Consider the following 288,358-nt stretch of genomic DNA (forward strand, 5'->3'; position numbering starts at 1 on the left):
GAGGGAATCCACAGACCCTTTGAAGGAACTAGATCACTGCTGTAGGCTCCCTGAGATGCCGAAAACCTGTGAGTCGGCTTGCTTTCTCAACATGGAGGCTTGTGGCCTGGGGCAAGTTCTCGGCCCTGATCACCAGCTGCCTGGAAATAGACTTGGTGCTATTGGGAGGGCACAGTGGGAGTGAGACCAGCCTCTAGGACTGTGGGCTGCGTGGGGGCAGAGTGAGGCCTGTGACTGCCAGCTTTTCCTCTGGTAAAGTAATACAGGTGACCTGTATTACTCAGCAGAGGCAGCCATAATCCCCCTAGGAATATAACTCAACTGGACTGGGAACCACACTCCCATTCCCCACAGCAGCTGCAGCAAGCCCTGCCCAAGGAGAGGTTGCCCTCAGACACGACTATCCCTCCCCCCACCTGGTGGTCTTTCTCCACTGGCCCTGGTAGGCAAAGACAAAAGACATAATCTCTTGGGAGCTCTATGGCCCTCCCCACCACCTGAGAAACCTGAATACTTAAGCAGGTGTCCCTAGGGCAAGTTTGCATCCTCCCTATATATAGGACTACAGCTGATGCACTCTTGAAAGGGCCACCTCCTGGCTGGAGGCCAATCGACATAGAATTAGCACACTAAACAAAACACAGCCAAAGACCCTGCAGGGTCCACTTTACTTCCTTGGTATCTCCACGGGAGCATGGGTCGGTCTCCATGGCTGCAAGACCTGAAGACAGATCACATCACAGGACTCTTTGCAGACACTCCCGAGTACCAGCATGGAGATCGGTAGCTCCACTGGGTGGCTAGACCTAGAAGAGCAAAAACAATCACTACAGTTTGGCTTTCAGGAAGCCCCATTCCTAGGGGAAGAGGGAAAACACCACATTAAGGGAGCATCCTGTGGAACAAAAGAATCGGAACAGCAGCCCTTGAGTCCGAGATCTTCCCTCCGACATAGTCTACCCGAATGAGAAGGAACCAGAAAGCAATTCTGGTAATATGACAAAACAAGGTTCTTTAACACCCCAAAGGTCGTACTAGCTCACCAGCAATGGATTCAAACCAAGATGAAAATAGTTTGCCAGACAAAGAATTCAGAAGGTCAAGTATTAAGCTAATCAAGGATGCACCAGAAAAAGGTGAAGTCTAATTTAATGAAATCAAAAACATGATACAGAATATGAAATAAAAATTCTTCAGTGAAATAGAGAGTATAAATAAAAAACAGTCACAACTTTTGGAAATCAAGAACACATTCAGAGAAATGCAAAATTCACTGGAAAGCCTCAGCAATAGAATCAAACAAGCAGAAAAAAAACTTCAGAGCTCGAAGACAAGGCTTTTGAATTAACTGAATCCATCCATCAAAGACAAAGAAAAAAGAATTTTAAAAAATGAACAAAGCCTCCAAGAAGTTTGGGACTACATTAAACAGCCAAACCTAAGAATAACTGGTGTTCCTGAGGAAGAAGAGAAATCTAAAAGTTTGGAAAACGTATTTGAGGGAATAATCAAGGAAAACTTCCCTGGCCTTGATAGAGATCTAGACATTCAAATACAAGAAGCTCAAAGAACACCTGGGAAATTCATCACAAAAAGATTATTGCCTAGGCACATAGTCATCAGGTTATCTAAAGTCAAGATGAAGCAAAGAATCTTAAGAGCCGTGAGGCAAAAGCATTTGGTAACCTCTAAAGGAAAATCTATCAGATTAATAGCAGATTTCTCAGCAGAAACCCTACAAGCTAGAATGAATTGGGGTCCTATTTTTAACCTCCTTAAACAAAACAATTACCAGCCAAGAATTTTGTATTCAGCAAAACTAAGCTTCAAAAATGAAGAAAAGATACAGTCTTTTCCAGACAGACAAACTGAGAGAATTCACCACTACCAAGCCAGCACTACAAGAACTGCTAACATAAGCTCTAAATCTTGAAACGAATCCTTGAAATGCAACAAAATAGAACCTCCTTAAAGCATAAATCTCACAGACCCTATATAACAATAATGCAATGAGAAAACAACAACAACAAGGTATTCAGGGAACAAAGAGCACCATGAATAGAATAGTACCAGCGGGGCGCCATGGCTCACGCCTGTAATCCCAGTACTTTGGGAGGTCAAGGTGGGCGGATCATGAGGTAAGGAGATCAAGACCATCCTGGATAACACGGTGAAACCCCATCTCTACTAAAAATACAAAAAATTGGCCAGGTGTGGTGGCACACGCCTGTAATCCCAGCTACTCGGGAGGCTGAAGCAGGAGAATCGCTTGAACCTGGGAGGCAGAGGTTGTAGTGAGCCGAGATTGCACCACTGCACTCCAACCTGGGTGACAGAGTGGCACTCCATCTCGAAAGAAAATAAATAAGAATAGTACCTCACATCTCTCAATACTAACATTGAGTGTAAATGGCCTAAATGCTCCACTTAAAAGATACAGAATGGCAGAATGGATCACCAACTAAGTTTCTGCTGTCTTCAGGAAACTCATCTAACACATAAGGACTCACATAAACTTAAGGTAAGGGGCTAGAAAAAAAAATTCCATGCATATGGACACCAAAAGCAAGCAGGGGTAGCTATTCTTATATTAGACAAAACAAACTTTAAAGCAACAGCAGTTTAAAAAGACAAAGAGGGACTTTATATAATGATAAAAGGACTAGTCCAACAGGAAAATATCATGATTCTAAATATATACGCACCTAATGCTGGAGCTCCCAAACTTATAAAACTACTACTACTCAACCTAAGAAATGAGATAGACAGCAACACAGTAACAGTGGAAGACTTCAATACTCCACTGACAGCATTAGACAGGTCATCAAGACAGAAAGTCAACAAAGAAAAAATGGACTTAAACTACACTCTAGAACAAATGGACTTAACAGATACTTACAGAACATTCTACCCAACAACTGCAGAATATACATTCTATTCATCAGCACATGGAACATCCTCCAAGATAGATCATATGATAGGCCACAAAACAAGTCTCAGACAATTTAGGAAAACTGAAATTATATCAAGTACTCTCTCAGACCACAGTGAAATAAGATTGGAAATCAACTCCAAAAGGAACCCTCACAACCATGCAAGTACATGAAAATTTGATAACCTGCTCCTGAATGATCACTGCGGCACCAATGAAATCAAGATGAAGATTAAAAGATCCTTTGAACTAAACGATAATAGTGACACAAGCTGTCAAAACCTCTGGGATACAGCAAAAGCGGTGCTAAAAGGAAAGTTCATAGCACTAAATGCCTACATCAAAAAGTCTAAAAGAGCACAAATAGACAATCTAAGGTCACACTTCATGAAACTGGAGAAACAAGAACATACCAAACCCAAACCCAGCAGAAGTAAAGAAATAAGTGTGCCTGTAGTCCCAGCTACTTGAGAGGCTGAGGCAGGAGAATCGCTTGAACCCAGGAGATGGAGGTTGCAGTGAGCTGAGATCGCGCCACTGCACTCCATCCTGGGTGATAGAGTGAGACTCTGTCTCAAAAAAAAAAAAAAAAAAAAAAAAGAGAAATAACCAAGACCAGAGCAGAGCTAAATGAAATTCAAACAAACAAACAAATAAAGTTACCAAAGATAAATGAAACAAAAAGCTGGTTCTTTGAAAAGATAAATAAAATTGATAGACCATTTGCAAGGTTAACTAAGAAGAGAGAAGATCCAAATAAGCTCAATTAGAAATAAAACAGGAGATATTACAACTGATACCACAGAAATAAAAGATTATTCAGGGTTACTATGAACACCTTTATGCACATAAACTAGAAAACCTAGAAGAGATATCTATATCTATATCTATATCTATAAATAGATATAGATATTTATATATATATATTTATATTTGTGTGTGTGTATATATATATATATATGTATAAATTCCTGGAAATATACAACCCTCCTACATTAAACCAGGAAGATATAGAATCTCTGAACAGACCAATAACAAGCAGCAAGTTTGAAACGGTAATTTAAAAAACTGCCAACAACAAAAAAAGCCCAAGTCCAGATGATTCACAGCTGAATTCTATCAGACATTCAAAGAAGAATTGGTACCACTCCTATTGACACTATTCCAAAAGACAGAGAGAGAAGGAATCCTCCCTAAATCATTCTGTGAAGCCAGTATCAACCTAATACCAAAACCAGGGAAGGACATAACAAGAAAGGAAAACTATAGACCAATATCCCTAATGCACATAGATGCAAAAATCCTCAATAAAATACTAGCTAACCAAATCCAACAGCATATCAAAAAGATAATCCACCATGATCAAGTGGGTTTCACATCAGGGATGCAGGGATGGTTTCACATATGTAAGTCAATGAATGTGATACACCACATAAACAGAACTAACAAAAATCACATGATCATATCAATAGATGCAGAAAAAGCATCTGGTGTAAAAATAGGCACATAGACCAATGGAATAGAATAGGGAACCCAGAAATATGCCAAGTACTTACAGCCAACTGATCTTCAACAAAGCAAACAAAAAATAAAGTGAGGAAAGGACATCCTAATCCACAAATGGTGTTGGGATAATTGGCAAGCCACATGTAGAAGAATGAAAGGGGATCCTCATCTCTCACCTTATACAAAAATCAACTCAAGATGGATCAAAGACTTAAATCTAAGACCTGAAACCATAAAGATTCTAGAAGATAATATTGAAAAAAACGCCTCTAGACGTCGGCTTAGGCAAAGACTTCATGACCAAAAACTCAAAAGCAAATCAACAAAAACAAAGATAAATAGATGGGACTTAATTAAGCTAAAAAGCTTCTGCACAGCAAAGGAAATAATCAGCAGAGTTAACAGACAACTGGGAGTGGAAGAAAATTTTCACAGTCTATACATCTGACAAATAACTAATATCCAGAATACACAAAGAACGCAAACAAATCAGCAAGAAAAAAAACAATCCCATCAAAAAGTGAGCTAAGGACATGAATAGACAATTCTCAAAAGAAGGTATACAAATGGCCAACAAGCATATGGAAAAATGCTCAACATCACTAATTATCAGGAAAATGCAAATCAAAACCACAATGTTATACTACCTTGCTCCTGCAAGAATGGCCATAATCAAAAAATCAAAAAATAATAAATGTTGATGTGGATGTGGTGAAAAGAGAACACTTTTACACTGTTGATGGGAATGTAAATTGGTACAACCACTATGAAAAACAGTGTGGAGATTCCTTAAAGAACTAAAAGTAGATTCAGCAATCCCCCTAGTAGGTATCTACCCAGAGGAGAAGATACTTGCACACACATGTTTATAGCAGCACAATTTGCAATTGCAGAAATATGGAACCAGCCCAAATGCCCATCAGTCAATGAGTGTATAAAGAAAATGTGATACACACACACACACACATACACACACACACACACACACACACACACACACACACACCATGGAATACTGCTCAGCCATAAAAAAGAATGAAATAATGGCATTTGTAGCAACCTGATTGGAAATGAAGACTATTATTCTAAGTGAAGTAACTCAGAAATGGAAAACCTAACATTGTATGTTCTCACTCTTATGTGGGAGCTAAGCTATGAGAGAGGACACAAAGGCATAAGAACAATACACTGGACTTTGGGGACTCGGGTGGAAAAGGGTGGGGGGTGGTGAGGGATAAAAGACTACACATTGGGTACAGTGTACACTGCTCGGGTGATGGGTGCACCAAAATCTCAGAAATCACCACTAAAGAACTTATTCATGTAACCAAACACCACCTGTTCCCTAAAAACCCATTGAAATAAAAATAATAACAATTAAAAAAAAAAAAAGAAACAGAGACAGAGAGCTGGGAGTGGTGGTAATAGGGCAGTTGGAGACAAAAAAGCTCTGGCAAGCCTACTTTCCTGCTGGACATCTTGACTGTCTGATCATGTTTAAGAGTATAAAGGCCACAGAGTGGACCATCCAGAGAGCTACTGAGTAAAGGCAGAGGTGACAAGGAGATTCAATAAACCAAAGGAGGCTCAGGCCTACCAAAAAACCCAAACCCAAACAAACAATCCAAAAATAAATCAGCAAACCAACCAATCCTTCTCATCTTGGCAAATGGCACCAACCAACCTAGTTGTTTAAGCTAAAATCTAGGTGTTATCTTTGTGTGTGTGTGTGTGTGTGTGTAAATCTAGGTCTAAAGAGATATCTTTTAAATCTTTTTAATTTGACTGTTATTTAATAGATTTGGATTTGCATTGTAGTTTTCCTAGAGCTTTTTCCATGTTAGCATTATGCCTTAAATCTATTTTCCCTTTGTATTTTTTATTGCAAAATTTTTTTTTTTTTTTAATAGAGTTTCGCTCTTGTTACCCAGGCTAGAGTGCAGTGGTGTGATCTCAGCTCACTGCAACCTCTGCCTCCCGGGTTCAAGTGATTCTCCTGCCTCAGCCTCCTAAGTAGCTGGGATTACAAGCATGCACCACCGTACCCGGCTAATTTTTGTATTTTCAGTAGAGATGGGGTTTCACCATATTGGTCAGGCTGGTCTCGAACTCTTGACCTCAGGTGATCCACCCACCTCGTCCTCTCAAAGTGCTGGGATTACAGGCGTGAACCACCACTCATAGCCTGCAAACTTTTTTTTAACAGACTTGTAACACACATGCGGGAAAGTCCTTAAATCATAAGTGTGCCTCTCAGTGACTTTTTAGAAATAAAGTGAATGCATCTGAGCAATAAGAAAACAAATCAAGAACAGATGTTACCAGCAAGCCAGAATCTGCCCTTCTGCTCTGCAACCCGGATCCCCTCCCATTCAGCAGCCCCACTTCAAGGGCAGCCTCCTGACTTCCAACATCATCTTGCCTGCTTTTTAATTTGATATAAATGCAACCCTAAAGAAGGTGCCCTTTGGTGTCTGGCTTCTGTGATTCAGCATTATGTTTGTGAGACTCATCCATGTTGTCTGGGGCCATTGTTTTCCCAGTCATTGCTATACAACATAGCACTACGTTATATGAGTAGTCCATAATTTGTTTATCCATTTCACTGTAGGCATTTGGTTTCTTTTCAGTTTGGGGCTGTTGTTAGTAAAGCAGTGAGCGTTCTTGCACTTGCCTTTTGGGGAGCATGTGCACCTTGATCCTGGGTGTACATCTAGGAGTGTGATTGCTGGGTGTGTGTGCTGCTTTAGTAAATACCACCAGCTTCCCAAAGTGGCCATGCCAGTTTCCATCCCTAGGAGTTGTCTCTAACAGTTTTTTTTTTCCCTTCACTCTTCATCTCCCACATCCAATCAAGCAGTAAATCCTGTGAACCCTATCTCTAAAACAAATCCTGAACTTGTGGTTTCTCCCTGTCTCTAGCCCTGCCCACCCCAACCTTGTCACTGTCATCTACTTCCTCAATGCAGCAAGATCCTCCTGACAAGCCTGGCTGCTGCCTTGCTGAAGCCACATCAGTTCATTCGACATACAGCATCCAGAGTCGCCTCTAAAAACTGTGCCCCAGGCCATGTGCAGTGGCTCACACCTGTAATCCCAGCACTTTGGGAAGCCGAGAGAGCGATCACTTGAGGTCAGCAGTTCAAGACCAGCCTGGCCAACATGATGAAACTCTATCTCTACTAAAAATACAAAAATTAGCCAGGCGTGGTGACGTGCACTTGTAGTCCCAGTTATTCAGGAAGCTGAGGCACGAGAATCGCTTGAACTGAGAGGCAGAGGTTGCAGTGAGACGAGATCGCACCACTGCACTCCAGCCTGGGCGACAGAGTGAGACTCTGTCTCAAAAAAAAAAAAACAAAAAAAACTGTGCCCCGGATCATGCACACCTTACTTCAAATCCGCCCCTCGCCCCATTGCTTTCTACTGTATTCAGAATGAAATTCAAATGCCTCACTCTAGTATTCTATCTATTGCTGTATAGCAAGCCATCTTCAAACCAAGTAGCTTAAAACAATCAACAACATGTATTTACACACCATTCTGCAATTGGGGCAAGGCTCAGTGGGGACAGCTTGTCTCTGCTGCATGTGATATCAGCTGGGGCAGGTTGACCCAGGCCGGACGTCCAGGATGGTTCCACTCATATATGTGGCACCTCAGATGGTGTGATCAGAACCAGAGGGCTGGCCAGGCCTCTCTGTTTTCTCTCTGTAGTCTCTCATCCTCTGGGGCCCCTCTCTCTTTTTCCACACAGTGTCTCTCCAGCAAGGAGGGTGGATTTCTTTATGTAGTGGCTCAGAGCTCCAAGAGGAAAAAGCAAGTGCTTCCATGCCTTCTACGCCGTAGACCTAGAACTGCCCAGTGTCACTTCCATTGTATTCTGTTGGTCAAAGCAAGTCACGTGTGAGTGTAAGGCTAGATCTGATTGGAGGAAAAGCAGACTCTGTCTCTTGACGAAGGAGCAAACTGTGCTCCCTACAGGGATGGATGACTTGCTGGTGGCCTTTCTTTGAAGACATCTGCCACACCTGGCCTCAAAGCTCCTGCCTTTCTTTCTGTCCTCACATCTCACCTTGCTGCTCCTCAGCAGCCAAACGCATCAGTTTGTTTGTTTGTTTGTTTTGAGAAGGAGTCACTCTGTCGTCCAGTCTGGAGTGCAGTGGCATGATCTCGGCTCACTGCAACCTCTACCTCCCAGATTCAAGCGATTCCCCTGCCTCAGCTTCCCCAGTAGCTGGGACTACAGGTGCATGCCACCATGCTTGGCTAATTTTTTGTATTTTTAGTAGATACAGGGTTTCACCATGTTGGCCAGGCTAGTCTCGAACTTCTGACCTCAAGTGATCCACCCACCTCCGCCTCCCAAAGTGCTGGGATTACAGGCATGAGCCACTGTGCCCGGCCCATAGGCATCTTTTGGTTCCTTAAGAGCACCAGTCTCATCTCTACCCTGGGGACTTTGCCCTGGCTATTCATCTGCTGAAATGTTCTTCCCTTGAGTTTTTGCATAACTGGATTCTTTTTGTCATTAAACTCAATTTAATTTGGTAGAAATTGACATAAAGAAACACAAAGTTCCTTTGGTAGAAAAGGAAAAATAGTCACTGGAACAACTAGAGCGAGGAGAGAGTGAGGAGGGCAAGGCCTGAAAAACTGGGTAGTACTGTTCTTGCTACCTGGGTGATGGGATCATTCATACCCCAAACCTCAGCATGAGGGCATATACCTGTGTAACAAACCTGCTCATGTACTCCCTGAATCTAAATTAAAAGTTGAATTAAAAAAAAAAAGAACTCAGTTTAAATATCACTTCCTCAGGGCAATCATCCCTGACATCCAAAAAAAGCAGTGCCCAAGTCCCATTTCTTTTTTTTTTTGAGATGGAGTCTTGCTCTGTCGCCCAAGCTGGAGTGCAGTGGCGCGATCTCGGCTCACTGCAACCTCCGCCTCCCGGGTTCACGCCATTCTCCTGCCTCAGCCTCCCAAATAGCTGGGACTACAGGTGCCTGCCAGCGCGCCCGGCTAATTTTTTGTATTTTCAGTAGAGACGGGGTTTCACCATGTTAGCCAGGATGTTCTCTATCTCCTGACCTCATGATCTGCCCGCCTTGGCCTCCCAAAGTGCTGGGATTACAGGCATGAGCCACCGCGCCCGGCCCCAAGTCCCATTTCTTGCCACTTACTTCTTTCCTAATACCTCTCACCATCTACGTCTGCAGATGTGGGTAAGCGTGTGTATGTTTATATATATTGGTTGTCTGCATCCACACAATAGAATAGAAAGAGACATTGTCTAAATCCCAGTATGTAATACATTACCCATCACATAGGATTTGCTCAGTAGATAGCTTTCTAATAACTGTATAATGTAATAGGTTTTTAAATCAATAGAACTACATTTTCTTTCTTTCTTTTGAGACGGAGTCTCAGTCTTGTCCCCCAGGCTGGAGTGCAGTGGTGTAACCTCAGACTCACTGCAACCTCTGACACCCGGGTTCAAGCGATTCTCTTGCCTCAGCCTCCTGAGTAGCTGAGATTAGAGGCATGCGCCACCACACCCCGCTAATTATTTTTTTTTGTATTTTGAGTAGAGATGGGTTTTCACCATGTTGGTCAGGCTGGTCTCGAACTCCTGACATCAAATGATCTGCCCATCTCAGCCTCTCAAAATGCTGGGATTACAGGTGTGAGCCACCGCACCTGGCTTCTTTCCTTCTTTTGTTGAAATATGCTTCTAATGTGCAGCTTCTTGTTTAGATTCTTGTGCAAAATCATTTCTTGCATAGAATCACTTGTGCCGCAATGTGGAGAATCCTATTCCATATTCTTATTGTTCATTATTTACACATATCCTACATGTTTACTGTAATCCTGAGTAAAATCCCCTTGGATTTTTTCAGGGAGCTTCGAAACTGATTCAAAAATTTATATGGAAGATGTAGGAATAGGAAGACTGATCTAGGAAAAGTTAAAATAAGCTTGAAAAAGAAGAATGGTAACCTAAGGTATATGTATAAGGATGTGTACTACTGATAACATTATTGAATCTGCATCATAGCACAAATGAGCTACTGATAACATTGGAAAAATCGTAAGTGGGATTGAAGCTGATTAAATAAGTTAGTAAACATCCTCACAAGGAAATAGCAAACAACCATTAAGAAGAAAGAAATAGCTCTCTATTCATCAATATGGAAGGTCTCCAGATGTTAAATGAATGATACGTGAAGTATTTGTAGAAGACTAATGGTTTGAGGCATCAAATGATGTTAGGCTCTCTTCCTTCACCATACTGCTAAGAATGAAGACCAGAGTTATAAAAGCCTTGACTCAGTGCCTCTGCTCCTACTGGAGGAGCCATGAGCCTTATATCAGGAACAGCCAGAAGGCACTGAATGATTTTAACCATGGATAATGGCTGAACATGATTAGGCTTGCATTTTGCAAAGATTCCTCTGGCTGACATGCAGAGAAGGGATTAGAGGGGATTGGAGAAGAATTAGAAATGATGCGAGGAGGCCAATTGCAGTAATCCAGCAGAGATGATGGAGGCTTATAATATGGAGACCATGATAAAGATAAAAAGACATGGAAAGATTAGAAAAACATGTGTGGAGTAAAATGAGCAGGACTTGGTGATAATTAGTCTTCTTAGGGGTTTTTGTTGGGGAGTAAGTGATGATATCACATCTTCACCAGGCCAGTCCCCTCCCGTGCATTCTCTGCACCCTTGTCTTTATCTTTGATTCTGTATCAGCATCTACCTCAGTGCTTGGCACGTGGTAGTCAATGGCCACACTGTGCCTGTGTGACCAGGCACAGTGGCTCATGCCTGTAATCCCAGCACTTTGGGAGGCCAATGTGGGCAGATCACTTGAGGTCAGGAGTTCAAGACCAGCCTGACCAACATGGTGAAACCCTGCTTCTACTAAAAATACAAAAAAGTTAGCCAGGTGTGGTGGTGCATGCCTATAATCCCAGCTCTCAGGAGGCTGAGGCAGGAGAATTGCTTGAACCTGGGAGGCAGAGGTTGCAGTGAGCCAAGATTGCACCACTGCACTCCAGCCTGGGTGACAGAGCAAAACTCCGTATCAAAAAAAAAAAAAAAAAAAGGTAATTCAATACAGATCTGTGGAATGAGATGGAGTGCAGGTGACCACGGCATGTACAATTTAAAATCTTGTAGCTCATTTGTGCTATGATGCAGATTCAATATTGGAGGAGTCAAATCGATTACCCTTTTTTGAAAACAGATGGATAAAAGTGTAAGCAGTTAGCAGAATATGATCTGTGGGGTAAGAACTGATGAATGGAATAAGTTAGTGATATGGTTTGGATGTGTGTCCCCTCTAAATCTCATGTTAAAATGTCATCCCCAGTGTTGGGGGTGGGGCCTTGTGAGAGATATTTGGATCATGGAAGTGGATCTCTCATGAATGGCTTAGCTCCATTCTCTTGGTAATAAGTGAGTTCTCACTATGAATTCACCTGAAATCTGGTTGTTGAAAAGTGTGTGGCATCTCCTCCCTTGCTCCCATTCTCATCATGTGATACTCTGGCTCCCCCTTTACCTTCTGCCATTATTGATAGCTTCCTGAGGCCTCACCAGAAGCTAAGCATATATCAGCTGATGCATCCTGTAAAGTCTGCAGAACTGTGAGCCAATTAAACATCTTTTTCTTTATAAATTATCCAGCCTTCGCTGGACACAGTGGCTCACGTCTGTAATCCCAGCACTTTGGGAGGCCAAGGTGGGTGGGTCATGAGGTCAAGAGATTGAGACCAGCCTGGCCAACATGGTGAAACCCAATCTCTACTAAACATACAAAAAATAGCCAGATGTGGTGGCACACACCTGTAGTCCCGCTACTTGGGAGGCTGAGGCAGGAGAATCACTTGAACCTGGGAGGTGGAGGTTGCAGTGAGCTGAGATTGTGCCACTGCACTCCAGCCTGGGTGACAGTGTGAGACTCCATCTCCCCTCTACCCCCCAGAGAAATTACCCAGCCTCAGATATTCCTCTATAGTGAAGCAAGAATGCCTTGACACAGAAAATTGGTACTGGGAGTGGGGCATTGCTATAAAGATACCTGAAGATGTGGAAGCAACTTGGATTTGGGTAATGGGCAGAATTTGGAGGCCACAGAAGAAGGCTGGAAGATGAGGGAAAGTTTGGAACTTCTTAGAGACTAGTTAAATGGTTGTAATAAAAATGCTGATAGTGATGTGGACAGTGAAGTCGAGGCTGATGAGATCTCAAAGGGAAATGTGGAACTTATGGGAAACTGGAGCAAAGATCACCTTGGTTATGTTTTAGCAAAGAACTTGGCTGTATCATACCCTAGTGATATGTAGAAGTTTGAATTTAACAATGATGACTTAGGGTATCTGGCATAAGAGATATCTAAGCAACAAAGCATTCAAGATGTGGCCTGGCTGCTTCTAAGAGCCTATTCTTAAATGTGGAAGTAAATAAATGACTTAAAGTTGGAGCTTATATTTAAAAGGGAATCAGAGCATAAAAATTTGGAAAATTTGCAGTCTAGCCATGTGATAGAAAAGAAAAGCCCATTTTCAGGGGAAGAATACAAGCAGGCTGCAGAACAACCCTTGCTGGAGAGATTAGCATGACTATAAGGGAGCCAAGTGCCAATATCCAAGATATTGGGAGAAAGGCCTCAAAGGCATTTCAGATATCTCTGAGGTAGCCCTTCTTATCACAGGCTCAGAGGCCTAGGAGGAAAGAACGGTTTTGTCAGCCAGGCCCAGGGTGCTGATGCCCTGCACCACCCTGGGAAATTGTTCCCTGCATCCTGGCTACTCCAGCTCCAACCTTGGCTCCAAAGGGCCCAGGTACAGCCCAGGTCACAGCTCCAGAAGGTGCAAGCCATAAGCCCTGGTGGCTTCTATGTGACGTTAAGCCTGCAGGTGCTCAGAATGCAAGAGTAAAGGAAGCTTGGCAACTTCCATCTAGATTTTAGATGATGTATAAGAAAGCCAGGGTGCTCAGGCAGAACCCTGCCACAGGGGTGGATCCCATGCACACTACTAGGCCAGTGCCAAGGGGAAATGTAGGGTTGAAGCCCCCACACAGGGTCCCCACCAGGGCACTGCCTAGTGGAGCTGTAGGAATGGGGCGACTGCCTTCCAGACCCCAGAATGGTAGATCCACCAGCAGCTTGCCTCCTGCACCTGAAAAAGTTGCAAGCACTGAACTCTAACCTGTGAACTCTGCAAAACCACAGGGGCATGGCTGCCCAAAGAGCTCAACCTTTACTTCAATGTGCCCAGGATGAAGGACATGGCATCAAGGATTATTTTAGAGGTTTAAGATTTAATATCTACCCTGCTGGGTTTCAGACTTGCATGGGGCCTGTAGCCATTTTCTTTTGTTCAATTTATTTCTTTTGGAATGGTAATGTTTAAATAATGCCTGTACTACCATTGTATCTTGGAAGTAAATAACTGTTTTGATTTTACAGGCTCATAGGCGGAAGGAGATGAGTCTCAGATGACTTAGGACTTTGGACTTGATTAACGAGTTGAAATGAATTAAGATGTTGGGAGACTGTTGGGAAGGGATAATTGTATTTTGCAATATGAGAAAGACATGAGATTTGGGGGACCAGGGGACAGAATGATATGGTTTGGATATTTGTCTCCTCCAAATCTCATGTGGAAATGTCATCCCCAGTATTAGAGGTGGGGCCTGGTGGGAGATGTTTGGATCATGGGAGCAGATCCCTCATGAATGGCTTAGCACAATCCCCATCACCATCTGAGTTCATATAAGATCTGGTTGTTTAAAAGTTTAAAAAAAGTTTAAAAGTTTCCATTTCTCCTTGCTCCTGCTCTCACTGTGTGATATGTTGGCTCTTGCTTTGCCTTCCACCTTGATTGTAAGCTTCCTGAGGCCTCCCCAGAAGACAAGCAGATTCCAGTGCCATGCTTCCTGTACAGCCTGCAGAACCATTAGCCAATTAAGTCTGTTTTCTTTATAAATTACCCAGCCCCAGGTATTTCTTTATAGCAATTCAAGAATGGACTAACACAGTTAGAAATAGATTTTTTTTTTTAAGTCCAAAGAGCATAGCAAACATCAATGTAAGGACTAAAGTATCTACTGTTCCTGTCTCATACCTGCTGTACTTCTGATAAGAACACCCTCTTTCCTGGGACCTCAAATACTTAGACAACCCCCATTCATTTTTTGAGATGAAGCTTAAACATGTCCACCTTGTAAAGCCTCTCTTGATCCACCCAAACCTGGAGAACTTCAGTGATTGCATTTACATTGGCTCCTACCTTAATTATCCCTCAGTGATTGCATTTACGCCAGCCCCAACTCAAAGATTGCATTTACACTGGACTACACATCTTTATGTCCCCCATAGACAGCTGTCCCCCAGGTACCTGCTTTGTTCATTTCACATCCCAGCATCCATTAGAATGCCTCTCTTGTGGTAGGCATTTCACTCTAAAATCCTTTTGGGAACAAAGTGACTATGTGATTTGAAGAGAAAAAGAAAAAAATAAAGGAAGGAAGCAAGCAAGGCAGGAAGGATAGAAGGAAGGAAGGAGCAAGAACATTAAGAATGTTCAAGTTGGCTGGGCGTGCTGGCTCACACCTGTAATCCCAACACTTCGGGAGGCCTAGGTGGGTGGATCACCTGAGGTCAGGAGTTCAAGACCAGCCTGACCAACATGGTGAAACTCCATCTCTACTAAAAATACAAAAATTAGCTGGGCATGGTGGCGGGCACCTGTAATCCCAGCTACTCAGGAGGCTGAAGCAGGAGAATCACTTGAACCTGGAGGTGGAGGTGGCAGTGAGCCGAGATTGCACCACTGCACTCCAGCCTGGGTGACAAAGTGAGACTCCATCTCAAACAAACAAACAAAAAGAATGTTCAAGTTATTATATAATAAGTGATTTTAAATATTAATAACTGAAATTTTACTGAAGTACACATTTTGTTCAACTCAAGTTAGAGGCAGCACAGTTTAGAAAAAAAAGGTACTGAGCTATGAAAGCAGAAGTTTTGGTTTTGACACTTGACTTTCCTCTCTGCTCACCTTGCTACTTTTCAAGTTTTTTAAATCTGTTAACAGATAAGGGATTGGACCTCATCTGTAAGGTCCTTTCCAGTCCTTTTTTTTTTTTTTTTTTTTTGAGACAGAGTTTCGCTCTGTTCCCCAGGTAGGCTGAAGTACAGTGGCATGACCTTGGCTCACTGCAACCTTTGCCTCCCGGGTTCAAGAGATCCTCGTGCCTTGGCCTCCCGAGTAGCTGGGATTACATGTGTGTGCCACCATACCTGGCTAATTTTTGTAATTTTGGTAGAGATGGGGTTTCGTCATGTTACCCAGGCTGGTCTTAAACTCCTGACCTCAGGTGATCCACCCGCTTCTGCCTCCCAAAGTACTGAGATTACAGGCTCACACCTGTAATCACCATGCCCAGCCAGATCCTTTCCAGTTCTAAAGAGTCAAGAGAGCAAGCCAGAGCAGAGTGAGCCCTGAGTTGGCTGTTCTCTTTCTCTTCATCCATCATGCACTATGAAGAGTTCTCCAGGCCATATCCCGTGCTAAGCCGGGAAGGTAGGTTGTCAGATAGAAGAAAACTTTGACCTTTAAGGCTCACAGCCCAGTGGTGAAGCAGACAGGAAACAGAGAAGGCCTCCTTTTGGATATATGCAGGGGATGCGTGGAGTCCACACTTCATATGGCCTCTGTTGGCATCAACTTTCTTCACTGGGCCCCCCAACCTTCGGTCTGCTGTCTGGCTTCTGCCCTAGCTCTTGTGTCTTGTACATGAAGTATTTGTTGGGTTAGTAAATAAATGAGTGAATTGTCATGATGGAGACACGGCCAGGGAATTCTGAAAGCAGGGAGGGGGGGGTCCTAACCCAGTCTGGACCCAGGAGACGAGGGGGAGAAGTGATGAGAAAAGGTTTTCTGGAGGGGATTTAATGATTAGGATTAGCCAGGCTAAGTGTTTGCATAATGAAGCTTCCAGGCAGTGGACACAGGCCAAGGTAGATACAGCTGGTAGAGGCCCCCAGTAGTCCAGTATGGCCAGAGGTAATGTGTGAGGCAGGGAAGGTGGCAAATAGGAGGGAGGGGAGGCCTTAAGCTCTACTGTGAAGAACTGGTATTTTCTCCTATAGGTGTAGGTTTTAGTATTGAGTGAGGCAATTAAGTTTGTCTTTTTTTTTTTTTTTTTGAGACAGAGTCTCACTGTGTTGCCCAGGCTGGAGTGCAGTGGCACCATCTTGGCTCACTGCAACCTCTGCTTGTCAGGTTCAAGCAATTATCATGCTTCAGCCTCCTGAGTAGCTGAGATTATGGGTGTGTGCCACCACACCCAGCCAAGTTTGTCTTTTAGATAGTCTACTCCCTACTAACCCTGTGTAGTATGGATTTGAAGTGGACAAGAATGGAGGCAGGAAGGCTGTTCTTTGGAGGCAGTACTAGGAATGATGTAAGAATTATGGGGGAGGGTAAACTGGGCAGAGTTATTGATCATGCAGACGTGACAGACAAGAGAAATATTTAGAAGGTGAAACCAACTGGATTTTATGTCACGTAGATGTGGATGGTGTGGGAGAGCAGTAGTCTAGGGTTATGTGATGGTTACTTTTATGTGTTAACTTCACTGGGCCGTGAGGTGCAGACTTTCGGCCAAATACTATTCTGGGAGTGTCCCTGAGGGTATTTCTGGATGAGATTAAAGTTTGAATTGGTAAACTGAAGAAGGCAGATTGCCTTCTCTAATGTGGGTGGGCCTTGTCCAATCAATCAGTTGAAGACCAGAATAGGAGGGAGCTCCTCTGGCCTGACTGGTACTACTTGAGCTAGGTCAAGCAGTCATTTCTTGCCCTCAGACTGGAACTACACCATCTACCCTCCTGTGTCTCCAGCTTGCCAACTACGGATCTTGAGACTTCTCAGACTCCATAGTTATGTGAACCAATTCTTTTTAACTCCACCACTTTACACACACACACATGCACATGCACATGCCTACTGGTTCTGTTTTTGGGTGATGGGACTATTAACTGAGCTAGGGAATGGAGTAGGAGCTGCAGGTGGAGAGAAGGTGGTGAATGTAGTCTGAAGTGCCTGTGGCAGAAGATGTTCAGTAGGCAGCTGAATCTACATGCCTGAAATGCAGGTGAGCAGAAGTGGCTGCAGATAATGGATTGAGAGTCAGCAGAATATTGGTGATGTCTGGAACCATGAGGAGGGATGTGATCACCCAGGTGAGTGTGCAGAGTGAAAAGTGTGGATCTTTTCCCCCTGAGGACATCTGCGACAGCAGTACCCAAAGAACAACCAGACAGAGAAGATTTCAGTGGGTTACAAGTGAATGGGAGCAGAGGGCCTGGAGCCTGTGAATGAGGACTACCCTTTGGAGAGCTGTAGGTAAGACAAACTTGCAAAAGATAAGATGATACAAAAGGAAAAAATGTTTTAAGATGGTTAGATGATAGGGGAAGACATAGGCTCTAGAATGCGGAGGGGCAGGATCTGGGCATGTTTAAAGGCTGTAGGAATGGGAATTGTATAACAGGGGAGCATGACAGGTTAATCCAGGTCTCCAAGCATGAATGATGGAGTCAGGGACACAGGAACAAAAGGGGGACTACCTGGACTGGACAGACTGGAGAGAGGTCATGATAGCAAGTGGACATTGATATGATTTGGATGTTTGTCTCTTCCAAATCTCATGTTGAAATGTGACTTCAAAAGCTGGAGGTGAGGCTTGGAGGGAGGTGTTTGGATCATGGAGGCGGATCCCCTGTAAATGGCTAAGTGCCATCTCCTCCGTGATAAGTGAGTCTTAACTCTGTTAGTTCACAAGACAGCCGGTTGTTTAAAGGAGTCTAGCACTTCCTTCTCTCTCTCTCGCTCTGTCTCTTGCCACGTGACATGCCTGCTCCCCCTTCACCTTTTGCCATGAGTGGAAGCTTCCTGAGGCATCACTAGAAGCAGATGCTGGTGCCATGCTGCCTGTACAGCTGCAGGACAGTGAGCCAAATCAACCTCTTTTCTTCGTAAATTACCCAGGCTCAGGTATTCCTTTATAGAAACACAAAATGGACTAACACAAACCTATATATGCCAAGTTCTATAACAATAAAACAAACAAACAAAAAAATCAAAACAGAAACAATGAAAACTTTATACTATTCTTCAAACAACTCTAGGAATCATTTTTAAGGTAGACTAATAATGTAACTTAGCAAACCAGTCACTTTGGAGAGAAAAGGAAACATTATGAATAAGTCCAGACAACAGGCATAAACAGGGATTGTCCCAGGCCAACTGGAATGTACGAAGATCCTATTTTTAGATCGCTGTTGCTTTTTGATAAAGTAATCAAGGAGAATTTTCTATTGCTTTGGTTATGTGAATCTCTTGAAAAGGTTAATTCTAGCCAGATGCAGTGGCTCATGCCTGTAATTCCAGCACTTTGGGAGGCTGATGGGGGCAGATCACCTAAGGTCAGGAGTTCGAGACCAGCCTGGCCAAGATGGTGAAACCCTGTCTTTACTAAAAATATGAAAATTCGCTGGGCATGGTGGTGGGCACCTGTAATCCCAGCTACTCAGGAGGCTGAGACAGAAGAATCACTTAAACCCAGGAGGTGGAGGTTGCAGGAAGCCAAGTTCGTGCCATTGCACTCTAGCCTGGGCGACAAGAGCAAAACTCTGTCTAAACAACAGCAACAACAAAAACCCCTTAATTCTTAGACAAGTATTTCAGAAGTATTTCAGAATATTTTGCCAGCTCCCTGTAGAAGCTGGTCCCTCTGTTACCCCAATCCAATAACCTTAAACATAAAACCTTTCTCCCAGAGACAGCTTCACACTTGATGATTCCCCCAGTGGTCACCCCAGCTTAGTAGTGTCTAGCAGTGACAATCCATCTGCCCATTATTTGTAGTCTGTCATCAATTTATTTAGTCCTCTCTTTTCTGTTCATTTCTAACCAGCATGAGGGTTTAGTTGCACAACTCCATGTATACCTGGTGGTGTTGGGGCCCATGGTCTTTGCTTTATATGATGCCACAGACTGGAAAGCACTTTGAGCAAGCCCGTAGGCTTGTTACAGATAACAGGACACCTGCCTTTTCTGTTGTGTGATAACTTGATGTTCACTATTGATGCATTATTCATTTTGATGGCATTTGATGTTGTTTTAGCATGAATGGATTTTTTTCATTACAATGAATAGTAATTCTATTTTTCACTTAGAAGGCTAAGTGCTATCGGGGCTTTGGGGGATGAATTGCTCTGGTTAGCAAAGAGAGACTACTTACGAGAGGGGGCTCCCTAAATAAGGAGTGATTAGAGTCTCCTTCAATGTCATGGAACTGACTAGCCTAGGGAGGCCCACAAGAGGCAAGGATTGAGAGGTTCATATGGACTCTCCTTCCTGGGGATAGAAGGTGATGCCGCTCCAGTTGCCTGGTATAGGCACACACAGCTCTGCTGTTTTCTGGGCTTGATTCTGGTTTTCTCCATCCATTGGTTCCTTCTCCCTGTCACTTGCTCAGCCATTCCTCAGCTTGGATGTGTTACCACTTACACAGAGATCTGGTATAGGAGGAGTGTGAGGGGCCCTTTCTGGAGCTTGTTTTGGGGAGCTCAAGATTCTATATACTTTTTCAATGTACCTGCACTAATTGACTATATGAATACATTTACATACTTGTACATTTCGTTTTACATCTGAATATAATATGAAATTATGTTGGAGAGTTGTTTTTTTTCTTGTGCCAATTCAAAATTTGCTTTACTTATTTATATTTTTTACTACAAAATAAATTTATTTTTACAACAAAAAGGAGAGATTATTATTCCTTTTGACACAGGATCTTGCTATGTTGCCCAAGCTGATCTTGAACTCCTGGCTCAAAGGATCTTCCTGCCTCAGCTTCCCAAGTAGCTGGGATTACAGGCATGAGCTACAGAGTCCCAGAACTGTGAGCCAAATAAACTTTTGTTCTTTATAAATAACCCAGTCTGTGGTATTCTGTTATAGCAGCAGAAAATAGACGAAGACACTGCTCTAACCCTAGAATCAGCTTCTTCTCAAGGAACCCTGATTCTTTTGATTGGATAATTTTATTAGAAATCAAGATTTGTGCACTGGGTGTGTTGTTGCTACTGGGGTGTCATTGCTTCTAGAATCTTTCAGTGGACAGAGCTAGGAAACATATGTATGCATGCTAACCCAACTTATCTGTAATTGTTTGTGTGTGTGTGTTTATATGTGTGTGTGTGTGTGTGTGTGTGAGTTCATAATGATGTCTCTGACTCTACTCCAGTACCACTTAATTCATTCTAGCCTTCATGAGGGTGATTCTTCAGAAATGAAAGATTGGAAGTGAAAGAGTGAGAAAAGGAAATGATCAGGGCAGAATTAGGTCATATAGAATTAGAGGAAAATATATTCACTTATTACAGAACTGAAAGTAATCTTGGAGAACCTGTCACACATTGTCATCCAACTTGTTTATTTAACTGCTGAGAAAACTGCGATTCAATAGGGGCTATTCAGGGTCTTAGAGCTAGTTAGCAGCAAAGTAAAGACTCCTTGTTCCGAGAACAGCTTCTTTTGCCCTGGCTATAGGATACAGTCTCATTGGCTAGGTACTTTTCTTTTGAGGGCAAATAGATAAGGAACTGCCCAAAGATTTCAGACAGAGGTGACAGCCTCAGTTTTTATAATGCACAAGGACTGCCCACAAAGTGACCAAAGTGATTGAGATACAATATTTTTCCCTCAAAAGCTTAAAGCCTGATGGAGGAAACAGAATTCATACAATGTGCAAGAACTCAAATAGAAACGGCTTAGACCGGCTGCGGTGGCTCACACTTGTAATCCCAGCACTTTGGGAGGCCGAGGCAGGTGGATCACTTGAGGTCAGGAGTTCGAGACCAGACTGGCCAACGTGGTGAAACCCCATCTCTACTAAAAATACACAAATTAGCCGGGTGTGGTGGCAGGCGCCTGTAATCCCAGGTATTCGGGAGGCTAAGGCAGGAGGATCACTTGAACCTGGGAGGTGGAGGTTGCAGTGAGCTGAGATCACGCCATTGCACTCCAGCCTGGGTGACAGAGCAAGACTCCGCCTCAAAAGAAAAAGAAAGAAAGAAAGAGAGAAAGAGAGAGAAAGAAAGAAGGAAAGAAAAAAAGAAAAAAGAAGGAAAGAAAAGAAAGAAAGAAAGAAAAAGAAAGAAAGAAAGAACGAAAGAAAGAAAGAAAAAGAAAAGGCTTAAAGAGCTCTGGGTGCACAGAAGTGTAAGTGATTATTTGTGCCTTGGCAGGTTGGGAAAATTTGTCAGGGTAGGATTTCACAAGTGAAACCCGACCCAGATAAATTGAGGAATTCTTCCAAGGTAACTCATCAAGAAGTGTGGACACCAAGTATTTTTGCACACACAGGACAGCCTCTCTTTTTAACAAGGTGAGAGCTTGCCTGTGGCCTTATTCACGAGTCCATGAATCTCAGTAGTTTTCACTCTATGCAGCATTTTGCAAGGTGGAGTGGAAAGCATTTCACTTTGCTTTTGCTGTTTTCAAGATGTGTCCCATGGCATGGCAGCCAGATAAGGTACTGTTGGGGTGCTTTCTCTGAGTGACTTCCCAAGCTTCCCTGTCTTGCTCACGACTTAGAGCTCCCAGTCCTGGGAGGCAGACAGTGGAAAACTCAGAAAGAGGTCAGAATTTTGGGAGCAAGATTTTTCTAGGGAAAGACGGAATCCCTTCAAAAACTACTGATGGGGTTAGGGGATGGAAACCAACAACTGTCAGTTGGTCGAGTTTATCTCCTTAGTACAGGGTGAGATGGCTAAGCTGAAGTGGGTAGTTTTTGACAGCTGGTTGAGCCGCATGCTGGAGCAGTGCCTGACTCAAATCCATGTTCTTACTATTAGCCACTAGGGGGCAATAGCATGCTGAGGATGCCACTCAACTTTGAACCTTAATATGATTAATTTTAGAGATATGTAAGCTTTAAAATCTTCAAATGTTAAAGTTAGATAAACTTTTATTTGGGGCAGAGATATTCACAGCATCATGGATTCATTTAAAAAGCAAACTTGAGTATGTTAAAAAAAGATTCACTTTTTTTTTTTCAAAACTGCATTTACTTACCACTTGTTAGGGATATATAAAAATGTACAAAACAATAATATTAAAATCCTTATTAGATTAATAGCATGCATTCTATTATGGTTGTGATCACTACTCTTTGATTTGTTGGGATTCATTTCCATATTTCTATGTTACTATAAAGCAAATAAAAGAACAAGTAAAATGTGTCTATTTCAAATACCTGAATTTATTTTACGGAAAAACAGAGTGTAAACAATGCCTTTATTCCAGAACCCTTCAAAGCATTTTATTTCTCCTAACTTCACTACTGTCCTCAGTCTCTTTGATTTTTTTCTCCTATTTGATATTATCTTAATTAAGACTCTTTGGGTGGCAAATAACAGCTACCAACTCAATCCAGCTTAAAGCAAAATAGGGGAGTTTATGATAATATTTCACATGTTAAGGTTCAGAAAACAGTACACCAAAATGAAGGCCTCAGAAGCAAAAGTGTTTCTCCAACCTCCTGCCCTGCTGTCTCTCGGTCCCATTCTCCCCCAGGCTAGCCATAGAAACTAGGATTCCCCTTCCCCAGGGTGAGTCAGAGAAATCAGAATCCCTTTTTCCTAAAGCCAGCCATAAACCTAAAAATATTACTCTAACCTTCCCTCTACCTTTCTGTGCAAAAACTAGCAGTGAAGAAATTATCTGACCAACCCTGTTTGACTGTAAGTCATAAGCCCCCATTCCAGAGAGGGCCCTGCCCCACACCCTGAAGGAAGGAATGCTGCTCAGAAAGGCCAAGAAGAATCTAGGCAGACAGGCCTTGCAGGGTTACCCACCTCTGTCTGTTAGCATAAAATCATATTTTGTCCAGTCACATTTCTACACGGCTGTCCATACTTTGTTGAACCCAAGCATAAAAATGGACAATTTCTCCTGTATCTTTTTTTTTCTTTTTTTGAGAATGAGTTTCACTCTTGTTGCCCTGTTAACCAGACTGGAGTGCAATGGCGTGATCTCAGCTCACTGCAGCCTTCATCTCCCGGGTTCAAGCGAGTCTCCTGCCTCAGCTTCCCGAGTAGCTGGGATTACAGGCTCCTGCCACCATGTCTGGCTAATTTTTTGTACTTTTAGTAGAGACGGAGTTTCACCATGTTGGCCAGGCTGGTCTCGAACTCCTGACCTCAGGTGATCCACCCGCCTCGGCCTCCCAAAGTGCTGGGATTACAGGCGTGAGCCATTGTGCACGGCCCTCCCCTGTATGTTTGGGTCTTCATTCTGAAGGCTCCCAAGGAATACATGTTAAATAAATTTGCATTCCTTTTCTCTAATTAATCTGCCTTTTGTGAGTTGACTCATCAGCTCAGCCTTGGCCCCTACACAGGTGTGTCCCATAGAGCTGGAAAGCAGGGCCGTAGCCAGAAAAAGCACAGATTGAGGAATTGGGAAGCTACTGAAGACCAAGTATCCATTCTCTTGGTTATTTTCTCAAGTCAGATTGTTTCTTGTCTGACCCTTCCTATGTTATTCTCTTGCTGTGAACAGTGTGTACTTCGCCTCTGTGCATCTTGTTGAAAGGGTTACCCAGAGCTCCTGGGATTGCTGGATAACATGATCATTCTGTTTTTAATTTTTTTGAGGAACCTCCATACTGTTTTCCAAAGTGGCTGTGCTAATTTACATTCCCACCAACAGTGTACAGGGGTGCATTTTATCAGCATCCTCACCGACACTTGTTATATTTTATCTTTATTATAGTAGCCAGTCTAACAGGAGCGAGGTGATATTGCACTGTGGTTTTGATTTGCATTTCCCTGATAATTAGTGATTTGGCGCAGTTTTTCATCTACCTATTGGCCATCTCTATGTCTTCTTTTGAGAAATGTCTCATCAGGTCCCTTACCCATTTTTATTAGAACTCAGGATTAAGAAACTCACTCAAAACTGCACAACTACGTGGAAACTGAACAACCTACTCCTGAATGACTACTGGGTACATAACAAAATGAAGGCAGAAATAAAGATGTTCTTTGAAACCAGTGAGAACAAAGACACAACATACCAGAATCTCTGGGACACATTTAAAGCAGTGTGTAGAGGGAAATTTATGGCACTAAATGCCCACAAGAGAAAGCAGGCAAGATCTAAAATTGACACCCTAACATCACAATTAAAAGAACCAGAGAAGCAAGAGCAAACACATTCAAAAGCTAGCAGAAGGCAAGAAATAACTAAGATCAGAGCAGAACTGAAGGAGATAGAAACACAAAAAAACCCCTTCAAAAAAATCAATGAATCTAGGAGCTGGTTTTTTGAAAAGATCAACAAAATAGATAGACTGCTAGCAAGACTAATAAGAAGAAAAGAGAGAAGAATCAAATAGATGCAATAAAAAATGATAACGGGGATATCACCACCGATCCCACAGAAATACAAACTACCATCAGAGAATGCTATAAACACCTCTATGCAAATAAACTAGAAAATCTAGAAGAAATGGATAAATTCCTGGACACATACACCCTCCCAAGACTAAACCAGGAAGAAGTTGAATCCCTGAATAGACCAATAACAGGCTCTGAAATTGAGGCAATAATTAATAGCCTACAAACCAAAAAAAAGTCCAGGACCAGATGGATTCACAGCCGAATTCTACCAGAGGTACAAGGAGGAGCTGGTACCATTCCTTCTGAAACTATTCCAATCAATAGAAAAAGAGGGAATCTTCCCTAACTCATTTTATGAGGCCAGCATCATCCTGATACCAAAGCCTGGCAGAGACACAACAAAAAAAGAGAATTTTAGACCAATATACCTGATGAACATCGATGTGAAAATCCTCAATAAAATATTGGCAAAACAAATCCAGCAGCACATCAAAAAGCTTATCCACCACGATCAAGTGGGCTTCATCCCTGGGATGCAAGACTAGTTCGACATACACAAACCAATAAACATAATCCATCACATAAACCGAACCAAAGACAAAAACCACATGACTATCTCAACAGATGCAGAAAAGGCCTTCGATAAAATTCAGCAGCCCTTCATGCTAAAAACTCTCAACAAACTAGGTACTGATGGGACGTATCTCAAAATAATAAGAGCTATTTATGACAAACCCACAGCCAATATCATACTGAATGGGCAAAAACTGGAAGCATTCCCTTTGAAAACGGGCACAAGAGAGGGATGCCCTCTCTCACCACTCCTATTCAACATAGTGTTGGAAGTTCTGGCCAGGGCAATCAGGCAGGAGAAAGAAATAAAGGGTATTCAATTAGGAAAAGGGGAAGTCAAATTGTCCCTGTTTGCAGATGACATGATTGTATATTTAGAAAACCCCATCGTCTCAGTCCAAAATCTCCTTAAGCTGATAAGCAACTTCAGCAAAGTCTCAGGATACAAAACCAATGTGCAAAAATCACAAGCATTCCTATACACCAATAACAGACAAACAGAGAGCCAAATCATGAGTGAACTCCCATTCACAATTGCTTCAAAGAGAATAAAATACCTAGGAATCCAACTTACAAGGGACATGAAGGACCTCTTCAAGGAGAACTACAAACCACTGCTCAACGAAATAAAAGAGGATACAAACAAATGGAAGAACATTCCATGCTCATGGGTAGGAAGAATCAATACCGTGAAAATGGCCATACTGCCCAAGGTAATTTATAGATTCAATGCCATCCCCATCAAACTACCAATGACTTTCTTCATGGAATTGGAAAAAACTACTTTTTTTTGGTTCATATGGAACCAAACAAAAAAAGCCCGCATTGCCAAGAAAATCCTAAGCCCATTTTTAAAACAGCGTTGTTTTCTTGTTGCCGAGGGAGGAGATCTCCCTTTTGCTCTGGAAAATCCCTGGATGGTGGCAGTCCTCTCTTAGTTACAGGGAATGGGAAAATATAAGTGAATAAAATACGGTGTCCATCTCCTAGTGTATTTACTTGATTATGCAGCAAAGCTGTCTCAGTACAGCATCTTGAGTGAAACAATAAATCGAGATTGTTTTGTTAAGTGGTAAAACTCTAAATAAAGAGTCTTCATCCTCACTACTACTTAGAGAGCATAAAGGCACATCAAAAAGGATATGCTGTTCGATGGAGACAAATAGGTACTTAAATATATTGTTATAATTTTGGGGAGGGTTTATCTAAATAAAAGTCACATCATAAGTTGAATCCCAATGTATGAGGTGGTTTTGTGTTTTAAAAGCCTAAAGACTTAGTTCATTACAATAGGTTTTTGTTGCCTTTCTTTTTCCTGTTTTTTTTTTTTTTTTGGCTTATCTTTTTCGTATCTTCTATTCATGTGTTTTCCAAATGCGTTAATTGGTGTCACCAAAAGGTCTGTTTTATTATCACCCTCTGCTTCAACTGACATCATATACCTCTTTCTCAAAATCACAATTTCTAATTCTATTTTCAGACATGGCAGTAATTTGATTATTTGTTTTGTTTTGGGGCCTGGTAAGAGACCTCAACAGTTACTTTTAAATTGACCCATTTACCCTTTAATCATAAGAAACCACACAAATTCAGAGTTATTATGCCTTCTATTTTCATCATACGACTGCATCATTCAAATATTAGTTTTCCCATGGTAATTTTGCAGATCGTTACATTTTGTTATCTCAGAATCTTGATTGTGTTACATACTCTAATGAAACTCCATGTGTATCTGCAGCCCCTAATTTCATTTTTTTCATATGATTTAGGTTTAATTTTATTACCGTTCTGGAAACAGATACAAATTAGAGGAAAATTAGAAACAAAATTGGCACAACAGTTTCTCAATTTCATGATGCATTAAATTTGGGGGCAATTTATCACAAGTGGAAAAAGTTTAGGTAGTGGCAATGATCACATAACCAAATGAGAGCTCTTGAAGAAATATTATTTTATCTTTAAGGCCTAGTACAAAGAAAACCCATCTATTCACCACGCTTAATAGAATTCAGTACACGAATCATTATATCTGTCACTGGGTCCAGATACTATCTGTGGGCACTTCAATAGCTGCAGAAATTTTACCTTCTCTGGCAAATTTCTGGGAAAATGAATATGAAGAGAGAAAATGTGTTACATCATGGAGGGAAAAACTGTAGTTCCACATGAATACTCCTGTTCACTCAGTAAATATCTATGATGATTCATTCCACAAATAATCATTGAGTATATGTGTCAAGGAGTGTCCTTGGCACTGGAGATACGATGACAAACAGAATGACAAGATTTCTATTGGGAAAGACAGACCAACTGATATTATATAGTGAACAAGAAAAAAATTATAGGGCTGGGCGCAGTGGCTCACGCCTGTAATCCCAGCACTTTGGGAGGCCGAGGCAGGTGGATCACAAGGTCAGGAGTTTGAGACTAGCCTGACCAACATGGGGAAACCCCGTCTATACTAAAAATACAAAAATTAGCCAAGTGTGGTGGTGCACACCTGTAATCCCAGCTATTTGGGAGGCTGAGGCAGGAAAATAGCTTGAACCCAGGAGGCAGAGGTTGCAGTGAGCCGAGATCGCGCCACTGCACTCCAGCCTGGGCAACAGAGGGAGACTCCATCTCAAAAAAAAAAAAAAAAAAAGACAGAAATGATATACCATCTGTATAATCATATATGATACTTGTATGATTACACAATCATATGTGTATAAAGTGGAGATTTAAAATAAGATGGTATTTTAGAGAGTAATTGAGTGGCCTCTTGAGACTAGCTGGCCAGGGAGTCTTCTGAGATGGGGCATTAGAATCTGAGAGGTAGAGACCACCAGAAACAGAAAGAAACAAATGCATTTCTGCAGTCGGGCACCTGCTGACTCCTGGATTCCATTAGGACAGAGTAAGCGCTTGTTCTCTGTCAACCTAGAATTCAGCCCTGTGGCTGCAGCGAAAAGAATCCCAGAAGAGGGACTCACGCTGAAGGCATTCTGGCTCCAGAGGCTTCCTCATTAAAATAATAATAATAAATTTTAAAATCCCAGGAGAGATTCAGGAATAAAAATGGAGAAAGTAAGACTTTAAAGTAAAATTATTAGAAATCCCCAGGAAGTAAAGAAGGAAAAGAAACCAGAAAAAAAAGTCCTATCAGTTAATTAAGCCTTAGAGTGACAAAGAGATCTAGAGCGTCCAAAGATATGGAAATTTCTTGGCTTTGAATTGTTGAGGGAGAAGAATCATGAACAGTCTAAAGCAATTGCCCAGCGTCTCAAGTAGAAGGGCATGAAGAGGAGCTGGCAAGAATGTCTCCAGATGATGACATGTTTGCAGGGCTTTTTCTGGGCCACTCATGAGGCCACACAGAGGCCAACGAGCCACCCTGGCCCTGTCCTTATGGGGGGGCCCTGCACAGGATTTTGCGATTAGGATGGAAGGACAATGTCTTTTCAGGTTCTCCCTGTGCGGTTTTGGTCGTCCTTCTACCTCCTGAGTTCCAGCCCCAGGCCTGTGGCATCCCTGTTTCACATTGAGGGGTTGCTGTGGGCTCCTCCAGGCATGAACTCCATGGAGGATCCTCAGGTACCCAGATGGGAAACCTGGAACAGGATCCCTCCATGGTAAGCCCCCTGCCTGTTTTGTTTTCCCCAGCAGCCAGCCCTCAAGCCCTCTGCAGCAGTGGTCCACCTCTCCTGATTCTGATCCAGATTGTGAACTTAGCAACAACTGGAACCTGGATCCCAATTCTGCCTGAAATCAAGAGAATAATATGTTCTGTACGTTGGTGCATGACTCTTCACCTAACCCAACACAATGAGAGTAAAATGTAAAATAAACAAAACATAAAAAGTAAAGAATCTGAGCTGTGAAGAGAGAGAAGGAAGCAGCCATATGGGAAAGGTCCCAAGCTTAGTGAGTTACAAGGAAGCTGGTGTGGCTGGATGGTGATGGTTGAGGGCACTGGGCACGGGGTGAAGCTAGTGGGTGTGGAGAGACTAGAAAACTAGGGTTTTGTGAACTTCTACTAAATACCGCATTGTTAAACAGGATTTGAAGAGTTTTGTTCGTTTGTTTTTTGTTTTTTGAGATGGAGTCTTGCTCTTGTTGCCCAGGCTGGAGTGCAATGGCATGATCTTGGTTCACTGCAACCTCCGCCTCCCGGGTTCAAGCAATTCTTCTGCCCCAGCCTCCTAAGTAGCTGAGATTACAGACATGTGCCACCATGCTGGGCTAATTTTTGTATTTTTAGTAGAGATGGGGTTTCACCATGTTGGCCAGGCTGGTCTTGAACACCTGACCTCGTGATCCCCCCCGCCCCAGCCTCCCAAAGTGCTGGGATTACAGGTGTGAGCCACCGCACCTGGCCAGAAGTTTTAAATGTACCCCTGTGTGGCAGATAGTGCTGGGTACCTCCCCTGTAACCATCCATTCCCATTCTTCCCTTTCTCAAGAGCTCCAATTTAGTTTGGAATTGCATAGTACCCAATTAAAAACACCTAATTCCAGGCCAGGCACGGTGGCTCATGGCTGTAATCCTAGCACTTTGGGAGGCCGAGGCAGGCGGATCACTTGTCAGGAGTTCAAGACAAGCCTGGCCAACATGGCAAAACCCCATCTCTACTAAAAATACAAAAATTAGCCAGGCGTGGTGGCACGTGCCTGTAGTCCCAGCTACATGGGAGGCTGAGGCAAGAGAATCGTTTCAACCCAGGACACAGAGGTTGCAGTGAGCCAAGATGGCGCCACTGCACTCTAGCCTGGGCAACGGGGCAAGACTCTGTCTCAGACAAACAAACAAAACCCCCTAATTCCAGAGTCCCTTACAGCTGGGGGTGGTCACACTACATGGTTCTGGATATGATATGTATCCAGAATGCTGATGAGAAGGTCCTCCCTTCCAGAATAAAACAGGGAACTTCGAGAAGATGGCTTTTCAGGCTTTTTCATTCTTCCTGCCTGGCGCACTGATGCAATGTCTGTGGAGATAGCAGCCACCTTATAACTATGCCAATGAAAACCACAAATAAGAAAATGAGATGGGAGAAAGACAGGAGTCTGGGAGACTGGTGGTATTCTGAGCCCACTGCGCTGCACAGCCCTGCTGACCTCTGCACATTTTGCTGGACACAATAAACTAATGTGTGTTTTAGGTGCTGGCATCCATGCATTCTCATACTTGTAACCAAGCACCATGCTAAACCATACAGCACAGAATAGGAAAAAATAACTGTTTAAGGAAATAACTGTTTAAGGAAAATATTGGTTAAAATAATCCAGGGATAATAGTAACCCAGAAGAAGGCAAAGGTAGTCTTATCTTTCTGAAATTTGGCCTCAAGGAGTATAGAAACCAAAACCAAGAGGAACTTTCTCAATGCAACTACTCGTACAACTATTAATTTTACTACTAATAATAAAGATAATAATACACACTAGCAGCAAAGCCAGCTCACATTTTTAAAGTGCTTACCATGTACCAGGGACTCTCCTAAGCGGTCCACATGTCTTAAATTATTGAATCCTAAGAGCAACCTTCACAATTATTATCTTTATTTCACAAATGAAGACATTGAGATAGAGAGAGCTTAAGTGATTTGTGAGGATCAAAGAGCCAAAATTTCAACCTAGGATGCCTGACTACAAGGCCTGCTGTGTGAACCAAATTTTATGAAATTCTCTTAATATGCGATATAATATCTCTTCATCTTTGGTAAAAATTCTGCTCAAATCTTCTATTTTAAAAAATTGGTTGATTATCATCTTAATATCAATTATCTATTTGCTTTTTACAGTTAAAACAGTAACAATGCTGCCAGGTGTGGTAGCTCATGCTGTAATCCCAGCACTTTGGGAGGCTGAGGTTGGTGGATCATTTGAGGTCAGGAGTTCGAGACCAGCTTGGCTAGCATGGTGAAATCCCGTCACTACTAAAAATACAAAAATTAGCTGGGCATGGTGGCGGGTGCCTGTAATCCCAGCTACTCGGGGGGCTGAGGTAGGAGAATCACTTGAACCCGGGAGGTGGATGTTGCAGTGAGCAGAGATCCTGCCACTGCACTCCAACCTGGGCAACAGACTGAAAGACTGAGACTTCGTCTCAAACAAAACAAAACGAAACAAAACACAACCCAAAAAACAGTAACATTGCTGAACAGTCCAAAGAAACAAAGTGGAAGGAAGCAATGGCATGGCATCTTCAAAGAGCAGACAGAAAATAACTTCTAACCTAGAATTCTGGATCCAAGGAAAATATCCTTCACACATGAAAGTGATATACGAACTTTTTTTTTTTTTTTGAGAGGGAGTCTCATTCTGTTGGCCAGGCTGGAGTATGGTGGCACAACCTCTGCCTCCCAGGTTCAAGCAATTCTCTTGCCTCAGCCTCCTGAGTAGCTGGGACTACAGGCACGTGCCACCACGTCTGGCTAATTTTTTGCTGTTTTAGTAGAGATGGACTTTCACCATGTTAGCCAGGATGGTCTTGATCTCCTGACTTTGTGATCTGCCTGCCTTGGCCACCCAAAGTGCTGGGATTACAGGTGTGAGCCACCGCACCCGGCCCAAACATTTTTGAATGAACAAAAAATTGAAAAATTCATTGCCAGGCTACCCACTCCAAAGGAAATATTAAAGATTGTCCTCCAGGCAGAGGGAAAATTAAGCCAGATAAAAACTTACTTAGAGATGTAGAAAGAAATTAAGAACAAAGCCAGGCGTGGTGGCTCACGCCTATAATCCTAGCATTTTGGGAGGCTGAGGTGGGCGGATCACCTGAGGTCAGGAGTTTGAAACTAGCCTGGCCAACGTGGCGAAACCCCATCTCTACTAAAAATACAAAAAATTAGCCAGGCATGGTGGTGGGTGCCTGTAATCCCAGCTACTTGGGAGGCTGAAGCAGGAGAATTGCTTGAACCCAGGAGACAGATGTGGCAGTGAGCTGAGATCTCACCACTGCACTCCAGCCTGGGTGACAGAGAGAGACTCCATCAAAGAGAAGAAAGAAAGAAAAAGAAAGAAAGAAAGAAAGAATATGTAGGTAAATCTAAATGAATAGTAACTATATAAAACCTTATAAAACAGTGTAAATAATGTCTTGTGGGGATACTTCTTCTTATATATTAGAAAATACGTATTCAGATACATACAGTCACTATAGTTGCTTGTAGGGATATATAATATTATTACATATTAGCAAATATATATTATACATATAGTCATTAAGCTTAGACATTGGCAAGAGGTACTTTTCCCTGGGCCCTGAACTCTGGCCTTATTTCAGCCATGCCCTACCTTATAGGATGAGGAATCCAGGGGGCCCAGGGAACATGCCCACCTGGAGCCTTTATCACCCCATCTGGAGCACAGTTAGGTATCTGAGACCTCAGAATTTCCCACTCAGAATGATCTGATTATTCTTCCCGGCTTGTGTGGGCCCTTTCCCTGGCTCCTTCCTTCCAAGGGCAAACCACACTGCCAGTACCTAGCACCTAGGAGTGGACACGTGGAGGCTATTTGTAGCCAGTGTCTGCAGAGTTGGGTTGTCCATACGCACATGCATGAGGCCCTCCCAGTGTTAGAGCTGGAAGTGGGAAGGGAAGAAGGATGACTGAGCATCAGGTACCAGAGGCTATCTCTCTCGTGCCATACCATTTTAGCACAGAACTACAGAGAGCTCTAAATTAGAATTTAGAATTTGAATTTGGCCCTTCAAGTTGTCATGAAGGATTATTGGTAAATGTAGAAAATAGCACCCATTTTATTCAATAGTTTGTTAGCTTGGTTTATTCTTTAAACTATCTAGATATATGTTGTGTAGGTCTCCATCTGTACTCTTTGTCCGAGCCCCAAAATTGGTTAAGGGGCAGGTCTCTCTACATAGAATTAAAATATACAAAAACAGCCAGGCATAGTGGCTCACGCCTGTAATCCCAGCACTTTGGAAGGCTGAGGCGGATGGATCATGAGGTCAGGAGTTTGAGACCAGCCCGGCCAATATGGTGAAACTTCATCTCTACTAAAAATACAAAAATTAGCCAGGTGTGGTGGCACGCGCCTGTAGTCCTAGCTACTTGGGAGGCTGAGGCAGAAGAACCGTTTGAACCTGGGAGACGGAAGTTGCAGTGAGCCGAGATTGCGCCACGGCACTCCAGCATGAGCGACAGAGTGAGACTCCATCTCAAAAAAAAAAAAAAAAAAATATATATATATATATGTATATATGCGCGCGCACACACACACACACACACACACACACACACACAATAGTCCATAATTTGGAATGGTGATAAATGGAGTTAAAGGGTCCTAAGGCAGTAGCATGTCTGAGATGAGGTAAAAGCACTAGTATACATTGTTTTTTTCTAAGTTAAAGATGTTTGAGGTTGGGCACGGTGGCTCACGCCTGTAATACCAACACACTGGGAGGCCAGTGGGGAGGATCACCTGAGGTCAGGAGTTCAAGACCAGCCTGACCAACATGGAGAAACCCTGTCTCTACTAAAAATACAAAATTAGCCGGACCTAGTGGCACATGCCTGTAATCCTAGCTACTTAGGAGGCTGAGACAGGAGATTCGCTTGAACCTGGGAGGCGGAGGTTGCAGTGAGCCAAGATTGCGCCATCACACTCCAACCTCGGCATCAACAGCGAAAAAAAAAAAGATGTTTGTTGTAATATCTAAGGTATCCACTAAAATAATAGGCTGATAATGTATAATTAACAAGCATTGAAGAGGGAAAATAAATTAAAAAGTAAACAAATCCAAAAACAGGCAAGAAAAATTGAGATAGTTAAGGCGAGAAAAACAGAAAGCAAGTAATAAGATGTTTAAATTGTGTATATAAATAACTAAATTAAGTGCAAATGGAATAAATGCCTCAGTTAAAAGCCAAAAATTGGCCAGGAGTGGTGGCTCACACCTGTAATCTCAGCATTTTGGAAGGCTGAGGGAGCAGGATTGCTTAAGGCCAGGAGTTTGAGACCAGCCTGGGCAACATAGTGAAATCTTATCTCTATGAAAAATTAAAAAAATTAGCTGGGCACAGTGGCATGCACCTGTAGTCCCAGCTACTCAGGAAGTTGAGGCAGGAGGATCACTTGAGCCCAGGAGTTCAAGGCTGAGTGAGCTATGGTTGCGCCACTGCACTCCAGCCTGGGTGACAGAGTAGGACTCCATGTCTATCTTAAAAAAAAAAAAAAAAAAAAGCCAAAGGTTCTAAGTCTGGATTAAAAAATCTCCAACAGGCTGGGCATGGTGGCTCATGCCTATAATCTCAGCACTTTGGGAGGCTGAGGGGGGCGGATAATGAGGTCAGGTGTTCGAGACCAGCCTGACCAACATGGTGAAACCCTGTCTCTACTAAAAATATAAAAATTAGCTGGGTGTGGTGGTGTGCTCCTGTGATCCCAGCTACTCAGGAGGCTGAGGCAGGAGAATCGCTTGAACCCGGGAAGAGGAGGTTGCAGTGAGCCAAGATCATGTCACTGCAATCCAGCCTGGGTGACAGAGTGAGACTCCATCTCAAAAAAAAAAAAAAAAAAAGGAGAAAAAAGAAAAGAAAAACAACAACAACATGCTGTTTACCAGAGACATTACCTAAATATAAGAATACAAAAAATTTCAATGTAAAAGAATAGAAAAGGTACAGCATATAAACATTAACTAAGAGAAAGTTGATATGGCCGTATTAATATAAACAAAGTCAATGTTAAGAAGCATCATTAGAGGTAAAGATTATTTATTAATCATAAAAGTTTTCATTCATCCAGAAGCTATAACATTTCCAGAGTCTTATAAATGACACAATAAAATTAATAGAAGTGAAAGTAAAAGTAGAGACTCCTTGAATGAGAATGGGGGCTTTTTAACACACTCCTTGTCTGATAACTGATAAACAAAAATCAGTAGACCTGTTGAAGATTTGAACAACGTGATTAACAAATTTGACATAATTGATGTAGATAAAAAAGCTATACATATCTGGGCATGGTGACTCATGCCTGTAATCCCAGCACTTTGGGAGGCTGAGGCGGGCGGATCACCTGAGGTCAGGAGTTTGAGACCAGCCTGGCCAACATGGTGAAACCCCGTCTCTACTAAAAGTACAAAATTAGCCAGATGTGGTGGCACATGCCTGTAATCCCACCTACTCGGGCGGCTGAGGCAGGAGAATTACTTGAACCCGGGTGGTGGAGGTTGCAGTGAGCCGTGATAGTGTCATTGCACACCAGCCTGGGTGACAAGAGTGAAACTCTCAAAACAAACAAACAAACACCTATAATCAGTAATTGTGACATATACATTCTATTCAAGTACACTTGAAATTTTACCAAAATTAACTATATGTCAGACCATAAAGCATACTTCATCGCAGGGAAATTATACAAAATATGTTCCCTGACCACAGTGGAATTAAATTAGAAATCAATAACAAAAGGATTCAATAGAGCAAAAGCATTAAGGTAAGGATATGTATCACAGACAGTAGCAAGGGGCCCAGGGCACCAGGCCCAGGCTTTGACTGTTCTCTCCCTGTAAGGACTCTATTAGACACACGTTTCTTCTCCAGGAACAAAATATGGATGAATCTTACAAAAGAATCCATACTGTATGATTCCATTTGTATAAAAATAGGTAAAACTAATCTATGGCAAATATTGATTATCTTTGGAAGGGAGGGATGGAGTAATGATTAAGAGAGGGCCAGAGAGGGGCGTACTGGCAGCATTCTGATTCATGCCCGGGGTAGTGATTCCATAGGTGCGTTCAGCTTGTTATAATTCATCAAGCTTGTGATTTGCTGTATAACATTATACTTCAAAAAAGTTTTTTAAAAACAAAGCAAACACCTACAAGTTCACAATACTTTTTTTTTTTTTGAGGCAAAGTCTCACTCTGTTGCTCAGGCTGGAGTGCAGTGATGCGATCTTAGCTCACTGCTAACTCTGCCTCCTGGGTTCAAGCGATTGGTCCTGCCTCAGCCTCTCGAGTAGCTGGGATTAATAGGCAGCACACCACCACATCTGGCTAATTTTTTATTTTTATTTTTATTTTTATTTTAGTAGAGACGGGGTTTCTGCCATGTGGGCCGGGCTGGTATTGAACTCCTGCCCTCAAGCAATCTACCTGCCTTGGCCTCCCAAAGTGCTGGGATTACAGGTGTGAGCCACCATGCCCAGCCACAATGTTATTTTAAAAGAGAGAAAGAAAGAAATACTTATTTGGCAACCTTTTGAAGTAACTAGAACATCAACTCCTTAATTTAAAAATTGACAACTAACAGGAAAAACATAAGCAGTTAACCTGCTTTCTTGTAGATTGTATTTCAGTGTAAGTAAATAACTCTAGTTGATGAGGAAAAGTTTTTCTTTACAAATAATTTCCAACTAATAAATGTGGAATTAATGGCAGAATTAGATAACCACCACCGAGTAACCACTAATGAAATAATTCAGGCAAAGGTCATAGTATGAGTTATCTATTGCTGTGTAACAGATTACTTCAGAATGTTGCAGCTTAAAACAACAAACATTTATCATCTCACAGTTTCTGTGGGTTAGGAATCAGGGCATGGCTTAACATGGTGTCCTGGTTCAGTCTTTCAACACTACAACCAAATGTCAACGAGGGCTGCGGTCATCTCAAGACTTGAGTTGGGGAGAATTCACCTACAAGATTACTCATGGGGTTGTTGGCAGATTTCAAGTTCTTGCTGGCTGTTAGCCAGAAACGGCAGGTACTTGCCACATGGGCTTCTCCATAGGGCATCTCCCAAGATGGCAGCTGGCTTCTCTAAGAGCTAGCAGTGAAGAAGAGAGGAAGAGAAGATGCCCAAGGTGGAATCCACAGTTTTTTGATAGCTTATTATTGAAGTGACATCGCATCACCTCTGCTGCACTCTATTCCAGAAGTATTAAGTCCAGACTAGAGTCAAGATAAGGAGATTACACAGAAAGTCAATACCAGAAGGGGGCGATCACAGGGAAGCTCTTAGAGGCTGCTATAAAAGTTGATCATACAAATTGGATTGTTCTTGTCATACCGAACTAAATGAGAGTTGAGGGGTCAGGAGAAAAAGCACCAAGACACATAACATTGCTCCAAGAATGTCATTCTCTGCAAGCCTGGTGCTGAAACGACCTGCTCTAACCTAAAACCAGTTGTATCTCATGGCTACTGGAACAACCTGCTTAGACTCTAAGACTAGTTTTAGCCACCATGGTCACTCACCAATTACAGCTTCCCAGTTCCCCAGAACTTTGCTAGTGCCAGTGAACTTTCTTTCAGAACAATATGTAACATTTCTTCTTTTTATAAAACCTGCAACCTTCTCTTTGTTCTTTGGACATACTGAAGACCACCTGGTGTGTGTGTGTATGACTCAAATTGCAATTCTTGCTTCCCAAATAAAATGTTTTAAATTTAGATATGTGTTTCTATATTTTATTTGACTTCAACATTGCCTACCATCATCATCAAAGGACGGAAGCTATTAGATGAAAAGTTGATGGGGACTTTATAAAACAGAGGCATCAGACTGTCATCACCTGAATCCTTTACTCAATCTTAAACTCACTAAAAGAACAATAGACATTATTTGCCTTGTACTGTGAAGCAATCTGAAGTACATAGCACCACCTAATGAGGTACTTTTTCCAAAAAGAGGTGAGCTCAAAACCAATCAAGTCTTTAACAGACATCCATTTTATAAGAACTAAATCTATCAATTTATTTCTAAATAAATATATATGATAGAAGAACAAGTTAAAGGACACCATGAGTATACAAATCTAGAAGGTGGGACCTTCTACATGTCAATGGACCTATTTCTTCAGTACGTCAATTGCATGAAAAAAATGAGGAATTGCTCTAGACTAAAACAGTCTTAAAAGACTTAACAATCAAATGCAATCTTTAGACCTTGCTTGGATACTGATTCAAACAAACCAATTAGAAGAAGATAATTTTATAATAAGGTGACTTTGAATATAGATACAAAGATGGTACTAAGGAATTATTATCTTTTAGTAAATAATGCATTGTAGTTATGAAAGAAAATGTCCATATTTTTCTGAGATGCAAACAAAAGTAACAACTGAGACATGGGGTCTAAGATTTGCTTTAAAGTACTTCGGCAGACACAACAAACACAACAAAAGGAACAGATAAAACAGATGTGGTAAAATCTTAATAACTGTTGAATCTAGATTATGGATATATGCAAATTCATTGTAGAATCCTATTCATTTTTATGAGTGTTTAAACATTTTCATAAAAACAAGAAAAGATAGCAGGAGTGGATGGTTTTATACCTGAGTTCTAGATAGACTTCAATATTCTAATATTGTTTAAATATCTGTGATCTTAAAAAAGATGAAAAACTCCCCAATTCATTTTATAAAGCTAGCATAACTTTTAATAAACTGTTTTTTGTTTTGTTTTGTTTTGTTTAAGAGACAGGGTCTCACTTTGTTGCCTAGATCGAAGTACAGTGGCATGATCATAGCTCATTGTAGCCTCAATCTTCTGGGCTCAAGAAATTCTCCTGCCTCAGCCTCTCAAGTAGCTGGGACTATACAGGTGCACACCACCATCCCCAACTAATTTTTTTAACTTTTTTTTCTTTTTTTTTGAGATGGAGTCTTTGCTCTGTTACCAGGCTGGAGTGCAGTGGCACGATCTCTGCTCACTGCAACCTCCACCTTCCAGGTTCAAGCAATCCTCCTGTCTCAGCCCCCCGAGTAGCTGGGACTACAGGCACACACCACCATGCCCGGCTAATTTTTTTTTTGTATTTTAGTAGAGATGGGGTTTCACCACGTTGGCCAGGCTGGTCTCGATCTCCTGACCTTGTGATCCACCCGCCTTGGCCTCCCAAAGCGCTGGGATTACAGGCGTGAGCCACCACACCCAGCCATAACATTATTTTTTTAGAGGCAGGGTCTCACCACATTGCTCAGGCTGTTCTTGAACTCCTGGTCTCAAGTGATCCTCTTGCCTTTGCCTCCTCAATAGCTGGGATTACAGGAGTGAATCACTGTGCTTGGCTCTAAAACCTTTTTTTTTTTTTGAAATATAATATGCATGGAGAAAAATTAATAGTTGTGTGTAGCTTGAATAACTTTTGCATACTGAACACATCTGTGCAAAAAGATTAAAAACCAGAACACTGTGTGCACCCCAGATACCCACCCCATGCTCATTTTAGACAGTATCTTCTGCTGAAGATAGTCACTGTGCTGAAGCCAGCATAATTTTTTTTTTTTTTTTAGCTGGAGTCTCACTCTATTGCCAAGGCTGGAGTGCAATGTTATGATCTGGGCTCACTGCAACCTCTGCCTCTAGGGTTCAAGCGTTTCTCCTGCCTCAGCTTTCTGAGTAGCTGGGATTACAAGCAGACGCCACCACACCCAGATAATTTTTGTATTTTTAGTAGAGATGGGGTTTCCCCATGTTGGTCAGGCTGGTCTCGAACTCCTGACCTCAAGTGATCTGCCTGCCTTGGCCTCCCAAAGTGCAGGGATTACATGTGTGAGCCACAGCATAAACTTTAATACCAAAATCTGGTTTTAAAAAATAGTGCAAAAAGTGGAGACTACAGAATAATTTCATTTATATGGAGACAACTTTTAAAAATAGCATATTAGGAAACAGAATCCGGAAATATATTTTAATATCTACACAATCATACACACATATATTGTTAACAATTTGCTTGCCATTATTTCTTGCATTCCCTCTGGATTCTTACTGAAATACATACTTTATTAGTAGTTTTTTTAAAGCACGGAATTATGGATAGTAAACATTTTTAGGCTCATGTATTTTTTAACATATTTATTTTACCCCTACTCCTCAGAGAGAGTTTGGCTGCTTATAGAATTACAGACAGCTATTTTCCTTCAGCATTGTAAGTATATGGCACTATTGTCCTCTGACCTCTATTGTTAATGAGCATTCTATTGTCAATTTGTCATTTCTTTGTATGTAATCCATCTCTCTTTCATAGATTATATTTTCCTTTACTGCTTAGTGGTCCATAGTTTTGCTACAGTATTTCTGAGTATAGATTTATTTTCAATATCTTGCTAATCAGTCTGAGAATTTTCATTTCAAGGTCTCATGTGTTTCTTGAGACTTTTCTGTCATTTTATTTTCACATATCACTTAATTTCCATTCTCCTATTTTTTTTCTGCTAATTCCATTGTATACATTTCCGAACTTCTCACTCTACCCTCCAATACTCTTCTTTTTCTGTCTTACAGTGCTATGATCTATAAGCTTTTCAATGCTGTCTTCCAACTTGTTAGCCCTCTCTCTTCAGATATATCCAGGCTACCACTGGGATAATTATCAAGGGTTATTATTATAATTTTCAATGACTATATCTTTCATTTCCAAGATTTCCAATTTGTTCTTTTTCAAATCTTTCTGTTCTTATTTCATGGATGCTGTTTCCTTCTTCGTCACTGGACAGTTAATACATTATATTTAAATTCTCATATTGATCTCTATATGCTCAAATGTTAATTTATTTGTTGAATTTACCAAATACTTTTATGATGATGAACTTCCTTGTGTGCTTAAAATTCCTTAAAAAGCTATGCTTGCTTGAGTGTTCTTCGGTTACACCTTTTCTTTTCATATGACCTATATTTGCTTTAGCCCTGGTCCAAATGGGTTGCATGGTCCAAATGGGTTGCATCATGCAAACCACTTCTCACGTTAGCAGATTAAATCGGGCCTTTTGCTCCGTATTAACGGCTTAATTTTACAATATACCTTCATGTGTGTTGTACACACTCACTTCAGATGTTCTATTGGGTACTTGGCTTCTTTAGTTTTTGTGTATTAAATCAATGCTCTCAAAAGCAAAAATCTATATCCAAAATATTTTAATACACTACATATTCCATTTAAGACAATAACTTCCTTCATTTTGATAATCAGTTTGAGGATAAATGACCAAAGACTTGCGAACTATAGGGGGGAAAATAATATCAGGCATGTCCTGGCTGTCTACAAATCTCTTCTCAGTGTTGTATTTTATGTCTCTGAATGAAATTGCAGTAGTGCGCCTCCACTTCGCAAGCCCCTTAAAATATCTCCATTCCAGATCCCTTAGATTCATGAATTGTTTTCCTGAAAAGAGTAATATTTTCAAAGAATCACGTGGTGTTGTTACTCAGCCTTTCATTACTCAGAGATGCTTCATGGACAGGGTAAACCTTTGATGAACTCGAGTACCCTCTTTCTGGCAGAAAGCCATTTCTAAAGGTTTATTTTTAATTTTTATTTATTTATTTATTTTGAGATGGAGTTTTGCTCTTGTTGCCCAGGCTGGAGTGCAATGGCGCGATATCGGCTCACCGCAACCTCCGCCTCCCGGGTTCAAACGATTCTCCTGCCTCAGCCTCCTGAGTAGCTGGGATGACAGGTGCCTGCCACCACACCCGGCTACTTTTTTTGTATTTTTAGTAGAGACGGAGTTTCACCATGTTGGCCAGGCTAGTCTCAAACTCCTGACCTCAGGTGATCCACCCGCCTCAGACTCCCAAAATACTGGGATTACAGGAGTGATCCACTGTACCCAGCCTAAAGCTTTATAAACTTAAGGGAGAACCTGTGAGGGAGAACCTGTGATGTCAATTTCATGTAAAGCCTGCTTCTAAACAGCAATTGAGTGGGTCTGGCTAACTGGGCTTGAGTGAACTCTGCAGGGCCCCGGCAGGTGGAGGGAGTATCTCATTCTGTGCTTGGATCCTAACAGAATGTGCAAATGGAGAGCTCTGCAGAGCACCGAAAGCAGCAAGGAGGAGAAAAGGATCCTAAAACAGGGAGGAAGATGGGTTAGAAGTGCACAGATTGTTAGTGTCATTTCTTCCAAGATGCTAATGTAAGCGCTAAGTATAAAAGGGCAGTGGCTGAGCTAGAATCTGGCCATTCTCCATACTCATTCAGAAACCACAAGCTTGAGGTGTCATTAGCAGTTACAATTCCTTCAAGTAGCCAATGAGCCAAGGAGAAAGAATCAAGCGAAGACACAGCACATGTTCTCCCCACCAGCAGCAATTCCCCTTTCCCTTCCCTTCCACCCTTTTCATGGATAAATACATTGTAACGCTGAAAACAACAACAAATGGAGGCTGAAGGCAGGGGTTGGAGTCTAAAACCAGGAGCCAATGGGCCACGGGAACAAGTATAAGGAGAATTATGGTCACAGCAGACAAGCAGGATGACTGGTCTATTTCTGGTGGGTGACCTTACTGTCCCACATGTGGTGACATTTGAGCATGCCACCTATAGCCCAAAGACTGAGCCGGCACCACTCCACTCCAATCAGTCCTCCATCCCTGTACTGTGAGGGCCTGGGCCTGCCTGGTGGGAAGTCTTTATATAGACTTTGTACATGTCTGAAGTAGAAGACAGGTGCCAGAGACTCTTCGTTGGGCTCATACCTCCCCAAGTAGAACAGATACTGCCATGGTGTTCAGCAGTCTGTTCATAAGGCCAGTTGCCAAGTTTCAGGGAGTTTGACAAGATCTTTGGAGGCCTGGCATAGCAAGAAGTGGTGGCAAAAGGAAGGAAGGGAATCTTTAACAAGAGAAGGTCTTAGAGCTGATGATTTTGATGACTAAAGAGCCTCATGCCCCAAACTCCTGACCTCAGGTGACCCACCTGCCTCGGCCTCCCAAAGTGATCAGCCTGGCCAACATGGAGAAACCCCATCCTACTGAAAATACAAAAAATTAGCCGGGCTTGGTGGTGGGTGCCTGCCATCACAACTACTCCGGAGGCTGATGCAGGAGAATCACTTGAACCTGGAAGGCGGAGGTTGCAGTGAGCCGAGATCGTGCTGCTGCACTCCAGCCTGGGTGACAGAGCAAGACTCTGTGAAAAAAAAAATAATAATAAAAAAAAGCTTCATGTCATGATCTCTGACAGACACTTTAGGTTGGCTTACTCCACACGCATTGCAATCCTCTTCTGCCTTCCTCTGCTATAGAGGGGGGAGCTAAGAACTCTTATTCACCAGCCTTCCCTACGGAAGGGGTGATGATCGGACACAATTCTGGCCAAGAAGATGTAGAAAGAAATCATTTAAGGAGAGGTGTTCTGGAAAATCGTTGCTTCCCTATTAAAAGAGGACAGAAGTATCAATGTGGCTCTTCATCCTATCCCACCTTTTCCTGCCTGGAATGTGGCCACAGCCTCCGAGGGTGAAGGAGATGTCTTTTGGACAGGAAAACAAAAGCTACACACAAAAAAATGGCAGAGCCTTGGTCCTCGGAGACATTTGAAAGCATCGCTCCACAGAGAGTGGAATCATGGTCACCAGAGACAGAGTAGGGAGTGGGAGGGGAGGATGGAGAGAGATAAGTCAATGGGTTCAGAGTTATAATTAGAAGCCCTGCACAGTGGCATGCACCTGTAGTCCCAGCTACTGGGGAGGCTGAAGGAGGAAGTTTCCTTGAGCTCGGGAGTTTGAGGCCAACCTGGGCAACATAGCAAGATACCATCTCAAAAAAAAAATGTAAAATGGGCCAGGAGCGGTGGCTCATGCCTGTAATCCCAGCACTTTGGGAGGCCAAGGCAGGCAGATCGCTTGAGCTCAGAAGTTCAAGACCAGCCTGGGCAATATGATGAAACCCCATCTCTACAAAAAATACAAAAATTAGCCAGTTGTGGTGGCATGCACCTGAGGTCCCAGCTACTTGAGAGGCTGAGATAGGAGGATTGCTTGAGCCCAGAAGGTTGAGGCTGCAGTGAGCTGAGATTGTGCCACTGCACTCCAACCTGGGTGACAGAGTGTCTCAAAAAAAAAAAAAAAAAAATTAAAATTAAAGTAAATAAATAATTGAGAACAAAGTTACAGTTAGATAAGAGGAATAAATTCTGGTGTTCTATTGCACAGTAAGGTGAGGATAGTTAACAATAAGATATGGTATCTTACAAAATAGCTAGAAGGAAGGCTTTTAAAAGTCATCACCACAAAGAAATGGTAAGTGCATGAGGTCAGGATAAATACACAGATTCGATCACTATATAACATATGTATCTATTGAAACATATATTGTACTCCATATATATGTACAATGACAATATGTTCATTAAATAAATAGATTAAAAAGCATTGGGAGGCTGAGGCAGGCGGATCACGAGGTCAGGAGATTGAGACTATCCTGGCTAACATGGTAAAACCCCGTCTCTACTAAAAATACAAAAAAAAAAAAAAAAATTAGCTGGGCTTGGTGGTGGGCACCTGTAGTCCCAGCTACATGGGAGAGGCTGAGGCAGGAGAATTGCTTGAACCTGGGAGGCGGAGGTAGCAGTGAGCCAAGATCGCGCCACTGCACTCCAGCCTGGGCAACAGAGAGAGACTCCGTCTCAAAAACAAACCAAAAAAAACATTGTTCCTGCCCTTGTCTGCGTACCCCTAGACTTCTTCTAATTATGTAAGAAAAATAACCACTTCTTGTTTTTCTGTTATTTTTGGTTCCTAAGCTATATGATTCTATGGGATTTAGCCTGAACAAGAGGAGCTCATAGGATAGAAGAGCAAAACGGCAACGCCCACTCTCTTTTCCTCTCCCGTGCTTGGTGCTAGTAGGAATATGTTCTTTAATATACTTTGGAATACCAGGATCCTAAAGTTCTTCTGGACTGAGTAGGAGAGTAGAAGATGAATTGTTGCAATATCAATTACCCCTAAGGGATTACTGGATACCCTTCATTTAGATTCCTGCCTGACTCCATGCATCTTTCTTTCTTTCTTTTCTTTCTTTCTTTCTTTCTTTCCTTTCTTTCTTTCTTTCTTTCTTTCTTTCTTTCTTTCTTTCTTTCTTTCTTTCTTTCTTTCTTTCTTTCTTTCTTTCTTCTTTCTTTCTTTCTTTCTTTCTTTTCTTTCTTTCTTTCTTTCTTTCTTTCTTTCTTTCTTTCTTTCTTTCTTTCTTTCTTTCTTTTTCTTTCTTTCTTTTCCTTCCTTCCTTCCTTGCTTCCTTCCTTCCTTCCTTCTTTCCTTTCTTTCTCTCTCTCTCTTTCTCTCTTTCTTTCTTTTTTGAGATGGAGTCTCACTCTGTCGCCCAGGCTGGAGTGTAGTGGCACGATCTTGGCTCACCGCAACCTCCGCCTCCCGGGTTCAAGCGATTCTCCTGCCTCAGCCTCCCAAGTAGCTGGGATTACAGGTGCCCGCCACAACGCCCAGCTAATTTTTTTGTATTTTTAGTAGAGATGGGGTTTCACCGTGTTGTCCAGACAGAGTTTCACCACATTGTCCAGGCTGGTCTTGAACTCCTGACCTCAGGTGATCCACCCGCCTCGGCCTCCCAAAGTGCTGGGATTATAGGTGTGAGCCACCATGCCCAGCCAGCATATTTCTTGAATAGACATGACATGTACCAGAAATTTACCTCTGGGATCTCAGGAAATGAAGATACGGAGGCAGAGAAGAGACTCCAACACAGTTTGTGAGACCACATCAGAGACCTCCAGAAGTTAGGTAACTAGCAGGTAATTCATGCATTAGGAAGAAAGAAAAACTTGGCCCCTATGCATAGCAAAGTCATAAATTTTCAAGACCTTATCAAACATCCAAAACCCTTCTTCAATAGGTTTTTGACTAGTTCTTCTTACTGAGTCTCAACACTTTTCATGATTTTTCCTCTCTGGTCCCAGACTTTACTTGTGTACTTTGCGAATTAGCTAGGCCAGTCCTATCATTGCTTTAATTGCACTGCTACCTAGGCTCCAGAGCCCACAAAGTAAGACTCTATGAAAGGATTTTGAAGCCTGCATTTGGCTCTGTTAAGATGTCAATATAGGGAGTTACAGCAAAAACTCTTCCAATTCTTTGGACCAAATATACTATTTGGTCAATAATAATCAATCTATTCCTTTAAATTTGCTCCTTCTGCCTCTCCCATTACTTTTTTTTTTTCTTCTTTCAGACAGAGTTTTGCTCTGTTCCCCAGGCTGGAGTGCAGTGGGCACAATCTTGACTCACTGCAACCTCTGCCTCCTGGGTTCAAGCTATCCTCTCACCTCAGCCTCCCGAGTAGCTGGGACTACCGGTGCATGCTACCACACCTGGCTAATTTTTAAAAATTTTTTGTAGAGCTGGGGTTTTGCCATATTGCCCCGTCCCACTACTTTTAATATAAAAATGGTCATGTCAAAATATTTGCTGTGAAAACGGTCTTATCCTGAATCAAGAAACTGCTTCAGAGGGTTATCACAAATTGATGTAATCTATTAACAAAATGACAAAATATTACCTCTCTCAAATTATATAAGATGGAGACTTAAAGTGTAAGACACTCCCTTCTCATTAAAATTCAGCATCGTAAGCTTCATGGTTTTTTTTTTGTTGTTGTTTGTTTGTTTGTTTTTTGAGACAGAGTTTTGTGCTCGTTGCCCAGGCTGGAGCACAATGGTATGATCTCGGCTCACTGCAATCTCCACCTCCTGGGTTCAAGCAATTCTCCTGCCTCAGCCTCCCAAGTAGCTGGGATTATAGGCGCCCGCCACCACACCCAGCTAATTTTTTGTATTTTTAGTAGAGGCCGGGTTTCACCATGTTGGCCAGGCTGGTCCCGAACTCCTGACCTCAGGTGATCTGCCCACCTCAGTCTCCCAAAGTGCTGGGATTACAGGCGTTAGCCACCATGCCTGACCCAACAATATATCTTTTTAAGAGTGAATCTGAGACTTGATCCTGGAATTCTGGATTCTCTGTTCTGCATTTTAATTTATTTTTATTTTTACTTATTCATTTTTTAGAGACAGGGTCTTGCTCTGTTGCCGAGGCTGAAATGCAGTGGTGTGATCATAGTTCACTGCCACCTCGAGCACACGTGCTCAAGTGATCCTCCCACCTAAACCTCTCGGGTAGCCGAGATTACAGGCACATGCCACCAAGCTCAGCTAATTTTTATTTATTTATTTATTTATTTATTTTTTGAGATGGGGTCTTTCTATGTTTTCCAGGCTTGTTCTGCATTTTATTGACACTGTATAAAGCAAACATATTAATAGCAGCCATGAACTTCAGAACTACAAAATTGCTGTAGGTCAGTATTGGACTATTTCTGCTCTAGTAAATTTGCAATGAGATTTCCATTCCTTTTCTCCCACATGGCCTCATCTGTTTAAATTACCTGGGTCAAGTAAGAAGTATCTACGAAGTTTATCTTCAGAAATGAACTTTTCCGGGGTGGCACTGGAAATGCCTAAGCTGCATAAGATTTTGTCGCTTGGAACCTTCTTTTGTACGGTAACTTGGGCCAAGACATTCGAGTGATCGGTGAGAATTTCATAAGGAAAAGTGTGCTTGGGAGGGGAGATCCCACACTGTGACAGCCTCTGCTGGGACCTGGAGAGCCTCTCCATGGGAGAGAGTGAGCTTGCCAGTAAACTGCGGTGGAGGAGCTCAGTCATGGATGCTTGCTTCTCTTTTTTAACCACTGTGCACCTGATAACAGGTTGGAGATCTCTTCTCACATCAGTGCCCCTGGTGAACGACATGACATTCAGGTTTTTAGCAAGTACTTCCTGTGCTTCGTTAAGTGAAATACCATGCATTTTTAGAAGATTTGATTTCTTGCTCTCCTTATTAAAATTCTCAATACATGCATATAATTCTGGAAGCTGTGGACAAAAAAAAAAAAAGTGGTAAGTCACGAGACTGACAAAAATGTAATATTCTGGCAGACCCATAAACCCTAGAAAAAATAACAAATAACCATAGGACAATAAATAACCATAAAGACAAAAGCATTTTTATCTTTGGAAGATATCTTTGCCCAACTAAACCAAGTCAATTGTGGCAATGTGGAATAGAGAACAGAGAGGTCAAATCTCCGATTCACCCCCCTAAGGATGTATTATTTAGACACGTCTTATAAATGCTTGTTATAAAATTAGGCAGTTAAAATTGAACTAAGAAGTCTTGAAAATCTTTCCAACTCTGAAATTCTATGAGTGACCACGGAGAGAAATAGCCGTGGGAGACTGGCCTTTGCTTGTTTTGAACAATGCTATTATGTCTTTGAAGGAAGAAAGGGAGCCAGATCACTTAGATATCAAAGCTTCATCCTGGTGTCCAAAGAGCCCATAATGTTCAGGAATCCAGTGCTGAGGAGGCGATAATAGTCATTGCTCACAGGGATATTTGACTGAGCAAATGATGACTTACATTGAGTATCTGGGAATAGTTATTGGCAGAAAAAAACAGTAAGAGATCCCTGAGAGGACCTGTCCCCATCTAAAATCCTATACTTCCTACAAATCCTATCACTTCTAAGAGGTTTCTTAGGCCATTACACTGGAAGGCCAAAGAGGCCATAGTCCTCAGGTTAGGGCCAAAATTTAGGTCGTTTAGCCCAGTGCAGAGTTTTCTTTCAATTCTAGTCAATTTTATTGCAAGGGCAACAAATAGAAAGTGAGCTAACGCGTGGGAAAGTAGAAGGGATTTTGGACATCTTCCAGAATGTCAAGAGTCTGCAGCTACAGAGGCTACACAAGTGGTCCAGACCCTGGAACCAGTATGAGCTCTGCTACAAGGTGGTGCAGGAATATATGGATGCATTCTCAGTTATGCCAACTTCAAGTAAGAGGTGACAAGGGCCCATGGACCAGGAGGATTGCTTTTAATATTTTATAATAGTCTGTTTTGTTAGTTTACCCCAAATTGTGTATCTGTCTTATAACTGTTTTAGAAATTGGTACATAGGTGGAGATTTTATATATAAATTGTGTTAGCACTGATAGTCTTTTTTTCCAGTGTTTTTTTGGGGAGTTAAATAGTGTGATGTTTGGACTGATATCATGAAATCTGTAGCCTGGAAATTGGGCTGGATTGTTCTCTGGTTAATATAACTTTTCCTAAAGAAAAAAAAAAAGAAAGTGTGCTAACATTGGTGAATGGCTCTTTATAACGAATTATATAACCACACTATCATGAAAACAGCTCAGCACTTCTGCCCACCTGCCCTGGGAAGAGCTACACTTCTCTGTGACTAAGAATGTTAAGTCATTAAAGTGACATTCTGGGGTTTCCCATGGCTCCCAAGTGTGTCACTGTCTGTTCAATAGTTTGAATGTTTATGATTCTTGAATGTAAAGCTCCCCGTGTAAAGCTCTTTGTACAATGTTAAGTACATACTGAACATTGAGGAAGGGCGGCTTCTCTATTGTCCTCAGCTGGACTGGTGTCTCCAATGAGAAACATCGTGCTGGGATTTTATTCTCTAATTCCTAAAAAAAGCAATATGAGAAAAGACAAAAATCAAAGATTAAAAATCAGATAGAATACAAAGGGGGAGGTGAGACTTCTCAAATCTTAAGAAATTTGTGAGTGGGACATTTTGAAAATTTTATACCTGTATTAGTCCATTCTTGAATTGCTCTAAAGAACTATCTGAAACTGGGTAATTTATAAGAAAATAGGTTTAATTGGCTCATGGTTCTGCACGCAGTCCAGGAAGCATGGTTGGGGAAGCCTCGGGAAACTTACAATTATTAGGGGAAGGCAAAGGAGAAGCAGGGCACGTCTTACATGGCCAGGACAGGAGAAAGAAAGAGCAAAGGGGGAAGTGCTACACACTTTTAAACAACCGGGTCTCATGAGAACTCACAATAATGAGAACAGCAAGGGGGAAATCCTCCCCGGTGATCCAGTCACCTCCCACCAGGCCCCACCTCCAACACTGGGGATAACAATTTGATGTGAGATTTGGGTGGGGACACAAATCCAAAGCATATCAATACAATTTAAATTTTTCATTTGCTTTTTCGTAGTTTAGATCTGCCAAATTTGTCATGCTTCAAATGAGCATTTCGCTGAAATACCCAAATTCTTCTACAACATGTGTATTTAGTTTTAATACTAGTGTAACAAATCCTATATGGATGGTTTTATTTTTTATTTTATGTATTTATTTTTTGAGATGGAGTTTCACTCTTGTTGCCCATGCTGGAGTGCAATGGCACGATCTCAGCTCACTGCAACCTCTGCATCCCGGATTCAAGCAATTCTCCTGCCTTAGCCTCCCAAGTAGCTGGGATTACAGGCATGTGCCACCACGCCTGGCTGATTTTGTATTTTTAGTAGAGACAGGGTTTCACCATGTTGGTCAGGCTGGTCTTGAACTCCTGACCTCAGGTGATCCACCTGCCTCGGCCTCCCAAAGTGCTGGGATTACAGGTGTGGGCCACCACGCCCAGTTGGATGGTTTTATTTTCTTGTCTTACATATTCTGATCAACTTTCAGTTCATCTAAAGAAAAACTCACCCACCTCCTTACACTCAAAAAGTGTTTTTTATTCAGGAGGAAAAGGCTCATATGTAATGATAATTACATATGTAATTTTTGTGTTTAATTTTTCTGCAAGAGGTTAAAAATGGCCATGGAATCTCCATAATTCATCTCACTGATAAGTGGCAGTTAAGTTCTCTCCCACATTTGACTGGGCTGGCCTATGCTTGGCTTTGATCAATAGCTTGTGGCATTGTGTCAGTGACAGAGTGTGAGTGCCAGAACCCAGACCTTAAGAGGCTTTGTGGCTTTCCCACACATTCCCACACATTGTTGGGAGCCTGAGCTGCCATGTAAAGAGAGATCTGGCTGCCTATGTGGAGAGACCATGCAGACTCCGCAGCCAGTATTGACCACTAGACATGTAGATAAAGCCATCTCGGTTCACCCAGCCCCAGACGAGCCTCCAGATGACTACAGCAGCATAAGCAACCTCAGCCAATCCCAGATGGAGAAGAACTACCTCCCAGCTGAGCAAGGCAACTCTAAAATTTTGACAGAGAGTAAATTATTATTGTTTCAAACCACTAAGCTTTGCATGAACTGTTATATAGCAATAAATACAGATAAACCCCATAAAACTTCACATTCTTGGCTTAATTTATTCCAGTGAAACCATTATTGGTAGGTAAGAGAATGTATGGATGGAAAATATATTTCTAGGTACAGGATACCACTGTATCATGACTGGCAGCTGTGGTCACTGGGATGAGAGTCTGAGATAAACCAAAAACACTCACTTGGTACTTGGGATGAAGTGAAAACAATTATGTTTCTCCTCCTTCCTGAGCAAAGTAGAAAAACCCAGAATGGATACACATACACACACAAACACACACACACATACACACACGGATATATATATACACATGTATGGATATGCATATATACATATATATAAAATCTCAAATACATTTTTGTCACTATTTGTCACTACTGAGGTCACTATATTGATATAAAGGACTAGAAAAGCAATACAGTGCAGCATGCCTGCCACAGACCTGTTTATCTCTAGGCAATTAAAATGAGACTTGATTGTGCTTTCCTCCTGCAAAGGAAGGAAATTTATTCTGCAAGGGAAAATCTTTCTCTAATGTGCTTTACCTAAAACCTGTCAATGTCTTCCAGTCAACCATTGCTATTGTCTTTCAGGCAGCTTCAGAGTTGTCCACCATAGGAAGGCTGCCTTCTCCCATCACCAAGGGTTAATACATATTCTCCTCCCTTCCCTCAGAGGAGGGAAAGATGTAACCTCTCGCCTCTCTCCTCTCTTCTCTCTCTCTCCCTGCCACCTCCTAATTTTAATCAGCAGTGCCAATATCCAACTTCAATGGCCAATCTTGCAACTCTCAATAAATGGAGTCAAAGCAACAGCTAAGAAATATGTCCTCGTGTTATTACAATAGTATTGATGATGACAAGGAATGGAGCACAAATAAGTTTAGATTCTTGCTCATTCTCTTTGCTAAACTACTGTTGGGTGCATTTCCCTCTCACTGAAGTGTCAGGATTCCGAATGCTGAACAGATCACTAGCCAAAAATGCTTTTATACACTTAAAGGTTGACTTGACTAGCAAACTTTTAACCTCAGTCTTTGCTTGATCCAAGTCAATGCCTAAATCTAGATCAGCCCTTTGACCCAATCTCTCATGGAGAGTGTTCCTGGTGAAGTCATGGAAATATGGCCAATGGCCTGTTTACAGATTTGTGTGAGTAAAGTGAAGCTTTTACAGGGGACCGTGGCACTTCTCTTCATCGTTACTCCCACAGATTCCTACAGTAAATTTTCCTTGTACTGTGAAGAGCAAGGGCGTCTCACAGAAACTCCCGGGGGTGGTATCCTCTTCTCCATTTGCACTCACCCCCAACTTTTCACCCTTTCCTCCAAATCAGAAGGAAAAAATTCTCTCTGCTCATCTAATGTTAATTTTTTCTCTCTCCCACCCAGGGTGATATATTTTATCCTCCTCATAATTCTTTTTCTTTTTTTTTTTTTTGAGATGGAGTCTCACTCTGTCACCCAGGCTGGAGTACAGTGGCACAGTCTCAGCTCACTGCAACCTCCAGTTCCCAGGTTCAAGCCATTCTCTTGCCTCAGCCTCCCAAGCAGCTGGGACTACAGGCAAGCACCACCACACCCGGCTAATTTTTTTATTTTTAGTAGAGACAGGGTTTTGCCATGTTGCCCAGGCTGGTCTCAAACTCCTGACCTCAAGTGATCCGCCCACCTCAGCCTCCCAAAGTGCTGGGATTACAAGCTTGCACCATTGCGCCAGGCCCCTCCTCATAACTCTTGTGGAATATTTCCCCTCAGTTATCCTCCCTTCCCTTCCAACAACAACTCTTTTCTTCCTTCTTGCTTCCTATCATTCTCTTATCTTCAGTCTCATGTTCCCCAATGGCTCCTTCCTTTCTTTGCAAATATGTAAAATTTTTTCCACTTGGGGTAATAATGCAACTTCTCTTGATTGGGATCCTACCACTAACCCTGGACCCTTGTCTCTTCTTTACCTCTGAACTTACTATATTTATATTTTCATCATGTAATCTTTAGTATAATGACATTTAGCTTCCACCTGGCTGATGAACTAAAATTGAATTCTTAAAAACAATAGTGACTTCTTAATTATCAATTCTAGTGTAGTTTTTACAGTCCTCACTTTTCTTTTTTCTTTTTTGAGACAGAGTCTGGTTCTGTCACCCAGGATGGAGTGCAGTGGTGCAGTCTCGGCTCACTGAAACCTCCGTCTCCTGGGTTCAAGCAATTCTCCTGCCTCAGCCTCCTGAGTAGCTGGGATTACAGGGATGTGCCACCATGTCTGGATAATTTTTGTATTTTTGGTAGAGACAGGATTTTGCCATGTTGGCCAGGCTGGTCTCAAACTCCTGACCTCAGGTGATCCACCTGCCCTGGCCTCCTAAAGTGCCGGGATTACAGGCGTGAGCCACTGTGCCCGTCCAATTTATAAATTTCTTGACCAGACTTACAAAGACTATTCACAATCTGCTTCTGACACTTTTCTATCATTTAAAAATATCATATTTCGGCTCGGTGTGGTGACTTGCGCCTGTAATCCTAGCACTTTGGGGGGCTGAGGCGGGTAGATTACAAGGTCAAGAGATCAAGACCATCCTGGCCAACTTGGTGAAACCCCATCTTTACTAAAAATATAAAAATTAGCTGGGCGTGGTGGTGCATCTCTGTAGTCCCAGCTACTCGGGAGGCTGAGGCGGGAGAACCGCTTGAACCCGGGAGGCAGAAGTTGCAGTGAGCTGAGATCAAGCCACTGCACTCCAGCCTGGTGAAAGAGTGAGACTCTGTCTCAAAAAAAAAAAAATAATAATAACCGTATTTCAATGCTACCGCAATGCCATAAATGTTCTCTATATACTTTAGCCAGCTGGGCTCATTTTTTTCTGAAACAATCTGCGCTTCTGTGCATTCTTTCTTTGAGCCTATGCTCACTCTGATTTCCCATTTAGTCAGACAGAGTGTCCTTCCTTCTCTTTTATGACAATCTAAATAAAAACATAGTAGAACTGAAGCTGAAATGGAGAGAATCACAATGTTGAATAGCTATTGTGTCATATAAAAGGGAAACATAAATAACAGGAAATGAAATAAAGGCTAAAAATTATTTAAAGAGAACCCAATTATGGTGAATTGATTTTCTGACAAAGTTGCCAAAATAATTCAATGGAGGAAAATAGTCTTTTCAATAAATGGTGCTGGGACAATTAAATATCCACACATAGAAGAATGACGTTAGACCCCTACCTCTATCCTTACACAAAATGAACCTAAAATGGATTACAGAACTAAGTATGAGAGCTGAAACTATAAAACTCCTAGAATAAAACATAAGGGTAAATTTTTGTGACCCTGGGTTAAACAATGGTTTCTTGGGTATAACACGAAAGCATAAGCTACAGAAGAAGACAATAAATAAGTTGGACTTCATCACAATTAAAAACTTTTGTGCTTTAGTGAAAATAGTGAAAAGACCAATCACAGAATGAGAGAAAATATTTACAAATCATACGTCTGACAAGGAACTTGTATACAGATGTACAAAGAACACTTAGAAATCAACAATTAAAAGACAACCCAGCTGAAATATGGGCAACGGGACTTCTAGTGTGGATTCTCCTCTGGCATGCAAGGAGCTTGGAAGTACCAGCAACTGTTCTTAGATCTGGCAGAGAAGTAAGGTCACAGGGCAAATTGCTGACCTAAAATTGAAGAAACAGACAGGCAAATATAGGGAATTGCAGCTTACTGAAGTAGGAAGCTCCTCGAGAACAGGGCAGAAACCTCCAGAAGAGCCAGTACAGGAATCATGTTCGGCTTTCAACAAAAGATTATAAGGCAAAAAATAGAGTCTGAAGAGACAGGGCAAGCATCAGAACTAGATTCAGATGTGGCAGGGATGCTGGAATTACCAGACTGTGAATGTAAAACAACCATGATTAATGTGCTAAGGACTCTCATGGGAAACGTAGACAGCATGCAAGAATAGACAGGTAATATAAGCAGAAGATGAGAATTCTAAGAAAGAATCAAAAAGAAATGCTAAAGGTCAGAAACACTGTCAGAGAAATGCAGAATGTCATTAATGGGCTCATTAGTAGACTGGCTATGGCTGAGGACAGAATGTCTGAGCTTGAGGATATCTCAACAGAACATTCCAAACCTGAAAAGTCAAGAGAAAAAAGTCTGGGTGCGGTGGCTCATGCCTGTAATACCGGCACTTTGGGAGGCTGAGGTGGGTGGATCACGAGGTCAGGAGTTCAAGACCAGCCTGACCAACATGGTGAAACCCCAGCTCTACTAAAAATACAAAAATTAGCCAGGCGTGGTGGCATGTGCTACTCGGGAGGCTGAGGCAGGAGAATTGCTTGAACCCGGGAGGCGGAGGTTGCACTGAGCCAAGATCGCGCCACTGCACTCTAGCCTGGGTGACAGAGCAAGACTCCATCTCAAAAAAAAAAAAAAAAAGAGAGAGAGAGAAAAACACTGGAAAATAAATGGTAACAGAATATCCAAGAATTGTGGGACAATTACAAAAGGTATAACATATACATAATGAGAATACCAGCAGAAGAAAGAAACAGAAGCAATATTTGAAGCAATAATGATTTAAAATTTCCCCAAATTAATGTTGTACACCAAGCCACAGATCCAAGAAGCTCAGAGATCATCAAATAGGTTAAATGCATAAACCCCCCCAAAACAAAAAACTTCACATAGGTATATCATATTCATACTGCAGAAAACCAAAGATAAAGAAAAGAAATCTTGAAAGAAGCCACAGGAAGATTAAAAGTAATTATTTGCTATACATAGCAAAGATAAGAATTACCTCTTCCTTCTCCTCAAAAAGCATGCAAAGAAGCAGAGAATGGAATGAAATGGTTAAAGTGTTGAGAGAAAAAAACCCACCAACCTAGAATTCTGTATTCTGTGAAATTACCCTTCAAAAGCAAAAGAGAGAGAGGGCCAGGAGTGGTGTCTCACGCCTGTAATCCCAGCATTTTGAGAGGCTGAGGTGGGCGGATCACGAGGTCAGGAGTTCGAGACCAGCCTGGTCAACATGGTGAAACCGTGTCTCAACTAAAAATACAAAAAGTTAGCCAGCTTAGTGGCGTGCATCTGTAATCCCAGCTACTCAGGTGGCTGAGGCAGGAGAATCGCTTGAACCCAGGAGGCGGAGGTTGCAGTGAGCTGATATCACGCCATTGCACTCTAGCCTGGGTGACAGGGCGAGACTCCATCTCAAAAAAAAAAAAAAAGAAAAAAGAAAAATAGAGGTACTTTTTCAGGCAAACAAACATTTAGGGAATGTGTTGCCAGTAGACCTGTCTTGCAAGAAATGTTAAAGAAGTTCTTCAGAGAGAAGGATAATTATGTAGGTAAGAAACTCAGATCTAAATAAGGAAAAGTATTAGAGAAGGAGTAAATGAAGATTAAAATAAAAATGTTTATTTTTCTTATTCTTAATTGATGAAAAGATAACAGTTTGTTCAAAATAATAATAGCAGGCTGGACTAGGTGGCTCATGCCTGTAATCCCAGCACTTTGGGAGGCTGAGGCAGGAGGATCATTTGAACCTAGGAGTTTGAGGCCAGCCTGGGCAACATTGGGAGACCCTGTCTCCAAATAAAAAACAAAACAAAACAAAATATAATGGCAAGAATGTATTCAAACAATTATAGCTTATTATAAAATGAAACAAATGACAACAATGACACAGAGAACAAGAGGAAATAATTAGGAGTATTTTGTTATCATAAGGTACTCACACTGCCTGCAAGGTGTAGTGTAATTTGAAAGTGGTCTTGGGTTAGTTGTAAACATATACTGCAAACTCTAGGGCAACCACTAAAAAGTAAAAAAAATATATAATTGATATGCTAAGAAAGGAGAAAAATTGAATCATATAAAATGGTCAATTAAAACTACAAAAGGCAGAAAGTGTGGAAGACAAAAACAGAAACAAGGAACAAGGGCAACAAATAAAAAAACAGTAAAACATTTGGTAAATATTAATACAAACTCATCACGATCACTTTTAATGTCAATGGTCTAAATACACTAATTAGAAACAGAGAGTGTCAGAGTGGACCAAAAAGAAGACCCAATTAATTATATGTTGTCTACAAGAAACACACTGTTATTTACTTTTTTAAATGAGATGGGGTCTATGTTGCCCAGGCTGGTTTCAAACTCCTAGGCTTAAGCAATGCTCCTGCCTCAGCCTCCCAGGTAGGTGGGACTACATGTGTGTGCCACTGTACCTGGCCAGAAACACACTTTAAGTATAAGAACTGTCATAGATCAAAAGTAAAGAGATAGAGAAAGAGATATTATCCTCAAAAGAATACAGGAGCTATATTGATTTCAGACAGAGCAGACTTCAGAGCAAGGAAATTTATCAGAGATGAGGAGGGGCTTTACATAATGATAAAGGGGTCAATACATAACAATTTGTAACATGTATGCACCTAACAACAAAGTGTCAAAACATGTGAGGCAAGCCAGGCATGGTGGCTCGTGCCTGTAATCCCAGTATTTTGGGAGGCCGAGGCGGGCAGATCACCTGAGGTCAGGAGTTCGAGAGCAGCCTGGCCAACATGGTGAAACCCCGTCTCTACTAAAAACATAAAAAAATTAGCCAGGTGTGGTGGCAGGCACCTGTAGTTAGTCCCAGCTACTCGGGAGGCTGAGGCAGGAGAATAGCTTGAACCCTGGAGGCAGAGGTTGCAGTGAGTGGAGATCACACCACTGCACTCCAAACTGGGTGACAGAGAGAGACTCTGGCCAAAAACCAAAAAACAAAACAAAACAAAAAACCCAAAACAAACCATGGGAGGCAAAAACTGATAGAAGTACAAGAAGAAAATAGATGGATCCACTATTATAGTTGGAGACTTTAATACCCCTCTATCGAAAATGGACAGATCCAGCAGGCAGAATATCAGTAAGGACACAGTTGAACTGAACGGTCCCATCAATCAACTGGATATAATTGACATCTATAGACTACTACTTCATCCAGCAATGGCAGATTACACATTCTTCTCAAGATCAAGTCCACATGGGACATTCACCAGACTCCGGGCCATAAAACACACATGAATTAATTTAAAGGAATAGAAAATCATACAACGTCTGTTTTCATACTACAGTGGAGTTAAGTTAGATACCAATAACAGAAAGCTGGAAATTTTCAAAATACCTGGAATATGATCTTGTTTTTGTTTAAAATACATCTATAGTGAAGGCTTATATATTCATTTTAAAATAGAGAATGACATACCCCAAGAGTGGGACTGCCCAAACAGTAGTCCCTAAGAGTTTGGGTTACAGTGGAACTTTTACTTTCCTTGTATCTTTAAATTTTTCTTTCATGAATTAGCATAGTAAGTAAAGAAGTAATTCCAAGTTGAATGAGAGAAGTTAGTATAACAAATGGCAGAGATGCGTGCTGAAATAGATCTCCAGAGATGTGAAGAAGGTATTATGTATAATAGAAAAAAATAAGAAAAAATGTCCAATGATGAGCTCATAATTGAACAAATTTAGAGAAATTACAAAACTGTACAGAAATGTTTAATGACAGGAAATTTTTAAAATAATATTTATACTAAACAAAAACAGATTATAAGAAGGTATCTATAATATAATTCTATTTCTGTAAAAAAAAAATCATATATGGGCCGGGTGGCTCATGCCTGTAATCCCACCACTTTGGGAGGCCGAGGAGGGCTGATCTCGAGGTCAGGAGATTGAGACCATCCTGGCTAACATGGTGAAACCCCATCTCTACTAAAATACAAAAAATTAGCCAGGCGTGGCGGCGCATGCCTGTAGTCCCAGCTACTCAGGAGGCTGAGACAAAGGAATCACTTGAACCCGGGAGGCGGAGGTTGCGGTAAACTGAGATTGCGCCACTGCACTCCAGCCTGGCGACAGAATGAGACTCTGTTAAAAAAAAAAAAAAAAATCATACATGATTCACTTAAAAATGTTAACAGTTCCATCTAGCGGTAAGATTATGAGAAATTTGTGTTTTCTTTCTTACAATTCTTTGCACTTTTATGTATTTTACAATGAAGATTTATTACTTTTGCAATTAAAAAAGACATATTTTCCAATCAGCAGCAAGAAAAAAAAAGAAATGGACGAAGGCAGCTGTCTGTAGAAATTACACATCATAGGAGATTGCTTATAATGTTTCACTGAGGAGTTATAGTTTAGAGGAGTCCAAATAAGGTGGCTTATTGCACTCCCTGAAGGGCCTGGATGGCTGGACTGGGACTCAGCAGCAAACCCTTACAACCTGCCTGGGGCTGGAGGGGTAACGGGAAGTGAGTGCCAATGGGCACCAAGCTTCTTTTGGGGCTGACAGAAAAGTTCTGAAGTTAGATTGTTGGTTGAACAACTCTGTGAATTTACTAAAAATCACTGAATTGTATGCTAAAAAGAGTGAGATTTATCTTATGTAAATTATACCTAAATAAAGCTGTTTTTAAAAGGAAACAAAAATCTAGTCAGTTCCATTGTGATCTACTTGAAGGAAAACTGTGTTAACAGAAGGGCCTTCCTGGTATGTATAAAAGGGAATCTGGGCTGTTAGAATTTTCCAGGATGCACCCAGCACCACTCAGGGTAAGACACCCCGATGGTGGAGCAGTTCAGTGCCCTGAGCATTATGTGTCTTATAGATAATGAAGGCACCGATGCACACAAACTCGATGATACTGACCATTACTAAGAGCTATGAATACTAGCTGATATTCTGTGAATATTTACTATATGCCTTTATAATCATATGGTTCTAAGAACTTAAATATATTATCTCATTTGATCCACTCAACAACTTTGTGACACATGTACAATTATAATCCCCAATTTACATTTGAAGAAACTGAAACACAGACAGGGTAAGCACACCTTTCCTAGCATAAAAGAGCTTATAAGTGGCGAATCTGAGATGAAACCGGTAGTTTGACATCAGAACCCACAGTTTTATATATTATGCTATAGTGGATAAATATGATCTTGTCACACATGCATTTTTCAGTGCAATTTAATTTGCTTTCTTCTTTTCCTTTTTTTTTTTTTTTTTTTTTTTGGCAACAGAGTCTTGCTCTGTCACCCAGGCTGGAGTGCAGTGGCGCTATCTCGGCTCACTGTAACCTCTGCCCTCCTGGGTTCAAGCGATTCTCCCACCTCAGCCTCTCAGGTAGCTGGGACTACAGGTACACACTACCATGCCCGGCTAATGTTTGTATTTTTAGTAGAGATGGGGTTTCACCATGTTGGCCAGGCTGGTCTTAAACTGCTGACCTCAAGTGATCCACCCGCCTCAGCCTCCCAAAGTGGTGGGATTACATGTGTGAGCCACCGCAACCACACTAATTTGCTTTTCTTTTCTTTTTCTTTCTTTTTTTCTCTTTTTTTTTTTTTTTTTTTTTTTTTAGAGATGGAGTCTCCCTCTGTTGCCCAGGCTAAAGTGCAGTGGTATGACCTCGGCTCACTGCAACCTCCACCTCCCGGGTTCAAGCGATTCTTCTACCTCAGCCTCCCAAGTAGCTAGGACTGTAGATGCACGCTGCCACTCCTGGCTAATTTTTGTGTTTTTAATAGAGATGGGGTTTCATCATATTGGCCAGGCTGGTCTTGAGCTCCTGACCTCATGATGCGCCCGCCTCAGCCTCCTAAAGTGCTGGGATCACAGGCGTGAGCCACCGTGCCCAGCCCTAATTTGCTTTTCTTTTGTGCCCCTACCCCCTCTCCTCTGCCTTCTCATATTAATGCTTTCATCAGGTAACCTATATATTGAGCTTATTTTTTCTATGCTTATAGAGACAGCCCCCTCTCTGCTTTTCTTACTAATGATGGAAAATCCACCAACTTACCTAGTATATATACCTCTGTTCATCATGAGTGCTGCCTTATACTATTTTTACAAGAACGTGTTCCAATTTCCACTTCAGCCCTGTCATTTAGCACACCCTAGGCCCTTCTGCCTGGGCACGAGCAAGAGATGCCAGGAGAGAACTGGGGCTGCATGTTCCAGGTGCTGCCCGGAGCTGGCCTGCCTGGTAGATACTCATCTTCTTTTCTCCAGGTGGGAGATCCCCATCTATTTTAGGGTGCTAAGAATAGCTTCGGTTGTGGGAGGGAGATTGTTATCAAACTGAACTTGGGTCTGTGCCGAGCACAGCAAAGCCAAACACTGAAATCATGATTGTAGCAAGAGAAAGTGAGGCATGTATTACAGGATGTCAAGCAAGGAGACTTGGGCGATTCTCATGCTTAAGAACCAAACTCCCTGATGGCTTACATAGACAAATTTTTATAGGAAAAGTCTCACATTTCTTTTCTTTTTTCTGGAGATGGAGTCTCGCTCTGTTGTCCAGGCTGGAATACAGCAGCAAGATCTCGGCTCATGCAACCTCCACCTCCTGGGTTCAAGCGATGTTCCTGCCTCAGCCTCCCAAGCAGCTGGGATTACAGGTGCCCACGACCAGGTCTGGCTAATTTTTCTATTTTTAGTAGAGACAGGACTTCACCATGTTGGTCAGGCTGGTCTTGAACTCCTGGCCTCAAGTGATCCTCCCCTCTTGGCCTCCCAAAGTCCTGGGATTACAGGCGTGAGCCACCATGCCCGGCCTCTTGTGGAGTTTACAGGCTAGCAAGGGGGAACTTTAAAGAACATCATACATAAGATAAGTGAATTCGTAAGTTTGAAAGCCATTAAGTGCAATGAAGGTTATCAGAGAGATTAGGGTAAAGGGGATTGTGAGTGTGGTGATTGAGGGCTGCAACTTTAAATAGGGTGGTTGTGTTGACCTCACTGGGAAGGTAACATTTGAGCCAAAGCCTGTAGAGGTGACACTGAGCCCTGAGAAAAACAGGAAGAATCTTCCAGGCAGAAGGACCAGCCGGGGCAAAGGCCATGTGCTGGAGGAAGAGCAGCTTGCAAGAGAAACAGGAAAGAGGGAGAGAGGAGGGGAAAGGAAGAGAGCCCTGTCTTCTTAGAGCCTTGCAGAGAGGGAACTGAGGAGGCTTCACAGGCTCAAAGGAAGACAGGATCTGGCTTACACTCTTTTTTTTTTTTTTCTGCTGCCACAAGACTTTGTGCATCAGGCTGAGTTGAGTAGTTGGCACAGCTTTGTTTTGTTTTGTTTTTCTAACTTACATTTATTCTTAAAGCAGCACTCTGGCTGCCATGTATAGCTTATAATTTATCAATTAGAAACTTATTAATTAAAAATGCTGAATATGTACTAACAGTAATTGTACAGTATGAGTCCACTACATAAAAAATGAGGCCAAATATGTATTTTATGTAGGAGAGAAAATATGTTTGTCTGTCAAGTGAGAATTTATGCATAGTTGTGAATTCACAGAGCATCCTCTGGAAGGACGCACGCCACTTTTTTTAGATGGAGTCTCACTTTGTTGCCCAGGCTGGATTGCAGTGGTGCAATCTTGGCTCACTGCAACTTCCACCTCCCAGGTTCAAGTGATTCTCCTGCCTGAGTCTCCTGAGTAGCTGGGATTACAAGTACCCACCACCATGCCCAGCTAATTTTTGTATTTTTAGTAGAGACGGGGTTTCACCATGTTGTCCAGGCTGGTCTCGAATTCCTGACCTCAGGTGATCCACCCAGCTCAGCCTCCCAAAGTGTTGGGATTACAGGCGTGAACCACCATGCCCAGCCCCACAGGCCACATCTTAATAGAAGGGAGTTAGTGGGAAGGCACGAAAGGGGGGCTTTGGCACTTTACTATTTTGAATGTTTTCCACTATTTGGATTTGTTTTTTACAGAAAGCATGTGTTCCTTTGGTGATGTGTTACAGACCAGGCAGCCTTCCTGTTTGGAGGAGAAATTAGTCTCTATGGAAAGTGTCTATTGAGTTACTATTGTACTCAGTCCCATGACAGGCCCTTTGGGAATATGAAACAATATTTGAAGCAATTCCTACTCTCAAGAATATTTTTCAAGATAGGAAAGTGGGCATAGGGGATTTTCTCTCTCCTTCCTGAATGCAACGTGACGATAGAGAATAAATTAGATGTTCAAGTATAAACCTTTCACTACAACAGAAACAACTGTGGTGTAATTTGAAATATATTTGGTCTCTGTCCCCAGTTCTGACCATAGAGCACCTAAAACCCCTGAATTTTTTTCTTTTTCTTTTTCTTTTCTTCTTTTTTTTTTTTTGAGATGGAGTTTCACTCTTGATGCCCAGGCTGGAGTGCAATGGTGCGATCTCAGCTCACCGCAACCTCTGCCTCCCAGATTCAAGCGATTCTCCTGCCTCAGCCTCTCAGACCCTTAACTGTGATCCACCAGGCTCTAGCCATATAACAGGTGACAAAACTGCATTTAGCAAGCCACATCGCCTGAATCTAACATTCAGAGTCCAGATTCACTTTCTTGCAGGCTTCCAGCACCATCTGGCTACATCGTTCTTAGGCTTTTCTAATAACAACTGGTCCCCATGCTCACAGTTGCTTTGCAACTACCATATTGCATCAATTTCACATTTTCACATTTCTGAAAAGCAGGCTGCATCTCACAATCAATTGGTCTCACAGTTGATGTTGGCCCAGTGGCCTCAAGACTAGTTCCTATGGCCTAGATCTGCATGAAGTTGGACATAGCTGTTCATAAGGCCATCCATTCACCTTATATATACACACATTATGGAGTATACAAGTTGAGTTTAATTGCTGTTTCAAGTGCTTTCTAGATCTGTACCATCCAATATGGTAGCCACCAGCCAAATGTGGTTACTGAGAGCTTGCAGTGTGAGTAGTCCAAATTGAGATGTGCTAAAGTATGAAAACAGAATGAAAAGTATCTCATTAGGGATTTTCATATCAATTACATAAAGATAATATTTTAGATACATTGAGTTAAATAAAATATAGCGTTAAAATTAATTTTGCCTGTATCTTTCACCTTTTCTCTTTTAAAATAATTTTTTTTGTAGAGACAGGGTCTTGCTATGTTGCCCGACTGGTCTCCAACTCTTGGCCTCATGTGATCCTCCCACCTCAGTCTCTTATAGCGCTGGGATTACAGATGTGAGCCATTATGCTGGCCTCTTTCACCTTTTCTAATGTGGCTGCCTGGAAGATTTAAAATCACATCAATGACTTGCATTCTATTTCTATTGGACAAGGCTGATCTCAAAGATAACACTGATTTAGTAGTGGTCATGGCAGGCACTGAATACGGCAGCAGATGTGTGATAAAAACCAATGCCTAAATAGATCTAAAAGAGCTCTTCTTCTCTAAAACAAAGTAGATATAAAATAAAAATTATAAGTGATTATAGAGCTTGTCAGAGTTTAAATGGGAATGTTTTCTTTCTTGGCGAATGAATAATTATGAAGATCTGTGCACCCCAAACCCAGACGAAGAATATCGGGAACACCACTGAAGCCTTCTGTCTCCATCCTCAGTTCCATCTTTCTCCCTCCCTAATCCCAGGGATAACCACCCTCCTGAATTTTGTGTTTAGCATTCTCCTCCTTTTTTATTTCTATTTTTCACATGTGCATGTATCCCTGATAACATACTCTATTGTCATTTCTGCATGTGTTTGAACCTTACATAAAAAAAAGCATCCTATAGATATCTCCTGCAAACTTACACCTCTCTTTTTTTGAGATGGAGTTTCACTCTTGTCGCCCAGGCTGGAGTGCAATGGCACAATCTCAGCTCACTGCAACCTCCGCCTCCCAGATTCAAGGGATTTTCCTGCCTCAGTCTCCTGAGTAGCTGGGATTACAGGCACCTGCCACCACAACCAACTAATTTTTGTGTGTTTAGTAGAGACGGAGTCTCACCATGTTGGCCAGGCTGGTCTTGAACTCTTGACCTCAGGTGATCCACCCACCTCGGCCTCCCAAAGTGCTGGGATTACAGGCGTGAGTCAACATGCCCGGTCACATCTCCCTTTTAAACATTTTATTTTTAATTGTGGTAAAAACATATAACAAAATTTACCATCATAACCATTTGTAAGTGTAGTATTCAGTAGTGTTAACTGCATGCGCATCATTGTGTAACACATCTCCAGAAGCCTTTCATCTTGTAAAACTGAAACCTTATACCCACTGAAAAACTCCCACTTCTCCCTTCCCCCAAACCCTGGCAGCCACCATTCTGCGTTCTGTCTCTGAGCGTGACTACTCTAGGACCCTCATATTAGTGAAATCATACAGTATTGGTTTCTTGAGGACTGTCTTATTTCACTTAGTATGATGTCCTCCGGGTTCATCCACGTTATAGAGTAATACTCCACTGTGGGTTGCACGCTTCAGTTTGTTTATCCATTCATCTGTGGAGAGACGATTGAGTAGCTTCCACCTCTTTGCAATTGTGAATAAAGCTGCTCTGAAGGTGTATGCTTCCTATTTTTAGTGTCTCCTGGAATGAGGTTTTTTTTACTTGCCTGCAAATCACTCTAATTGACCTATTCAGGGCATCAGCACAGAATTCTAATAAATAGAATAGAACTCCAACAAATAAAAAGAAAAGATTTATCACAATTCTCAAAGTAAAAGCACGACTTTAAAAATGATTGTTTCCTGTGAGTGAGAGGAGATGCTCACATTCCTGTTTTCCCCTAAAGAATCCTGATGATACTTGGGCACTGGGTCAGTTTGTCAGTTTCCACATCCCACAGCTTTCTTTTCACCTTATTTCTATTAATTTACAAAACCTCAGCTCTCAGTTATAAGTCTCCTGCAATGACAGCCAGTGTTTGGTGGCCCTGCCAGGTGGCTTACAATTTACTCATGTAACAAACATGTCACTGAGTTCTCTACAAAAGCAAACATGATGGGGTGATTTCCCTCTGAAGTCTCCTCTCAGCTGCTGAGCAGTTGATCGTCTCAGCTGAGGACAGCTTGGCAAAAAGATAATAAATCCATGCTTGGTTGTATTTGCCTTAGAAAGATGTTTTCAGATTCTCTTGCAGCATGTGAATGTAATTTTAAAGGACACTCAATCGCATGCCATTGATTTCTGTCACTGAGGGGTGAAGGAGTTTACTAAGGATTTGGGAAAAGTGAAACCTTCTGCAGTGCAGCCATTGTACTACAGCTTGGACTTCCTAGGCCAGTCTGACACGGTATCTTCCACGTTAATAGTGCAGACTTTTCAGTCCTGACAAGCAGAGCAGCCTATATAAGGTCATGATTACTTGGTGAAGACCCTTGGGGCCGCAAGCAGCCACTTAAAGCAGCCAAACTGGACTCGTGGATTAACACATGAAATAATTTTTTTAAAATCTCATTTGCATTTCAAAAACCTTAACAAGTACTACTTTTCTCTCAACATCTAATTGTCTTGAGCATGAAAACAGGGTGTAAAATGTATATGTGTTATTTAAAGAATAAAAAGACAAGGAGCAAAGACTAAAAATGCACTCACCAATGGGTTAAAAAACAGTATCATGAGACCTCTGGATGGCCGTCTCCACATGAATCCCTTCCCTCCAACCACAGTCTACCCCATTCTCAGTTCTGTGGACGTCACTGTCTTGTTATTCTCTACAGTTTTGCTATTGATTTACATGTCCCTAACATGACAGTATTTACTTTTGAAAACGGAGTAGCAAGCCATGGATGAAAGGGAAAGCAATGTTTCCCAAGCTAGAGGCAGGCTCCCAGGGGACTGTGATCTGCACAGAGGCAGGTCCCTGTCTGGCTTCCACTTCCTGCGAGTTCACACGCATCTCTTTGGGGAAGCCAAAGGGCAAAGTTTTGACTGAGTCTGGGATAACAGCGCCACTGTCGGGACATCTGGTAGGACCACACAGTGGGCCAGAGATGGCAATCCAGCCAAAACGCAGTCAGGGAACGGCACTGCTCTATATTTTTTGTATTTTCTGTAATTTTTGCTCCCTATGGCCAAGTATCAAATCTCAGGAGTGGATCAAAGCAGAACTCTATGGGGTACAGTGAATGCTGTCTGTCTTTTTGCTCTCTCTCTCTCTCTCGTTTTTCACCAGGCTGCCAGGCTGTCTTTTTCATCTTTTTATTGTGCACATTCCTCTACTTTATCTTCTAACCTTTCTATTTTGTTTTCATTCACTTAGCTTATAAGAGCTGTTTTTAGGCTGAGCGTGGTGGCTCACATCTGTAATCCCAACACTTTAGGAGGCTGAAGCGAGTGGATTGCTTGAGCCCTGGATTTTGAGACCAGCCTGGGTAACATGGCAAAAACCTATCTCTATAAAAAATACAAAACTTAGCCAGGCATAGTGGTGCACCTGTAGTCCCAGCTACATGTGAGGCTAAGGTGAGAGGATCCACTGAGCCCTGGAGACTGAGGCTGTAGTGAGCCATGATCATGCCTCTCCATGCCAGCCTGGACAACAGAGTGAGACCCTTTCTAAATAAATAAATAAGAAGAAGATTTAAAAAGAGCTATTTTTATCTGAAGTGTTCCTTTTCATGTGATTCATTCTTGTTTCATGGTGCAAAATTATCTTCTCTTATCCCTCAAAGATACACTGATTGTTCTTTTGAAGTTTTCTTCTGCCAACATAGTCTCTCTCTCTTTTTTGTCCCTGTTTGTTTTGGCCCCTACCTTCCATTATAAAGGCAGTCCTCTGATGGTCTGGAGATCATTGGTCATCTGCTCAGTAAGAGTGAAGTGCTAAAAAGCTGGCAGGAGGCTCTGCGCGCGTTGGTGGGACTCACAGACTTTGGGTGAACCCTTTGTGGGAAGGTCCCTTGATGTGATGAGCATGTTTAGGTTTTTCCTGAGCTGGTAGGATTCCCCAGAGATTTCCATTTGTCTGCACTGATGGTAGAGGTTGCACTTTATTTATTTATTTTTTCTACTTTTTTTTGTTTGTTTTTGTTTTTTTTGAGACTGAGTATCACTCTGTTGCCCAGGCTGGAGTGCAGTGGTGAGATCTCAGCTCACTGCAACCTCCATCTCTTGGGTTCAAGCGATTCTCCTGCCTCAGCCTCCAGAGTAGCTGGGATTACAGGCGCCTGCCACCACCCCCGGCTAATTTTTGTACTTTTAGTAGAGACTGGGTTTCACCATGTTGGCCAGGCTGGTCTCAAACTCCTGACCTCAGGTGATCTGCCTGTCTCGGCCTCCCAAAGTGCTGGGATTACAGGCATGAGCCGCCGTGCCCAGCCTGTTTTTTCTACTTTTATTTTAGCTTCAGAGAGTACGCGCGCAGGTTTTTTACTTGAGTTAATTGCATGTCACTGAGTTTTCTAAAGTGAGACCATTCGTACACAAAGGGTCTCATTTTTAGAGAATGTTGAATGCTGAGTTGGGGGCCTTGCATCTAGCACTTACACATTCACACAATTCCTTGTTTGTCTGTGGGTTTATTTATTGTTTTTTGGTATGATATTTACACCCCCTGCTGGGCCTGGCACTCCTCCAGTTGGGTGACCTGACCCTGTTTTAGTTTCTCTGTAGAAAAAAAAACCTTTAGATTTCCACCAGGTGGAAGCAGGGGCATTTACCTAGAGTCATGAAATGTGGGCGGGCACTAGGTCCACCTTCTTATCAAGGACCTTCTCTTAGCCCACCTTCCCCATCACCCCAGTTCCAGTGGCTCCTCGTGTTGCCTGTAGCAGAGTTGTTGGAAGATTCTGAGGTGCAATCTCATCTGGTTCCCAGCTTTCTCAAGTCTGCCATGCCAGTAATGCCACAGCCATCTGCCTGCCAGCTTCCAAAATGTTATTGCTGTTAGCATCTTTATTTTATGTGACGTCTTTAAAAAGCAAATTCTGGTGTCGAAGTTTGGTCCAGGTTTCAATAAGTATAAAATTATTTACAGATTTCAATCCATCATCTTAACTTACAAATTCATTAGCCTCATTCTTTACTCCTTTCTGTCTGTGGCAGGATGGAAATGCAGGGTCCACATTTGATTGTGTGTTCAGTTTTCACAGTGTCTTCTAAAACTAAATCACAACGAAGAAAGGGCTCCCTGGGAGTAAGACAGAGTGTGGACAGCCATTCAGAGACTGTTCCTTTCTTTTTAGAGCAGGAGCCTTCCTTCCTGTTCCCTTCCAGATGTTCCTTTGGTAGGAGAATTTGGGCATCTGTTTCAGCCTACAAACCATCTCCCACAGTAACTGGTGACAAAGAGAACAAAGCATTGTTGTGTCTTTCTTCTTCGTGTGTATATACAATATGCATCAAAAGCAGTAAACTAGCTCACATTTGCTATTGTAGATGCTTTGTCACATTGTATATTGTCAAACGGTAGAGGCCAAAGGAAAACGTCTCCCGTCTTTTTTTTTTTTTTTTTTTTTTTTGAGACAGGGTCTTAATCTGTCACCCAGGTTGGAGGGCAGTGGCGCGATTTTGGCTCACTGCAACCTCCATCTCCCGAGTTCAAGCAATTCTTCTGCCTTAGCCTCCTGAGTAGCTGGGATTACAAGTGTGCACCACCACACTCGACTTATTTTTCTTTATAGTAAAGATAGGGTTTCACCGTGTTGGCCAGGCTGGTCTTGAACTCCTGACTTCAAGCAATCTGCCTGCCTCAGCTTCCCACAGTGCTGGGATTACAGGCATGAGCCACTGCACTTGGCAAACTTCCCCTTTGCTCTCTGAAGTTAAGCTGAAAAATCAACTGACAAAAGGCAGATTGATAGGAGAAATGGCATAGAAATTTACTAGAGTACATAGGGGGAAAATCACAGTGATTACCCTACCACTCAATGGGGTACAGATGGTTATATGTTCGTCTTCTTGGGGGCAAGGGTGATGGAGCAGTGTGGATTATTTTATGGGGACAGTAAAAGATTTGAGAGGGCAGAATTCTATGGGCTTGAAGAATGTACAATGGCCTGGGACAGAGTCTGTTGGACACACAGAGCAGACAATGGTTTCTGACAAAAGTCTAAGTGTGTTGACAGACTTTAATGTTTTTTTCTTTTTAAACTTTGTTTTTCTTTTGCTCTTGAGAGACAGTCTTTCTTCATGTGACATGAGTTCAGTTAATGAAAACTCAGGGACAGGATTTGGAGGTAATTGTTTTCTTTGGCAAATCTGGACTCCAGGCAGGTAAGGGAACTTCAGAGAACAACTTTAGCCTGTGCTTTGGGGGTCATACAGAATTGAGAGACAGCACATGGGAAAGGTCACAGAAGCCTTGAGTTTTCTTCCATTCAGCATGTCAAAGGGCCATATTTTGGGGTATTGGTTTCTGAGCCCCAACAGTACCATGTTTATACAATAAGATCTTTGATAAAGCTGTTTGGCCAATAGCTCATTGTATTTTTCTCTAAGTAGAACATACATGATTAACTCTGTAGCCAGGTTTATGATTCTTTACAGTAATGTAATATTCATCTGTTTGTGTTTCAATAAGTAAGACATTTGAATAATGTGTTGGACATTTTTATCTTTATTTTATTTAGCAATGAAATCAGTTTTGTCCTAGAAGGTAATTCTTTGTTGTTTTTGTTACGGAGAAACTCTGCTGGTTTATTAGAATGTTACTGTGTTTGTTTATTTAATCAATCAGAAGTTTCAGTGGTATTGTAGGAACAAAGGGAAAGCTTCTCCTTTACCCTCAGAAGGGTAGTTGAAAACGAATTGTGAAAAAGGCATACAAATTTTTAATCTTCCTTTTTTATTAAAAGACAGAGTCTTGCTATTTTGCCCAGGGTGGAGTGAAGTGGCTCTTCACAGATGCAGTCATAGCTCATAGCAGCCTCAAACTCCTGGGCTCAGGCAATCCTCCTGCCTCACCCTACCAAATAGCTGAGACTACAGGTGTGAGCCACTGCAGCTGGCCAAATGTTTAATAATAATTGTTTTTTAGAACATGTTTACTTGGAAAAGTTTTCTCAAACCTTTTTGGTAATAAAAACTCCTAGAGTTTTGCTAAGCTAAATTAAATAATGGATATTCATTAACTATCTAGATGATATCCAAATATGATATAATGCCGAGACATTAATGATTAAATATGAGTTTAATCTCCTATACTTTTGGCTTCCTATTTTAGAGAAATAAAACTTATTTAGATCTGTTAGTAAATATGTCCTGTTTCACATTGAAAAACTGTTTCATTAGAAAGTCTATGTTTCTAAAAATAATAAAATGTGTATCATAAATTGTAGTATGTGACTAACAGTTAAAATTGCTTACTTTCTAGGTTTTTCACTGAAAATTAGGGTTTCTAAGAGTTAACTTTGTAATTAATATATATATAAACTAAAACCACCAAGTATAAGATAAACAATTTTGTATGCAAAGTGTAATAAGAAAAGTAGAATGTGGTTTTGGGAAAAAATTATACAACATCACGAGAATATGGTTTTTGTTATAGGGAATATAATTTTGTCAGTTTAGAGGTTTTGAAAGTTTTTTTTTAATTTAAGGAGTAAAAAATAGATAAACCTAAATGGAAATAAAAAATTGGAGAAAGAAAGAATAAAAAAATTGTAAGAGGTTATAAAAAGTTTATGGAAACCTTATCACGTGTGGTCAAAACTGATTACAATTGAATGGATCTGTTTATCAGGTTTTATTAAAGTTAGTTTTAGCATTAATAATACACTGATGCAAAGGTAAAATTCGTTTTCCTCTTTTAAACAAGATTTCCAGGTAGTATTAACAAGAGATAGTAAAAGGTTTTTCTTTAGCTTTTGGGTAAACTACACACACACACGAGACAGAGAGAGAGAGAGAGAGAGAGAAGAGGGGGAGAAGAGAGAAGACGAGACAGATTCTTAGACAGATTCTGTTGGTCTCATGCTGTCGTTATTTGGTCTTTTTTGTTGTTTTGTTTTGAGATGGAGTCTCACTCTGTTGCCCAGGCTGTGGTGCAGTGGCACCACCTTGGCTCACTGCAACCTCTGCCTCCTGGGTTCAAGTGATCCTCCTGCCTCAGCTTTCCAAGTAGCTGGGATTACAAGTGTGTGCCACCACAACCAGCTAATTTTTGTATTTTTGGTAGAGATGGGGTTTCACCATGTTGGCCAGCTGGTCTCAAACTCCTGACCTCAAATGATCTGCCTGCCTCAGCCTCCCAAATTGCTGGGATTACAAGTGTGAGCCCCCACACCTGGCCCTTTATTTGGCCTTTTGATTGTTTGGAAAATTGAGTCTCCTCTCCACCAAAAAGTAAAGATTTTTGCTTTTTGAAATCTTTAAATTATCACTTTGGCTAGACAAATGACTTATTTTACAGTGACCTGTTATCCTATTCTGATCAAGTGTTTTAAACCTTTGATATTTGACAAACTTCCCTAAAACAAATTTTAAATTCTAAACTCAATCTTCTTGACCTCAAATGAACTTTTTTACTATTGGGGCCCCTGGAAGTCCAAGATTGATATATTAGGCTTAATTGGTGTGTAAAAATCATTCAGGAAGCATTATCAAATAAGAAATGGTGTTTAACAGGTTTTAGTTATGTTTGTATAAATGTGTTGTTACTAATATTTGTCCCCAAATTGTATGAGATGCCTAAAATTCAGATATGTGTTGGTAAGTACTCTTGAGTACAGGTTCCTGATAACTTTAGAGATCCTACCATTGGATTCGGTAAAAACTTCCAGAATTCTAAATACAAATCTTACAGATTCATGAAGATTGCTAACCCAACATCAAGCAAAATAAAAGTTAATTACCTGGAGCTGAACTGATAGAAAACTGAAATGCTTTTCTATGACTTTTTGTTTGAAACATTGCTGATGCTTTTTAGGTTTTGTTTTCCAGAGTTAAGAAAACTTTTTTTTTTTTAAGCTATTGGGTAAAGTACACTTTTGTGAGAAAAACTGAAACATTTACCTTTCTCTCCACCTGATTTCTTCAAAATTTGGAAACTATTTGTGAGTATCCTTAATTTATGGCATTACAGTTATTTGCAAAAATTCAATAAGAACCCATTTTCTTTTGTAATGGACATAATTGAATACACTGGTTATTTTACCAAGACTTTCACTGGAATGACGTAGTTTTGGATATGAGCAGACTGCTTTGAGGAATCAAGGTTGAATTTATGTAGCTGATAAAAAGCCCTTTGGAAAGACTGGCCTGGTATCTTGTCTACAGTTTCTTTACAAGGTTCCTGAACTTGCAATAAGTAAAGAATGTTACTTTCTGACAGGTCCAAGAAACTCAAAATATTTTGGGGACTTCTAGAAGAGAGGAATTAACCCAAATCATACAGGTATTACAGGCACAGTTTGATGGTGAATCACTGGCTAAGGTTCCTAGTTTCAAGAGGCTTTTAAAAGACTAATTTGAAATTCTTTATGAAAAAGCCCCAGAAAAGCCAACTTTAAAAGAGCCCATATAACCAACCAATCAATCATTATTCTTGCTACACTTTTTTGTTTTTTAAAGACATGGGATCCTGCTCTGTGTCACTCTGCCTGGAGTGCAGTGGCACGATCATGGCTCACTGAAGCCTTAAACTCTTGTGCTCAAGAGATCTTCCCACTTCAGCCTCTCAAGTATTGGGATTATAGTACCAAGCCACAGTGCCCAGCTCTTGCTTCACTTTATGCAATAAATCAGCAAGTATAATAAGACTACAATTTGGCCAGGTGTGGTGGCTCATGCCTGTAATCCCAGCCCTTTGGGGGGCCAAGGCGGGTAGATCATGAGGTTAGGAGATAAAGACCATCCTGTCTAACATGATGAAACCCTGTCTTTACTAAAAATACAAAAAGTTAGCTGGGCATAACGGCATGTGTCTGTAGTCCCAGCTACTCGTGAGGCTGAGGCAGGAGAAAGGCGTGAACCTGGGAGGAGGAGGTTGCAGTGAGCCGAGATCGTGCCATTGCACTCCAGCCTGGGAGGCAGAGCGAGACTCCATTTCGAAAAAAAAAAAAGACTGCAACTTATTTTGCAAATAAATTGGTCCTACTATATTTTAACCTTGGTAGAAATGGGGAACTGCAGAGAGAAAAATTATGTTTCAGAAGAAAACTGTAGTATACTTGTTAGATTCTTACCTTGTCCATTGTTTTTGCATTTTGATTATTTGCCTCCGGTTTGGACTGAATGCTGAATTCTTTGCTGGCAACAAGTCTCCAAAGTAATATTTTCAGATTTTTATCTCATTTTGCTGACTTGGAATTATTAGAAATTAAAACTCTTCTCTTCTTAGAGCTCTGCAAACTTATGCTAAACAATCTGCTATAAACTTTGAGAAAAATCACCACAGCAACTTATATATAAACAGTCTTCATGTCTGCTGCTGTGTAAACTACTCAGAAAGTTTGCTTGAACACCTGACTTGAACTATAAACCAGAAAAATCTGTCAGATTGCTACTGCAATCTGATGATACTTGAGAAACTCTAGAACAACTAGTTTATAGATAGACCACTCCAGACATTAATCTTTGTTTTTCTTCTGTTTCCATAGAAATGCCTCTTATTAAAGATCTGTTTACCTGCATTGTATAGAGAGGCCTAGCCCATCTGCAATGCCGTCTTCTGAAATGGGAGAAAATGGTTTAACTGAACTGATCTATTCTCAGAACTAAGAGACTTGACCAGGCACAGTGGCTCACACCTGTAATCCTAGCATCCTAGCACTTTGGAAGGCCAACATGGGTGGATCATCTGAGGCCAGGAGTTTGAGACCAGCCAGCCAGCCTGGCAAACATGGTGAAACCCCGTCTCTTCCAAAAATACAAAAATTAGCTGGGTGTGGTGATGCATGCCTGTAGTCCCAGCTACTGAGGAGGCTTAGGTGGGAGGATGGCTTGAACCCAGGAGGTGGAGGTTGCAGTGAGCCAAGATCACACCACTGCACTCCAGCCTGACAGAGTGAGACGCTGTCTCAGAAAAAAAAAAAAAGAAAACAAAAAAGAAATGAGACTAATTCAAGAATATATGGACAATATATTTAAATTTGCTCTTTTGCTTGTCCCAAATTTTTCCCACTCCTTTGCCTATCTCTATCTAACAACTTCTAACCCAAATCTCTCCAAAGCCATCATAACACGGATTTTAATATGTGAAAGTTTTTTAAAGTTTCAAAGTAGGACTGACAGAAATAAAAATATTTTACCCCCAAAATATCCTTCTTTGATATATTTTGAGGTGTCTGTTCAGAGAGCCAGCAAACAGAAGTAGCCCTGCAAAGTTGTCTTTCGTGGGGAGATTTGCATCATACAGAATCTGCCTTGATGCAGCCTGGCTTCTTCTGAGCCTTCCCTTGTTTGATGTAGGAAAGATTAACTGAGAGTTTGACACCTTTGAAGGTGGGAAACATTTACCATCTATTCTTTCTGAAGGCTGCTACCTGTGAGGTTTCATCTACATAGCAAGACCACCTTTGCTAGCCAGGCCTCCTCTTCTCTCCCTGCCATAACCTGTCATGCACCATAACCTCATTTACCACCACAATTTGTTTTGGGCCATTCGCTGAGCTCCCATTCTCTTGGTAACCTCAAGATGGTATGTAAGCTTCTGTACCCCACTGGGCATTTGGAGCAATCATTCTGTGGTTCTTTCCTATGTGCACATACATAAATTCGTATGCCTTTTCTCCAATGAATCTGCCTTTTGTGAGTTATTTTTTTCAGCAAGCCTTCTGAGGGCAAAAAGGCCATTTTTCCCTTGGCTCCTACAGGGGTGTTGTTTTCTGAGCCATAATAAGCTCATCTGGCCAGGTCTTATACTTTGCTCAGGGGACTTGGGGAAGGAGAACTTTGATTTAATCTAACACGTTTTTCAGATGTTCATTGTGGCATTTCTTACTCACTTTCACTTTTCAGCTGCCTCTGTAAAATCATCACAAGTGCAGCTTTGCTTGACGCAGTGAGTCCTGGTTGCCATTCTACATCATTCTAGAATCATGAGTGCAATATGCATTCATAGATGATTCTGATGCATGAAATATCCACTACTGTCTTCTCACTTCTTACTTTCACTCTTCAGCTGCTTGTGTAAGATCATCATACCTGCAGATTTGCTTGGCCCAGTGAGTCCTGGTTGCCATCCTACATCATTCTGGAATCGTGAGCACTATGTGTGTTCACAGATGATTCTGATGTGTGGAATATCCACTACTGTCACCATCATTATTTTAGGTTTCAATGAATACCTTTGAGCCACTGATTCAATCTAATATAACCCAATAGCAATGATAAAGATTGTAGACTTACTAAACAGAAATAAGCAAATGTTGTGAAAAATATATTAACCAGAATGAACTATATCCTGCTAATTGAATGTTATTTAAGAACATTTGATTAATGTCATCTTCGTGGAAAATGCTCAACATTTAAATATGCAGGAGCTATTAGGAACAAAATGAGATTTCTGGGAAATCATTACTATGTTATTTTCAATTTATGAAGTGTGACTACAACTGTTTCATTTGGGAAAGGAAAGTAGCTCAGAGCAGTCGGAAGAATCTGAGGAATGCAAAATTTATCAGAGAGACAGGAGAGTCTCATTAACCCTATGTCCACGGTTAATTGTTTAAAGGCATTTTGTATTTTTCTTCTATTGCCTGTAGTTTCCAGACTAGCTGATACATTACCTAAAATGCTATGAGTTGCACAATGTGACCCTCACCCATATCTTCATTTTTTTGGAATTTGTGATCCAAAGAACAACGCATAGCCAGTCAATAGCTTATACTATTTTGAGTGAGTCACTGTGGCATGCACCTGTAATCCCAGCTACACGGGAGGCTGAGGTGATAGATCACTTGAGTACAGGAGTTCAAGACCAGCCTGGGCAACACAGGGGGAAACCTTGTCTCAAGAAGAAGAAGAAGAAAAAAGAAGCTTACGGTATTTTAATGAACCAACGTAAATACTTGGTAAACAACTTTAGAACTACCCCCTTTTTCCCTTTAAAAACCCACTTACAATTGCTGATTGGAGCATATATTCTGGGCAACTTGAATCAATGTCCCCAGGGTTGCAGTCCTCAAACTTGGCTCAAATAAGCTCTCTACTTATATTGATTTTGCCTCTGCTTCTTCCTTTAGGCCAACAGATTGCTTTTTCTTCTGAAACCCCAAAGCACCTGTGGCTCACTGCAGCGATTACTGGGTTCCATGCTTTGGGAGTGCTAGTCTGAGTGAGAAGACTCCTTGGGAAGGAGATGAGAGCCCATAGGAACCTGAAGATTCCCCTGCAGAACAGCAGGCCTTTTAAACTCCTCCCTCCTGGCTTTCACTTGTAATCAGCTGGAGGCTCCATCAAGCCAAACAAGACAACATCTGCCCCTTTTTCAGTTCTCTCAGCTGTCACTTTTCATCTAGACTTCATTAGCTCCTGCCTGGTCTTTCGCCAAAATGCCTAATGGACTTTCCTGGCTGATTTCCTTGATCCTTTACCCGTGAGTCTGGCTGTCTTCCCAGGGGAGCTGCTTGTCTGGCATGGCAGCTGGCACAGAGTAGGCACTCAGTAATTTTAGGCCTTCTGCTTTAGTTGTCAGAGGGTGAATTGACAACACGATTGATTGACAGGGAATACAATTTGCTACTGCTGATATAACCATCAGAACTGAAAATATGACAATCAGACTTAGCTCCTCAAAGAGAGGGGAAGTCTGTGGTCTTGGCCAGGAACAGATCAGTTGAGTGAATTTATATACCAACACAATGGATGACAAAGGTGACAGTGTCCTGTCATGATGGCTTCAGGGAATGAGTGGTGTGGGCAGCTCAAACAACCCATCTGGTGCTAACGTGGAGTGGGAGAGAGCTCATCAATCTTGAGCAGATATTAGACGCGGAGGCCAGATTGCTTTCTTGTGTGGGTTTTACAGCTGTGCACACTCAACTATTAAGGACAACCTTTATTACTAAAATTTTTGTAGGATGGGTGCGGTGGCTCACACCCATAATCCCAGCACTTTGGGAGGCCAAGGGGAGCAGATCATGGGGTCAGGAGATCAAGACCATCCTGGCTAACACGGTGAAACCCTGTCTCTACTAACAATACAAAAATTAGCTGGGCATGGTGGTGGGCGCCGGTAGTCCCAGCTACTCGGGAGGCTGAGGCAGGAGAATCACTTGAACCCGGGAGGCGGAGGTTGCAGTGAGCCGAGATTGCGCCATTGCACTCCAGCCTGGGCGACAGAGTGAGACTTTGTCTCAAAAAAAAAAAAAAGGAAAAATTAATTTGTCATAGAGGATGAAACTCTTAATCCTTCCTTTGAAGTAATTACTTTTAGAGAGCTTGTTTGGAGGTTCTAGCAGGGGAGTGCAGCTACTCATATACCCTTGACCAAAGAACGGCCCTCCTCTGTTGGGGAAGGTCGTCCGCAGCGTCTGGAAGGACGCATGTGGAGTGATGAGGGAGGAAGGAGACGCCCACCTAGCCAGCCAAATCAGACAAATTAACCCTGGCCATCAGTGGGGTGACAGATGTTGCAGCCAGATCACCCTCACATCAGGAAATAATTGCTTTTAAAACGCAATATTTGAAAACCTGAATTTTCTTGGGTAAGCAACTATTATATTGCTAATTTAACGAAAGACTTTAAAAAAATTAATATACTTAAACTTTAGAGCTATTTTAGAATTGGTTAGAAAGTACAATATTCCCACAACCCCCCTTCCCTGCACCATACACACAGCTTCCCCTTTTTTTTTTCACTACTTATGTTTGTGTGGTATGTTTGTTACACTTGATGAGCCGATATCAATGCATGGTTACTAACTAAAGCCTATACTCCACAGTTTACATTATGGTCCATTCTTGGTGTTGTGCATTCTATGAGATTTCACAATGTGCAATCACATATATCCACTTTGATAGTATCATACAGAGCAGCGATTTTTTTTTTTTTCTTTGAGATAGGCTCTCACTCTATCACCCCAGCTGGAGTGCAGTGGTGTGAACACAGGTCACTGCAGCCTCAACCTCCCAGGCTCAGGTGATCCTCCCATCAGCCTCCCAAGTGGCAGAGGAAAAAGAAAGGACACTGGGTGTGAGGGAAGGGTGCAAAGTCAGGACCAAGCATCCATGGGAACACGGGGGAGGATGAAGGCACTGAGGCTGGGGAGAGAGGGCAGGGCTATCAGTGTTGAAGGCTGGAAGGGATGAGGGAGTCTGCAGGCTTGGCACGATCAACTGGTTCCAGCTTCTGTGACCTGCCTGGAGGAAGATGAAACAGGCTCCTCATCCTTATTGGTAAAGATAAACCCAAATCCCATCTCACCTCCCAGCTCTGATCTTCCCGCCCTAGCCACTGCCCACCTCACTCTGTCTCTCCTTGCCAAGCCTAGACTGGCTTAGCTTTCACTGCTCTGCGGTCTCACAGTGCCCCGTGGCTATGGCTGTAGCTGCACTTACCACTTGTTTTACAGTTGTCTCTTCACATGGTCATATCTGTCTTGAGTCTCTGCACTCCCAGGGCAGAGGCTGAGTCTCATTCATCCAGCAGCCCCAAGGCCCAGCCCCACTCCTAGCATGTGTCATTGCTTAGTGTTAAGTGACTGTCCATTGTGACATGTGCACATCCTCAAGGTCACATAAACAGCTATATGATTTCAAGTGATGGGGAATTATCTTGTTGCTTGGTGGGGGGGTGGGAGATGATGGAGGATGATGGAAAAGCATTTTTAAAGAGTGAACATTGAGTAGCTGAGTGGCTACTTTTTTTTCTGCCTCAGCTTGTGGCTGGGACCCCAGGCACACGCCGGGCTAATTTATGTATTTTTCTGTAGAGATGGGGTTTTGCCATGTTGCCCAGGCTGGCGTGAATATAATTTTTTTTTTTTTTTTTTTTTTTTGAGACGGAGTCTCGCTCTGTTGCCCAGGCTGGAGTGCAGTGGCGCGATCTCAGCTCACTGCAAGCTCTGCCTCCCGGGTTCACGCCATTCTCCTGCTTCAGCCTCTTGAGTAGCTGGGACTACAGGCGCCGTGAATGTAATTTCTAATCAGTCAAGTTTTTCCTTCTATAGACATGGGTAAAGTGCAAATAAGAAATTGAGAGAGATAATAGGAGGTAGAGCTATGCTCTTTGCACCTGGCCAGATACGGGGAGAAGTGGACCGGGGGCTACCTGGCTGTGCAAATTCTCTCCATGAGCCATGCAGCTGTGCTCCAGACTCCGTCCCCACCCATGGGAGGTCCTTGTGGCAATCACTGAAAATTTTCCTGAAACAGCCATTTCCCCAGAATGCAATCTACTGGGTATTTAAATAGTCTGATTGAGTTAATAACTCGTGAACACTGTGGCAACATATCCATAACATGAAGCTTACTGTGTTAACCCGTTTTAGGTACACAGTTCCGTGGCATTCAGTACATTCACATTGTGCCACCTGCACTGCCTTCCATCTCCAGAGCTTTTTCATCTTTTCCAACTGACTCTGTGTCCATGAAATTAATTTCTCACCCCCTGTCCCCTGTCAATGGACACCTGGGTTGTTCCTACCTTTTGGCTATTGTGAATAATGCTGTTATGAACATGGATGTACAAGAAAGTTAATAATTTTAAGCAGAATTTAATAAATACAGAAGATTCTTCCAATGAGAAAATATTTCAAAAGCCTGCCATTCAAAGGTGGTCTGCAGAGCTACAGCACTGGCTTCACTTGGGCCTTTGCTACGAATGCAGAATCTCAGGCTCTGCCCTGGACCTTTGTTATAGAATCTACTTTTTTTTTTTTTTTTTTTGAGACAGAGTTTTACTCCGTCACTCAGGCTGGAATGCAGTGGCGCCATCTCATGTCACTGCAACCTCCCCACCTCCCAGGTTCAAGTGATTCTCCTGCCTCAGCCTCCTGCGTAGCTGGGACTACAGGCGCCCACCACCATGCCTGGCTAATTTTTGTGTATTTTTAGTAGAGACGGGGTTTCACCATGTTGGCCAGGCTGGTCTAGAACTCCTGACCTCAAGTGATCCACTCGCCTTAGCCTCCCAAAGTGCTGGATTACAGGCGTGAGCTACCTACTGCGCCCGACCAAGAATCTGCTTTTTAATAAGACCCCCGGGTGACTTATTTGTACCTTAAAGTTTGAGGACTGCTTCAAGACATAGAATCCATGGAGAACAATAAACGAGTACTTCATTTTTTATTCTTTTTTTTGAGACAGGGTCTCGCTCTGTCATCCAGGCTGGATGGAGTGCAGTAGTACAATCTTGGCTCACTGCAACCTCTACCTCCTGGGCTCAAGTGATCCTCTCACCTCGGTCTCCCGAGTAACTGGGACTACAACCATGTACCACCACGACCGGCTAATTTTTGTATTTTTTGTAGAGACGGCATTTTGCCACATTGCCTAGGCTGGTCTTGAACTCCAGGGCTCAGGTGATCTGCCCACTTTTGCCTCCCAAAGTGCTGGGATTACAGGCTTGAGCCAACACACCTGGCCCAATAAATGGGCACTTCATCATGAAAAGTTTGGTAATCACTAGCTGGTGGAAGTAAAAGCAGTAACCCACCAAGGCTGTCAAAGTAGGCTAGTTTTAAGCTGAGTACCGCTGGTACAGAGCCCTTGCGCCGCTCAAGGTTGGCGTGAAATGAAGCCTTCCCTGAACACTGCACAGCAGCAAGGGAGGAAGGGGGTCCACAGTGATGTAACAACCACATGGCTCTGTATTTCAATAGAGGCTGAGGCTAGGGTGCACCTCCCTCTCTCCTACCTCTCTTGTCTGACGAGACCCACCTGGGACCAGGAGACTGAGTTCCTACTGGGAAATGAGCTTTTCAAAACAGCTCCTCGATTAAGGCAGGTTTCTCTATAGTTAATCAGCTACTAAGAGAATGAAATTTCTCTGAATGTTTATATTTGAAATTAATTTATAGTTCTTTTCAAAGAAGTTACTGTGGTCATTTATTGGAAGGAAATACAGCAAATTTCCCCCAGATTTGAATACGGGACAATAACTCCCTAATTGTGTTGAAACTCTTTCCCTAAGCTCTTGCTTTGATTGATAATCCATGAACATATTATCCCTTTTTGCACAAGAAAATGGCTAAAAGGGACGAGAACTACAACGTATGAAACGTCTACCCTTAGCAGGATGCCATTTATGTGTAGTTAGCTCATCACATCCTCCCAAATTCTGAGATTGTTCTACAGGTTACATGGCTACAAAATGACAGGAACCATGATTCAAATCCAGGCATATCTCAACCCAAACCTACACCTTTCCAGGCCAGCCTCCCAGCCTGCACTGAGCTCAGGTGAGCTGTATTTGGGTTTATTTTGGGTCGATGCTGTGTCTGGCCCATGTCACGTCTGCTCTAAGGCTCAAATGAGATACTGATGTTGCTTACAGCTCAGCTTAATACAGGCTTTTCCATTTCCTGATTTCTCAGGTATCAAAACATGCCAAGAAAGGCCATTTTTTTTTTGAGGTATTTCCTGCTGAGTGAAACCTAGGAAATACTGGAAATCTTAGGGACATCTGATCTTGTAGGGATTGTTCCCAACCCTTTCCTGTTTGAGAAAAAAAATCATTCTGGTGGGTCCGGTGACAGAGGGCTGGGAGGCGCCCTGCAACAATGAAGCACAGCAGGCCTCTGTCCTCATGGCCTGATTCATTCAATTTAGCATCCTGATGTGGAAGAGTGGGCTTGTAACTGATCATGAAAAGCCTGAGATTTGCTGCTATGCGACAGATCTGCTGGCCTACACATCACCCAGTGACACTACCAAATCGCCTAACACAATGACCAGTGTTTGTGAGTAGAATGTGGACGAATGTGGTGCAACAGACAGAACCTTCCTGGTGAGGGCTAAGGCTTGCATGACATGGTGTGACATGGCTGTAGGATGGAGTCATTTTGCAAAAATAATTCTGACCTGCCCGATGCTAAATGAACATTAAAGAAGCAATTGTGTTCCTGTCTCCAAGAACCTTTCAGTATTGTACGAGACAAGAACCCAAACCAATCAACAGTACAAGTACTGCCTGTACAAATAGAAATGAGTCACAAAACACTGGCTGATGAGGTTGGGCTACGGATAGAGAGAGTACCATCCTTTTTGCCTCCTAAGCCTTTCTCTCACGGGTCCCTGCTCAGGTCCTATTATAGCGGGCTTTGCAGTAGCTTTTTCCTGTCCTCGTCAGCCAGCCTAGTCCAGGCCACGGAAACACTTCCAAATGCAATTTTCTAATGAGTGCCCCTAAACACTTTCAGTGGCCCCAAAGCCTACAGAACTTGCAGAAAGCCCAAAAGCCCCAGGCATCTACCTCGCCCTCCAGCCTTACTGCTCCTCTCCGGGCCTCATTCTCCTGAGTGCTTAGCTTCACTCTGTGTTTTTATTACTTTTTATTATACTTTAAGTTCTAGGGTACATGTGCACAACGTGCAGGTTACATATGTATACATGTGCCGTGTTGGTGTGCTGCACCCATTAACTCGTCATTTACATTAGGTATTTCTCCTAATGCTATCCCTCCCCCAGGGATATCCCTCCCCCACGACAGGCCCTGGTGTGTGATGTTCCCTGCCCTGTTGTCCAAGTGTTCTCATTGTTCAATTCCCACCCATGAGTGAGAACATGCCCTCTGTGTTTTTTCAACCCTCTTTAGTACTATTCACTGTCTTCCCTCTTCCCCAAATCTCTTTCAACTAGGCGCAGGGGTCATAACCTGTAGGCTACCTTTTTAGAAGCGCACTCCGTTGGTTCTATCAGGACACGCAGTATGGCCAAACAGCTGGGAGCACAGCATCTGGAGCCATAGACACAGCGTACGATTCTGACTCGGCCACCTTAGCTATTTTATTTAAGCTGTGTTTTGGTTTATCTATGAAAAAGACAGTAGTCAGACCTGCGTTCTCGATCGCTGAGATGATGTTTATTAGAACACTTCCTGGCATGCAGTGAGCATGCAATCACCACCAGCTGCTCCTAACACTTACCATGGCAATCGATGCTCTTCGTTGGTGTCTCATTTGCCAACTTGAAGCTCTCTGAGGTTGGGACTGTCTTTGATGACCTGTGAAAGCTCAGGGCTAGTGGAGAGTCGGTGCTCACTACTGTGCCTGAGTGAACACTTGAGAACCTTCTTGGAGGAGGTTCACATAAAAGCTCAGATGACAGAGGGAAAAGCACTCCAGGTAGTGATAATGCTCTCATCCTGAGGACATGAGGAAGCTGCTTGGGGGGGCGGATGACCTCATGGGGAACAAGGAGGAAAACGAGGCTAGCAAAGCTAGGGAGATGAGAGCCACCTGAGATGGTCTCTCCAGGGCTGTGTGGAGAATCAGCAGCTAGAATCACAATCACTGTTTCTGGACGAAATAGTGTCAGGTAGAGAAGACGCCTGATGACAGGCAGCCTAGGCAAAAAAGACAGTCATTTTTCTATTGGCTTTAGCAGCTGCTGTCCCAAACCCTCTCCCCTCAATAATAAAAGGCAATTTTATGATCACAAAGAGGCCACATTTTTTTTAATTGACAACTCAATCTCTACATACATACAGTATTGCACGAATTATAAGTGGATCAACAATTATATTATTGATACAAATTCATGAGCATTTACATAAAACTACCGCTCTAGGTTTTGGTGTGTTTCGTGGCAGCTACTTTAGTGAATAAAGGAAACATAAAGGAACTCAGCTACTTGAATTCATGAGAATCAGCTTTCAAAAAAAGCATATATATCATCTCATAGAATACTTATTATGTCAAACCCAGGAAAATCAGTAACAAAGTGACAAAAGGAACACTTTTAAAGAAAAGTTGGTGATAAATATGTTAGGCTAAAATACTAAGAACTTTAGCAACTGGACCGAGGAACCAGAAAGTGTATGCACACTGGGAATTTTAACAAAAGATCCTCACATTCTCCCGCACAGTGAGGACCACATTCCAAAAGCATAATTCTGGATTGCTACAATGTTGTCTCTGCTACAAACCATTGTTTCAAAGGTGAAAGAAACAAGATGGTAATTCACATAAAAAGGTTTAAAATTCTTCCCACTCAAAATAAAATAAAAATAATATAATCTCTATCAAATTATAAAGAAATTCTATCAAAATGTTGACCACATAAAGCAGTCAGACCATTTGCCTTCGCTGACTGCCTCAGAGGGCAGAGCATGTGTCACCTACAAGGAAGGGGAGAGGGGGGTAGAGTTCCTACTCTCCCCCGGCCTGTGGAGTCGGGGTGGAGAGGAGCCCTTTGGCTTCCCTGGGGTTTTGCTTCCTCACATAGGGAACTGAGGGAGGTGGGCTAGATGGCTTTAAGAGACTTCTCAACTAAAAGAATCAAAGTCAGCTTGAGATCCCATCTCTGAACAGACACATAGGGTGGCAAAAGAAATGGATTAAAAAAAGGTGGATGACGTCTTTCTCACCTTTTGATACCATCACTCAGAACTAATCTGTACTACAGGTGAAGAAAATCTTTGCCTGCTACTATTAAAGGGTATGCAATGAGGCAGCTGACAACGAAATTTTTCATAAAAATGTATAAAAAGGCTATGTTAAGTTTGGGTGGAAAAAACAATGCACCACCACATTACTACCAGCAGTCAGGATGTCCTGTCTCGGATTTTAGGAGTCGCCGATCTGGTTGGGAGAAATGCTGAGGGATGTTCAAGCCATTCAGTAGCGATCTAAGGAGTGCACACAGTTCAGGAAATGGATAAACAGGTGCCCAGGAAGGCAACTTTAATGAAACTGGTTCTAAAACAAAGGATACAAGAGACCTAAATGATCCAAAGAGAGTGATGGCTTCTCATTTTCTGTCCCCTATAGAGAATATAAATATCATTTCTTCTGGAATCCAACCCACTGGATTCATTTTCAAGATGTATCACTTTATTTTCCAGCACGTGACAGTCACATGATTTCTGCAGTGAGCCCCAAAGCTTCCACGAGCTTTCCTGGAACCTATGGCCAGAAGAGTCCTGAGATTTCAAATATTAAAGCTTTCTCCACAGCCACAAGTCCCTTTGATGTTTGGGTTATTGAACACAAACTCACTGGATAATTTGTCTTCAACATAGTCCATTTCTGTTCCTAAAAGTGTTAGCTGTGCTTTCTTCTCGATGAATACTCTGACTCCTTGGAGAAAAGAAAACATGTGTTATAGAAAGCCTGCAGCCTTATGGAACTTGCTGATTCAAAGTACAAGTGAACTTGAAATAGTGACTATCAATGAAAGTCAAACAAGAAGCCTTGAACATTTTAAATTATTTCCTTAAGGAATTAAGCATTCAGTTTCCTGTCTGCCCCTTCTTTCCCACACATGAATTTACATCACAAACAATCACATTAGGGGAGAATTTTATACAAGTAAATTCCATGACAATTTTATGCAAAATTAGAATTTACCTTTCACTATACTTCACTCATTTTTCCAGTTTGCAACGTGAAGAAAATGTAATTCTCGATGAGTTTTATGAAATAAAAAAAAATTTATCAAAATTCTGCAATACACTAGATACATGGATTCAAGCTTAAAGATATACAAAGGACTGTGATACAATGGGGCTATTTTAATAACATCAATCAGTACAACAATAGTCTTTTCTGGTTACGGGACGGAAAACAGGTACTATTCCCTAGTAATTACACAGGTAGAAGTCAGCATCTTTGTAAATACAATCTTTTTTTTTTTGACAGAGTCTTGCTCTGTCACCCCGGCTGGAGTGCAGTGGCATGATCATGGCTCACCACAAGCTCCACCTCCCAGGCTCAAGCGATCCTCCCACAGGATTACAGGCACATACCACTAGGACCAACTAATTTTTTTAGAGTCAGGGTTTCACCACGTGGCCCAAGCTGGTCTTGCATTCCTGGGCTCAAGTGATCCTCCCACCTTGGCCTCCCAAAGTGCTGGGATTACAGGTGTGAGCCACAGTGCCCAGCCAACAAATACAATCAATTTAAGAAAGCTTTCTAGTCTGGGAAACGGCAAAACCCTGGCTCCACTAAAAATACAAAAATTAGCCGGGCACGGTGGTGGGCGCCTGTAGTCCCAGCTACTCGGGAGGCTGAGGTGGGAGGATTGCTTGAGCCCGGGAGACAGAGGCTACAGTGAGCCATGATTGTGCCACTGCACTCCAGCCTGGGTAAGACAGCAAGACTCTGTCTCAACAAACAAACAAACAAAACAAAACAACAAAACAACTTTCTTCCTTATAAGAAATTGAGCCATTAGCTAAATATAAACAATATATAATTAAGTCACCTCTTCTTTAAGATGAAAATCTTAAGGTTTATAATGTGTTATAATTTTTAAAATAATATATTTTTAAAAGGTCTTTATTGATAGTTATAACTTTAGTTTAATAAGAAAGCACACTTAGGAATCTAGGCCTCATTCTCCCATGTAGGTAAGAACTGCAAGCTAAGTGCATACTTCCAATGACAAGATAAATTATTTATTTTAGATAGGTTTTAACAGATTATAGGGTGGAAGAAGGGGGCAGCAGCAAATATAATTAATTTTAATTATAAATTAAATTATAATAAATAGCTTTTAATACAAATTGGAAATACAGGACTCCTCAAAAACATGAGTTGATAATACAGCTCCACTAAAAATACAAAAATGAACCGGGCATGGTGGTGGGCACCTATAATCCCAGCTACTTGGGAGGCTGAGGTGGGAGAATCGCTTGAACCAGGGAGGTGGAGGTTGCAGCAGGCCGAGATCACACCACTGCACTCCAGGCTGGGCGAGAGTGCAAGACTGTCTCAAATTGAAAAAAAAAAAAAAAAAAAAAAAAAGGACTATAATGGAGCTGAAAATTCCTATTGCCTAGCAATGCTGTAGCCACCATAATATCACAAGACAACCCATTACTCAGGTGTTTGAGGTGATGCTGGTGTAAACAAACCTGTACTGCCAGTCATATAAAAGTCTAAGCATGTTCAATTATGTACACTACATAATACTTGATAATGATAATAAATGGTTATGTTACTGCTTTATGTATTTACTATACCTTTTATTGTTATTTTAGAGTGTACTTCTACTTATAAAAAAAGTTAACCGTGAAACAGCCTGAGGCAGGTTCTTCAGGAGGTATCCACAAGAAGGCATCATTATCACAGAAGATGACAACTCCATGAGTGTTACTGCCACTGACGGCCTTCCAATGGGACGAGAGGAGGTGGTGGAAGACAGGGATATTGATGACCCTGACCCTGTGGAGGCCTAAGCTAATAGGTGTGTTTTTGTCTTAGTTTTTAATTAAAATGTTTACAAAGAAAAAAAATAAAAATAGAGAAAAGCTTATAGAATAAGAACATAAAAAATTTTTTGTATATTTGTACAATGTGTGTTTCAAACTGTTATTACAAAGGAGTCAAAAAAAAAAAAAAACCCAAAGCTTACAAAGTAAAAAAGTTTCAGTAAACTAAGGTTAATTTATTATTGAAGACTAAGTGTACAAGGTTTATAAGGTCTATAGTACTACAGAGTAACGTCCTAGGCTTTCACATTCACTCATCACTCCCTACTCACTCACTGACTCACGTGGACAACTTCCAGTCCTGCAAGCTCCATGCATGGTAAGTGCCACGAACAGGTGTACCATGTTTTATTTTCTTCTTCTTCTTCTTTTTTTTTTTTAAGAGATGGAGGTCTCCCTATGTTGCCCAGGCTTAAGGGCAGTGGCTATTCACAGGTATGAACACAGTGCACTATGATGTCTTTTTTTTTTTTTTGAGACAGAGTCTCACTTTTTCAACCAGGCTGGAGTGCAATGGCATGGTCTCAGCTCACTGCAACCTCCGCCTCCTGGGGTTCAAGCGATTCTCCTGCCTCAGCCTCCCAGTAGCTGGGACTACAGGCGTGTGCCACCACACCCAGTTAATTTTTCGTATTTTTAGCAGAGACGGGGTTTCACCATGTTGGCCAGGCTGGTCGTGAACTCCTGACCTCATGATCCACCCACCTCAGCCTCCCAAAGTGCTGGGATTACAGGGGTGAGCCACCACGCCTGGCCAGTGCACTACAATCTTGAACTCCTGTGCTCAAGGAATCCTCCTGCCTCAGTCTCCTGAGTAGCTGGGATAACAGGCTTGTGTTAACACACCCGACCACATTTGATCTTTTACAATGAAATTTCACTACACTTTTTCTTTGTTTAGGTACGTTTACACAAATACTTACCACTGTGTTAGAACTGTGCACAGTATTCAGCACAGTCACATGCAGTACAGGTTTGTAGCCTAGGAGCAACAGGTTATATCATCTAGCTGAGGCATATGGTAGGCTCTACCATCTAGGTTTGTGTAAGTACACCCCAGGATATTTGTCTAATGTCACATTTCTCAGAATGTATCTCCAATGTTAAGTGATGTATGACTTATCTGCATTATACTTACTGCTTGAGCATCCCAAATCCAAAAAGCTCCAATGAGCATTTCCTCTGAATGTCATGTCGGCACCCACTTTTAAAGTTTTGAATTTGGGAGCATTTCAGATTTCAGATTTTTGGATTGGAATGCTCAACTTATACTTATTTGATACAGATATAAAACTGCTGCTTACACCAAAACTGTTGGTTCACTGTGAGGTTTAAGGCTGGTTCACTTTTTGGATACAATGATGATCTTTCAGTTAAAACAAGCTTATATAATAATTTATCAATTAGTTACTAAGAGCACAGTCTCTGGAAAGAATTTTACTAGGCCACTTATTATGACCTTAAACTATTTAACCCCTCTGTGCCTCAGTTTCTTCATCAGAAAAACAGGGATAATATGGTACCACCCACATTCCGCGTTGTGTACAAATCAGTTAATACATGAAATTTCATCAAACAACGCCTACACACACAGTGAGCATTATTTACATAATTCCTGCTACTATCCTTATTTTTTACTTTGTGCTGTGCAAGGCTAATAATTTTAGGCAAAACAATGTGCCCAAAAAATGTTTGTTAAAAACTCACCATCTTGAATAACTTCTTCATCAGAATCTCCTTTTGTCTTTGTATATTCTAGAGTATAGGAAAGGCCATTACAGCCCCTGGTTCGGACACCAACTTTTACACCTACCTGAAAAAGAAGTGAAAATATAAACTTGGTTTTAAAGTAGTACAGATTAAACAATTATACTAATAAAGTGACAGTAGCCTCCTCGTACCAAAATGGACTTTCTCTTACTTTTTGTAGGACAGGGTCTCACTATGTAGCCCAGACTGGTCTCAAACTCGTGGACTCAAATAATGCTTCCACCTCGGCCTCTCAAAGCATTGGGATTACAAGGCAGGAGCCACCCTGTCCAGCCTGGGACTTTATTTAAAATGTTTTTGCTCTACCTTGTTCTGTGAGATATCCTCTGAATGTTTCCTTATGGTTAGGATTCACCAGCGTTCATAGTCCATCATCTGGCAATCCTATCTCTACATGGGATCTGAATTCTAGTGCAGACTTGTGTACAGTCTCAAATACCAGAAAGCAAAAGACTGCAGTCAATACAGACAAAAGAAGTTTAAAAAAGTGACCAAACAGCACTTTAAAAATATCAATGTTTACATTAATGCAATTTTCAAACAGTATCGAACTAAGTTCTCTGTCTTAGAGCTGAGCTGATTTTTCATTTAAACACAGTCATCCCTTAGTATGCATGGGAAATTTGTTCCAGAACTACCTGAGTATACAAAAATCTGCAGATACTCAAGTCCCTTATGCAAATGGCACTGCATTTGTATATAACCTATATACATCTTCCCCTGTACTTTAAATAACTTCTGGAGGACTTGAATACCTGTAACAATGTAATGCTACATAGTTGTTATACTGTATTGTTTAGAGAATGAAAGTCTGTACATGTTTAATACAGATGCAACCTTCTATTTTTTTCCCAAATATTTCTGACCTATGGTTGATTGAATCCACGTATGCAGAACCCACAGATACGGAGAGGTGACTGTATACAGCAAAAGTATTATAAGTACTATTTCACCAGCAGTTCCTGATTTTACAAGGCTGAATTCTTGTTTCATTAGGCCAATTTGTAGTCTAGTCATTGGTCTATCCAAATTGAATCAGAACACTGATATCCTTTGAAATTTAATAATTTTAAAAGGTAGGTTTGAGAACTTCCATTACATTGTAATGTAGGTTAACAACAGAAACCAGAAATCACCCCAGCGTCTTATTATTAAATATTGCAATCCATTACTTGAAATGATTTACAGCACTCCATCGGCAACTAACAATGTACAATTAAGATGATACACACACCCCTAACTCAACAATTCTGTATCTAGGAATGGATCCTATGTAGGTGGACTTAGCCATGCTTACAGTTCTAGAACAATGAGCCTGGCACACTGCAGCCACTAAATAGTTGCTGAATGGTGTTTGCAGCAGCACTGAATGAAAACAACCCTTTAATATGCGGACTGGTTAAAGAACTCAAACTTGTTCAATGGAATATACTCTACATGCAGCCAAGAAAGGGAGGCAGATCATTACATAATGACATGGAAAGATCTTCAAGCCACATTATTAAGGGCAAAAAGCAAAGTGTAACAAAAACATTTATGGTAGGAAGAGATATACACAGGAATAACAAGCCCAGTCTAGGCCAGTGGTTGCCCTCAGGGAGACATTTTTGATTGTGACAACCAAAGCTTTGTAGAATCAGGAACTGCTGGTGAAATAGTACTCACCATACTTTTACTCTATACAGTCACCTCTCCGTATTGGTGGGTTCCACATATGTGGATTCTTTGGTTGAGGCAAAGAGTGGGTACTACTGGTATCTAGTGGACAGAGGCCAGAGATGCTGTCAAACATTCTACAATCTGCCCTAAAGTGTCAACTGTGAGGAGGCTGAAAAAATCAGGTCTAGCCGCTTCAAATGTATACATTATCCCTGGAAGGACACCAAAGAGATTGCTTCTTGGAAGGAAGAATGACGACGAAGAGTCAGATTGAAAGAATGACTTCCTTTTAGTTAAATACACTTTTGTATTATTCGAATTTTTTAAAAATCCTGAGTATATCTTACCTTTTAAATAAAAGCCCCTAAATGAAATAATACTGCATATCATGGGATAAATTCATTCTGAAAATACAGCTTCAGTTTTTTACTGAATAATTAACTGGTTTTACTTACATGCTCAGGCTTATCTTTAAGAAGTTGTTTTATCTTGTTTACTGCTGAAGGTGTCTGAAAAAAGAAAATGATGTTTTTAGCTACAAAACTTGTATTCAAAGCCTCATGTTTATCAGTCTTCGTAAGTCTGTCTTTAGCAAATTCATGTGACAAATTTATGTTCCATTCTTGCCAGGGTACCTTATGGACTTTATATAGAAACACATAAACTATACCTAATTCAAAATATCCTCTTTATTTTAAAAAAATATCTGCTAGCAACATCATTTTAATCTTGCTCCTCAGTCCAGGTTGGTTCCCTGTCCTTCTCTCTATGGTGCTATTCACTCACATTACAAATGCTATTTTTCTGGGCAGCTTCTATTTTGTGCACCAACTCTATGCCCAGCAACCAGCATGTTGCCTATGACAAAGAGCCAATGAAGGAATCCAGTATCTCACTGGGAAGGCCAACCTTCAGGTGTTTTTCCTGTTGATTATTAATCCTACTGCTTTTTTTTTTCTTACTCACAATCCATTTCTAATCCATCAAAATGCACAGCTTGAGGAAACAGTGTTACCAGCATAAAATAACCCAGGGTGTGCTTCTTGTACCAGTCCCACCAAATGCTCACACAGATTTTTTTCAACGTGGATTAAACCAACATCTCAGGAGATCTAGACGAACAAAACTAAGCTAGTCAATGACAGAAATAAGAACAAGGAGGAGCTGTTTCCCAGAAGAAATGCTGTTTTAACATAGCTCAGTGGGCCTCAAAATGAGAAAAACATCACAGTTTGTGTGAAATAGGTCGGTGTTACCAACCCCACTTCTTTGGGAAGGAGGCTGTTCCCTGACATTCCTGGCCCACTTCCTAGCTGTGCCTCCAGGGCAGTCAACCTAATTGGCTTCTCTGACTTCTATTCCCTTACTGGTGAAACAGGGATAATAGTTCCTCCTCCTCCTGGTTCTTGCGAGGATTAAATATTTAAACTCATGGAAAGCATTCAGGATAGTGCCAGGCACAAAAAAGCCAAGTATTATTATAAGAGTACATCATAATGAAGACATTACGTGCGTCCTTCCTACTTTATCAGCTCTTCTAGCTGGCAGTGCTCTGCAGGCCCTCCAGTTCTTTGTACCGACATTTTACTGTACAGTAAAGTCTTTGAGACTGCTTGTGAAGTCTCAAAGTCTGGATATTATGACCTAAGACTTGGTAGTAAACTGAGGCCAGGACTGACACCTGGAAGAGCCAGCCCAATGGATGGCCCTAGAGTGTGCTCTCCTGCCCTGTCGGGGTTGGGGCTCAGCTAGATGAGCATGTTTAAACACAGTACAGACCCAGTTTAGAAGGGCATGAAAGCAATTTAGAATGTGAAGACCAACAAGTCTTAAACATTTTCTTAAACATTTTAAATAGAAAACAATGCACTGCACTTAAAAACGTGAATGCTGTTTAGTAAAACTTTTAATTCAGTTATTAATATATAGTATCTGTGTATATACATTTCTTATTGCATGTCACTGTAAAAAAACAAACCACTGCCAGTAGATGGGCCTCTAAAGGCCTTTTCCCATGGTTCTGTCAGAAAAGAAGGCACGCAGTCCTCCAACGCAGGGAGTAGCACACGGGGTAGAAGGAGAAAACAGGGAAGAGCAGGATTATGGTTTTGTTTTTGTTTTTTGAGTCACAGAATACCAACTTTAAATAGTTATAGAAATAGTTATTATTTTTTAAAGTGCTCATTACCCTTCTAAAGCAGTGGTCCCAAATGTTTTTGGCATCAAGGACTGGTTTCGTGGAAGACAATTTTTCCACGGATAAGGGGAATGGTTTCTGGATGATTCAAGTGCATTACATTTATTGTGTACTTTATTTCTATTATTATATTGTAATATATAATGAAATAATTATATAACTCATCAAAATGTACAATCAGTGGGAGCCCTGAGCTTGTTTTTCTGCAACTAGATGGTCCCATCTAGGGGTGATGGGAGACAGTGACAGATCATCAGGCATCATTCTCATAAGGAGTGCACAAACTAGCCCCTCACACCTGCAGTTCAGACTAGGGTTTGTGCTCCTATGAGAATCTAATGCCCCTGATGATCTGACAGGAGGTGGAGCTCGCTTAGGTGGTAATGCTTGGCTTGCCTGCTGCTCTCACCTTCTGCTGTGAGGCCCTGTTCCTAACAGGCCATGGACCAGTACCAGTCTGTAGCGCAACGACTGGGGACCCCTGTTCTAAGTGACTGTCAATAAAAGCTAGCTTTCTTATCAACCACATGTAAATTTTCACCATATTTTTCTATGTGCATGCTGAAGAAATTAATCACTTACTGTCAAATACAAATAGCTTTCTGTAAGTTTATTTTTAAAAGGCATAGCCTGGCTGGGCCTGGTGGCTCATGCCTATATTCCCAACACTTTGGGAGGCTGAGGTGGAAGGATAACTTGAGGTCAGGAGTTTGAGACCAGCCTGGCCAACATGGTGAAACCCCGTCTCTATTAAAAATACAAAAATTAGCTGAGGATGGTGGCATGTGCCTGTAATCCCAGCTACTCAGGAGGCTGAGGTTGCAGTAAGCCGAGATCATGCCACTGCACACCAGCCTGGGAAACAGAGTGAGACTCTGTCTCAGAAAAAAAAAGGCATAGCCATGGAAAATATCTGCTGGAACTAAAATCTGAAACGTGGTCTTGGTTTAATCTGAATGGATCAAAGGCACAGATGGGCACACCACTGCATGATCTAAACAAAACAAATGTGTCTGTCACACTACTCCGTTTACCAGCCCCAAATATATAATTTTTTTATCTCCAAGTGGTTTTCTAAATTATCTAATTTGGTTTTACAAAGTCATCTATTTTCTTATTTTCTCAACTTTTAGCACGAAACACTTAAATACAGTAAATGAAAGCAATTCGTGGGGATTGGTCTACTTATCACAAAGCTGCTGATGTTCACATCTCATACTGAAGGGCTCTTTAAGGGAAAAGTAACATTCAACAGGAACCTGTGTGCCTGGGAAGCTGCTGTTACAGGAACTAAACATACGTCTTAATTTTCCTGTGTCAGGCCAAAACCAAACCTACTCCATTGGGAGGGTGTTACTAATGATGGACAACCCAGGTCACAGTACTCAACCAAGGGAAAAGGTTCTTAGGACTTTCAAAGTGACTGATCTGATTTTCAGAACAAGGGAGAGTGGTTAAAAAGGGAAGAGTTGCGACTTAAAAAAAATCGAGCTATAAAAAGTACTTTTTGTGTCTCAGTACTAGGGAGAGGCTAAGAATCCTACCCTGTTTTAAGTCTACATACTCTGGCAACTTTGTGCTTAGGTAAAACTCATGTGAGAAACAGCATAAAATCTTCAACTACACAGCATGCTGCAGGGCCTAGCAGCCTGCCAGTACCAGTGCACTTTCCAGAACAACTAAGAAACATGTAATTCTCAAGAAATTTATGTACTATTAATGAACATAGCTTACCTGAGATTTGGCCCATGTTTTAAAATTTAAGAGCTTCCTGAAGCCCACTAAAATATGATGGTTTTTACTCACATGCAAATCACAGGAATATGACTTTTAAAGTGAGAGGTTATCTTTGCGGTAAGATATTTTGGTCTCATTAAAAAATATATATATTTCCAAGATGTTTCTACTGTTAAAATTAAGGGAAAAGGCACTGTAGATGAATGTTTTATCACTACTTCATAGCAACACGCTTTCTAATCCTTGTAGGAGAAACTTTTCATTCTCAATCCTGTATTTCTTTAAGTAACTCCCCAGGCAATTTTCATTTTTTGCTGTTTAAGAAAATTAAATTAAATTAAAAGCTAAAGTTAACTCTGTGATTATGCATACTAAACATGTGCCAACAACTACAACTTAATTTCATTACAAATGTGGCATTTTAATGTCAACATATCAATTTTCTGGGGAACAAAAGATGGTAAATAAATAGAGCCAGTGAACAAGTACAGTGTATTTTATTAAACTCATTCTTTAACAGCCATGGCTGGCATTAGAGTGTTCTCTTTTGTCTTTTCTTATTTGTGTATCTGTGTATACACACACCCAAAATACATATAATATACAAATATTGTATATATATTTGTAGGCAGGTGTGGTGGCTCATGCCTGTAATCCCAGCACTTTGGGAGGCCAAGGTGGGAGGATGGCTTGAGGCCAGCAGTTTGAGACCAGCCTGGGCAACAGAGCAAGACCCTGTCTCTACAATAAATAAATAAAAAAAAATTAGCAGGCATGGTGACATGTGCCTGTAGTCCCAGTTACTTGGGAGGCTGAGGTGAAACGATTGCTTGAGCCCAGGAGTTTGAAGCTGCAGTAAGCCATGATCATGCCACTGCATATGAACCTGGGTGACAGAGGAAGATCCTGTCTCTAAAAAGAAAAAGGTTTGTAATCATGGCATATATACATAATTTTGCAGCCTCCATTTAAACAATTTAACAAATTATTTTTTTTCATTTGATACATGGTAATAAACACATTCACCATTTACTGAGCACCTTCTAAGTGTTTAACGGTTTAAATGTATCATCTTTTTATTCCTGCCATTGTGATTTAGGTATTAAAGATTAAATAATTTGCACAGCGTAAGTCAAAGAATGAAGATTTATAACTCTAAAACTTAAAAAAACCCATAATTTACAATGACTACATCCTTCACCAGCAGGATCTACTCTCATGTACTTAACCACTCTTTCACTGTTAGACTGCTAGGCTACTTCCAGTGCTTCTTGTGTAGTATTTCCTAAACTGCCTTCGTATAGAAATCTTAGTGCTTGGTCACTGTTCAAAAGGACTTCTGGTTCTAGTCCAATGAACTAACACATAGTTCCTTACTGAACATTAAGCATTTCCTAGCTTCTCAACTGGACTCCAATAGAAAGTTAAGCCCTAAGGCACCTTCTGTACACAACGAATTCATCAAGAATGATAGTGGCTGTGCATCATCATTCTCTCATAGAACTTGGTTGAGTTTTAATGCACAGCTGTGATCCATCCCAATCCTACAAATTAGAGTTGCTCTGACTTGTACAATGATGGAAATAAATCTGTCTGCAAGCAGGGCAGTATTTACTCTTCAGATTCTTTAATCACATCTGGCTCCGGCAAGTTCAATTCCACTTGTCAATTTCTAGATATGTAGGGAAATAGGGAAGATGTAGATAATCTGATAATGACAGCATTGAACTGTGTTATATTATCAATTACTTTTCCTAGCCTTTTGCTGACATCTGGTAGACTCCACAGATACAGCACTTTTCAAATGTTGCAACATGTCAAATTCCTAACATCAAAATTTATATATCCAGGTAACATTTATCCCTTCCAAACAGTTTTACTGAATTAGGTATACTTGTGTTTGCTCTCATCTGTCTCTACTTATTAGACCCAAGTAATATTTACCTCTTCCGATCAATTTTACTGAATTATGTATACTTTTGTTTGCTCTCTTATCTGTTTCCATTCATTAGGCTTTTGACAGCATCACTACTTTTGCACTTGACGATACATGCTGATGTTAAACTAAGCACAAAGAGCAATACATGCCATAGTGTCCTGACTAGGGCACGAATGCTGGAACTAAAATGACTGCAAGCCCACCAACACAGGCTGTGTGGAAAACAGCACTGATGTGCCTTCTCTCTGGTAGAGCTTCTGAGAAGCTTCTAAAGTCAGCCATACTGTAAGTAGGACAACAGAGTTCAGACAGTAGACTCCTGCAAGTTAATCAGAACAGCTGAGTCAGGCAACATGGAGACATTGAGAACTACTATGATAACATGTACTGAAGCAGAGGGGAGCAAGTGTGGTGACAGACCAAGCCTGAGAATGTGCAGTGCTATTACTCCTAGTAAGAGGTGGCAAAGGCTTGGCCTGCGACTGTGCCCCATAGGCTGGGAACTGTATAACTCATTCGTCTTGAAACACAGCAGACCTTGATAAATGTCTGCTGAATGACTAGGAATGGAGAGGAAGAAACTGACATAGAAATTCTGAAGGAAGGGCAAGGCACGGTGGCTCATGCCTGTGATCCCAGCACTTTGGGCGGCTTAGACGGGTGGATCACGAGGTCAGGAGTCCAAGACCAGCCTGGTGAAGATGGTGAAACCCCATCTCTACTAAAAATACAAAAATAAATAAATAAATAAGCCGGGCATGGTGGCGGTCGTCTGTAATCCCAGCTACTCAGCAGGCTGAGGCAGAGAGTTGCTTGAACTCAGTAGGCGGAGGTTGCAGTGAGCTGAGATCATGCCACTGCACTCCAGCCTGGGCGACCTAGCGAAACTCTGTCTCAAAAAAAAAGAAATTCTGAAGGAAGAGGTAACATGTCAAATGGTGATGGAGAAAGACATCAAGGACCAGGCATGGTGGCTCACACCTGTAATCCCTGCACACTGGGAGCCCGAGGCAGTGGACTGCTTGAGCCCAGGAGTTCGAGACCAACCTGGGCAGCCCAGGGAGACCCTAGGTGAATGCATGATGGTGCACACCGGTGGTCCCAGCGACTTGGGAGCCTGAGGTGGGAGGATCGCTTGGGCCCAGGAGGTTGAGACTGCAGTGTGCCATGATTGCACCACTGAACTACAGTCTGGGAGACAGAGTGAGACCCTGTCTCCAAAAAAAAAAAAAAAAAACCCAGTTAATAGGGTTGCTAAAAAACAAAAAAGAAAAGGCAAAAACTGTTCCTGAACCTTCTGGCTCTTCCTGGATCTACCATTACCAGTGGAAGAATTCTGAATAATTCTTACTGAGATTGAAAGAGACACAATGAATGAGTTGTGCCCTCTAGTTCTTAAAACCTTGTTTAATTCTACATCCCACGGTGTATGAAAATAAGCTTGCTCCTACAGAAAAGAGGTAATATAGAATGATACATAATCAGTACACTAGTAGTACCATATATAATCAGGGTAATATCAAAGGCCTAAAAAATTGATTATAAAAATAAATTCTCTCACCTGATCACAATTTTCTTCTACTTTGCTACAATCTTATTTTCCGGTAATAGGCCCTTTGGCATTAGATGCAACAGAATCCATGAGTCAATTTAAATCGTTTTTTTTTCCAGTCTCTAAGCGAATGGTTGCATAAAGTCGTCTCCTTAACTAAAAGGGGAGTGTGTGTAGGAACGTGACCGTAAGTTTTTCTTTTGGGGTGAAAATATTTTGGAACTAGATAGAGGTGATGGTTGCACGACACTGTGAATGTCTTAAATGGCACTGAATTGTACCCTTTAAAAAGACTAATTTTATGTTATGTGGATTTTCCTTCCACTAAAAAACTGAACGGTGCGGCTGGAACACTGAGCTCAGTGAATTCTCTAAGTAATCAATGATTGCACTCTGGTGCCCTCTGAGTGTTTGACCTTTCACCCAGAAAACGCTGTAAAACTCACTCCGGGAAATCATCTTTTGTCCTAAGAGCCTAGGCTTGCTGGAGGCACAGGGGGAGTTTCAAAGGCCTCAATCACCCAGGACACTGGCAAGTAACGCTTTGCGCGCCGCGGCCGTGACCTCGGCAGGAGCCGGGGGCTTTGTTGTCGCTGTGCTCGCCCTCTGCGAACGCTATCGCCCTGACCCAGCGGTCCTTCAGAAAGCCTCGTCCCTCCCCACCCCACGCACCTCCAGGCTAGGACTCTGGGCCACCACCGGGAATCCCCGGCACCGGGGACGTTCAGCCTCTGCTTAACCGGAGCGCCCGAACAGCGCAGGACGGCGGGAGCGTGGAGGCGATCGGCCCCCGGGGACGCCCACCCCCGCGATCCCCTCCGGCCCGCACGCGGTTGCCGCGCGGCCTGACGGGAAACGTAGTTTCCGGGGGCCAGAGAGCAGCCCCGCCCGGGACTTGTTTATCGTTGCAAAGAGGGACCGGCGGGGAAGGAGGCGGCAAGGCTGTGCGGCGGGTCGGAGCGACGCCGAGGTCTGACGTGTCCGCGTCCCTGCGGCCCCACTCCCGGCCGCCGTGACCTCCCCTTGCACGGGGCGGACACGAGCAATGTCACGGGCCCCGCCGCGCGCCGCGAGCACTCACCAGGGTGAGGGCTGCCCGGGTGGGCTGCAGCTTCCTCTTGCTCACAGCCCGGACAGTTGCCCGGACTAAGGAAGCCGACATCTTCGCCGTCCCGGCGCCCCGGTGCCTCGGGCCGGAGGTCGGCCACCTCAGCCTCTCTCCATGGACACAGCGGGCGCATTGACGCCACAAGCTTCGGCGCACGGCGCCCTCAGGCCTAGCCCCGCCCCCCCGCCGCCACCATTGGGTGGGTTGCATGAGTGACAAGCCGGGGGCGGGGCAAGCCGCTCGGGGCGGGGTTTTGCCGCTCAACGCCGAGGGGCTACCAGCTGGGTTGTGCGTGGTCTGCGGCCGTGGGATTACCACGCTGCAGGGCGCAGGGCCCGGGAGGAATGTCTTCACCGTCGAGGACGGAGTCGGCGTGACGTCGGGGAGCGGGCGGGAGGGGGCGAGGAATGACCTCAGACCTGCTGACTAAGGATGAGCGTAGTTTCACCACCTGCCCCCGGGCAAGGTGCAGCGTCACCCCCTGCTTTAATACTCACTGTGACAAACACCATCATAGGCGGTGACACTTAAGGACGCATAAGTCAACCCTGCACTGGGAGCTTATGCTCTCAAATGCAGAGTGATCGTTCCGATGCCCAGACATCTACGTCCATTTTCATTCTTCTTTTTGTGGTCCAACTACGCTGTTCTTAAGAGCATGGCGTTACTGCAGAGTTGTATAATCTCCACCCTCCACCCTTCCCCCCAGCGTGCTGTACTGCTGGGGATGCTGAAGGATGGTGACTAATGCAGTTTTCATTCTGGTGCTGAACTGGTGAACCAACCCTACTTGAAAATGTGACTGGGCAGCCGTGTGAATAGTCACATTTATAGCGAGCAACAATTACTCGATTTAAAACGTGTTGTCAGACCTTGTCCTGGCTGCTCAGGGGCTTAATTCTGCTTTTGATGCAGTATTCCTGAGCACCACTGTGCACAGGCGCGGTACCCAGGCATATACAGGAAGCCACGTAAAGAGGGGCCAGGGAAGAATGAGATACTGGCAGGACAGGGTTAGCAGATGAAAAGAGGAGGACATCAAGACAGGTGGCATTTGTCATTGAAGTGCTAGAAGTGAAGGAAAAAGGGCAGGAGGGGTCTATGAAGCAGTCTGGGGAGGACAGATTCGCAGTGTTTGCATGTGGAAAGAACTAATCAGTGAAACATTTTTTAAAGCCAAGTTTATCTTTGATCTCCTGCAGGTTCTGAAAGGATAGTTCAAAATTCCATCAAGTAGTTCTGACTTCCTGCTACAGAAATGCAATTGCATTGACAATAAGAGGACGCTTTTTTTTTTTTTTTTTTTTTTTTTTCCTAAGCCTTATCTGCACATAAAGAAACTGGGGGCCGGGCGCGTGGCTCACGCCTGTAATCCCAGCACTTTGGGAGGCCGAGGCGGGGAGATCACCTGAGGTCAGGAGTTCGAGACCAGGCTGGCCAACATGGTGAGACCCCCATCTCTGCTAAAAATACAAAAATTAGCCGGGTGTGGTGGTGCACACCTGTTATCCTAGCTACTCAGGAGGCTGAGGCAGGAGAATCGCTTGAACTTGGGAGGCGGAGGTTGCAGTGAGCTGAGATCGTGCCACTGCACTCCCAGCCTGGGCAACGGAGTGAGACTCTGTCTCAAAAAAAAAGAAAGAACGGAAGGAAAGAAGAGAGAGAGAGACAGACAGACGAAAGAAAGAAGAAAGAGAAAGAAAGAAAATAAAGAAAAGAAAGAAACTGGGGGCCGGGCGCAGTGGCTCACACGTGTAATCCCAGCACTTTGGGAGGCCGGATGCGGGCAGATTACTTGAGATCAGGAGTTCCAGACCAGCCTGGCCAACATGGTGAAACCCCATCTCTACTAAAAATACAAAAATTAGCTGGGCGTGGTTGCGGGCACCTGTAATCCCAGCTACCCGGGAGGCGGAGGTTGCAGTGAGCCAAGATCGCACCACTGCACCCCAGCCTGGGTGACAGAGCAAGACTGCATCTCGAAAGAAAGAAACTAAAAAAGGGATGGGAGGGAGGAAGGGAGGGAGGGAGGGACACAGAGAGGTGGTGGTGTGGTGGGTTTGTTTCTTGGCCTTCATCTTTGACTACCTGGGGGTTTGGGATCTCATATCCTCCCTCCTACAGATATTGTGAAGATTAAATGAGTTAATACAGGAGAAGCCCTTAGAGGGGTGCAAGGCACACAGCCTCACTCAAATGGTAATTGTTAATGAGTATTTAAAAATGCCATGTATTGTGAAACTACTATAATGGTGGATAGATATCATTATGCGTTTGTCAAAACCCACACAATGTACACCACCAAGAGTGAACCCTAAGGTAAACTATGGGCACTGAGAGCTAATGATGTGTCCATGTAGGTTTAAGATTGTAACAAGTGTACCACTGTGGTGCAGAGTGACAGTGGGGCACGTGTGGAAACAAGGGATATATGCAGCTCTGTTTTTCTGCTTAACTTTGCTGTGAACCTAAAACAGCCCTAAAATTAAAATTTAATAAAAATAAAAGATGCTGTGTCATTTTTTTTTCAGTTACTGACACATTACACAGTTGTGCAGCACTTTACAAGATTCAGAAAACTCCATGAGCATATTATATTATCTCATACTAGCCTCACAACTTTGAACTGAGTAGGGCAGAAGCACTGGTATGGCAGTTTTACAGATGCTGAAACTCAAGGATTTTAGTAGAGAGCATTAGACACTATTGAAAACATCTAGTCCTCAATTTTCTGATTCAGGATCCTGTGTATGTTTAACAGACTTCTTTCCTCTATTTAATACCCACTATTTAACAAAAACAAACAAACAAACAAACAAAAAAGAAAACCCCACTATTCAGTTTTTAACTTGGTTAGTTGTTTTGCACATAAGCATTAAGTCACATAATCTACTTGTTAGTTTCTAATATCACTTGAAACTGGCACCAGTCCCTGAAATAATGTTATGTTAGAATAAATAATTTTCACGATTATTTAAGCAGTATGTGAGCTTATCTCAGAGCAGCAGCTGTCCAGTGGTATCAAAATGAGGTGGGTGTGGGAAGTGTCAAAAGAGTTACAAGCTGTAACCACTTTTAGATTCCCACTAATATGTGACAGAACTTACAATAGGGAACTGTTTCACCCCGCACTTCAGGCATTAGTTTCATAGTTCTAGACATTTAAAAAAGTGTTTTCCTGGTAAGACCTCACTTGATTATCACAACTGTGTGGAAAGCCAAGAATGGTTTCCATTTTATAGGAATGGAAACTGAACTGCCTGAGATTAGGGGACTGCCACACAGCTGGAAAATGAGGTGGGCCAGACCTTGTCTAAATCTAGAGTTCCATTCAGTGGAAAGTCTATGTAGTTCTTGACTGCTGCTGTCCAAATATGCCTGTTTCCAAAGAAAAAACTACTGAGGGCTTTACAGTTTTACAGGGGTTTGTTAAATTCTGTTTTCTATATGTGTGTGTGTGTATTTTTGCTTGTAGCACTGAACTCTATTGATGTATCTATCCAGGATCTTTTCCACTCAGGAAAGATTAAAAAAAAAGAAGCCATTTGTCAAACATATTTCAAGAAGAAAAATACACTGAAGTTATCTAAGAACATTTAAAAACATTTTTGCACACTGCTGATCCTGCACACATTGAGCAAGAGTTTTGTTGTTGTTGTTGTTGTTTGAGACGGAGTCTTGCTCTGTCGCTGAGGCTGGAGTGCAGTGGTGCAATCTTGGCTCATTGCGACCTCTGCCTCCTGGGTTCAAGTGATTCTCCTGCCTCAGCCTTCCGAGTAGCTGGGATTACAGATGCCCATTACCAAGCCCGGCTAATTTTTGTATTTTTAGTAGAGACGGGGTTTTGCCATGTTGGCCAGGCTGGTCTTGAACTCCTGACCTCAAGTGATCTGCCCGCCTCGGCCTCCCAAAGTGCTGGGATTACAGGGGTGAGCCACTGCACCCAGCTGAGCAAGAGTTTTAAACATCATAGATTGGGGCCACTGGACCGCTGCTATACAAAAGAGATTTCATATTTTTGTTCTGAGAGAAGGTGGCAAGGAGAACCTTGGTAATGGGGCATTTGTACAGCTTAAGATAGATAAGCCGGCTGCACTTGAAAGATAGCTAGGCCAATGGACTTAGCAAAGAGCACACATTTTGGCATCCCAGCTGGGGCAGCAAGATGGGGCTGTGACCACATCCAAGTAAAGAATCAAGGGCAATCCATTATCCAGGCCTGCTGGCAAATACTGCTCATTGTCCCATGGATCCAGTGTGAGGTATTGAAAATCAAACAAAAGACCCAGTACTTTGGGCAGAAGCTACCATAAGGATCAGATTAAAATGTAGGAAACTTTTAACATCCTTAAAGGGATACAAGAAAACATGGCTCCTATGAAAAGGAAGAGAATATAAGTAAACTAAAGAAATGAGAGGTAAAGGAAGGTCAGTGAGGTAAATTCCAGAAAATTAGAAGTGCAATGAGAAAATCCATATTAGAAACAGGAAGCACCAGAATGACAGTAAAAATTAAGCCAGTCATGTAGAGATTAAACTTGAAGTTTTCCTAGCATGAAAAGTCACTGGATAGATGTATTTCTATATTGAGGTAATTTTCTTTTTGAATTACAGGGATAAAATTAAAAAACAGAAGCACCCAGGCAGAAAAACAAAACCTACAAGAGAACAAAAATTAGCCTGGTCTTAGACTTGTCTTCTGCTATAATGCTAGAAAACAACAGAACAGCATCAATGGGCTTTTCAAAGAAAAGTGTGACAAGCATTGTAAGCCTAGTCGACTTTCATGCATGAGTTAAAGAGAAGAAACCAGAAGGGGGCAGCTGAGGACGGTCACGTAGAGCAGCATCAGCCCAGGTTGCGTCATTCATTAGTTTGTGTTCAAAATGAGTATGGAATGATCACTAATTCTTTCTACCATGGCCTCCAAATTCTGAAGTCTTTAATTTTGATATGATTTGTCTTTAGCTAGACTGTCTTCAAATAATTTTTTACAAAAGAAGGGCACAGGGATGTGCGTCTTCTGAGCCCTCAAACATTCAGAATGTTCGTCCAGCAAGCACCCCCTGAGCCTCCCTGCCTACAAATTCCCCGCCCCCCCACCCCCATCTGTGCCTTTTATAATAACAAATTTACACGTTCCCAGAGCCTGGAACACACTGGATGTTAACACACACCAATGATTGCAAGGGCACAAGTCAAAGAGAAGTCTGTGTACACTATTTTAGGGGAGTATATTTGTCCTTTCTTATTTTTTGTTAAACTCCTCTATCATTCCCAATGTCCTCACTCCTTGATCTTTTTTTTTTTTTTCCAGGAAATTTAGGAATCTTTCACTAGAAAATAATGTAGATAAAATTACAGGTTGAAATTTTGATTTTATTTCAAAATGATAAATAAACCGAGGCATAGTTCTGACCAGGTACTATGTCTGCAGGGCTTTTGAAATTAAAGAAACAGTCCAGGAGGGCTCCAGTCAGACCCAGAATGACACCAGCCACACTTGTGACTGGCAGAGATAACCTCTTTGATCTTCAGGAATTTTAAAAGTTCTTCATCCTAATTTCTGAGTATCATAAAAAGTAAAAAGTACTTTCATTTTATTTTTCCTTTGAAAATGTTTTTAGTGGCAAACAGGACTACTTGTTTTCCTTACTTCATTTTTATAAGCATAGTAGTTATATGTCAATTTACTTAAAATTAGAGAGGGAAACCCCAGAGACCTGAGTGGCACTGCCCATCCACTGAAGGCCCACATAAATAGGTACTCATGTTCATGTTATCACGTCTACAAATAGCAATAAAATGATGTCCGTAAATCGGAAGTACAGCAGTAGCAGTTCATACATATTTGATATGCTTTCACACCAGGATTCAGTAAACAACAATAAATATAATTTCCCCTCTTCAAAACAAAAAATGGATTTATACGGAAAAAGGGTTAATTTACTTCGGGTTTATCAGCACACCATTTTTAATGTGCTTTGAAAGAATTAAAAACCATGAAACTGTATTCACTGAATACCGGTCCATAGTTACATTTTTTCTTTTAACCTGGCTTAAATACATACATCATGACTTTCTATTAAAATCCTTAAATCTATGGGGATGTGTGGTAGATAAGACTATATTAAAAATTTTTCCTCATTAACAATTTCATTAAATTAAAAAAAAATCTGACATTTCCCTTAAATGTTAAGTTGAAGCCTGATCTACACTGCTGTGTCCTGTGAAATGAACCTAATTTTCCGAGTGAATAGGAACGCCTGAGTGGCCATTTAGAGTGCTGCATTTTCCTTCCCTCATGATTCCTGCTGGGTCCTCTTCGCTGAGGCTTTTCCCTGAGTCATATATTTACTGGAAAGGCTACCTAGAGGAGGGGAAGAAACAAAACCCAATATAAATGAAACAAGCCTCGCTTTATGACAAAAGCCATAAAATTACTTCTTATTAATTAGTCACAAAAGCTTCATACTAGAATTGGTCACTTGTTTTGAATCAAGTAATAAGACTAGATATTGAAAAGTATATATGCACATGATCAATTAAATATAAGCTTAGTCAAAATTCTTTCTGAATGCAGACAGGTTCCTAGAGTGATCTCATTTTAATACATTTACATATTCACTATTTCCATGTTGGTACAGAGCACCAGACAAACTTAAGGTTCTGCCTTGTATAATTCAGTATCTTCATTTGCAACCAAACATAATAGATCGCAAGGAATTATCTGGCCAGAAATAAATATCTTAGATCATTACTCTTCAGATACGAAGCTGTGGATGGTAATCATTGGTAGCAATAACTTATTGATATAAAAGGAAAAAAGGAAATGTATTATATTTACAGGTGGAGGACACAAATGAGGATTACTGATTAAAACCAATACCACAGAATAGTTACTAAATTTTGTTCTGGAGTCTGAACAAATAGATCAACGAAAAAAACTGAAGAGACCTGAGAAATTCTTAAGTGATTATATGTAACAAAGTAATACATAATGAAGTTTGCATTTCAAACCAATGGGGGAAAGTATGAATTATTCAATAACTGTATTATGTCAAATAAGTAAATTTGGAGGGGAAGAAAGGAGGTAGTTTCCCTCCTCACACCATATCCTTCTTCTCTACCCATTTCCAAGTGAACTACAGAATTAAATGTAACTATAAGAAAGTCAGAGCATAAGAAATAGTGAGTATTTAGGTAATCCTGGGGTAGGGTAAGAGTTTCCTAAGCACACTACCATACTTAATGAACTTGTAAGTCACCAGAGAAAAGAATGAACACCAACAGATAACTAGGTAATGAAAAGGTAATATGTAAAATAGAAAAAAAAAAAGGCATAAGTATATGAAAAAATTCAGTATCAAGGGTAATCAATGAAATGCAAATTAAAACTATCAATTTTTGGTTGCCAAATTATTAGAAGGAAGAAGATCAGGAGGAGGTGGGTAGAAATTCTGCTAAATAAATATGCATAAAAACCTTATAATTTAACAATGCAAAGAACTTAAAATCCAAAACTTATGATATGACCAAGTATATGAGGAACTATGCATATAAAAGAATATTAGGTATACACAGAAGGATAATAATATGAAAAAACAAGGTATAAAACTATATAAATAGCATTTTCAAAAAACTAAAATATACCCCACCAATCATGTATTTGGTGCCTCATTTTCTTTATCTGTAAAATGAGGACAATAATACCTGCCCCCTTGAAGTTATTGTGAAGATTAGACGAATACATGTAAAGCAACTGGAATAGTACTTGGTACTAGAAAATGCTTAATAAATGTTAACTATTATTATATTAATGTAAAAAGACAGGAAAACTTTATCCCCAAAACCTAAATAGTAGTTAATGCTAGAATGGAGGGAGCATAGATGGTTTTCATTTTCTTCATTTTACTTAACATTACTTTCTAAATTTTCCATAGCAAACATAGTAAGTATGCAAATAAAAACATTCCCTAAACACACACTTTTCAAAGCAGGACATTTAGATAAGCAACTCACAACGAAAAATAGTCAGGGAATTCAGTAAGAAATTTCAGTCAGGAAGAAACAAAGTACTCTATTGTTCTACCACTGTATTATTTATGCCACAAAGTGTCTACTAGTCTGTAGGCACCCATCTTCGATACTGTGAACTGCACGAAGTATGGAGATTTGGCTTTTCAGCCAGGCGGTGGCTCATGCCTGTAATCCTAGCACTTTGGGAGGCCAAGGCGGGCAGACTGCCTGAGCTCAGGAGTTTGAGACCAGCCTGGGCAACACGGTGAAACCTCGTCTCTACTAAAATACAAAAAAAAAAAAAAAAATTAGCTGGGTATGGCAGCGACACACTAGTAGTCCCAGCTACTAAGGAGGCTGAGGCAGGAGAACTGCTTGAACCCAGGAGTAGAGGTTGCAGTAAGCCAAGATCACGCCATTGCACTTCAGCCTGGGCGACAGAGCAAGACTCCATCTCAAAAAAGAAAAAAAAAAGAGATTAGGCTTTTCACTAGAGGAAAAAATGCTCAGATCACTACTTCATACTTTATACACATACAAACTCTGGATGGATTAAACGTCTAAATAGAAAAAACAAAGTTTTAAAGCTGTTAGTAGAAAATACAGATGGATATCTTTATGACCTCAGGTTAGAGAAGAATTTCTTAAAGATGACCCTAAATTATGAACCAAATGATGATGAAAACTAATAATTGGATTATCTCAAAATTAAAAACTTTGGAATGGCAATACACACAAAAAGTTGAAACAGAAGATATACTGCAGGTAGACACTTGAAATTTATATAATAATAAAAGAGCGGTATTCAGAATAAATGAAGAACCTTTAAAAATTAATAGGGAAATAATTCAATGGGAAAATGGGCAAATGACTTGGACAGACAATTCACAGAAGAGGAACTCCAAATGGCCAATAAACATGTAAAAAGGGCCTGTAATCCCAGCATTTTGGGAGGCTGAGGTGGGCGGATCACTTGAGGTCAGGAGTTCAAGGCCAGCCTGGCCAACATGGTGAAACCCTGTCTTTACTAAAAATACAAAAATTAGCCGGGTGTCATGGTATGTGCTTGTAATCCCAGCTATTCAGGAGACAGGAGAATCGCTTGAATCCAGGAGGCAGACGTTGTGGTGAGCCGAGATTGTGCCATTGCACTCCAGCCTGGGCAACAAGAGCGAAACTCCATCTCAAAAAAAAAAAAGTAAAAGGGCCCCTTGCATCACCAGAGTCATACAAATACACATGAGAAAAACACCAAAGTAGTTTTCATGCATCAGACTTGCAAAAATTAAAATTCTGAAAAAAAAATCAAGTATTTGGAAGGATACATAGAAATGACCCACACACTGCTGGCGGGAGTTCTAATTATTTCAGCCAATACAAGGGTAATCTGATAGAATCTAACTAAAATGCACATAAGCTATGACCTAACGATTTGACTTGTAGACACACAAACCCTAAAGAATCTCTCATACATGCTCAAGGGGACTTCCACAAGGATGTTCCCTATAGCACTGTTAATAACAGCAGAATATTGAATACAACCTAAAACTGGGTAATAAATACATAGACTATTTTGTATTCACAGGGTGGAATGCTGTAAAGAAAAAAACCCAAATCTAAAAACAGCAATATATAAAAGTTTTAAAATAGATGAGGTCTAGCTTGTTGCTCAGTCTGGAGTGCAGTGCAGTGACTATTCACAGGCACTATCATTGCATACTACAGTGTCAGATCTCCCGGGCTCAAGCCATCCTCCTGCCTCAGCCTCCTGAGTGGCTGAGACTGCATGCCCGTGCCACCATCCCCGGTTTGTAGGACATTCTTATTATATGCCATGATATGCCATTTAAATCTAAAAATTCACCAAGGAGAAACATATGTTAAGGAATACATATGAAAGAGTACAAAAAATGAACCAGAAGGGGCTGGGCGCAGTGGCTCACACCTGTAATCCCAGCTACTTGGGAGGCTGAGGCTGAAGAATCACTGGAACCTAGGACGTGAAGGTTGCAGCGAGCAGAGATCACACCACTACAACTCCAGCCTGGGTGACAGAGGGAGACTTTGTCTCAAAAAAAAAAAAAAGGAAACTTGGGAGACTTAACCTCATAATAATGGATGTTTCTAGGGTTGAGAGGGACATGACAGAGGAAACAATGGTACTCAAGGTGATGGTATTCAAGGCACTTCCACTACCTCAGTGACAGGTCTTTTATTAAAAAAAAAAAAAAAAAAAAAAAAAAAAAAAAAAAAAAGAGATTGAGCCAGGCACAGGTGGCTCATGCCTGTGAGCTACTTGGGAGGCTGAGGTGGGAGGATTTCTTGAGCCCAGGAGTTCGAGGTTGCAGTGAGCTATGATTGTGCCACTGCACTCCTACCTGGGTGACAGAGTGAAACCCTTCTCTCTAAAAGAAAAAAAAATGGAAAAACAATGCCAATTCTCTAGAAGGTAAGTTAGTTATTGTTATACTGCTACTTGACCCTGTTTCTGTTTTTCCCAAAATGTTAAACCCTTTGGTAAGTATAGTACTAGTAGTTTTACTACTGTAGCATTTAAACATGTAATCTACTATATCAGAAAAATCTTCACTATACCTGAATATAAAATATTTGCAAGTAAAAAAACAAAAGTACTAGAAATAACAAATGAATGAATTTTTATATAATACAGAGGAATAATATGGCATTTATAAAATTTGGTAAGCATGATAAGAAACCATGCAAAAGTTGGCTAGATCACACTATTAAAACAAACATTCATCTGTATGGCAAACACATATAAGTGAGGTTAAAAGAATAATAAACTGGGCCAGGTGGAGTGGCTCATGCCTGTAATCCCAGCACTTCTGGAAACTGAGGAGGATCATCTGAGCCCAAGAGTTCAAGACGAGCCTGGGCAACATGGCGAGACCCTGTCGCTACAAAAAAAATTTAAAAATCAGCTGAGTGTGGTGTCACTCGCTTATGGTCCCAGCTACTCGGGAGACTGAGATGGGAGGATTGCTTGAGAGTTCAAGGCTGTAGTGAGCTATAATTGAGCCACTGCACTCCAGCCTGGGTGACAGTGAGATCCTGTCAAGAATACTCCAATACAAAAGTACAAAGAAAGATAGATGAAATCATGTAAAAACAAAATGGTAAAGTTCAATGGTAATAATAGGAATTCAAGCAGGTGTAAAATGAAAAAAGACTATCCCAATGAAGTCAGGGTATGGGAAACAATGTCACTGACTCTCCGGGATTGTCAACAATCACAATTTGGGAATATTGGCATCACTGTCAAAATGTGCATACTTTTAAACCTATCATTCTTATAAGCAGGAATTTATCCTGATGAAATAACTAGACAAATATGCGACTATTCATTAGAGTGTTTTATATAAATGGTGCTCTTCCAACCTGGGTCCATGTGTTCCTGAGCCTACCTGACAGGGCATGTGGCTTGATCTCGGTTCACTGCAGCCTCTACCTCCCAGGTTCAAGTGATTCTCCTGCCCTCAGCCTCCTGAGCAGCTGGGATTATAGGCACACACCAGTACACCTGACTAAATCTGTATTTTTAGTAGAGATGGGGTTTCACCATGTTGGCCAGGATGGTCTCGGAACTTCCAACCTCAGGTGATCCACCCACCTCGGTGTCTCAAAGTGCTAGGATTACAGGCGTGAGCCACAGTGCCTGGCTGCAAGGATAGTTTTAAGAGAGTCAGTTTCCAGCTCTTCAACTTCCATATGTACTCTTTCTTAAAAATTATATGCCTGTGAATGCCTTTGTGGTCAAGGCTTAGGCTGGTTTTCAGGAATCACTCCACCTGTCCTTTCTAACTCCCCTTTCACAATTATTCACCTACTTTACAAAAGAAAGGCGTATCTCCTAACCAGCCAAATCCTACTGTGGTGTATTGCCATGAGGCAAAAAAAAAACCCAGAGAAGAGGAGAAGCAAACAAAATGCTGGTATCTGTGGTGAATGTAAATGCCTCTAATAAAAATCCAAATTTTTAGCTTTCATAAAATTACATTGATAGTGGATGATCATTACAAATAATTTTTGATGACACATCACTGTGATTTTTTGTCATGTAATTAAGAAGGAATCAAAATAATTGTGTGGCACTATTGTAATATATCTTCTGTTCCCAAACTCAAAGTATTTCTATTATTTTTAATTTGCTATCATAAAGAATACTGGGGTTTTTCCATTTTTATCAACTATAAAAACAAAAAAATTAGGGATAGAAAAGGAACAGTTTCATTTATGCAGTAAATAATATCGACCCAAAGATGCATGAATGTATAGGGAAAAAAACTCATCTTTCTTATTAAATAAAAGTTGTTGTCAGTGAGTAAACATAAAAAGTAATTATTATTATTTTTTAAATATTATTATTATTATATTTTAAGTTTTAGGGTACATGTGCACAACATGCAGGTTTGTTACATATGTATACATGTGCCATGTTGGTGTCCTGCACCCATTAACTCGTCATTTGGCATTAGGTATAAAAAAAAAAAGTAATTTTTAATTAAAATTTGTAACATTTGTTTTGATCAATGATATATTCTAATAATTGTGAAAACTCAATATAGAAGATATTTTCTTTCATCCTTTGAGATTTAATAAAAAGCTTAAAAATTCAATTTATAGAAAATAGGCTCTAGCTTGTCGCCCCTGTCATTTTTATTGCAGATAAGCATGATAAGCTACTCAATAAAATATTTGAAAATATGTGTAATAAAAATATATCATCTCAGGGAGAAGTTCAAACAAACAAACAAAATATATCATCTTATGCTGAAATTCTATAGAAGTACAACAAAGGAATTCAAGGAGGAAAGGGAAATGATATATAATTTTTGCCTGTTAAAGAGCTGAGCTGTATATAAATGACGGTGGGTATGAAACAGCAATAATATTTATACTTCATTTGATACATTTAAGGCTGATTTAAAAGTTTTATTTTAAAACGTCAATATTTATAGCCCCCCTCCCCCAAGAAATTACATGCTTTGCAACTACAATGAAAGATTTAGATATCAACTTTAAAAATGTACAAGGAAATATATGGACTTTCAATATTTTGGGAAAGAATATGCAACCACAAGTTGTGAAGACACTTGTTATATCAAATATGTGAAAACAGCCAGTCCATTAATAAGACATGATTAAATAAACAATGGTATATTAATACACTAGAATATTCAAAGAAGGGTATCAACAAGAATGATCTATATTCACCGACAATGAGCTCTCCCCATACTATTTTAAAAAGTATTTCTATTATTTTAAGCTTATTATCATAAAGAACACTGGTTTTCGTTTTTTAAAATAAGCAGGCTTTAAAATTCTGGTCAATGATAAAAGCTGTAAAAGAATACATCACCATGAGGGCAAAAAGACATCCACCAATCTCTTACAGCAACTCCAATTTTTCAGATTTCAAGCCATGAGATTAAAATGGAATAAATAAATAGACAGAGGTAGTTTTTTTTTTTGTTTTTTGTTTTTTTGGTAATTTTCTTTACCAAAAAAAGGGTAGGAAGATTAAGGAATAGAAAAAAACATTAGTTTTCTGAGATTCTCATACTGAATAAATTGTCATACATAAACCAGAGTCATTAACTTAAGCATAAAAATCAGTTTATCACTGTGGCACCACAATCTCCACATACTTTTGTTAAAAATTTCCATTACTTGTTTGTCCTGTAAGTTAGAAGAGATAAATTACAGCAAGTGTTTGTTAACCACAGTAACAAAGGGCAGTGATAATTTATTGAGTGATGAGATGTGTCGGATGCTGTGTTAAGTGCTTTATCTACATGAACTTAATCCTTACAATAGTCCTGTGAGGTGTTAGCACCAATTTGCCAAAAAGGAAACTGAGGCACAGAGAGGTTGCATAACTTGACAGAGGTCACACAACTATTAAATGGTTGGGCTGGATTTCAAACTCAAGTGTCTCACTCTAAAACTCATGTTCTTGACCATTCTCCTGCTTTGTCTTTTTATTCCTTCCAAATAAGTTCACCTCTAATCAATAAAACCTACTGAATATCTAAGGCATTGTGTGTGGGGGATAGAGGAGGAGGGAGGTAACAACAAAGAGCAAGGACATTCATGGGATTTTCTATCTACTGTGATCTCCTTTGGGAGTAAAGAACTATATGCAACCTAGAGGAAAGGGGGTAGGCATCAGGAGAGGAAAGAGAACTTGACTGAGTGCCTACTCTGGGCAGTACTTTAATCTCCTTAGCACCCTATGAGATGAACGGTGTTAACACCAATTTTATAGATGACACATCTGGAGCTCAGAGAAACCACATCTCTTGCCTAAGGTCAATACACCATATATGAGAGTAGGGGCTGTCCGTATCAACATGCTTTCTTGAGAAACTACAAGTGGGCCAAAGACATACTTAGCACTATGGAAAGGAAGAGCTGTGGGGAAATTAATACCACTTACAGGTGAGACACAGTTCACATTTATAACAACATAGATAATTTGGATACATATATCACAGATAAACTAGACAGTTATATCATCTGACATATACTTATTTGGAAGAGTCTGATTTATTGGATAGGATAGATTTTAACCACCTATAAAAGTTTTCTCTTTTCTGATATAAAGTAACATAATTATTGCAATACATTTTTCCTGTAGTAAATTTAAGTTAATACTTTTTTTCCAGTTGCTCAAAAGATTTATAAATATGTAGGTTTTTTACTCAGAAGATAATTACAGAAATCGTAACTTACTGTCAATGCCATTTCTAGGTATATGCCTAGCATCTATATTTCTCTCTCAATTGAACAATGCTGGCACTGGAAGACTTGGTAATACCCTGAAGGAATAATAACATCAATGCAATCACCACCACGAACCTTTTCTCCTTTTTTCTGCTCTCACTATATGCAGGCGCTGTTCTAAGTACTTTTACATGGATTTCTCAACATCCCTGTCAGGTATTATTACCCCCTTTTTACACATGAGAAAACTGAGGCATATGGAGGATAAGGCAGTCTCTCAGGATCACAAAGCTAGAAATTACACCATGTAATTGTAAACACTATGCTACGTTATTCTCGGCAAAATGAACACCTTGGCTACACAAGAATTAGTTTTTTTTTCCTATATGAAGTGTTTAGGAAGTATCTGCTCAAGGCTGAAGCTTATGGCCAGGTGTGGTGGTTCATATCTATCATTTTAGTATTTTGGGAGGCCAAGGTGGGAGGATCACATGAGGCCAAGAGTTCAAGACCAGTCTGGGCAACATAGTGAGACCACATCTCTATAAATCAGGAGGCTGAGATGGCTTGGTTTCTAAGTAGCTACCCTGCCTCCACACAGGAGCCATAATGAACCTTTTAAAACAGGATTCAGATAATATCACTCCTTGGCTCAAAACCCTACAATAGTCTCTCATTTCACTTAAAGGGAGAAAAAAACCAACAAAAATGGTACCTACCACTGCTGAAGGTGCTTCATAACCCAGATCTATCCACCCTCTGACTTCACCTCTACCACTCACTCACCCTCCTGCCTGCTCCACTTTTTTTTTTTTTTCAAATTTCTTCTGTCTCTCAAGTTTCCAATCCTGTTCCACTCCTGCCACACTGCCTCAGTGATGCTGCAGGACAACACCTGTTTCCATCTCTGAGTTTACCAGCCTAACACCAATTTCCCCTGATTGGCCCCTTTGCTTCATTTGATTCTTTGCTTAAATGTTACTTTACCAGAGAGGCTGCCTCCTTAGCCAACCATTCTCTTTCCCTTTTCTTGTTTTGTTATTTCTTCCTAGCATTTGCCACCACATGACATATTATCTCTGTATCTCTTTATTGTCTACCTCTTCTGAGAAGGATGCAGAGTAAATGAGAGAAGGGGCTTTGCTTGTTCACTGCTGTATCTTCAGTGTTGAGGCCGGTGTCCTGAACTTGGAAAGGGAGGGGAGAGGCTGGATAACTATTTGTTGAAAGAATGAATAAATGAAGTAGCTGAGAGGTAACAGTGGAGTTCAGGCTAAAGGTTACTTTTTTTCCTTACTTTGTGTGTGGCAAATACTCTCCAGGAGGAGAAAACACTGCTGGCAAGACAGCAGCAACAAAAAGCATGGGACTGGAACAAATAATTGAAGACTCTGGTTGCCACTCATGGGTGGTATAAACATCACTTGGAATTTACAAAACACACAGGCCCATGCTTAACCACTAAAGAATTAGCTTTAGGAAATAAAGGTAGAGGATGGGCAACTGTATGTTTCAAAGTTCCCCCAAATGATTCTGATGTCCAATCCCTGTTAAAAGCACATATTCAGAGAAAAAGTCTCAAAAGGCATGTGGTAAAGTATGCAGTAAATAAAATAACACATATTTGTTTTTTTTAAAACCCACATACCTGACTGGGGACTCAAAAATATTGTTGTTTTTTGTTTCTTTTTGTCTTCATGTAAAAGCACTGCCTAAAAAATGAAATAGACTGGTTTACAAAATCGAAAGGAAGAGCATCTGAAACAGCCTTAAAACCGAAACCATATCCAAGGAGAGCTGAAATAAGGTGTGTGGGTGGCAGAATTTTGCAAGTTAACTGAAAAGCAAGACCATGGGCAGGAGTTCTGAAACAAGGCCCCGCCATCCGGTGCCCAGTAAGCCTCACCACGCACCACACCCGCGCGGCACCGACAGGAGTGCTGCAGGTCAGCCAGAGGAAGGAGGGCCTGGGCTGCTAGCACAGCGCAAGGACCTGGTGCAGAGCTGAGAGCACTCAGGGAGCAGCTCCTGAGTGAACAGATGACAGACATGCCTCCTTCTCCGTTTGAGCTAGGTTTACCTGAACAAATAGACCAGTTGGTTTCAATGGGACAGGTGAGGGGGATCCAAACATACAATCTGATTTAGACATTCCTAAAAAAGAAATTAGCACTTTTTGTTCCTACTTTAAATTGAAAGCAGTAGCCCTGTTTTCAAACTTTCACAGAGAGACTGTCTATTGGTGTGACAGAAGCTCCACTCAGTATATTGTGTGGAGAAAGGAGCAATATATCTGAAGAAACAAGAGAGAGCAGCATAATTTTTAGACAGGAAGAAGCAGCTGATTATTTTTTAACTGCCACCAAAGGAAATTCCCTATATCTATCCCCATGCCTCCACTGTCATTTCGCTTTTAAAATATGATGACTACTAACTTTAATGTGTCAAGACTGCATTCTGAAGGGACCACATTTCTAGATAAGTGCTCTTCCTCATGCTTGGTAATTCTCCTGCCACCCGGACTACCCGCCCCGCATCTTTTTGAGTTGCTGCTGTCCCCACAGGCTGCCAAAATCATTGGTCTAACTGTTGTGAGAGCTTCCCTAGTACACAACTTAAAACTTGCTGCTAGCGAGAAAAAAGAAATTCATCAAAGCTGGGGCAAATTCTCCACTTTGTTGTACCAAAGAGGAAGACTGTAATAATGTTTCAGTCATGACTAATCAACACAGGCCTCGAGTAATTTTAGGAATAATTTTGGGAATACTATTTAAAACTTATCTATACTATTTACAGTCTCCTTACCTGTAAAACAGCAGATATTAATGCATTTAATGAAGCTGTTGTAAAAATTAAATGAAATTATCCATGTAAAGTACTTAAAATAGTGCCTAACTCATAGTGAATGCTCAATGAATGTTAGCAACTATTATTATTGTAATTTCTTTTAAATACATTTTCCTCTTAAAACAACAAAAGAAAAGCACTTTATTATGGTATATGTCCCATGTGAGCAGCTAAAGCTGTATCTTTCATAAACATTTAAACCCTACTCTAAAAATAATAGATAAAAATTTTTAAATATTTTTCTTTTCATATAAAGCTCCTTTAAAAAAGAATGGGTATGATCTAAAAATCTCCTGTCTTAAAAAAAGATACACTATATTGCTGAATATGATAAAATAAAATAGAAGAGAGGTATTCTTGTTCCAAGAACTATACACGTGGAGTATTTTAAGGAAACTGTAAAGCAGCTGACACTTTATGCTATCCACAAACATATATATACAACTGAGGATAGTGACAGGATTGACTACTTTAATTAGAAAAAAAATACTTCCCAATATTTCTTTTCTACACTTATCAAATTTCATCACTTGCACAGTTCTGAGAAGTGAGAATGTAAATTGCTTTGTAAATCATTACTTATTATACACACACAAGGTACCCTTATAGTTAGTAGTCTGTTTAAAAGGTGCCCACAATAGACATTTCACCCATTTAGCAAAAATGGTCAATTTGTATTTAACAACTCAAAGGGGCCAGATTTGTGGATGGTGTTGTTAATGACTGCTAATAGATATTTTCTTCGTCATAAGAATAATCATGCTCACTTGTAGAAAATCAAAATGACAAAATCTACAGAAAATAATCTTCCATAATTCCCCTCTGCAGATTCACCCACTACTAACTATGCAGCCTATTTCTTTCTGTTCCCTTTTCTATGCACGTGCCTGTGTGTGGCTCACCTGTGCACAGAACATGGTGTCCTGAGATAACTCTAGCTACCGCCACCCCTATGATTTGATTTCACAAGTACATATACCAAGTAGCAAAGCTCAAGTTGCAGCTTCTTTTCTGGTCACTGAGGCTACATTTGCAGGTACCAGGGATGACTACACTTTCACCTCACTGATAATCTTAGAAAAGTTCACCAAATGACTCAGGATATAAATAAAGCCAGGAATAAGATATATGGAGGATCAACATTAAAGGAGGGGGAAGGGATTTTACTTTCTTAAAAACAAGATCTTTTTTGAGTAAATATACTGATAAAGAAATAAACATAACTAAATAGTAAAGAGCTCTAAAAAGGAGATTTCCCTTGAGATGTTAGAGCAAACACCAAGGTGTGATAGGTGTCCATACCTGAAGAGCCTTTAAACTGTGGGCATTCCTTTTTAATGTGCCCTTCTCTTCCACAAATAAAACAACGTTTTTCTCTTAAGTCTTTGTCATCCTGTCTCTTCCATTTTTCTACTGGTGGCCTGAGGATCTTCTCCCTCCCCAGGTCAGCAGCTGCCCGCATTGGCTTGGCTTTCTGAGGTGTGCACTGTATGGGCTTATCCTCTTTTGTTGACACCTCCCTTTCTGTGTACTTGTTGTGAATTTCTTTGTCCTCTTTGCTTCTTTTTTCCTTGTTCTCAGGGTATCTTTGGTTCAGGGCATCTTCCTGATCTCGCCGCCGTCTTACTCTGTAGAAGATATCATATTAGTAGCAAAAATCTAAACAGAAGCCTAACAAAATATTAAGGCAATTCCCAAAATATTAAGGCAATTCTAGATTTAAGAGATAACCAGGAATAGAAAGTATTAAAAGGAAAAGCAAGAACCTAAACTAAAATCCATCTTCTCTATTAAGATGCTCCCTCAGGGTTTAAGGGTGCAGTTTTTCTTCTTCATTTTCAAAGTTGCTCTAGTGCTGTAAAACCAATAACTGCAATTAGTGGCACTCCTTGGTTGAATGCCTACTTTGACACTGATGTAATGAAAGGCAAATCATCCGTGGAGTGATTTCTTGAACGGCCTTTCTGGCGCATTAGCATTCTTTCTTTACTTGGCACTGGAAATTTTAGATGTGAAGGCTTAAATTCACAAAGGAACAATGGTTTTAAGATTTATGCTCTTAAAATGTCAAAATCATTTCTCCCTTGTCCTAATAATCACTGATTTTTGAGTAATGAAAAAAAGGACTGGAAAAAAAAAGCTTCTCAAATTCCAGATGGTAACCTAATTTGAGCACCATGTTTTAAAACATTACTGTACAGTTAAAAACACCACCACTACCACTCAAAACAACGTATCCCAAGGCAAGCAAGCAAAAATAGGTCCCTCTTGCCCCCCAATAAATGCCACCAGAAGAAAGCATGGGGACTAAACTGCGTGGCTTACCTACTCACAACAATTATTAAGGGTTAAGTGGAATGCAAACAGAGTGCTAAAATCCAATGAACTGTTTGTGAATATAAATCCCAACGTGCTGAACAGTTACTGTACATTAGAAATGTAACTGAGATCCTGAAGGAACTCATTTGACTATTTACTGACTGAAATGATTCTGAACTTCTCACTACTGTAAAAAGGAAGAATTTTTGTTTCCACTTTTCACCATGTTGGCAAGGCTGGTCTTGAACTCCTGGCCTCAAGTGATCCGCCTGCCTTGGCCTCCCAAAGTGCTGGGATTACATGCATGAGCTACTACACCTGGGCTTTTTTTTTTTTTTTTTTTTTTTTCTGAGACAGAATCTTGCTCTGTTGCCCAGGCTGGAGTGCAATGGCGTGATCTGGGCTCACTGCAATCTCCACCTCCCGGGTTCAAGTGATTCTCCAGCCTCAGCCTCCCAAGTAGCTGGGACTACAGGCGCCCGCCACCATGCTTGGCTAATTTTTAGTAGAGATGAGGTTTCACCATGTGGGTCAGGCTGGTCTTGAACTCCTGACCTCAGGTGATCCACTCGCCTTGGCCTCCCAAAGTGCTGGGATTATAGGCGTGAACCACTGCACCCGGCCTAAAGTCACGTTTTAAATCACTTCATTTCATTAAAAAATAAAATAAAAAACTTAAATGTATCTGAAAACTGCTGGATTTTACACAAGTGTATTTTCTTTGTTATAATAGTACCTCATTTAAAAATTGGGACATTAAGAACATAAAAACACAACCACCCCCTTTGAACATTTACTTACTTTCTCCTCATAGGACAGTCCTTCATGAAGTGTCCGATTTTTCCACAAATTCGACAACATCTATCATTTGGGGCCAGCTCTCCTTCAGTTAACACATCTGGATCAAAAAAGTATTCCTAGAAGAACATAAATATATAAAAGCCTGAACTATTCATGTGAGATCGGAACACAAAGCTAACCAGATATTAAACAGTTATCTTACAATTCAATGTTGATATAACATTACTTTTAATAAATATTATTTATACCGCTTAATTCCAAACAAAATCTAAAACCATCAAGGTCTAACTCAGGATAGTTTTAACTAAATCCATTTTTGTTTATTCCTTTTAGTCATGCAGAGCACTCGTGAGCCCTAACCCTAAAGGTTTAAGCACATTTCTAAAGAAGCGGATGAGTCAGCTTTTCAGGATGAGGGAGGGAGTTGAGGCCAGGTACACAGGCTTTGTCTCCTCATCAAATGAAAAGGCTAAAACCTAATGAAATGAGAAACATGATTTGCATCATACAGATTACATTGAAGAAAAGAAAAAAAACTATGTGTTTCTACTTTGCTTAGTTGTGGCTGCTGAAGGAAAAATAACAGAATAAAGGAAAGATAATGGTCTAGCCTGTAGCCTCTTTGTACTAAAATTAAGGTGGAGGCCAGCAACATGAGCATCCCCAGGGAGCTTGCTGGAAAAGCAGTCTTGAGCCTGATCCTAGACCTGCTGAATCAGAATTCGCACTTTAACAAAATCCTCAGGTGATTTGTTCGAACAAGTTTCAGAAGCACTGGTGTAGAAGCCACATCAATATCTAGCAAAAACCAGATGTACAGATGTAATCAAACACTGAATGTGCCTATAAAGCAATACACTTATGTTAAATTTTAAAAGTCTTCACTGGGAGTACAGAGGGAATAGGGAGTTGTTGGTCAAAGGGTACAAAGTTTCAGATAGACAGGAGGAATAAGTTTTGAGATCTATTGCACAGCAGGGTGACTATAGTCAATAATAGTGTATATTTCAAGATAACCAAGAGTAAATCTCAAATGTCTCCCCACAAAAAATGGTGAGGTGATACATATATATATATATGTTAATTAACGATTTCATCATTCCATATACATGTATCAAATCATCACGTTGTGCTCCATAAACTATATGTCAATTAAAAATAAGATTAAGAAGTATAAGGAAATTAATGCAGAAAAACATAACATTATTCTTAGCAAGATCATCTAGTCCCTAGCCATTTTTCTCTCACTGAAATTATTTTTTTGACATAATTTTGCTTTGTTTTCAATAAATGTGGTTCCTTAAAAACTCGAGTATCAAGTTACATGAGAAGAGAGAGCTGTCTGCTACAGGAAGCACTGTTATCCCCCTAGTCCCAGCAAAAGATTTACTACTTTTTGCAAGCAGATTGGAAAATCTAGATTCTAGATATGTACAAACTGGGCTTGGCCAAGGCTGGCATCAAGCCGAATGCTGGCAGAACAGCAATGCACCTATGAAGGCTAGCACAGATAACCAGAAAAAAAAAGGTATCAAAGAGGAAAACAAGAATTTAACAACCTTAAATCCATCTTCTTGCTATTTCTCTCTATTCAGATGGCCTCTACCCAGGGAGGTTTAAGAAAAAGGGGGGCTCTGGGAATCATTCTGTACTATAGTCATTTATTTTGGCTAGACTCACCGACTTTCTAAATATTTAAGTTACTACTGAAGTGATGTGTACAAATTAGGCACTTTATTTTTTTTATTTTTTATTTTTTGGTATTTCCAACACACTCACCATTTTTGAGGGGTAGTCCTTTGGAAGCCCCTTGACAGGAATACCAAATACTCTTCTACCATTGATAAAAGCCTTCATTATAAAATTTGTCACTAAAAAGAAGAGTAAGAACTCAATTAGGTGGGTTAAAAGGAAAAGAGATTGTATTACAAATGACAACTACCTGGGCCTGGTGGCGCCTGTTATTCTAGCACTCTGGGAGGCTGGGGTAGGAGGATCACTTGAGCCCAGGAGTTTGAGACCAGCCTGGGCAATAAAAGCACAGACCCTGTCTCTATTATAAAAGTAAATAAATAAGTAAAATAAAAAATGAAATTGACAAACGAAGTAACTTACTTTTCCTTGATAATCCAGCTCCAAGATTATGATTCAAATCGAAGGGATCTAAGCAAAAAAATTTAAGAGCAAGTAAGGTAATCAAATAGAAAATGCCACCATTCATCCAATAAGTAAAGTTCATAAAACAAGACAAGAATATCATCTACTTTGCTTATCATTAATAAGTTTTAAATTCACGTGATAGAAAAGAAGTGCAAAAAAAAGTTTTAAATGACACCTGTTAAATGAGCTTCAGTTATAATAAAGCTAAGCAATACATATTCCTAAACATAAGGCAAGTTTTTCCACTACACTCTTCATCAGAATAGAGGGTACTGCTTTATATTTAAATCATTATAAAGCTCTTTATGTTATGACTGGTTGCCTATTTTTGAACAAAATACTGTTTGCAGAAGACACATTAGCCTGATATTACTTAATGACATTAGTTTTGGATGTATATAGAAGTTATAAATACATTTAAAACATTTTAGCACTAAATGTTCCCACTATGTAACAAATTTCTTAAAGATCACTTTAGAAAATAATTCATGATAGAGATTACAAAACACACTTATAAAACACACAGATATATACATCTGTCCCAATGGCATGCCATTGGCTACCTGGATCTTGGGATACAATTTCTAGTAAAAGCTTAATATAGACTCTCATTTGATCTTACATGTCTGCATCTCAAACAACTTAGATAGCTGTATATAGGATATGTTTTGGAATATTGTTTGTTAAATAACCCAGAAAATGGTAGGAACGATGAAAACAATGCTAATGTCAAAGATGTATGTGAGGTCTGAATAAACTGTCTCATGAAATAAATGGGGTTAAGAGCACTATTTCTAAATCCAAATACTGTTTTATAAGTGATCTAAAATAATATACACCCATGATTCATAATTTAGACATTATGTGTAGATATCTAACTTCTATTTTTCACAACCCTAAAACAATATTCAAGAAGGCAAAAAGAAAAAAGTGATGACCTTTTTTCGGGAATCCTCTTATTGAGAAAATGAAGGACTGCATGGATATAGCATACACAAGAGAAGTAAAGAAGTAAAAAGAGGCATCTTCCACTTGCCAGTTATGCTTCTAGTGAACAGTAACTGAGGTGTACCATATTGAGATTGAGACTAACAGTTTATCAAAGCATAGGACCCTTCCTTCAGCTTAACCCTGCAATAATTATGGCTATGAGAGGTTACCTTCATCAGTTTGGTCATTCTTTCTTCAAGTGATTTTTATATGTGTATGTGTATTTTTGGTTATTTGCTTGGTGTAGTGGAGATACTACAATATTAGCTACTGCGCAGTTAAAGAAACTACTACTGGCTGGGCGCTGTGGCTCATGCCTATAATCCCAGCACTTTGGGAGGCTAAGGTGGGCTAATCACCTGAGGTCAGAAGTTCAAGACCAGCCTGGCCAACATGGTGAAACACTCTCTCTACTAAAAATACAAAAATTAGCCAGGCATGGTGGCGTGTGCCTGTAGTCCCAGCTACTCTGGAGGCTGACAACGGGTGAACCAGGAGGCGGAGGGTGCAGTGACCTGAAATCGCGCCATTATACTCCAGCCTGGGTGACACAGTGAGACTCCGTTCCCCGCAAAAACAAAAACAAATGACTACTATCACCAATGAAATGCCTCAATTCTAAAATAGCTGGTTATATGATTATGAATGAAGCCTTCTTTTTAGTTTAGCCTATTACTAACTGCTTGTCTGAAAGTAATGTAAAAATTAGAAGCAAAAGATAATAAACCTTCAAAACTTAAAAAAGAATACATTAATAGGCCGGGCACGGTGGCTCACGCCTGTAATCCCAGCACTTTGGGAGGCTGAAGTGGGCCGGATCACCTGAGGTGAGGAGTTCGAAACTAGCCTAGCCAACATGGTGAAACCCCGTCTCTACTAAAAATACAAAAAAATTAGCCAGGCGTGGTGGCACGGCACCTGTAATCTCAGCTACTCAGGAGGCTGAGGTACAAGAATCACTTGAACCCGGGAGGTGGAGGTTGCAGTGAGCCAAGACTGCGCCATTGCACTCCAGCCTGGAAGACAAAGTGAGACTGTCTCAAGAAAAAAAAAAAAGGAATACCTTAATAAGTGACAGATGATAAGAACTGCAGTGATAATGAAAAGGACTAGTAAGTCAAAAGTTCTATGTGTTTGACACATGAGATCTTTAAAAAGTCAAACCTATATCTGTAACCCATGGTGATCTGAAATTCATTTTACAAAAGTTCACTGTATTTTAATACTGCCAATAAGCAGAAATAATAATAAAACCACAACTTAGAATAGTATGTATTATTTATGTGATACAAACATATTAAAAAATAAAAATTTCAAAATCTTATTAAAATTAAAAAAATATTTCTTAGGTCATTTCTCAGCTAAAGCATTTAAATTCCATTTTGTCTTAAAATAAGAATCCCACAAATTGGAAATAAACAATCAACTATTAGCATCAATGGCTCCAATAGATCACTACATTCAATAGAAAAAGATAAGGTGGCCAGGCGTAGTGGCTCACGTCTGTAATCCCAGCACTTTGGGAGGCCGAGGTGGGTGATCACCTGAGGTCAGGAGTTCGAGACCAGCCTGGCCAACATGGTGAAACCCCATCTCTACTAAAAGTACAAAAATTTAGCCAGTTGTGGTGGTGGGCGCCTGTAATCCCAGCTACTCAGGTGGCTGAGGCAGGAGAATTGCTTGAACCCGGGAGGCGGAGGTTGCAGTGAGCCAAGACAGCGCTATTGCACTCCAGCCTGGGCAACAAGAGCGAAACTCCATCTCAAAAAATAAAAAATAGAAAAAGAAAAGGCTTCCATATGGTCAAAATAAATGTCAAAATTTATATACAATTACTTATAGGTGAACTCCATCAATAGCGAATGAAGATCTTGAAAATTCACTTAGTGGCACTCTTCAAATCCCCGAACAGGAAGGTTGTAAAAGTCCCACTTTCTTGAAGCTGCCTTATCACTACTGCTGCCTTATCCTTCAGTATGTGTCCAACAATAGCAAAAAATTTGTCATGGTGAAATGGCTTCAGTCATTTAAAAACAAATCTTAAGGCTGGAAAGAGAAAAGTTGGCCTGGTATGGACAAAGAGACTGGGGCACTGCACACCCCAAGCAGCTGGAAGAGCTCTGCAAGGAGGAAGAACAATGTCCTTATAGTTCAAGCTCTATAGTCTATTCGACTTCAAGTTTAATGTTATTCGTACCTTCAATAACAATGTATTTTGAGGTCCACTGTTTCTTAAAAGTTGTAAGCAGACTTTTTCTCCTGATGCTAATAACATGTTCTTTAAAATCAAATTCCTCTGTGTAGAAACGAAGAAGGCCCAACCATAACTGCCCAACAGATTCTGTATTTTTTCCACATTCTGGCCAATAGGCAGGCTAGAAATAGAAGGGAACAAGGGATACCATGGTCTTTAGTGAAGTGTTAATATCAATATTCATTTGTATCTTAGGGAGTAAATTTGGATTTATTTCTAATTAACTAGAACTCAATTATGCAACTTTTCTTTCATATTTAAAAACATAATTTACATAAGTGTATTAATCTCTACTCTATGACTTGCAGATAGGAAGAGCTCAGAGTTTTCAGTGTCAAGTCTCAGAACACGTTAGTCAGAAGATCCAGAAATAGATTCTAAGAGCCTTGGTAATATGTAGGTTATTAGATCTCTTTAGCTCAATGAAAGTCTTTTTAAACTCTGGGTACAAAAACCACAGAACAAATATTCATTCACTTGGAATAAAGTTACTTAACCATTTGGAATTATTAGGCACTAAAGAAATACTGGATATAGGCCCTAGAAATTCACTTGGCTTAGTAAAAATATTTTCACATCAAAGAAAGCATCTGAAAACACTATTTTTTTTTACTATCATAAGATATATAAATACAACAAGCAATAAAATAGTTGTTGACCATCTACACTGTAGTATAGCTAATTTTTAGTCAAGGATATAGGAAAATCTTTACTCTTAAAATACGTACCAGTTCATCTATTTGATCAAAAAAATAAATATTCCAGCCATCAACAAATATTTCAGGTTTCTTTTCACCTTTGTATATCTGAAATTAATTTTTAAACTATTAGTATGGATTACAAACTTAATGCATTGATACAAAAACTTCTAGGAAAATAGGTAAAAAATTAACTACAGAACCACAGAATTTTAGAGGAGGAGAAAGGCTCAGAGATCACCAGTTTTCCAGATAAGAAATACAATTTCATTCACTAATACCTCTTGAAGGACAGGAATGACTGGTGGATTCCTCTGCTGGAGAAAATATAGCACCATAAGAGTATATGCATACGATGATAAGCTGCCTCTAGATGCATCACCAATATCACACATCTAGACGGAAGGAAAACCAAGAACAAAGGAAAGGTCTGTTTTCTGCTAACTTTGCATCCATTCTATTATCACTAAAAGTAAAGCGCATATTTTGAGGACTAACATAAAAATCACATTTTCAAAGGCAAAACCAATCCAACCTAGCAAAGCAGTGGACAGCTGGCTATGTGCAAGATCAGGTCATTGTATAAAATTCAGAACAAAATTTTAGCTTTCTTCATAGGGTCTCCCAAATAGCTACATGAAGCATTTCACATGACTACAGTTCATTAAAAAACAGATTTATGTTTTCAACAGTATTTAAAGATGCAATGAAATTTCCTGATAAGTCACAATAGGAAGCATACTCACCTTTGTAAATACTTTCATGGTATAGCACAAATACTTCACTCTGGGATCAATGGCAGAATAAGCAGATAAAAGCCTTGTGTTATGAAGGGCCTGTTAAAAGGAAAATAACACTATAAGACTAACAATGAAGTGTAAAGGGTTTTTTTTTTTTTTTTTGGTTGTTGTTTTAAATAATGGAGATGGGATCTCACTATGTTGCCCAGTCTGGTCATGAACTCCTGGGCTCAAGTGATCCTCCTCCATCAGCCTCCCAAAGTGCTGGGATTACAAGCATGAGCCACCATGCAAGCCTAGATGAAAAGATTTTAAACTGGAATATTCTAAATAGGTTTATAGTCTGATTCATTTTAGGAAGAGGACAATTCAACTGAAATTAACCTTTTTTTTTTTCCCTAAAGACAATCTTCATTAACTTACTAGATAATAATAAAGAATTATAAGTAACATCTGACCTCATGGCTTTTATACATCCTTGGTCTGAACATCTAGAAAATAAGGGCTGGTGAAATAAACAATCAGTTCCCTTTCAGTAGATATAAGATCTCTCTGCACAAACATCCCTAAAGGGTCAGAGAGGTCATATAAATCCCTGAAACATATCTGAATTATCTTAGAATCCTCAGCCTCAGAACACTGCCAGGTTCACAGCAAGTAAGCATAATAACTCTTGAAAGATTGACTAAGATGAAATGAATGACTTCTTTAACTTGAGGTTTTTGCAAGGTGAGACATTTGTTCCCTTAACCTCTCTAAACAAAAAGCCTGAAAAAAATCTTACCAATGTGTTATACAAACTGATATCTACTTCCAGACCACTTCTCAAATGGAAGAACTTCACAATTGGCACCTTTGCTGTTGTAATAGGTAAGATGTTTCTCAGACCTAAGTTGGGAAATAAAATGTTATCATTAAATACAGCAGCTGGGGATATAAGTAACTCTTATGTTAATGTTTCAATATAAAATGGTGTAAACCTAACTTTGGCCTGTTTCATTAGGACTTGTCAAAGAATTCTGTTATTAACAAACATCTGGGAAGATTAGTCTGGCAAAGTTTACATTTATTAAACATACTGATATTAGAACTACAAGAATAAAACAGTCACTCCCCTCTGGGAACTTACTGGATCGTATGTGCACACGTGTGCATGTGTGTATATGCATGTGTATGTGGTTGTCAGTAAGACAAATACCAAAACAAAGGAAACTACTACAGAGTCTGAACTATGTGGTTCCCACCTGTTCTCTCTATGTGACTATATCTAATTTGGAGAACAGCCTAAGGGACAATTATCCTCCAAACAAGTTACTCACCTTAAAGCTAGAAGTTATGAAGTTAATAGGAATTAACTTCAATAGGAGAGAGGAAATTGCCTGAGCTAAGCTTTGAAAAAGAGGGAGAAAAACCAGCAAAAATAGTGGCAGTTGAGCAAATTTACCAGGCAAGGCAAACTGTACACAAAAAGCGTAGATGCCTGAAATAGAATGGTATGTTCAGGGAAGTTCCAGAGAATTGCATAGGTTACCGAATGAACTTGAGGGAATGGAATATGAGGCATAGGAGATGGTGGAGAAACTGGGAAGGGTCCAACTACAGAACATACACATTTTGCTAAGAATTATCCTTAGAATCAAAGAGGAGCCAATGAACTGGTCTAAGTGGGGAGGAATCACTGACCACATCTAGTTAGACAATACCCCTGGCAGTGGACAGACTGGAGGCACCAGGAATAGAGGCAGGGTGACCACTTATGAAAAATAACTGGGTGTGAACTTTCATGGTGGCATGGGAATACACGGAAGAAGCAAGGCATGTTTGAGAGCATCTGTAACTGGACGGGAAGCTAGGGGTAGTAAGAGAGGATCAGGGCCTTCAGAGTAAGAGCTACCACTTCCTGAGCACCTAATGTGTGATAGGGATATGTGAAGAGTCCTTTACAAACATTACCTCCTTAGGTTTATCACCCTCATCTTACAGATGAGGAAACAGAGACCCAGAAAGATTCACTAGCTCAGGAATATGCAGCTGGTAAATTGTGGAGCTGGAATTCAAATCTAGGTAAGATCGACTCCCAACTTATACTGAATCTAGTGTGGGTCAGGCTAATTATGATTTCACCCATTTTGTTGATTCCAAGGATGCCAATATCAACAACCATGAAAGAGGATTCAGAAGGAAGGGCAGATTAATGGAGTTGGTTGCTGCAGAAGGGAAGCGGTAAAGTGAAAGATAAGCTCATTCTGAGATGTCAGAGTTTGAGTTTCTTCTGAGAGAGCTAAGTGGTGGTTCCTAAAAAGCAGATACATAGTGATCGTATCATAGAACACAGGACAAAATAAGTAGGTAGAAGACATTTCAGGAAAAAATCTGTGTGGCAGACAGAGGAAATTAAACTTAATCTGATGGGGAAAGGGGGCAAGGAAGCTCACTTTACTGAATACTTAGAATATGCTAGGCTTTGCACTTTACGTATTATCTTTCTTAAATGCCACAGAATTGTAATTTCCACTTTAGAGATGAGGAACTGAGTGCGTGTTATGAAGCTGAGTGACTTCCTGGGATTGCACAGCCAGCAAGGGGAGACAGAATTGAAAATCAGAGTCTGATTCCAGAACTTCCACCTAGTACTTTGCTATCTCGCCTCTAAATTAGACAGAGGCCCTTTTCTTCACATCCTTCCCATTCTGGATTTGACACTGTTGATCATTACAACACTTCAAAGTCTCGGATTTATTCACAGCATATCTTCCCAGTTCCTTTTCAGTCTCTTTTCTTAATTTCTGTCTAGTCTCTTTCTCTCAATCTTTCTCTTTTTCTTCAAGGCTTTCAATGCAAAAAAACTGTTTTATTTTCATCTTCAATTCTGACTTGCAACCCCATATTTCTAATTGCTTTCTGGAATGTTAAGTCTTGGAGATTATATGCTCATGGCAAACTAAACACTTTCACACAGGTGTTCTCTGCAAACATTCCTGGTTCTCAAATACCCAGATAGCGACCTCAATCCTTACTTCCTACTTGCAGGTACCAAATCTAGGAAATTTTCCCACTTGGAATCTCTCATATCTTTTTCCTGTTAGCACCAGTGGCACCCTGGCTGAGGTCCTGCTGCCCTGTCGTCTAGATTATACTTTCCCTAAAATACCACACCAGCTGCCTAAAAACCTTATGTTATGCTTTTATTGGGTCCTTTCCCTCCTGAAGAAACTTCAGTGCTTCCAAATATCTATAGACTTCATCTTATCTCCTAGTATTTCCCATTTGAAAATCTCCAAATGTACCAATCTTCTCACTGCTCTCCAAAATATCCCACAGTCTCACATTCACATCTATGCACTTAGAAATGATTTCTTTTCCCATCCTTTTCAAATCGTGTTCACCATCATCTGAGATCACAGCAACCTCCATCTCTTCCATCAACCTCCCCTGTGCAACTCTTTCCCACATTCTCTCTTCTTAGAAGTTATTTAATTGAATATTACCTTACATTGTTACATAGTTTGGAAGATTACCTTACCTCTTAAGATATGGAAGCTTTCAAAAGAAAAACATACAGATTTTTTTACTTTTCCACCATCCCTAAGTGCCCAACACAGTGCACATAGGAGGCACCCAATAAAATACCTGGGGAGACTGTTTTAAAGATATGAAGTTTTAAACACAGCCCTCTAGCTGTTACGAAATTCTTGTTCCAGGCAATCTGCATTCCATTATTATTATAAATCATCTGTGTGCCTAAGTCACTTCTAATCTAAAAATGATCTGTTTTTAACATCGTTCCTTCTTAGGAAATATATACTGAGGTATTTAAGGGAAAGGACATAATGTCTACAGCTTAATCTCAAATGGTACAGGAAGAAATTAAGAGCAAGCAAAAGATGGAATGATGAATCAAATATGGAAAATGTTAATTGGTGGATCTGAATAAAAGCTATATGTGGAACTCTTTATGCAACTTTTGCTGCTTTCCTTTAAATGTGAAATTAAATTATTTCAAAACACAAAGTTACAATCTAGCTCAGTACTAAAAAATTAATAGTCATGCTAACTTAGTACTTTAGTTTCTTTGCACGACCTTCAAAACAAAACAAAACAAAACAAAACACATGATCTTTAGAGGTGGAATTCCCAAGTTAAGGGAAATGTTTACTTCAATGACCGAAGAAAAGTATATCAATGCACTTTTTTTCTTTTTTTTATATTGTTCTGCCCTCTGTGAACAAATCAATGTACATTTAAAAAAACAAAGCCTAACCCAATTTCTGTATACTTTAGGTTAATTTTTATTGGGAATAAACCAAAATTAAGATTTTTTTCCTCCTGTTATTTAAACAACATGGTATGTACTTTATTAACTCCTGGGGAAAAAATTTCAAAGAAAAGTGGCACCCAAGGTGTATATATGTGTGTGTCTAGGTGTGTGTGCACGTTCATGCTGTGACTTAAAGTCTGTTCCTAACTGAAATGTACAAAAACTTTTCATGGACAGACCATGGATTTTAAGTTCCTGAGGACAGGGGCCATATATTGTTCACTTTCATTTTCAGCTCTTAGCACAGAAGTTTGCTGAATTACATTTTAAAAGATTTTTCACTATTAATGGTATCCATAGCTGCCATGACAAAAGGATATGTTAACAGCATTTCAATTCTGTGCATGGTTTACAAAATCTATACATTTTATAGCTGTAAATACTCCAGAAATTACCCAGTCCAGTTGCCTCAATTTATCAACGAAAAAAAGAGATCAGGCCAAGCGTAGTGGCTCACACCTGTAATCCCAGCACTTTGGGAGGCCAAGGCGGGAGGATCACTTGAGCCCAGGAGTTCAGAGACTAGCCTGGACAACCCAGCAAGATCCCATTTCTTAAAAAAAGAGATCGCTTCAAATGAAGGACTTGTTCAGGGTCATATACAGCTTGTTGAGCAGAACAGCTGCAAATTCAACCCACAAACCCACTCCGGGGTGTTTTCCTTGACACTTCACACCATTAGGAACTCCTACACTTTGACTTATACAACGCCAACAAAGGAAAAGGATTTATAGCCTTTCTTGCCTGTCTGGTGTAGGCTTTGTCTTGAAATAAAACTGAGCTAGGTAACAATATGCACATAAATTATCACCAGTTCCTCAGTCTTTCATACTCAAGCATACAAGATTTTAAAAAGACATTAATATTGCAATTATTCTATGAATGAGCCACTATACTGCTTCATGGCATTAGTAAACTCTAAATACAATTGGCCTTTCATGTCTGTGGGTCCTGCATCCCCATATCCAATCAAACACAAACCAAAAATATTTGAGGGAAAAAAGCAACTAATAAAAAACTAATGATACAACAATTAAAAAATACAAATAAAAAATACAGTATAACTATTTACATAGTATTTACACTGTATTAGATATTATAAGTAACCTAGAGATGACTAAAACTATATGGAAGGATGCATATAGGTTATATGTAAATACTGTGCCATTTTATATAAGGAACTTGAGCATCTAAGGATTTTTTTTTATCTGCTGGGGAAGGGAGGGTGAGGGACGATGGGTGGGCCTGGAACTAATACCCCATGGATACCAAGGGAAGACTATAGAAAACACTAATTAAAAAGTCAGAAATATTTTTAGAAAAAGTTCACAGAGGTACCTGAATGTTTTCTGAGGACTCTTGCTAATTCTTCAATAGTTCTGACACAGTCCAATCCCTGCAACAAAGAAGGCATAAAGAACTTAACCAAAACTGGAAGATAAGTTCTGAAACTGGCTATAGCTTCCATTACCTTCAAAAATAATGTAATTAATTTCAAGTCAGTCTATATATATATATATTTTTCCTTTCTAGTTGGGTATTAGAGTCACTATTCACAGGAAATATCCTAAGGGTACAAAAACCACTAAATACCCTACTTCCTAATTGTTTTTGGGTGTGCAACAAAGGCTAAAATCAGTCAGGAAGCCTATGGACCTAGGGCTTCCAAAAAAGTCTCTGAACTATGGTTGAGGACCTTCATTACTTTCCCTCCACATAATATCACTCGGATGTACCCCATGTCCCAGAATAAATGAGAGGAGGCTTCTGTGCCCCAGCTCATTTATTCTAAGTAGACCTTCTATAGTTTAAGAGTTGATGAATTGCTGTGGAGAGTGATTAAGCTCAAATTATTTCCCTATAGGACTAGCCAGAATTATAATGCATATAACTAAAGTCATACAGCAAATATAAATAGTATTTGATAAATCATTCTTAAAAACATTTGGGCTGACTCAACATACGCCTTTTTGATGGTTATAAAAATCCCAGAACAAACTTGGAATGTTACTTTAGAAATGCCCTCAAAACTAGTTTATAAGCCATGTAAATAAATAAATAAATAAATAAACCTTGAGGATGTATGATAGGGTCATTCCATATGTTGAGCCAATCTTGCTTATATACTTTATTCAAATTCAGGCTAGATCACTTTTGACTATTTTCCCAAATCAGATACATCCTCAAAATAGAAAGACTTGAAACTAAGAAAAGGTACAAAAAGGTCTTCAGCAACACCAGCATCATTCATTTGGATATCTAGCATTTGGACTGCTGTTAAGGATTTAAAAGAATAGGGACTTAGCACTTCCCAGACTTTATATCTTTATATAGTGTTTTATATTTTATAAATGCCTTCAGATATCCCAGGGGCTGACAAGCTTGTTTTGCTTTGCATGCCATATGGTCTCTTACAACTACTAAACTCTGTACTTAAGAGTGAAAGCAGCCATAGACATTACATATGTGAATGGGTGTGATTCTGTCCCAATAAAACTTTATTTACAAAAACAGGCAGTGGGGGGCTGAATTGCCCAAGGGCCAACGTTTGCTGACTCCTGACCTACATGATCCATGATAATGTGTACAAAAATCAGCGGAGGCAGGAGGAACAGATATTATACTTTATCGATTATTCACCAAAGACCACATGTTTAGGTACTGATGAAACAAGTTTGTCTCAAATCCAGGCCTCTGGACTCTAAGGTTAGTACTCTTATCATTTACCACACTGCCTGTCTGGTAGTAAACTTTACAGATAACCTTATGTGGGTGTGTGATCAAAGTCAGCATAGTAGCCAAGCCAATGGGACACTGGAGAGGCTGGTTTGGCTATGTAGAATTCCCAGGCAACACTTTCCAATCCACTTTTTGCTACAGGGTGAAAGTATAACCTTTCTACTCCTCCATTCCTCACAACCTTTCCAAGCCTCTTAATGTATTTGGCTAGAGACTGTGCCAAACAGCACACTCTATATGGTATGCCCTGATAAATTTGGAAAATACCAAGCTGTAATGCCAGTCTAGATTGGTTAAATCACACTGCCACAGCAAATGGAAGTTTTATGTGGTCACTGTACCTCAGCAGTTTCAAGTCCATTAATTGTCATACAGACGTCAAGGTCACTCTGTTTGAACCCAAATCCATTTTTGGAGGAGCCAAACAGGCTCAATTTAGTTCCTGTTAGGGATATATGAAAAGTAATAACTAATTACCTGAGTACATTTAATTTTTGATCAAAATGGCCCTCTCATGAATCAAAAACACCCAGTTGTTTAACTATCCTATATTAATCTAATACTTATGTTCTCTGATTAACTGGTCATTTATTCTAAAGTCTTTTTCTCTCAAAGCTTATACATACACAAGCTGTATATGGCAAGAAAGATTACCAGGTGCTCCTTTATTCTTAAATGCAAAGACATTTCAAGGAAAATGTTAGATCACCTCAACACATTTAATAATGTAAGCTTAACTTTGACTCTAAACATAGTATTAAATGAAATTCACTTATGGCACTTGCTAGAATAAACCCTACACTGTTTCTGTAGGTAAATGAAGATTTGGCAGACCAAAGACCATCCTGGGTATATTGCAAAACAATGGAAACCCTGATTCTCAAAATCAGTGTGCTTGTAACACATGAACTCATTTGGAAGAAAGGTTACACTACTTTTCTTAAAAATAAAAAATGAATCATTTACCTGGAAAGTCCTGTCTTATGAAACTTTCTAGGTTTTGCCGAATATGTTCACGAGCCTGATCTTCTATAATTGTTGGAGAAAAATCCTCTGTTTAAAAATAGACATATTGACAAAATAAGCCTGTTGACACTCTTAGAAAAAGCTGAAAAAAATTTATTTTTTAGAAAATAAAACTTACAAGCTTAAATTTAAAAATTCCTAAATCATTGTGTCTTCTCAGTAGACAGCATTAACAAGGTAAAGTTTGTTTTTTATCTATTTTTGAGATAAGGTCTGGTTCTGTCAGCCAGGCTGCAGTGCAGTAGTGTGATCTTAGCTTACTGCAACCTCTGCCTCCCAGGCTCAAGCCAGCCTCCCACCTCAGCCTCCCGAGTAGCTGGGACTATAGGCATGTACCATCATGCCTGGCTAATTTTTATAACAGTAATGTAAAATTTAAGATGTCCTTTTTTAAAGAATGTAAGAAGTGCTCTTGAAATGGAAAGTAATTTAAACAGGGGATCTCCACCTGGGTTTCCTGAAAGACACCAGGGTTACAGAAAGGGCCTTCAGGGATCACCACCCCGCTAAAGTGTGAATTTAAAAGTTTGTGAGCATTTTCATGTATTTTTTCCCCTAAGGAGAACCTAGTTTTTTTTATAGCTCATAATATCCAAAAAAAAATTTCCAAAAAAAAAAAAAAAAGGACTGGTTAAGAACATGTGTCTTCTGACACAGATGAACACCTTATGATGAAGCCATGTGAAACAATTTCCTTCATTTTAAGCAGCTGAACATCCATCCTTTAAATATTTCATTTTGTAAAACTTTAAGCCTCTCTACACCAATGCTTCCCCAAATTTGTGTTCCTTAAAGGGCTGTTATGTAGGCTATTAATTAGCGTTACTCAAAAATTATTCTCTTTAAATTTTAGAAATATTTCTCAGATACCTTTATTATGCTAATACGTCCTGGAAATAACCCAGGAATTCTAAGAGAGAAGGGAGTGTGTAGCGTTATTCCCTCCTTGGCCTGGGTATACTTCTGGTGATGAAATATTATTAACTGCCATCTAGAAAAACATTTCAAAGGATGCCAGTTGGGAAATGCTAGTACTCTAATTTTAAGACTTAATAAAAGATCCTCAGCAAGGCAACTTTCGGCCCCTCACAGAGACAGTACTTTGAAATTCATATTGAGATTTTACCCTCTCTTCCAATTCCAACCATTTTTGGAAAATTATGAACTGAGACTCTTCAGAAAATATCTTTTTTCTGGAAGAAAATGTCCCTCCCTTACCCTCATCCTTACTTTGTATCCTGGCTTATAACAGGCCATGCATTTTTGTAGCAAACTTTTCAAAAACAATTATATAACCTGGTCCCTTCTTTCTGGGGCCTGGATCTGCTTACACAGCAGGAAGAATAACACCACCAAACTTTACATAGCCCAGCTAGCCAGGGAAGTGTGTCCAGGCTTCATGTAACTTGAATTTTAATTTTTGGCCAGGCACGGTGGCTCACGCCTGTAATCCCAGCACTTTGGGAGGTCAAGGCGAGCGAATCACTGGAGATCAGGAGTCTGAGACTTGCCTGGCCAATATAGTGAAACCCCATCTCTACTAAAAAAAAAAAAAAAAAATTAGCTGGGCATGGTGGTGCATGACTGTAATCCCAGCTACTCAGGAGGCTGAGGCAGGAAAATTGCTTGAATCTGGGAGGCGGAGGTTGCAGTGAGCTGAGATCGCACCACTGCACTCCAGCCTGGGTGACAGAGCTAGACTTCGTCTCAAAAAAATAAATAAATAAATAAATTGTCTTGGCAGAGTAATGGAAAATTTAAATGGGGAAAGATATTTAATATTTAATACTAAGCTTTAAAAAGAAACATGCTGGCAGGGCGCCATGGCTCAAGCCTGTAATCCTAGCTCTTTGGGAGACTGAGTTGGATGAATCACTTGAGGTCAGGAGTTTGACACCAGCCTGGCCAACATGGTGAAACCCTGTATCTACAAAAAATATAAGAATAAGCTGGGTGTGGTGATGCACGCCTGTAATACCAGCTACTTGGGTGGTTGAGGCAGGAGAATTGCTTGAATCCAGGAGTTAGAGGCTGTGGACAGCTGGTATCGCGCCACTGCATTCCAGCCTGGGGGACCGAGCAAGACCCTGTCTCTCCATCACCCTCCAAAAAAGGAAACCTGCTATGATTGCTATGTATCTTGAGGCAACAACTATGCTGTTAATAAAAGGAAGTACAGAAGACACTTGACATTAAAAGAAAAATAAAAGATCCTCCATTTGCCTGAGCCCAGGAGTTCAAGACTAGCCTGGGTAACACAGGGAAACTATGTCTCTACAAATAATGAAAAATTTAGTCAGGCATAGTGGCATGCATCTGTGCTCCCAGCTACTTGGGAGGCTGAGGTGAGAGGATTGCTTTAGTCTGGGAGGTCGAGGCTGCAGTGACTCATGATTGCTCTGCTACACTCCAGCCTGGGTGACAGAGTGAGATCCTGTCTCAAAATTAAAAAAAAAAAATTTTTTTTAAATAAAAAAGATCCTCCCTGCATCTCTCCTCATCTTTCTTTGACATTTATTGCATGTCCCAAACAGAACAGACATGACATGGAACACTTGAGGATACAATGGAGAATGGAATAGACTTGGTCCCTAATAATGTTTAGAGACCTAAATAGGATAGTGATTCTAAAGACTCGAGTAAATGTCAATTTAATATTTTGACAAATCGAAAGAAATGTGAATAACTTACTATAACACTGGATACAGACTTGATCTAAGATATTTAAAAACTTGGGTGTTAACGGTGGCAGAGGTTCTAGCTGGATTCTTTTGAAGTCTTCAGGACAGTCCTTCTTTAGATGACCCTCTCGTTTGCATAAGCTGCACACTACCGTAGGAGACTGCAGGAATATGGCAAAGCAAAACAAGACTTAACACTTTATTTGCCAAATAAAGGAGTCTGGAATCATGTTTTAGAAGTACAGTCTCCTATTCACTTTCCAAAGGAAATGAAAATATAACATGCATCCACTCAAATGATCTGAGAGATGGGGACATCCTAAAATGATCTGAGAGATGGGGACATCCTATAGTATCATTAGGAGAACATGGTGGTTATTTTCACTACTAATAGCATTCCCTTCCTCTGCTAATTCCCATGAGTCTTAAAGAGAAAAGCAGACCGAGCAGTCATATCAGAATGAAAGGCCAACTTGTTCAACACTACCAAAATAGGAAAACTCCTAGTATATAAAAATTGAAATTAAATGCATTCAAATTCCTTAAAGTCTCCTAGTTCTATGACTAGTGGTGGTACTGATTACCTTGCCTTTGGTGAAGATAAGTTTACTGAATTCATAAAAAAAATCAGACTGATCCACAGGTGAATTTTCTTCACATACATTTTCTTCCTTAAGATTTATTTTATTAAGTTCCACTAGGAGAGCTCCTTCTACATGTTTTCCACATTCTTTCACATCTTCATACTTAGCAGGCTCGCCTAACTCATCATCCTCTTCAGATAGGGCGTCCTCATCCCCTGACCCAGTGTAGGTGTTGTCTAACTCATCTTCATTAGCCATGCCATCTTCATCTTCCCTTTGGTTAATGGTGAGCCTAGGTTCTTCTTCCTCCTCCTCTTCTTCGTCGTCGTCCTCCTCTTCATCAGAGGGAATCATTTCTGATGTCTGGCCCTGTACTGAGTGGGTAAAGTGGTTTAGAGAGTCTTCTAGTTCCTCAGTACCTTCTGTACTTTCTCCATCAAGATCAGCCTTGTTATCTAAAGTGGCAAGTCCCTCACACTCTTTAGCTGTGGGATTTTGGAAGCCTTCTAAATCCAAAGTGCTCTCTGACTCATTATTACGTGTGCTGCCACAGACAACACGCTCTCCACGTTTCTGATCAACAGTCAACAGATGCTTGCCCTTCCTTCCAACTTTCTCTTTCTCGTTTTTCCTTCCTGTTTCTGGATGGTGTACTTTAACATCCTTGTAATCATCAGAGTTAACATCTGCTTGGATACAGTCTGAGTTTTCAGGGTGGACACTGATGTGTTCATTTCCCATTTCTTCTTTTGGTGGGCTTCCAAAACTTTCAGCAGTCTCTTTAAGAGTAAGTGGCTGTACGTTACAGGTATTTGCAGCTGAACTGGTAGCACCAGGACTTTGGGCCAAAACTGAGTTTTTGAGCTTATCATCTTTTGTTTGTACATCTGGATCATGATTTATTACTTCTTTAGAATGTTCTGATATACATGTAATTGCATTCAGAGGCTTTGGAAGGCTGGATTTTGTAATTTTGTGTGGAAGAGCAAAATACTTGTATGTTGTCCTTAAACAATGAAGTATATATTCAAACACAGGTTGACTATTTAGGGTTCTTGCCACATTTCTTTTAACAGAGTAGGGATCTGTAATAAAAAAGAAAGAAAGAAAGAAAAATCCATCTCTTCATATGCTACTATATTTCATGTTTTAAAAATTAGCCTGCTGCAGATAAAAACAGACAACAAACGATGGTAAAATTTATCTTGCATTTTATGGACTTAAAAAAACTAGGGGTGGGGAGTAAGAAAACAGAGTTTAAGAACAAAAAGCAGTATTTTCTGAAACATCGGCTCTATGAAGGGAACCCATTCTGTTCAGAACCAGTACCCCTTCTCCCTATTACGCTCTGTGACTGTGGAGGTAGAAAAGATGTTATCAGCGTGGCTCTCAGGCCCTCGGGAAGGAAGATCTTCCCACCAGGCTCTGCTGCTGAGTGCTCTGCCTCCCCACTCAGCCAGGCCCTGTGGTTTATCGAGCTTACCTCCACTCTTCTGCCCTGGGAAGCCCCATCACTGAATTGGCTGGACTGAATTTCAGGGGCGAGAGGGAGGCACCAGGAGGAGACACCACTTCTCTCAATCTTTTCTCCTCCCCTAGAACTCCAGCAGGTTAGGCAATTGGCCAGAAGAGCTGAGCCACAGAAACTGCAGGGGAGGGTTTAAAAATGTGAGATCCCCATGACTGCACACAGAATTTATGCAAAATGCAAAAAACCCTCTTATGCAACATAAAGCTTGAAAAAAAATCAAGCAAAAATAAGAGAATTCCATTTAGGAGGTTCTTTAAATTATTTAAAGGAGGAGAATTAAGATTTCTAGAGGGGTTTCAACCTCCTGACTTTGCAAAGCTGAGAAGAGCTAGTTCATTTAATGATGTCTACAGGGCACATCAGTGTGTCTTTGATCAAGTGATTTCAGTTAAATGAGCCTTCACTAAAAACGTGTTTTTATGAATAAGTTCTAAACATTCCTGTAGATATGTCAAAAATAACTACTCATTCTCTCTACTGGAGAGGAATCCAATGGAGAATGACATTTTTGACGAGAAAAAGTATTGTCCTCACCTTTGCAAAACTAAACAACTTCAACAATCCACAAAAAGACTGAATTAAAAAATCCAGAGGAGAGAATGGTAAAGAGGAAATGGGGATTTACACACCACTGTGAAAAACATACTTTAGGCATTTAAGTCGTTAAGCAATCTACAAAGAAAGCAAGGACTCAGCCAGCCATTATTCAAGTTGTTTATACTTTAAAAACCCAGGGTGAACACTTTGATTCCTTGAAATGACCCACTGTAACACATGCAAGATTCTAACTATTTACTTCCCTTTGAAGGCAGGCCTACCTTACTTGTAGGAGCTGAAAAGAGACTGAAATAAAAAGCATGCTGTTAGACTGGTACCTTTAAAAAAAAGAGTGGGGGAGAATAAGATAAACATTTTGAGATACCTTCAATGGCAATGCGCTTTTTGGGCCAATCCTTCAATTCCCGAGATACCAATTCTTTGACACGAATACTTATCACTAAATCAGCCAAATTAAATTCTAAAGCATAGAATCGCAGCAATTCCACCCAGAGCTGCCCAACTGGTACTGAAGGCTGGTGTTTCACATCCAACATTAATGACACCTATTAATAGCAAAGAGAAACATACAGGTTATTTCAGATGTAAGTACAACCTGGAAAATTAAAGATCATTTAAGCATCAAATTAAAAAAATCTGGAAAACCTTAACAAAGATATAAACCTGACAATCCATCTAGATAAATCAATTCTAACTTCTATTTTGTTTGTGGTAAAACAGCATTACTTCACTGCACTATTAGGATTAGAGTATGCTATAATCCAGTCATTATCACAGGAATAGACAGGATCAGTTTTATTTAACCAGACAGCGTTCCTAATTTTGAACTGTTAATAACAGGTGGAGAGGACTGTGCATGGGTTGCTAATATTCTCAGCACTGAACTCTTCCTGTTACTGCTGCTGGAGGCACCTTTACAGTCACAGACACACAAAAATGGACAGTAGCTAAAGGCATAGAGAAAAAGGAAAAACACTCCTCTCACTGCCCTAAGAAGCTACATAAGCACATTGACTCTGTCAGTGACAACTGATTTTAAAGTCAAATAACTCTTGCCATCAGAAATTGACACTGGTTTTACAGTTACAGACTTCTGACAAGTTGGAACATAACTGCGATGTAATATATTAGAAAGTACATATTACTTAGGATAGGGGAAAATATGGGCCCAAATAGAGATTCTGCCACGTCACAGCTCTTAATTGCTCTGTGACTTAGTTCTTCATTCTCAGACTGGTAGCACAGCACAGTGGCTAAGAGAACAGGCTTTGGAATTGGGACAAGCTTAGATCTGAAATCCAAACTCTGCCATGTACTAGCTGTGTATGATCCAGGTCAAGGTCTATAATCTGTCTAAGTCTGGGTTTCCTCATCTGAAAAATGGGGATAACAGTACCCACCTCATAGGGTTGTTGGGAGGACTGAGTGAGATAGTGTCTGTAAAGTGCTTAGCACAGTGCCTGGCACACAGTGTTCAAAAAATGGTCGCTATCATTATCTGCAGAGTAGGGATGATACCACCTATAACACAGGATAGTGATGAGGATTAAATCAGAAACAAGGGAAAGCATCTGGCAGACTTGGTTGCTCTCTGTATTTTTTCCACGTAGGTATAGCCTTTTTAAGTACAAGAAATCCATATATCACTGAAACACAATGTCACAACTGTAAGATGCTCTTAAGAGGTAATCTAGTTCAACTCCTGTATATCACAAGAGAAGGAACTGAAGCCCCACGAGTGCCCATGGCTTGTCAGAAGGTTGCACTGCCTGGCAGTGGCCAGATGAGAACAATGTCTCAATGTCTCCTGATCTCAGTACAGTGCACACCATATGCAACCCCATAATGTCTGGAGCTCACTTTATTTCAGAAGTGGCAGCATGATTAATCTTTCCAAATAACATAAAAATGTAAAAATAAAGCATTAAATGGATTTACAGCAATAGCTTTTCCTATAATTCACACTGAAAAAAAGTAATTTCCTCTAAGGTGCACAAATTTGTCTTCAATCATACTTTATTATATTAAGCTTCAAAATCAGTGGTATATTTTTCTCAATCACAAAGGTTCTGTCAAGTAATACAAAGTCATCTGGTGGCTTTACAAGGCAGAATTGATTAAAAATGGAAGTTGTCTAGGTCCCAAACACTACAGTTTGAGGACACAAATAAACCCCCCAGAAATTTTAAGCATTATTACATTTTGCCTCTTTATCCATAGCAGCATTACAAAGGATTTTTAAGCATCTCACTGAAATGACTTGATAATACCATAACATGAAACTGGAGAGACCTTTGAAATATCTAGACTACAGGAACTTAAACTGGTTTTCTTCAAAGCAGAGAACATTTTCTTTTTCAAATAAAATAAGAATAGCAGCTAACATTTACTGAGTGCTCACCACATGCTTGGCACTGAGTTAAGCATTCTGTAAGTGACCCTATGAGAGGGTACCAATATTATCCCCATGAGTAGGGAGGAAACTGGTGCACAGAAAGGCTAAGTCACTTGCCCAAGGACACACAGCTGGGAAGTGGGAGAGCTGGGATACAAATTCACATATTCTGGCTCCACAGCCTATACTCTTCTCCACTACAGAGACTCCAAATAAGAAACAGATAAAAGTGGTTCTGGTGGCAGCAGAGGTAGGGTGGTACCACCACTCTCCTCCTCCTCCCAGTGTTCAAGGATTCTAGAAAACACAACTGGAAAATCTGATTCACCACTAACTCCTCATTTCAGGCATGAGTAAAACATGAACTGGAGGAGTGACATGACTTGTTTGTATAGAGCTGGGATTCGAATCCAAGAATTTTGTGGATGTTACTGTCAATTTACCCCAAAAGGTAATGGGAAGATCAGGGGCCTTTCACCTATTTGGGAGGGAATCTTTTCTTATTACTAGGATAATGACATTGCAGAGATTTTTGTTTGAAATTCTAATGGCTGTTCTTTCCTTGTGCATAAACTCCCCTGCCCACCCCCAACAGTGTGGGACCAGTACATTAAATCATATATGCATTCACTGTTATTTTAGTAACTGAAAGCTAGGTAACCTTTCATACATTTAAACCTCATAATACCACCTAAGACTAAGCTCTTTGAGGATAGATATGGATTTACCTTTGAATTCTGAGTCTCTTTCAAAGGAACCAGCACAAAGAAACTACATAAATAACTGTGGATTTAGTGATCTAATATTTTTTTTTAACCTTTTCTCATTACTTGTCTATTCGAGGTACTAAATAGACCGGCAAATGAAAGAGCCACGAAATAGTTAAGATAGTTAAGGAAAGAAGACAAGACTGACTAATCCACAACTTCACAATTGGCAAGTGAAATCGACAACTAGAAACAAAAGAGAACAGACCTGTCCCCTTTTAATCGGCGTTTCTCTTGGTGCCTCTTCTTTTGTTGTGCCTGTGTCCCCTGCAGCACTGTCAGTATGTTCCCAGATCACAACATCTTTTTCAATGTCTTGAAGGTTGAAATTCCCTAGTTTGCTTAATGAGAATCCTTCAATCTAGGAAAAATTAGACACATGCTAAAATAAGATAGAAATAATTTTATATCAAACACAGTCTACTAATCTTGGAATAAAAAAATACTCATAGTTCATCGAAAATACAAAAGATATAATTTATGGAATATCACAGAGACATCTATACATTTAAAAATATTTTTAAAAGTAAAAAACAAGGTTTTGATTTGCAAAAGAAATAGTGACTTTGTGAAATAATTCCTCATTAAATATTCTAAGAGTAGGCAAAATGGCCTAGTGGCTGACATCATAGGTTCTGAAGTAAAACTGCCTGGTCCCAAATCTCAGCTCCTTCATATACTAGCTGTACAACCTTGAGCAAGGTACTTACTCTCTGTAGGCCTCAGGTTCCCTTAAAAAGGGGTAACACTAGGACTTCCTTCATGGGATGGTTGTGATATAAAAAAAATGACCATAAGGCACTCAGATAGAGGTAGTATCTGCTTGTAGCATACAGCACATAGTAACTGCTTAATAAATACAAGACAACTATATTGCTAGAAAATGAAAATTACAAGAACTAGATCCAGCTAATTAGAAAATAATTTTAAATACTATTAATTCTGGTTATGCTGGACATTTTCAAAGTAAATTTTATGTGCTATTAATGAATATTAATGTAAAAGAAAATGGTCTAGTTGAAAAGGCTTGTGAAATGTCAAACAGAGCTGAACAGGTTTCTTCATTGTATGACAGGATTTATCACAGCCTTTAAAACAGGTTAATGAACAGGCCAGGCGCGGTGGCTCACGCCTGTAATCCCAGCACTTTGGGAGGCCGAGGTGGGCGGATCACCTGAGGTCAGGAGTTCGAGACCAGCCTGACCAACATGGAGAAATCCCGTCTCTACTAAAAATACAAAATTAGCCGGGCGTGGTGGCGCATGCCTGTAATTCCAGCTACTCAGGAGGCTGAGGCAGGAGAATTGCTTGTACCTGGGAGGCAGAGGTTGCAGTGAGCCAAGATGGTGCCATTGCACTCCAGCCTGGGCAACAAGAGTGAAACTCCATCTCAAAAAAAACAAAAACAAAAACAAAAAACAAACAAACAAAAACAGGTTAATGAACAAAATAATATGGGATGGAGTATGAATGTGACGTCACATTTCCCAAATGTATTTTTATACCAAATGGGCTACTTCATTGGTTTAGAAGAGAGTGATCCTTCTAAAACAGAAGACACACTCTCCTGTTCATGATGGTTTCTGTCTCACTCTAGATGAAATGCAGTCCTTTCCAGGGCCTGAGTAACCTGGCTCTTTTCTACTTCTGTGATCCTTCTATCTTCTTGGCTCAGAGATGACACCTGGTATTCCCTCTGCTTAAAATGCTCTTCCCCCTAACAAAGTGAGGGGGAATATGACTCATTCTCCCTCACTTTATTCAGCTCTGCTCAAATGTTTTCTCTAAGGAGCTCCACATTTATCATTCTCTGTCCTCCTTACCATGGTTTATTTTTCCTCAGATAAAGTACCACCACTGCATATATATTTATTAGTCTCTTGCCCCCATTGGATGTATAAATTCGAGGGCAAGAATTGTGTTTTGTTCACCACTTCTTTTTTTTTCTTTTCTGAGGCAGAGTCTCACTCTGTCGCCCAGGCTGGAGTGCAGTGGCATGATCTCAGAGGCTCACTGCAACCTCTACCTCCTGGGTTGAAGCAATTCTCCTGCCTCAGCCTCCCAAGTAGCTGGGATTACAGGCGCCCGCCACCATGCCCGGCTAATTTCTATATATTTTTTTAGTAGAGATGGAGTTTCGCCACGTTGGCCAGGCTGGTCTTGAACTCCTGACCTCAGGTGATCCACCCACCTTGGCCTCCCGAAGTGCTGGGATTACAGGCGTGAGCCACCATGCCCGGCCCTGTTCACTACGCCCGGCCCTGTTCACCACTTATAACAGTAACACCCAGAACAGTTGGTGCCTGGCCACGGTAACTGCTCAGTAAAGATTTGTTGACAGACTGAACTAGTCTTCCACAGAAAACACTTTGGAAAATATTAGGCGTAGTGACTATTTCTTGGTTGGATGTATGTATTCAATATTTTTCTCAACTGGGTAGCTTGACTTTTTGTTTATTTAGTGATGTTTTCTGAAGAGCTGCAGTTTTAGAATTCGACAAAGTTTGATTTCTTAATTTTTTCTTTATTGATTTTAGTATGTTAAGAAATCCTTTCTGCAAAGGTTTTTCCCTAGGTTTTCTTCTAGGAGTTTCACAGTTTTTAACTTTTACATTTAGGTCTTTGACCCATTTTGGTTTCCAGCTTTTTGAGGTGGACCTTTAGGTCACTGATTTTAGACCTTTCTTTTTGAATTTAAGCATTTAAATCTAAAACTTGCCCTATGCACACTATTTTAGCTGCATCTGATAAATTTTATATGTCTTGTATTTTTTTTCTTTCTTTTTTTTTTGAGATGGGGTCTTGCTCTGTTGTCTAGACTGGAGTGCAGTGGTGTGATCATAGCTCACTGCAGCCTCAACCTCAACCTCCTGGGCTCAAGCAATCCTCTCACCTCAGCCTCCTGAGTAGCTGGGACTAGGGTGTGTGCCACTATGCCAAGCTATCTTATATTTTTATTATTATTTAGTTCAAAATATGTTTTAATGTCCCACTTGAATTCCTCTTTAATCCATGGAATCCTTTCAAATGTACTATGACTTATTTTAAGAACCAGCATAGGCCCTCCTCTGGGAGGCCAACACAGAAGGATCGCTTGAGCCCAGGAGTTTGAGACCAGCCTGGGCAACATAGTGGAACCTTGTCTCTTAAATTAAAAAAACAAAAAGCAGCAGCATGTAGTATATCTTGATGAATGTACCATATGGACTTGAAAAAAATCTCCAGTTATTGGGTATAGTGTTTTATAAATATCAATTAGGTCAAGGTGGTTGGTTTGATGTATCAGTTTATACTATCTATACTGATTTTTTGTTTAGCTAACACAGGTGTCAATTGATGAAGGCTGTTAAAATCTCCTTGTCTGATGGTAGAATATATTCCATCAATTTTTACTTCATGTATTTTGGTGCCCTCTTAATAGGTGCAAACATTTACGATTGTTTTGTCTTCCCAATGAATTGACCCTGCCCTAATAAAATGTCTCTTTTGTCTTTGGCATATTTTTTCACTTGAAATCAATCTCATCTGATATTAACATAGCCTCTCTCATTTGGTTACAATTTACATCTTTTGCCATCCATTTACTTTTAACCTATATGTCTTTACATTTAATTTATTTCTTCTAGAATATAGTCTTGCTTTTAAAATTCATTCTGAAGGGGATCTAGTTAAACTGAAGAATTTTTGCACAGCCCTATCAACAGAGTAAACAGACAACCTACAGAATGGGAGGCAATTTTTGCAAACTATCCATCAAAGGTCTAATATCCAGCATCTATAAAGAACTTAACAAATTTATAAGGAAAAAATAACCCCATTAAAAAGTTTGGGCAAAGGGCATGATCAGATGCTTTTCTGAAGAAGACATACATGCAGCCAACGAGCATATGAAAAAAGCTCAACATCACCAATCATTAAAGAAATACAAATCAAAACCACAATGAGATACAATCTTACACCAGTCAGAATACCATCAAAAAGTCAAAAATACCAGATGCTGGCAAGGTTGCAGCGAAAAGGGAACACTCTCCTCAAAGAGCTAAAAGCAGAACTACCATTCAACCCAGCAATCCCATTACTGAGTATATACCCAGAGAAATACAAATCATTCTACCATAAAGACACAGGCATGCGAACGTTGACTGCAGCACTATTCACAATAGCAAAGACGTGGAATCTACCTAAACGCCTATCAGTGACACACTGGATAAAGAAAATATGGTACATATACACCGTGGAATACTATGCAGCCATAAAAAAAACCCCAAGATCATGTCTTTTGCAGGAACATGGATGCAGCTGGAGGCCATTATCCTTAGCAAACTAACGTAGGAACAGAAAACCAAATACCAAATACCACAAGTTCTCACTTATACGTGGGGCTAAATAATGAGAACTCATGGACACAAAGAAGGGAACAATGGACACTGGGGCCTACTTGAAGGTTAAGGGTAGAAGGAGGGAGAGGAGTAAGAAAAAATAACTATTGGGTACTATGCTTAGTACCTGGGTGATAAAATAATCTGTCCAACAAACCCGTGATATGAGTTTACCTATATAACAAGCCTGCACATGTACCTTTGAACCTGAAAGTTAAAAATAAATAAATAAATTCTGGTAATCTATGCTTTTTAGTGGGGATATTTAGTCTATCAATATTTAAGGTGATTACTGATATCATTGGTTTTAGGTCTAACATTTGAGTGTTTTCTGTTTGTCCACTCAGACAAAATTTCCATTTGGTTCTTTTGATATTTCCTACTTCTCTAGCTGACATTTCCTATTTCTTCATTTATTCCACATGTATTATTTCCTCTGTCATGAAGCATAGCTATAATAACTGCTTTAATGTCTTTGACAGTTGCATCTGGGTCATCTTGGAGTTTGCCTTTGTTCATTTTCTTTTCCTTTGAGAATAGGTCTCACTTTCTTGACTCTTTCTGAGTAATTTTGGATTGTATTTAGACATTGTAAATATTATATTATTAAAATTTAGAATCATTTATTTTACTCCAAAAAAGTGATGTTTTTGTTTTAGCAGCAGGTAATTAACTTGTTTAGGCAAACTGGAAATCATCACACGTCCAGTAGATTGTGGCTCAGATCTTGCATCAGTTCTTTAAGCCTTGGCTCCTAACTATATTCAGTCTGCCCCACACAGGCCTGGTTTAGGAGTCTGGCATTAATTTTGAAAAATTCTCAAGTCATTAGTCCTTCAACTATTTCTTCTGTTCTTTTTTCTCTTTCTTCTCCTCTTGGTATTCCCATTATACATATGTTTCAACCTTGACTAACTGACCCAGTTCTTAGGTGTTTTGTTCCTTTTTCCTCTTTACTTTTCGGTTTGAGAATTTTCTGTTGCTATCACTTCATACTCACTGATTTTTCCTGACTATGTCTAGTCTACTAATGAGCCGAAAGGCATTGTTCATTTCTGTTACAATTTTTTGGATTTCTAGCATTTCCTTTTAAATCTTCTGGGAGTTTCTGCTTCTCAGCTTATATTACCCATTTATTCTCGCATGTTGTCCATTTTTTCCATTATAGCTTTTAGCATATTAATCATTATTATTTTAAATTCCTGGTCTGACAATTTCAATATTTGTCATATCCAAGTTAAGTTCTGATACATGCTGTCTCTTCAAGCTGTGCTTTTTGCCTTTCAGCATGCTTTGTAAATTTTTTGTTGAAAGCTAGACATGATGTACTGGGTAAACAGGCTTTTAGGGTGAGGTTTTATGTTTATCTGGCTAGGAGTTAGGATGTTTATTGTTTTCTGCAGCTGTCATGGCTGAAACTTCCTCTGGTGTCCTTGTTTTTGTCTCCCTTGTTGTCTTTGTGTTTCCCTAAAGACTTCTTAAAAAAGGTCTGAGACTTGTAGTTCAGACCTTGTGATCCCTGGAGAGGGGAAACACTGTATACTCCTAAGATTAGGTCTCAGTCTTTTAGTGAGCCTGTGCCCCTAGACAGTGACCTTCATAACTATTTCCCAGTTCTCCTACTACCACCCTTACTTAGATGAGAAAGGAAGGCTAGAGCAGGGGAGTTAGGTACCTCCCTTCCCATGGCTAGTAAAACCCAAGGTGGTTAGGCTTCAGTGAGAGTACCTCCGGAGGGCAGGCTTTTAATAATTAAAGAATGCTTTGAGCATTATTTCTAAATGGCAACTTTTCCTCTCATCCTGCCAGAAGCACTGGGAGATTCTTCTCAGGTCTTTACCCTCAGAGCTTAGTGGGATTCCTGGAGGTATAACTCACACAAAAGTCTGAGGAAGCCCTCCTAAGAATGGGAGAAATTTTTAACCCTCAAGCTTGTCCAAACTGAGCCTTCGGAAATTTGTCAACTACACTTTAAATTTTTCTACCCTAGTATTGGCTTCAGTGGCAGGATTCCGCTCCTGGCCTTCTGCTCCGGTAAGCTATGCTTCACTGTATTACCCTGCTCTCTAATTCTGGGGGCAGTGGTTTGCCCATGACATCAATTGTGTGATGGATCCAAAAAGAATTGTTGATTTTCCGTTAGTTCAGTTTTTTTTCTTGTGAGGATGAGAGTAACAACTTCTGGGCTCCTTTCACGCCAAACTAAACTGGTTCAGGAGTTGGGCAGAGACATCCTGAGTTTTTATACCCAGGGTTCTTTTTAAGGGTTTTAAGGGTTCCACTTATCTGTTATCTTTCCTTTCAGTTCCTCCTGCTGTACCCCTTATCTTCTGGTGGCCCTGGTTCCTCTGGCCAGGAAGAGGACTGATTTTTGTCTTAAATCAGAGTTGCCTTTAGGGGTAGAGCTACAGAAAAACAGGAGACTCACTCTGTGTTGGTCATTTGCTCCAAGTTTTGACTCCCCTCTAAAGCCTGTTTGCATTTGTTCAGTCTGCAGGATATTCATGCTGTTGTTTCTGTATTTTGCCCAGAATTTATAGTTGTTATTTGCAGAAGGATCACTTGATTAGGAGTTCACACTTCCACACCGTAAATGGAACTTGATTTTCTACTGAAGGAGAAAAGGACTATAACATTTGTTCTCCTTCCTTGTTTCAGGAATTTTACATTCATTATCTCATTCAAGGTTCAGCATGACACTGAAGCTCAGAGATTAAATAACTTGCTCAAGGTCACAAGGATGTGAGTGGCAAAACCGAGATGAGTCCCAGTGCTGGTAAACTTGAAAATTACCCTTTTTTCTACTATATTATCTGGCATCTCTAAAGTATGAATATCTGCTAAGGACTAGGCTTGTATAATATAAAATTATTCTTCATTCACAACTCACTATGATTAACTTCAATCATATCAAGATTTAATGACAATAAAATGGGAATTTTGACTGGGAATAAAGGTTGGAGAGGGTTGGAGTCTCCAACATGGAAGAGATCTGGGTAGGTTGGGGCAGAATGACTAAAAGATTTGTGAAAAGACAGATTAGAGAACACAGGCACAAGACACTAAACTTCCTGACAGGGAATTTGGTCTTGTCCATCTGTATTTCAGGGACTACTACAATGACTAGTATACACAGTGCTTTAAGTATTTTGAAGGAATTAACAGATACTTTCATGTACATAATTATGAGGACCTCATTGGATTTTCTGCAGAAATAATGTATGTAAAATATCTAGCATAAAGATACTTAGTAAGTATTAGTTCCATTCTCTTCACTTCCTAACTAGTTTAAAATGCTGAAAACCACAGGATCATTTTGGTTCAGGCAGTAGTGTGCCTTAATGGATCCAATGATTTCAATCCAGTGTTTGATCACCACATACCTGCTTTTGTCATTAAATTTTGAATAAACATGATCCACTCAAAATCAAATTCAGTATCACTTTAGAGAGTTTCCAGTATCACTAACAAGGAAATAATACACTGGCCGTAGGAAAGGGTATCCATACTACCCTGAAGTATCCTTAGGAGAATCTCATCACCAGAAGAGATTTTTCTTTTTCCTGCATTCTCATGTTAATGACAGATGACTACTTAGAGAAGATCAAGACACATGAAAAAGCAGATCTCATTCAGTAAGATGGTAGTGAGCAAGACAACTTATCCAACTCGTGTCAGGGTTTTTTTAGATGCAGGAGTCCAACTGATTTGATCCTATCCTAAATTCCTGTCTCTCTTAGATCAAGGTGAAAGGAAAACTTCAAAGACTTTCACAGATTCCTACTTGGGTGTGCTGGAAAGAGTTATTTATCAACTAGGGGTTGACTTTGTTCTCTTGCTCTTTTTTCTACCAGGACAGTAGTCTGGTAGAGATACCCTCTCATGGCTCTGAATTCTCTCAATACCACAGGCATGAAGAGAACTACCTTTAGGTTACTAGGATACACAGCATGCAATAATCCCTTATGCCAGGATAGTTTTCTAAGTGAGTTATTCTACTTCAGTCTTTATTCCCACGGCCTGGTAGATAGAAGTCCCTGCTTAATCTCAGCTTATTAAGTATAAGGAAAAAATTCTCTTTAAATATATTTTTTGATGTGTACTCATTGTTAAGAACTCCTTAAATGATGAGAGAAACTTGTGTGCATTAAGAAAAGTAGTTACGATAGCCAATGTGTCAAAGTAAGCTTTTCACTAAGGGGTCTTTCTATAAAATGGGAGTTTTTCTACACATAAAAGTGTATCAAGGTAATACCATGGGATTAAAAATAAGGTTTCTAAGAGGATGAGCTAATATCATGTTGACTCTTTCAGATGGTCTCTTCTTAAATCTTATTTGAACAAATCAACTCAACATTAATTTATCCAGAAAGAAAGAGTGATCACATGAATTCTAATTCATCTTTAAAATAATGTCAAAATATTATTCAAGAGATGACTATTAGGTTCTGCATCTTGTGGTACAGGTAGCAATTTCAATGTTTATATTTTTTTTGTTTTACAGGTTATGGGGAGAAATAGATTAGAAACAGAAAGTAAGTTACAGTGAACCAAATGCTTCCCACAGTCTGTCTGTCTGGAGGTGATATGTAAATTCAAGTATCAATTTAGAAAACTGTACCCAAAGAAAGAATGTACCAAATGGTAAATTAACAGGGTCAGTCTCTTCTTTGTCTCAGGACCATATATATTTCAAAAATTAAGAGATTTTGCAGTCTAGAAAGGTAATAATATTCCTAAGGAGGTTATAGGCCAACATACTGAAATCAAACACATTAGTATTTCAGCAGTAAAAGGCATGAATATTCACACTAGTAGAATAAATAAATCCATGTCAGTTCTGGTTAGGTGTCTAGATTTTGAAATTATGCAAAATTAAATTGTGGACCTGTAATAAAATCTGTTCAGATATATAAGCAAAAAAGTTTTATACCCATGATCCTAGATATACAGGCAAAAGGGGTTCTTTCCTCTGCTGAAGAAAGAAAATGGCCATCAGGGCAAACACATAAGGTGGCAGACCTCCTTCTTCAGGGCGATCTATACTGCAAAGCTACAAACAAGAGAAAAGAAAGTTAAGCATTCTTTTTGTATGAATTTGTCATTTACACGATTTGGCCTAAAATCTGTAACCTCATTCTTGTTTATTACATGATTTACGGTAATTCTTCAGACGAAAATAGCAGTTATAAAATATACAACTTCCTTATACTTTTGCAGCAACCACATATTGTGGTTTTAAGTGATAGTTTCAATTTCGAATATTTAATCCTGTTAACCATACTCACTTGTGGATGGCCCTAAAATATTATTTACTATTTTATTTTTTGATATCCATGGTCAATTCATTCATTTGTTTAGAATACATGTTAATGAATTAAAAATGATTGTTCAGTTACAAATTAAGCCAGTTCGATGGTCCTCTTACCCTAACCCATAGCGTCTTGCATATGCATGCTTTGGTCACAAAGACTGGTGTGGGGAAAGAACGTGGACAAACTCATCATCACTAATGGAAATAACAACTAAAAAGGCACGTTCTAGTTAGTGATGAAGCAGGCAGTGGTTTTCAAAGGATAGCATATTATAATTATAATTTAGCCCGTGAAGAGTGGGAAATCCGTTGTTCATTCAGGATCCAAGAAACGAGAAGTATCTATTGTTACTGATATATCTGAATCAGTAAAGCTTTTGATTTTCTCTAAAAGCACATACATGGAATCTCTTTTTTTTTTTTTGAAACAGAGTCTCGCTCTGTCACCCAGAGTGGAGTGCAGTGGCGCGATCTTGGCTCACTGCAACCTCTACCTCCCAGGTTCAAGCGACAGAATCTCAATTTTATAATCATGACTCAACCTTACATTTTGGGGGAACGTTAAATCTTCTACTGTTTGAGTATTGTAATTGAAATATATTTAAAACATTATGGAAATGTAAACAAGATCAGAGAGTATATTCTATTTTTTGCCGTCTCTGTGTATGTCACTGGATATGATATGAGAAGCTTTATCTCAACTTTCCTGTGCCTAACAACCACTGTGGTAAACTAGTTAAAACGTAAATTCCTGGGCCTTATCCTCTGAGATTTAACTCACAAATCTGATTTTTAATAAGCCCTATAAATCATTTTGATCTTTTGAGCAATACTGTTAAAGTGAAACAGAAACACTGAATCTTCCGTCTGTACGTGTTTCTGTTGCAAAATTCAGATGCCTTTCTCTTTTGATGTCTATAAATTTGCATTTAAACACTGAAGATTAAATTAAGTAAAAATCAAAGCATACTGCTTATACATATGTAGAATGTATTCATGCATAAAGACCTCAAGCCTACCTTTGCCCAGTACCTAAATGCAATCACCAAAGGAACCAGCTTTGGTTCTAGTTTTCCAAGGGCAGTTAAATGCTTTGTTGTCAGACAAGCATTTTCATTTCCTGCGCTCACTTTACACAGAAGACCACTGGTGAGAGGTTGGGGAGGAGGATGGGAAAGAAAAAAAGAAAAAAGTGTTACACAGGTCTCAAAGTGTCTTTTATGCCAACAACTAATATACATGGATAATAAATACTTCAAAAATTAAAAGCTTAAAAGTGAAAAAAACTCACTACATCTTTATCAGTAATTTAATAAATTTTCTTTACAAAAAAGATATCGTGGCTATTTTCTGAGTAAACTTTATTTTTCGGATTAATAATTTTGTTTTCAAATATTAAAATTATTTTTTGGGGGGAAATGCAAATAAGGAAAATATTATCAAATGTTTCGGGCTGGGCGTGGTGGCTCACGCCTGTAATCCCAGCACTTTGGGAGGCGGAGGCGGGCAGATCACAAGGTCAGGAGATCAAGACCATGCTGGGTGAAACCCTGACTCTACTAAATATATAAAAAATTAGCCAGGCGCGGTGGTGGGCACCTGTAGTCCCAGCTACTTGGAAGGCTGAGGCAGGAGACTGGCGTGAACCCAGGAGGCGGAGGTTGCAATGAGCCAAGATCGCGCCACTGCACTCCAACCTGGGCAACAGAGCGAGACACCGTCTCAAACAAAAAATGTTTCAAATGGGAGCATGATTCATCTCTGTAACAATAAAACAGTGTTTTCCCAAGAGTTGGAGGAATGTACCTAATGAAGAATCATTACAGCCTATAAACCACCCATTTACAGTAGTGACAGTAATGCTTTCACACAGACGGAGAGAGAGAGATAAACCAGAGAGGTCACACTGTTACTCAGCACTGCCATAAATGCTGCCAAAAAGGGTGGCAAAATACAGGTGATTACAGCAAGTAACCATTTAATAGGGCTGTTTTTTAATGAGTTGAAATGGACCGAAATACTTCCTTGCTATATTTTTTCTTTTAAGTCATTTTATTATTTTTAAAATGGGATTTTCCCCTTTTACATCAAATGCCAAAAGTATAGGGAGAATGTTAGTAGGAACCATGTGTGATAACCAACTAAAAAGCTTATAATTCTAGAAACTGGACATTAAGATGTAGTAAAGTACTTGTGCTTTTGGCAAGTTGAGAGTTAGTAAATACACAGTTTAAAGAAATGAGACCTTTGCTTTTCTCTGCACACCACTACTGGCACCCTAGCATGGAAGTCTGCATCAACATCAATAAAGGAGTCTGAGGAAAGAAGAAGAAAAATATTAAGTGGATTAATTAAGGCTTTGTTTAAAAGCAGAACCAGATAAAGTACAAGTACCAGTTGTCCCTTAGCTGTTGAGTCTTTTGAAAGACCACTACTAAATAATGCTCTGAAATGACTTGAAAAGGAAAAAATATTACATTCAAAAACCAAGTTATCACATTAGTATAAAATCCTTAGTTTGTAAAGTGAATGTTTCATTAGAAGTGACTACATCATTGGATCAGAAAATTCAAATGTTATATGGATAACAATTAGAAATATAGGTAATACCTTTAAAAACAAAGTTGCTGCAAAAGCCACTAAAATATTCAGTGTCAAAATATGTATTGATTGAAGACAAAATTTAGCCAAAACAAGGAGGATGGGGATGACTAATTCAAGAGATGACACAGTTTCATAAGGACTATGTAAAACACAAAAAGCCATAAAGCCCCAAGCCGGACATTGTATTAGACAACTGACAAACCTAAATGGGCACCACTCTGTGGATTCATTAATCAGGGTTGGGTTACACCTATTCACTGTTGGTAAAATACTGATTTTAACCATTGATAAAAGCAGATTATCCTTTAGTTTTATCCTCAAGAGTACATTTTACATATTTTGCATTTCTTAGTCACATCTAGGACTCATTTAATCTTTATAAATAGTGATGATGTCATCAAGCTAAAAGCTTTACTTATGAAATGGTTATTCTGCATAGTAGAACTACTAACAGGACTCTAGTTAATAATTCATGGGCATTTGCTTTGCTTTTTGCTTTGGATATTACCCACATAAATAATTTTAAAAGCATGCCTTGCTATTTTCAAAGTTTGAGAAATAAGATATATCCAAATTATAGACAACATAAAAAATTTTTAAATGTGGAATTTGGCCTTACCACTGTTCTTTAAACATTCTTGAACAAGTAAGAGGACATCTGGCTGAGACATCTAGGAAATAAATCAATGAATACATGAAATTATTCCTAAGTGATTTTGCTTCACTGATATAAGAGTCATCCGAAGTTTCCCAAATTCCTTTCTAAATGAGAAATGCACATTGCTACCAAAGTAAAGAAATTACTCACTATGCTGTTTGCATATGTCAGTCAAAGACAGACAGATCAACACCAAATGAAGATGAATGTGGGCAAGAGACCTACTACACAACTAACGTCTGATTTAACTAATTATTGAGGTTAACCTGCCTCTCAGCAAGTCTCAAAATGGTAGCTGGAAGTTTGTCAAACTGCTAACAATATTACCCCTCACTCTAATACCATTGCAACAGATAGCTTACTGGTCCCGGAGTCAGTCTTGCACTTCTTTTTAAAATCGTTGTTTCGCACTGGAGCCAGAGCCATTTAAAATCATTAACTGTATCCTTACAACTCTCAATGACTTCTTACTGCCCTTAGGTCAAAACCAAATTCTTTATTTACCATGGTCTACACAATTCGGCAAGTCAAGCCCAGCCTATCTAGCCATCCTAATCTCCTGCTCTTCTTTTTCTCGGTCCCTTCACCATACTTACACAACCTTTCTTTTAGCTCCTTGAATATGCCAAGCTCTTTATTGATTTAGGGTATTTGCAAATGCTGCTCCCCCTGCCTGAAACTCTTTTTCCTCCCGTTTCCCCCTCTCCTGAAGGCTCCTTTTCGTCTTTTAGAACTCAGCTTAAATGTTCCCTCTTCAAAGAGGCCTTCATGACTGCTGTATCTCTGCCCAGCCCTTGTCATTTTCTATCCCTGAGCCTTTACCTGCAGAGCTCTCACTACAATTACAAGGTAATTACTAATCTCCTTCACTAGATGAGTTTCATAAAGAGGAACCATCTCTGTTTTGTCCTTTATAACCTAGCATGTCTGCCATACAAATGGGATGAGTGAATATTTGCTAAATGAATGACACCAGATCAAAATAACTGCTATGGCCGGTAAATCACTGATCAGAATTTAGGGTTAAAAAAAGTCTATTGGGTAGCTTACCAGGTAGCTACAGCACTCAGGTTTAGCAAGAAGTAAGAGGTTGTAAAATAGAACCTCTGGGGCCCCAGAATCTGGATTTTTTTTTGAGAGAGGTGGGGCTGGCCAGGCTGTTCATGAACTCCTGGACTCAAGTAACCCTCCAACCTCAGCCTCCCGAGTAGCTGGGATTAGAGGGTGAAGCCACTGCACCCAGCTCAGAATATGGATTTTTAACAAGCAACCCAAGTAACTGCAAACACATCATCTATAAACAGGCCTGTGGGAACTACCAGCAGAGAAATGGATAATCTACTAAAGTGCCTTTCGGTTTTTTTCTTTTTTTAAGAGATAGGGTCTCACTATGTTGCCCAGGCTGGAATGCAGTGGCAATTCTCAAGTGCAGTCACAGCTAACTACAACTTTGAACCCCTGGGCTCGTGCTCCTCCCGCCTCAACCTCCAGAGTAGCTGGGACTACAGAACTGTGCTGTGTCCAGCTACACTCCAGTTTTAAAATTCTAACTCATCAACATGCTTTTAAATCATGTTTAAACCAGAAATCCAGGCTAGGTGTGATTCTTTAAAAGCCTAATTATTTTAACAAAATAGGTATACAAAAAGAGGAAACTCCAGAGACAATTAAGCTTTCAGATCATAAATGTTTAAATATCTACACTGTTTAAAATCTGAATTCCCTTTCTGCCACTGGAAAGTTGATTTTATCAAGACAATTTACTCTTTTTAAGTAACAGAACTTAAACACCCCCATCAGGTGCACGTGGTTGAAAAACCAGTGTTGGATGTATAAAAGATTTATAGACTAAAATAAGTATGAAAATTTGCAGAGTATTAAAACAAAAAAAGCTCTGAAACTGAAGGCAAGTGAATGCTGTCATTACACTTAAAATATCTTCAATTATCTAAAATATATTCATAGACAGTTTACATTTGTAAGAAAGAATTTCCATACCACTCTGAAAGTGCCAGCATTTCATTTTGTACTTACAATGGCTGGAAACTGGATGTCAATGTTTACATCCGAATTTTTGAAACCCAATCTGCTACAGGATGACCCATATAATCTTAGGGAACAATCTAAAAAAAAAATAAATAAATAAAAGTAATAAATACAGTAGAATTTCTCAAAAATTATAACAAAACACTGCTATCTCAGAAACAGAACCATCAATTAAAATTACACACAAAAGCAAACTTGTATTCAAGACTAGCATAAACAAAGGATAGAAATAGGTGGCTCTTTGCTCTTCACTTAATTTAACAGGGAAGGCTGCATCAACTATGATTTAGCTTAGTAGCCACTCTTCATGTCAGTTGTAAAACGTCAAATTGCTACATTATCATGTATTTTATGAAGAAAATACTATTATCTAAATATCACATTTTATGAAGAAAATACTATTTAAAATATTTTTTTAAATGTGCCAGTTGAAAAAGAATGTCTTTGTTTAAATTTATAAACCTGATAGTATATTCAAGAGCTAATGCAAACGTTTCTTTTCACCTTTTAGAATGCACCCACTGGTGTAATTTACTATAAGGAGGTTTTAGTAAAACAATAATAAAAATAATCTTTTGACATATTTAATAGAATTTCTCATTACATTATGAACAAAAAGCGTTTGCTGTAACAAAATCCCTATAAACTTTTGAAAAATAATTACAATATCACTGGTATAATTTAAAACGCTAGGCAGCAGACATTTCACTCTTCAGAGGAAGACGTGTGTGTATATGTGTACTATCTATATTATAGCATTTATTTTCAATGTTTTACTATGATGCCAAAATAGTATCCTTTCTCATCAGGGGTTGGTTTTCTTGTTTGTTTAAGGTTTGCTAAAATTCAAGTGATTTCTTTGGGTTTTAGCAGTTTTCCACAACAAAGTACATTCATTTTTACATGAAATTAAAATGTAAAAATCATCAAAATTACAATTGACTTTTCAGGAAATATCTGTATAATAAAATGAGATTATTTTCCCTTATTCTTATGAAAGTATATATGTTACATATACTATATGTATGATCTTTCAGTAGAACAAACAGTTTTAAGATTTATAAGGTGACAAATATAAATAATGATTCCAACCCTAGCTGTGGATCAGAATCACTTGTCGAGCTTTGTAAAAATAGTTGTCCATGGCTTCACAGATAATTCTGATGCACAGCAAGAATTGAGAATGATGAAGCTATTCCAACCATTTACCTAAACAGGAATGGCCAGTGGGGGTTGGGGGATGATGTGGAGTGGGGTTTGTTGCTATCAAGGATTGACAGCAGTTGTGTCAGGCATTGAACATACCTGACCTTAAATTTTCACAGTAATAGACTCCAAATAGTTGTCTCCCCTCCCCATCATGCCAAAGGTCTAAAGTTAAAAACAGGCAGAAGACAGACATAACTTGGAAAATCAATTCAACAGTGCACAAAATCCAATACAAATTTCTTAAAACTAGTTTTCAAAGTTCATTTTAGATGCTGCAATTCTTTAAAGTACAGTTAAATAAAACCTTTTTTTTTTTTTTTGACATGAATAACCTGAAAATAACTTCAGGATACTTTTCTTGATTTTAACTCAAAATATGGTGTCAATTTAGATGAGCAGAAAGGGAAACAAATATATACACAAGAGTCCCATAGTGCCCCAATAATGCAGGGCATTCAACTTAAAGTTCACACACAGGGTAAAATTTATAATGGAAACAGGTTTATAATGACAATGCATAAGAAAGTCCTTGTTACCTTAGGGAAAGCCAGGGAAAATAAAAAACAAAAAAATAGAAAACACAAGAGCTTCATGACATGGTAAATAAATTTTTATTTGGTGAAAATTACTATTGGTAGGAGAAATGAATGAGGTACTTTTAGGTAGTTAAATAGAAAAATAAATCTAGAAAATACCTGGTAACTTGTGTTGGAACACATTTTCCATGATACGTTTAATTTCTAACCTCTGTTCCAAGTTCTCATTGTGTAAGCCAAATTCCTGTACCACTTTGTCAATGGCAATGCCAACTGCATTTATCTGGGAGGGTGTTGGTGGGGGTAACGTAGTGAGCAACTCTTCCTCTTGCTTCTCCTTTTAAGATCAAATGTTGAGATTAAAAATGACTTACACATAGTTTTTACCTTCTACCATTCATGAAGACAACACCCTATAGAGTTTTCTTTTTCTTAGCCCTCCCTTCTCATCTTAGCTGTGTTAGTTTTCATCCTATCAAACATATACATACTTCCTTATGCACATAATGTGGATCAGTGATAACAGAGGATAGGCGGGCATAAGGAGAAAGTGTAAGGAAAGAATATTAAAAACAGCACTTACAAACATTGTTTACTTTAATACTAGTATAAGAACATATACCTGGGTCCTATCAATGACTTCATATATCCTGATGCTGCCCTTAAGGAAATTCACAAGATTAACCAGTAAAATACATCTGACCAGTATTATGTATTTTGGCTCAAATATATTCAATAAATAAACAGTAAAGTTATCAATATCATAGCCTTAAGGAGAAGAAAGCCACAAAGATGACAAGTAATAACAACTGACAAGTAAGCAGACTTGTTTGGGTTACATTCAATTTACCTTAATGTTTTTCTTGTGCCTCTTTTCCTTGATATGCTTATGGGCAAATGCAATGGATTCAATTAAAACATCACAGAGTCTGCAGGTGTACTTTGCTGTAGGGTAGTTTCGTGGTCGCTATAATTTGAAGAGATTTATTTAGAGAGAGACATAAGTGAAACCAAACATTCAGATAAACAAAATCAGCCAGGAAATGATTTCCCCTTCAATTTCTTTTCTCTAAAGAGAAATTCTTTAGAGAATTTCTCTAAAGCCTGTTGCCCAGGCTGGAGTGAACTGGCTATTCACAGATACCATTATAGCATACTACAGCCCCAAACTCCTGAGCTCAAGCAATCCTCTTGCCTCAACCTCACAAGTAACTGGGCCTACAGGCATGCCACTGTGCCTGGCTTCTTCTTCACTTTTAAAATTGCTACTGTTATTGTTCCCTTTATCACTACCCTAACAGTCATTTTAAGTATAATAGCAATGACTCCTAATCCTATTAAATCACACTGGACATCACTTTTAACTTGTAGTGCTTAAATACTAATAACCAAAGTAGGATATCTAATTGATCAGAGCATGTATACTCAATTAATAATAAAATTGAGGCCAAAACCAGGATTCTAACCAACAAATATATATATAAGGATGTTACCCTTTTTAGCCTGTCAATGCAGTCTCTCTTCAGTCTCTCCTCAGCCTGTTGTAAGCCTAGCAGCTCCTTCGTTGAAAGCACAGACTCATCGATCACAGGGCCTTCCAAGTCTCCATCCTGCTCATTTTCCTCATTTCTAGTCTTCCGTGGCTTCCTAGGTCTGGACCTCTGTTTCTTGTTTTCTTAAGGTGGGGGAAAAATATTATTGGCAATATTAAATAATGCCACTCCTGAGTAAAAAGCAGACCTTACATATGTATTAAATCATGTGAGAGAATAAATCACATCTGAATGCAGAGCAGAAGGAAAGGTAGCTGTCCCATGGACAAAATGCTTTAATACTGTATTCAGTGAGCGCATCACCTGCAGACATTAATCCATAGAAATTATCTTTTTGGAAAATTTAAAAGAATTCTATTTCAATCATATAATTTGATTTTTATTATCTCTTCCTGGTATACTGCTGAGCATAGCAAAGCAAGAGAAAAATTATACTCTGAAGGCAAGTATATCTATAATTCTATTATATTAAAATATTACAATACATATTATAAATATATCTTACATATTCTATAATATCTGTAAGTACACCTGTTATTCTCATTAAAACCACCCACATTTGCTTTCACCTTCTATAAGTGAACAATCTCAATAAGGCAAAATGGACAATGTACCCCTGGACAACTCAGAAATCAACTATATCCTCATCTGGAGTGAAAAATCAATCATTTAGTTGCAAATTTAGCCATCAATAACACCTAAGCCAGGTCCCTCCATTAATATGAAGAAGTCCAAGCCAAAATTTTATTTACTAAGGACAACTATTTCTCATTTTACCTTTACCTTCATTTTAGCTTCTTTGAATGGCCTGTACACTGAGCATATTTCAAAGGAAAAAAACAACTGGCAATTGAAACAAAAGTTTTCTCTAAGTGCATTTGTTTATAAACTCTGCTATTAGTACTATAATCCTTATAATGAATAAAAATCATCCTGTTCCTTTTTAAAACTTAACAACTTTTCAACTTGTTAAAGTGATTGTGGGATTAAACCATAAAAAATTGTTTTAGATAGCTTTGATAACTTATATCGAGTTTTAAAAAATGAAACTATTAGTAACACATTAGTGCTTGGAAACATAAACCTACTGAAAAGCCCTACATGAAGTAATTCCTCCATCAAGTTTTCAGAGGAACTCATTACTACTAGTATGGCAATTACAATGAACTGGCTGGCTGAAAAGGAAATATAGGACCTCCAATTTTATAAAAAGCTTGCTGAGAGTGCTAAAGGATAAGCAGCAAGCATTGTGCTAAAACTACCTGAGATGACTATCACAAAATTCTGCAAACACCTTCCATAATATGAGAAAATTAAAAAATTAAAAAAAATTAAAGTGTTGGAAAAGTAGTTTTAAAAAATCAATCAAAATACACTGAACAAATAAAATACTAAAAGGTAAGTTGTCATTTCAACAGAAAATCAGGCTACCTTGTGCTACCTTAATACTTCCTTTTTAATACTCTCCTTACTCCCAATTAAATTATCATAATCTTTTAAGGCCAGTATTTCTGGTCTGAACAATTTTTTTTTCAGATAAGCACTTCTTTTACTTAGAGATGTATCCATTTTCATTTAGTTTGCTTATCATTATAAACATTATCAAAAAAACTGCATCTAACTTCAGTGTTTAGTACAGGTTTCTTAGGCAAAAACTCATTACAAATTTAAAATAATATTGCAATACCCTTTAGAAAAGCCCCTATTAGTTCACAAGCCAGTAAGTGATAGGGAACCGAATTCCTTTTTTAAACTCTTCCTCTCTTCTGGTCACAAAGGCTTCTGCATATAACTATATTTGCTGTCATTTTCTAGAAAGAGTAACTTCTCTCTTTCTCCAAAGACCTCAATCAACTCCTACTGCTTTTATACAGAAGTGGATGGCTGCAGAAATTCTGTCAGATAATGGCAGCTACCACGATGGTGTATCTTATTATGCAACAGATGTAAAGCACTTTATATGTACTGCCTTATTTAATCCCTACAGCAATCCTGCTAATACTAATACTGTCCCCATTGTACAGATGGGGACAATGCTAATCCAAAAGAATAACTTCTCCAAGAACACATGGCTAAATCAAAGTAAAGGGATTGAAAATATAGATTAAAATATGGATGGGGCCAGGTGCAGTGGGTCATGCCTGTAATTCCCAGCACTTTGGGAGGCTGAGGTGGGAGGACTGCTTGAGCTCTGGAGTTCAAGACCAGCCTGGGCAACATAGTGAGATGTCATCTCTAGCAAAAATGAAAAAAATCAGCCAGCAAGATGACTCACTCCTGTGGTCCCAGCTACTCGGGAGGCTGAGACGGAAGGACTGCTTAAGCCCAGGAGGTGAGGCTGTGGTGAGTCATGATTGCGCCACTGCACTCCAGCCTGGGTGACAGAGTGAGACTCTGTCTAAAAAACAAACAAACAAAAAAAGGACGAAATCCTAAAATTCAGCCTTCTAACTAACAACATAAAAACTGGAAAGAAATTACTAAAATCCCTTCTTGGAACATACCCATTCACATCTAGAGTGGACTAGCACTGAAAGGCAATATAACCTTCTAAAGCACTTTCACAGGCATGCATGGTAAAAACTGTCAAAATCTCACCGGAGGGACTCTTGGAGGGTAAAGCTAGGTACTGATGAAAAATTCTTGGCCAGGCGTAGCAGCTCATGCCTGTAATCCCAGCACTTTGGGAGGCTGAGGCAGGCGGATCACCTGAGGTTGGGAGTTCGAGACCATCCTGGCCAACATGGTGAAACCCTGTCTCTACTAAAAATACAAAAATTAGCTGGGCGTGGTGGCAGGCACCTGTAATCCCAGCTACTCGGGAGGCTGAGGCAGGAGAATTGCTGGAACTTGGGAGGCAGAGGTTTCAGTGAACCGAGATCATGCCATTGCACTCCAGCCTGGGCGACAAGAGTGAAACTCCATCTCAAAAAAAAAAAAAGAAAAAAGAAAAATTCTCATAATTACTTGGAGGAAGACTACCTGGCTTACCTCAGATTTATTGTAATAAGAGTTCTCTATATTCGGCATTCCAAGTTTCCCATATTTTATTTGCATATGGTTCACAAAGGACATGTGTATTTGAGTGGATGCTTTCCAGCTAAGATCATTAATGGCAATGTCCCAAATACATTAAACTGGCAATCTAGGACATCTGAGGGATAAAGTAGGGGCAGTAATGTAGAGCTGAAAAAAACAGAAAGTAGTACCGTATTCGGGGGGGAAAAAAGCAACTCTACCATAATTTCCATTATATCTTCTCACATTGTTGAATAATACCCTTCCTTATTAAGACACAGTTTTGATAAAGAAATTTCTATCTCTTTAATGAGATCCTTTTTAGTTTATACTTTCAGTTGAATCTCTCTAAACTAACTAATGTTATAACAAAGCTTAATGCTTCCTATATGAAGATTTTCAAGGGATAGAAACTGAATAATTCTTTACTTAATAACTGTGAAAGCATATACCTGTATGTCATACAGCAAAAACATGCAAACTTTTGAATTACCTCCAATAAAAAGAGCAAAATGCATTTCCTATTCAAATACATTTAAAAGCAACTTCTTTAGTTGCTTTTATAAGAATACACATAAAATAAGAAAACATATAAAAGTTTTTGTGGTCAGCAAACAGTTCCTTTTAATGTCTAGTTGCAAATTTTTGATCTATAAACTTCCTTTTTAAAATGCTTTTCAGCCGGGTGCGGTGGCTCACACCTGTAATGCCAACACTTTGGGACGTCAAGGCAGGCAGATCACGAGGTCAGGAGATCAAGACTACCCCTGGCCAACATGCTGAAACCCCAACTCTATTAAAAATACAAAAATTAGCTAGGTGTGGTGGCACGTGCCTGTAGTCCCAGCCCCTCAGGAGGCTGAGGCAAGAGAATTGCTTGAACCTGGGAGATGGAGGTTGCAGTGAGCCAAGATCGCACCACTGCATCCTCCTGGGCTACAGAGCGAGACTCCGTCTCAAAAATAAGAATAATAATAATAAAATGAAATGGTTTTCAAGATCAACTTCTACAAGACTATTGGTAACAAAATTAAATACCCACATCCCACCGGGACAGTAATACAGAAACACTTAAACATACACAATTTTTAATAAAGAAAAACAAAAATCAAAAGCCCAGAAATTATCAGGAAATATTCGGCTCCGCCGTCAGGATTTCAGGTCCAGCGAGGCTGAGTTAATGGCCAGAGTAGCAGAGTCCCCAGTTTTAGTTCTACTTCCTCATTTATCGCTCTGCATAAACAGGTCTGTGGAAATTTAACCTCTCTGAGCTGCAGCTGCCTGATTTGTAAAACTGTGATTCCATTTTTGATATATTACAACAGAGTGCTGCATCAGATAATTCCTTAAGCTATTTCTAGCTTAAAGATTTAAGTTTTATGTCTCCCTACTACTTAACGCCTTTATAACACTTCATTCTGTTTCTGCTACTTGATATTGATATATACTCTTAATTTTCAAATTTAAAAATATCTGAGGGCCAGGCGCAGTAGTTCACGCCTGTAATCCCAGCACTTTGGGAAGCAGAGGCAGGTGGATCACTTGAGGTCAGGGTTCAAGGCCAGCCTGGCCAACAGGGAGAAACCCTATCTCTATTAAAAAACAGAAAAATTAGATGGGCATGGTGGCGTGCACCTGTAGTCCCAGCTACTCGGGAGGCTGAGACATGAGAATCGCTTGATCCTGGGAGGCAGAGGCCACAGTGAGAGGAGGTCACATCACTGCACTCCAGCCTGGGTGACACAGCGAGACTGTCTCAAAAAAAAAAAAAAATATCAGGCCGAATGCGGTGGCTCACGCCTGTAATCCCAGCACTTTGGGAGGCCAAGGTGGGTGGATCACTGGAGGTTAAGAGTTCGAGACCAGCCTGGCCAACATGGTGAAACCATGTCTCTATTAAAAATACAAAAATTAGCCTGATGTGGTGGCATGTGCCTGTAGTCCCAGCTACTCTGGGGGATGAGACAGAAGAATCGCTTGAACCCAGGAGGCAGAGGTTGCAGTGAGCCAAGATCGCGCCACTGTACTCCAGCCTGGGTGACAGAGAGAGACTCCGTCTCAAAAAATAAAATAAAATAAAATATAAATAAATAGATCTGACAACTAGAAGTATCTGTGAAAAAAGAAAAAAAATATCAAATAGCACATTTCCCCCCATTTAATATTAATAAGTGCTTGAGACTTTCATTTTTAACCTAAGACCTTGTAAAGATAAAAGACGACCTTTTTGCTTTTAAGTATTCTATACGCATGGGACACAAATTCAAACACCTTGTAGGTAACCTGTGTATGAACTGGCCACTGTGAGATAACATGAAGAGAAAAGGCATTGGGTGATCTAGAAAGTGTCCATATTCCCTGAATGCATTTAAACTAAAAAAATTTACTTAAAAGTGCTGGCCAGTTTGAAACACATTCTATACGACCACTAAAAAACGCTTTCAGCCACTAAACTTACAAGTCCATGTTTCCAACTATGATATTGTTTCATTTTTTCCATCCAATTTGTGACTTTATTTCATTTCAGTAAATATCGCCCATTAGATAAAAATAACCTTCCTGTTTACAGAAATCATTGCCACATGGATAAAATCTACTTTTTACTTTTAGAAAAACATATTATCTCCTTATTATCCCTTTGGGGCAATTAACCAAGCATGTGAGGGCACTGAGAAATTAGTTTTGGTCTTACTGAAACCAAACAGCAAAGCTTGAATCTATTTCTGACTTTCTAAACTTGTTTCTCAACGTGTTTGTCATGATCCCTTTTGAAAAACAAAGATCTCAGATTATCCATCTCGGGACACTGACACTACATCCAAAAGATATATCTCTTGTGGCAGGAGATATACGCAGTGTATACTGTGTTTTTACATCAACAAATAAGTTTTTTTTTAAAAAAAAAGCTTTATATTTGGTCATTTATATTATGAACACATTAATTATTCAAACACAAAATTATAATCATAATTTTGAAAACACACAAACCACTGAGCAATTACGATATGGTCCCCTGGGGCATATAGCTACCCTCTTCTGTAAAAAACACGTTACAGAAAACATGTTTACTGACCTAAAGTGAGCCTTGGGGCAAAGTAAACTTTTAAAGGGATCAACATGTAAAATGTGTTTTAGCTGCTCAAATATCATGATTACAATCCTCAAAATAATCACACTAAGTGACCATTTCTTAAAACAGAAACTGTGAAAAACTCAAACTAAATTGCTGAAAATAACACAACTCATTTGGATGAAAAAGAATAAAACATTGCTGACTCTGGGGTTGTGATCTGACAAGTTGGAAAATATTACCAGGACTTCCTGCTTCCATTTCTGACGTGGTTTCTAGGCTTGTTAGGTCTTTATGAAACAGTCGTCTTACAGTTCTGCAGCCTCTTGTGTCTTGCCACCTATAACCATCTTCATTTTCTTGAAAGGAGTCTTTTCTTTGTCGGTTTATAACAGGAATTCTAGGTCCAGGTTTGAATTCTCTCCAGTTGTCTGAATTACCAGTATGTTCATCAGACAGCCATCTCTTACTCTGATCTTTGTGGTTGTCATTCATCCAAGCGGGTTGACTGTAGATTGGGTTTTTAAATGCATATGGATTGCTGGAAACAGCACATGGTCCTTTTCTGGGGGTATTCCCATAGTTCCCTGGTGTTATCTTTCTTTTTTGAAGGCCCTTTTCCATTTTACTGCCATGGCCTTTAGCATGGTCATCTATTATTAAATAATCTTGTTGGGGGTGACCCCTTTTGAAGTCATCATCATCCATAGTCCCCCGGTCTTTAGTGCGCTTCACGAAATAAGGTTTTGCTGTATCTCCCATGGTCTTTGACTTCAATTTTCTTACTTTGCACCTGAAAGAAGGCATTTTGGGGAAATATCAAACTATATAACAAGATATCATACAAGTATACAAAATAACAATTTATCGTACAGATGCCCCAAAGCCTGTAAGAAAGAAACTCCCTATTTTTTAAAAATAAAAATTCTATCACATTCTTAATAATCAGTGCTTTACCCTAGAGGTTGGGAGGCTTGGTCCTCTAATATTCTTCATGAAAATTAATACTTACTATTTAGCATGAAGATTAAATCTGTGAATAAGAGAAGCTCTATAGGTTCCAGAACTGTAGCATAGTAGAATATTACTCATATCAAGTACGGTCGGCTTTTCCCTCTGTAACAAAGCGTTTCTCTTCAAAGAAAACCTCATCCCAAGCCAATATTATTACTAAACTACCGAAACAGTCTTTTGTTTTTTAAGTTGGCAATTACTTGTAAGTGTTATACACCGAAACTTTACGTGAACGGAGTACTACATCTCTCAACTCCAATTTTCCGTCCCTTCACCACCACTATTCTGGACAGACCGGCTGTGAGCGCTTGGTTACGGAGGGGCTGGGCTTCCGACCAAGGTGCAGCTGTAATCAAAGGGGCTGGGTTTCTGATCAAGGGACAACTCCTGCTAACCTCCTCAATCCCCGTTCTCCAACCCCAAACAAGTTTGGTTTTGTCAGGAACAGCAATTCCCTGAGGAATGACACTCCTCTTCAACCCCCATCTGACCGCTCCACCACCGATCTGCCTTAGTTTCCACCCTTTTGAGCCCGACGTGGAGAAAGAGGAGGCGTCCCTGCACTCCTGGCCAAGAAGCCACCGTGGGGACCAGGAAGCAGGAAGTGACCTGCTGTCTCCATGGGGTTCCAGGGTTCCCCCGGCCGGCCAGGGGGCCAGAGCCGAATGTCTTGACCCAAATCCCGTCTTCTGCGCCCGCAGTCTGACAAAAAGTGAAAACACGGACTCGAACCCGAGAGCTCAGCCTCTGCCGGCCTGGGGGTTCCTCGGTCACCCAAACTGGTGCGAGGAGGCCGGCGGGGGATGGAACCAACGTACCTCCGGGGCCAGGCCGGACAGCTACTCTGGAGTCCAGGAAACCAACTGGAGAATCAGCCCGGAGGCGAGTCTGGCAGGGACGTTGGGAGAAGGCGCCCAGGAACACTCACCACCTTCGCCGCGGTCCCCAGCCTCTTCCTGTCCCGGCCGGGCTCCCTCTCCGTGTTTTCCTTCGGCCCCACTTCCGGCGCTCAGCGCTGTCTCATTGTGCGCGATTGGAAGCCGACTGTGCCCCCGCCCTAGCGCTCCGCCGCGCACACCGGAAACGCGCGACGCGCCCCGCCCCGCGGTGCCCCGCCCACGCTCCGACCCCGCCTCCCGCGCCTTGCCCAGCCTGGCCCCTCCTGGCTGGCGCCCCAGCGCCCTCTGTGCAGGTGTCGGGCCCCGGGTCTGGCCACCTGGCGCAACCGTCGGAGCGGGCTAATTATTGGCTCGCCGGATAGCCGGTTCGCCGGCGCGCGGGGGCCAGGCCCGAAGTTCTTACCAGAGCGGCGCCCACCCCTTCTCTCTCCCGGCTTCGACGCTCCTCTGGTTCCCCTCTCTGCTCCGGGCGCTAAATGCTCGGGAGAGGCGCGGGAGCCGAGACTTCTGCACCCGGAGAGGGACGCGGAGCCAGCGGTCGGGCAAAGCCGCATTCCCCGCGCTCGGGGCCTCGGCTTTGCCCCTGGGTGCTCCCCAGTTACTTCCAGGGGGAGTAAAGGCTCCGAGGCCTCGTAGCGCTCTTGGTGTTTTTCTGATAATTCGTAGTGATTAATGTTTTCGTGAATTCTTAATTGCCGACCTTGTAGAAATGCCAGCATTTAAACATCCACTGCTCACCCAGATCTCAAAGTGGTCAAGGAAAATGCTCTGCTTTTTTCTTAGTTGTGTAAGGATTACTTTTACTTAAAAAAAAAAAAAAAAACCACAGTACATTTCGAAGAATATGTGTAATGGCAATGGATGACCAGAGAGCGTTACATTCGAATTTTTGAATTGAAGAATGCACACCTCGAACTCGGGGTTGCTTTTTCTTTCTTTCTTTACTGTATGACCTTCCTTGCTGTTTGCAGTGTTCTAAATGCTTTGAAAAGCATCAAGCAACTAGTGAAATTAGGGAGCGTTGGGAAAATGGACAGTTTTCATTTCTCTCCTTTTTTAAAGCATGTAAATTGAAAGCTATCAGGTCCTGTGGAGCAATGGCCTTAAAATAATAACACACAAAAGTACTGGCTATGCCAGTAACTGTTTTGAAGGCTTTGCAAATATTAACTCCTTTGTTTTATATTTTCGTAGAGACAGGGGTCTCCTATGTTGCCCAGGCTGCTCTCCAATTCCTGACCTCAGGCCATCCTCCCACCTTGGCCTCCCAAAGTGTTGGGATTACAGGGGTGATCCACCATACCCAGCCTTAACTTCTTTAATCCTCACAACTTCATGAAGACTATATCATTATCCCACTTTTAAAGATGAGGACATTTAGCACTTGCAGTGAAGTAAATGGCACGGCTGCAATCCAAACCCTGAATATGAGGCTGTTATTAACCATGTGGCTATACTAAAAGTGATATAAAACACATTCCTACAACTTTTATATAATTCCTTACTTAGATATTTTGATTGTGAAAATACATGAGGATCAAACTGATAGTCTCTTCAACAGGCAGACAGTGGCCTTGAAAATATAGAGTCCAAAAGGGAGTGTGGTGATGCGTGATTACATTAATTCTGAGACAGCAGCGTCACCACGCCCTACCCAAACCAGTAATTCCCGTGCAAAAGAACTGGTTTAGAAATCTGCTTCCACCTAGAGTTCTAGAGTAGCAGCAGAGGATACATATTTTTAAGGATTTTTTTTTTTTTTTGAGATGGAGTGTCACTCTGTTGCCCAGGCTGGAGTGCAGTGGCGTGATCTCCGCTGGCTGCAACCTTTGCCTCCACCTAGAGTTCTAGAGCAGCAGCAGAGGATACATCTTTCTAAGGATTTAATTTTTTTTTTTTTTTGAGACAGAGTCTCACTGTGTTGCCCAGGCTGGAGTGCAGTGGTGCGATCTTGGCTCACTGCGTCCTCTGCCTCCCAGGTTCAAGTGATTCTCCTGCCCCAGCCTCCCAAGTAGCTGGGATTGCAGACAGGCACCACTATGCCTGGTTAATTTTTGTATTTTTAGTAGAGACGGGGTTTCACCATGTTGGCCAGGCTGGTCTCGAACTCCTGACCTCAAGTGATCCACTCGCCTCGGCCTCCCAAAGTGCTAGGATTACAGGCGTAAGCCACCAGGCCTGGCCGGATTTAAAATATTTTTGCCAGATACTTTGGCTCCTGCTTGTAGTCCCAGCAACCCTGGAGGCTGAGTTAGGAGGATACCTTAAGCCCAGGAGTTGGAGGCTGCAGTGAGCTATGATGGTGCCACCACACTCCAGCCTAGGCAACAGGGCAATACCCTGTCTCTCTCAAAAATAAATTAAAAAAATAAAACGTTTTAAATTTGCGTTTTCTTCAACGTCTTTCCCAAAGCCCAACTTCTTTTATTCTAATGGTTGCTTTTAAGATTCATCTTGAGGACAAATCAGGCTCTCTCAAATAAGATGCAGTACTAATCAAAATATATTGACAGCAGAATATACCTTTTTCTGTCCATATTATGCTGTAATGGATATTTAAATTGGTCCTAGGAATCCTTACAGTCTGGTTGGAAATTTTGGTTTGATTTTTCTTTGGATGTCACTGGAAGGATTAATGAGTTTCTCAGAATCTTTATGGTGATTGCTTCACGGTCTTGACATATTTCCAACAACCTGGAGCAGAAGTGTGAGGGCAAAGGCTGCCATATACTGTTAAGCAACGTTCAGAGGACATTAATACTGCTCCATATGTTACAATATATTTTCTATCTTGAGCTTAACATTGTAATACAACTTGAAATTCTTGTGATTCTATCTTGAAATTAACATTTAATACATGTAATATGTCCTTGACATTCTTGTAATTCTATCTTGAAATTAACATTGTAGTACATGTAATACATCTTGACATTCTTGTAATTCTGTCTTGAAATTTACATTGTACATGTAATACATCTTGAAATTAACATTGTAATACATGTAATACATCTTGAAATTTACATTGTAATACATGTAATACATCTTGAAATTTACATTGTAATACATGTAATACATCTTGAAATTAACATTGTAACACGTAATACATCTTGAAATTCTTGTGATTTTATCTTGAAATTAACATTGTAATACGTGTAATACATCTTGACGTTCTTGTAATTCTATATTGAAATTAACATTGTAATACATCTTGACAAGTCAACTTTTAACAAACCCAGTGCTTTTTTTCTATACAGCCGTGGAGTCAGAAATACAGGAATTATATTCATAGCTTTATCAGCCAAATTTTTTCCCCAGTGTTTTATTTTGTTTGGTTTGGTTTGGTTTTCGGTTTTTAGAGCTCTAATGCTTAAATGCCAGTGGTTTTTATCCACATTGTTAGCAAGTTATGTTGGTTTGTCCTTCAAATCTGTCCAGAGTCCAGTAACTTATCACTACTTTCTCTGCTTCCGGCCAGATGCTCACCACTATCACTTGCTTCCACCTTGTCCTCCAATCTACTCTTGACACAGTAGCCAGAAAATGCATGTTAAAAGTCAGACTGAGTTACCCCTCAAAACCCTTCACTGGCTCCCAATTTCTCTGGGAGTAAAAACCAAAGTCCTTCAAAGACTCAGGGCCTTTCCCTTTACCTCCCGATCTCAGCCCTTATTCTTCTTACCCCAGTGGTATAATATAAAATATATTTGGCCTTTGTCCCCAGTTTCTGTCATAGAGCTCTTAAAATCCTTGAAATTTCCTGAGTGATAGAAGTGTCTTTCCGTGTTCATAGTGAGCCCCTAAACTCCTGAGTTTATGCTAATGAGATGATTTAGGATGGGGGCCCTACATAGCCTTAGCATGGGGCTAATCACCAGAAAGACCAAGTGATTGGAGGATTAGAGGGTTAGAACTTTGAGCTTCACCAACTGACCTCGGTGAAGGGGAGGAGGGGGCCGGAGATCAAGCTCTTTAAGTGGTCTTGAACAAAAAGATTTGATGAGATTCCCTATAGTTGAACACATGTAGGTGCTGGACGTTGGCTCACCTAGACAGGGCATGGAAGCTGTGTGCCCTTGCCCTATGTACCTCTTCATCTGGCTGTTCATCTGTATACCTTATAATATCATTTATAATAAACCAGTAAACGTGTTTCCCTCAGTTCTCTGGGCCACTGGGGACACAAGAACCTCAGAAACCAGTCAGTCAGAAGTATGGGCGGCTTTGACTTGTGACTGGTGTCTGAAATGGGGGCAAACTCGTAGGGCTGAGCCCTCACCTGTGGGATCTGACCCTATTGCCAGGTAGATAGAATTGAAATGGATTATAGGACACCAAGTTGGTATAATTGCTTCTGTAAAGGCAGAAGGAACTTTATACCCTCAGAAGCTTTGATGGTTTGAATCTATAAAACAAACTGACAATAGACAGATTAACAGGAGAAAAAACATATTGATTTATTAACTTGCAAGCTAGCGAGACCCAAACAAACTATGAAACTCAAAGAAGGGCCAAATGGCTGAAGCTTAAATAGGACCCTGAGCTACAGAAAGAAACCAGGGCCTCTGATGGGGAAGTGGTGACCAAAGTCATCGAAAGGTGAGGGTAGAGTAAGTGTGTGTTGAGCAAAAGTTTCTTATTATACAGATAAAGTCTTTCAGACTAGAAAAATGGTTTTAAAAAAATAGGTGAAAAGTCTGTCCAGCCAGATGTGGTGGCTCACACCTGTAATCCCAATACTTTGAGAGGCTGAGGCCTGAGGATCACTTGAGCCTAGGAATTTGAGACCAGTCTGGGCAACATGGCAAAACCCCATCTCTACAAAAAATACAAAAGATTAACCAGGCATGGTGGCACACACCTGTAGTCCCAGCTACTTGGCAGACTGAGGTGGGAGTATCACCTGAACCCAGGGAGGTCGAGGCTGCAGTGAGCTGTGATTGCACTACTCTACTCCAGCCTGGGCAACAGAGTGAGACTCTGTCTAGAAAAAAAAAAAAAAAAAGCCCGGCCGGGTACATTGTCCTGGGCTCTCCTGAGATACGAGTTCATCTTGTCTAGTTAGTGTAGATTCCAAGGAGGGGGTCTAAGACAATTGCATTTCTTCTGGAGAAACTTACCTTAATCAGATAAAGGAAGTTTAGAGAAAGTCCCTCCCTTCCTGTAGGTGGGTGAGGGTGGTGGGGTGAGGCAAGAGAAGATCAGACAGTCCTTGGTTCTGAGATTTATTTCTGAGCCCTTTCAATTTCCTTGTTAAAAGCACTCAGCGTGCCAAAGTGGCACATGTTGGGGCATCATTTTCTAAGCTCCAACACTTGGTATGTGGGGAAATCACCAATCTCCACTTATCTGGTCACAGAAATGTGCTGAATGTGAGAATAGAGTGGAAACTATTTTTTCATTACACCCCCTTCCATACACACACATTGCACCCCGACTATGCTAGCCTTGCAATTCTTCCATCACAAAGCCTCAGGGCTTGCGCTGGGTGTTCCCTTGGCCTAAAACAATTTCCCTAAGACATCTATGTTGTTCACTTCCTCTTTCCCTTCATGTCTTTGCTGAAAGGTCACATTCTCAATGCAGCCTATTCTGACCACCAATTTATTTATGTATTTACTTATTTATTGTTTTATTTATTTATTTATTTATTTATTTTTGAGATGGAGTCTTGCTTTGTTGCCCAGGCTGGAGTGCAGCAGCGCGATCTCAGCTCACTGCAACCTTCACCTCCCAGGTTCAAGCGATTCTCATGCCTCAGCCTCCTGAGTAGCTGGGGTTACAGGTGCCCATCACTATGCCCAGCTAAGTGTTTTGAATTTTTAGTAGAGATGGGGTTTCACCATGTTGGCCAGGCTGGTCTTGTACTTCCAACCTCAGGTGATCCACCCACTTCTGCCTCCCAAAGTTCTGGGATTACAAGCGTGAGCCACCACACCCAGCCCTGACCACCCATTTAAATTTTAATCTAACATTTTACCTGGTGTATTTTTTTGTCTGTAAAAAGAATTAAAAAATCTAAGCTGTTGAAACTTTACATTTTTTGAACCTTGAAGGAATGTGCTTATGGAGCCTGAGTCACTTGACAGGCAGCTATAACCTAGGCAGCTGTAGCCTTTGTTTCTCTCATTATAGATTAACCTTCTTCTTTACCTATATCGTTTTGTAAAATGTTGTAAATGACTAATGGGCTCCAGAGAAGATCCCTTTTCTCTTTACTGTTGATCTTCATTATAGATTACCTTTCCTCTCAACTCTCTCACACTAAGGCTTATGACTAGCACGTTGTCTAAGAGGGAATGTTAAATATACTCTTAAGTTGAAAAGAAAATGAAAACAAGCTGTATGGAAAGGAAAACAAGCCATAACTAATTAAATTATTGTTATAACCCATAAATCAGCCTTCTATGCAAAATTTTGCTGGTACAGTGGCTTATAGGCTGGGCATGGTGGTTTACCCTATAATCCCAGCACTTTGGGAGGTCAAGGTGGGAGGATTTCTTGAGCCCAGGAATTTGAGACCAGCCTTGGTAACATAGTGATGTTATATATAAGGTTTTGGTGCTGCAAAAGAAATAGCACTTGCATATAAAATTTTCTTTTTGATTCTCAGGAAGGCAAGGTACTTCTGTAGAAGGGTGTGCCCTTACAGATGCAGCAATAGTGAGCACACAGTTGGACAAGGGAGGGGAAGGGGTTCTTATCCCTGATGCACGTGGCCACTGCTACTGTGTCCTTCCCTTATTGGCTAGGGTTAGGCGGCACAGGCTAAACTAATTCCGATTGGCTGATTTAAATCGAGTGATGGAGTGAGTGGTTTGGCAGGAAAAATGGTTATGACAGAGCAGATAATTGGAATGAGTCAGGGTGGAGCAGGTAATCGAGAAAGGTTGCTTTATGAGGAAGTTAAGTTTAAAAGTAGAAAGCAAAGAATTGAGCATACTGACATATTGATTCTTTGAAAAGAAATTTAGGACTCATATCTAACAACCCCTCCTCTTCTATTTCCTTACAGCTTTCTTTTCAAACTTTTTAAACATGTCTTGGCTTAGTTGTTTTGCTTGATTTTGCAAAAGAAGAAGCTTCTCTGGATAAGGTGAGGATAGTTAAGGGAGGTTTTAGTGAGTGCCATTTTTATGAGCCTCTGCATCAACCTACAGATGCATGGTATGACACAGCAGCCAGCAAGAATAAGTACACCTATTATGGCTGTGAGGGAAGTAAGAATTGTGGCTACTATTGCTTTCCATTTACCGAACCACTTTTCTAGCCATCCTGTAAAGGGGTCATTTACCCCTGAGTTGCTGGCTAACTTGTTGGATAAAGCAGTCAGACCTTGCAATGCTTTTGTTATACTTCCATTAGGGGCAGTGTTGTTTGGGATGAAGGTGCAACATTGAGTTTTAATCATGATGCAAACTCCTAATTCTAGTGTAGTTAATAAATTGCTATTGGTTGTAGTAGATGTAGTTTATCCAATCTATATTTTTATTAATTGTCACCTACCAAAATATTGATGCAAATCCTACAGCTATTTGATTTTAGGCTTTAAATTGATCTGGTATTCCCCATGGGACTCTAGTTGTGTCCAAATAGATGTGAGAGTCAAAAGACCCATAAGGGACTTCTCTCGCTTTATGATGTCTTATTTTTCCTTCCTCTGGTTGATGAAATGCCAGGGTGAAAGGGATAGCCAATTGAACTAAAGCACAAGTGCCACTTCAGTTATTTGTCAGAGTGTCCAGTAAAGGTCCACCACAATACCACCACACATCCACTCGGGGATGAACAAGGGCTGACTGATTGATAAGCTCTTGAAAATTCTTAAGCTCACTGCATCCCTTCAGGTCTCCAAGGAACGCTAAGTTTCCTCCCTGTCGTGAGAGACATGAAGTGAACTTAGCATTGGGAGATGGAAGCTGGATGGCCCTCAGGGGCTGACCCGCAGGGAGCCAGGCTTCGGGATATAGCAGAGAGAGAGCTTGGCACAACTTATTACTCCAGGCTGTAGAATCCTGGAAAAGAGCTACCATGCAGCCTATGCCTGGTCGAGTGGAGGATCACCCTAGTGGAAAGGGGACAGTCTGGGACTCTGGCCTGCTGTGCGTACAAGCATAACAACGTGCGGATGGAATATTTGATCCATTCCACCAGGCATTTGCATCTTGGTATCCTTGGTATCTTTGGTATCTTAATTGCCAAAGTTTATTTTAAGTCTTTAACTTTTATGATCCTCTAGTAAAATGAACGTATGGTTTTAGGAAGTTACAAAAACCGGTTGGGGCAGTCCATCCTTGCTCTTCAGTGGTCCACAGAACGTTGGACCAACTACGGCATAAAAGCTCTACATTGGGGGCAAGACTCCTGGTTGACACTGGAGTTTTATCAAAATCTTCCTGGATTAAATGATCCCAATTTACCAAGGCCCAGTCTGAGGAGAGTCAGGAAGGACAGAGGTACTTTTTTGAAGTAGATAGCTGTCTTTGATTTGGTAAGTCCCCACAGGGTATAACAAAGCAATCATCAAATGCAATAGTTTGAGGCGAAGTTGACTTGGTTATGTTATAACTAGATGGTCAGCAATAGAGTGGAGAAAGAAGCAAGAGTAATTGAATAGATGAAAGAAAGTTAAATTTTTCTTAGCTTTAGTTTGGTAGGGTTTTCCCCTGGGACCATGGCCCACGACTCTGGGCGGGGGGGGGGGGGGGGTGGCCCTTTCTTGACTCAGGTGTGATGAGTCCATCCTCTTTTCGCTGTACGAACAGCAGTCCCAGTGGTTAGCAGCCCAAGGTAGGGTCCTTCCCAGGCTGGCTCAAGTTTTCTTTCTTTCCACCCTTTGATGAGAACGTGATCCTCAGGCTGGTGCTGGTTTACCAGAAATTCTAGGCATGGTACCTGTGCTAAAAGTCTTTTAGTTTTGGGGGAAAGGAAAGAGGAGGATAAACCAAGTATATAATGTCTAAGAAACTGATCTTTTGTTTTAAATGCAGGGACATCAGCAGTGGACGTTATTGTCCTTGGTGCCTTCTTATTGAGAAATTTCCTTTAGCACCTATTTTTATTAGTTTTTAGACCAAAGAAAACCAAACACCATTTTATATTTGACAATGCTTCCTGTATGAGTTTTATACCAGATAAGCTAAATTTCACCGTTATATTAGTATGTTATTAATGTTAAAATCAATTTTAATAAAACCATGTAGATGTATTTATCCAATTTTAACATCTAACCATAAGATAAGATTTTCATAGGCTCTTTTTAACCTTTTATAATTTTTGTTAAAGAGCAGGTTAGTGCTTTAAGAAAAATCCGTTGTGCTTTTATTTTAATGTCCAGTTCACAGAAAAACTGGATGATACCCTTTTAAATTTAGCCAGTATGTTTACACACAGAATTTCCTTTATAATTAACGTTTTAAAACTTGCTTAAACCTTCAAAACAAAGTTTTTTTTTCACCTTTTAATGTAGGTAAAAATCCACATTCTTATGCCTCCTTATAATCCTTTTACTAAAAGTATATTTTACTTTCCTTATACACCTTGCACATAAACTGTTTCATCAATAGTTTTACATTCAGGAGGCCTAATTACTGTTACATTATACAACACTTCTTGCATAAATTCCCTTTTATAACACATTTTTTTTCATGCTTTACAATGTCTTATTTTTCCTTCCTCTGGTTGATGAAATGCCAGACAATTCTTTGACATGCCTCAACTTTCTGACTTGTTGCAAATGTCCCTTTCTTTAAACAAACAGTTAATTTATTTTAGGACAAGAATTTACCATATAACATTCTTTTTACATAAATTCTCCTCCCCCATCCTTTTTTTTCCCCAAAGATGATAACCATTCTTTTCCAAAGCGAACTTCCTTCAGGTCTGTGGATTAGACTTTCTAAGGCCACAAGATTAGAAGTTAGGATAATACATGTTACACTGTTAACTTTTAGCAAATTTTACTTTTCTTGAAAACCTTGTAAGTTTGGGATTTCAATATCCTTTGCTATTAATAAGACCTTGTTTAGTCCAAATTAACTTAGAATTGGTATAGATGGTTCCTTCCTGGTTCTGTAAGTACTTTAAGGCTTGGCTGAGTGCAAACAGCTCACACGTTTGAGCAGACCAACTGTTGGGCAATTTTCTTAACTCTATTTCTACGAGAGTTTCTCCATCAATCACTGAACACTCATTGTGTCTTTTTCCTTCAGTCACCAGGGAGGAACCATCTATGAACAAGTGCCGTCCAGTCTGGAAGGGGGTTTCTCCTGGGTCTGGTCGAACCTTTGTATGGTAATCAATTAAATCTAAACATGTATGTTCATTCCTTAGATTTGGATTCCTTGTCAGGAAACTTGCTGGGTTGAGTGAATTATCAGTGGTCAATGTTAAATCATACTTTTCTAACAGAATGACCTTATACTTAAAGATTCTCGAGTCAGTAAGCCATCTCTCTGCTCTTTGGTTTAAGATAATTCTAACTTGGTGAGGCTTGCTTACTGTCAATTTTCCTCCAAAATGCTTTCCTCCACTAGTATTGCCATAGTCGCAATGGACTGGATGCATTGAGGCCATCCACAAGTGACTGGGTCTAAGACCTTTGATAGGAAGGCTACGGGTTGCCGGTGGCCTCCCTGTTCTTGAGTCAGCACTCCTAAAGCTACCCCACTGTCCACATTAACAAAAAGGTGGAATGGCTTTTCTAGGGAGAGTAAGGCTAAAACAGGGGCAGTTATGAGCCTTTTCTTCAGCTTCTCAACTTGATCAACTTCCTCAGAAGTCCATGGGAGATGGTTAGGCTTCTCCTGGGCAAGCTTTTAATATAACAGTTTACTGTGAAGTGCATATGAGTCAATCCATAAGTGGCAGTATCCGACTAACCCTAAAAATGTCGAGTTCTTGTTTAGTTTGAGACAAGGGTAAGGATACGATTCCCTTGATTCATTCAGGCCCTATTCTTCACTTGTCTGCACTTATTAAGTGGCCTAAATATTTAACTTTGGGCTGTACATACTGAAGCTTTCTTTTTGAGACTTGTAGCCTCTCAAACTGCAGATGGTTAAGAATATGTGTAGAGAAGTCAGTTACCTTCTCTGTATCTTCACCAGATATAAGAATGTCGTCCACATACTGAAGAAGGCATATTTGTTCTGGGATGACAACTTTTTCTAACACTTGTTCTAAAATTTGACCAAAAAGATTAGGGGAGTCTGTGAACCCTTGGGGCAAGACTGTCCACCGATACTGTTGTTTCTGCCCTGAGTGGGGATCCTCCCACTCAAAAGCAAATATATCTTGGTTATCTTCAGCCAGGGCACATGCCCAAAAAGCATTCTTCAAATCTATCATAGTAAACCATTGATGATTGTATGGACTGGCAGTATCGGGGTGTTATAAGGGGACATACAGAGCTCAAGAAGCCTGTCCTTAATAAGGCCTTTGATTATAGGTTTTAACCCTATCCTATCTTCTGGGGAAATAGGGTATTGCTTCCTTCTTACTACTTCTTCCGGGGTTTTTAGCTTGATGTGGATCAGAGGAACTTGGAGTTTCCCTCGGTTTTCTTCTTTGGACCAGATATTAGGATTAACATATTTTTCATCTGTAGTTGTGAGTAGGTTTAATGAGGTGAGGAATCCTCTTGGGCTGACTTGCAGACCTATGCCTAACTTTAACATTAAATCCCTCCCCAGTAAATTAGTTTCTGCTTCAGGAATTAACAAGAACTGAATATAAGCTGAGCAATCCTGGTATCTAACTTCTGTGCTTTCTAAAATTTTTGCTCTAAATCCTCCCTCTTTTACCCCAGAGACTAAAAGTTCCTCTGAGGAGGAGACAATATTAGATGGGGGGTGGGGAACAACCAGAGGGGTGAGCAGCCCCTGAGTTGACTAAAAAAGTGATAAGCTCATGTTTAGGTCCCACCTACAAATTTATCAAGGGCTCCTGGTGGGACTCAAGATAAAAGAGACAGAGCCTCTGACCCCCCTATTCTTCCTTGAAAGTCATGAGTGGAAGGGTTTCTTTTTCCTTTCTTAGTTCAGGACATCCTCTCTTGAAGTGGCCTGTTCTTCCACATCTATAGTACCTATCTTGTCTTTCCTCCCGCTTAGTTCTGGGATTCTTTAACCCTGCTCCCCCATACTCTTTAGGGGGTCTGGTAGACGAGGACCTTGGTCCTCCAGATGGAGGCTGGGGTCCTTTTAGAGAGGGGTTTTTAGGTTGGGAGGGAACAGGCTGGTGGGACGGCAATTCTCAAGAGTCAGGGTTATAAGGAGGAAGAATAACATGAGTAGAGGGGGAATTGGAATGGGATCTGAGGTGGCAGTGGCTGTCTGAGGGGAAAGATTGGAGACACTGAGTGGGGGACACTGAGTCTAGGGGATCCCATGCACTGGAGTCTTTAGGCATGAGAGCTGGCTCCTCTAACTTTTCATTTTGAGGTGCTAGATTGGGTTCTTCCCTATTTGTTTTTAAGGGAAAAAGGAGGGCTGGGCCTTGCCTCCAACAAAGGGCATAGCCTACTTCTTCTTGAGACACTGGACCTTTATCATTACCATATTAGATTAGAAGTTGACACATTACATCCTCAATCGACCCAAACTTTGGCCAGAAGATTGAGGATTTGAGGATGGGTCCCTGAGTCCAAATATAACAGCAATATTTTATCATTTGTTGCTTTTTCCTATGTTTAGTCCTCTCATTATCCTTCCAGTGTTTTAGCATGAGACCTAGAGGGCTATCTGGGGGGATATCTTTGTTACCATCTTTCTTTATCCCATTTGCTCCCTCTCTTGCTTGGGGTATTTCCCATCTTGATGGTTTTGGGGTAAGGTCCAAGGTTCAATTTCCCTTACTGGACATTTTTCACCTTTTGGGATGAGTCTCAATTTCCCCCACTGGAAATTTCTTGCCTGTTGGGGTGAGGCTCAATTTCCCTACTGGAAATTTCTTGCCTTCTCTACTACTGGAGGTTTGTGTGAGGTTCAATCCCCACCAGTGGGGATGTCTTGCCTCTTTTTAACCTCTAAGCCACCCTGACCAAGGAGTACTTCACCACACACCCCCACCCCCCCGCAGCTTTCTTACCTTAGTCCCGACCACCAAGGAAATACTTTACCAGCTCACACAGCTTCTCCTTCCTTGGTCTGTGCACAGAGTCATTGCCACAGTATGTGAGGATCCTTTAAGCTAGGTTGCTGGCCAGTTTTTTTTTTTTTTTTCCCCCACATTTCTCAGGTTATTCCTCGCACTGGGTGGGTCTTGATTTCTCACCTCTGAGGCCGCCACAAGGGGACGGGGTGCAGCTCCTCATGAGAGAGAACCAGAGACCGTCCCTGGAGGGGAATGTAATCACGGGTGAGCCCCCAAATTGTTATATGTAAAGTTTCGGTGCTGCAAAAGAAATAGCACTCAAATATAAAATTTTCTTTTTGATTCTTAAGAAGGCAATGTACTTATATAGAAGGGTGTGCCCTTACAGATGGAGCAATGGTGAGCACACACTTGGACAAGGGAGGGGAAGGAGTTCTTATCCCTGACTCATGTGGACCCTGCTGCTGTGTCCTTCCCCTATTGGCTAGGGTTAGACCACATAGACTCAACTAATTCCAATTGGCTTATTTAAAGAGAGTGATGGGGTGAGTGGTTTGGCGGGAAAAATGGCTATGACAGAGCAGGTAATTGGAATGAGTCAGGGTGGAGTAGGTAATCGAAAAAGGTTGCTTTATGAGGAAGTTAAGTTTAAAAGTAGAAGGCGAAGAATTGAACATACTGGCATATTGATTATTTGAAAAGAAATTTAGAACTTATATCTAACAGTGAGACTCCTGTCTCTACAAAAAAAATTATAAAATTAGCCAGATGTGGCACGTGCCTGTGGTCCCAGCTATCAGAGGAAGGATTGCTTGAGCCCTCCCACCTCAGGAGTTCAAGGCTGAAATGGGCTATGATCATGCCACTGCACTCAGACCTCGGCAACAGAGTGAGACTGGTATCAGGAAGAGAAAAGAGAAGAGAAAGAAAAGAAAAGAAAAGAAGAAAAGAAAAGCTTATAATCCTGGCTGGGCACAGTCATGGCTCACATCTGTAATCTCAGCACTTTGGGAGGCTGAAGCAGGCAGGTCACTTGAGTCCAGGGGTTCTAGACCAGCCTGGGCAACATGGTGAAACCCCATAACTGCAAACAATACAAAAATTAGCCAGGCGTGGTGTCATGCACCTGTAGTCCCACTTTGGGTAGCTGAGGTAGAAGGATCACTTGAACCTCGGACGTCAAGGCTGCAGTGAGCCTGATCATGCCACTGAACTCCAGACTGGGTGACAGAGCAAGATCCTGTTTCAAAAAAAAAATACATAAAAATAAATTTGTTTCCTTCCTTCCTTCCTTCCTTCCTTCCTTCCTTCCTTCCTTCCTTCTTTCTTTCTTTCTTTCTTTCTTTCTTTCTTTCTTTCTTTCTTTCATTCTTTCTTCTTTCTTTCCTTCTTTTTCTTTCTTTCTCTCAAGACAGAGTTTCACTCTTGTTGCCCAGGCTGGAGTGCAATGGCACGATCTCACCCACTGCAGCCTCTGCCTCCCAGGTTCAAGTGTTTCTCCTGCTTCAGCCTCCCAAATAGCTGGGATTAGAGGCACCCACCACTATGCCTGGTTAATTTTTTTTGTATTTTTAGTAGAAATGGGATGTCATGATGTTGGCCAGGCTGGTCTCAGACCCTTGACCTCAGGTGATCCACCCACCTCTGCCTCCCAAAGTGCTGGGATTACAGGGGTGAGCCACCATGCCCAGTAATAAATTTTAACAAAGAAAATGTTACAATCTTCTTACAGGAATTCCAAGGTCATATGCCTGCTGCATAGTAATAGACCAATACACTGAGACAGCATGGTTTGCAGCAGAGAAAGAGTTTAATGATTGCAGGGCAGCCAAGTAGAGAGACAAGAGGAATCCTCAAATCCATATCCTCCAGGGAGTTCTGGGCTGGGGTTTTTAAGGAGATTGTGGAGGGCAAGGGGCTGGAAAATTGGGGCTGTTGATTCATTGTGGCAATGGGATGAAATCATCAGAATGTGGAAACTTCATTCATTGGTGAGTCAACTTCTGATGGAATCCTACAGACCAGCTGGCATCAGTAGTTTCAGTATGCAGGATCTGAAAGAATATCTGAAATGGAAAACAATATTTCTCAATGCTTAAGTTGCTATCTCTAGAACAGTTAAGGGGAAGTATAGTCTTGTGACAGAGTTTGTGTGATTCCAGCGCAGTAGGCTGTAAACAACTATGAGGAAACAGGTCAGAGAACAAGCTGGCCTAATGATTAATGCTGAATGTGCTGCAAGCTTGGTTTGTTTTCATTTCTCCGTCTCCCTTTTTCACTGATTACTTTTATAAAGTTTATAGGAACAGTTTTGATCCTGTTAAATTTCTTTTAACTTTGGAGCACTGACTTCATTTTTTTGCAGTCTGTATTTCCAGAATGGCTATTCCCAGTTTTTTGCTGGAATAAACTCGTTAAAACTGAATTCTCATTCTTTTGGTTATTTTAGGTTGACAGTTTTATAGAGCTATTTATACCTTGTTACCTGCTACATCATTTAGCTATTTATTATTGTTATTTATTTCCTGTCTTTTATTTTGTTTTCCACTAAAATATAAATTCCACAAGGGCAGAGATTTTCCTGTTGGGTTAACCTGTATGTCCTCCAGAACCTAGTATTTCATGAGGTATATAAACCACATTTTCTTTATCTGTTTATTTTACTGGACACCTAGGTTGATTCCTTATCTTGGCTATTGTGAATAGCGCTGCAATAAATAGGCGGATGCCAATGTCTCTTCTATGTAATGATTTCCTTTGCCTTGGATAACTTCCCAGTAGTAGGATTGCTGGATCATACAGTAGTTCTATTTATCTTTTTTTGAGAGGGAATTTCCCTCTTGTCACCCACACTGGAGTGCAATGTTGCCATCTCAGCTCCCTGCAACCTCTGCCTCCTGGGTTCAAGTGATTCTCCTGCCTCAGCCTCTCAAGTAGCTGGGATTACAGGCACACACCACTATGCCCAGCTAATTTTTGTATTTTTGGTAGAAACAGGGTTTCACCATGTTGGCCAGGCTGGTCTTGAACTCCTGACCTCAGGTGATCCACCCACCTCGGCTTCCCAAAGTGCTGGGATTACACGTGTGAGCCACTGTGCCCAGTCCTATTTGTCATTTTTAAAGGGAGCTCCATACTGTTCTCCATAGTGGCTGTAAGCGTTGCATTCTCACCAACAGTGTGTACAAGCTCCCTTTTCTTGGCCAAGTGCGGTGGCTCATGCCTATAATCCCAGCACTTTGGGAGGTTGAGGCAGGAGGATCACTTGATCCCAGGAGTTTGAGACCATCCTGGGCAACACAGCGAGACTCCATCTCTAAAAAAAAAAAAAAAAGAAAGAAAGAAAAATTCCCTTTTCTCTGCATCCTCACCAGCATTTGTTGTTTTTTGTCTTTTTGAAATTGTCATCCTAACTGGGGTGAGATAATACCTCACTGTGGTTTTGATTTGCATTTCCCTGATGATTGGTGATATTGAGCATTTTTCATATATTTGTTGGATTTGACCATTTGTATATCTTCTTCTAAGAAGTTTCTATTTCTATTATTTGCCCATTTTAAAATCAGATTATTTGTTATTTTGCTGTTGTGATGTTTCAGTTCCTTGTATATTCTGCATATTAATCTCCTGTCAGATGAGTAGTGTGCACATCTTTTCTCTCATTCTGTAGGTTGTCTTTTCACTCTGTTGATTGTTTCCTTTGCTGTGCAGAAGCTTTTTAGTTTGATATAATTCTATTTGCTTATTTTTGCTTTTTTTCCCTATACTTTTGAGGTCTGATTCATAAAATCTTCTCCCAGACCAATGTCCTGAAGCATTTTCCCTATGTTTTCTTCTAGCAGTATTATTGTTTTGGGTTTTACATTTGGGTCTTTGATCCATGTTCAGTAGATTTTTGTATAGGGTGAGAGGTGGGGGTCTAGTATCATTCTTCTCTATATGCATATCTAGTTTATCTAGACACATTTTTTAGAGAGACTGTCCCTTCCCCCATGAGTGTTCTTGGCACCTCTGTTAAAAATCAGTTGGCTGTAGATATGTGGACTGCTTTTGGGGTTCTCTATTTTGTTCTATTGGTCTATGTGTCTGTTTCATGCCAGTAACATGCGTTTTGATTACTCCAGGTTTGTAGTATATTTTGAGGTCTGGTAGTGTGATGACTCCAGCTTTTTTCTTTTGCTCAGGATTGCTTTGGATACTTGGGGTCTTTTGTGGTTCCATACGAATTTTAGGATTTTTTTTCTATTTCTGTGAAGAAGGTCATTGTTATTTTAATAGCAATTGCAGTTAATCTGTAGATTACTAGGGGAGAGTATTGTCATTTTAAGAATATTAATTATTTTATTTCAATCCATGAGCTTGAGACATCTTTCCTTTTTTTTTTTTTTTTCTTTTTGAGATGGGGTCCCACTCTGTCACCCAGGCTGGAGGCTGGAGTGCAGTGGTGCAATCTTGGCTCACTGCAATCGCTCCCTCCTGGGCTCAAGAGATCCTCCCACTTCAGCCTCTCCAGTAGCTGGGACTACAGGCATGTGCCGTCGTGCCTAGCTAATTTTTGTAGTTTTTGTGAGATGGGTTCTTACTGTGTTGTCCAGACTGGCCTGGAACTCCTGGACTCAAGTGTTCTGCCTGCCTTGGCCTACCAAAGTGCTGGGATTACAGGAGGGAGCCACTGCACCTGGCTGTCTTTCCATTTTTTTGGTCTCCTCTTCAATTTCTTTCATCAGTGCTTTGTATTCCTCATAGAGGTCTTTTGCTTCCTTGGTTAAATTTATACCTAGGTATTTTATTTCATTTTATAGCTGTCATAAATGGGATTGCCTTCTTGATTTCTTTATCAGCTATTTAATTGTTCATATATAGGAGCGCCACTGATTTTTGTATATTAATTTTTATCTTACAACTGTACTAAATTTGTTTACCAGTGCTAAGTTTTTTGGTAGCATCTTTAGGTTTTTCTATATGTAAAATCATGTTGTCTGCAAACAGGAACAATTTGACTTTCTCCTTTCCCATTTGGATGCCCTTTATTTCTTGCCTGATTGCTCTGGCTAGGAGTTCCAGTACTATGTTGAATAGGAGTGATAAAAGTGAGCAACCTTGCCTTTTTTTTTTTTTGTGATAGAGTCTCACTCTACTCCCAGGCTGGAGTGCAGTGGCCCAATCTTGGCTCACTGCAACCTCTGCCTCCCGGGTTCAAGCAATTCTCATGCCTCAGCCTCCCAAGGAGCTGGGACTACAGGTGTGCCACCACACCTGGCTAATTTTTTGTATTTTTAGTAGAGACAGGATTTCACCATGTTGGCCAGGCTGGTCTCGAACTCCTGGGCTCAAGTGATCTGCCTGCCTCAGCCTCCCAAAGTGCTGAGATTACAGGTGTGAGCCACTATGCCCGGCTGGCAACTTTGTCTTGTTCCAATTCTTAGAGGAAAATCTTTTAGCTTTTCCCTATTCAGTGAGATGTTAGCTGAGGGTTGTCTTATATAGCCTTCATTATGCTGAGGTACTTTCTTTCTATACCTAATTTATTAAGGGTTTTCATCTTGAAGGGATGTTGTGTTTTATCAGAAGCTTGTTCTGCATCTATTGAGATGATAATAAGCTTTTTGTCCTTAATTCTATTGATGCAATATATAACATTTATTAATATGCATATGTTGAACCGTTTTTACTTTCCTGGAATACATTCCGTGTGATCACTGCGTTTTATCTTTTTGATATGTTATTGGATTTGGTTTGCTAGTATTTTGTTGAAGATGTTTGCATCCGTGTTCATCAGAGATACTGGCCTGTAGTTTTCTTTGTTTATTGTGTTGATTCTGGAATTGGGGTCATTCTGGCCTCATAGAATGCGTTAAGAAGAATTCTCTCTGCTTCAACATTTTGGAGTATGAGAAAAATTGGTATTAATCATTTAAAGGTTTGCCCGGGTGCAGCGGCTCATGTCTGTAATCCCAGCACTTTGAGAAGCTGAGGAGGGCAGATCACCTGAGGTCAGGAATTCGAGACCAGGCTGGCCAACATGGCAAAACCCCATCTCTACCAAAAATACAAAAATAAGCTGGGTGTGGTGGCATGCGCCTGTAGTCCCAGCTACTCAGGATGCTGAGGCAGGAGAATCACTTGAATCTGAGAGGCAGAGACTGCAGTGAGCTGGGATCACACCATTGCACTCAGGCCTGGGCAACAGAGCAAGACTCTGTTTCAAAAAAAAAATTCTTTAAAGGTTTGGTAGAACTCAGCAGTGAAGCCACCTGGTCCTGGACTTCTCTTTGTTGAAGTACTTTTTATTAGTGATTCAATCTCATTGCTTGTTATTGACTTGTTCAGGTTTTCTATTTCTTCTCAGCAGGTTGTATGTGTCCAGGAATTTATCCATTTCCTCCAGGCTTTCTAATTTATTGGCACATCATTGTGCATAGTTGTCACTAATGAGTCTTTATATTTCTATGGTATCCATTGTGGTATCTTCATTTTTGGCTTTTGATTTTATTTATTTGGATCTTCTCTCTTTTTTTCTTAGTCTAGCTAATGGTTTTTTGATTTTGTTTATCTTTTCAAAAACCAAACTTTTTGTTTCATTTATCTTTTGTGTTTTGTTTTTTTTAAAGTCTTCATTTTGTTTATTTCTGCTCTGTTCTTATTATTTCTTTCCTTCTAATTTTGGGTTTGGTTATTTCTTTCCTTCTACTAATTTTGAGTTCTTGCTTTTCTAGTTCCTTGAGGTGCCATTAGGTTATTAGAAATCTTAGAAATCTTTCTAGTTTTTAGATGTGGGCGTTATTGCTATAAACTTGCCTCTTAATACTGCTTTTGTTATGTCCCATAAGATTTTTTTTGTTTTTAGTTTTGTTTTGTTTTGAGATGGAGTCTTGCTCTGTCACCTAGGCTAGAGTACAGTGGCACGATCTTGGCTCACTGCAACCTCCACCTCCCAGGTTCAAGCAATTCTCCTGCCTTAGCCTCCCAAGTAGCTGGGATTACAGCTGTCTGCCACCACACCTGGCAATTTTTTTTTTTTTTTGTATTTTTGGTAGAGACGGGGGTTTCACCATGTTGGCCAGGCTGGTCTCAAACTCCTAACCTCGTGATCCGCCTGCCTCAGCCTCCCAAAGTGCTGGGATTACAGGCGTGCGTCACTGCATCCAGCCAAATTTTGATACATTGCCTTTCTTTCTTTCTCTTTCCCTTTCTTTCTTTCTTTCTTTCTTTCTTTCTTTCTTTCTTTCTTTCTTTCTTTCTTTCTTTCCTTCCTTCCTTCCTTCCTTCCTTCCTTCTTTCTTTCTTTCTTGTTTTTGAGTTGAAAAGCTTTGTTAAAGCAAATTTGCACTGGTTTATGAAACTTCCTGAAGTATTTTAAGATGCTATCCACTAAAACTATGCCTTAAAAGTTAGCTTTTCTAAAAAAACACATGTTCATCTTCACAAGGGCAATTTTCATGTATTAAACTGTGTATAGTGTTTTAAAGAGCTATATTCCTCAAAATAAACTATATAAAAAAGATTAAAAGTCCTCTTCATTTATTTCCTCTAAGTTCCATGCCTTTCCAAAGAGGCAGATATCTTATGCTTAGAATCCCCTCCTGCACCACCCATCCCCCCAAAAGAATCCCTTTATTATGACCTTTTCTTCTACCACACAATAGTCAGTTTGATTTTATCCATGACTGGATTACTATATACATATCCCCATTTTCTATGACTTAAGTTTCCCTCTCTTCATTTATGTAGTTTTCTATCATCAATGAAAAGTCAAGAGAGATGTGAATCTGATCTTATTTGTTACTCAAAAAATCTTATTTCTGACTGGATTCAGACTTGGAAGCAGAAGCTCGCAGAGAGGAAAGGCTGTGTCTCTTGGCAATTTGTTCCTGGGGCTTCTCTTTAGCCTCCTTCATGCTCTTGGCCAAAAGTTTAGCGTATTCTGCAGCCTCTTCCTTATTTTTCTTAGTATGCTGCTTCTTCAGAGCAATACACCACCAATTGCACTGCAGGACATGTGGAGTAACAAGACGCTGAATCTTGGGTGCTTTGGTCCTAGGTTTCTTACCTTCTTTGTTTAAGGGCTTTCTTAAAACATACTAGTGGACATCATTTTCTTTAGAGAGATTGAAAAGTTTGAGGATTCTGCTAGCTCTTTTGAGCCCCAGGCAATGAGGCACCGTAATATCAGTCTGTCCAGGAATATCTTTCTCTCCCTTTTTTACAATAACCAAGTTGAGAATGCTAAGATTGGCATCCACAATGCAACCACAAACTGATTTTCTTTCTTTCTTTCTCCAGTTCTCCTTGGTCTGTAAGAGGACCTTACTCAATAGCAGGTGGACATGGCCATGGGTCATGACACCCTTCTTCATGGGGAAACCTTGTTTGTAGTGCTCACCACTGATTTGGACCACATAACCCTTCCATTCTTCACCCAGAGCATCAGCAGCTACTTCTGTGGCCATAGGCTTCTCATAAAAAGTACGAAGTTTGAGTTCCTCTTCAATGAGTTTCTGGCCATCAGTGGCTGGGAAGGAGATGCTCAGTTCATCTTGAAGCAGCTGAATGCCTCCACGGAGCCATGGAAAAGAGTAATACGTTGTGTTTCTAGTTTTATTTGCTTCAAGGAATTTTTTTGATTTCCTGCTTAATTTCTTCTTTGACCCATTGGCCATTAGGGAGCATGTGGCTTAATTTTCGTATATTTGTATAATTTTAAATGTTCTCCTTGTTATTGATGCCTAGTTTTATTACACTGTGGTCAGATAAGATACCTGATATGATTTTTTTTTTTTTGAGACAGAGTCTTACTCTGTCGCCCAGTGTTGGGAACAGGCCCCCAAATCTGGCCATAAACTGCCCCCAAAACTGACCATAAACAAAATCTCTGCAGCACTGTGACATGTTCGTGATGGCCATGACACCCACACTGAAGGTTGTGGGTTTACCAAAATGAGGGCAAGGAACACCTGGCCCAACCAGGGTGGAAAACCGCTTAAGGTGTTCCTAAGCCACAAACAATAGCATGAACGATCTGTGCCTGAAGGACATGTTCCTGCTGCAGATAACTAGCCAAAGCCCATCCCTTTGTTTTGACCCATCCCTTTGTTTCCCATTTTAGTTAGTCTATAATCTATAGAAACAATGCTTATCACTGGCTTGCTGTCAATAAATATGTGGGTAAAACTCTGTTCGTGGCTTTCAGCTCTGAAGGCTGTCAGCCCCCTGATTCCTTACTCCACACTCTATATTTCTATGTGTGTGTCTAATTCCTCCAGTGCCACTGGGTTAGGGTCTCCACAACCGAGCTGGTCTCTGCACCCAGGCTGCAGTGCAGTGGCATGATTTTGGCTCACCAAAACCTCTGCCTCCTGAGTTCAAGCAATTCTCCTGCCTCAGCCTCCTGAGTAGCTGGGATTACAGGTGTATGCCACCACACCCAGCTAATTTTTGCATTTTTTAGTAGAGACCTGGTTTCACCATGTTGGCCAGGCTGGTCTCGAACTCCTGACCTCAGGTAATCCGCCCACCTGGGCCTCCCAAAGTGCTGGGATTATAGGTGTGAGCCACTGCACCCGGCTTTGATGTGATTTTTTAATTGTTGTTGTTTTGAGACAGTCTCACTCTGTCACGCAGGCTGAAGTGCAGTGGCCTGATCTCGGCTCACCACAACCTCCAACCTCCAGAGTTCAAGTGATTCTCCTGCCTCAGTCTCGATAGAAGCTGGGATTACAGGAGCCTGCCATCATGCCCAGCTAATTTTTGAATTTTTAGTAGAGACAGGATTTCCCTGTGTTGGCCAGGCTGGTCTTGAACTCCTGACCTCAAGTGATCTGCCTGCCTTGGCATCCCAAAGTGCTGGGATTACACGTGTGAGCCACCACACCTGGCCCAGCCTTGATACGATTTTGATTACAATTTTTTTAAAGACTCTTTTTTTGTTTTATGTCCTAACATGTGGTTAATCCTGGAGAATGTTCCGTGTGCTAATAAGAGTGTGTATTCTGCAGCTGATGAGTAAAATGTACTGTAAATGTCTCTCAGGTGCATTTGGTCTGTGGCGCTGTTTAAATCTGATGTATCTTTGTTGATTTTCTGTCTAGATGATCTTTCCAATGGTAAGTATGGGGTGTTGAGGTCCTCAACTATTATTGCATTACAGTCTATCTCTCTCTTTAAATCTAATAATATTTCTCTTATATATCTGAGTGCTCCAGTGTTGGGTGTATGTATATTTAAAATTGTCATATTATTGTGCTGAATTGATGTTTCTATTATTATATAATGGTCATCTTTGTTTCTTCTTTTTTTAATTTTATTATTATTATACTTTAAGTTTTAGGGTACATGTACACAACGTGCAGGTTTGTTACATATGTATACATGTGACATGTTACTGTGCTGCATCCATTAACTCCTCATTTAGCATTAGGTATATCTCCTGATGCTATCCCTCTCCCCTCCCCCACCCCACAACAGTCCCCGGTGTGTGATGTTCCCTTTCCTGTGTCCATGTGTTCTCATTGTTCAATTTCCACCTATGAGTGAGAACATGTGGTGTTTGGTTTTTTGTCCTTGCGATAGTTTGCTGAGAATGATGGTTTCCATTTTCATCCATGCCCCTACAAAGGACATGAACTCATCATTTTTTATGGCTGCATAGTATTCCATGGTGTATATGTGCCACATTTTCTTAATCCAGTCTATCATTGTTGGACATTTAGGTTGGTTCCAAGTCTTTGCTATTGTGAATAGTGCCGCTATAAACATATGTGTGCATGTGTCTTTATAGCAGCATGATTTATAATCCTTTGGGTATATACCCAGTAATGGGATGGCTGGGTCAAATGGTATTTCTAGTTCCAGATCCCTGAGGAATCGCCACACTGACTTCCACAATGGTTGAACTAGTTTACAGTCCCACCAACAGTGTAAAAGTGTTCCTATTTCTCCACATCCTCTCCATCACCTGTTGTTTCCTGACTTTTTAATGATCACCATTCTAACTGGTGTGAGATGGTATCTCATTGTAGTTTTGATTTGCATTTCTCTGATGGCCAGTGATGATGAACATTTTTTCATGTGTTTTTTGGCTGCATAAATGTCTTCTTTTGAGAAGTGTCTGTTCATATCCGTTACCCACTTTTTGATGGGGTTGTTTGTTTTTTTCTTGTAAATTTGTTGGAGTTCATTGTAGATTCTGGATATTAGCCCTTTGTCAGATGAGTAGGTTGTGAAAATTTTCTCCCATTCTGTAGGTTGCCTGTTCACTCTGATGGTAGTTTCTTTTGCTGTGCAGAAGCTCTTTAGTTTAATTAGATCCCATTTGTCTATTTTGGCTTTCGTTGCCATTGTTTTTGGTGTTTTAGACATGAAGTCCTTGCCCATGCCTATGTCCTGAATAGTATTGCCTAGTTTTTCTTCTAGGGTTTTTATGGTTTTAGGTCTAACATTTAAGTCTTTAATCCATCTTGAATTAATTTTTGTATAAGGTTTAAGGAAGGGATCCAGTTTCAGCTTTCTACATATGGCTAGCCAGTTTTCCCAGCACCATTTATTAAATAGGGAATCCTTTCCCCATTGCTTGTTTTTCTCAGGTTTGTCAAAGATCAGATAGTTGTAGATATGCAGCATTATTTCTGTGGGCTCTGTTCTGTTCCATTGGTCTATATCTCTGTTTTGGTACCAGTATCATGCTGTTTTGGTTACTGTAGCCTTGTAGTATAGTTTGAAGTCAGGTAGCATGATGCCTCCAGCTTTGTTCTTTTGGCTTAGGATTGGCTTGGCGATGCGGGCTCTTTTTTGGTTCCATATGAACTTTAAAGTAGTTTTTTCCAATTCTGTGAAGAAAGTCATTGGTAGCTTGATGGGGATGGCATTGAATCTATAAATTACCTTGGGCAGTACGGCCATTTTCACGATATTGGTTCTTCCTACCCATGAGCGTGAAATGTTCTTCCATTTGTTTGTATCCTCTTTTATTTCATTGAGAAGTGGTTTGTAGTTCTCCTTGAAGAGGTCCTTCATATCCCTTGTAGGTTGAATTCCTAGGTATTTTATTCTCTTTGAAGCAATTGTGAATGGGAGTTCACTCATGATTTGGCTCTCTGTTTGTCTGTTATTGATGTATAAGAATGCTTGTGATTTTTGTACATTGATTTTGTATCCTGAGACTTTGCTGAAGTTGTTTATCAGCTTGAGGAGATTTTGGGCTGAGACGATGGGGTTTTCTAGATATACAATCATGTCATCTGCAAACAGGGACAATTTGACTTCCTCTTTTCCTAATTGAATACCCATTATTTCCTTCTCCTGCCTGATTGCCCTGGCCAGAACTTCCAACACTATGTTGAATAGGAGTGGTGAGAGAGGGCATCCCTGTCTTGTGCCCATTTTCAAAGGGAATGCTTCCAGTTTTATTCAGTATGATATTGGCTGTGGGTTTGTCATAAATAGCTCTTATTATTTTGAGATACATCCCATCAATACCTAATTTATTGAGAGTTTTTAGCATGATGTGTTGTTGAATATTGTCAAAGGCCTTTTCTGCATCTATGGAGATAATCATGTGGTTTTTGTCTTTGGTTTTGTTTATATGCTGGATTACATTTATTGATTTGTGTATATTGAACCAGCCTTGCATCCCAGGGATGAAGCCCACTTGATCATGGTGGATAAGCTTTTTCATGTGCTGCTGGATTCGGTTTGCCAGTATTTTATTGAGGATTTTTGCATCGATGTTCGTCAAGGATATTGGTCTAAAATTCTCTTTTTTGGTTGTGTCTCTGCCCGGCTTTGGTATCAGGATGATGCTGGCCTCATAAAATGAGTTAGGGAGGATTCCCTCTTTTTCTATTGATTGGAATATTTTCAGAAGGAATGGTACCAGCTCCTCTTTGTACCTCTGGTAGAATTTGGCTGTGAATCCATCTGGTCCTGGACTTTTTTTGGTTGGTCAGCTATTGATTATTGCCTCAATTTCAGAGCCTGTTATTGGTCTATTCAGAGATTCAACTTCTTCCTGGTTTAGTCTTGGGAGGATGTATGTGTCGAGGAATCTATCAATTTCTTCTAGATTTTCTAGTTTATTTGCATAGAGGTGTTTATAGTATTCTCTGATGGTGGTTTGTATTTCTGTGGGATCGGTGGTGATATACCCTTTATCATTTTTTATTGCATCTATTTGATTCTTCTCTCTTTTCTTCTTTATTAGTCTTGCTAGTGGTCTATCAATTTTGTTGATCTTTTGAAAAAGCCAGCTCCTGGTTTCATTAATTTTTTTGAAAGGTTTTTTGTGCCTCTATTTCCTTCAGTTCTGCCATGATCTTAGTTATTTCTTGCCTTCTGCTAGCTTTTGAATGTGTTTGCTCTTGCTTTTCTAGTTCTTTTAATTGTGATGTTAGGGTGTCAATTTTAGATCTTTCCTGCTTTCTCTTGTGGGCATTTAGTGCTATAAATTTCCCTCTAAACACTGCTTTGAATGTGTCCCATAGATTCTGGTATGTTGTGTCTTTGTTCTCGTTGGTTTCAAAGAACATCTTTATTTCTGCTTTCATTTCATTATTTACCCAGCAGTCATTCAGGAACAGGTTGTTCAGGTTCCATGTAGTTGAGCAGTTTTGAGTGAGTTTCTTAATCTGAGTTCTAGTTTGATTGCACTGTGGTCTGAGAGACCGTTTGTTACAATTTCTGTTCTTTTACATTTGCTGAGGAGTCTTTACTTCTAACTGTGTGGTCAATTGTGGAGTAGGTGTGGTGTGGTGCTGAAAAGAATGTATATTCTGTTGATTTGGGATGGAGAGTTCTGTAAATGTCTATTAGATCTGCTTGGTGCAGAGCTGAGTTCAACTCGTGGGTATCCTTGTTAACTTTCTGTCTCGTTGATCTGTCTAATGTTGACAGTGTGGTGTTAAAGTCTCCCATCATTATTGTGTGGGAGTCTAAGTCTCTTTGTAGGTCACTAAGGACTTGCTTTATGAATCTGGGTGCTCTTGCATTGGGTACATATATATTTAGGATAGTTAGCTCTTCTTGTTGAATTGATCCCTTTACCATTATGTAATGGCCTTCTTTGTCTCTTTTGATCTTTGTTGGTTTAAAGTCTGTTTTATCAGAGACTAGGATTTCAACCCCTGCCTTTTTTTGTTTTCCATTTGCTTGGTAGATCTTCCTCCACCCCTTTATTTTGAGCCTATGTGTGTCTCTGCATGTGAGATGAGTCTCCTGAATACAGCACACTGATGGGTTTTGACTGTTTATCCAATTTGCCAGTCTGTGTCTTTTAATTGGAGCATTTAGCCCATTTACATTTAAAGTTAATATTGTTATGTGTGAATTTGATCCTGTCACTATGATGTTAGCTGGTTATTTTGCTCGTTAGTTGATGCATTTTCTTCCTAGCCTCGATGGTGTTTACAATTTGGCATGTTTTGCAGTGGCTGGTACCAGTTGTTCCTTTCCATGTTTAGTTCTTCCTTCAGGAGCTCTTTTAGGGCAGGCCTGGTGGTGACAAAATCTCTCAGCATTTGCTTGTCTGTAAAGGATTTTATTTTTCCTTCACTTATGAAGATTAGTTTGGCTGGATATGAAATTCTGATTGAAAATTCTTTTCTTTAAGAATGTTGAATATTGGTCCCCAGTCTCTTCTGGTTTGTAGAGTTTATGCCAAGAGATCAGCTGTTAGTCTGATGGGCTTCCCTTTGTGGGTAACCTGACCTTTCTCTCTGGCTGCCCTTATCATTTTTTCCTTCATTTCAACTTTGGTGAATCTGACAATTATGTGTCTTGGAGTTGCTCTTCTTGAGGAGTATCTTTGTGGCATTTTCTGTATTTCCCGAATTTGAATGTTGGCTTGCCTTGCTAGATTGGGGAAGTTCTCCTGGATAATATCCTGCAGAGTGTTTTCCAACTTGGTTCCATTCTCCCTGTCACTTTCAGGTACACCAATCAGACGTAGATTTGGTCTTTTCACATAGTCCCATATTTCTTGGAGGCTTTGTTTCTTTTTATTCTTTTTTCTCTAAACTTCTCTTCTCGCTTCATTTCATTCATTTCATCTTCCATCACTGATACCCTTTCTTCCAGTTGATCGCGTTGGCTACTGAGGCTGCTGCATTTGTCATGTAGCTCTCATGCCTTGGTTTTCAGCTCCATCAGGTCCTTTAAGGACTTCTCTGCATTGGTTATTCTAGTTAGCCATTCGTCTAATTTTTTTTCAAATTTTTTAACTTCTTTGCCATTGGTTTGAATTTCCTCCTGTAGCTCAGAGTAGTTTGATCATCTGAAGGCTTCTTCTCTCAACTCGTCAAAGTCATTCTCCATCCAGCTTTGTTCCATTGGTGAGGAGCTGCATTCCTTTGGAGGAGAAGAGGCGCTCTGCTTTTTAGAGTTTCCAGTTTTTCTGCTCTGTTTTTTCCCCATCTTTGTGGTTTTATCTACTTTTGGTCTTTGATGATGGTGACGTACAGATGGGTTTTTGGTGTGGATGTCCTTTCTGTTTGTTAGTTTTCCTTCTAACAGACAGGACCCTCAGCTGCAGGTCTGTTGGAGTTTGCTAGAGGTCCACTCCAGACCCTGTTTGCCTGGGTATCAGCAGTGGTGGCTGCAGAACAGCAGATATTGGTGAACCACAAATGCTGCTGCCTGATCGTTCCTCTGAAAGTTTTGTCTCAGAGGAGTACCTGGCCGTGTGAGGTGTCAGTCCGCCCCTACTGTGGGGTGCCTCCCAGTTAGGCTACTCGGGGGTCAGGGACCCACTTGAGGAGGCAGTCTGCCCACTCTCAGATCTCAAGCTGCGTGCTGGGAGAAGCACTACTCTCTTCAAAGCTGTCAGAGAGGGACACTTAAGTCTGCAGAGGTTACTGCTGTCTTTTTGTTTGTCTGTGCCCTGCCCCCAGAGTTGGAGCCTACAGAGGCAGGCAGGCCTTCTTGAGCTGTGGGCTCCACCCATTTCGAGCTTCCCGGCCGCTTTGTTTACCTAATCAAACAACTAACTCGGCAATGGCAGGCGCCCTTCCCCCAGCCTTGCTGCTGCCTTGCAGTTTGATCTTGGACTACTCTGCTAGGAATGAGTGAGATTCCATGGGCATAGGACCCTCTGAGCCAGGTGAGGGATATAATCTCCTGGCGTGCCATTTTTTAAGCCCGTTGGAAAAGCACAGTATTAGGGTGGGAGTGACCCGATTTTCCAGGTGCCACCTGTCACCGTTTTCTTTGACTAGGAAAGGGAATTCCCTGACCCCTTGTGCTTCCCGGGTGAGGCGATGCCTTGCCCTGCTTTGACTCGTGCATGGTGCACTGCTCCCACTGTCCTGCACCTACTGTCTGGCACTCCCCAGTAAGATGAACCTAGTACCTCAGTTGGAAATGCGGAAATCACCTGTCTTCTGTGTCGCTCACGCTGGGAGCTGTAGACCGGAGCTGTTCCTATTTGGCCATCTTGGCTCCTCCCTCCTCTTTATTTCTTCTTACAACTTTTAACTTTAAGTCTATTTTGTCTGATATAAATGTAGCTACTCTTGCTCACTTTTATTTTCATTTGCAAGGAATATCTTTTTTCATCCCTTCACTTTTATTCTATGTGTATCTTTATAAATGAAGTAAGTTTCCTGTAGCTGAATAGAGTTGGGTATTGGGTTTAAAAAAATACATTCAGCCAGTCTATATCTTCTAAATGGGGAATTTAATTCATTATATTCAAGCTTATTGTTGATAGGTAAAGACTTAATCCTGCCATTTTATTGATTGTTTCCTGGTTGTTTTGTAAATCCTTTGTTTCTTAACTACCTCTCATGTGGTTTATTTTTGTGGTTGGGTGGCTTTCTATACTGATAAGGTTTGATTCCTTTCGTTTTTCCTTTGCTTATTGGCTTTACCAGTGAATTTTATAGTTTTGTGTGTTTTTATGATGGTGGTTATCTTCTTTTCACTTCCAGATGTAAGAGTCTCTTGAGCATTCCTTGTAAGTTTGGTCTAGTGGTGACGAATTCCCTTAGATTTTGCTTGTCTGTGAAAGATTTTATTTCTCCATCATTTTTGAAGGAAAGCTTTGCTGTGTACAATATTCTTGGCCAATAGTTTATCTTTCATGACTTTGAATATATCATCCTGTTCTCTCCTGGCCTGAAAGTTTTCTGCAAACAAATTCACTGTTAGTCTAGTGGAGATTCCCTTATACTTGACTTGATGCTTTTGTCTCGTTGCTTTTAAAATTCTTTTTTTTGGTTTTGACTTTTGACAATTTGAGTATAATGTGCATCAGAGAGAACCTGTCTGGATTGAATATATTTGGGGTTGTTTGAGCTTCTTGAACCTGGATGTCTATCTCATTCTCAAGAGTTGGGAAGTTTTCTGATATTATTTCATTAAGTATGTTTTTCTCACCTTTTTTCTTCTCTTCTCCTTCTAGAATGTCAACAATATGTGTATTTTTTTCACTTAGTGGTGTTGCATAAATCCTGTAGGCTTTCTTTATTCTTTTATTATTTTTTTCCTTTTGGTGTACCTGTGTTATTTCAAAAGTCCTTTCTTCCAGTTCAGAAATTCTTTCCTCTGCTCAGTCTAGTTTGTTGTTGAAGCTCTCTTATTCATTGAATTCTTTGGCTACAGGATTTCTGTTTGGATCTTTTTATTGATATATATCTCTTTGTTGAATTTCTTATTCAAATACTAAATTGTTTTCCAAATTTTGTTGAATTGTCTATCTATATTCTCTTATATCTCACTGAGCTTCTTTAAGATTATTATTTTGAATCCTTTTCTGGTATTTCATATATTTCCTTATGATTGGGGCCTGTTACTGGAGAATTATTATTTTCCTTTGGTGGTGACATGTTTCCTTGCTGTTTCATGGTTGATGTGCCCTTACGTTGATTTCTATGCATCTTAAGGAAAAGTAGCCTCTTTGTATTTCACAGAATAGGCTTTGTATGAAAAGACTTGTTCAGATGAATGGGTCTTAGAGTGTTGGTTTGGTGGGGTGTATTGGCCTTGGTTCGAGGTTGATACAGTAGTGTAGTCTGTGTAATTTACTCAGTTGTAATCCACACTAGTGGTGCTTATATTTCTCAGTGGCCTACGAGGAGAGAGTTTGTGGTGATGGCAGTGCAGCTTTGCCAGGTTCTGCACACATGTACATAGGCATCCCTCTGGCCCAAGGATATATTGGATTTTTGGAGGCTCTGAGGCCTTTCCTGCTTGGGGGAGGGTAACTGGCAGTGATTTGGCCACCTCAAGGGTATATTTGCCCTGGATGGTACTGGCCAACTGTTCCTCCAGCTGGAAGTTTGGTGAGGGTAGGGGGAGTTAGTTACCCTTTTGCACAGAACCAGAGTCACAGCTGATCCTGGGACCATGCTCTGTACAGCTAGGGTTGTGACATTCAGCCACCTATGTGGGCTTGGTGGAATGAGGATGGAGCCCCAGTGCTGGAGAGCTGCAGTGGCTACTGGACCCCAGAGCAGAGTCCACTCTAGAGGGGGGCTCTGCTCTCAAGACAGTGCTGTGCTACAACACCTTGGCTCACAGCGGGTGAGTGGTTGGGTGGTGCACACCTTATCCTACTAATCTGGGGCAATGCAGCTGTGTGAATTCCCACCAGCTTTCCAAACTGGATTCAGGGCTTGCAAGGATTGTGAGATTCTTCTGATGTAAGGACTTGCAGGTGTTTGTGGAAGCAATAGGGATAGGTGGGGCTCTTCTGCTTGACTTTCCCCTACAATGCGGAGTCTCTTCTGACTCCAGGCAGGTGTGATCCATGTTGGGGAGATGAGGCTACAGAGTCCTGGTGCCTCCATGCTGTCCTCCTCCACTTCTAATCACCACAGCTGTACCTCTACTCCCCCACTGCACTCTAGCACTCTCCCTTCGACACTCCATTCAAATCTTAGCTCTGTAGTTATTGCCTTGGTCCTTTCTTGCTGAGGTGGGGTTCTGAATGTCTGGTGTCTCTTGGCAGGCATCTTGCTGTTTCTTTTCCTAACTCAAAAGGCTTCTTCTTAAATCAGTCCCTTGTAAGGGTGATGCCATAACCCTTAAACCAGGGTTTCTCTACCTCAGGACCATTCTCTTTTTGGGTTGGATAATTCTTTGTTGTGGGTTGCCCTGTGCATGGTAGGATGTTTAGCAGCACTTCTGTCCTCTACCCATTAGATGCCTTCCCCCACATTGTGACACTCAAAAATGTCACATTTTAGGCATTGCCGAATATCTCTGGGGAGCAAAATCACCACCAACTTGAGAACCACTGCCTTAGACCATCAGGTCTACCCTGGAGCTAGGGGCATGGGCCAGCTTGCTTTAAGGGCACTTGAGTTACATGAGAGAGAGTGAGATATTGAATAAAATCTGGGTCCTTTCCTGAAGGAGAAAGGTGAGAATGGATGGCAGCCAACAACGTTCATTATACCTACATTAATCAGATATGTCTCCAGATCTGGAACATATTTCAGCTTTCCTGTAAATCAGGCTATATGTGGGAAAATTGAGAAATATGTTTAGAATTTTGATGTTTGGGCAGAGAAGAACTTCCAGTAAGACATCAACCTTTTTTAGAATATCAAAGGAGACAGAGGATCCTTTTTCTGCCCTATGGTTGGTGGAAGACAGAGAGAGAAGCGCTACAATGCTGTATTGGGAAAGAGGCAACCTTCCCAAGGGTCCTTGGGAAGGTCTACTTATACAGTCTTTGCAAAGACCTTCTTTTAAATTAGGCTTAGACTGGACTTTTCTGACTTCTGTGGCTTGAGGAATAGCAAAGAGCTATCAGGATCTCCTGATTCTCCCTGCCAAACAGTCTCTTAGTTTAAATTATTACAGATATGTTGTGTAAAGCAAAAAAAATTTTATTTCCAGAGCACGTTTTTAAATCTTAGGAAAATCAGTGAGATAGCATACTCATAGTAATTAAAACCTAGGATTTGCTATTCTAGAATGAGTCATTTATTTATTCATTCATTTTATGTATTCAGCAAATGTTGAGTGCCTGATATGTGCCTGTTATGTGAGGAAAACAAAGTCCCAGTTCTTGCAGCGTTGAATATCTGGTAAAGGCAACACATGTCCTGAAATTGAACACCTAAGACCTGACTCAGATGAATGTACTTTCTCCCCTAAAATTGATCTATTCCTGCTCTGGCACCCTACTGGCCTCTAGGAACTATGGAAACAAATCTTGAACTTACCAGTTAGTTTATCTCAATCTTTTCAAATTTAAATGACGTCTTCTCTGGTTCCACCTTTTTTGGATAGATGCCTCATTGTTCAGATTTCCTTCTTCACTCCCTTTGGATGCCCTCTGAGGATGAGATGAGCTACAGTTGTATGATTGGTAAAAAGGGTCCTTAAATACATATCCACAGGCTCGTTGAGAAGCTGTCTCGCTTTTCTGGTCTTTCCAGTCTCTCTCCTTAGCCATCTTGTTGATATCTGATGCTGAGGTTTAAGACTCATGAACTCATGGCATGTTCTCTTGCCTTAGTTCATCTCCAGTGGTTTGCTCCTTTTGACCCACCCTGCACTTTTAGGCCCACTTTCAGAATGGGTGGTCTACCTTTTAACCCTAGGTGTGGCAATCTCTTGGCTACTTTGCCACTTGTCTTCCATGGCAGCATAAAGAATCCAGACACACCTGGATTCCTTCCAAGAACACATAAATCTCAAGTATGCCTGAAAGTCCCAATTTTGGCTTTCCCCTTTTGACCATTCCCTGCTGTTATTTTTACAATGCTGAAAGCATCCTACATTTCCATTAGGTGATCTACTTCCCCCGATTCCATGCTGGGCATGGGTCACCTGCTTTACAATTTGCCCTCAACTAATCTCACCCCCAAAGTGATTGGTGGAAGTTCTGCTTTGCTTCCTGTTGCCATGGAGACCAGCCACCCTGTCTTTCCATCCTCTCCCCACTTCTAAGTCTCAGCCATGTTTTTTTCTGTGGACATTGAATACCCAACTCCCAGCTGTTTCTTAGATCCCACTGCTATGCCTCTCAAACTGTCTCTATGGGAATAGCTCTCTTCTCTCCACACTCATCAAATGCTGTAGACTTCTTGCTAACCATAGACTGGACCTCAGGGCTTGCCCAGGGTTAGACTTTTCTAAACGTCTCCGAGAATTCACTAGATCTGGAAGCTGAGTCCATTCTTGGGCCACAGGGCTACTTCCATAGAGCCTGTAGATCACTCATCACTGCTCAAAGCTGGGGCTATCCTCTGGCTTTCAGACACATCTCTAGGCTATCTTCATCTTTAAAGACTCACCCTGCAGCAGAGGTCAAGAAACTGCTGCCTCCCACCTTATCAATCAGCCATGCACAGATGGAGGTCCCTCTCCTAGCCCTGGACACAGAGATATGATGGAAAGAAATACAGATTCTTCAGAGAATCTCTATCTCCTTCAAAAGGAAATAGAGCTGGTGTTGGGCAGATCTGAGCTGTGTGGGTGATAAAGACAGGGGAGGATGGAAAGAGATTTCTACTGATTGGATAACCACTGGGCTGAAAACTAAGTATATATGTCTGACTGTCTTCTCAAAATTATACAATTTGTGAGTTATACTAGAAAATGAAGGCTTAGACTGGGTGCGGTGGCTCACAACTGTAATCTCAGCACTTTGGGAGGCCGAGGTGGAAGGAACACCTGAAGTCAGGAGTTCGAGACCAGCCTAAACAATATGGTGAAACCCCATCTCTACTAAAAGTACAAAAATTAGCCGGGCATGGTGGTGGGTGCCTGTAGTCCCAGCTACTTGGGAGTCTGAGACAGGAGAATTGCTTGAACCCAGGAGGTGGAGGTCGCAGTGACTTGAGATTGTGCCACCACACTCCAGCCTGGGTGACAGGGTGAGACTCTGTCTCAAAAAAAAAAAAAAAAAAAAAAAAGAGGAAAAAAAAGAAAACGAAGGCTTAAAGAGGTAGAATCATAGGCAGATGGCAATATGATTTTACTGTTCTGTGTGAGACTTCACCAAGGTCTTTCTGACTTCAACGTTTGTATATTTTTTTACTACACCATGCGCCAAGCTCCTGTCACCTGACTGAATCCTCATACCTCAAAGAGCTACTGTTCCTTTCTGGATTGTGTGACCACTATCTGCAACTGGGATTCAGTAGTCTCAAGACCATGGTTCCAGCTCTGCCTCCATTTTGCTTTGATCTTGGGCAAGTTGTTTTCCCTCGTGGGCTTTGGTTTCCCTAACTGTAAGCAAGAGTCAAAGAACATGAAGCCAAACATTATTGTTTTTAATTAATCATGAACAGTTCAATTTTTTCAATTTTTCTCATTGGGGTGTGCATTTTTATAAATTTTTGTATTTATAATGATTTGTTCTTATTGATTATTTGAAATTTAAGTAAAAAGTTAAATTATATATTTTGTGGTTTTTGTTTTTATGTTTAGATTTATCTTCTGTTTGTGAAACTGGATTTTAAATTAGAGTTGTGATATAAAGCTTTCTTTTAAAATGTATAAATTTTTTAAAGTCAAATTTATTACAGAAAATAATTAATAAGTAAATAATTATCCAGAGATGGCAAAAATCATGAAGTTGGTAATTATCTGATTGAACTTTGGAAAGTACTAGGTCTAAGACAGAGATGAGAAAATGCTCAGGATTTAACAGTGATGCTGTCCAACATTTGGACATTAAGAAAAATAAGAGGAACCGGAAAAAGAAGGCCAAACAAGGAGGGGGTTGAGTCATAAGAGGGAAATTAAGAGTGTAACATAATTAGTCCTTGTGCTGAGCTGCTCTGACCGCATGGTTGCCAAATGTATCAAAAAAGCTACTTTTTTTTTTTTTTGGTCACTTCCAAGGTGGCCAAATAGGAACAGCTCTGGTCTGCAGCTCCCAGCAAGATCGACGCAGAAGAAGGGTGATTTTTGCATTTCCAACTGAGGTACCTGGTTCATCTCATTGGGACTGGTTGGAGAGTGGATGCAGCCCATGGAGGATGAGCTGAAGCAAGGCGGGGTGTCACCTCAACCAGGAAGCACAAGGGGTCAGGGGATTTCCCTTTCCTAGCCAAGGGAAGCTGTGACAGACTGTACCTGGAGAAATGGTACACTCCTGACCAAATACGGTGCTTTTCCCACAGTCTTAGCAACTGGCAGACCAGGAGATACCCTCCCGTGCCTGGCTTGGCAGGTCCCACGCCCACGGAACCTTGCTCACTGCTAGAATGGCAGTCTAAGGTTGACTTGTGATGCGGCAGCTTGACCAGTGGGGAGGGGCATCTGCCATTGCTTGAGGCTTGAGTAGCTCACAGTGTAAACAAAGTGACAGGAAGCACAAACTGGGCAGAGCCCACCGCAACTCAGCAAGGCCTACTGCATCTATAGAGTCCCCCTATGGGGACAGGGAATAGTAGATCAAAAGGCAGTAGAGAAAGCTTCTGCAGACTTAAACATCCCTGTCTGACAGCTCTGAAGAGAGCAGTGGTTCTCTCAGCACGGTGTTCGAGCTCTGAGAATGGACAGACTGCCTCCTCAAGCAGGTCCCTAACCCCCGTGTAGCGTGACTGGGAAACACCTCCCAGTAGGGGCTGACAGACACCTCAAACAGGCAGGTGCCCATCTGGGATGAAGCTTCCAGAGGAAGGATCAGGCAGCAATATTTGCAGTTCTGCAGCCTCTGCTGGTTATACCCAGGCAAACAGGGTCTGGAGTGGACCTCCAGGAAACTCCAACAGACCTGCAGCTGATGGGCCTGACTGTTAGAATGAAAACTAACAAACAGAAAGGAATAGCATCAACATCAACAAAAAGGACATCCACACCAAAACCCCATCTATAGGTCACCAACATCAAAGTCCAAAGGTAGATAAAACCACAAAGTTGGGGAGAAACCAGAGCAGAAAAGCTGAAAATTCCAAAACACAGAGTACCTTTTCTGCTCCAAAAGATTGCAGCTCTTTGCCAGCAAGGGAACAAAACTGGATGGAGAATGAGTTTGACGAGTTGACAAAAGTAGGCTTCAGAAGGTCAGTAATAACAAACTTCTCTAAGCTAAAGGAGCATGTTCTAACCCATCGCAAGGAAGCTGAAAACCTTGAAAAAAGGTTAGATGAATGGCTAACAAGAATAAACGGTGTAGAGAAGACCTTAAATGACCTGATGGAGCTGAAAACGATGGCATGAGAACTTCGTGACGCATGCACAAGCTTCAATAGCCGATTCGATCAAGTGGAAGAAAGGATATCAGTGATTGAAAATCAAATTAATGAAATAAAGTGAGAAGACAAGATTAGAGAAAAAGGAGTTTAGAGAAATGAACAAAGCCTCCAAGAAATATGGGACTATGTGAAAAGATCAAATATACATTGATGGTATACCAGAAAGTGACAGGGAGAATGGAACCAAGTTAGAAAACACTCTTCAGGATATTGTCCAGGAGAACTTCCCCAACCTAGCAAGGCGGGCAACATTCAATTTCAGGAAACACAGAGAACACACAAAGATACTCCTTGAGAAGAGCAACCCCAAGACACATAATTGTCAGATTCACCAAAGTTGAAATGAAGGAAAAGATGTTAAGGGCAGCCAGAGAGAAAGGTCAGGTTACCTACAAAGGGAAGCCCATCAGACTAACAGTGGATCTCTCAGCAAAAACCCTACAAGCCAGAAGAAAGTGGGGGCCAATATTCAACATTTTTAAAGAAAAGAACTTTCAGCCCAGAATCTCATATCCAGCCAAACTAAGCTTCATAAGTGAAAGAGAAATAAAATCCTTTACAGACAAGCAAATGCTGAGAGATTTTCTCACCACCAAGCCTGCCTTACAAGAGCTCATGAAGGAAGCACTAAACATGGAAAGGAACAACTGGTACCAGCCACTGCAAAACAAGCCAAATGGTAAAGACCATCGATGCTAGGAAGAAACTGCATCAACTAACGAGCAAAATAACCAGCTAACATCATAATGACAGGATCAAACTCAAACATAACAATATTAACCTTAAATGTAAATGGGCTAAATGTCCCAATTAAAAGACACAGACTGGCAAATTGGATAGAGTCAAGACCCATCAGTGTGCTGTATTCAGGAGACCCATCTCACATGCAAAGATGCACATAGGCTCAAAATAAAGGGATGGAGGAAGATCTACTAAGCAAATGAGCAAAAAAAAGCAGGGGTTGCAATCCTAGTCTCTGATAAAACAGACTTTAAGCGAACAAAGGTGAAATGAGACAAAGAAGGCCATTACATAATGGTAAAGGGATCAATTCACCAAGAAGACTTAACTATCCTAAATATATATATGCACCTATTACAGGAGCACCCAGATTCAAAAAGCAAGTCCTTAGAGACCTACAGACTTAGACTCCCACACAATAATAATGGGAGAATTTAACACCCCACTGTCAATATTAGACAGATCAATGAGACAGGAGGTTAATAAGGATATCCAGGACTTGAACTCAGCTCTGGACCAAGTGGACCTAATAGACATCTACAGAACTCTCCACCCCAAATCAACAGAATATACTTTCTTCTCAGCACCACATCGCACTTATTCTAAAATTGACCACATAATTGGTAGTAAAATACTCCACAGCAAATGTAAAAGAAGAGAAATCATAACAAAATGTCTCTCAGACCACAGTGCAATCAAATTAGAACTCAGGATTAAGAAACTCACTCAAAACTGCACAACTACATGGAAACTGAACAACCTGCTCCTGAATCACTACTGGGTACATAACGAAATGAAGGCAGAAATAAAGATGTTCTTTGAAGCCAATGAGAACAAAGACACAATATACCAGAATCTCTGGGACACATTTAAAGCAGTGTTTAGAGGGAAATTTATAGCACTAAATGCCCACAAGAGAAAGCAGGAAAGATCTAAAATTGACACCCTAACATCACAATTAAAAGAACTAGAGAAGCAAGAGCAAACACATTCAAAAGCTAGCAGAAGGCAAGAAATAACGAAGATCAGAGCAGAACTGAAGGAGATAGAGACACATAAAACCCCTTTAAAAAATCAATGAATCCAGGAGCTGGTTTTTTGAAAAGATCAACAAAATTGATAGATCGCTAGCAAGAATAATAAGGAAGAAAAGAGAGAAGAATCAAATAGATGCAATAAAAAATGATAAAGGGGATATCACCACCAATCTCACAGAAATACAAACGACCATCAGAGAATACTATAAACACCTCCATGCAAACAAACTAGAAAATCTAGAAGAAATGGATAAATTCCTGGACACATAAGCCCTCCCAAGACTAAACCAGGAAGAAGCTGAATCTCTGAATAGACCAACAACAGTTTCTGAAATTGAGGCAATAATTAATAGCCTACCAACCATAAAAAGTCAAGGATAGACAAGATTCACAGCCGAATTCCACCAGAGGTACAAGGAGGAGCTGGTACCATTCCTTCTGAAACTATTCCAATGAACAGAAAAAGAGGGGAATCCTCCCTAACTCATTTTATGAGACTAGCATCATCCTGATACCAAAGCCTGGTGGAGACACACACACAAAATTTTAGGCCAATATCCCTGATGAACATTGATGTGAAAATCCTCAATAAAATACTGGCAAACCGAATCCAGCAGCACATCAAAAAGCTTATCCGCCACGATCAAGTCAGCTTCATCCCTGGGATGCGAGGCTGGTTCCGCATATGCAAATCAATAAATGCAATCCATCACATAAACAGAACCAGTGACAAAAACCACATGATTATCTCAGTAGATGTGGAAAAGGCCTTCGACAAAATTCAACATCACTTCATGCTAAAAACTCTCAATAAACTAGGTACTGATGGAACGTATCTCAAAATAATAAGAGCTATTTATGACAAACCCACAGCCAATATCATACTGAATGGGCAAAAACTGGAAGCATTCCCTTTGAAAACTGGCAGAAGACAAGGATGCCCTCTCTTACCACTCCTATTCAACATAGTGTTGGAAGTTCTGGCTAGGGTAACCAGGCAAGAGAAAGAAATAAAGGGTATTCAATTAGGAAAAGAGGAAGTCAAATTGTCTCTGTTTGCAGATGACGTGATTGTATATTTAGAAAACCCCATCATCTCAGCCCCAAATCTCCTTAAGCTGATAAGCAACTTCAGCAAAGTCTCAGGATACAAAATCAAGGTGCAAAAATCACAAGCATTCCTATACACCAATAATAGACAAATGGAGAGCCAAATCGTGAGTGAACTCCCATTCACGATTGCTTCAAAGAGAATAAAGTGCCTAGGAATCCAACTTAAAAGGGATGTGAAGGACCTCTTCAAGGAGAACTACAAACCACTGCTCAATGAAATAAAAGAGGACACAAACAAATGGAAGAACGTTCCATGCTCATGGATAGGAAGAATCAATATCGTGAAAATGGCCATACTGCCCAAGGTAATTGATAGATTCAGTGCTATCCCCATGAAGCTACCACTGACTTTCTTCACAGAACTGGAAAAAACTAATTTAAGGTTCATATGGAACAAAAAAAGAGCCCATATAGCCAAGACAATCCTAAGCAAAAAGGACAGAGCTGGAGGCATCAAGCTACCTGACTTCAAACTATACTACAAGGCTACAGTAACCAAAACAGCATGGTACTGGTACCAAAACAGATATGTAGACTAATGGAACAGAACAGAAGCCTCATAAATAACACCACACATCTAAGATCATCTGACCTTTGACAAACCTGACAAAAACAAGCAATGGGGAAAGGATTCCCTGTTTAATAAATGGTGCTGGGAAAACTAGCTAGTCATATGTAGAAAGCTGAAACTGGATCCCTTCCTTACACCTTATACAAAAATTAACTCAGGATGGATTAAAGACTTAAATATAAGACCTAACACCATAAATACCTTAGAAGAAAACCTAGGCAATACCATTCAGGACATAGGCATAGGCAAGGACTTCATGACTAAAACACCAAAAGCAATGGCAACAAAAGCCAAAATAGACAAATGGGATCTAATTAAACTAAATTGCTTCTGCACAGCCAAAAAAACCACCATCAGAGTGAACAGGCAACCTACAGAATGGGAGAAAATCTTTGCAATCTACTCATCTGACAAAGGGCTAATATCCAGAATCTACAAAGAACTTAAACAAATTTACAAGAAAAAAACAAACAACCCCATCAAAAAGTGGGTAAAGGATATGAACACACACTTCTCAAAAGAAGACATTTATGCAGCCAAAAAACACATGAAAAAATGCTCATCATCACTGGTCATCAGAGAAATGCAAATCAAAACCACAATGAGATGCCATCTCATGCCAGTTAGAATGGTGATCATTAAAAAGTCAGGAAACAACAGATGGTGGAGAGGATGTGGAGAAATAGGAATGCTTTTACACTGTTGGTAGGAGTGTAAATTAGTTCAACCATTGTGGGAGACAGTGTGGTGATTCCTCAAGGATCTAGAACTAGAAATACCATTTGACCCAGCCATCCCATTACTGGGTATATACCCAAAGGATTACAAATCATGCTACTATAAAGACACATGCACATGTATGTTTTTTGCGGCTCTATTCACAAGAGCAAAGACTTGGAACTAACCCAAATGTCCATCAGTAACAGATTGTATTAAGAAAATATAGCACATATACACCATGGAATACTATGCAGCCATAAAAAAGGATGAGTTGATGTCTTTGCAGGGACATGGATGAATCTGGACACCATCATTCTAAGCAAACTATCACAAGAATAGAAAACCAAACACTGCATGTTTTCACTCACAGTTGGGAGTTGAACAACGAGAACACATGGACACAGGGCGGGGAACATCACACACTGGGGCCTGTTGGGGGCTGGGGGCTTGGGGAGGGATAGCATTAGGAGAAATACCTAATGTAAATGACGAGTTGATGGGTACAGGAAACCAACATGACACATGTATACCTATGTAACAAACCTGCACGTTGTGCACATGTACCGTAGAACTTAAAGTATAATAAAATAAAAAATAATAAAAATAAAAAATAAAAAAGTTACCTCAAGACATCCAGGGTTTCCCTTGGGAGGGGAGAGTCCCCTGCCAGCCTAGGTCAGAACTTTTAACTAATGATATCGGGTGGGGTTAATGCAATGCTTCACATTTCCAGAAGCAATCCCCGCTAGCTATCATTCATTGTTTAGGAGGTGTGATATTCCCTCCTGGGCCAAAGAGGTGGAAGTTGAGAAGGAAGAAAGCAGTGAAGAGAATGAGAAAAGGGAAGAACGTGAAAGTCAAACATGGTGGGAGTAGGAAAAAGCTTGGAAATTCAGTAAGAAAAAATTGAGCCTAAGGCAGAGCTGCACTGCCAATATATAAGGAGAAAATACAGCCGAGGAGTGCCCTTCATTCAAGAAAATAGAGTTCGATGAAACAAAAACAGTAAATAAAAAAGATAAATGGACCTAACCTTGAACTGTCCTGGTTCCTGAACTGGTATGCTTTATCCCCTGGGCATGGAACAGGCCAAAGTGCCTCTCAGTGGGGTTGCCAGAGCAAATAAAGGGTGTCCCACACACTACTTGGAACATTCTTATACCAAAAAAACTGTTCATTGCTTGCCTGAAATTCAAATCTCATTGGGTATTTTGTATTCACTTATTTATTTTGTTTTTGCTTAATTTCTCTGTGAGGGCTTGTGCTCTGGGAAAGGATCAACCCAGAGGAATATTTACTGGCTCTCAGGTTGCCTAACCATGCGATCATCTTGCCGTGACTGTGAAAAAAACTCCCTTTTCTTCTTATTCCCAATGTTTTACTTTGAAAAATGTCAAACCTACAGAAAATTTGTGAGAAATGTACAATGAACTTCCATATGCTATTTATATGTCACTAATTTTACCATTTTTGTCACATTTTCTTCCTTTCTCTCCCTTTGTACGTGTGTATCCTTAGCTGAACCATTTGAGAGTTACAGATATGATACCCAAGCCCCAAAACACTCTGCATGTCTCTCTCAAAAATTAGAATATTTTCCTATATACAAGCATGATGCAAAGATCACACTCGGGTCATATTTAACATTGACACAATACTATTTTCTAATATGCAGTCTATATTTAAATTTCTGCAGTTGGCCCAATACTGCTTTTTAGCATGGTTTCTAATTTTAATTTTCAATTTATATTTTTAGAGACTAGGTCCCGCTGTGCTGCCCAGTCGGTCTCAAACTCCTGGGCTCAAGCGTTCCTCCCATCTCAGCCACCTGAGCAGCTGGAACCACAGGTCCATGCTGCCATGCTCAAGTCAGTTTTTGTTTTTTAATTCAAAGTCTGGGCAATGATCAGACCTTCCATTTGTTTTCATGTCTCTTTAGTGTTCTTTAATGTAAAACAGCTTGCCAGCCCTTTTAAAATTTGTGCATGATATTGACATTTTTGAAGAGTTTAGGCTGGTTCTTCTGCACATGTCTGATTGTTTTCCCATGACTAGACTTTGGTTAAACATTATTGGCAAGAATACTGCACAGGGTGTGGTTGTGTCATGGGTCTCAGTACATTACACAGCAGAGGACCGGTGATGTGAATTGTTTTAAAAATTGGTGATGTTGAATTTGTTCATTTAATTAAGGTAGTGTCTACTGGATTTCCCCATCATAATCATTCCTTTTTTTCTTTGTAATTAAAATATAACAAGTGATGAGATACTTTGAGACTGTGTGAATATCCTGTTTCCCCATCTTTCTCCCAATGGTTTTAGTACCCACAGATGATTCCTTTGTGAATCATATATTACTGTGGTAGTTATGAAATGGCAATTTTCTTTCTTTTATTTTTTTTTGAGACAGTTTTGCTCTGTTGCCCAGGTTGGAGTGCAGTAGCACCATTTCAGCTAACCACAACCTCCGCCTCCAAGGTTCAGGTGATTCTCCTGTCTCAGCCTCCCAAGTAGCTGGGATTACAGGAGCCTGCCACTATGCCTGGTTAATTTTTGTATTTTTAGTAGAGACAGGTTTCACCATGTTGGCCAGGCTGGTCTTGAACTCCTGACCTCAAGTGATCCACCCACCTTGGCCTCCCAAAGCGCTGAGATTACAGGCATGAACCACCATGCCCAGCCATTAAAATGGCAATTTTCTATTATTTTTTCTTTTTTTGAGACAGGGTCTTGCTCTGTCACCCAGGCTGGAGTGCAGTGGCATGATCTTGGCTCACTGCAACCTCCGCCTCCTGAGTCCTGATTTTCCTGCCTCAGCTTCCTTAGCAGCTGGGATTACAGGTGTGTGTCACCAGGCTCAGCTATTTTTTTGATTTTTAGTAGAGATGGGGTTTCATCATGTTGACCAGGCTGGTTTCTAACTCCTGACCTCAAATGATCTGCCTGCCTCAGCCTCCCAAACTGCTGGGATTACAGGCATGAGCCACTTTGCCTAACTGACAATTTTCTATTTCTATCATTTTATCTATGTTTATTAGTTGGTATTTTTCTATAAAAAGGACTTCCCTTCTCTTCCTAATCCCTTTAACATTTCTTTTTAATATCAGTATTGAACTCATGAATTCTATTTTATTGAGTATGAATTGCCCCAAATTTGATGAGTGGCAGCCCCCATAAACTGGTTCTTGTATCTCTTTGACACATCTTCCTCAGTTTTTGAGCACTTTTAACATTTCTGGCACAATAAGATGTTCCAGGCTCACCTGAAAATGAGCTATGCTTCCAAAGGGTCTGGTGAATGGTATTTAGAGAGCAAGATATGGGTGCTGTGTGTGCTCACTACTCTGTGGCAAAATTGTTTTTAGGGCCTTCCAATGCACAGAACAGGAAAATACTTTGTCAAAATCATGAATCATAATGATACCACCAACTGATACCCAGTCCAATAATATAGGATCTCCCTCCTCTCCTTCCCCTAATCTATATTTGTATCTTTTTTCTCCCACAGTGAAATTCCTGGTACCTCAAAATGTCAATAGATGTTTACTCATTTGCTCATTCTTGCAATATACACAAAATGGTTCCAGAATTGCCTCACCAACACTATTACCAAAAGCAAACCTAGCAAGTAAGTTCAAGATTCTTTTTTTTTTTTTTTTTTGGTCTTAGACTCTTAGACTATATTCCATTAAAGGTGTATAGTCAGAATACTTTCTTGCTGTGTTCAAAAGTTGTTTGGATTAATTCTTTTTTCTTTCCAATCATGTTACCAATTTGATTATAATCAAGTTTATTCATTTCTTTCACTTTCAGGTCTCTGTTCCCCCATTCTTGTTGATTTAATTTTATTTTTTGAATATGTAAAATACCAGTGTGGTTCAAAATTCAAAACAGTTTGAAAGTTATACTGAGACAGGTCTCATCCCCTTTTCATTTTTTTCTGTTCCATTTCCTCAACCCTCACAGGTAACCAAATTCATTTATTTCCTATTTATCCTGTATTTCTTTTTCTTTTTTCTTTTTTTTTTTTTTTTTTGACGAGTCTTGCTCTGTCACCAGGCTGGAGTGCAGTGGTGCGATCTCAGCTCACTGCAACCTCCAGCTCCCGGGGTCAAGCGATTCTCCTGCTTCAGCCTCCCGAGTAGCTGGGACTACAGGCATGCCACCACGCCCAGCTAATTTTTGTGTTTTAGAGACGGGGTTTCACTGTGTTGGCCAGGATGGTCTCGATCTCTTGACCTTGTGATCTGCCTGCCTTGGCCTCCCAAAGTGTTGGGATTACATGCATGAGCCACCGTGCCCGGCCTCTGTATTTTTCTTTTTTAAATAAGTGAATGAATATATATTTTGTCTTTATCACACAAAATGTAGCATACTATATATAGTCCTTTTTCAGTAATATAGTCTGGAAATCAGTTTATATAGTTTAACAGAAATCTTTTTTATATTTGTACCAGAGTTTATCAACCAAACTCTTATGTATGGGCCTTTAGGGTGTTTCCAGTATTTTTCTATTACAAATAATGTTGCAATGAATAACTTTGTGCACGTGTTTTCTTCTGTTGTTGGAGGTGCATTTTCAGGGTAAATTCATAGAAGCATGATTTCTGGATCAAAGGGAAACTGCAAATGTACTTTTGCTAGATGTTGCCCGTTTCCTTTCCATAGATACCATTTTGTACTGCCCAGGAGGGAAGGAGAGTGTGGTGTGTGCTTTCCCACAACCTCTCTGGTTTGTCAAGAGTTTACATTTTTGCCAATCTGATAGGTGCAAAATAGCATCTCATATAGTTTTTTTTGTTTGTTTGTTTGTTTTGAGACAGAGTCTTGCTCTGTCACCCAGGCTGGAGTGCAGTGGCCCAATCTCGGCTCACTGCAGCCTCCGCCTCCTGGGTTCACACCATTCTCCTACCTTAGCCTCCCGAGTAGCTGGGACTACAGGTGAGCGCCACCATGCCCTGCTAATTTTTTTTTGTATTTTTAGTAGAGACGGGGTTTCACTGTGTTAGCCAGGATGGTCTCAATCTCCTGACCTTGTGATCCACCTACCTCGGCCTCCCAAAGTGTTGGGATTACAGGTGTGAGCCACTGCGCCCAGCTGCATCTCATATAATTTTAACATGTGTTTCTTTTTTATGAGTTGAGCATCTTTTCATGTTTTTTCTTTCTTTCTTTTTTTTTTTTAAGACAAAATCTCACTCTGTTGTGGAGTGCAGTGGTGCGATATTGGCTTACTGCAACCTCCGCCTCCCTGGTTCAAGCAATTCTCCTGCCTCAGGCTCCTGAGCAGCGGTGATTACAGGTGTGGTGGCGGGCTAATTTTTGTATTTTTAGTAGAGATGGGGTTTCACCACATTGGCCAGGCTGGTCTTTAACTCCTGACCTCAGGTGATCCCCCCGCCTCAGCCTCTCAAAGTGCTGGGATTACAGGCATGAGCCACCACACCCAGCCTCATGTGTTCTTTTCCTTTTTAAAAATAGATATAAAACTTTGGTCATAATATTAGAATTGAATTATTCATCAGGGCTGAAATAAAATGAAACAAAACTTTTTTTCCCAAAGAATCTCTATCTTGGTGGCTTCATGTACATAAGAAATAGTTTTATGATGTATTAGAGAACAATGGATTTAAAGATAAAGCATGATTTTGTAACAATATTACAAAACAGTTTGAGGCATAAAGTTAAAAAAAGTCATTATCTGAGTGGAATAAGTTCTACAGTTCTATATTTTCTCCGTGCAAATTTGGAGAAAGGTTAATAATAATCTCTTTGTTTGGTATATTGCTCTATTACAAAAGGCTCTTACTTGCTTCTTTTCTTTTTTTGAGACAGTCTCCCTCAATTACCCAGGCTGGAGTGCACTGGTGTGATTTCGGTTTACTACATTGCCAACCTCTTGGGCTCATGTGATTCTCCCATCTCAGCCTCCCGAGTAGTTGGGACTACAGGTGTATGCCACCACACCCGGCTAATTTTTGTATTTTTTGTAGAGATGGGGTTTAACCATGTTGCCCAGGCTGGTCTTGAACTACTCGCTCAAGCCATCAGCCTGGCTCAGCCTCCCAAAGTGCTGAGATTACAGGTGTGAGTCACCACATCCTGCCCAAGGCTCTCACTTTTAATCCTGTGGGGCACATTGGACCCATTTTATCCCATTTTATGGATGAGAAAACTGAGACTGAGAGAGGTTTGGAGACTTGCGCAAGGCAATGTGACTAATAAGAGGCAGAGTCACAATTAGAACTCTGGGCCGGGTGCGGTGGCTCATGCCTGTAATCCCAGCACTTTGGGAGGCCGAGGTGGGTGGATCACCTGAGATCAGGAGTTCAAGACCAGCCTGGCCAACATAGTGAAACCCTGTCTCTACTAAAAACACAAAAAAATTAGCTGGGCGTGGTGGCGGGCACCTGTAATCTCATCTACTCAGGAGGCTGAGGCAGGAGAATCACTTGAACCTGGCAGAGGTTGTAACGTGAGCCGAGATTGCACCATTGCACTCCAGCCTGGGTAAAGAGAGCAAAACTCTGTCTCAAACAAACAAACAAACAAAAAAAGAAATAGAACTCCGGCTGTTTGACCAGTATTCTTCAAGTCACTAAAAATTAAACATCGAATTGTGAATTTACATCCTGGGCATTTACGTTTCAGTGGTAGTTCAGGATTTAGGGTTTTTCTTGTGTATTGATAGAAAACTCATTTTAAAAAGTACTGATTATGGCAATGCAGTTAGTAAGCTAAAATTTTTTCCTTCTATTACTTTTTGTCTTTTTTTAAATTTGAATTGCTCTGTCACCCAGGCTGTCTGGAATGCAGTGGTGCAATCTCAGTTCACTGCAACCTCCACCTCCCGGGTTCAAGTGATCCTCCCACCTCAGCCTCCTGAGTAGCTGAGACTACAAGCACCCACCAGGTTTTTTGTATTTTTAGTAGAGATGGGGTTTTGCCATGTTGCCCTGTCTGGTCTCTGACTCATGAGCTCAAGTGATCCTCTTGCCTCGGCCTCGCAAAGTCCTCGGATTACAGGTGTGAGCTACTGTGCCCAACCTTCCAAGTTAATGATGTTAATTAAATATTTTCTCATTTGGGGCATGCCCACTCAGGGTAAGCCAAATTTATAGTTTATGGAGATGCTAAGTAAAGTGGAGACACAGTTTATGCATACACAGAGGACTCATCTGCCATTTTCAGACTTTCTTGGGTGTTCCTGTCAGTTTCCTGTCAGTGACTTCCTCTCTCCCTGATGGTAAAAACTAAACTTGGTAACATGGTCTGCAGTCCCTGAGAAGCCTGCTCCTTCCAACCTCCTGGCTTCATGCTGCTCATTCTCCCCAGCGCTCTTTTTGCCCTAAACACACATTGCATTCTTTCAGTCCTCCAACTTGCCACCCATATTCCTCTTCCTGGGGTGCTTTGCTCTATTTTCTTCACCTAGTTAAGGTCTCATCATTCAGTTCTCAGGCCAAGCATTGCTTATTTGTGGAAGAGGTCTCTGAACCCCCTGATGAGGCCAGCTTCCCTATTCAATTCTCTCATTGCACCATGAGAGGGCTGCATAGCCCTCCTGACCACTGTCATTTTACAGACTTTTGTGCAGTGACTTGATTAGTGTCTGTCTTTCTCATTGGTGTGTGAATGCCAGGACTCTGGTTTTTCTCAACATGGGGTTCCACAGCCTGGCATATTTCCTTTGCACATGGCAGGAGTTCAGCAAATATTGATGGGTGCATGACTTTGTGCATGGTTGTCTCTGTGCATCTGCACGGGGGTTCCCTTTGCTTGGCATGCCATTTACACACTGTCTCATATCTAGATCTATTTGCACCTTAATATTTTGAGCCTTTAGTAAAAGTGAGCCTACAGTAAGTTCTCACTTAATGACCTCAATCGGTTCTTGGAAACTGTGACTTTAAGCAAAATGATGTGTGACAAAACCAATGTTTTTTTTTTAATCAACGTTATAATAAAACAATGTTGACCAAAACGATGCTATTTGAGGACCTGCTACACATAGTTCTGCTTTAAGTCACAGTTTCCAAGAACCTATCAACAATGTTAAGTGAGGACTTACTACGTGTTTAATCATATGATATTTTATGTAACCCAGCTAGCAGCTGAGGCCACATTGCCTTCTAGTTCTACTTCTGCCTGTATTTTTTCTGCTTTATGATCTGTCAACTTGGACACAAACCCCACTCATACTCTTAGCCCACTTCCAAGCCTTTATGGGCTTAGTGGCTTTGGTGAGACTTTGAGGGGCTATCTTCTTCATCACTGCATTGACTCTTCTTTTTTCTCTCTCTTTTAACTTTCTCTTTCCTTCAGTCTCTTCTTCCTCCTTCACTTCAGGAGTGTCACAGACATCTCACCCTTCGCAGGATAATTTTGTGGAAGCCACAGTGCCAGCCAACATCCATGACCCCATGGGTACCTCCCTGGCTGAAGTGGGCTGACCCCGGGTCTTTTCCCAACAATGATGGATCTTGTACAGGATGAATTCTGGTACCTGCTGCTAAAAGGATACAATTTCATTATTGCTATGGGCTGAATGTTGTGTACCTCCAAAATGGGTATGTTGAAATCCTAATCCCCAAGGTGATGGTATTAGGAGGTGGAGGCTTTGGGAGGTAATTAGGCAATGATGAAGAAGCCCTCTTGAATGGGATTAGTGCCCCTTTTAGAAGGCACCCCATAGAATGCCCTCACTATGTGAGACACAGTGAGAAGAACCAGGAAGCAGGCCCTCACCAGACATGGAATCTATCAGTGTCTTGATCTGGGATACTCCAGCCTCCAGAACAGTAAGAAATAATAAGTTCCTGTTGTTTATAAGCTAACCAGTTTATGGTATTTTGTTATAGCAGCCAAAATAGACTAAGAACATTATGTTATATTAGAGTGATATCATATAACTGGTCAAGTCTGGAGGATGTCCAGTGCCCTAGCCCATGCCGTCTGAGGAGAGGTTGATGAAGAGAATGATGAGAGGAAGTGAGAATAACTTTCTCACCTTTCCTGAGACACATTCCTTCTACCATGGTCCCATTACGGGGCCTTCCTACAATCACTTTCCAGCTTTCCCTTGTTTCCCAGTTTCTACCCTCAGACAAAGTAGTAGAATGATTACATTCTCAAGAGGTCCTGTGAGGATGCTTGGGCAAAATCAGACTCAGGTCAGGCCATTTTAATTTCTAGAATCCCCAGATAGGACCTGCGGCCAGCTCAGAAGGACCTGATGGTAATGTGCCATCTTCCCTTCACAAACACTTGAGTGGGTCTGTCTAAATGTCCTAAGTGGACATTTCTGTTATCCTCAGTTTTTCTTCCAGGGTTCGTCACATTTCTTTGTGAAAAGCTACCTTATACAAGCATTTTGTGTGATACTGTTCAGAGTTTGAGGTTTTAGTGCTGACCCTGGAGACCATTAGTTTTATTCTATACTAGGTGTTTGTAAGTGGGGACTTTATTTAGATAAATTGACAACGGCAAAGTGCCACCCCACTTCACCCCGACATTCATTAAGGATTTGCTGTGTCCCAAAAATTACACTCTGGTGGTTATACACATTGCCTCATTATATCCTTAAAACTGCTTTTTGAGGCAGATAGGATTGTGATTCCTGTAGCAATCTCGAAACTGGACTCAGAGAGGGTAAGAAGTTTGTTCTAAGGCACACAGCTATGACCAGCACAACTGAATCTTACCTTAACTCACATCAAAGCCTCTGAGCTTAAATACAGGGCTATTTACCATGGCTGTGAGAGACGGGAAATAAAAAACAATGTTTAGTTAAATCAACAGCTATGTTTACACTCTCTGTATAAACAGTGCAATGTCCCCAAAGAAATCACACAAGAAGGAACAGTAACTCCTGCCAGCACACTGGTAAACTTGGCTCTGCCAAAACTATTAGCTCTTGTTTTCATTCATCAATGTCTTATATTTCTTTTGCCATCATCTTTTTGTTATTCATTAACCCCAGAGCCTCAACTATCTCTCATTTAAGATAATTGTTCTTATAATTTTCCAGTAAAACCCATTTCTCCTTTTACTTTTTCCTAGTGTCTCTTCCCATAAAAGGCAATGCCTCTAAATTTGTATCATTCCAGGCATTAGAGAATCAAGCTCAGAAACACTTATAAGATTTTTAAGGTTATCATTCTCCCCCCAAAACACATGCAGAGTTACCTTTGCAGAGTTATTATTCAAGATATAGACTTAAAAGCTCTCTGGGCTATAGTCAGTTGGTAATTAATTATAATGACTTCAAGCCATGTTCAATTTGTACGGGGGCGGGGAGAGGGTCACTTGCAGACTCAAGAGGACAGAGCACACCGTGAACCAGTTCTGGAACCTGCTTACAGATCTCAAAAGTTCCTGCAGCAGGAGGGCTAATGACATTCTCCCTTCTAGAAAAGCAGAGTGACTCAGGATACAGATGTTCCGCCTACCCTGCATTTGTAATTATGAGCTGGCTGTGGCAGTTCCCAGGGAGTCTTTGAATCATCTGTTCTTGCAGTTTATCTTGCCGCTGCTCTTTTTAGAACAATCTAGGACATGTCAGCTGAAAACATGTACCAGTTGCTTGCAAAGAAAAGAATGGCTTTTTGTGTGGGGGTGGGGGACACAGAGCGTTCTCTTCCTCCCTCTCTGCTGGGGAACATGGTAGGCAGAATGAGCTAATAATTCTCAGAGAAAAAAAATATGAGTCCTGAAGAACCTCAATGCCTAGAGAGCACGAAGTGAAGGTAGCTTAATGTTAGTCCTCGTGTGTATACAATGAGGGCCAGAGCTTCAGGAAGACGTGCTAATTTCACTTTAATTAACACATACTAATGCAAAGGAGATGAACCAGAGAAACCTGAATTTGCAGGCAGACTCATGAAGCAAAAATAAACCTGGTACCTATTGTGAAATCATCTTTGGTGCAGTGTGGCTCAGGGATGTGCCACTCCTGATACTTTTTTCATCTGCACGTGAGTGTCTGGACTCTGGATTCAGAAAAACAGATGGAACTTTAGGTCAGATGGGTTCCTGAGTCACCCCGACACAGGGGGCAGGCTGTATTTTAAAATTTGTTGAGTATTTATTTGTACAAAGCATTCTGTAAGGCACTAAATCGTAGTTTCTGCTCTAGTCTTCTTTCAATGACTGGAGTTCTGGGAGGGGTGATGGAAGCAGAAGTGATAGTTATTTATGTCACAGACTTTGACAGCAAAAACGTACTTCAGAGGAATGCTTCTCAAAGATTTCTCAAATGCAGGTTCATGGACTAGTGATAATTATGAAATTAACAATTTGGACAAAATGAGAGACAAAGAAACAAGGTGAGCTTTGTATAAAGCTAAATGTGTTCAGTTGAAAAGAGTTTTTTTTTCTTTAGAACATGTGTCCTGCTTTTCTTATTTTTAAAAGACCATTTCATGGTGATTTCAGGGGAATAAGACCATTCTCCTTTACCCTCTCATTTCTGCCCCCTTTTCTGCCAGAGGAGAAGCACCTCAAGAAACTGACATCCAGATGGGAATCAAAGTCCCATTTTTGACCTAGTTAAGCCCTGCTTCCAGGCCAGCTCTCGTTAAGCTGCGATATGGACTTTTAGTTGGCAGGCCTGAGGGCGGCCTTCTACTTTCTCCCCTGAAACCAGATTCAGACAGGTCCCTTCTACAAGGCCCTTCTGACTCCGTTCCTGGTCTCAGGCAGAGGGGGTGGAGCAGAAAGTGAGTTATGGATTTGCTGAGGTTGGCTCTGCTCAGCTTGCTGGCTGCACAAAGATAAAGACATTTATAGGTAACACTGACTCTGTACCTTGCCCACTGGGGAACCATGCACTGTGATGCCGGCCCTCACTCATCAGATTCAGTACTTCTCTTCCTTTTGGATGGCAGGGAAGTAGGGTAGAAGCTCTCCTCCCAGCATTGGTCTAGATGTAGAAGTGTGGGAGGAAGATCCTTCCTCCATGGATCAACATGGGGAATGCAGGGGGGTGCTGGGTAAGCTGTGGTATTCACTAAAAGAGCCTCAAGAAGCCTCGAATTTCATTGCAACCTGCAGCATTGGATAGCTTAGAGTTACGCAAAGAATCATAAGTATTCTTAGTTCCACAGTTGGGCTAAGAAGGATTTTTTTTTTATTGAAGATTAAAGTGTTAAATGGTGGTAAAATACACATAACGTAAAATTTACCACGTTAATCATTTTTAAATCCACAGTTTAATGGCATTAAGTACATTCACATTGTTATGCTATCATTGCCACTATCCAAACTGAAACTCTATGCCCATTAAACAATAACTCCCCATTCTCATCTCCTCCCAGTTCCTGACAACCATTCTGCATGTCTTTATGATTTTTTTTTTTTTGAGACAGGTTTCACTCTGTTGCCCAGGCTGGAGTGCAGTGGCATGATCTTGGTTCACTGCACCCTCAACCTCTGGCCACAAGTGATCTTCTCATCTTAGCCTTCTGAGTAGCAGGGACTATAGGCATGTGCCACTATGCCCAGCTAAATTTTTGTATTTTTTGTAGAGATGAGGTCTTATCATGTTACCCAGGCTGGTCTCAAACTCCTGAGCCTGAGCAATCTGCCTGCCTCTGCCTCCCAAGGTGCTAGGGTTATAGGCGAATACCACCGCGCCCAGCCATTTCTATGAATTTAACTGCTCCAGGTTCCTCATGTAAGTGGAACTGTGCAGTATTTATCTTTCTGAATCTGGCTTATTTCACTTAGCCTAAGTCCTCAGGGTTCATCAATGTTGTAGCATGTTTCAGAATGTCCTTCCTTTTTAAGGCTGAGTCATATTCTATTGCATGTATTTCACTGTTTGTTATCTAAGGGATTTGAGACAAACCCTCAACGTGGTAGCCAGTACCTGCCACGTTAATATGAATAGTTCTGGGAATGGCCTAAAGTTTCGTGGGCAATTCTAGCATCTTCCTGAGCACAGAGCTGGAGAGTGCACAGAGGCCCAGGGTAAATTCTGTATCTCTGCTGAGAAACAGCTATTGCAACCGAGAAGGAGGTATGGGGTGCCTACCCAGTCCCTGGGCACTATTTCAGTGGCTGCTCCCTTAAGATCCCTCCCATTGGAAGTTCACTTGTGGATTGTACCTCAAACTATTGGCTTGCTCTTGAAAGTGTCTTTTGTGCTGGTGGGATCCTACAATCCTCTGTCTGTAGCACTTATGAAAGAGACAGTTCTGCTGTCAGGATTATGCTCTTGAGAAGTTTCTACTGTACCCCAGATCAAGTGTGAGAAAATGTTGAACCTTAATGTCTTCAGCCTTTAATTTACCAAAGTCAAAGTATTTTATCTTTAGACTTCAACCTCTCTTTGAAACTGTAATCACTGATGTGAGTTTATGTAAATTTGGGCATTTTTGTGTGGTTGGCTTTGCCTTATTTGGAACATTTTAGACTTTCATGTGGTGTTTATTGTAAAATGTCATGAGTTATGTTGGGTATTAAGTGGAATATAATTGGAGATGGAAAATTTAAAAAGCAATGAATTTTGGCTTTCAATGTGTGCAGTCTTGAAGTTTTCTTTCTTTTTTTCCATTTTATTTTATTTTATGTTTTTAGAGACAGAGTCTTGCTATGTTGCCCCAGCTGGTCTCAAACTCCAGGGCTCAAGTGATCCTCCCACCTCAGCCTCCTGAGTAGCTAGGAGTACAGGCATATACCATCATGCCCAGCAAAGTTATCTTAATTCTGTCCTTACTGATTTCAGAGCCTTCTGGGGCAATAGCTGAGCTGCCCATTTTACAGATCCCAGAAGCAGACACAAGGAGAAGCATGGGATGGGAGTAGGGCTCAGCTTTGTGGAGGTGGAAGGGGCACTGCTCTGGGATGACTCTGCCCACTGGCTTCAGGTGTGTTTATTAAATCTCACTGATGGAGAGATGCCAGCTAGTGTCTCCTTAGTCTGCCTTAAGAGACCCTCTGTTACTCTGCGGGCATTAGGCACTTGACCAATCCACTAATAAAGTTGTTTTTTTTGATCTTCATCTGGATCTCGGTGTCAGTTCTCCACTGGTTGGAACCAGCGTGGGAGGAGGGATGATCAGAGTTGTTATCTTTAATGTATTTCTTTTTTTCTTTTTCTTTTTTTTTGAGATGGAGTCTTGCTCTGTAGCCCAGGCTGGAGTAACTGGTGCAATCTTGGCTCACTGCCACCTCCATTTCCCGGGTTCAAGCGATTCTCCTGCCTCAGCTTCATGAGTAGGTGGGATTTCAGGCGCCCACCACCATGCCCAGCTCATTTTTGTATTTTTAGTAGAGACGGGGTTTCACCACGTTGGCCATGCTGGTCTTGAACTCCTGACCTCAAGTGATCCGCCAACCTCGGCCTCCCAAAGTGCAGGGATTACAGGCATGAGCCACCGCTCCTGGCCCTTTAATGTATTTCAAACAACAAAGAGTTGGCAAGCCCATGTGAATTCCCAAAATTAATTCTTTTTTTCTTTGAGATGGAGTCTCGCTCTGTCGCCCAGGCTGGAGTGCAGTGGCGTGATCTTGGCTGACTGCAAGCTCCACCTCCCAGGTTCATGCCATTCTCCTGCCTCAGCCTCCTGAGTAGCTGGGACTACAGGCACCCACGACCACGCCCAGCTAATTTTTTGTATTTTTAGTAGAGACGGGGTTTCACCGCATTAGCCAGGATGGTCTCGATCTCCTGACCTCGTGATCCAACCGCTTCGGCCTCCCAAAGTGCTGGGATTACAGGCGTGAGCCACCACGCCCGGCCAATTAATTTTTTTTTTCAAACTGATTCATGGACTCATCTTCTGGAATCCACTGCCTTAAAGATCATGCAAATCTATGTGCTCATTTTACAAAAGAGGAATGTGAAGCCCAGGGAGTTTATTTAACTTGCTGATGGGCACAGATGGTGACCAAGCTGTGCTCAGAGCTGCAAGCTGTTTCCATCAAACCTACTAGAAGCCTCCAGCTGAGATTAGGGCCCCTGCCACATTCACCTCCTAGGATTTGCAGTGGTGTAAAACGTGCCCCAGGATGTGCAGTGGTCTGGGGGAAGGTGAGAGACCCCTGGACCTGTGCTGGCATAGCTACCATATCCATGACACTGGGTGGCTAAGATGGAGAGGAAAACAAGATGAGTCCAGCTTCCCTACTCAAAAGCCACAAAACAGTGTAGTCAAGGACAATCCTGGTCTCATCTACACTACAGGCATTTCAGGAGGACCAAATTAGGTAACCAAGATGTGGGTGCTTGAAAAATTATGATGTGTAATCTGAAAGCAATGTTAGCATCAGGCTACCGAGACAATCTTGTGTGGGCCAAGTGTGGAATCAGTATCATTTTATAAGCATGCTTCATGGGCCAGGTTTTCACATCAGCCTTGATATCTCCATCCAAAGCAAACTGACCCATTCATATTGGAGAAAAAATCTTGATTTTTATGTAGTGAACTGAGATTCCTCTAATGCCTCACAAAGATATTTTTCCAATTTCAGATGGGAACCTGTCTTCCTTAAACTTTTCCTTTTTATAGCCCCCTGTAAAGATTTTGATATCATCTCATGTAATCTTCTTATTCCCAATTTTTTAAATGAGTTCTTTAGAGTTCTTCATTATACTATGAGTAGAAAATTCAAAGTTATCAGTTTATCTGTTTTAGCCAAGGATTGAAAAGACATTTAGTATAATTTACAAGGAGGAAAATGTAAGGAAATAAGAGATTTTAACTAGATATTAAATAGAAAGAAACAAAACAACCTTTACAACTTGCTTTTCTTGCTTTAGAACATTATTTTTAAGATTTAGCCTGAAAATGAGAATCAAGAGCTTATCTGGTTTGCTTTATGGTTTCTAAAAATTCATTTGATTCTAACATTACATGGTTCCTATTGATATTTCTGTTTTTGATGGACAGATAATGTGCTGTAATGTCTACTCATGTAATATCTAGTGTTGCATGATTCCTATCCATATCTCTGTTTTTGAGAAACAGAAGCAATGTTTATTTGAGTGGAAATATGATTTCAAATCATATTTCAAAGACTTCAAATAACTGACAGTGCTCATCTCCCCAGGAGGGAATCATGAGTCACAGGTCAGGGAGTAGCCTGTGAATGAAAATGTGCTGTACCCACAAGAAAAGATGTCAGTCACAAAGTGAAACTAACACTGCAAATATGAGAGGGTCTTCAAAAAGTCCATGAAAAATATGTATTGTGAAAAAACTGTGCATGGATTTAAAATTCTTTTTTACAGCAAATAAACTTGTACTAATTTATTATAATATATCTGAACACGGTCTAGTTTGAGGCACTAAGGAGGATAAGGCATCAGTTTGAAAAGAGTCCTTATAAGAGAAACATGGATTCTGCTAAAATTCAAGCAAGAACAGACATCACATTTGTGGTGAAGCTTGAGTGGAAAAATGGTAACATCACTGATGCTTTACAAAAAGTTTATGGAGAAAATTCTTCAAATGATCATTTTACAAATGAATAACTTGTTTTAGGAAAGGATGGGGTCGTGTGAGGTGGCTCAAGCTTACAATCCCAGCACTTTGGGAGGCCAAGGATGATTGCTTGAGGCCAAGAGTTTGAGACCAGTTTGGGCAACATAGTGAGACCCTTTCTCTACAAAAAATAGAACATTTACCTGGGTGCAGTGGTGCATGCCTACAGTCTGAGCTACTTGGGAGGCTGAGGCAGGAGGATTGCTTGAGCCCAGGAGTTTGAGGCTGCAGAGAGTTACAATGGTGCTACTGCACTTCGACATGGGTGGCAGAGTGAGACTCTGTCTCTTAAAAGGAGAAGAAAAAGAAAGGACAACATTGTTGAAGATGAAGCCTGCAGCAGCAGACCATCCACATCAATTTGCAAGGAAAAAATTTTCTTGTTCATACCGTAATTAACAATACAAACAATAGCCATCATCACAGACAAAAGAACATCATTATTAGGACTGAGAATCAGCAGCACAAACAATAGCCAACATTCTAGACATTTCAACTGGTTCAGTTTACATAATTCTGACTAAAAAATTAAAGTTGAACAAGCTTCCCGCTCAATGGGTACCAAAACATTTGTGCCTGGGTCAGCTGTGGACAAAAGCAGAGCTTTCCATGGAAATTTTAAATGCATAGGATCAAGATCCTGAAGCATTTCTTCAGACTAGTAACAGGAGTTGAAACATGGCTTTACCAGTGTGGTCCTGAAGACAAGGCACAATCAAAGCAATGGCTACCAAGAAGTGAAAGTGGTGCAGTCAAAGCAAAAGACAATGGGTCAAGAGCTGAGGTTATGGCAACAGTTTTTTGGGATGCTCAAGGCATTTTGCTTGTTGATGTTCTGGACAATAATATCTGACTATTATGAGAGCATTTTGAGAAAGCTAGCAAAAGTTTTAGCAGAAAAACTCCTGGAAGAGCTTCACCAGAGAGTCTTTCTCTACCATGACAATGCTGCTGCTCATTCCTCTCAGCAAACAAGGTCAATCTTGCAAGAGTTTTGATGAGACATCATTAGGTGCCTACCCTCCAGTCCTGATTTGGCTCCGTCTGACTTCTTTCTGTTTTCTATTCTTAAAAAAATCTTTAAAGATCACCCATTTTTCCTCAGTTAATAACACAGAAAAGACAACATGAACATGGTTAAATTCCCAGGCCCCTCAGTTCTTTAGGGATGGACAAAATGGTTGGTATCATCACTTAGAAAAGTATCTTGAACTTGATGAAGCTTATGTTGGGAAATAAAGTTTATATTATTTATTTATTTATTTATTTAGACAGAGTCTGGCTCTGTCGGCCAGGCTGGAATGCAGTGGCACGATCTTGGCTCACCACAATCTCCACCTCCTGGGCACAAATGATTCTTGTGCTTCAGCCTCCCGAATAGCTGGGATTACAGGCACACACCACCACACCTGGCTAATTTTTGTATTTTTAGTAGAGATGGGGTTTCACCATGTTGGCCAGGCTGGTATTTTTATCTTTTAATTCTTTTTTTTTTTTTTTTGAGATGGAGTCTCGCTCTGTCATTTAGGCTGGACTGCAGTGGCATGATCTTGGCTCACCGCAACATCTGCCTCCCAGGTTCAAGTGATTCTCCTACCTCAGCATCCTGAGTAGCTGGGATTACAGGTGCGCACCACCATGCCTGGCTAATTTTTGTGTTTTTAGTAGAGACCAGGTCTCACCATGTTGGCCAGGCTGGTCTTGAACTCCTGACCTTAGGTAATCCTCCTGCCTTGGCCTCCCAAAGTGCTAGGATTACAGGCGTGAGTCACCGTGCCCGGCCCCCATGACCTTTTTGAAGTCCCCTAGTATGCCTTTACACCCATTTCTAGAATGATTCCCAACATTCCTTCATTTATTCCTTTATTTATTGAATAAATAATTATTAAATGCTTGTCATGTATGTTCCAGGCTTTGCTCTAGTAATTTGGGATATATCAATGAACAAAGCAGGAAAGAAAAAAAAGGCAAAATCTCTGCCTTCCGGGAGCTCACATTCCCACAGAAGTCACAGGAAACAGCCAATGACCAGTAAGCATCACAAAGAAGTCATGCCAAAGAACCAGACAAATAGCTGGAAGGAAGTGGGGGAACTCCTTTGTGACGCCAAATGGGCCAAAGGGTTGCTGGGAGAACCAAGCCTTATTGTCCATCTTGCCTTCAGGATAATGTGAAATATGGCCTAATTTTTGAAGTATTTTTTTCTTAGAAATTTTACTGAATCCAAAATAAAACAAGAAGATCATGGTGGATATAGTTTCCAAATTTATTCTGCAATAAAACAGGTTTGAATCTAGATATACAAGCAAATAATATACATTTTTTGCAGAGTCCAGAATTCTCTTTTCTCAACACTAGATGGCAGTAGAGTTAAAGAAAAAACATCCCAGCAGTTCTTTGTACAGGGATTTGGTGATTTTTCCCATAAAGCTGCGATGAGGATGGACTCAGAGCAAAATCTATGTAAGTAGAAAGTTAAATTACAATGGAGGTGTGAAATGATGCTTTAACATGTCACACGCTCATTTTGGCAAAATGTGTTTGGGGCAGAACTCTCTCTCTCCCTCTCTCTTTCTCTGTCTGTGTATCTTTACAGGGTAAGCCTAGACAGCGTTAGAGAACCATTAACTCTGACTCCTAATACATGACGTTAACTTTAGGTTGGCGAAAAGTCAATTTAACTTTTTTTTTTTTTTTTGAGACGGAGTTTCGCTCTTGTTGCCCAAGCTGGAGTGCAATGGCGCTATCTCAGCTCACTGCAACCTCTGCCTCCCGGGTTCAAGCGTTTCTCCTGCCTCAGCCTCTCGAATAGCTGGGATCACAGGCGTGCACCACCAAACCTGGCTAATTTTTTGTATTTGTAGTAGAAACGGGGTTTCACCATGTTAGCCAGGCTCGTCTAAACTCCTGATCTCAGGTAATCTGTCCACGTCAGCGTCCCCAAGTGCTGGGATTACAAGCATGAGCCACCACGCCCAGCCAAGTTAACTTAACTTTATCCTTTAAAATTGCTTCTGGGTTTGTTAACTTTTTTTGATGCAATTTAACTGGTCCACTCAAGATTGGTAGGTCTCAGAGGACATTTAGTGTGAAAATGGGAAACTCTGAGGAAGTCAGCTCTTCAGTGGTGTTCAAATGTTTTAGCAAGAAGTTTAAGAGTAATGTTGTCAAGATGCTCAGAATATAACACTAAAAATAATGTATATATGGGAGAGGGGGAGATGAAGCAACTGTATTCAGCTACTAATATTGATGAACCGGGGCAGAGGGTGTATGGTGTTCATCCTACTATTCTTGTAACTTTTTCATAATTTTAATTTTTTTCAAAATAGAAAATAGAAACAAATTATCACAAAATGTGTAGCTTAATGCCTACAGATAATGGATGCATAGAAGGAATTACTATGTAGCATAATCACAACTACAGCAAATACACCGAACATATGAGTCTAAGAAGTCCTGGATGAGATGGATCTTTCTAGAAGGCCAAGTCTTGACTAGTGACTGGGCCCTGGTCTGGTATTCATTCGTTCCATCATCCAACTGATATTTATGGAAAAACTACTAAGTGTGAGACTATGAATAGGGGTTACTGCAGTGAACATCGTAGACAAAGTCTCTGCTCTCCTAAAGCTCACATGCAACTGGAAAGACAGAAAAAGGCAAATAAGCATTTAACAGATTGGGTGGTGATAAGTACTAGAAAGAAAACAGAAGCAGGAAGTTAAGATAGAGAGTGACAGGGTATTACTTTTACTTTAAATAGGGTGGTCAAGGTAGGGCAGCCTCTCTGAGGAGGGGACATGGGAGCAAAGCCCTGAGAAGTGAGGTGTGTGGACTTTTGTGCATATCTGGGAAGGATGTTCCAGGCAGAGCATGTGCCTGAAAAGCCAGAAATGGGCAAGCAGCGAGTGTGACTTCAATGAAGTGTGGGTGGGAGTCAGGTGGCAGTTAAGAATGGACAGGTACTAGAGCCAGATCTGGCTGTGTGGGCCAGCAAGTCAACACACATTGAAAATAAAAGCATCATTAATGCCTAACATTTATTATCAAATAGCTTTGTTTGGAAAACGGTTTGGTGGTTTCTCGAAAAGTTAAACAGCAATTCCACTTCTAGGTATATATACTCAAAAGAGGTAAAAGTAGTGTCCCACGCAGATACTGGCACACTCACGTTTATAGCAGCATTATTCACAAAAGCCAAAAGGAGGAAGGAAACTAAGTGTCCATTGAATGATGAGTGGATAAGCAAAAGGTGATAGAGACATACAGCAGAATATTATTGAGCCTTAAGAAGGAATGAAATTCTGATACCTGCTACGACATTGATGAAGCTTGAAGACGGTAAGCTAAGGGAAATAAGCTGGACACAAAAGGACAAATACTATATCATTCCTCTTATATGAAGTACTCAGAATAGGCAAATTTGTAGAGACAGAGAGTAGAATGGAGGTTACCAAGGGCTGACAGGAGTGGGCAATGGGGATTAGCGTTCAATGGGTATAGAGTTTCTATTTGGGATTGCGAAAAAGCTCTGCAGATGAATGGTGGTGATGGTTGCACAACACTGTGAATTTACTTGATGCCATTAAATTGTACATTTAAAATGGTTAAGATGATGTTTGTATTATGCATATTTTATACAACTAAAAACTTCATTGATTTTTCTTATTCATATTATCTACTTTATCCTCTCAAGGTAACACACATTGAAAATAAAAGCATCATTAATGCCTAACATTTATTATCAAATAGCTTCATTTGGAAAACGGTTTGGTGGTTTCTCGAAAAGTTTGCAAGGACTTTGAGATATGAAATGCTTTTTCCAGCAATATTAATTATCATTTTTTATCATGTTTTCTCTTTCTTCCCCTCAAAAGTAAAACATAGTGACACAACAAAATAGCGTTATCTATACTCATGATCACCAAGACCTTTTCTTAAGAAGACAATACATTAATAGATTAAAATCACATTAAGAAATACTTATTTATAAGAGTAAAGGATTGGAAACAAATGAAATGTCCATCAATTGAGAAATAGTTAAAACCTTTTAACCATTTGTTCCGCAGAATATTATGTGTCCATTAACATGATGATGACATGTGAAAATGTTTATGAATGAATTTTAAATTAAAATGTCAAGCTATAAAATTTTCTATGGAGTAGGATCTCATCTTGGTTGGAAGAAAAACACATTCTGGAGGAACTAAAAATAAAAGGTAATTTGCCAAGATGCAAAAGGTGCTAATCTCTAAGTGTGAGATATTATGGATGATATTTATTTTCATTATATTTTTATGTATTTGCATCCCCCCAGTTTTCATTATGAAAACAGGGAGAAAATGCAAATACATAAAAACATACAGAAAATTTGAAAGACTGATACAATGAACATCCATATACCCTCCAATTAGATTCAATAATTGTTAATGTTTTCCCATATATAGTTTTTTAACAGCCCAGATATCCCCAAGATCTCATACTTTTTCTATCATCTATCTATGTATTAATTATCTATCTATCTATCTATCCATCTATCTATCTTCTATCTTCCATCCATCCATCCACTCATCTATCCATATTAGGAGTTGACAAATCATGGTTCAAGGCCAAATTTGGGCCATCACTTGTTTTTGTACAGCTCTTAATTAAAAAGGAGTTTTACATTTTAAACAGCAACATGTTATCTGATTATATAGGTACCTATAAAACAGCTTTGAATTTGCTTCTTGATCTTCATAGCCTAAAATATTTACCATCTAGTCCTTTACAGAAGAAATTTGCCAATTCCTGATCTAAACACACACCCACACCCACCCACCCTCCAAAATTTACTGAACCATTTGAAAGCAAGTTGCAAACATCATAACATTTCTATCTCAAATACTTCATTATGTATCTCCTAAAAATAAAGTAATATTCCCACTTAACTATAACACTATCACACCAAAGAAAATGAACTATGATTTCACAATATCACAAATACCCTTCTATATGCAAATTTATGTGATTGTATTTGCAAGTTTTACAAAATGAAATGCATAACTTTATAATAATAAATAGCAAATCTCTTATTAAAAGTCATATTTTTATAATCAACGTGAATTTTTAGCGTCAATTTTATTATTCGAGGGATTTAGGAAAGCTGCTCTAAACAGCTGATCCCCTGGACATTTCAGATCAAAACTTAATGTGTATTCAGGTCAAACAGCTCATATTCTATCAAGCATTTAGTACTGGTAGTGGTGGTACTGTTTGCTGTAGATGTTGGCAGGAAAAGTCAGGTTGTTGTGTACTCTTTTCTTTGTGTTCAAAAAAGTAATATCTAATATCCCTGAGAATTTTTAAAGCTGAGTGACTTGTACTTGGTAGTTTGTTTTACTATTCTTTCAACCATTTTTGTGTATGATTATAAATTTCCATAATAAAAAAGTACATATACATCAGTATAATAATAGACTTGATATATGACCTACATATACTAAGACAATGGCATTTAAAATATGTCAGAACCCTGAAACTTAGACGCGAAAATTGCATATGTGTTTATATGCGAAAATTGTATGTGTGTGAAAATTGTATGTATGAATCTTTTATTTTAGCATAAGTAACAGCAATTGTCAAACAAAACACAGAAAGAAAGATCGGCTTAAATTTTGAATGGATTTTGAGAAAAGGCTACTTTATCCTTTAAGAGTCTTGTTTTTGTAAACATTTCATTTTTTTGTGGGATGTGAATCATGTGTTGGAATCACCTGATTTAGCTGTGGTATAACTAAGTCTGGAAGATTTTGGGGATACTCTGTTTTTAAAATTCCCCACCACCAATCATGATTATGGTTACATGAGATACGTGTCCTGAAGAAAGAGATCGGTGTCCCAAAGCTCTGGAGTTACTTAAACCATGTACTTTGTAAGCTCATCTTTGCTCTGTTTGAGCCATAATGTTATGTCTGCTTTCACCACAATCACATGGCTGTGGAACTGGCAGGTCAGGCCCTCTTCCAGTGTGCTACAGTGTAGAATCTGCTTTATAAAGTAAGTTGAAAGATTCAATACGTTTCTTCTCCTTGCTTTAAGAAGAGCTCAAAGATAAACATTCTAGCACATTTTTTTTTTTTAAGTGGAGATTGGGCCAGGCGCAGCACTCATGCCTATAACCAGCACTTTGGGAGGCTGAGACAGGAGGATGGCTTGAGCTTAGGGTTTCAAGACCAGCCTGGGCAAAATAGCTGTCTCTATTAAAAAAAAATAAAGTGGAGATAATCATGCTGTGTTATTTAGTAAGGAAACATTTGATAATATAACATTTGGAAAACAGTGATAGTGAGCCCTTGAGAACTCTAATGGCTCAAAATGTAGTACTATTGTATTTTTACAAATATAAAACATAGGATTTTAATATGCTTAATGAAATATCAACAGAAAAGTTACTATGGAGTATTAAATCCAGAGCAGCCAGATGCACTTGAATTAGCATAAAAATAACCCATTCTTTTGGAAAGAAGTTGTGGCAAAATACTTCGTTCTGATTGAGTAGGAAGTGTACATTTATTACTTCTTCTTTGTATGTTATCCTTATTTTATGATAACATAATTTTGGCCTAGACTATGTAATTTGGCCCTTCTTTATTATATCAATATATAATTTTGTTTTTCTTTCTGTTTGGCTTCATGTGAGTTCATGAAGCAGCTTTTCACTTGTCAATGTCATTTCTCTAATGTGTCTTTTTTCCTTCATTCTTTCATTATACATTTATTGATCACCCATTTATTGATTTTATTTTAGTAGTTATGTTCTATGAATTAGTGAATACTAAACAATTGCTCATAGGGGAAATACAAGGTTAGATTCCTTTGAATCTCTGGTCACATTTTTTTGTCAACCAATCAATACATAACCTTGTGTTATGTGTGTTTCTGTTTAATGACAGCTTATTTAACATCTGTTTGATTTACTGACATTGAACTCATGGCCAACAGTGCTGTAACTTGTGCCTGAACAAAGCTTGTCTAACACATATATTTTCTCTGTAAATAACATCACAGCCTTCTTGTGCTTTGGCATGCTGCACAACACTTCATCACTATACTCAGGGCCATTTAAAACAGTGAGATCACCAACAAAAAGCACAAATTGTAAAAAATATGGCAATAGACAGACTGCAGGAAGAACGCTTGTTTATGAGAGGTGGAACAAGGCAAAACAAAGCCTTGCTTATGTCCGCTGGAAACTTGCACATTGAGGGTTTCAACTTTTCACTGCTCTGTACATGCACATGTCCACAAAAGTGCACTAAACATGGATTTGAAAGTGACAAATTTCGGTGAATTCTCAAATATGGAATTTGTGAATAATGAGGCTTGGCTGTATTTGCAGTTACTCTGCTAGGTTCTGGGAACTCAATGATGAACAAGACTTAATTCTTTTGCTCAAGCAGCTCAAAATCAATTTCAGAGGAGGGATGCGAACATACCTAAATAGAATTCAGTGCAATAACCACTGTAATTGAGCTATAAGCAAGATGTTATATGAATTTTTGGGAAAAAGCACTTAACTCTCTAGTACTTATCATGGAATGATGAGAAAACCAATCAACTGGGAAGTCAGGCCTGGGCCAATTTTGGCCATGTTCCCTAATGAGTGTATGGCTACATCTAAGTCCTTTAAAATTTTGATTCTCAAACTGCTCACTGGAGAAGTGAAGACGGTAACACCCACCCTTCAGCACAACTGTGATGAAAGCATCTAATGCTATGCTTGGAAGATAGTTAAGTCCCCAGTTAAAGACTTAGGTTTGAAGCAGTAAAGGGCAGCTTTACAGAGGAGATGACATTTGAGCTGTGCCTTGAAGCCTGAGAAAGATGTCCACTGCTGGGAAGGAGAGCTTTGGGCTTGTAAGCCCTTTGTAGCTTTGTTCTTTATCATGCTCTGATCTAGCCAAGTGAGGTGCTAGGAACATAATAGTTACTCAGTTAATAAATGCTGACAGCTTGAGTGAGTAAAGGGTGAAGGATCCCTTTTTGATCTCTTTGATACCTGCTTTTTTGCTAGGCCACCTATTTTCATAGCAACATGTATTCTTGGTACATTATATATCAATCTTTGGAGATTTAGTCTGTAGAACTTTTTTTTTCTTTGAGTTGGAGTCTTGCTCTGTTGCCCAGGCTGGAGTGCAGTGGTGTAATCTTGGCTCACTGCAACCTCCACCTCCGGGGTTCAAGTGATTCTCCTGCCTCAACCTCCTGAGTAGCTGGGATTACAGGCATGCGCCACCACGCCTGGATAATTTTTTTTTTGGATTTTTAGTAGAGACAGGATTTCGCCATATTGGCCAGGCTGGTCTTGTACTCCTGACCTCAGGTGATCCACCTGTCTCAGCCTCCCAAAGTGCTGGGAGTACAGGCGTGAGCCACTGCGCCTGGCCTAGTCTGTAGAAATTGAACAAGAGAAAGTACATAAATTAGCTAGGAGTTGTATCCTCCCAAAATTGATTTTGAGTAAAAAATGTGGCTGGAAAACGAAAGACATGTGTCTTAGTTCATTTTGTGTTGCTACAGAGGAATACCTGAGGGTGGGTAATTTATAAAGAAAAGATGCTTATTTGGCTCACGGTTCTGCAGGCTCTACAAGAAGCATGGTGCCAGCTATCTTCAACAATCAGTACTTGTGGGGACTAATAAAGTGAGAACTCACTACTATGAGGATGGCAACAAGCCGTTCATGATGGATCCGTTCCCATCATCCAGACACCGCCCACCAGGCCCCACCTCCAACACTAAGGATCAAATTTCAACATGACACTTGATGGGGTCAAATATGTGAACTATAGCAACATGATAAGAAGGAAAAAAAAGAAAAAGAAAGAAAAAGATGAGAAAATTTATGTGTGTGTGTGTGTGTGTGTGTGTGAGAGAGGGAGAATGCTTAAGGGAGACAGGTGACATGTAACAATATGGATAAATCTTAGCAATGTAATGTTAAGTGAAATAGTAACTCCCCCAAGAACATATGCAAACCTACAATCTGGAGACACGAGGTAGCACTGTAACCAAGAGATCAAAGCTAATATCACCAACAAGGGGCCTCTGAATGTGATTTCCTAAGAAGAACATAGCACCACTTCTGTGATATTTCTGCCCAAAATGCACAACCTGATTTCCATCAAAAGAGAACATCAGGAGAACATAAATTGAGGCACATTAATAAAATACCAGTCACAGACATGTTAAAACTCCTGAAATTCACAATGTTAATGTCACAAAAAGGCTGGAGAAATGTTTCAGATTAAAGAAGACTGAAGAGACACAACAACTGAACATAATACGTGATTCTGGACCAGATTATGTCCTTGAAAAAATTGCTATAAAAAAGTATTATTGTGACAATTGACAAAACTTAAACATGGACTATATATAAGATACAAGTATGGTATCTATGTTAAATTTCCTCATTTGTGGTTATATAAGCATTGCCTCGTTCTTAGGAAATACACATGGGTATATTACGGAGTAAAAAAGTAAGATATATGTAACCTATTTTCAAATGATTTGTAGAATAATATATATTATATATTCATATAATTAATATATTTATATTACATATAATACTATATTATATTACCATATATTATAATTGTATATTGTGGTAAGGCTATTATAGAGTTGTTTATATTATCCTTGCAACTTTTCTGTAAGTTTGAACTTATTTTATTTTCATTTTTTTTTTTTTTTGAGATGGAGTCTCACTCTGTTGCCCAGGCTGGAGTGCAGTGGTGAGATCTCGGCTCACTGCAACCACTGCTTCCTGGGTTCAAGTGATTCTCCTGTCTTAGCCTCCCAAGTAGCTGGGATTACAGGCACACACCACCACGCCTGGCTAACTTTTTTTTTTTTTTGGTGCACCATTCCTGGAAGTACTGCAATACCAGGTCAATGCGTGGAGTGGATGGGGTAAGCTCTTATTCCAACTCCTATTTCCAAAAATCCATTTAATATATTGTCCTCAGATAGAGAATGTATCAGATATTAAACTGATAAGAACAGATACTACACTCGATCTTAGCCAAAAGGCTGAGAAGTGATGCCTGGCTAATTTTTGTACTTTTAGTAGAGACAGGGGTTCACCATGTTGGCGAGGCTGGTCTCGAACTCCTGATCTCAAGTGATCTGCCGGCCTTGGCCTCCCAAAGTGCTGGGGTTACAGGTGTGAACCACTGCACCTGGTCTGAACTTATTTTAAGATAAAAGGTAAAAAATAATCTGTAAAATAACACTAGAAACAAAGAAAAAGAGTACATACAGCGCTACATCTTTTTACAAACCTAAAAAACTAGAGTAATTTAGATAGAATAGTTGAGTAGCTGGAATTAAGCTGTAGAATGAGAAAGGAGGGCATGGAGCCCAAGACTCAGCAAGCCGGTTACTCTGGGTGGGGTGCTTGCCGGTGGGGTAGCCAGCCACCAAATGGATTGCTGGAGGACATTGTTGAGCTCATTTTTTTTTTTTTTGAGACAGAGTCTCACTCTGTCACCCAGGCTGGAGTGCAGTGGTGCGATCTCGACTCACTGCAACCTCTGCCTCCCAGGTTCAAGCGATTCTTCTGCCTCAGCCTCCCAAGTAGCTGAGACTACAGGCATCCGGCCACCATGCCCGGCTAATTTTTGTATTTTTAGTAGAGACGGGGTTTCACCATGTCGGCCAGGATGGTCTCGATCTGTTGATCTCATGATCCACCCGCCTCGGCCTCCCAAGGTGCTGGGATTACAGGCGTGAGCCACTGTGCCCGGCGAGATCCTCATTTTTGTTTCAGTGGTTGTTAGATTCATGGAAGGTTATTACATTACTAAAATCAAGCAATCAGAAAAAAACATGAACCAACTAATAGAGGACCATGCATGTGACCTAGTGAGACTGCCATGACACACACAATGTGATTAATCTGTTTGTTTTCATCTGAGGCCAATACAAAAAAAAATACAGAAAGAGAGGAAGTAGGAGAAGAGAGATGGGGGTAGAGGGAAAGAAAGAGACTGGGAAATCAAGGAGTAGGGAAAGAAAAGTGTTTCAGGTTTTTTGAAGGAAAATAAATAATAGAACAACTCTCGAGATAATAAACTGGAACAACAGAGTGGGAAAAGATGTAGCAAATTTTCAAGAGACAATAAGAATGGATTGGAGGAAGCTGAAAGACCAAGAAATGGGAATGCTGAGGCAGAAAAAAGACTAAGTAGTATTTCTGAGCCGCAAGAGGGACACTCTGTCTCCACATAAGGGTGTCAGCCAGAGGGCTGGATTCCAGGAAAGGGTGATGTGGTTAAACAACAGACCAAGGTTTGGTCTAAAGGAAGGCTGACACTTAGCCAGCTGGGGTTTTCCAAAAACTTGGAGTGTTGTGGTCACTTCTGGCTTCTTCAATACTCCAGGCTATTAATTAGGAGGAACCGCTAGATTAACCTGCGGCCATAATCACCTCTGATGAGGGCTTATGTACAGAGGCTTATTGTCGGTAATTGAGGGGACTCCTCTGGGAGCTGCCATCCTGTTGCAGCCTTTCTGGTGCCCAGTGTGGGAATAATGCATGCTGGGAGCACACAAGGGAAACTGGGCTTGTGCTGGATGCAGATGCACTTACCAAGGAAACGTGTCACTCCCAAAAGTTGTACTGGAGCCTCTGGGTGCACAATGACCACTGACCAGTGAACAAGGGTGGGCCTTGTCAGCAGTAAAAGGACCAGGATATTTAGAAATATTCAAGCCATCTGGAGCCCGGCAAAAGTTCATTCCGTCCTTCTTGTCTTCTGCTCTATGGCCTCTGGACACAACCATGCCACAAACAAAACCAACCAAAGAAAGTGCCTCCACTGCGCGGGGAAGGGAGGGTCCCATTCACCTGGTGATTCAATCAGTCCTGGTGAAGAGGGAAAAGGAGCCTGCTGCGATCTGGCTCCTTCTGTGACTGCTCCTCACCTCAGGTGTGCTCCTGTCCTGCTAAGCTAACCCTAGATCCCTGAACAAATGAGGCTTTCCTCTCATCACCTGCTCCTTTTGGAATGTCCTTATTTCCCTTTCTTTGTCCACCTGGGGAATGAATACTTTTAAAAAAATTAAATGGATCATGAGGTCAAGAGATCAAGACCATCCTGGCCAAAATGTTGAAACCCTGTCTCTACTAAAAATACAAAAAAATTAGCTGGGTGTGGTGGCATGCACCTGTAGTCCCAGCTACTCAGGAGGCTGAGGCAGGAGAATCGCTTGAACCTGGGAGGCGGAGGTTGCAGTGAGCCAAGATCGCGCTATTGCACTCCAGCCTGGTGCCCAAGCGAGACTCCATCTCAAAAAAACCCAAAACAACAACAACAAAACAATTTAAACACTGTGTTGTAGTGGTAGTTTTCATATATAATGTTCCTTGATATTCTATTCCCTGCCCCATTCCGCATACACACAGGATTTCCCATGCCTTGGCAATCCCTCTTACGCTCTTTGGATGTTTTTCAGAGAGCCCTTTACTACACTGGTTTATTTATGTATCTTTTTTTCCTCAACTTTTCTCCTTTGAGACAGAAAATTAAAATCAGTGCTCAATAAATGTTGGTTAAGTGAATAATAAGCACTAACCACAAGCCAGGCCAAGTAAGTGCCTTACACACCTTCCTTCATTTAAGCCTTCACGCAGCCTATCAGGTGGTGACTATTATTATTAATCCTCTCCTTACAAATGAGGAAATAAAGGCTCAAAAAGGTTAAGCCATTTGTCCAACATCATGTTACTATTATTATTATTTTTAATGCATCATTCAAATGACACCAAGATCATATTACTGTTAAGTTGTAGAAATTGGATTTAAACCTAGATAGTCTGACTCAGCATCCTCCCCCTTAACTCCTGCATGGTGCTGCCTCCTGAATAATTAAGAGTTATAAGTTTGGCCAGGGACAGTGGCTCACGCCTTTAATCCCAACACTTTGGGAGGCTGAGGAGGGAGGATCGCTTGAGCCCAGGAGTTAGAGACCAGCCTGGGCAACATAGCAAGATCCTGTCTCTACAAAAAAACAATTAAAAATGAGCTGGGCATGGTGGCATGTGCCCAGCTCTTTGAGGGGCTGAGGCAGGAAGATCACTTGAGCCCAGGAGTTCAAGGCTGCAGTGAGCTATGATTGTACCACTGCACTCCAGCCTGGGTAACAGAGTGAGACCCTGTCTCCAAAAAAAGAGTTATAGGTTAGTCAAGATACCAAAATACTGGGCTTTTCTACACTGCAAGTATTTCTAGGCTCAGTGTAATTGCAATGCAATGTTTAATCGTGATGGATGTATATGAAATCTAAGACACAGACTTTGCCTCAAGGAGTTTGTGAACCATCTGAGAACCTTCAACTACTATTGGGAATGATTGGTGAATGATGTAAAGTATTATGAACTACCTGCAACATATTTTGGTGCCTCTGGGTACAAGGCACCTTGCTATATATTGTGAGAGATTAAAAAGATCAATGAATACAGTTAACTATACCATCCTACCATCCTAGTTTTCCAGGATGGAATGGACTTTCTTTTTTTTTTTTTGAGACAGCATCTCACTCTGTCGCCCAGGCTGGAGTGCAGTGGTGTGATCACGGCTCACTGCAGCCTTGACCCACCAGACTCAAGTGATCTTCCCACCTCAACCTCCCATGGGGACACACCACCATGTCCGGCTAATTTTTTTTTTTTTTTTGAAAAGACAGGGTCTTGCGAAGTTACCCAGGCTTGGACTGGATTTTCTAAAAAATAAAAGTTTACTGAGATGTAATTCATATACTATAACACTTTCCCTTTTAAATTTATTGTACAGTTCAGTGGTTTTAAGTATATTCACAGGTTTGTGCAACCATCACCACTATCTGATTTTAGAACATTTTCATTACCCCAAAAGGAAACCCTATACTCATTAGCAGTCTTTTTTTTTGCTCCCCGACAACAACTTTCTGAGCTACTGACAATCATTACTCTACTTTCTGTATCTGTAGATTTGCCTGTTCTGGTCATTTCATATAAATTAAATCATGCAATGTATGACCTTTCATGACTGGCTTCTTTCACTGAGCATAATGTTTTAAGATTTATTCCTATTGCAGCCTGTGTCAGTGTTTCATTCCTTTTTATGGCCAAATAATATTCTTTTATATGAATAATCACATTTTGTTGATCCATTCATCACTTGATGGACATTTGAGTTGTTTTCACTTTTTTGCTGTTATGATTAATGCTGCTATGAACATTTGTGTACCAGTTTTTGTGTGGACATAGGTTTTGATTTCTTTTAATAAATAAAATTCTCTTAAGAAATCAAAGCCCACCTGGGGGTGGAATTGCTGGGTCATATGGCAACTCTATAACTTTGTGAGGAATTGTCAAACAACTTTGAAAAGTGGCTGTACCGTTACTTTGCTACCAGGAATATATGATGGTTCCAATTTCTCCACATCCTTCCCAACACTTGTTATTATATATCTTTTTCATTATAGCCATCCTAGTGGGTGTTAAGTGGTAAAACTCACTGTGGTTTCAATTTGCATTTCCCCATGATGATTTGCTTAATGATGTTAACATCTTTTTGATTGCTTGTTGGTCATTTGTATATCTTACTGGGGGAAATGTCTATTCCAATTCTTTGCCCACTTTTTTTTTTTTTTTTTTTGAGATGGAGTCTTGCTCTGTTGCCTAGGCTGGAGTGCAGTGGCGCGATCTCATGTCACTGCAACCTCCACCACCTGGGTTCAAGCGATTCTCCTGCTCCAGCCTCCTGAGTAGCTGGAATTACAGACCCCCACCAGCACACCTGGCTAATTTTTTTTTTTTTTTGTATTTTTAGTAGAGATGGGGTTTCACCATCTTGGCCAGGCTGGTCTGGAACTCCTGACCTCATGATCCATCCGCCTCAGCCTCCCAAAGTGCTGGAATTACAGGAGTGAGTCACCACGCCTGGCCTCCTTTGCCCATTTTTTAATTGGGTTGCTTGTATTTTTATTGTTGAGTTGTGGGAATTCTTCATTCATTTTGGATGCTAAACCCTTATTTGATATATGATTTGGAAATATTTTCTCCCAATTATGTAGGCTGCTTTTCCACTTTCTTGATAATGTCCTTGATATACAAAATATTTTAATTTTGATGAAGTCTGATTTATCTATTTTTTTCTTTTGTTGCTTGTGCATTTGGTGTCATTGCTAAATTTGAGGTCATGAAGGGTTTTCTTCTAAGAGTTTTATGATGCTAGCTCTTATTCTTAGGTCATCAATCCATTTTTTTTTTTCTAAATTAACACCTTGCTGTTCTATTTTTTTCTTTTTTCTTTCTTTACTACATCAAAATTTTTTATGATCCATTTTAATTTTTGTATATGCGGTGTGATAGGAGTCCAACTTTATTCTTTGGCACATAGATATCCAGTTGTCCCAGGGCCATTGTTGAAGAGACTATTCTTTTTCCACTGATTGTCTTGGGCATCTTTGTCAGACCAAAACCAATTGGCCATAGATGTATGGATTTATTTCTGGACTCTCAACTCTATTCTGTTGATCTATATGTTTAGCTCTATGCCAGGAGCACAATGATTATTTTCAGAGATGGGGTCTTGCTCTGTCCCACAGGCTAGAGTGCAGTGGCATGATCGTAGCTCACTGCATCACTGCAGCCTCGAACTCCTGGACTCAACTGATCCTCCCACCTCACCCTACTACATAGCTAAGCCTACAGGCATGTGCCACCGTGCCTAGCCAATTTTTAAAGTTTTTTTTTGTAGAGATGGAATCTCACTTTATTTCCTAGGCTGGTTTTAAACTGATTTCAAGCAATCCTCCTGACTCAGACCCCTAATGTGCTGGGATTACAAGCATAGGTCACTCACCTGGCCCACACTGTTTTGATGACTGTAGTTTTGCAGTAAGTTCTGAAACTGGAAAGTGTGAGTTTCCCAACTTTGTTCTTTTTCAATATTATTTTGGCTATTCAGGTCTCTTGCATTTTCATATGAATCTTAGAATAAGTTTGTCAATTTCTGCAAAAGAAAAAAAATACAGCAGGGATTATGAAAGGGATTAGGTTGAATCTGTAAATCAGTTTAGTGAATATTGCCACCTTAACAATATTAAGTCTTCTGATGCAGGATGTGTTTCAATTAATTTATGCCTTCTTTAAATTTTTTAAAAAATAATGTTTTGTAGTTTCCAGTGTATAATTCTGGCATTTCCTTCATTAATTTTTTGTAGTTCCTCTTTATTCATTGTATTTATTTATTATATTATTTTTGATGCTATTAGAAAGTAAATTTTTTAAATTTCAGTTTTGTATGGTTAATTTATAGTATATAGAAATACAATTGATTTTTGTATATTGGTCTTCTATTCTACAACCTTGCTAAACTCATTTGCTAGTTCTAATAAATTTTTTTTTGCGGATTTCTTTGGATTTTCTACGTAGGACATCACATCACCTGTGAATAGAGATAGTTTTACTTCCTTTCCAGTGTGGATGCTTTCATTTCTTCTCCTTGCCTACTTGCTCTGATTAGAACCTCCAGTACAATGGTGACTAGAAGTGGTAACAGCAAACACCTTTGTCTTGTTCCTCTTAGGGGAAAATATTCAGTCTTTCATAATTAAGTGTGATGTTAACTATGAGATGTTAGTAGATGTCCTTCATCAAATTGATAATGTTTCCTTCTATTTCTATTTTTTCAGTGTTTCTTATTTTGAAAAGTTGTTGAATTTTGTTAGTCTATTGATACGATCATGTGTTGTTTTTCTTCATTTCATTAATGTGGTATATTACATTGGTTTATTTCATATGTTAAACAGACTTGGCATTTATATTATGACTCACACTGGTCATGGCGTATGATCCTTTTTATATATGACTGGATTTAGTTTGTTAGTTTCAGTTGAAGATTTTTGTGTCTGTATTGATAGAATGATTTGGAAAGTGTTCCTTCCTCTTCTATTTTTTTCTTTGGATGAGTTTGAGAAAGATTGTTAATTCTTCTTTAAATGTTTGGTAGAATTCACCAATGGGCCTAGACTTTACTTTGTGTAAAGTATTTTCATTACAGATTCAACCTCTTTATTTATTACAGATGTATTCAGATTTTCTTTATAAATCAGTTTCAGTAGTTTGTATCTTTCTAGGAATTTGTCCATTTTATCTAGGTTGTCTATTTTGTTGGCATACCGTTGTTCATAGTATTCCCTTATTATCCTTTTAATTTCTGTAAGGCTGGGAGTGATGCCCTCTCTTCCATTCATTTTTCATTATATTTTATTTTATTTTTAAAATTTAATTTAATTTTAGGTTCTGGGATACATGTGCAGGACGTGCAGGCTTGTTACATAGATAAACGTGTGCCATGGTGGTTTGCTGCACCTATCAACCCATCACCTAGGTGTTAAGCCCCACATGCATTAGCTATTTATCCTGATGGTCTCCCTCCCTGCGGCCCCATTCCTAGTTTTAGTAATGTGAGTATTCTCTCTCTCTTTTGGTCAGTCTAGATATAAGTTTGTCAATTTTGAATTTTCACTCTTGTTTTTATTAATATATTCTCTATTTCATTTATTTTCATTCTAATCTTTATTATTTCCTTCCATTTTGCTTTGGGTTTAGTTTGCTCTCCTTTTTTCTGGTTTCTGAAAATGGAAGTTTAGGTTAGTGATTAGTGCTATTTCTTCTTTTTAAATATAGGTATTTATATAGCTATTAATCTCTCTCTAAGCACTTCTTTAGCTGCATCCGTAAGTTTGGCATGTTTAATCTTCATTTTCATTTATTTCAAACTATAATTTTCCTTGTGGTATCCCTTTTGATTTACTGGTTATTAAGAGTATGTTGTTTAATTTTTACATATTTGTGAATTTTTCAAATTTACCTCTAATTAATTTCTAATGTCATTACATTGTGATTGATGAACATGCTTTGTATTATTTCAATCATTTAAATTTATTAAGGTTTTCATCATAATGTATGGTTTATCCTGCAGAATGTTCCATATGTATTTGAGAAAAACGTGTATTGTGCTGTTATTGGGTGGAGTGTTCAATTTATGTCTGTTAGGTCAAGTTGGTTTATAATGTTTGCTTAGTCCCTTTGGGCTGCTATATAATAAAGTACCACAGACTGGATGGCTTATAGACAACAGAAGTATATTTCTCATAGTTCTGGAGGCTGGAAATCTGAGATCAGGGTGCCAGCCTGACTGGGTCTGGTGAGGGCTCTCTTCCAGGTTGCAGATGCTGACTTATTGCTGTACCTCTTATGTGGCAGCAAGATGGTGAGATATCTCTTTGGTGTCCTTTTTATAATGGCACTAATACTATTCATGAGGACCTCACCCTCATCATCTAATTACCTCCCTAAAGCCCCATCTCCTAATGCCATCACATTGGGGGTTAGAGTTTCAACATATGCATTTTTGGAGGACAAATTCAGTTTATTGCAGTATTTTTCAAGTCTCCTATTTTCTTATTGAAACTGGGTAACTGAAACCTCCAACCATGATTACTGAATTATCCATTTCTTCCTTTAGTCCTATAAGTTTTTGCTTCATGGATTTTGGGACTCTGGTATTAGATGCTTATATGTTTATAATTGTTAGGTCTTTTATCACCATAAAAATCTTCTTTGTCTTAAAGTCTATTTTGTCTTCTATTAATATGGGTCTCCAGCCCTCTTTTGGTTATGGTTGCGTGGTATCTTCTTACTTTTAACCCCTTTGTATCTTTAATCTAAAGTGTGTCTCTTGTAGACACAGTAGAGTTGGATCTTTTTTTCAAAAAAAATCCATTCTGTTGGCAGGGCATGGTGCTCATGTCTGTAATCCCAGCACTTTTGGAGGCCGAGGTGGGCAGGTCACTTGAGGCCAGGAGTTAGAAAACAGCCTGGCCAACATGGTGAAACTCCGTCTCTACTAAAAATACAAAAATTAGCCAGATGTGGTGATGGGCACCTGTAGTCCCAGCCACTTGGTAGGCTGAGGCAGGGGACTCGCTTGAACCTGGGAGGCGGAGGTTGCAGTGAGCCAAGATTGTGCCACTACACTCCAGCCTGGGTGACAGAGTGAGACTTTGTCTCAAAAAACAAACAAAACAAAACCCATTCTGTCAATAACTGTATTTTGATTGTAGTGTTTAATTCATTTACACGTAATATAATTACTAACAAGGTAGGATTTATGCTTTTCATTTAAATTTTTTTCTATATGTTTTATGTCCTTTTTGTTCCACTATTTCTCCATTATTGCCTTTTTGTGTTAGAAATTTTTTAATATACAATTTTGACTATACCTCTAAGGGTGTTTTAAAAAATCTCTCTTAATTCTCTTGCCATTCTTTTGCTATATATTTTGAATTATTTTCTTAGAAGTTGCACTGGGGATGACAATTAATATTAATTAATTTATAATTAATAAAGTAATCTAGTTTGGATTAAAACCAATTAAATTTTATAGTATATAAAACTTTGCTAATAGACTGTATTTAATGTAATATTATTCTTTTCAAGAAAGTTAGGTTGTTAAGTATGATTTATTTTTTATACCTTTTTAGGACTTTTCATATCATTCTATGTCAGGCCATGTATTTCTTACTTCAAATAATTTCTAATGTAGTTGAGGAGAAAACCAAACATATGCGAAAAGTCAGATGGCAGTCAAATCTTTAAATACTAATTCAAGGCAATAACAGATATGAGTAGCAACTCTAGATAGAAAATGTGTAGTGGCTTCATGACAGGATATTTCAGAAGATCAGTTGATGTGAAACCCATGGCCCAGGTTAGTCAAGGAACACTTCATGGATTTGCAATTTGACCTTAGTATATGTGGAAGTGCACAAACTCGTTGATATGTAAAGAAAATAAATGGGAACTCACCAAGCTAGCTTCTGACTTTTCAGTGAGGTCATCTGTCTACTTCTGTATCCACAGCACCCACAACATTGCCTTACACATTGTAGGTGCTCAGAAAATATTTATCAAATGATCAAATGAATGCATTTGGTTAAATAAATCAGTTAGGTATGGAATTGGAGCTTTGCAAGAGAGGACATATATTCTGGAGCATCAGCTTTGGACCATTTGCTAGGTAATTGATAAGGGGGAAACAGAGCTAGTAAGGCATCTGAGTCACAATTTGCTGCTTTCTTTCTTTTTTCTTTTCTTTTTTTCTTTTTTTTTTTTTTTTTGTAGAGACAGAGTCTTGCTCCATTACCCATGCTGGAGTGCAGTGGTGCGATCTCGGCTCACTGCAACTTCCTCCTCCCGAGTTCAAGCAATTCTCATGCCTCAGCCTCCTGAGTAGCTGAGATTACAGGTGCGTGCCACCAAGCCCAGCTAATTTCTTTTGTATTTTACTGGAGACGGGGTTTCGCCTTGTTGCCCAGGCTAGTCTCAAACTCCTGAGCTCAGGCAATCTGCCCGCCTCGGCATCCCGAAGTGCTAGGATTACAGGCATGTGCCAGCTTGCTCCTTTTAAGAGGAGTTCAATTGCTGGTATCATTCGGCCATTATTCCTATTAGTTTTTGAGAATCAGAGAATGCCACAGTTTTCATTTTTAATTAAAAATCTGTGCATCTATAGTCTTTTTCAGAGAGTTCAGGGAAAAAGGACTTATAGGGACACTATGAGTTTGTACAATTCAGTAACTGAAGAACAGAGTGGCAAAAGTTCTTCAAATACAGAGAGAAGAGATGCTAGGAAATGCATCAGAAACATTATTTGAAACATCTAAAATGTTTTTTTTCCTTAGTTTCCTATATCTAATTCTTTTTTTCCCTATATTTAATTCTTGATTCTCCATGGTAGTCAACCTCAGAAAATTTCAGTAGTTTCAAGAATTATCACATGAACAGTTTATTTTTAAGGTTTTAAGCATTTTTTTTTTTTTGCTCTTTAATGTGATCTGTTGTTAACAGTTACCATAAATCTTTACTTAAGATTTACTTTAAGAGACTTGCACCACCCTTCTATTTTTTGGTCATTAGAGACTTTCCAGCGAAAATGCTAGAAAGCTAAATAAAGACTAAAAGGCCGCTTTCTGGTTTAAATTCATCTGTACCTGCAGCTGCAAAGCCAGCAGAGGGAGCAGTGTACCTATTCTTTGATTTCTGGAATTGCAACTACTTGGATGGACTGAATTTCAAACAATCTACATAATCAAGACTATTGAATCCAGAGAGAGGGAGTCTGGGGCTACAATTTGTTTGTTTGTTTGTTTGTTTTGGCAATCATGGCTTTATGTTAGGGTATTAGCAGAGTTATAGAGTTGCTTTATTACATTGAGGAACTTTGATGAGGTTGCTGCGTGAGGACTGTTCTTCCGTTTTGCTTCCTTTAACTAAAAGTCATTTGAGCATTTTGTACCAAGTACACAAAAAGCTGGCTGAGTAAACTCATTAAGTGGATTAGATTCTCGGTATTCAGGATAGCTTGCGCAACCGGGTGGGCATTTTCGCTAATCCCTGCAACCTTTGATGTGGCTGCAGAGTGGGAGCTGGGATGAGTTCTTCCTCCCTGACTCACTGGTTTCCACTCCACGAGACTCCAAAGTCTGTCCCGCACTGTCTCCCCAGCTGACTTAGCAGAGATAGGACCCCTCCTGTTCTATCTCATCTGACTCACTCCCACGGAGTTATTTTTCCTTAGCGACAGGGACATGGGCTGAGCAAAGAAGGCAGCACTCCTGCCTCACCACCCCACCCCCTTTAACAACTGTTGTTTTATGTAGCATTTTACTTCTCTTTTCACCATTGGATTCTCCCCGTGTTTCTAGCTACCAGCTCATAGCTTAGGTGGGGTTCTTTTCTTTGTCTTCACTTACCTTTTTTCATTGAAACAGATGCTTTAGCAATATTATCAGCCCATCTTTGCTAACTTTTTTTATTCAATTCTTTTGTTTTTTTAATTTTTTAAAAATTTGAGAATGAATCTCACTCTGTCGCCAGGCTGGAGTGCAGTGGTGCGATCCCGGCTCACTGCAACATCCGCTTCCTGGGTTTAAGCGATTCTCCTGCCTCAGCCTCCCAAGTAGCTGGGACTACAGGCACACACCACTGTGCCCAGCTAATTTTTGTATTTTCAGAGGCGGGGGTTTCACCATGTTGGCTAGGCTGGTCTCAAACTCCTGACCTCGTGATCCACCCTCCTCGGCCTCCCAAAGTGCTGGGATTACAGGCGTGAGCCACCGCCCCCGGCATGGTATTCGATTATTTTGACAGTAGCTCTTGGTCTTGTGATATCTCTTCCATTTCTTCAACAGGTATTTATGTCTTTCCATTTCTTTTTGTTTTTGTTTATGCCTTCTCTCTCCAGCTAGAATGTGAAATAATACCTGTGGCTGAAAAGAAGCTCTTTTGACCCAGGATCCTGGTCCTCTGCATAACAGTCAAGACCATTCTCATTTGCCTGAAAGTGTTTTAGAGAAGAAAGAGAAATTCAGGACCAATCAGCAATTCCCTTTTCCACTCTTATGAAGAAAGAAAAAGGATTTGTGTTATTTGAGATTTAAGTTACTTCCTTTTTTCCTATGGCAGGTTTTGGTAAATGCCCAACTCCAATAATATGTTAACATTTTCAGAGTCAATCTGGGTTATAAGTAAATAAACTCTGTTTTGATCTTGTTCTCGTTGGCTCTTTTTTACTGTCACTTTTAGGCCTTTTTTGAAAGGAGGGAGAGACATTCTCTACCAGGTCAAAATCTGCCCTATGCTTATTCCAGATCAGTATGCTTGGTCCAATACTCAATCACTAATCACTCACGTGACATGCTGTGTGAGTGAGACTAACTTTTGGCTATTCTTAAAGTATAGCTACAGTGACAACATCATTATGAATGCCTCTGGCTACTGTATTCAGAAAAGATACTAAGTGTAAGAATTTTGGAAAGTCAGCTTTATCCTTTAAAAAGGTGATAGTTTGTGATTCCATTTGCTTTACTCTTATTTTGCACTCTGTTCAGAGATCAAGAAGGGAACTGGTTACCATTTATTGGTGCCTCTCAAACCCCTCCATGTCAAGATAAGATGGGAAAAGTTGAGTTTTGAGGATTTGGGGAAGTCGAGTAAGTCTGGTGAGTGGGGAAAGCCAAGGTTAAGGCAGTCGTGGTTAGCGATGGAAGAACTGAGGTAGAGAGCCTGGAGTGAGGGATCAGATAATGAGAGGAGGATTCCAAGTGTGGCTGATGCCAATGGGGGGTGAAGACAGAAGTCTAAGGAGTTATGGAGAGTAAGGACAAAAAATGAAAGTGCCACGTCTGAAGAATCATTACTATTGACTTGAGAGTTTTCAAGTTTGGTGAAAGAACTTCAATGAAGCATTCTACTCTCAGAAATTGAGATCTTACTACTGCTTTAGTGACTATTTTATCTAATATTTTTACAGCAACTCTATCATTTGTTTTGTTGGTACATGCTTAGTATATATTTTCCCATGTTTTTCAAATGTTGTATGTCCTTTGGTTTTAGATGTTGGATAGAGTGAGTTCTAAATTTCTCTTCAAAGAATCAGTATGTCAGTATGGTCAGTTTTTTGTCCTCCATTTTAAAGTGTAACTTCCTTGTAGTTTCAGTAAACAACATTTTTCACCAGTTTTAATCAGTAGTTCACATCTGTTCCCTTGGTCACCTGCTCCATCCTGACTCATCCTGGTTACATTTTCTGACCTGAATCACCTGTGGTCACCTAAGTCTGACCTAAGTCACCTTTAGTCACCTGTTCCGTAATCGTCCTTCCCACAAAACTACTGACCCCACTACTCTGGCTCATACCCCTGCTCTCTTTAAAATAGCCTATCAGAATTAGCTTAGACTGTACGGTCCAAGCCTGCCATTAGGGGAACGACACAGCAATAGGGGCTACCTGTGTCAGGAATAAGAACCCCTTCCCTTCCCTTTTTCAGGTGTGCTCTTGCTATTACTCCATTTGAGAGTCACACCCTTCTATAGAAGTAAAAGTTGTCTTGCTAAGAAAATTAAATTTATGTTCGAGTGCTATTTCTTTGTGGCACCGAGAACAAGCATTTTATTTCTAACATAGGTAAACCTGGCTTCTTTTACTTTTTAAAAATCCAGTTTTGTTTTCATTTTCTTTTATACTTAGTCCATTTAGCCTTATTATAGACTTTGTCTTTTTTTTTTTTTTTTTTTTGAGACAGAGTCTCACTCTGTTGCCCTGACTAGAGTGCAGTGGTGATGCAATCTCGGCTTACTGTAACCTCTGCCTCCTGGGTTCAAGCAATTCTCTGCCTCAGCCTCCCAAATAGCTGGGATTACAGGTGCAACAGGCGTGTGCCACCACACCCGGCTAATTTTTTGTATTTTTAATGGAAATGGGTTTCACCATGTTAGCCAGGCTGGTCTCGAACTCCTGACCTCAGATGATCCGCCCACCTCTACCTCCCAAAGTGCTGGAATTACAGGCATGAGTCACTGCGCCTGGCTACCATTTATATTTGAAAAGAATATTTGCTAGAACCAGGGTTCCAGGTTTTTGGTTATCTTCTTTTAAAAGACACATTGTGCAATTAAGCTAGTTAACATATTCATTGCTTCATGATTTTTGTGGCAAGAACATTTAAGATCTACTTTCTTAGCAATTTTTAAGTATACAATACATTATTATAAATGTGAAAGGAAAATAAATCGTCGGGCCCCCAAATCACTAAGCTAAAGGGAAAAGTCAAGCTGGGAACTGCTTAGGGCCAACCTGCCTGCCATTCTATTCAAAGTCATCCCTCTGCTCACTGAGATAGAAGCAATATCTGATTGCCTCCTTTGGAAAGGCTAATCAGAAACTCAAAAGAATGCAACTGTTTGTCTCTCACCTATCTGTGACCTGGAAGCCTCCTCCCACTGCTTTGAGTCTTCCTGCCTTTGCTTCAAGTTGTCCTGCCTTTCCAGACCGAACCAATGCCCTTCTTATATACATACTGATTGATGTCTCACGTCTCCCTAAAATGTATAAAATGAAGCTGTGCCCCACCCACCTTGGGCACATGTTGTCAGGACTTCCTGAGGCTGTGTCACGGGTGCATCTTCAACTCTGGCAAAATAGACTTTCTAAACTAACTGAGACCTGTCTCAGGTTTTCTGGGTTTGCGCTAACTACAGCCATCGTACAGTCATTTTCTGTTTAAGTAATATCTCCTTTATTCTCTCTCAGAATTGCTTCTGCAAGTACTTTAAACCAAATTCTCCACTGAAGCTGTTTTGGACTATCAAAGCTCTGTAAATTGGTACCACAGACTGCAGGAGGGCCAGGTGGCTCTTTGCTCTTAGAGGAGATTTTCCTTTCTCTCCCTTCCCTTTGGCGTCAAGGATAGGATAGGCCAGTTCCTCTTTTTCCCTTCCAGGGCGGATGTTGCTGGGGCCTCAGCGTCAAGCAGGGATCTTCCATCACTTTTCTACCTAGGCAGGACCTGGGCTCCACCACCTGTCTCTCTCATTGCATGGCAGCCGGCCACTTGCAGACATGAAAGTGGCAACTCAATGACTAGGGATGTACAGAGAACTTAAGTGAAGTCTACTCCCTTCCCCCACGGGTTGCTAGCAAGTTAAGTGACATATGTACAGAGATTCTGGGTGGCCTTGGTTGATTAAAACGGGCAAAAGAGAAGGGAGTGATTTCAAGGCTCTGATTAACAGAAAATTAAACCAAAGTGATATAGTTTGGATATTTGTCCCCCCAAGTCTCATGTTGAAATGTAATTCCCCAGTGTTGGAGGTGGGGCCTAGTGGGAGGTGTTTGGGTTATGCGGCAGATCATTCATGAATGGCTTGGTACTGTCCTGGTGATAGTGAGTGAGTTCTTATGACATCTGGTTGTTTAAAAGTATGTGACAGCCGGGCGTGGTGGCGCACGCCTATAATCCCAACACTTTAGGAGGCCGATGTGGGCGGATCACGAGGTCGGGAGATCGAGACCATCCTGGCTAATGCGGTGAAACCCCATCTCTACTAAAAATACAAAAAAATTAGCCAGGCGTGGTGGCGGGCGCCTGTAGTCCCAGCAACTCAGGAGGCTGAGGCAGGAGAATGGCGTGAACCCGGGAGGTGGAGCTTGCAGTGAGCCGGGATCGTGCCACTGCACTCCCGCCTGGGTGACAGAACGAAACTCCGTCTCAAAAAAAAAAAAAAAAGTATGTGGCACTCCCTGTTGCAACTGTCCTTGCTCCCTCGCTTGCCATGTGACACACCTGCTCCCTGTTTGCCTTCCCAGAAGCCAAGCAGATGCTGGCCCATGCTTCCAGGACAGCCTGCAGAACCCAGCCAATTAAACCTCTTTTGTTTATAAATTACCAAGTCTCAAGTATTTCTTCATGGCAGGGCAAAAATCGCCTAATACACCAATGAAAGCCTTTTCCAATCAAATGCTGGATCTTTGGGGGACATAGATTCCTGAATGTAGCTCAAAGTTACTTGACACTTTCCTTTGATGAGAAAACCATAGACTTTTAGAATTGACCACTAATTTAAGTGTGCTAATTCAAACTTGGCATAGCATCATCCATACAGCAGAACGGGGCTCTATAAATAGGAGGTTAATTAGAAACTTTTATTTCTATTCTAGGTAAGCTTTCTAAACAAATAGAGTACAGTTCATGTGTGTGTGCATGTCAAGTTGACTTTTCTTTGCATCAGATGTAATCTCAATCCTTTTTTCTTTCTAATCGTTAGAATTGTGTTTATACTGGCTTAAACTGTGCATATTATTTATGGCAGAAATCATTTGTAAGTGCAGTCTTATTCATCAGCAATACTTAATAGTTTCTGTAAACATTTCAGGATGTAAATTAAATATCACTTGCCACTTGACTACATTTCTTTTGGTAACTTGTGCCAAATAAGTTTTGACCGTATCTAAAAAAAATTTTGTTGTGGTTTGTTCTTTTGGAATATTTTATATATACTTTGGCAGTTAAGGAAAAGAGATACACTTCATGAAGAGTTAAGAATTTACATCTTCATATTGTCCTAATATATGACTCAAAAGAGACACATAAGTACAAAGAAGAATTGTAAGTGAATCAATGGTTTTTACTTAGTAGAGTAAAACAAATGAAAACATGGCCTCAATTGCTGTCTGCAGTTTGTACTACTTAAATCATGAACTGTGGTGAATTTCCCCCGTTTTCAGTTGTTACACTTCTCATGTAACAAACTCGTAATTATGAAATCATTATTTTTAAAACTATTGGCCACATGCACACTTTGGCAATTACATCTGATTCTTTTGAGACTTTGTATATTTAACTTTAGGTAATTCTTTTATTATTCCATCTTGTGGGTGTCAGCTCTATAATCATACTTAGTAAAAGTGAGAAGTAAATACATGTAAACAAACACATGGTGCCCGTTGAACAGAGTGGAGTCCTTAAAAATTTAACCAATCTCTTAACAATATCCTGATCAGAGAACCACTTAGGCATTGGACAATATGGCTGAATAAGCAATCTGAGTACTGCACATTATTTTAGATATTAGTAAAATTTCTCACATGTGAGCCACATGTTTTAAACACTTATTTTGAAATAAACATATTTTGTCCACTGGAATATAAAGTCCACGAGGGCAGGGATTTTGTCCATCTTGTTCCTCACTGAATTTCTAGTTTGGGACATAGTAGTTACTCAGTCAAAATTCGTTCAATGAACAAACTAATACTTAATTAGGAAATAATTAATAACGAAAAATATCTTAGGAAAAACAGAGATCATCGAACGCCATATTAATTTCAGTCAATATTTACTCACAACTATTGGTTTAATGTATTTTGTGGCTACAGGGTTAGGTGCAGATTTAAAGCAACGATGTTTTTCTGCCTTATTGTTTCATTTATCATTAAATAATGACCCTCCTTTTCAATTTGTAATAATAATTATTTTTGTCTTAATGTCTCTTTGTCTAATGTTGCTATGCTGGCTTCTTTCTTTCCTCATTTTGCCCACCTCCTCTCTCCCTTCTTTCTTTTCTTTTCTTCTTCTTTTTTTTTTTGTGAGAGAGTCTCACTTGTCACCCAGGCTGGACTGCAATGGCACGATCTCACCTCACTGCAACCTCTGCCTCCCAAGTTCAAGTGATTCTCCTGCCTCAACCTCCCAAGTAGCTGGGATTACAGGTGCCCACTACCAAATCTGGTTAATTTTTTTAGTAGAGACAGGTTTCACCATGTTGGCCAGGCTGGTCTTGAACTTCTGACCTCAAGTGATCCACCTGCCTCGGCCTCCCAAAGTGCTGGGATTACAGGTGTGAGCCACTGTGCCCCGCCCCTTCTTTCCTTTCTTTTCTGCCCCCTCTTTTTTTTTTTCTTAGTCTTCGTCTGGTATATCCTCTTTCACCTTTTTCATTCTTTCACTCTTGACCCTCTTGAGCTGCTGTAGGCATGTTTATAGAAAAGAGCATATATAGCTGGGTTTTTTGGGGTCTGTTCCTTAAAATCCTAAGAATCTGTCCTTTGTTAAAGGCATAATCATTGCCTTTACTGCCACTTTGATTATTAGTGTATTTGGCTTACTTTGGCCATCTGATTTTGTGTTTCTCTCTCTCTCTCTCTTTTGCTTTCACATTCTGCTTTTCTAACTTTTCTTGGAAAGATGGAATTTTCTTTATTCCCACCCCACAACTCCAGCCATTGATTTGGAAGTTCTACATTTTATTTCTGTTTTTTTAGTAGTCAACCTTAAAGTTTTAACATGGATACTAGAGTTACCATGATTTTATGTTAATTATTAGCTCCAGCTTCATATCAGCAGATATGTCTTAGTTCTCCCTTTCCATTCCAAATGCCACTAGTCATTTTATTATCCTGATAGTCAAAGCTTATTTAGTTTTATCAATAACTGCTTATCATTGCTTCTTGCATCTTCCCCTGGATTCATTTTTCTTCTACCCGAAGCACATGTGTCTTTTAGATTTAGTTTGAATCATATGAAATTGTCATTTTTGTGGGTCAAAATGGCCAAATATCAGAAATTTCATATTGTTTAAACTAATATTCATCTCAGGGCAAAATTACAAGTAGTAAACTTTTTCCAGCAGTCTGTCTAAAAAGGCTTTTATTTCACCTCATGTGTATATAATTTAGATGGATATACACTCTGATTGTTATATTCCCTCATTGCTTTCAAGATGTTTCCCAGCCTTCAAGAATTATTGTTGTTGATGAGGAGTTTGCTGTCACTCGAATTGCCATTTATTTATAGATAATATGTTTTTACTTTCTCAATCCTTTGTTGTTGAAGTTCTGAAATTTTTCTATAACATATCTAGCTATGGATATTTTTACTTGTTTTTAATGTCAATGAGTTTGTCCTTCATTTCTAGAAGTTCTATTTGGCTTTTCAAATTAGTCTATTCTTTTTCACAGTGTCTGATCTTTTCTTTTTGGATTTTATTCCTTTTTATCTTTTTATTAATTTTAAATAAAATTGTTTGTAGTCTCTTTCACATTGTGTATAATCCAGATTTGGAGAGTGCTAATTTTCCTGTTTATTGCATCTTCTGAATTTCCCTCAGTGCCTGCCTTCCTCCCTTCCTTCCCTCCCTCCCTCCTTCTCTCTTTCCTTCCTTCCCTTCTTTCTTTCTCTTTCTTTCTTTCCTTCTTTCTTTCTTTCTCTTTCTTTCTTTCTCTCTCTTTCTTTCTTTCTTTCTTTCTGCTTTTTCCCTCCCTCCCTCCTTCCTTCCTTCCTTCCTTTCTCTCTCTTTCTCTCTCTCTCTCTCTCTCTCTCTTTCTTTCCAGGATCTCACTCTGTCTCAAAAACAACAACAACAGGCTGGAGTGCAGTGGTACAGTCTTGGCTCATTGCAGCCTCAACCTCCCGGGCTCAAACGATTCTCCCACCGGAGCCCCCAGAGTAGTTGGGACTACAGGAACACACCACCTTGCCCTTCTTATTGTGTTTATAAATGATGTTCATTTATGGTAGCTCCTGCTCCCTGCTTTGGGAGTTTCCTAAATCTGTTTTTAAAGTATCCCTCAAGAGTTGTTTTAGGCCAGTTGTGGTGGTTCATGCCTGTAATCCCAGTACTTTTAGAGATGGAGGCAGGTGGATCATCTGAGGTCAGGAGTTCGAGACCAGCCTGGCCAATATGCCAAAACTCTGTCTCTACTAAAAATACGAAAATTAGCTGAGCGTAGTGGTAGGCACCTGTAATTCCAGCTACTCGGGAGGCTGAGGCAGGAGAATCACTTGAACCTGGGAGGCAGAGGTTGCAGTAAGCAGAGATCACACCATTGCATTGCAGCCTGGGCAACAAGAGTGAAACTCCATCTCAAAAAAAAAAATACATAAAATAAAAAGTATACCTATCCATATGGGATTCATTAAACTAGTATTAAAACCAAATACACATGTGGTAAAAAAATTTGGGTATTTCACCGTCTCAAAAAAAAAGTTGTTTTGTATTTCCTAAGATACATAGAGTGCCTAAGATACATAGAGTGCCTTCAGAGCAATCTATCAGCTACATGGTTGTGGTGCCTTAACCATGTGAATACTACATATTTAAACCTTATACACATGTGAATGGGTACCTGGAGTTTTGACTTCCCAGAGGTGATGTATTGTCAAGCCTGCAGAGGTGGCAGGCTTTCTATCTGCTTTCACAGTCAGGTGGGAGGAGCTATTCTAGGCTCCATGCTTTACATGGGGTATACAATTACAGCTCTTCCCCCTTCTACAGATATTGTGTCTCCTTTCTCCACAGAGGCATTAGGACCCAGTGCTGAGCTTCTAGGGCCTATGATTGAATTTGAGACTGCTGTTGGGTCACCTCTGGTCTGGCCTTGATTTCTGTTTATTTGGCAAACAGGAATTTTCTGATTTTTTTTTTTTTTTTTTTTGGCATGGCTACTTGTTAATTTTTTGTGTTTTTTGCTACTTTTTACTCATTACTTCTATACATTCATAGTGAGAGGGAAGTTCCTTCACAACATAGGAAGTAATGTTCTTGAAAATCCAATTAGTCTCAGAGGTTTTTATATTTGGTTCTGCCCTATTCCTTTGTCTTTCTTTATTGTTTCTTTGTTATCTAAATTATTTAGCCTTTGTCATTGTTGCTTGCCATTGAAAAACTCTAAGATTCTGAGTATGATATGTTTTAAATGTGCTTCATTATCTTAAAAAGTTAGTATTTAGTACATTATATATGTGTATATATATTCATTCTATTGATATCTCTATGTCTATATCTATATCATCTATACCTATATCTATATGAGACAGTACGAGTGACCTCTCTCTTTTTTATCCAGATGCCTTTTGCCTGGTATTCCCCTTAAATGTGTATCTTCTTAGAAAAGTCAAATTTGTTTAAAATTATCCCCTGAAGGAATTTTGTTTTGAGAAAGTAGGCATAAACCTTGAAATGACAACTTTTTTTTATTCTTATTGATTCTGAAAGTTGAAATTAAGGATTTTAAGGATATCAGTACCCAAAGGTAAACTACCACACACACACACACACCCCGCCGCCCCCCCAACCAAATACCACTCACCTTGCAGGACCATTAGGTCTTAAGGATGTTATCATTTTGGGTAATTAACTGTTATTTATTTATATAACATTTTTAAATGGAGATTGCTATTTTTTTTTTCTTTTTTGAGACAAGGTCTGACTCTGTTGCCTAGGCTGGAGTGTGATCATGGCTTTCGGCAGCCTTGACTTCCCAGGCTCAAGCCATCCTCCCATCTCAGCCTCCCAAGTAACTTGGGACCACAGGTGCCTGCCACTGTGAATGGCTAAGTTATTATTTTATTTTCTTTTTGTGGGGACAGGGTTTCTCTGCGTTGCCCAGGCTGGTCTTGAACTCCTGGGCTCAAGAGATCCTCCAACCTCAGCCTCTGAAAGTGCTTGAATTATAGTCATGAACCACCGTGCCCAGCTGAGATTGCTAATTTTTAAAAGAAATGATAAAATATGGTCAGTAAATTCGGTTTGTACTAAGGATATTTTATTTTCGTTATTTAAAAATGGACAGAAACTCTGTTTGCATACTGATGGGATTTTTCTGTTGATTAGAAAAAAACAGCCAGGATAACTTTTACAGGATAACAGCACATTTACTGTACATACACACATACACACAATCCATAGAGTTGTGCCATGCCATCGATGTTATTTTCATTTACTTTTTGTTTTTTCTGGCAACAGTTGGACATGCCCTGACAACTCAACTTCCATTATAAATATTTAAAAACTAAGCAGGAGAGAGTCATCCCTTAACCACAGCCATATAATGTGATGAAGGATACACACAGCTGCAGCCACATCATGCCATTACTTAATTTGTTTTTGACAGCTCCCATTTGCAGAGGAAAGGAAAGTATGAGCTACACATGGGCAAGGATTTTACATACATCCACATTTGTTTGTTTGTTGTGAATATTGACACATTTTCTTGGGGGAATGGCAGGGAATCCAAGCCAACATCATTTCTTTCTTAGTATAGCAACAGCTCAAGATGTTTGCTGTCCATGGAAAGTTGAAGGAAAAATTCAAGTCAGTGTCTGTACCAAAGGGAAGAAGTATTAGATTGGTAAGCACTTTCCAGCCCTGATGAGAAGATGGCAGAGCGAGTTAGGAATGTAGGTTTTCTTCTACGACAGAAGAGGTCATTTTAATGAGTAAATGGAGCACAGGGCAGCCCTCACATTTGTACCAAGGAGAATCCCCAAAGCCCTGCTTCACAACAGCTATGTGTGGGTTGTGTGATAGCACTTCCTATGGTTTATGTTACCCAACTGTGCTCCTTGAGGTGGTCCTCATCATGCATTTTTTAGGTAACTAATTGTTGGCCTATATATGACAGAGGTTGATGGGCTTGGGCTATTCCCTGCATCCCCTGAGGCATGACCTGAGTTGTTTGACACCTTATGGGGACTGGGCTTAAGATGGAATTGGGGCAAGAGAAAACCCAGTCATCAGGGATGTGGAATTGTGATTTGGGCTCCTTTCAGGGCTATGAGAAGGATACTTCTACACCAGCTGGGACTTGGAGTGATGATCCTGAATGATGCATCCAGATAATTCTGTGAAGGGATGATGGAAACATCACAAAGCAGGGAACACTAAGAAAAATGGGACAATTTGAGTTAGCTCAGAATTATCATTAATAGTCAAAACTAGGCTGCTGGATACAGCAATTGGGTCTGATTAAGAGTACCTATGTCATCTTAGGAAGAAGGGATAGGTGCAGTTGGTGCCTTACATAACAGAATAGGGAATTATAATAGAGAGTGTATCAATGATTTTATTAGTATCGTGTGTGTATGAAGGAGAAGGATGGAAACTAGGAAGATGCCTGAACTGGTTTACATCCTATCATTCACCTGGTAGATATCTGACCATGTGGTGTTAAACATCTGCCTGTGCCTTCTCTGACCCTGATTGCCTTGGTTCTTTCTGGTAATAGGATTATTGTATAATGAGTGAAACCACATGCAAATATTGTATGCAGACCTAGAGCCATATGTAATCTAGTTAGCTCCATCTTGAAGAAAGTTCTGTGGAGGTGTTTGCGAGGATTTGCTCCTTAAAGAAGGAGGTCATGAAGAGAAGGAATTTGACTTATCAAAAAGGGGTCAACCTGAGGCTGTAGGCCCAAAACAGCTCCTGTTATTGCTCTCACGGCCTTTGATCAAGTCATGTAGTTATATATTCACATTGTTTTGTGTGTTCTACTCAACAGAAAGAAATTAGGGCCTGAGAAGATGTAGAAATTCCCTCTCGGGTGTCCAGAGTCTTTGGCCCATGGTTCTGGTCATCCAGGCAGTCTGTGGCTAAGATTACTTTCCCTGCCCTCACCAGCACCCCACAGCCTCAGGCCTTCCACAGTAGGTGGCAGAACATAGTGTCAGAATTATGCTTGTACTCTGCCTAAAGATAATGGGGGTGTTCAAAATAGAGGGTGCTGGCTGGGCATGGTGGCTCACACCTGCAATCCCAGCACTTTGGGAGGCTGAGGCAGGTGGATCACCTGAGGTCAGGAGTTTGAGACCAGCCTGGCCAACATGGTGAAGCCCATCTCTACTAAAAATACAAAAGATTAGCCGGGAGTGGTGACAGGTGCCTGTAATCCCAGCTACTTGGGAGACTGAGGCAGGAGAACAGTTTGAACCCGGGAGGTGGAGGTTGCAGTGAGCTGAAATTGCACCACTGCACTCCAGCCTGGGAGACAGAGTGAGACTCTGTCTAAAAAATAAAATAAAAAAATTAAAAAAAAAAAGAAGGTGTTGAAGTTCATGGGCCTCTTTATCTCCACTTATTCCTATGTCATCTTACTCCAGTGTTCAAGGTCAGCCTTCCAAATAATGTACTTTCAAACTCTGGTACTTAAGGTAGTGCTCACCTTTTTCTACAGTCTTATCAAAGTGTCATTTGATACTTTCACTAGGGCACATTTATATATACTTACTTGAACTTCAGAGGGTGATTTTACTTGATGAATCTCAGCAGCTTACTACATTCCTGGAAGGATTGGTCTGACGGCACTGGCAAGTTATAGATGCCCTTAATTAAGTAAAAGCCCTAAGGTCCTGTGTTGTTTTTTCAAGTCCTCTCTTTCATATCAGAAACATTTAAACTATGATGGCTTACCACGTAGCTCTTCGTTTTTTTTGTTTGTTTGTTTTCTGTTTTCTTTTTTTGAGACAGAGTCTCTCTCTGTCACCAAGGCTGGAGTGCAGTGGCGACATCTCAGCTCACTGCAACCTCTGCCTCCTGGATTCAAGCGATTCTCCTGCCTCAGCCTCCTGAGTAGTGGGGATTACAGGCGCCCACCACCACGCCTGGCTAATTTTTGTATTTTCAGTAGAGACGGGGTTTCTCCATGTTGGCCAGGCTGGTCTTGAACTCCTGATCTCAGGTGATCTACCTGTCTCGGCCTCCCAAAGTGCTGGGGTTACAGGTGTGAGCCACTGCACCTGGCCCAGCTCTTTGTTTTTACACAGCATTACTTAATGCCAAATTATTCCTGAATATGTATAGATGATTTTTTTGATAAATTTATCAAAAATATTTCTGAGAAAATAATTCAAAGTAGAAAAAAATCACTAAATTGCCAGCAGAAAAAAAAAAAAGGTAAAACAATAAAACAATTTAGATCACTAGAACTAAATGATTGGCAATTAAAACTTGAGAAGAACTTCTTAGCACCATCTTTCCCTTCCCCCCCCATTTTCCTTTTTTACTTTTATTTATTCTTTTTTGTATTGTTGTTATTCACAAGCCGGATTCATGATCATTATAACTAATATAACAATATAAAAATAAGTAAGGAACAAGTCAATGATGTCCCCCAACTCTGTGTGCAGTAAATGAATGTTAATTCTCTAAAATAAATGTTTCCACTTCTCTCCTTCTTTCTGTGAGGGGATGATAGAAGCATCAGAAAGCAGGGAACACTAATACACACACACATATGCACACACACATACTCCATATACATCTATATGGGAGTTATTTTTGGTTATTTGTTTTTGTAAAACTAAAATTAATATATACAGATTCTCCTGCAAATTTCTTTTCTTTTTATTATTATTGTTATTATTTTTATTATTATTTTGTGGAGACAGGGTCTCACTCTTTTGCCGAGGCTGGTTTTGAACTCCTGGTCTCAAGCAATCCTCCCACCTTGGCTTCCCAAAGTGCTGGATTGATAGGCGTGAGCCACCATGCCCAGACTGCAGAGTTCTTTTCTTACTTTATACAACCTAGATTTTCTCCTGGGATGATAGTTGTCGACCCAAAGTCATTAAAAAAATAAAGCAGTGGGTTAGCAACATGATGGAACGGGAGGCTCCTGACTTTCCCTCCTCCTACAGACACACTGAGTAAACACCTACACTTCAATAGAGAGCCAGAATCCAGTTGAAAGACTCCTACACATGAGATGACTGAGAAAACATCCACATCAAAATTGATAGGAAAAGAAAAGATACACTTGTGCACTAACACCATCCTGAGCACAACTCTTAAAATGTCGCCAGGTAGCAATATATATATGAAAATATAAGGCTCACTGGTGAAAGTAAGTATACAGTCAAACTCAGAACACTCTTATACTGTAATGGTAGTGTGAAAATCAGTTATAGCTCTAGTAGGAAGGTTAAAAAAAACTATCAAAATCAACTATAACTGTAATAATTTATCAAAAGATACAGGCTATCAAAGATACAAAATATATCATCAAAAACAAATGGGGAAGGGAGAAAAGTGTAGAGTCTGTGTAAGTGATCAAAGTCAAGTAATTATCAGCTTAAATACATCAGCCTGTTATTAGTATAAGAGGTTTTATGCAAGCCTGGTGGTAACCACAAAGCAAAAGCCCTTAGCAGACACACAAAAGATAAAACCAAAGGATTCAAAGGATACCACTACAGAAAATCATCAAATCACAAAGGAAGACAGCAAGAAAGGAAGAGAGGAATAAGGATATACAAATTAGCCAGAAAACCATCAACAAAATGTATGCATAATGTATGCATAATTGCTTTGAATATAAATAGATTAAATTCTCAATAAAAAGACATCAACTGACTGAATAGACTAAGAAAAATAAAGACCCAACTATACGCTGCCTATAAGAGACTCACTTCACCTCTAATGACACACAGACTGAAAGTAAAGGTATGGAAAGAAATTTCACACAAATAGAAGCCAAAAGAAAGCAGTGGTAGCCATATATATATTAGATGAAATAGACTTTAAAAAGGGTAAAAAGAGACAAAGATGGTCATTATATAATGATAAAGGCATCAATTCATCAATGATTGATAACAATTTGAAATATATATACACACACATCCAAAATCAGCACCCCTAAATATATAATGCAAATATTAATAAATCTGAAGAGATAGATTACAACATGATAATAATAGAAAACTTCAGCATTCCACTTTCAACATTGGACAGACTAACTGGACAGAAAAGCAATAAGAAAACATTGCACTTGAACTATATTTTAGATCAAATAGACCTAACACATATTTATAGAACATTCCATCCAACAGTAACAGAATGCACATTCATCTCAATTGCACATGGAACATCATCCACAATGGATCATATGTTAGGCCACAAAACAAGTCTTGACAAATTTGTGAAGATTGAAATCATATTGCGTATCTATTCTGACTACAGTTTCATGAGACTAAAAATAAATAACGGGAGGAATCTTGGAAAATTCACAAATACATGGAAATTAAATAACATAAGTCTTTGCTATATTGGGGTCTTTGGCCCTGAATAACCAATGGGTCAAAGAAGAAGTCAAAAGGGAAACCAAAAAATATCTTGAGACAAACAAAAATGGAAACACAACACACTGGGATATAGTAAAAGCAGTCCTGAGATGAAAATTTACTTGCATACAATAAAAGACCTACTTTTAACTGAGAGATGAAGTGACACTCAATACTTCCTATGCCCACTCATGAAACTGGCTTGTTGTCATGCTTGAGAGGTGGGCTGAAAAGAATTTCCAAATGAATACAGTGAGATTTAGTTGAAACACTGGTTTTCATTTTACAAACTAATTCCTGTTATAGACTGAATATTTGTGCCCCCCACAACAAAATCATATGTTGAACCCCTAAACTCCAATGTGGCCATCTTTGGAGTTAGGGCCTTTGGGAGGTAGTCAGGGTTAGTTGAAGCTATGAGAGTGAGATGCTAGTACGATGGAATTAGTGCCCTTAAAGAGGCACCAGTGCTGTCTGTCCTTCTGTCTCTCTGTCTCTCTCTCATTCTGAATGCATGCAATGGGGAAAGGTCACGAGCATGCAGAGATGGAAGTCATCTGCAAGCCAGCAACAGACCATGCTAGCACCTTATTTGTGGATTTCTAGCCTCTAGAATGGTGAAAAAATAAATTTTTGTGCCCTGTCTATGGAAGCCCAAGCAAATTAAGACATTGCCTTATCCAAAGACACATTTCAGGAGTGTGTTCTGATTTATGATCATGTTGAAGAAGAAGTGGGTGTCTCAGTTTGTTCGTGTTGCTATAATAAAACACTGGAGAAAGGGTAATTTTAAAGAATAGAAATTTATTTCTCACCGTTCTGAATGCTGGAAGCCCAAGATCAAGGTGCAGCAGGTTTGGTGTTTGGTGAAGGCCTGCCTTCAGCTTCCAAGATGGCGCCTTGTTGCTGCATCCTTTGGAAGGGACAAATGTTGAGTTCTCAAATGGCAGAAGGTAGAAGGGCAAAAAAAGGCCTAAGCTAGTTCCCTCTAGCCCTTTTAAAAGGCACAAATCTATTCATGAGGATGGAGCCACTATGACTTCCTCACTTCTCCAAAGGCTCCATCTCTCAATACCACTGTAATGGGGATTAAATTTCAACATGAATTTTGGAGGAGACACATTCAAACCATAGCAGTGTGTGAATATTATTTTGGAAGAGTTTGGAATATACTATCTTAAAAAAAAGATGTAACTGTGATGTAGCTTTTTAATCTTGATGGATAAAGCCTCAGAACGGTCGCTCTTCAGGACCCACTGTAAATACATGTCAGTGGTATCTTAGGAACACAAACTCTTTATTGGCTATTTTTTTCTTATTTGGCTATGGTGTGCTTCCCTTCTCCCATTTCTCTCTTGTTCTTTCTTTGCTAATTCATAATCTACATATTTTTACTTTCAGGAGGAGTTTTATACCTGGTATGCTATTTGTAGCCTTCATAGAGGGTTCTCCATTCTAGCCACACCCATTTCCTCTCTGCTCCAGACGTTGGACACTGGCCTAGTGTTCCAGAAGCTCTGAGTTCAGAGTCCTCATGTACTAATGCCAGCAATAGTCAGTTTCACAATGCCTCTGGCCATCTGCACTCTTATGAAACTCAACAATTTCTCACCTTTTCTCCTTTTAAAAACAATATAAGCAACAAAACCACCCAGCTCCCACTGCTGCATAACCCAGAAGTATTGGAAAGATCACTTCATACAATTCTTGAGACAGTCCTGCAGGATCAAGCAATTAGATCCTTGGAGTGGTGGCCAGCTCATCAAAGCCTCTTTGTACTGGTGCTTCCCCTGACCTTGTTTTGTTCCCTTGTCCCTCTTTCCTGCTCCTAGCTACGATCATACTCCCCAATAAAGTTTTTGAACAATGACCTGTGTTTAGGCTACATCTTTCTGGGGAACTTGCACCAAAACTCCATTACATACCCAGCTTACCTTTGTCCTTTATTAAAATTAATAATCTGCACACAAAATGGATTTTTATGATAAAATATGTTACAATTTTTATTTGTTTACTTTACTTCTTCTTTCTTGGACTCAGTTTCTTTCCCTTTAAAAATCTGCTACCTAGCTCTCAGATTCTATGTCCTTCATTCAAATATTTGAGTTTTTACTGTGGGACATGCACATAGTCTGCTAGAAGTTGGTAAACTATTGTTGTCTTAGTCCATTCACATTGCTACAACATACCATAGATCGGGTGGCTTATAAACAACAGAAGTTTATTTCTCAAGTTCTGGAGGCTGGGAAATCCAAGATCAGGATGGCAGCAGATTCAGTGTCTGGTCAGGGCCTGTTCCGGGTTCAGAGAGGGCTGCTTCTTTCTGTGTCCTCACATGGTAGAAGGGGCAAGGCAGCTCCCTGGGGTCTCTTTTTAAAAAAGCCATTTTGACACACGTGGATGAAACCTCTTTTATAAGGGCACTGATCTCCTTTATGAGGGCTCCATCCTCATGACCTTATCACCTCCCAAAGGCCCCACCTCCTAATATGATCACCTTGGTGGTTAGGATTTCAACAGATGAATTTGAGGAAAGATACATTCAGACCATAACAATGATGCTAGGGCTTCATATGGCCCCATGTCTTGCTTTGTTTGACTCTTGTTCGGCTTCCATGGCATTTTGAAAAAGACTGTAATGATCAGACATTATGCTTGGTTGTGAGACAAATAGTTTGAGCACCCGTGGAGGTGCAACCAAGGATAATGATTGAGCCTGGGGCTTTTCAAACACAGGTTCTATTCTCCCAGGTGCACACGGCTAGGGTTTAGACTGTATTTTTGCATATGGTGCTACCTTCTCAGCAGTACATTTTACTTGATGAGAAACCGATCTTACATAATCTTTGAAAAGAACAAAGCTACCTTATAGAGCAAAATGCTTGTCTTTTAATTTTTAAAGTATATAATATTTACAAATGCTTTCCCAGGGCCTGTCTGTTTCCAGTCATGCCTCCAGAATCTTCAAGGGTATGAAGCTACTCTCCTCTATCACTGGGAGTCCCTTGGAAAAGTCTGAAGAGCCCTATGCTAGGGTGCTCCTTGGCCTCATTAGCCTTGCCCTTTTTCAGTAAGTGAGCCTGAGCTCCTGTGATTTTCTCTCTTCACTTCGACTTGGAGCCTTCCTGATCTTGGCTTGACCGCCTGGTTCTCATGTCTTCTGTTCCAGACTTTGCTTTCTCTTTTCTCTTTCTTTTCAAGACAGAGTCTCATTCGGTCATCCAGGCTGGAGTGCAGTGGTGCCATCTCAGCTCACCGCAACCTCCTCCTCCCAGGCTCATGTGATCCTCCCACATCAGCCTCTCCAGTAGCTGGGTTTACAGGCACCCACCGCCCTACCACCATGCCTGGATAATTTTTTTATTTTTATTTGTGTGTGTGTGTGGAGACAGGATATCTCTAAATTGTCCAGGCTGGTTTTGAATTCCTGGGCTCAAGCAATTCTCCTGCCTTGGCCTCCCAAAGTGCTGGAATTACAGGCATGAGCCACTGTGCCTAGCCTTGCTTTCTCTTTTCTGATACTCTTTTGCTTCAGGTTTTAATATATATGTATATATTTTTAACCCTGTTCAGCTGTTCTGGTTCTGTTTAAAGTCCCAGTCAAAGGAACCTGGGTGCCTTCCTCCTGACCTTGGTGTAAAATGAAGCAAAGGATAAAAATATGTAGGACTTGCAGCTCCCCAAATGCAGCTTCTCATTCCTGCTACTGGCTATTATTTATTGCTGTGCTTCTCTTCCCCTATGTTTGATACTCTCTCCATGTATTTATTTGGGCGTTTATTGCTGTGCTGCATCTTTGCATGTTTGAGATGATTTCCACGTAGTTATTTTAAATGGCTGTTTTTACAGACAACATTTCTGTTTCAAACGTTCTTTCCTGTTTGCAAACCAGCGTTTCTTACAAGTGGGTTGCTGCCACTCTGCTAATTTATTCCACTTTAACAATACGATTTCTTGTTTTCTTCAGATTTTTCAAAACCTGAGAATTGAATTTCCAGAAATGCCAAACCACTGCATTTCATCTTGACTAATTGGCCATGTGGGCTGGCTTCCCGCTGCACAATCGCCATGAGTTTTGTTGTTGATGATGTTGTCGTTTTAAAGAAAAAGAAAGCAGTTTGATTCTTTGGCAGGTACTCACCATTACTTTCTCAGTGATCTGATAAAATTCCATCCATCTACCTTCCCAAAAGGGAATCTTGAGGTAAACTTTCAACTTTTCTTTTTGAAACAGGCTTAAACAAACGCATTCAGTTTTGGGAAACAGATCTTCCTCTGGGCAAGGCAGGCTGAGCTACATTCCTGCGTTTCTCATGCTGCAGTGGGAAAAGTTCATGAATGTAAGGGAATGCTTTTCCAAAGTTATCTTTGAAGGGAAAGGAATAATTACTTCTGTGTGATTCAAACCTGGGCACCATCCAGGTTCCCAATTAGCTGTGAGAACAGTGCCTGCTATTGTGTCTCAAGTTTACCTTGAATTTTCCAAAGAAACATTCTTTCTGATCACTGTGAATATCAGAAAATAGGAGCCCTCACATTCTTCTTTCTTGTATTGAAGCAAAAGAGGCCCAGAGAACTGCCAGAGAGGTTCAGAGGAGAACAACTGCTGTAAGCATTTTACTGCCACGGGGTGAAAAGGGAACTGCAATGTAATTTTAAAATATTTTCTTAGGAAAAAAACTCAGAAACTTCTGCATTATGATGAGTGCTTGGATATAGACCCATCTTCATGCATGGAGAAATGATGGGAGTTATACATTTCTTTGCTTTTTATTTCCTTACTTATGTAACCCTGTTTTTCAGTACAACTTGTATTTCTGAAGTCACTCTAGACTAGGGGTAAAAATAAGATGAAAAGAAGTCAGCGAGTAGTATTTCTATGGCTTTGCCTCTACAAACTGCAGACATTTTGGATTCTCTATTTCTTTCTACATCGCTATGGGAGTCCGCATGGAACAATTTCACATGCGCTTCTTGGGCATGATGTGGCATTTCTCATTTTCCACTCTTCCAGGTGTAATTTATTTATTTTTTGAGATGGAGTTTCACTCTTGTTGCCAAGTTTGGAGTGCAATGGCATGATCTTGGCTCACTGCAACCTCTGCCTACTGAGTTCAAGCAATTCTCCTGCCTCAGCCTCCTGAGTAGCTGGGATTACAGGCATGAGACACCATGACTGGCTAATTTTGTGTTTTTAGTAGAGACGGGGTTTCTCCATTTGGTCAGGGTGGCCTCGAACTCCCGAACTTAGGTGATCCACCCGCCTCGGCCTCCCGAGGTTCTGGGATGACAGGCGTGAGCCACCACGCCCGGCCCAGGTGTAGTTTATATGAAACTGTAGTGTGGTCCATTTCTGCTGAGGTAAGGAGAATGGGAAGTTAGTCAGCAGGGTGAGGAGTTAGTCTCCTGGTAATCTTAATACCTGATATTGGGTCATTGGGGTCTTTCAAGGGCATGAGTGCCTGATGTCCTCACCCATCAAGACACCACTGCCAACCAGGATGCCCACCAAGCCTCAGCAAAGCTCATGCAGAGTCTGGGGGCTCTTGTTCGTGGTGCTCACTCTGCCACAATTGTTCAGAGACAGCCATTGCCCCAAGGTGGCTCTATCTTGTGCTATCAAAGCCCCACGGAGATATCTGTGTTTCCTTCCTTTTAATGAAGCCATCTCAATTGAGGACATGGGGCGTGTGTCCCTGAGGACTAGGTGGGTAAGATGAGTGACAGGCACATGTTTTATTCAGAAATCTTTCCTTGGCTTGCTATCCTGGAATGGGGCTTACATAAATTAACCTTGGTTATTTCCCTGGTGGTTCCTTCGTCCCTTGTGTGTGCAGCCTCTGTTCTCAGCCATGCCCAGGTATGCCTGATATGCTTGAGAGATGTCTGAATCTGAGGGTGGGTACAATTAGCATGACTGTGTGCATTTGACTTGTGTAGGGCACAAATGTGAACTAACAGTATGGCATTTTGCAAATTTGTCCAACACACTGGTTGGAACGAGGTCTTTGCTTCACCTACATAGGCAAGGACAGGCCTATGTTTATGGGATAAAATTTCTATAGCCTGTTTCAACACTTCTTTTGTGGAATAGCTCACAAATCTATGATTACTATCTAGATCTTTCTCCCATGCTTCTAATTCTCATCTTTCCCTCAAAATGGTCCCTCTAATTCCTGTTTCCATTAATGAACCATCCACCCAGTTACTGAGCTAGAATCATCCTTACATCCTTTCACCCCTGCACACCTGACAACTCAATTACAAAACTAAACACAAAATCTCTGATAATTCTCATATTAGTCAAGAGGAATAGAAGAGTGGGTATTATGGGATCTGTTTTTCCTTTGGAAAAAAATTTCCTAGAAAATAATATCTAATAATAAACATTTTTAATAATAGATATACCTAATAATATCTAATATAGAAAGTTTACTAATACTCCCTATCTGACAGGCAGAGATTTGCATTATACATTTTATGGAATGACACCAATAGAAATGATTTTTCTGTCATTTGCTATTATCTTCAAAAGTCAAAGCAAGGGAGGCTTTAATTTGGCCATATTTAGGACATGAAGAAAGGACATATTGTCCTAAAAATAAGTACAACCGGGGAGCACATATTTTGTGCATTTGCTACAGGTGCATGTTTTCCCCTTTACTACACAGTAAGGAAATTACGATGTATAATTGCTTTAAAAATGGTGACTATTCTCTGCATTATTTACTTAGAACATTTTATAGTATTGAAAAGAAAAGGTGACTCATTTGTAAATGCCCCTTAACAAACCAGTTAAAATAGAAGATAAATCTACTGTTTGCTGACTGTTGTCTCGGTCAGCTGAAGTTAAGTCTCCAAGTCATAACAGGCACCCTGGGATGCAGGCCAGTGAGGGAGACCTCCTAGCCAGACAGACTTCCACATTTTCTGTGACTGGATATCCGGGTGTCATGGTGGGCTCTGTCTTCCCTGTAAGTTTGGTTTAGTGTGGAATTGGGTGGTGGATAAACCCAGTGAGGAAAGACTTTGTTCATTAGAGCCTGTAAATTAACAATTTATCCAAGTGAACATTAATTTAACTAGATAATCTAACCAATGAGCTCCTAAACTTCTACTGCAAACCCTGATGGGCTCTCTAGGAAGAGTTTTACATGAGCACAAAAGGCTCTATGAGGTTTTAGATATACTAGGATGCCTAAGTGAGCTACTCTAGAAAAAGGTAAACAAAGTATCATAGGTACTCCAAAATGTTTAGCTCTTTACTTCTAGCTCTCACAATAAAATGAAGCTCTTCAGTCCCCAAACTCCATATACTCTGTTATAATTCACACTATGGCTGAATAAAGAGTTATAATTTCACAAAAGCAAGTGATCTCAAGAATTCAGTAAGGGGTTCCCTCTCTTATTGCAACAATATTAGTTTGTGGTAGTATAACAAAAGAACTAATGAAGATTGATTTAATCTACAACGAGGTGATAGCACAGGGCTTAGTTAAAGCAGCATGGAATGTGGAGCCAGAGGAGCTTCAGGGAGTGGCTTTCCTGCCTAATAGCTATGTGACCTAAACATTCTGAACCTCAGTATTCCTTATCTGCTTAATGGAACAAATAATACCTATTCAAATTGTGAAAATTAGGCCTGATATAATGCTTATAAAGTGCTTATGATAGATTCCTGTGCTTTCCCTATATAGAGATCCTACTGTTAATCTCTTTATCCCTGGAAAGGATGAGAACAGTCATGAACAGAGTTTGTTTGTGGAGAGCTTGGTCCTGGTGATAGCACTCCCTCATTCTTCTCTAAGTGCTCTCGGGCCTTTTTTTTTCAGTAGACTGTGAATTCCTTAAAGGCAGCCTGGGCCTGACTGGTCTCTGATATCTGGTAGGTTCATTGAGCATGTTTCCAAATAAGTGAATGAATGAACTCAGGTCCCTTAACTTCAAAGGTGCTTAAACATTTTTAGGAAATAATTTGAAAAAATCTAGATGCCAGACTTATTTTTTTTCTTTCCTCTCTTCTTTGACAAAGAAGCATAGAATGCATTATCTGTGAACATTTGGTGGGAGGGAGATTTTTGGTAAAGCAACTAATTAGAAATGTGCTATTAAATGCCAAACTAGAATTAACCTAAAACTTGTGTTTTGTGGGAGGATTCTTATACTTTTTGCCCCTCAAAATTTTTCCTTGAAAATATTTTAACTATTTGCCATGAGAATATTTTGGGTTTAGTCAACTCATGCTAGGTTTTTTTGCTTTCTTATTTTTTAAGAGGTGAATGATTTTGTTGATAAAATTCATGTTTCATATTGAATCTACAATATGAGATTGTTGAGTGTGATTTTTTTTTCTTTCTAGTTTAAATTGGAACCTTATGGACATTTAACCTAGAAACATATGTCAATGTGATTTATATGTAGAAAATCTCTTTTTATAGTATTAACAAAATCACTATTGTGTTCCAATCTTTGTTCTCCAGGGATAAATCTTAGTAAATCACTTCCTGCCATTCAGATATCTCAGAGCTCAAACTGCCTGAAGCTTAGCAACAGATTCATTGGAAAATAAAATCTCCTACCCACCCCACCAAAAGGTTATGATGACAGGAAAAATGTTTCCTGTTTCTCCTTAAAGGATGGGGAGGGGGCAGAAAGGAAAGGAGAGAATTTAAAAATCTGGTTTCTTGATGTCTGAGAAAATACAGTTCAGATTAATTACTAGTACCTTAAATAAGAAACAGGAAAAATGTTCTACACAGAGAGAGTTGCTTTATCTGGCCATAAACATTTGGTACTCATCCCAGGGTCCAGGCCCAAAGAGAATTTTAGACAGATCTGAAAAAAAATCAGGCCAAGGATATTTTCAAAAATGGAAACTGGAAATAGAACCCATTGTACTCATACCATTCCTCTTCAGACGTATCAGCACTCTCTGTATCTTGAGTCTATCACTTTAACAACCCTTGAAAGTTCAAGAAGGTTTAGTGAGTACGTGTGTATATACTATTCCCCCCCGCCTCCATAGAACATATTTTACCAGTTGCGTTTACAAAGAGAATTTAGGTATTTCCTGTCTTGCTTTACTCACCTATAACTTGGAGATCATAAATATGTTTTCATCTCCTGGGGAACGTTCTCTCACATTGCATTCCAAAGATGCACTGTCCAGATGTGAAAGGATTTTTTCACTTTAAAAATTTCTTCAGAGCAAGGATCTCTTAATGGAATACAGTATGTTATTCACATAATGCCCTGTTAAAGCAAACTAAATATGGCCTGAGAAGAATCCTGTATTTCTATATTTGAGTCCTTGTGGAGGACCTGCAACCTAACTTAAAAGGGAGACAAGATTGAAAACCTAATTTAGGAGTATGCCCTGTAAGAATAGCTGAGTCTTGGCCAATCCTAGCAACCATATTCAACCCCTCATACACTGCCGATTGTTCAAACTATGTTCAAATAAGGCAAATGTCAACCTGTAGCCAATTCAGCTGTTTCTGTACCTCACTGCTGGTTTCTGTATATCACTTCCCCTTTTTTTTTTTTGCCTATAAATTTGTTCTGACCATGAGGCATCCCTGGAATCTCTGTGAATCTGCTGTGATTCTGGGGGCTGCCAGATTGACGAATCATTCATTGCTCGATTAAACTCCTTTAAATTTAATTCGGTGGAAGTTTTTCTTTTAACAGCACGGTCATTAAGGACGTCTTTTGTTAGGATAGATAAGATGTACCTAGCTTTGTTTTCATTTCCTGTGCAGTCCTGGAATTCTGGTACAGAAGATGTAATAGAGAAGAGGCTGATAGTTTGGAAGCCATATGAAAAGGATGTCAGATTGAATCAGATCCACCATTTTCCAGTTCCTGAGCACTCAGGTGCTTGTTGCTGCCTGTGAGTCCTGATTCTTGGGAGGCAGTCTATGAAAGCAGGTGGTGCTACCTTCCAGGTTATCAATGCTGGTACTGCTCAGTCACCCTCAGAGCATTGAAAGTGCCAGCAACGCGTGGGTCAAGATCCGTGAGAATTTTTAATGAAACTCATAGTGGCTTTGAGCCAGGCTATGAATTAGATAAAGCTGACTTTTCTTTTTTTATGAAGAACTGACCCTTGTTTTACATCAGTTAGAAAAAAAAATTCAGTTTTGAAAAAGGAAAACACTTTAAAGGAAAAGCAGATGGTCTAGGAAGCCATGTAGTCCCATGCATTAATTCTTTAATAAAGGACGAATTAAAGCCCCAGCCAATCACGAGTACAATAGGACGCTTTCTATTCCCTTTTCTTCTTTTTCCCTTATCCTCATAATTTGCTTTCCAGAGCTTAAATAAAGGTAAGCTCAGTGATTCTTGGGTTTGAATCTTTTCCTTGAAATACCTCAGTGTGTACAGGGAAAATATATTGTTTAGATCCTGGACAGTGTAAACAAGATCCCTCAAAAGTCCTGAACTATGTATTGAGTTCAACACATTATGATAGGAAAAAAAAAAACAGGATTTAAAATCGGAAGATTTGGCCCCTAAGTATTGGCCATGCACTTACTGAGTGGTTTTATGCCAGTTATTCTCGTAACTTTTCTGAATCTGTTTTAATATTTGTAAAAAGGAATAATAATGCCTGCCTCACGGGTCGTTGTGAGATGCAATGAGATAACACTACATGGAAGTGTATGAAATTACCAATATTCAACATTTTTTTTTGGAGACAGGGTCTTGTTCTGCCACCCAGGCTGGAATGCTGTGGTGTAATCATGGCTCACTGCAACCTCGAACTCCTGTACTCGAGTGATCTTCCTGCTTCAGCCTCCTGAGTACCTGGGACTACAGGCGTGTGCCACCATGCCCAGGTGATTTTTTTTTTTTTTTTTTTTTTAATATACACTGGATCTCACTATGTTACCTAGGCTGGTCTTTAACTCCTGGGTTTAAGCAATCCTCCTGCCTCGGCCTCCCAAAGTGCTGGGATTAGAGGTGTGAGCTACCACATCCAGCCTCGACTGTTTCTGACCTTCACAAACAACTATTTCAAATGGGGCAAACACATATAAACAATGATTTGTGAGTTGTAAGGTAGAATGTAAATGTTATTTAAAATAAAGTGAAAGGTACTTTTTCTTCTCAAGTGTTCAGAAAGACGTGGGCCTTCCCTAAAAACCAGAGTAGAAATGTATAAAAAAGTGTACATAGAACTTAAGGAGAAATGACAAGGAAGATAATATTAAGTGAGGAAATGAACTTGTATTCCTTGGATAATCCTGGGCTAAAAGTTAATATAGTGATTAGGGTGATCCATTTAATGAGCTATATATATATATGTGAAATATTCACCTCATCCCATATTAATAGTTCAGATAGTGCTTCTCAAAGGACAAAACATTTCCTATTCAAATTCCTCAATCAAAATCCTTCAACTTAATATGGTTAATAAGGCCATTTGAAATTTGGATAATGTTTACACATTATGTAAAGGAAAAGTAACTCAATCTTAAGAGGTGATCAGGAATAGATGATTCATATAATGTCTATTTTAAGAAAATAAGAAAGAAAAATATAAGACCAGCACTTTTTTTTGGAGGTGATTAGAGTTCAAGGTGCAGCGAGGCTCAGGAAATGAACTGGCTGACTATGGTGGGTATCACCCTTCTTATCCAGTTGAGATATGTTACTACAGAAGGTGTGTTTCTGTTTCCAATCCCTCAGACTAACATTCTATAGCCAGAGTTAGTAGCTTAGGCTTAAATCCTTTAATACAGATTTGACAGCCAAAAATGGAAGATTTAAAATTGTGCTAATTCTCTACACTGAGAGAAACAGATCAATAAGGAAGAGCTGGCCGGGTGCTGTGGCTCATGCCTGTAATCCCAGCACTTTGGGAGGCTAAGGCAGGCAAATCACCTGAGGTCAGGAGATCAAGACCAGCCTGGCCAACATGGTGAAACCCCGTCTCTACTGAAAATATAAAATTAGCCAGGCGTGGTGGCACACGCCTATATCCCAGCTACTTGGGAGGCTGAGGCAGGAGAATTGCTTGAACCCAGGAGGTGGAAGTTGCAGTGAGCCGAGATCATACTGTTGCACTCCAGTCTGGGCAAAAAGAGCAAAATGCCATCTCAAAAAAAAGAAGAAAAAAAAAAGGAAGAGCTAATATTTTCCATAGATGTAGGAATCCTATAGTCATATGGTTTTGTGTAATAATCAGATGAGGATATTCACAGTGTAATTCTCACACATGAGGTTTTGTCTTGAGTTTGAAAATGAATTATGCAGACTCTTAAACCATTTGTGCTCATACTTTCACTGATAAAGATGCTTTTTAAGGACATGATTTTGCTTTTTCATTTTCATTGGGGGGAGAGTTTCCGTATGTTGAGAAGTCTCGTGATGTACGTGGTGTTTTTAGGACTCTGTAAGATAACTTAAAAACACTGAGAAAGTTCACTATTCACTCTAGACTATTTTAATTCATATTCCAATATTCAGAGTTGTGTTTTTTGGAGACAGGATCTTGTTCTGTCACCCAGGCTGGAATGCTGTGGTGTAATCATGGCTCACTGCAACTTCGAACCCCTGTACTCAAGTGATCCTCCTGCTTCAGCCTCCTGAGTACCTGGGACTACAGGTACAGATTTAGAAACCTAGGAAAGATTTTTCTTAGGAAAAGATCTGACAGGTGAAGCAGTGTTCTGAGTGACCAGTCTTACCTTAGGGCAAAATCCCAGTGGAAAACAATTTGACAAGCAGAAACAGAAGTGAATACGTGTTCAGGCTTGCGTGCACTGCCAGTGTGGAGCAAGGCGACCTGTCTGCACAGACTGTATCGGAGGCAGGAGGGAAGGAAGAGAAGGTGAAGACCCCACTCATCTTCCCTGGAAATCTCATGTCGATGCCTCTGTCCCAGCATAATTATTATTTGCACCTCTTTTAATGTTCAAAATTGCCTCAGTATGGATTTTTTTTTTTTTTTTTTTTTTTTGAGACAGAGTTTCGCTCTTGTTGCCCAGGCTGGAGTGCAATGGTGCGATCTCGGCTCACTGCAACCTCTGGCTCCTGGGTTCAAGCGATTCTCCTGCTTCAGCTTCCCCAGTAGCTGGGATTACAGGTGCCTGCCATCAAGCCCAGCTAAATTTTTATATTTTTGGTAGAGATGGGGTTTCATTGTATGGCCAGGCTGGTCTCGAACTCCTGACCTCAGGTGATCCACCCACCTCGGCCTCCCAAAGTGATGGGATTACAGGTGTGAACCACTGCACCTGGCCTGGATTTTTTTTTCATGTAAATTTATGGGGTACAAATGCAATTTTGTTACACGCATAGATTGTGTAGTGATGAAGTCAGGGTATTTAGGGTTAATTATCACCCAAATAATGGCGTACATTGTACCTATAAGGCAATTTCTCATCATTCACCCCCCTCCCACCTCCTCATCCTCCCAAGTCTCCATTGTGAGTGATAAATTATATGGCTACCAAAGGTTTACAGAGTCTTACCCTCAGGAATAAAAGCCTGGAGCTCAAATACACCAGAACTTCCGTTCACTGCCTCAGAAGGGTTACAAGGGCTGTAAAAACTTTTACCATTCCCCAGGTTTTTTTTTTCTTTTAGATTTGTTTTGTTTCTGTGACAGGGTCTTGTTCTTTTGCCTAGGCTGGAGTGCAGTGGTGTGATCATGACTCACTACAACCTTGACCTTCTGAGTTCAAAAGATCCTCCTGCCTCAGCCTTCTGAGTAGCTGGGATGTCAGGCATATGCCACCACACTGGGTAACTTTTAAATTTTTTGTAGAGACAAAGTCTTGCTATATTGCTCAGGCTGGTCTCGAACTTCTGGGCTCAAGCAATCCTCTTGCTTGGCCTCCTAGACTGCTGGGATTACTGCGCCCGGGCCCCATTCCCCTGTTTTTGTGTTTGCTGCCGATGTTAATCCTTCCGTTTGCCCGTGGTGATCAGTAGCCTGATCTTAGGGCCTGTGAATTTGTCTTCAGGGTCATTGAAGAAGTGCAAGGAGAGATATTGGGAGGCTTGCCAGTATTTGTAAAGAAGAGCCGTGAAGAATGATGTTGGTAGTGGAACTGGGAAGGACTGAGGGGCTGAGTTGCGGGAGGACTTACGGGCTCTCCCAACAGTGTTTGGTGAATCACCGGTTATGATTCTAGCAGTTTAGAGGTGGGAGTGGTCTAGGAAGTGAGCCTAGTTTCTCCTTTTGCATCAAGTAGACACCTACTGGTACTATGGTGGCCTGTTGAGTCTTGTTCTAATGCAATTGCAGCATTTCTCCCCAGGCATACTCAGCAGCAGATTCACTGGAGAATCAAACATGCCTTAGTAGTGAATGTTCTGGAGAAATTAGCATAACAGGATAATAAAATGGAAATCTTAGCTACAGCCTGCCCTCTATTATATATATTGTATAGGGTAGGTTTAGGTCAGAACCTCTCTCTCTCTCTCTCTCTTTTATATGTGTTCTCCACCCTAACTTTGGAATTGTAGATATAATCTCATCAGGCTGCATAATTTTTTAGTGATATGGCAAAACCCAACTTCGTTACTCCCATGTCCTTCCCATCCACATGAAGGTTATAACAGAGTCAGACTTTGGACATTAGAGGATTTTTGGAGCCATCTGTCTGTGTGCTGTGAGTTCTCTTCCAACCATGGTGGACAGCTGTGTGTGCCCACCTCTTTCCTAAAGCCCAGGGAAGTAGACTTGAATGGGACAATTTGGTGGCCGTTTGTAGTTTGGTAGATGGAGCGAACTTGTGTTTGACTCAAATGTGAGGAATCTGAAGGTGGAGTGTCTGACTGCTGCCCTGCTTGATGGTGAACCACAGGAGAGCTTCCTTCTTCAGCGTGCACTCCACAGGCTAAAGAAGCAAAAGATACAGGAGTGTTTCCTACAGGCCAGGTGTGGGCTACTCAGGAGGAAAGCCAGGGAAGGACTGTGTTAATTTCTACCCAAGAGGGCCATCTGGAGGGGCAAAGTTCTTCAACAGAAAGAGTAGAGGAGTGTCATTGGAAGCCTATTTGCTGCAGAAAAAGGCTCAAGCCGTCAGTTGGACTACAGAATCATTCTCCCAGGTCAAAGGAACTGCAAGTAAGTAAAACCTAGCAATAGGAGAAAAGTGTGTCTGAAAAACCCATGAACACATGAGAGACAGAGAAGGTCAGTTTTAAACCACCATCAATTCCAGAGATCACCATGGTCAGGTTCTAGGGCAGTACCAGTGAAGGAAGAACTTGCCTGCCTCCTTTTCTCTTCTCCCTCCCGTACTCCCGCCCTGGAGGGGTCAGGAACCACAGCTAACAGATGGGGGCAGAGGAATTGTGGATTCAAATGAGGGAAAGAAAGACTGTGTCTGCTACATCTCCTCCTCCAACTGCGGGCTTCCTCTCTGGAGGAGAGGACCAGATTTCGGGGTGTTGAAACATTCTTTAAAATTGAAAACAAGATGAAAACCTTAACCATTACATGGCTCTAGGCATTTTAAGTCTGAAACAGACTGTGCTATGTGACCTGGAATGCACTGTTCATGTTATGTAAAAGGGACCAGAAAATTAAAGGGGCTGACTAAGTTTCCATTGGGGTTATGGGAAGAACGGCAACACAGAGTACATTTAAGGGATGGTAGGAAGTAAGAATGAAGTTGCTTTCTGTTTGCACCCTATGATTTCTGTTATTTCAATGTAACATTTACACTGTTTTCTCAAGTTGCAACATTTAATTTGAAATAAATATCTTTAAATTGTCCTGTTTTCCTAATAGTACTTAAAATATATCTGGCCCTATCATAATTTATGCATAGCTCCTTTAAGTTTGTTTGCCTTTTGTTGTTGTTATCTTATTTGTTGTTAGTTATTCTCTAGGAGCTGTACCAAGAATGGAAAACACATTTTCTTTCTTTCTTTCTTTCCTTCTTTCTTTCTCTTTCTCTTTCTTTCTTTCTTTCCTTCTTTTCTTTCTTTCTTTCTTTCTTTCTTTCTTTCTTTCTTTCTTTCTTTCTTTCTTTCTTTCTTTCTTTCTTTCTTTCTTTCTTTCTTTCTTTCTTTCTTTCTTTCTTTCTTTCTTTCTTCCTTTCCTTTCCTTTCCTTTCCTTTCCTTTCCTTCCTTCCTTTCTCTCTCTCTCTCTCTTTCTTTCTTTCTTTTCTTTCCTTTCTTCCTTTCTTTCAGACGGAGTCTTGCTCTTGCTGCCCAGGCTAGAGTGCAATGACGTGATCTTGGCTCACTGCAACCCCCACCTCCTGGGTTTAAGCAAATCTCCTGCCTCAACCTCCCGAGTAACTGGGATTACAGGCGTGCGCCACCATGCCCGGCTAATTTTTGTATTTTTAGTAGAGATGGGGTTTCACCATGTTGGCCAGGCTGGTCTTGAACTCCTGACCTCAGGTGATCTGCTTGCCTCAGCCTCCCAAAGTGCTGGGATTACAGGTGTGAGCCACTGTGCCTGGCCTGGAAAACACATTTTCAAATTGGCATTATCCAAACTGGTATTTTCAAATTGGTATTATCAATCTGTCTTCTCTGTATTATTTTTCTTTGGTGTTATAACTTTGCCATTAGTTCTACCAATCTGCTGTTCATCAGCTGCTGTCTCCTTAACTAGAATAGGCCTTCCTGTAGTTATCAACAGATAAAACACATAATTGTCATATGCTTCCATACTGCACACATTATGTTTGTTACTTCTAACATCTATATGTCAATTTTCTGCTGCTTCAATGTCATTTAAAAATGCATGGTCTACTCAAACCTTGTTAAGGTGACACTTTGTGAAGGTTGTCATTAATCTGATGCTCACCAAAACTTAACTACAACTTGTGATTTCCCAGTTTAGATGTCTATCTGTAATGATATTCTTGGAGAGATTCTTTAACTCAAGTTTTCTAATGGCAAGCAAAGGAATCATTAAGAGTAACTGAACAGATAGTTAGAAACGGGAAGCATATTCTATTCAAAATTCTCTGTCTGAAAGGTTACACATATCTCTGTTTCTCCAGGATTTGTCCCGGGTGCCTTATTTTATTTGATGATGTCTTGTTTTCCTGTTGATGCTAGTAGATGTTCTTCAGTGTCTGGGATTTGAAGAGTTAGGTATTTATTGTAGTCTTCACTGTCTGAGCTTGTTTGTACCTGTCTTTCTTGGGAAGGGCTTAGATGTTATGATCTAAGTTGTATTTGCTTTAGGGGGCACCCCAAGTCCAGTAATGCTGTGGTTCTTGCAGACTCATAGAGATACTGCCTTGATGGTCTTGGACAATATCCAGGAGAATTCTCTGGATTACCAGCCAGAGACTCTTGTTCTCTTTCCTTTCTCCCAAACAAATGGAGTGTCTCTCTTTGTTCTGAGCCACCTAAATCTGGGGGTGGAGTGACACAAGCACCCCTGTGGCCACCAGCACTGTGCCGCACTGGGTCAGACCTGAAGCCAGCACAGCACAGCCCTGGGTCTTGGCCAGGACCTTCTGTAACCACTCCCTGGCTACTGCTTATGTTTACTCAAGTCCCCGGGGCTCTACAGTCAGCAGGTGGCAAAGCCAGCCCAGCCTGTCCTTCCATTCAGGGCAGCAAGTTCCCCCATACCCTGGTTGGGTTCCAGAGATGCTCTCTGGGAGTTGGGGACCAGAGTCAAAAACCTTAGAAGTCTACCTGGTGTTCTATTGTACTGCGGCTGAGCGAGTACTCAACACACAAGGTGCAGTCCTTCCCACTCTTCCCTCCCCTTTCCAAAGGCAGAGGAGAATTACCCTGCAGCCCTTGCCATCACAGGCTACAGCCAGGCTGCTGCCCATGTTACCTTAAGGCCCAAGGCCTCTTCAGTCAGCTTGTGGTGAATGCTGCCTGGCCTGGGACTCACTTTTTAAGGCAATGGGCTCCCCTCTGGCCCAGGGCAGGTCCAGAAATCCCATCTAAGAGTCAAGGCCTGGAATCAGGGACCCCCAAGAGCCTGCTTGGCACTCTATGCCCCTGTGGCCAAGCTGGTACCTAAGGTGCAAGACAAAGTCCCCTTTACTTTTCGCTTTGTTTTTCTCAAGCAGAAGTAGTTTAGTTTTGCCCTGTAGCCACCATAACTGGGAATGTGCTGAGTCTCACCTGAAGCCAGCAAGTCTCAGAGGCTCACCAAGGCCCTCGACATCGTACCTGGGTATCACTGCTGGTTATTCAGATTTCAAGGGCTCTTCAGTTAGCAAGGGATGAATGCTGCCAGGACTGGGTCCTTCTCTTCAAGGCAGCAGGTTCCCTTTTGGCCCATGGTGTGTCTAAAAATGTCATCTGGGAGCTAGGGCCTGGAATGAGGGTCTCACAACTCTGGTGCCCTATCCTGCTGAAGCTGAGCTGGTATCCAAGATGCAAGACAAAATCTTCTCTACTCCTTCCTCTCCTCTCCTCAAGCAGAAGGAAGGATTGGCTGCTTTTGGAGCCACAAGCTGTGCAACCTGGGGTTAGAAAAGGGGTGATGCCAGCACTGCCTTGGCTGCCCTGGTGTGTGCCCTACGAGCCTGCTGTCTCTGGGCCACTTCAGCCATAGGACTCATCTAAGAGTTGCAGTCCTTGTGTCCTAGACTGTCTTTCCAGGTTACTTAGAGAACCAGAGCACAGCACCCCTTGGTGACAAGCTTTGTGGGAACTCAAGTTTGGACTGTTGGCATCAATGCTTCCCCTTTGGCTAGGGCTGTTTTAAATGCTCTCTCCATGGGTGGGCAACAGCTGAGTTTGGTCCAGTTTTCCTTTCTGCTCTAACAGGACAGCACTGAGTTCAGTGTCTCACAATTGCTGTGTTCTCCCTCCCCCAGTGCCCAGAGACCCTCTCTGCACCATGTTGTGGCTACTGGGGTTGGGGGAGAGAAGCGTGACATTGAGGCTCCAAGACTATTTTTTCTTTTCTTTTCTTTTTTTTTTTGAGACAGAATCTCGCTCTGTGGCCCAGGTTGGATGGAATGCAGTGGCGCGATCTCTGCTCACTGCAATCTCCGCCTCCCAGGTTCAAGCGATTCTTGTGCCTCTGCCTCCTAGTAGCTGGGATTACAGGTGCATGCCACCATACCCAGCTAATTTTTATACTTTTAGTAGAGACAGAGTTTCACTATGTTGGCCATATTGGTCTTGAACTCCTGACTTCAAGCGATCCACCAGCCTCAGCCTCCCAGAGTGCTGGGATTACAGGCCTGAGCCACAGCGCCTGGTCTATTTTTTCTGTTTCCTCAGTGCCTCTTTCAGCAATATGAAGTTAATACCAAGTACTATGAAGCTCACCTGATTTCTGGTTCTCATGAAGGTGATTTTTATGTGTGTGTAAATTGGTGTAATAGTTGTTAAATTGGCATCCTTGTGGGGAGGGTGACCATCAAGGATCAGCGGAGCTTTCTATTCCGCCATCTAGCTCTGCCTCCCGCCAGGAAGCATATTCTAAACAGCAGATGGCAACTGATAGATGACATGTTTCTGGGGTTATTGTCTAATCCTACCTCAATGTGAATTTGTGAAGGTGTGGCTAAGGAAAATGGGTTTTTCTCAATAACCTCTGGATTCTTTTCTTTGATTGGCCCCTTCTTCTACGACTCTTCTTTGTGTTTGTTCTGGGCTAGGTTTCTATTATTCTTGAGACCCATGTGTCCATATCTCAGCCACTGGCATTTCTGGTGGAGGTTTATGGCATTACCTATCTCAGAGTCAGGGGAAGCTTATGCCATCATGTGGCTCATGCCATCACCTGTCTGGTCTTGCCACAGCAGCCACTGCCCCCACAGACCCCGGAAACCTGGTGCATGGTACTGATGAGCTAGGAGAGGCCGCTGTACCTAGGAATGTGCGGATGAGACCCACAGGAGACTCTGGCTTCCTCAGTGGTTGCCTCGAAGTGATGGAAGCAGAATTGTGGAAGATGGGAAGTGGGTTGGGGAGAAGACAGGTGCATCGTCTGAAGACAGAAGAGTTTCATGTGGCCTTTCTGGAGATTGTCCACTAAGATCAAGCCACAAACTGCTTGCTGTGGAACTATGCCCCGCTGAGAACCCACCTGTGTGTGTCATCTTTCCCACCTCCTTCACTGTTACTCTGTTGGCGCTACTTCCTTCCTTGGGAGTCTCCCTTAGAAATCCTCCTTTCTTTTCTTTAATATTTATTTGGCAAATATTTCTTGAGCACTTCCTATGTGTCATGATGATGCTGGTTGTGGTTCCTTGTGGTTCTGTGAGTTTTACTAAGAAGTATGACTGAAAAGTGTTGTTTTAAAAAATAATAATAATGATTTTAAAAAGCCAGGAAGGGATGCAGCCTGGTGATAAGAGTTTAAAAAGGCCCCTGTATCTGCCTCATGGAGAGTGGATTGATGGGCAGGAGTGGAAACAGGGGGACCACCAATGGGGCCTGAACAAGGGGAAGGTGTCCATCAGGATGGGGAAGAGGGGATGAATTGACAATATACTCTGGAGATAGAAAAGACAATATTTGGTGATAGATTTAAAGCCAAAGGCTAATCTTTTTAGCCTCTTACTTTTTGTTGATTTTTTTTTTTTTTTTTTTGAGACAGAGTTTTGCTCTTGTTGTCCAGGCTGGAGTACAATGGCACAATCTTGGCTCATGGCAATCTCTGCCTCCTGGGTTCAAAAGATTCTCCTGACTCAGGCTCCCAAGTAGTTGGGATTACAAACGTGCGACACCACACCTGGGTATTTTTTGTGTTTTTAGTATAGCCGGGGTTTCACACCATGTTGGCCAGGCTGGTCTCAAACTCCTGACCTCAGGTGATCCACCCACCTCAGCCTCCCAAAGTGCTGGGATTACAGGCATGAACCACCACGCCCAGCCCTTGCTGATTTTTTTTTTAACCCACTTAGCTGAAGTGTGCTACTAAGTGTTATAACTTAGCTTTCACTAGTTTCCTTATAGATACTAGTTCTAATGTATGCACTACCATGGTACCAATTGCTTAAGTTGTTTTTCAGAAATGTGGGGCAGCTCTTGTGCAGCTTAAACTGGCTGGAACTGACCTTCTGACTGAGCCTGCATGATTAACCTTTTGAGATCAGAGAGCCGCAAACTCCACCCTCAGATCATGCTAACGCTGCCATATTCTGAACACGCTGTGAAGAGCCATGGATCCCGACTATGCTTGTGGAGATCATGAACTGCCTCATTTTTTTCCACTGCCAATTGCCCTTCCCCACACCTTAGACAACCCAACTTCTCTAACCCTTAAACGTCCCTAAGTCTTATCTTCAGGGAGGCCGATATGAGAGCTCTTTTCCTGGCTCCTTGCTGGACTGTCCTGTGAATAAA

General features: G+C 40.5%; 3 protein-coding genes, 1 non-coding gene and 1 pseudogene across 31 annotated transcripts; all 5 read right to left on the reverse strand.

The window, feature by feature from the left end:
* Window positions 1–639: 639 nt before the first annotated feature.
* On the reverse strand, window positions 640–79,824 carry C13H9orf153 (chromosome 13 C9orf153 homolog). Of its 12 annotated transcripts, XR_008509774.2 has the most exons (6): window positions 79,644–79,774; window positions 64,311–64,480; window positions 49,671–49,762; window positions 47,665–48,154; window positions 42,132–42,336; window positions 40,257–41,650 (listed from the first exon to the last, which is right to left on the reverse strand). XR_008509774.2 is itself a non-coding variant. In XM_054520139.2 (5 exons), the coding sequence occupies exons 3-5, from the start codon at window positions 49,734–49,736 to the stop codon at window positions 37,227–37,229; spliced, it is 636 nt and encodes a 211-aa protein (XP_054376114.2). In that variant the 5' UTR covers window positions 49,737–49,762; window positions 57,128–57,206; window positions 79,644–79,779; the 3' UTR covers window positions 36,977–37,226. The 12 variants fall into 12 exon arrangements, 10 of the variants coding, with proteins under 10 accessions (XP_054376118.2, XP_054376115.2, XP_054376114.2 ...); XM_054520139.2 differs by lacking the exons at window positions 40,257–41,650; window positions 42,132–42,336; window positions 64,311–64,480 and adding exons at window positions 36,977–37,306; window positions 57,128–57,206 and having other exon boundaries at window positions 79,644–79,779; XM_063714266.1 differs by lacking the exon at window positions 64,311–64,480 and adding an exon at window positions 57,128–57,206 and having other exon boundaries at window positions 40,250–42,336; window positions 79,644–79,779.
* A 4,848-nt stretch (window positions 79,825–84,672) lies between these two features.
* ISCA1 (iron-sulfur cluster assembly 1) lies at window positions 84,673–101,195 on the reverse strand. Of its 2 annotated transcripts, none has more exons than XM_054520150.2 (4): window positions 100,924–101,195; window positions 92,349–92,402; window positions 90,172–90,277; window positions 84,673–86,326 (listed from the first exon to the last, which is right to left on the reverse strand). In XM_054520150.2, exons 1-4 carry the CDS (start codon window positions 100,939–100,941, stop codon window positions 86,178–86,180), a joined length of 327 nt encoding a protein of 108 aa, XP_054376125.1. In that variant the 5' UTR covers window positions 100,942–101,195; the 3' UTR covers window positions 84,673–86,177. The 2 variants fall into 2 exon arrangements, with proteins under 2 accessions (XP_054376125.1, XP_009242845.2); XM_009244570.4 differs by having other exon boundaries at window positions 100,400–101,044.
* A 4,589-nt stretch (window positions 101,196–105,784) lies between these two features.
* On the reverse strand, window positions 105,785–171,077 carry TUT7 (terminal uridylyl transferase 7). Of its 16 annotated transcripts, none has more exons than XM_054520158.2 (29): window positions 170,820–171,026; window positions 169,230–169,780; window positions 162,840–163,021; window positions 162,197–162,313; window positions 161,506–161,683; window positions 159,590–159,678; window positions 157,517–157,568; window positions 156,539–156,608; window positions 155,313–155,439; window positions 153,913–154,032; window positions 145,915–145,989; window positions 144,809–144,961; window positions 141,803–141,983; window positions 139,350–140,434; window positions 138,776–138,926; window positions 136,025–136,111; window positions 135,400–135,500; window positions 133,658–133,715; window positions 128,786–128,889; window positions 128,008–128,097; window positions 127,543–127,656; window positions 127,292–127,369; window positions 126,507–126,684; window positions 123,275–123,322; window positions 122,939–123,030; window positions 121,160–121,275; window positions 119,342–119,667; window positions 116,841–116,904; window positions 106,667–106,796 (listed from the first exon to the last, which is right to left on the reverse strand). In XM_054520158.2, exons 2-28 carry the CDS (start codon window positions 169,747–169,749, stop codon window positions 116,888–116,890), a joined length of 4,509 nt encoding a protein of 1,502 aa, XP_054376133.2. In that variant the 5' UTR covers window positions 169,750–169,780; window positions 170,820–171,026; the 3' UTR covers window positions 106,667–106,796; window positions 116,841–116,887. The 16 variants fall into 16 exon arrangements, with proteins under 16 accessions (XP_054376127.2, XP_054376128.2, XP_054376126.2 ...); XM_054520157.2 differs by lacking the exon at window positions 106,667–106,796 and adding an exon at window positions 113,374–116,379; XM_054520152.2 differs by lacking the exon at window positions 116,841–116,904 and having other exon boundaries at window positions 105,785–106,796; window positions 170,820–171,077.
* A 20,711-nt stretch (window positions 171,078–191,788) lies between these two features.
* Window positions 191,789–192,652, reverse strand: LOC100450735 (small ribosomal subunit protein eS6-like; annotated as a pseudogene).
* Window positions 192,653–239,716: 47,064 nt separating this feature from the next.
* Window positions 239,717–239,907, reverse strand: LOC112135035 (U2 spliceosomal RNA). The gene has a single exon (XR_002916351.2). It is a non-coding gene; the product is annotated as a U2 spliceosomal RNA (small nuclear RNA).
* Between the last annotated feature and the right edge of the window lie 48,451 nt (window positions 239,908–288,358).

This window comes from Pongo abelii, chromosome 13 (assembly GCF_028885655.2).
Source record: "Pongo abelii isolate AG06213 chromosome 13, NHGRI_mPonAbe1-v2.0_pri, whole genome shotgun sequence".
Lineage (NCBI taxonomy): Eukaryota > Metazoa > Chordata > Mammalia > Primates > Hominidae > Pongo > Pongo abelii.

Coding starts and splice junctions, on each gene's coding strand:
- TUT7 (XM_054520152.2), bottom strand. CDS start 169,749: ATGGGAGATACAGCAAAACCTTATTTCGTGAAGCGCACTAAAGACCGG. Junction 154,033..155,312: donor CATTTAGGTACTGGGCAAAG/GTAGGCTTGAGG, acceptor TCTTGTTTGTAG/CTTTGCAGTATAGATCGCCC. Junction 135,501..136,024: donor CATAAGACAGGACTTTCCAG/GTAAATGATTCA, acceptor TATCCCTAACAG/GAACTAAATTGAGCCTGTTT.
- ISCA1 (XM_009244570.4), bottom strand. CDS start 100,636: ATGCAACCCACCCAATGGTGGCGGCGGGGGGGCGGGGCTAGGCCTGAG. Junction 90,278..92,348: donor TTAAAGATAAGCCTGAGCAT/GTAAGTAAAACC, acceptor CTTCTTTTTCAG/GTAGGTGTAAAAGTTGGTGT. Junction 86,327..90,171: donor TGAAGAAGTTATTCAAGATG/GTGAGTTTTTAA, acceptor CTTTTCTCCAAG/GAGTCAGAGTATTCATCGAG.
- C13H9orf153 (XM_054520137.2), bottom strand. CDS start 49,736: ATGTTTCTCATTGGAGACACCAGTCCAGCTGAGGACAATAGAGAAGCC. Junction 48,155..49,670: donor CCGCCCTTCCTCAATGTTCA/GTATGTACTTAA, acceptor TTTTGTCCACAG/CTTCCAGAATTATATGCATG. Junction 41,651..47,664: donor ATACTTCTTACTTGACCCAG/GTAATTTAAACA, acceptor TACTCTTTTCAG/GAAAACAATTCATGAATCTA.